This window comes from Ciconia boyciana, chromosome 1, assembly GCF_034638445.1.
Source record: "Ciconia boyciana chromosome 1, ASM3463844v1, whole genome shotgun sequence".
In the NCBI taxonomy this organism is placed as follows: Eukaryota; Metazoa; Chordata; class Aves; order Ciconiiformes; family Ciconiidae; genus Ciconia; species Ciconia boyciana.
This window is the reverse complement of record NC_132934.1, coordinates 52,110,959-52,374,127: the sequence shown is the minus strand read 5'-3', so window position 1 is coordinate 52,374,127 and position 263,169 is coordinate 52,110,959. Positions and strand designations below refer to the sequence as shown.

General features: G+C 39.9%; 5 protein-coding genes and 1 non-coding gene across 12 annotated transcripts; 3 read left to right on the top strand and 3 right to left on the bottom strand.

Moving 5' to 3' along the window:
* Positions 1-24,585: 24,585 nt before the first annotated feature.
* On the top strand, positions 24,586-124,395 carry CDK17 (cyclin dependent kinase 17). 6 transcript variants are annotated; one of them, XM_072865736.1, is made up of 19 exons: positions 24,589-25,075; positions 50,727-50,873; positions 64,706-64,854; positions 69,444-69,482; positions 79,303-79,467; positions 85,927-86,060; positions 103,363-103,488; positions 107,509-107,565; positions 109,218-109,332; positions 109,858-109,952; positions 110,798-110,860; positions 114,042-114,165; positions 115,179-115,299; positions 115,846-115,943; positions 116,258-116,363; positions 117,135-117,177; positions 118,395-118,485; positions 118,713-118,790; positions 119,221-120,965. In XM_072865736.1, exons 3-19 carry the CDS (start codon positions 64,737-64,739, stop codon positions 119,256-119,258), a joined length of 1,611 nt encoding a protein of 536 aa, XP_072721837.1. In that variant the 5' UTR covers positions 24,589-25,075; positions 50,727-50,873; positions 64,706-64,736; the 3' UTR covers positions 119,259-120,965. The 6 variants fall into 6 exon arrangements, with proteins under 6 accessions (XP_072721855.1, XP_072721837.1, XP_072721828.1 ...); XM_072865754.1 differs by lacking the exons at positions 50,727-50,873; positions 119,221-120,965 and adding an exon at positions 124,151-124,395 and having other exon boundaries at positions 24,586-25,075; XM_072865727.1 differs by lacking the exon at positions 50,727-50,873 and having other exon boundaries at positions 24,591-25,075.
* A 2,318-nt stretch (positions 124,396-126,713) lies between these two features.
* On the bottom strand, positions 126,714-167,920 carry ELK3 (ETS transcription factor ELK3). 2 transcript variants are annotated; one of them, XM_072865705.1, is made up of 5 exons: positions 167,468-167,920; positions 150,166-150,374; positions 139,127-139,921; positions 133,525-133,647; positions 126,714-128,329 (listed from the first exon to the last, which is right to left on the bottom strand). In XM_072865705.1, exons 2-5 carry the CDS (start codon positions 150,370-150,372, stop codon positions 128,231-128,233), a joined length of 1,224 nt encoding a protein of 407 aa, XP_072721806.1. In that variant the 5' UTR covers positions 150,373-150,374; positions 167,468-167,920; the 3' UTR covers positions 126,714-128,230. The 2 variants fall into 2 exon arrangements, with proteins under 2 accessions (XP_072721806.1, XP_072721814.1); XM_072865713.1 differs by lacking the exon at positions 167,468-167,920 and adding an exon at positions 159,511-159,646.
* Positions 167,921-212,398: 44,478 nt separating this feature from the next.
* TRNAD-GUC (transfer RNA aspartic acid (anticodon GUC)) lies at positions 212,399-212,470 on the bottom strand. The gene has a single exon. It is a non-coding gene; the product is annotated as a tRNA-Asp (tRNA).
* Positions 212,471-212,708: 238 nt separating this feature from the next.
* LTA4H (leukotriene A4 hydrolase) lies at positions 212,709-229,531 on the top strand. The gene is made up of 19 exons (XM_072865691.1): positions 212,709-212,910; positions 214,050-214,180; positions 216,865-216,985; positions 217,504-217,572; positions 218,255-218,359; positions 220,686-220,738; positions 221,371-221,443; positions 221,754-221,894; positions 222,119-222,142; positions 223,164-223,234; positions 223,348-223,459; positions 224,416-224,560; positions 224,642-224,745; positions 225,103-225,173; positions 225,735-225,789; positions 226,644-226,739; positions 227,267-227,349; positions 228,547-228,651; positions 228,983-229,531. Exons 1-19 carry the CDS (start codon positions 212,758-212,760, stop codon positions 229,101-229,103), a joined length of 1,833 nt encoding a protein of 610 aa, XP_072721792.1. The 5' UTR covers positions 212,709-212,757; the 3' UTR covers positions 229,104-229,531.
* A 2,680-nt stretch (positions 229,532-232,211) lies between these two features.
* HAL (histidine ammonia-lyase) lies at positions 232,212-246,110 on the top strand. Its single transcript, XM_072884565.1, has 20 exons — positions 232,212-232,458; positions 232,914-232,974; positions 233,149-233,176; positions 233,480-233,554; positions 233,645-233,717; positions 233,802-233,868; positions 234,053-234,090; positions 234,169-234,294; positions 235,604-235,743; positions 237,147-237,194; positions 238,255-238,402; positions 238,487-238,582; positions 238,701-238,759; positions 239,581-239,661; positions 240,565-240,630; positions 240,728-240,893; positions 243,337-243,471; positions 244,553-244,661; positions 244,749-244,818; positions 245,888-246,110. Exons 1-20 carry the CDS (start codon positions 232,212-232,214, stop codon positions 246,035-246,037), a joined length of 1,983 nt encoding a protein of 660 aa, XP_072740666.1. The 3' UTR covers positions 246,038-246,110.
* A 3,850-nt stretch (positions 246,111-249,960) lies between these two features.
* On the bottom strand, positions 249,961-262,301 carry AMDHD1 (amidohydrolase domain containing 1). Its single transcript, XM_072884439.1, has 9 exons — positions 262,165-262,301; positions 260,805-260,911; positions 259,728-259,792; positions 258,869-259,146; positions 254,616-254,841; positions 253,506-253,630; positions 251,110-251,203; positions 250,544-250,704; positions 249,961-250,090 (listed from the first exon to the last, which is right to left on the bottom strand). Exons 1-9 carry the CDS (start codon positions 262,299-262,301, stop codon positions 249,976-249,978), a joined length of 1,308 nt encoding a protein of 435 aa, XP_072740540.1. The 3' UTR covers positions 249,961-249,975.
* Between the last annotated feature and the right edge of the window lie 868 nt (positions 262,302-263,169).

Here is a 263,169-nt window from a genome sequence, read left to right as displayed (position 1 = left end):
CGTTGCAGTACCGAGGTGGTTTGCCGTGCGAGGGCTGCTGGAGGAAGCTCGGACGAGGCCAGGAGGTACCTTATGGGACGGTTTTTCAAATACGTGTTTCACCAGGGATGTCGTGTTGAAATTACTGATTGCATCACTCAGCCTGCCTACTGCACGACTACAGATAAAAGAAGAAAGTGTGCGAACCCTCTAAACGGTTATATCTATTTAAAAAAAGGTGGCAAACTAGGAAACAACCAGGCCGTATTTATCAATGTTATAGGAGGCGGCCATAGCAACCTATGTGTTTTCAGGTTCTTTATAGGAATTATGGTAAAAGGGTTTGGGAGGGATCTGAAGGAAACCGGCTATGTTGCCATGTTCATCGTCACGATGAGCATAAGGGACAGCTTAATTGAAAACATGAAAGTGAAAGCTTAGAAATGTACTGAGTGAGCAATGAATCCCGGCAGCCAGGGCCAGTTGGAGGCAGTTTCTTGACATTGAATGGAAAAGGATCAATAGGGAGGGGTAAAGCGAAGAAGTACCTGAAAAGTGCATCCAAGTAATTCATAGATGATAGTAAAGGAACTATCCTTTGAACGACCGGAGAGATGCAGTACCGGCATGCTGAGTGATGGGAACCAGAAAATACTGCATTAGCCAAGCCGGAGAAATGATGTGGGAATCATTTAGGTACTATGGGGAGCATGCAAAAATTTTAATTCATTTATGACTAACGTGTCTGACTCATTTTACACACTGATTTTGTATTGTTACCTGCTGGAAGTTGTGTGGATGCATTGCCCAACTGGTATTGTGTGACTACGGGAAGGTGTTAGCAGGAATCATTCCAGGCGATTCATATGCATGGAGTTAATTCCAGCGACAATGGCTATGCATTTAGGGGGAGCAAATGGCTGAGTGCAAGAGGGAGCGGGTTCCTCCCATTTCTGTGGAGGCAGTAGGAAACGAAGCCTGCAATGAAAAGACACGGCACAAAGGTGCTGATGCTGGGATTTAGAAATCACCGGGTACAGAGACAAATTTTACAAGACAACTGAAATATGAGAATTTGACTTGGAGGGCAATTACTGCTACGTTTAAAGATTTTGTCTGTGCTTTGCCACAGTAACCAAAGAGCTTTCTGTGATGGATTCCAGATGACTAATAACCACTGGCCTCTTGTGAAAGGCGGCTTGTGCCACTATGAGTCTGCTGGTGACATCCGTTTCAAGTCCCTATGAAGATCTGAGCTAGTTCTCCTCACTAGATGGTGCTGTATCCTAAAGGGCTGATCCCTCCATTCATGGGGACACAGACGTGCACTTAACAAAGCAGCAGTGCCTAGAAGCTTCAGAGGAAGCTTGAGAGACTGGAAACGAGACTGCTGCGTAAAACTTTGCATATCTCTAGTATTTGGCTAGCACATGGCGGACTGAATGTAACATTAGCGGTTTGAATTAGTGTTTCAGCCACAGAAACAAACGGAGTCAAAGAAAACAATAAGAGAATAGGAGTATAGCCATTTCCCAAAGGGGAAGATTACAGAACTATGTAAAGATAAAGCTTTAACCACTGGGAGGTTAACCAGGGCGTAGCTGATCAGCCAGCTCATGAAGAGTGTTCAGTCTAAAATTCCTGGGTCAAAGCTCAACAGGGTCCAAGTATACACTCCCTGCTAGGTGGAGGTTTAGTGTAAGGAGGGCAGTTCTGACCCTCTCAGCACCCAGCCTGGAAAGCCATGGAGAACCATAGCAAGGAACTACACCACAGCGAGCATGATAGCATGTATGTAATTTCAATTTTGGATGCTTACAATATTGATTCCTATTTTACTGTTCTGGAGCAGTCTCAAATTTACACTTCAGATAGTCTCCATCTAACATTTAATGGGTCGAACATTTAATGGGTCCAAAAGTCAAAAAGGCTTATAGTTAAATGAATAGAACTTTTTAACTTCAGAAAGATTATAGATTGTTCAGAAGCTTACAGTGTGCATAATCTGATGTTTACAGAGAAAAGCGTGGTGTATACAAAACAGCAAGAGAGTGATGGCTATTGAAGTTGCAACCACGATAGGAGAATTTCCTCCAAAAATGGAGTATACATATCAGTACCTGTATGACTTGGAAAGTTTATAGCGATTCTTTTAATTACATATGTCCCCACAGCCCAAAAAAAATGTGATTTGTTGATTGGAAGGCTAATGATTGATTCATCATTGGTAGGTGAACATTTAGATAGTAACCTGAATTACGGTAAAATTAGGGAGAAAGTAGGTGAGATTATGGAGAGTTGGCACAGACAGGATCCCAAGAAATGGAATTTAGGTAAATCCATTGACCCAAGCAGAGAGGTCACAGCAACCTGTGATTTAATACCACCAGGTCAGATATGAGGAAGCTGCCTCAGAAACAGAAGGACCCACAAAGAGTTAACTTAGTAAAAACCCATATAGGAAGTGTCTGCTCTCATGGCTATAGGGCCAAGAGTATGCTTGAGTCGGAAAGGAGAAAAACTTTGCTGCTAACTCATCAAGCTGCCTGCTTACTTCTCATGTGTCAGTTCCACTTGTGTGAAGAGCAAACAAAGTGGGGAAACACTGTATGATCACAGCAGAGTTGGGCAGGAAGAGTGTCCAGTGGTATCAGGGTACAGGGGCTGAGGTAGCGTCTGCCAAGCCGTATTTAGTCCTTCAATCAAAGTTTGTTTCCTATGAGTAATTCTGAGATGCATGTTCAGATCCCTTCCTAGGATGCTTGTAGCAAATGTACACCTGAATTACGGTGCCTATAGATTTTGCTGTTTGATATTCAGAGACAGAGTCAGTCATGGATGCTGTATTACCAGATTTCTGCAGGGTAACTTGACAGTCCCCAGCGATGAAAGAGATACATTTACGTCATCTCTTCCTTGATGCTTTTAGGAAAAATGTCTGAGTTGAGGTGATTCTGGGCCACCACTTAGCATCTTCAGGCTGATAGGCTAATGAAGACATGGGACTTTAAAATAATGTTTAACATATTTACTGACTAGCGTATTCAGAACTGGGATCTGTATTTACGCTACTTGCAGTATGCCTGCCTGGTCATAAGCGCCAGTATGAATCCACAGTTCTCTCCCTTTGAGTGGGAGTGCGTTGTTGGATTTAAAAAACAGAAGTAACTCTAGAGAAAGAAGTGGTGGCAGGTACGTGCTGATTGCTATGGAGAAGTTCAGTTTGTGAATTAGGCAAGGAAAACATGGTCAAGGACCAAGAGAAACAAAATGTCTTACGTGACAGTACAGCATTTGCTATTCACATGGTATAAGGGAATCAGATATGATGCAAAAGAAGAGCTCTAAACGGCCTGATAAAGGTCCTTAAAAAGCCATCAGGTAGCTGGAAGAGGTGAACTAAGTTGCCGAATGCCAGGAGTATATTTTATAAATGCAATGAAAGTTGTCCAATCGGAGGAGAAAAAGGAAGAACTTTTACTGAGCTCACAAGAAGCAAACCACTTGCAGGAATCAATGTACCTTTCAATTAACTCACTGTACAGGAAGCAGAGAGGTGCAGCAGACGTGCAAGTTTATTGCTATCAAAATCTGTGGCACTTTACCCACAACTGATGAGACAGATGTGGGAATACAGGGCTTTTATGGGCAGCTGTGGGGGATTATACTGTCATCGTTTCCTTCCCATCCTTCTGCCCTTGGTGCTTTAGGGCCATTTGGTAGAGCTGCTTGTGGCTTACTGAGTGTCTTTAGACTCAGATGCCTTACTTAAATCTGCCTTTATATTTCAAACAGAATTTGTGGATTCCTAACCTTATCTAAGGGTACCTGCTGCCTTTCCATGGAAAAGTTAGCAAGGCGATGAGAGATACACTGTCATGTTTTGATAGCATTTGTATTTTTTGCTGTACCATGAAGAAACATGTCCTGAATTAGGAAGGTACATGCCTGACTGCAAAGGTAGGGAAATGTAAAAAGATGGTGGAAATGGCTTATTTAGGACACAATACAGATAGCAACATTATAAAAAAACAGCGCCTACAGAGCTGGAGGCACCTAAAGAGGAAGGATTGCACTGCTTTTCAAACAAAGCAGCAGATCGAGTCCTTTACTGAGATGGTGACACATACTTGTATTCCATCACTGTTCCTGTCACTGAGCAGTATACAAAATTTGTCAAACAATGGAATCGTCTCTGAACTCTGGAACATACCTTAACAAGGTAGCTGAACTTCGTGAATCTTTTGACGAGCAACTGGTGGTCTTTTAAGATATGCCTGAAGCAGATCTGGGACAGTTTTAATGCAAGTGAATGCTAAGAGAAGGAAAATGCTACATTTTTAGTTGAAAATGGCTCTTGGCTTCCTTTCTGATCTAGTGCGTCAGTGTAGTAAGAGGAAGGGAAAAGAGTGATCAACATGAGAAAGAACTGCAATGACTGAGAACTGTGCAACTGCCAGGTTCTTATGGAGCTGCGTTCAAGTTTGGGGTGACAGTTGTCACTGTGTTTTGGTTGTATCATATGAAAGGTTTCAGTGCCAAATTCTAAAGAGGAAGCGTAAGCTTTCAAGGTTATAATATAGAAGTAATTTTTTTTTAATGTGAGTGTGAATGCTCACAAAAAGGTTTTCTCAGTTTCTTTTTGTCATTAGGGAAATATTCTTAGGCATATAGATGAATTTCAGTTGATTTGCAGAAAATGTGTTACATGGGAGAAGTGATCTTGTTCAGTTGGGTTGTCGTCCCCCCCCCGAAAGTGTAGGAATGTGTAATATTTGCGTGAACAATCTGTGAGATTTGACTCTCCCACTCAGGCTGTATTGTTATGCATTGAGTGGGTTAAACAGTCTTTGGGGAGGGAGATGCAGCATTTTTTTTATATAGCTGAGTTTGTAAGAGGTTTAAGTTGAAACACAACAGATTCTGAGATCTGCTTTATGGACTTAAGTACCTAAGGTAGCAGTTGGACACATCGAAGTCCATTAGTGACTTTCCAAAAGATGGAACTATTGCTTCAATGAGATAGTTTGCCTAAAATTCCTGTTATTTTCTTTATTTGAGTAAGATATGCTTTATTCCAGTTTACAAGTACATTCTACTCAAGTAGACATTGATTGATATAGCTTATTTTGGAAAGACTTCCAGGGACCTGCAAATATTTCTTCTGAGGATGTACTAATTTTGATTCACTAGACAGACCGTGGAGGTAAACTTCTTGTCTCACTCAGAGATCTTATCTCAAATCTCAGGAAGCTGTAGGGGTTCTTCTAATGAAGAAGCTATGCCTAAGGCTAGTTTAGAGCTATAATAAAGAAGTCTTGCACAAAATCCCTGTAAATCCTTTCCAGTCATGAAAAGGTGAAGGTCTAAACAAGATTTTCAGTGATGTGCATGAAAGCTGCATCTTAGAAACACATTAAAAATGCCAAACACTTAGCTGTATGTATAAAAACCTAGAGAGAGGCCTGAGCTAAAGACAACATCCAATTTATTGAGCAGAGAGGCAAGCAAGATTATTATATTTTCTATGGAATGTGAGAAAAGAAGTAGCAGAGATGGAGCATGGAAATGAATTCTATTATAGCTGCATTCAACTTAAGGTGATTGCTAGGCATCTAGTAGTTAAGATTTGATTTTGGAAAAAAAGTAGTGACATGTTTTGTTTAAAACCATCATGCATTTTCTTCATTTCATAAAGATTCTCAAGACAAACTTTAAATGAGAGGAAGTATAGCCTATTCCAGGAAATAAATTACTTCTGAAGACCTTCCCAAATCTCTCTTGAAGCCAAGTATGACAGTGCATTTTTATTCATAGTCTCCTGATCCACATTTGCTGTTATAATTCTGAGCTGCTACAAATGCTGTGGATAGAAATCATCTTGGGAAAATAACACTATTGTTTGTATATATAACTCCCGAGTAGCCAAATGCATCCTTATCATGACACTTTCTCTGTTGTGCATTTGGTCCGGGAGTACTCACAGGATCAAAATAGACTCTTCTAGGAATTAACCATTGGCAACAAACAAAGGAGACCTAAAATAACCTGGTGATGACCTCCAATATTTTTAGATCAATGCATTTCTGTTCAGGCCATTTCTTATTGCATTACAGAATGAATTTTGAAACTTTTTGGCATCATTGTTTCCATTTTCCATTCTTATTAGTTTCTCACTCACCTGCCAGAATATTTCACTCCAAGGTCAAAGCATCTGCTGATTGAGATTTGTTCAAGCAGCTGACAGAAATTGTTTTGGGCAATAGCCTGACCTTGGACTAGGAGATTTAGCAGCTTGGAAGTCAGCAGTAGAAAATTATGCAATGTGGAAGAGTAGTTATTTGTTGGTTATTAAGCCTTGCTTATTCAAGGAAGGAGAAGAAAAATCTTTGTCTTCACATAGTTATTTGGATATCTCATATTTTTAAACAATACTTTTTTTTATTTTTCTATGTAATTATATTTTCTAGGTTATTCTTTCTAATAATATATACCATTATGACCTTTTGGTATATATTATTATATTATCTCAGTATATATTATTTCTAATAATATTATTTCTAATAATGATATATGTAATAATCCAGGTCATTATGAGCTTTTATCTCAGTACTTTAGAATTTTAGAAAATTAATGTTTAAGAACAAGTAATTTTTTTGCATTCTACACACACGTGAGAAGGTTATTTGTCTAGTTCCTGGAATAGCGGAACATGGGCATGTTGGCTTTATTTCAGTTTAAGTAAAAATTAGAATAATTTATTTTTAGAGCAATTGGTGCTGTTGCCTGATCCTATTTTATGAAATAAAAACTGTCCAGAAACAGGATTATATGTTTATCAGTATATCTATAGAAATGCAGATACTGGATCATTAAATCCCTAGTAGGGCTGTAGGAAAATCTACAATATCAAAAAGTGTAATGGCACTAAAGAAAAGTAAATAGTTGCTAGAAGGAAGATTAAAATCCCAGACTTGCAACCAGCTGCTAACAAGAATGGGTAGAAATGCAGGTGTTTCCCGCAGGGATTCTGACTTCTTTTGGTGGTAAACCACTGATTGCCACTGATATGTAAGCCCACAGAAATTAAGCTGGAGAGCAGAAGTAGATCTGTTAGAGCTAATATGGTTGAAGTAAGCCTTCCTTTAGCCTTTTTTTCCTTAACACTTTAAAGGGCAGACCATTATTTTCAGTATTAGTTTCAACAAGAATAGCAGTATGCAAATGCTTAATGGGAGTGGAGTGCCTTTATTAAATAAAAAATATTACTCTTCCTGGTGTTTGGTCCTGCATGTCATCATCAGCATGCCAAGCAATTTCTAATTTTGACTGCAGTAAGTTTAAAATAGCTGATACTTTTATATCTCTTTCTTCTTTTTCTGAGCCACCCTTGTTTGCTATGCATGTTTATTATTATTTCTATTTAATGCTTAGGATTTTTTTCTGTTTTGATTTTATTCAGATTGTCTTTTTGCTAGAAGTTTTGGCTAGGGCTTATATTTAACAACATTTAGTCTACTTCAAAAATACTTTAGAATTTTATAATATTTTATTAAAATGATATTAAATGTCAATAGAGTAACTTGGAAACACTTTTATCAATCAGAATGAGATCATTTAATCCTTCTTCCTCAGACTGAAGGACTCCCCACAAAATTGTAAACATACCTCTCTTAATAGGCAGACTAAGTGAAGTTTATTAGCTGTACATTTGAACTTCTCTCTGATGCAGAGAGAACTCGGATGGAGTAGTATTCCAGGACTGAGCTGGACTCATGTGAATCTTTAGGCTGAGAGCTCTCTCTTTTGAGATGAACAAAAAAGAATGCAGAGAAAGGGAAGCAGTAAAAGATACATACCTATATAAAATACAAAAACAATAACAGAATAAAGGTCTTGGTTATTTGTAATTCAATAAAGTTTAGCTTGTGTGCCTTAACATACATTTTCATCTAGCATCAAAGTGTAACAAAGAAAAAAATGAATAAAACAGTATCGGCAAATAATCTGTAATATATATAGTCTGTTGGGAATCCCTATTTAAGAAACAGTGATGTAATTTTTGGAAAGTTATGTGAGTGAAGAATCCTTCAATCATCTTATTAATTTGAGATCTTACACATGACATTTTTCAGGTCTGTTTTCAATATCCCTATTATAGGTTTTTAGAGAAAAAAGGCAATGGGTCCTAATTCTTGCAGTTTCATCATTCTGTTAAAGTCTTAAACTGCCAAGCTGGTAACTCTGACAGTATCTATTTTCTAATGAACAGGAGACTTTTACTTCCCATTCTCCAAAAATTACTCTGAACCCATGCAATTAGCCACTTACAAATATATCAATAGTACCACCCATTCCTTTAGCATAGCAATTTGTATTGCCATTTTATAGAATACAAAAGACAATTATATACATTATATATACAACTACATACATTTCTGGTCAGCATACTATCAGTCTGTTCTTTACATTTTTACTTTCATCCAAGAGATGCTCTAAATAAAATTGTAATCTACCCTTTTCTCCCTCAGAATTTCAAATTAGAAAGATCAAACTATTGTATTTTCTCTACATGATGGCACTTTAGAAAAAATAGAAATTGCTATCAGCACTTTACCATGTTTAATTGATGCAATAATAAAAAGCATGTAGACCTTGGCCACACAAATGTAGAGGAAACTTTGGTAGCAAGTTTTGAAAATTTTACTAAAATGCTTTCAAGTTGACATATGGCTCTTTATCTATTAGTATGCATATATTAAAATGGCTATCTTTTACTCATTGGATCTACTTTGTATACTCTGGCATATCTATTACACTTAGAGACAAAAGCATGGTATTTACCTTCATAGAACCAAAGTAAGTGAGCTAGATTTTATTCCTCCTTCTGTATTGTTAGCAATAGAGTTGCTTAATAAATTATCCTTAAAGGAGCAAATTTTGTTATGTTGTACCTGTATAATCCCATTATAAGTCTGACAGAATGATTCCTTAGAGAAGATAGACACAACTTCACTGAAATAAAGCATTATACATCCATCTGAGTTAGCACACAGGTAACTTAAATACAATTTAGTAATCAGTAACATAATCACTAGGTATCAGACATGAATAAAAAAAACCCAAGCTAATTTGTAGATCTGAGATTATGAATGCATCTACATTAGCAATTTGGTTTGGATCAAGAGTGCACTTTCGAAGCATCCCCAGCTCCTGCACTTGTTTAATGTTACAGAGTGATCTTGAGTGCATGGGTTGAACTCCTTCTGAATGGAACTAAGATGAAATGTGCGCTCCACAAGCACACCTGACATCCTCCAGCTGGTACTGGAGATCCAGTCTGTAGGAACAGACTAGAACGAGTTTGAAGTAAAACCTCTGAAAAGTGCATTATGTGAACATTTGGTCCTTGGGATTAATTGTTTCACAGCACAGATCTGCTCCGATTGCACTGCTTTCCTTGTTAATATAGCCATAGCCTACTTTGCTAATTGGGAAACAAAAATTTTTGAAGCAATATGAAAAACAATTATGCTGTGTCTGGAGAGTTGCTTTTTAAAATATCTATACTTGAAGACAAAAGCCTTCTAAGATATCAGTGCTACCTATACTTTTCTTTGCAGAGAGATAGAAATTGCTTACAAACTTTATGCCACAAGTTAAACATGATGACAAAACTGCAGTGATTATAAATACCTAACAAAACATGCCAGCACATTGCATAAGGTATGGTATCTGTTTCAAGGTTAAAGTTTACAAATAGGGCCTATACTCCTGGTTTGCAGTTTGTCCCATGATTTAGTTAAGAAAAAAGGACCACATCATTAAGCTCTGCTACAAAAAGTGTTCTCCAGCTCTGGAATTACAACGTCCTTTTCTTTAGATCTTTGGTTCATTTCCTTAAAATGACAAACTTAATGCATCATGTACTTTCCTAGGAGCCTCCATTTTTTCCAGGCTACTCTCCATAGGCCATCTACATGTAAATACTGTCCCTAACCCAGAGATCCCTTGTCTGTGCAGCTCAGTTGGTAGGCAGAAGACCAGTCACATACCTGAAGATTCAGTATGATGGCTCTGTTCACACTGTTTTACTACAATCATTTGCAGGGCCTGAAAGAATAGAGAGGCTGCCCTTATCTGTGCTGCAGATGTACATGGTTCCTCCAGAGAACCCATAATAATTTCCTTAAAACACATACTAAGAGGTGTGTCTGAGAATAGTGTCTGTCTTACTATAATGCTGCTCCTGCTGTTCTTTCAGATGTCCAGCAATACCCACCTAGCCCTCACTCAGCAACATGCACACTCCAAAGAATGCTTCTCCTCTGGGACTTTTCAGCACCTATATGATCTATAGTTTGCAAGAGCCTGATAGTTCAGGGAGAGTGAAAACTGGTGTGTTTTCACAGAAGTGTAAGAAGAAAAGGAAATGAGTTGACCAGTGCCATAAGGCCAAATCCCAATTTCAGTCACGGGTCCGATGACTCTGTTGCCAGTCCTGATCTGGAGTCAGATGCAGCATCTGAGCCAGCTCTAAACAGGCTTAGCCACTTGGCATAGTGCTGTGCTGTGTGGAAATACCAAAACAATGTAATTACAGCAGAAGGACGTACCAGAACAGTCTGTCTCTGAAGTTAGTGTGTCTGGGATCATGTTGTGTATTTCTGATTGGGTGCTACTTTGCATAGTGTGGGTGCACATTTAATGGCCGGTATTCGTAGTACCACAGGGGCACAAAGTGAAGGATCTGGGAACATAAAAATATAGAAATGACAAGATGGGAGAGACTGTTGCTAGCAGGATGCAGTAAGAGACTGCGATTTGCCTTGGAAAGCTCAAGGGCTGTAAGATGCGGCACCTGGCATATAGGGAGAAGGAACTGTAGTAGATGATAGTACAACTTCTGTTGTGGTTGTACAGGATGGAAAAGAGCATGTGAGTTGTATTCTGTTTTGGGGGAAGAAGAGGAGGGAGCCCAGAGAGAATATGGGAATCCACAGTAAGCACTGGGCAAGGAGGCAAAGACAGAACAAAGGGGTGAAGGGGAGAAGTCACAAGGAACAGCAGAGAAAAAGAAAGGAAAATGGGCTGCAACATCCCAAGTGTCTATGATGCTAAAGAGTAGGATCTCAGGAGGGGAGTCTTCTCTTAAGAGAAAAGAAATCATGCCTTGAACACTGATGGAAGTAGGTCTCTCAAGTACAGCCCCAGAGGCTGCTCAGGAGTATAGTGAGAGATGATCTGGACAGAAGAGGGAAATAAATTAAAAAGAAAAAATAATACCTTATTCAGAATTCTTCCTAAAAGAGATACTTTCACTTTCTCATATATGTTTGTTGTCGTTTGGGTTTTTGGGCAAGGAACAAGATTAAGTTACCTGTGGCAGACCCTAGGCCTCAGTTTCTCAGATCTAAAATAAGGCAAACTTCCCTTTGATAACAGCAACCCTGACTAGTATCTAGCTCCAGCTCCCTGCATTATAGTGATGCTGGCTGCTTTCACACATTAAAAGGGGGGTTCCAGGCTCATTTTCTAGGGAAAAGGGCCTTAATTTGTTATCACGAAGAATACGGTATCTAGTAGCATCCTGAAGTGTTTCTTTTTTGTCTTTGGAAAAGCTTTTGCACCATTTAAAAATAAAAATGAAGAATTTCAGCCGAGGCAAAGGTGGGGCTGCTCCTACAATTTCCATTATCTAAGATGTTTTTCAGAGAAGCAGTTGGAGTAGAAGGCAGAGAGTAGGAGCGCTGAATGGGAAGGTGAGGGGGTCGGGCAGATCTCCACAGAGCAGGTGGAGCTCCCTCAAGCCTCTGACTTACATTTTCTGAGTCAGAGAATTCAGGGTTGATGGTGGCAATTATGTATGCTGGGTACAGCAGTGATCTGAGATAATGAGATAATGGTCTTCCTTAGGAGAAGAGAAAGGCGGTAGCTGAGAGCAACAGAAGAAGAAAGTAAGACGAAAGGAAAAACATGAAGTGGGAGTAGGTCAAGGCATCTGTTTTAGCAATGGTGCTGGAATTTCCAGTCTTTAAACCTCTTCAACAGGTGATACGTCCTCTCTGGGGCTCTGTAGCTATTAATATTAATATGGAAGAGAGACATTAAAATGCAAAGAGACTGTCTGGCGCTTAGTCCCTGAAAAGTTTGCAGACAGGGACCTGTGGGAAACTTCCTCAAGGAAAGCGTTTTGCCCTGAGGTTATAAATGGTGGAGCATTTCTTCAGGGTTGTTCCTAAGCAAAGGGAGCTAGGGAGGTTCAGGCCAAGAAGATCTTCTCTTCATTAGTGAGCTGTAAGAGGTCCCAGTGTGTTTTGGAAGGCTTGAAGCGATTGCTGTTCATAAGTGTCATGGGATGACTTTTCAAGTTCACCCTGTTGTAGCCTGAATGATTTGATAATGTCTACACTACACTTCTCTTACAGTCTAGGGATGTCTCTGTACTAGATTAATTTTCTTGGTAACACATTTGTTACCCAGCTTTGGTCTGGTGACTTAATTTTGTGTCCTTTTTAAATTTCATTTCATTTCATTTTAATTTTTTTTCTTTTTTAATTTTGCCATTTAGTGTAAGATGATTACTGCATTCTAATAACTGAAATTACTGCAGCGTTTTGGAACTATACAGTTGATCACTAGCCAGGCTGAATCCAGTTCCCTTTAAAAAGCCGGTTACTCAATGACAGGTCACATGTGCAGTTAAAGAATATCAACAGTAGCCTGAAACTATTCTACGCTGTACTAGTCAGTGAACAGATAAAATTGTTAGATTTCAATACGAATAGTTTCTTGGGCATCATTGTTATATATGAATTTATTAATCTTTTTTTCTGTTCTATGCATTTCTGTAGCACCTCTATTATTATCATAATTTAGTACATCTCTGTAATTTCCTTTGACTATTATTTTCAATGGAGAATACCTGAAAAGTGGACACAATTAGATTACTGAATAATGCAAACCACAAGAGAGATTTACAGAGAGGAAAAAGAAAATACAAGCTAATGGCTAGTTCAACCCTCATTAAATACAAAATGTAACGTTTATGATAAGGTTTCCGAATTCCTTAAGCATCCTGTATAGCCTACGGCCTTTGTTTCAACTCTAGAGCTGTGCAGCCCCTCCATTTAAACTGCACAATAACTGTTCAGAGGAAGGGAGATTTTTGCATTTGCAGATGCATATGCATTCAGTAAGTTTCCAGCAATTGCTGAGTAAAATTCCAGTTCTCCAGATAATTTCTACCTCAGTGGGACCTGCGGAGCTCAGAAACACACTGATTTCTGAATCCCCTTCTAAAACTCACTCTGATGTCAGAGATGTTTTTTCTTTATTTCAACTCTTATTTATCCTGGTCAGCACCTCAGCCATCTTCTCTTCACTAGTTATTTGACATCCATCATCAGTGTACACTACCAGGATGTTCCAGTGCAAAGCACTAAAAATCATAATGGTAAATGCTCGTATCACTCCAGAACACATTATGATTTTAAAGACTGGACCTATTACAAAATAAGAATGCTGCTTCACTGTATGCAGAAAGAGAGTTATATTAGTACGTGGAGAATCAAGCTCTGCAATCAAGCTATTTCCTGATATGCATCTCTTCATAGCGCATGTCACATGAGTATGTTTTAACAAGATAAACTGAAGCAAAATAAATACCTTAATTTTACTTCTCTGGTTTTTTAAAGAAACGGGAAATACAAAAGGAAATTAATACATCCAGAACTCTTGGGTAATAACTATCATAGGAGTTTGAAAAACAGTCACACAGAGAACAATATATGCAGAGTCAGAGACCACAGTGACCTCCCACACTGCAAAGTTCTTTAGAATTACTGAAATTATAAACAAAGTAAAAGCTCTTCTTTCCCAAGCAGCCGCCTCGATGTCACTTGTTTCCACATTCCGGCTTCTGTCGCTGCATCCCACACTCTCTCTGTTGCTAAGTGCTTTAGGCTTCTGCAATATGTTCCAGCAGCTCCCTGTTTCTCTCAGATCTCCAAACGTGCTATCATCTGAGAGCAGAATGTCTAGGTTTATCTGACATGGTAAGAAAAAAGATTAAACTGTACAAATTACAGCTTCCTAAAGAACATGAGAATTTTCCATACCAAAAAATGTCTTTCTAATCTTGCATGCCCTTTCATAACATTTTGTTAGAACATGTTTTCAATTCACAGTAGGATATATGAGGGATGGGGGCATGATATGGCTTCTAGGAGCAGCTATAACTAAACCTTGACTGTAAGTGACAATAGCAGCACAGAGCAGAGAGTACTTGCAGAAGCTTAGATCAGTGCTGTCACTGAGCTATGCAAATAAAGAAGCTCATAAATAAATGGAAATCATAGGAAAAGTGAAAAAAGAAGACAATACAACAGTTAAGAATTTATACCATTTTGTAATTATATTAGTAAGTATTGACTGCTCCATCATTCATCATTCTGGCTTAAACATTGTTTGGTTTGTTCTACTCTTGTAGCAGGCACGTAGTAGCTTCCGTTTAAGAGAGAATTATATTGTCACAGTTATTCACCCAGCTACGCCTTTTTTTTTTTCTTGGTGGGTAGGCATCTTACTGGTGCAGTTTTCAGCCCATGTGTCTTTACCCTTCCTGGGGTACAATTCCACAGCTCTCCCTGTATCCTCGGCTACGGTTCCAGCATACTGGCTACTGTGATCGCTGGCAGGTTTTGCTGTATCTCTTCCATTCAAGTTAAGATGAGCAACATTAATAGTGATTAAAGAGCTGTCTTAAAAGCTAACATATATAATTAAACTGGGTGCACATCCCCCCATCAGATACAAGAAACATTCTAGGTACATATTTATGTTAGATTTGCCATATTCCAAAGCCAGCTCAACGTACAGGCAAAGTAGGCAGTATTTTCATGAGGAAGTAATTCAGCATGTTAGGAGTGGATCAGTAGAACGAAACATTTGATACTGAGGCACCTCATTTTTCCATGATATGTGTTTTGGGGGTTTATTCTGGATTATATTTAGCCTGGTCCCCGGAGCCAAACACCTCCGCTACACATGTGTTTCAAAGCTTTCTGAGGAGAAGAAGTGTTAGGTATGTGCTAGAGGACCTTGTGACAATGCAGCTCACACGCTATTTTGGAACCTTCTGTCCCCATTAGCACTAGGGTGCATGTGGAGCAGATTTGAAGCAGAGCTGCTGTTTTCATTTCCTCCTTCAGGAATTTAGTTTGTATGCACCAAAACCACTCTGAGAACTGAAACACCACATGGTAAATGGAGACAATGACAGGATTTTCCTCCAAACTGCACTATTGCTTTGAAACAAATTGCTAATGTAGACCCAGCCTTTGACAGCTGCTGAGGGCAGCAATCTGCCAGTTCCGCTAAGGCCTAGGAGAGGAGATCAGCTGCTTTAGGCTGAATCTCTTCCCTCCAGATAGACACCTTTCAGTATCACTGCAGGCCTTCCTGCTCTCTTATCGGTGCTCTGTCTTCTTCCTTTTTCCGCATCCATTCTCACCACCAGGAAAAGGTCCCTGATCTGCCCCATTACGATCTGCGTGGAAGGTAAAGGAAGCGAACTGTGGCTGCTGAAAGATGATGCAGGCTGTAGAGTGAGGACTGACAACTGCATGAGACCTGAGCGTGGAGATGCCATAGCCACAGAGAACTGAGGGAAGAGTGTCTCTAGGGTGGGGTGGGCATACATAGGTTGTGAGAGAAGGGTGTAAAAGCCCCCATGGCTTCTAAAACTCTGCTGCTTTTTTTCACACCGCAGCCTCCTCTTTCATCCTCACTCAGCCTCCTAAAACATCGCTGGCCGTTCATAGTACCCTAACATTCCCCTGGAACAAAAAAAAGACTCCTCCCAGTGTCCCCGTTTCTTATTCTGAAATAGCTTGCCTGCCAGTGCTGCAAATTTTGATTAACTACACAAATACAGAATTTTTAAAACCGTGTTTCAGCAGATGCTTTCTCTCTGCCTCATTCTCCACACACAGAGGGAAAGAGAGTTTCTTTTTAAATCTGCCCAGTTTCTCCTGGTTCCTAGGCCTCTTCTTTGCCTCCAGACATGCTCTTTTAATAACTGCATGCTGAGACAAGAGATATCTTGACTCGGTCTTCATTCCCTCAGTTAGTCTGGGCCTGAAACCAAAGCTGATAACCACCCTTTCCCTTAATCAAAACCCAGGATAGGATGTTCTGTTGCCTGACATCTTAAAAGCCTCTGTGGAGGGCCAGGGTTAGGACACCCTCTACTCTACAGTAGTGTTAAATGGCCTGGGTTATTTTGAATCAGAGAAGAAAACCAGCCAAGGCAGGCATTGCACTCAGCTGGGATGCAGCAATTAATAACTAAAAAGCCCTCTAAGAATCAGCTGAAAAGCATGCCTCGTCCCTTTTTAACTGGACAAAATAATAGCACGGCCCCAACCCAATCTGGGGCAGAGGCCCAGGCCAAACATGTAAGGTACACATAGCCCCTGCACCACTTCTTACTTCTTGATGCTTTTTCCCTGAAGCACTAGTTAAACTAAGTCAGTTTTACAGTGTAGTCATATGCTGGACTTGCTAATAATCAGCTCAGTGTAAATATCGACACAGTGCTGCAGAGAAGCTCAAATGTCATCGTAATCATTCCCCTGGATCACTTCAGAGAGAGCACTGCGCGTGGAAGGAACAGAGAGAACAAAGTGAGGTGCCAGAGGACAAACAGGTGCCCTACAGCAACCACGGGAGAGCAAAAAGGAAAGGGAAAAACAGTAAGAGACCTGGTAAACCTAGGGTCATCTGGAGTCGTCCAGCTGGCCTCTGACATGGTGGAAAAGGAGTGCCCAACAGAGCAACTACAAATTCGCATGAGGTAACACCACCGATAAGATTTTCAAGATTTTTCTATGTAGAAAGACTAGGAAGAAAATCGGGCAGTAGCCAAAACAGTTTTGAATTCAGTTGACAATGGCCAAAAGCAAAAAGTGTTTGTGCAGTTCATTGGCTAGTATCCAATTAAAACCAAAAAATAAAACCCCAGCTGTAATGGACAGCAGTTTGACATCTTTGCTGATATGCTCCTACAAAGGCCAAGGAATAATGCAGGTAGAAGTGACCTGTATCTCACACGTTAAGGAGATCAATCTAGGAAGCACCGAGATGTTGTGTTGCAGTCCTGTGCCCGCTACAATTGCAGAAGGACAATTCTCATATTCCCTTTAACAACTACAAATGTCTCTTTAAGGGTAGTATACACAGATGCAGTGTATTCCCTGAACTCTATTCTTGGTGTGTTACTAAGATACGACTGTTTCTATGGAGAGCTTATTGGTGGGCAAAATAAACTGTTTTGATGAATTATAAAAAAGGTAAATTAATTTTCAAAACAAAATATTGCATGTGAATGTTAATGAGCTGAAATCACGCTAATATGGAATTTCAAGTACATACTCCCTTCCTCTTTTTTATTATTTTTCTTTTTGATTTCTAGTAGACATTTATCCTAAATTTTGTATGGTCTACAAACTGATATAAATTAATATCTGTCCTGCAAAATACTTAACTAACCGTAACAGCCACCTATGTAGTGGCTACAAAAGCTCCAACTGAACATTTGTTTGTTTTTAAAAGCTAAGGATAATTGTACAGCAATTTATTGTAGATTATAAGTATCTACATAACCATGAATATGCCATGTTGTGAAGTGAACAAAAGAGCTTTGAAATAAGAACGGTAAAGGCAAAGAAGGAGAGAACAAATAAGTACGTTAAATAAAGCTCAGCATTTAATTTTAACATGCTTCTGTGGTAACAGCTAGACTCTACAGATGACAAGTAATAGATATGTGGGGGTTTGTGGCATTCCTGCTTCTTTCTTGTTTATAGCTCTAATTATTTTATACTGTGCTGAAACAGAGCTTGAAAAATGCTGTGCTTGACTTAAAGAACAGTTTAGTTGATCAGTCAACAATTTGGCAAAGTAAATAACAAGAAGCTACACAAAAAGAAATCAGTGAGGAATTCCATAATTAAGCCAATTGGAATTTATGAGTGACCTCTTCTTTTTTTATCTTTACATCTGCAGAAATTATTAATCTCATTTATAGATGCAGTTTGATATTATCAGTGTCAGAAATATGCCATATGTTACATATTAGTTTAATTAATTGTCTTTTTTTTTTTGGTTCTTCATAAGAAAGCCAGCCCAGGATCAAAATTCAACCTTAAATGCACATGCAGAAGTGTAAAGTTTCTCACTGGCACCTAAGAGGAAGCTTTTCTTTCCATGAGCAGGTAGAAGCTGCCATCTATACCCTTCCATTTTTATGCCACCCTTTTTTCTCTCTCACTTGGTTGCAGTCTTCCAAATAGAGCACCAACATATGAATATACACACAGCTGCCTAAAGCAGGAGGATTCATAGGACAGCAAAAATTAGTTAAGCCTGACTGATCTGGCTGTGCTGATTTAAAAAAAATTACAGACCACACTACTTTGTCCTGCCTGTCTGCCAGAGGGTACCATCCGTGTAGGAGGTGTGGCAGAAGAAACTATAGGCATCTGACTCACCTGCCTCAATGTCCTCACTGGTGGTTAAAAGCTAATTGCCACAGTATACAGGGAAACAGGTATGGTTCCCGTCTCCTCTCCCTCAGGGTGTAACAACTTTCAGCAGAAGGGTAGGGCAACTAGCTGGGGCAGTAATGCATTAAAAAGCAACATCTTAATTCTGCCTATCTACCCTGCATAGTTAGTGTTGCTAAGATTATAGGACAGTAAAAGCCTGTGGCCTAGACTGCCAGGTAAAGCCCTACATCTACTTACCTCCTAATTTCCTGCATTCTTTTTCTGTATCTTCTCTCTTGCATTCTCTTTCATCCATCCCAGCTCTCCTCCTGTCCCCCTTCTCTTACCTTAGTGCTTGTTTTGCATAGACTATCTCCCACTGACATCTCAACAGCTACCATTATGAATTTGAAAGCAGTCCTGACAGCCAGCTGCCAGTCCACAAAAAACTCCAAAATGTAGTTGATCTGAGCGTGCACAGGGATCTCTAGAATAGGTAAGGAATTCTCTGCGCATCAACAATACATCGTATACCCTTGACTTGCGGCGCACAGAACAATGTGTGCAATACTCAGTCCTCCCTACAGTAGCCTATGTTTCCCTCAACCCACTTCATTCTGTCCCCAGATTTCCTGTACTTCATTTTATCTCCAACTTCCACTACACTACGTATCCTGGTTCCATTTTCATGTGCCCTTTCTCATAGTCTGCATATTCTCTACATCAGATTTTAGCTCCGGTCCCACTTGTTTTATTCCCATGTCTCTCCACACCTTCCTGTTCAGCCTTAAAAACATAAATTTGAGAATGATCTGTTTTCATCTTCCCCTGAATAGATACCATCTTTGCTGGAACAAACTTCATTTTTATGTAACAGGATTACGGGAAGGTAACCAGCTGTCGTGACAGAAAGCAATTTCACTTAAGTCCTAAAACTCTCTGGAGAGAGCAACCATTACAATAAGGAAAAAATCATAAGTTTGACACCTATAATCTTGTAACTGCAGGAGTCTCTGTGTATTTTGTGCTTTATTTTCAAATCCACTAAGTACTTTGAATTGGCAATGGTACAAATGTTCTGAGACTCACTGATGGCATTTCTAATCAACTCAGTGAGTAATGACTGCAAATTTCTATGAAGCAATTTACTTGCAATGAAGAAGAGAAAGACATGCTTGCTATTCTGTCCGGGACACTGAACCTGCATGAAAGAAACAGAGGAGAAGAACAGGAGCCTCTTCCCCTGCCATTTCAGATTTCTGTTTCATAAAGGGAGAAGCGTAACCCTGAAGGGTACTTGAAAAGGAAAAGCAGCAGAGATGTGCATACACAAGTGACCAGCTTTCATTACCTGCAGATGTTCATTGTTTCACTCAAATTCTTTTCACCGGTTTTAGTCTCCAACACAAAATGTAAACAAAATATCAAAAAAATCTTTCTTTCACTAGGCTAGAGTTTCATAGTGACCTATCTTCTACTGCAGAAACCTCATTTTTAGACAATCTACAGAAAATACTTTACCATTTCCTATCTGAGTATGATAATTGTACCGGGTTGGGGTAGGCCTAATATCTTTGCTTTAGAAAAGCCGGATGTCCTGCCTTTCAGAGCAGTAGCAGAAAAATAAAGGAGTGTCTAGCCATTTGTTTGCAAACCAGGGCAAAAACGTACAGAAAGAGTCTCTCTCCATACTATTAACTTCCTTCTAAAAGGATTAACCTGACTCTTGCAGAAGTCCATGGAAAGACTTAATTTACATTAGTTGGAAGAATCTCCAACTAGAGAAAAAAATAAAGACAAATTAAACAATGAAACTAGATTTTCCACTAAAACAATGCCCCATATCCCAAAAATATGCACAACCGGTAAACACTTTCTATGTCCAAGTCCCAGAAATGCCGGATATCAATAAAAGCATCAACTCAGATATTATAAAGACATAAATTACTATCTACGTGAATGATAAATAATCTTCAAAATTTAGTGATACAATGTATAAGGAAATGAGAAATAATATTTAAGTAGCATTTCGATAGGATGTTGTGAAGTTACATATGGGAACTGAAATGTTAAGCAACATAAAGGAATAGGGAGAAGAGTGGATAATGGTATGTCATATGTATATGTCATGTCATATATAATAAATATTTATATGCTATAAAATGACAAAATAAAGAGATAAGGGATAAGCACAGGATGACACAGACCTTCCAGTAATGGTAGTTTCTCCAGCAGTTGATCAGTCTCCAAACACCAGTATAGTTACACAAATGCAAATCTAAAGTGTAGATAACGAACACCCCACTATTTGCACTTTGGGAACTCTTTCCTTCTTGGCAAACAAGAAAGGTTTACAAGAACAAATAGTAGCTTTCCCTGTTTCTATCTGAAATATGCAGTGCAACTAAGTCAATGGCCAGTTATCCGCTACTCACATCATGGTAGAAATGGCTGCAGTTCTTGTTAGCAGAAGTATATCGCTTTTTGGTTCTTGCAAGGGTGACCTTCTTCTTGTTGCTACTTCCTGCTTCCATTCATTCAAAGAGGAAAGGGTTTGGTCTTCCAGTGATGTTAGAGATTTTTTTTTTCAGCCTAGAGGCCCACAAGTATTACATTGTACTAAATCCAAGTAACCTGGAAAATACTTTATATGAATACCAGCTTGGTATAAGAAAGCAAGAAACTATCTTAATTTGATTATTTTAAATAGATTGGAGTTTTGCGTAGGTGGAAGATGATCATTACAGAAAGGAGTGCTACACAGACTAAATATATAAATAGCTCATGCTGTGAGCAGAACAATAGCTCTGTTTCTTCTCTCAGAGCACAGATACAATTAGTTAGAGGATATTGCATTCTTCGGAAATTTTTGGCATCCAATAGAAAACAACAATTGAATTTCAAAACAAAATCTTGTATTTGAAAATCATTTCCCCTTTTAATTACCTGCCAAGACTTTCAGTCTTTCCCCTGCAATGAACGCATCCCTTGTAGTTGAGCACAATGCTTTCCCACACTGCTGGCTGGCTGCGAGGTTGCTGACTCCTGCTGCTGTGACACAGGATCGTCAACTTGGCTCTTGGGAGGAAAGTAACTGCTTTCCACATACATTGTGTTAAAAATACATATGTTTCTGTAAGGTTTCCATCTACTGTTAGGTGAACTTCACTGATTTAACTCCTATACTTTTACTGTCACAAAATAACTACATCCTTCTGTTCAATAAATGCAGAGGCAAAGCAACTGTATTCATATTCAAAGCAGGAAATCTTGGTCCCCTGACAGCACTGTATTCCTACTGCTGGATTTATATTCTAATGGCTGATGTCGATTTAATCAGATTGTCCAGAGGCAATAATTCATTCCATGTAACCTGGGCGTACACCGTTCTCTCTGGCTTAGAGAGCAGACCTATTGCGCTCACCAGCCAATCCATCTTAAAACTAGTTTAAAATATTAATAATCATGGTTTGCTAGATGGAAATATGATTGATTGCTACATATTCCACTAAATAATAAAACAAATCAATAGCTATAGCTATAAAACCAGACTCATGGGATTAATTAATCAAAATCAGTGCCTACGTTTCAAACTTATGTCTGTCATTCTGTCTTGCTTCTGTACTGTCTTTCGCCCAGATGTGAAAATCTTTGTCTGAGGGCACCCAGTAGTGGTAGATACAAAGGCCAAATGGACATCAAGTGTTAGACTGTTATAGACTCCTCCCTCTTAACAACTCATTACTCTCCCCATTACAAGTAGAAAACTTTAAAAAATTCTCATTGCACTGCAATCACTGTTAACCCCTTATTTCTTGGGTGACTCATTCTAACTACTCATTTTTTAGTTTCTTCTTTTGTTTGTCATAATTACTTTTCCCGTCATAACAGAAGTATCAATGCAGACGTGAATATGTATAAAGTAAAACAAGCACATTTTACTGATATTTTTAATACTTGAAAACAAAACCACGGCTTCATAAACTTCCAATCCACCTTCTCCCCGTGCCTCATTTATGGAACATAACTTACTTGGACGTGCTGCAATAAATGCACTCACTGCTGCGCTGTCTCAAGAACTTGTTTTACAAATCATGTATGTAATAACAAACTTGCACAGAATCATTTATAATGATATTACTTACCCAAAATAGCCTTCAAATTGAATAAGATAAAACAAAACACACATCATCTTGTTAGCATTCAAAGATCAGGAAAACTGGTAGGTCTAGCAAAAACTGGTAGGTCCTGAGCTTTAAAGGAGATCTGTAAGGGATATCTTTGCATTACCAGGAAGTTCAAAGCTTGAATGTCTGCTTTCTCTGTGTTATTAAAAAGCCCACAAGTTTTGCAAAGGTAAGGTAGCTATCCTATGTCTTGAAAGACCATAATCATGTAGTCATGTTTTGTCTCTATAAACAGCAAGTTTGTTTCTGAGTCATATTTACTGCTTTTTATCCTAAACTGATTTCACCAAAAGTCTACGTCAGTGCGAGCAAAGTGAATTTGTGTGCATGTCAGATGTGGTTTCCTGCTTGCACTCCTTTTTTAGGCAAGAGCAAGTGACTTCTGTTTACTGGGAAACATATTCATCTGTGTTCTGGTTCGCTTGTGCTGCTGGAAGGGTGCAATGGAGCTGGAAGCAGGGAAATTTTCAGCTGGCACTGCTCCTGCGAAGGCAGCTCCCACTTGGCCCTACTGTGGAGAAGGACTGGCTAGAACAAGCTGCACATGGAGTTCCTCAAGATCAGGAGCTTGCAAATCAAAACACATTCTGGTCTCCACCTAGACACAGCATAGCACAGACCCGCCTGCAGAGCGATGGAGCTTTGGCCTTCCTCAGCATATACAGGAGTGTGGCATAGCAAAGACTCGAAAGACCTGTGAGTTAGTTCCTCTTGAGGAGCCCGTGACGTGGCCTGGTATAGTCTGTCAGTAACCCCGGTCTGCATGATGACAGGAGACCCATTTTGAGAAAAGGCCCTGTGGTCGTGACGCAGAACTTTAACTGACAAAGTAAGAGAGAGTGAGCAGGCAGGCAGCGAGGATCAGCGGATGTCCAAAAGGAAAAAAAGAACAATTTTGCCCTAAGTGTGCCTATGACCTGGTACTTGAAGTTCAAACCCATGTCACTAAAATCACTTAAGATTTGGCCTTCTTGTTATATTTTGTTATTTGTGTGGTGGAAATATGAAAACAACAGATAGTGCAGAATAACCGGCCCACAAGACTATTTTTTAGCTTTTAGGTCTTGTTCAGTAGGACACAAAGCCTAAGAAATTTAGGGATGGAAAGGGCTGAGAAGTGAGGGAATGCAAACTGAATCACTTTGAGGGGAAAAAAGATTCTAAGCACAGGAAGGAAGTGCAGTTGGTGCTGCAGAGCAATCGCAAGGAAGGGAAGAGGGATGGTATGGGGACTGTGAATGCAGGAGACAAAGGAAAGAAAACACCACAAGAATAAATATGGAAAGGATGTTTTTGTAGCTACTGAGTTAGAAATCGATCTAAAATGCCACATGGCTTCCCTTAACTTCAGTTACTGAATTGCCAGCCGGAGGGGGATGCCTGCTACCTCAGAGATGAGCTCAATCACCCCGCAAACCCACTGCCAGGGGCCGGAAAACATGAAGCGAGCAAACGCCCATTCCCACACTGCCCTCCCCGAAAGCGCTCGGGGAGACCCCCTGGACGGCCAGCGGCGGGCAGGGCCTCGGGGCGGCCTCCCGGGCCTCGAGAGCCTCTGCCGGGGAGATCCGCTTCCTCCCGCGGGAGGAGGAGGCTGCGCAGGGCCGCCGAGAAGGGAGCAGCAGCGCTCCCCTCGGCTTGGCTCCCCTCGGCCTGGCTCCCCGCGGCTCGGCCGGGCGCTCCCCCGCGGGGAGGGCGGCCGGGGGACGGGCTGCGGCGGGAGCCCCCCCTCCGCCGCTCGGGGCATTCCCCGCGGCGCGGGCCCCGCGCTCCGCCCTCAGCCCCCCCGCCCGGCCGCCCTGCTCCCCGCGCAGCCACCGGCTCAGTCGGCGTCGGGGCCGCCGCGGCCGCTAGGTGTCGCCGGCGCCCGGGCCTCCCCCGCGGCCCCTCCTGCGCTGTGGCTGCCGGCGGGGCCGTCTCAGTGCCAGCCTCCGCGCTGCGAGCGGGCGGAGGCGTCAGCCCGCAGCGGGGACGCGCAGCGCGGCTCGGCTCGCCCCTTCCCCGCGCACACCCGCAGCCCGGCCCGACTGACGCGAGGCCACCCGGGCCGCTCTCGGCACCGCCAGCGGCCGGCCGGGCGGCTCCCGAGCACGGCCTGCGGCCGCTCTCCGGCGGCGGGGAGCCGCGGCAAGCTGAAGGCTGCGGCGGGGGAAGCAGCCATGTTGGAGCGGGGAATAAAGTGACTTTCCTCGGGGAGGGAGCGCGGCCGGCGGCCCGGCGGAGGCGGCGGCTCTCGGGGCAGCGAGGGGAGGGGGGGCTCGGCTCCCGGCGGCCGGATACCGCTCCTGGGCGGAGGAGGAGGGGAAGGAGAAGGGGGAGAGGAACCGCCCCCGGACCCACGGAGCCCCGGCGCTGCTGGTGAGTTGTGGCTGTTCATTGTCTCCTGGCCCCGGGGTGCGGGTCCGGCTCGCGGGGTTGGGGCCCAGCCCGCGGGGGCCTCAGGGGCCTTCGGCTTGCGTGTGCGTGGGACGTCGCGGGGGGCTGAGGTGAAAACGCGGCCCTGGAGGAAGGGGAAGGTGATGGGAGCTGGGGCGGGGGGGGGCGCCCCGCCAGAGGGCCGAGGCTCGGGGAGCCCGCGGGGGCCGGGGCTGGCAGGGCCGCTCTGCGCCCCCGGGCTGGGCCGGGCCGGGCCGGGCCGGGCCGGGGGGGGGGGCTGTGGGGGATTTCCGCTGCCCGTTGGCGGCTGGGAGCGGCTCCGCGGGGGCTGGGGCAGCTCCGGGGGGGCTGAGCCCTGTCTGCCGGGGGAGCCGAGGGAAGCTGGGCCTGAGGAGTGAGCCGGGGCTTGCAGCCGGCGAGCACCGCGGGATTTTTTGGTGATCCTGTGTTCGTAACTGTCCTTTCCCCACCGCCTCCTCTCCTTCAAACGAGGCTGCTTTCTCCTGACAGCTCTTCTCCTCGCAGCCTCCGCACGTATGACACATTCGCTCCTATTGCAGGTCTCCCCCTCACACGCACACCCAAAACATGTAGGTTTTTGTGCGTGGCATAAGAGTTTTTGTGCCCTGAGCCTTGAGTTCGTAGATGACAGGATACGTGAACATTTGCTGACCCTGAACTTCTGTGAACTCCTCTTCTCCCTCCCCTTCCTCTCTTAGATATGTAATGGCTTGAGTCCAGTGAGAGCAAAATGGTTCTTCTCTCGCAAGGACAGGGGAAATTAGGTGGCATTAGGTATATTCTATATTTCATGGAAATTTACTGCACCCACCGGTTCCAGTACCGTGTTCATAGGAGTGGATTAGCTGCTGCGTTAGAAGAATGCTGACCTTGATCCCCTTTGTCTCTTCTGCAACAATTTCGGTAGCTGGCTGGAGTTGTTTTAAACTCATTGCTGTCTTTCGCACTTTGCTAATGGTGGTTAACAGTATTATGGGTGTTGTGAGGGAAACAGGGCTGAGGTATATCGTAATCCAAACTAAATAATTTAAAAAGCATCTGTTTCCCTTTTTTTTTTTTTTAAATTTTGGTGAATAAGTTATATGTGTGTTTTTCTTTTTGTAATTTAACAGAAGATCAGTAGCAACTTTCTTGTAGCTACCATGGCATAGATAGGAAGAGAGGAAGACTGGTTTGACATTCTTCCACTCCCCCCCCCCCCCTTTTTTGATTGAACTGGAAAGTAGATGACCAAAGGTTAACTTAGAAGAAAACATTTAGGAAACTAGACAGTACCAAATTCAGGTTTGTTTCCCTATTAGAATGGGTAAAAGTGAAGTAAGTGATCTGGTATTTTATGTGCTTAAGATGTTAAATAAATTGACATATTGCTTTGTTGTAGGAATTCTGTATCCTCATACACAGCTCTTGTTATTTATATCTGCACTTCAATAAGTGATGTGAGAGAGACTTGTTTTGAATAATTAACACAAAAGTAACAGTTACGGAAACATGAAATCATGTGTTTGAAATGCATAGTGAAGAATTTCCTTAAAAATTATCTGTACTTGAAGGAACAAACTGAATTTACTTCTCCAACATGGAGAAACCATTATAATGTTAACTTGCCATTTAAAAAGCCACTTAAATTTGAAAGATGAAAGCATCTTTATTGATGGCATTATTTAAATGCTGCTTTGACAATAATGAGTCTGGCTTACAAAAATCTTTAGTAAGGATAACGCAGTGAAGTTCATTCCTGGCATTTGCATATTGTGTGGTGTAGCCCTGTGTTTACCCGGGATGCAGCTCTACAGAAATCAGTAGGTGGGGTCTGCCTACATCCATACCAGAGAGTTTGCAAATTGGGGCCTGTGTTGTCTGAAGCAAATTATAGTTTGAAAGTGGCGAGTCATTTATTTTAAGCTTGGCTAAGGATGTAGTGCATTAATTGATCTTTTTAATATGTAAAATGCCACTAATGTGTAGTAAAATATTTGATTTATAATTCCAATTATAATTAGATTGAGAATAACTGAAAACCAGAACAGGGCTGTGTTTTTCCCCTGAATGGCTCTGGCTTCAGTTTCTGCCTAACACTGCAGTGTGAAAATACGATATAGCTTATGACATGGCTGTTAAGATGTTCTGTATGCCTGTGTTATTGTTACAATGTGGGGCTCTTACAATAAAACTGTGCAGAATTTTTTGGATGGCTTACTAACATACAAAGTCATCTAATTTCTTAAATGACTACCTGCTGCTAGAAGAAAAAAAAAGAATGTTTCATCAGTCTTAATAAGTTTTGGTTCAGTACAGTATATTTGAGTAATTGCACCTAAAAAGTGCAATCAGGAAAGGCTCGTTGGAGACTGATTCAATGAACAGTCTGCATTAAAACCTTTCTGGGAATTTGCTCTTTACCCTCTTTTCACATTTAATGGAATCTGTTGATATTTCACATACTGATCAGCTTTTATTTGTTGGCCAAGAAAGCTAGTCATCTGGTTTTTAAAAAGGCGTATGTACTAGTTGTGTCCTTACTGAATGCGTAATCTGATGCGATGTGAAAATGGACCAGATCATGTCTGAAAGTCAAGATCAATAATAATAAAGGTTTTGTGGTGTAAACTTACCTTTTGCAACTCACTAAATGTTGCTTAAAATTCTTAAGTTACAGGTATCTTAAGTTCTTAGCTGCATGCTTTTTAATGCTTGCCTTTTTATTTTTACAGCAAGCTCTGAATATGTATCTACTGAGGCAGCTGGACACCACTGTAATCAGTGGCACTTCAGGATTTGATATAAAACACTACTCCACAACTTTAGCTTGTAAAAATGCTTTTAAAATGCCAAATGTTTACTCAAAAGTTATGCTTCACATCTAAAGAATAAACTAAACCAGTGTGTTGCTTGTGATCATTGTCTTTTTTGCACTGCACATAATTGTAGCAATGACTTTTTCCTTTTGAGTGTAAGAAATGGACTTTTTTTTTGTGCCTGTTCACATGCTGATGTAGACTATCTTGCTTTGATGTTAGAGGTAAAAGCATTTTATATTTAAGTATTTTGATCACTAGACAGTAGTTCTAATTTACTTATTAACAATAGTTCTAATTTACTTACTTACCTTTAAGAAATCTAAGACTAGGGTTTTTTTAAAAAAACTTTACAAATGTTTTCTATCTTGCTGTATATACCTTTTGGGGCCTAGTAACGTTTTTTCCCATTAAGCAGGGAATAGCAGATACTGCTTCCTCCAGAAATACTCAATTCCCAGAAATTCCCATTAGCAATGTAGAATGCTTTCTTTTTCCTGTGTATTTTGTGAAGAGTTGTGATGTACTTTTGACAACTGTTTATCTGAAGAGTGAGAGTTAATGCTCATTTAGTCAAATGAGTAGTTATAATTCTGTATCCAATACAAATCCATACATGCACGCTCTTAACTAACCTGATGGATTGGCAATTCTTCCAGAGTTGTTGGTCTCCTGGACTCTTTCTAGCAGAGATGTCAACTCCAGAGTTCCATAGAACTGGCTAATTGGAACATCTACAAACAGTGGTTTAAACCTCGAGCGTTTAACCACTGATGTTGATAGTCACAAGGAATAAACAAAACTGGAACTTGTGCTCCAAGTTGGCAAACTAGCTCAAGAACATTAAAAAAAAAAAAATAGTTCTTCAGTTCTGTGATCTGGTTATATGGAAAACAATAACCTTTATGGATGCATAGATCAGGTAATTTACATCAGGCCAGCTTTTGATACATCAGTCCTCAGGTGATAGGGCTTTTGCCACTTCCTTGGAGATCATTATACCCTATGTCTGACTGTATTATAAAATACCATAGACACATTGATACTGCAGATAATAATAACTGTGCTTTACTGGCATATTTGGGCTTTTGTGGTCTAGTGCCTGTTTTTAAAGGATTAGAAATTTCTTTCAATGGGGAACATCAGGTTATCATGGAGTGCTATGTATAAGCATGAATGTTATAAAGAGAGAAAAAAGAAATGTGTGAGTAGCATCGTCAAAAAATCATCAGCAGAAACAACTGTCAAATAACATTTTAATTTTTCGTGTGGGACAGAATTAAACATAATGATTTTAAGAAAAGGGAAGATACCAACTTTATAATATTTTTAAATAAACACTTGAAGGCTTCTGTGAATTTCAAGACAATTTTCTGCTTGCTTACTTCTGTAATACCTTGAAAATACAGTAAGCTGAAGAACAGTTTTATCCTAGGTTTTGATGATAACCTTTTTTTCCTTATTTTTTTTAACTCTTCTCTGGCATAACTAGTTGTGCATATATTATGATGAACAGGCTCTGTTATTATACCAGAACAAAGAAACAACATGTCTTTGTTTACACTCCTAGCTATAGTTCTTGCCTGTCTGTGTTTTAGGTTGAACTTGCTAGGTATCTTGCATAAGTGAATGTTACTCTGTGCCCTCTAATCATATTTCATTTAATTATAATCCATACCTCGTAATTGTACTCCTTTCTCTAACTGCTGCTGTTTTCAAGACTTGGTAGAGTTGCACGATGGTCTCTGATTTTTAACATCTGCACTTTGTCAGCTTCACTAAGGATACTTGCATGCTTTCAGTTTGTGTTAAAGTTGGCAGGATCATGACTTTCTCTTCTGTGCTCAGTGGATTAGGGCATTTTGCAGGCATGTAGCTGTACTGATACGCTTATATCATAATGAACTGCCATAACCTGTACAGTCTTCTTTCAGGAATGTCTCTCCAAGTATTTCTGACTTCCTACTCTTATCTTACTGATATGGAATTATCTTGATTTGTTTGGATTTTGTTCAGGTATGTGCAAGACTTTTTTATACAGCAATCATTAAAGGTAACATTTAATGAGGTTTACAGTAATGGTTGCTAATTGGTGTTCACTGAAATAAAGATCTTTTGGGAAATACAGATTACCGATAATTATCAAAGAGTATTACTTATCAGCAAACCCATTGTCCTGTAATTGAGACAAAAAATGGGTCAAAAAGTTACAGTGGCCTATAGGAGTAAAGAAGCCAGCTTACAAAAAGGTAAAGAAGTTGAATTAAGTGAATATGCTTGATAAGTGAAGACAAAGACTGTGATGAGGAAAACCCATGCTGTCATGGACTATGACAGTAAGGCAGGGCATGTTTTAGGAGGAAAATTAATTCTAACAAAGCCATTAGCCTGTTAGAAGTGCTAAAGAAAATGTTAGCATTTGGTGATGTTCAGAAGAGGTTGTTGTTCCTTAAATACTGCTATATTCAGAAGTAAAAACAGATGATAGTCGTATGTGATGCTCTGAAGCACTTCCTCAGAGAACTTGAGGGTGTTAAACAGCAGCCACTGAAGTTGTATGGTAAGAATTGTAAAAGTCGATAGGGTGCTTTCTTCTGATGATGTTTTTCAGTATGTCTGAGAACATGGAGGAATTCTGTAATTTTAGCACAACTTAAGGTTTCTTTCAGTGGTTCTAAAAGTTAGTAATATGCATAGTAATGGATATTGACTGAACAGGAGTTTAAGTAGAGGAAATAATTGTTCAGCGTATATTTATAGAAGACTGATCCTGTGAAATTAACTTCTGGTTCTCTTGATAAGATTAAGAACTTTGTGTGGTATAATACTGTTGATGTTGCAGACAGGCTTCTCAAAAACCTTTTGCTTGGCTGTTACGTGACATTTTGATTAAGGAACTAAAATGATAGATCAAGTGTCTACATATGAAATGGTTTAAAACCTGGCGGATAACGTGAATCAAGTGGTTAACTATAAATAGTTGCCGTTACGTAACTGCGTGTGATGAGAGCTCCTCGTCATCAAAGTACGTTCATGAAGGAGCACTGGGAAACCTGCTCAGTGCCTGCTGTTGGGCATTGCCACTAATGAAGTGAAAGCCAGTGAAAATTGCTGATTGTTTTTGTAGCTCACAGAAAACTGGGAAAACAATAGATACTGCAGAACGGGTCATTAGCGCAGGGTGGATGCTTGGAAAAATGGCAGTTTCCCGATTGTTTACTTGATGTGGCATTTTATATCAGGCTCTAAAATAATGAATACAGTATGTTAACTTTTTAAATAAATTAATGATATTTTGTAATTTAAATAAAATAAATATAAGCAGCTGTTAATATTAGCTTTTAGTTAGGGAATTTATTTTGTAAAGCCTTGGAATAGTTTTTCATGTATAATACAGAACAGATATTAAGTGTTGATCTGCATTCAGTATGTGGGTTTTAGGGTAAGTGTTTATTTTTTAAGAAAGATATTAATTAATATAATTAATAATTCATTAATAATATACAAGAGGAGGATAATCAATTGTGAAACAATAGATTACATTTTATTATATTTCCACTAGTTTTCTGTATTTCTTGAAGCAAAGTTGAATTTCTAAATGTAGAATTCATAAACATTCTGTGTGGTCCAAAAAAATTGTGGTCATATATATGTTTAACTGGGGAAGATTAAAAGCCATTTTTTTTAGTCTGTGCTTAGCTTATTGCAAGAGCAGCTTCCTCTGTTCTTTTTCTCTTCGTCAAGATCTCGTCATAAACAGCCATATGCAGGAGGCTTGCTTCCTTCTTAAAGCTCTGTCATAAATATCTTACTAAATTAAGTGTGTGCTTGTAAAATGTGAAACTATTTCATAATTCACCTTATTTATGTTTGCTCTGAAAACTAAATATAAAACTTAAGTCTTCCTGTATGACTGCGGGAGACTAAGCTTGGGCTGGTGCTGCTTGTGAATAACTTTGTTGCTCCACAAACGGTTTAAACTGGCACAACTTTGGCACTATTGCTTAAAGCTGTAGTTGTTTTCCCCTTTGCTGGCTCCTGCTCTCATCCCCACGCTGCTGCCTTTGTGCTAGCAGGTGTCTTGTGACCATTTGGTGACTATGTCAGGGAACCCGTGGAGATTAAAATAGGCATTTGGGTTCAACTTTACTTTTGTTTTTACATGTAAATAATGGTCACTTTCTGCAGAATCAATGGAAAAACAACAGTTTCTAATTATTTATTTTTTCAAATATCCTGAGCAGATGGGAGGGGAAACTTCCTGTTGTACAGAGAGGAAAGGAGGTCCTCAACTGCTAAATATATCAAACATATATGCTGTACTAAAATCTTTTAAAAATGATGTGTAAAACAGCAGATCAGAAGCTTACTTTGGTACTGAATAAGGAGGGCCAGTGGGGAAATACTTACTGATAAATCTTATATATTTTTAATTTTAAATATGGGTACATGTTTGAGGTGGGAGTTATGAAAGGAAATAGGATTTTTGGTGTAGAAATTGTTAGTGTTGGAGGAAAGAAATCTAAGGAAGCTGAAAATAGTATTTTTTTCTTGAAAATAATATTTAAAAACTGAACTACATAAGCTGAAATTAAGCTGTGGTAGGAGTTAAAATTTTTTGAATAGGCAGCAATAAAAAAAATCAGTTAATAACTATAGTGGTCATATTTTAAAGGCACCCAACAGAGGAGTTGTGCAGGGTCCTTGTTTTTTCTGAAGAAGTGATGACCTCAGGACAGACAAAATGAGATCTTTGGCTTCGTTGAAGCTATGGTTTGGTTTTAAATCACTGAAATTTACACTGAGTGTTCTTGAGAATAATGTCCTGTACAATACTCAGATGAAGCGATTTCAGAGGCAATTCCGAAAGTTTAAGATTCTCCATAGTATTTCATTACCTTTGTCAATATGATTCAGTAGGTTATGGCAAAGAAGGAAAATATTTTAAAGCTTATGCTGTTTACCTTCAGGATTAAACAAGATAAACAGCTTACAGTGTTCCCATTTGCACAAGTCACAGTATTTTTAAACCTGCTGCTTGTAACTCTGGGTTGTTTGTCAGGGAATGCAGTTAACCTAAATGTTTTATTGTGGCTTGTTTCTGATACATCTCAATATAATTCTCAGAAGCAAAATGTTTGATCCATAAGCCAAAAAAATAGCTTTAAAATGTATTTAGGCAGAAGAAGGCCTTTTGTTATTAAGCATACTCTTTTTTTTTTTTTTTTTTTCTGGACAGGACAGGAGAAACAACATAATGGTGTATAGTAATTAGTTTGCTCCATAAGTATATGCTTTTCTTCCTGAATTATGCAATTTTAGTATTTTAGGAGCTATACCAAGTAGATTATGATTTGTGAGTGTATAGATTTGATATGCTTTGGTAGTAAGCTTAGTTACTGCATTTTGAAATGCATTTGGTTTTAGTTTGTGTGTAAAATGTAAAGTGTTAAGTGTTGTTAACAAAGTGTTCTGAACCTGCTTCCTTTAAAATGGGCGCTTTTTTTTTTTGGTGGTCTTACATAATAGAAGTTTTGGTTTCCTGGTATTTGTGAATATTTCTGGTAGTGGAAGAGGTAGACATCAGTTGAAGGATTTAAGTCATAAGTTGTTTGTCATTGTTAAAAGTTATTTTGGGGATGAATGGATAGCCAGTGATTTGCACCTATAGCTGTGTCTTAACAAAATACCCGTATTCTTTTTAATCATCTGTTTCTAGGAGTGGGTAGATAAAACCTGATTTTTTTTTCAGCAAATAACTTATTCACATCTATAATAGGAATTGTGCCAGATTGACTGATTTGGGTTTTGCCTTTTTTTTTTTTTCCAGGTTCAAAGGGTAATCCAAAGATCTTAATATAGAGCTGCCTCTCTTTCCACATTTACCTTGGAGGGAGACCATTGCAGTCACTGTTTTTGTATTACAACATTACAGTTTGAGCTGAATTAAGCGCTTGCTTCAGAATAATTTTTGCTGCATCAGTAAACTGAATAGGTTTCCACTACTATCTGGAAAGTACTGGAGGGAAGAGAGAGGGCAGGAATTACATGGTTGATGGTGAAGAAGGCAGATAAGGTGGTTGAGAGATGGAGCCAAGCATTTTCTTACTGGTGGTGGGAAACTTAATTGACCCCAGAACTGGTATGAAACTTTCTCCTAAGTGCCTCAGGTGCCTAAAGATGAATAGTGTGAATCCCCCCCCTGCAATTTATGCAATTGGGTCCTTAATATGTAAGCAAGAAAACGTGCAGATTTTTCTTTATTCTTCGCTTCTGCTTGCAGGTGCTTAGCATGAATTACAATTCCAGTCATGTGAGTAGTAGTTATAGTATATTTTAATATTGAAATAGATTGCTGAATGATCTGGTTTTATTTTATGTCTCATGGCAATTTCAAAATTAGGGTTGCAAGGACAAATAAAAAAGATCAAATTTTTTGTATTATGAGAACCTGCTTCTTAGAATGTATATGCTTCATGATAAAATAAGCCTAGTGAAGATTTGAGCGTATACTACACCTGCAGTTGATGTTCATTATTGACTTTTTCATGACATTACACTGCATAAAGTTAGTTGTAAATTTACATCTTTACATGACTGGATTGTCATATCTGCTCTTGGTAACTGAAATTGTGTCTTAATCCCGAGTTTGTTTTGGTTTTTTTTTTGCTTGGAAGACAGGAAATCTCTGTGAAATCTCTGTTTTACTTGTATATTGAGAATGATTTCCTGGGGTTCGTTGACATCATTTGCCAAGTTTTATGCTAGTTTAGATAACCTGTTGAAGCTGTTATTTTAGGATATAACTGCAACAGGTTTTGTGTAGTGACATTGGCCAGTTTTCATGAAAAGTAGTGCATCACTAGCTAAAGAAGTATGTAGGGACGGATTATGTCAATTTTTGATTGCTTAACTTGAGGCTTCTTTAAGATACTAATCTTCAGGGTGCAAGTGCTGAGGACATTTTGAAAATCAGCCTCAACAATGTCAGCTGCAGAGATGTGTTAACAGAAATAATACCCCAACAGTGTCTGAAAACCTAGTGGCATAGATGCTGGTAAACATTTCTAAGAAAGAACTGGGGGAGAAGCGAAGATAGTGTATCTATAAAATACTGGTAAGCCAGCTTTATACTAACACAATAAGATAGCTTTCCCTTTTCTATGTCTAAGTGGTATCTTGCTCTCTGTCTTTTTATACCAATGTAAATCAATCTATCCTGGACTATTTAACCTACATTAATGCTTTATGTCTCAGTCTAGGTAATTGCACTGGTGCCTTTCCAGTTGTACGTCAGACAGAACTAACACTTACGTAACTAACCTCACTGCTTCCAGACAGGCCTGAAACACAGACTTGGAAAGCAGTCCTGTTGACTGTCTTCTACAGGGAATATTCTCTCTTAACTACATTGGGTGTGCAGAGCTTCCAGTATCAGTCCAGTAGACTATTAAAAAAAAAAAAAAATCTTTGTCACTTAAGGAAGAAAAAAACCTCAAACCTCTGATAAAGCACAGGAAGCAAAATTGTTGACAGAGAAAATTCCTTTTCTGTATAGTCACTTTTATGAGAAGAGCCACACCCCAAAGGTAATATATTTAACTGTTAGTGGATCCTAGTGACATAATAGAATTTTTTTTCCCTTGTACACAGAGGTTTAAAAGGGAGAAAGAAAATTATGTGGGTTATTATCCTTTCAAAGCTATTTGTGGTAGTTGCAACATAATTTGTGTTAATTTCTAATTTAAAAATATTTGTGTCTCTGTGATCATAAGAGGCTTCGGAAAAATAACATGTTCTGTTTTGTGCAAAAGTAGGAGACATTTATGATGGTCTTTTCATCTTGTTTAACTCCTGACAAAGCTTCTTCCACAGTGTGCACAAGCCTTGCTTTTTCTGCTAGGTAGTAGTATTATTCCAGTTGGATTGAGTCATCATGGCTCTTTATGATAAAGTTTAGGAAGCTTTTTGATTAAGCAGTCTGAAATACAGAGAAACTGCACTCTGTTTTACAGCATAGAGGTGAACTTTTATTTTAATAATGTCCCTTTTCCCTCCTCGGATGAGTAGCTTTGCTGTATTTTTGGACCAAACCTTAGGGTTAGCAGTGGTTTTGTTGGGCAGCAAAGGGGATGAATTCAGGTGTCAGAAGTGAGAGGAGGAGTGCATAGCTAGGACAAAAGGAGAGCTTTACAGGCAGGGCATGGCATTCTGGCATGCTGCATCCAGAATTAGATATTACTGCAGTGCGTTCTTGTGAAATATTGGATATCTGGTGGGTTTTTTGTTTTGTTTTTAAGCCAGAGGAAGGCCTAGGGGTTGTCTTAGGGCTTTGCTCTCTGTGCTGTCAACACTATTTTGATCTAGAAAGTCAGACATCTGTGTTTATGTAGGGAAACATAGCATATGTAGATCTGCTCTTGAATCCCTGTACTGCAGGTTTTCTTTGAGAGATGCTGCGTACAGTATTATTCATGATATGTGCTGATTATGTGTTCTAAGGATAATTAAATGTTTTGAACTTTTGTAAGCCATAGAGTTGTATCCAGGTTTTTTTTAAATTCCAGTCATGAAATGCTGTAGATTGAATAATATAATGTTCTAGAATAGCTAGAGGTGATTACTGGGTGGTGCTGTTCATTGCTCTCAAACACACGTTCTGCAGCATCAAAAGTTTTATGACAGAGGAGATTGAATTGAAGCTAAGAAATGTTTTGGATGTCCTAACGCATTGTCTTGTAGTGATATTAGTTTAATCTTATTCGCAGTTCTGACAATTTTTCATTGACCAGCCCCTCAGTAGAACACTGTTCACTTCTGCACCTCTGTACCCATGAATGGAATGCTGATCTTGGAATTATGCTATGAAATGTCTTGTACTACTTCTATTTAAGTGTATGAAAGTTAAATATTGGGAATTCCATTAATAAGGCTTAAACTTCCTAAAGGCAAAAAACAGCTTTTCTCCTTAATATCCAATATAGTTTTGTTATCTTTTTTGTCCATCAATATTTTGGGAAGTGCTGTGTTTCCTAAAAAATGTTAGTAGGGAACATCACAAGAGGTATGCTATGTTGTTGTTGTTGGACATTTTTATATGCTTAAATCTTTGCAGCTTATCTGGTTTTTGTCTTTGTCTTTTTTTAGTAATTTGGATGCTACTAGAAATTATTAATATTTGGATTTGAATTTTAGAATTTTTTTAATTGAAAAATTTTTTTTTTTTTTAAGAACCCTTAGAATAATTTTCATCTGCCTTGCTCATCAGATGGCAAAGCCAAAGTTTTGGGTGTTACTTCAAGCATCCAAGATCACTGAGTGGCAGAGTGGCAAAGTTAGTCATCTTATTCTCAGCCCAGGTTTTCCTTGCTCTTTTCTACATGTCTTTCCTACATATGTAGTGCAGAAATTTATCTACTCAAATAATTCCATGAGATTAGCTGTAAGAATTTGTATTGCTGCAATAAAGATTGAAACTTGTAGCTTCTGATCTGTAACTTTGGCTTAAATTTTTGTTTGATTTATTTTAAATGATTCATTTTAAAAGGATACTGATGTTTCAGTATGCAATAATACAATATTTAGGGCTATTCATTTTTCTACAGTATAACACAATGTATAATACAGGCTTTAATTTTTTTCATAGATCCTGTTTGGAACTCTGCTGGTGTGTATGCTTTTAATAGTATTGATGAAGGCTGGAGTCTTAATCTGAAAATTATGTATTTTAAACCAACTTTAAAATTGATTATGTGTATTTCTTCCACCTTACCTAAATTCCTAGAATGGGGAAGCTCTGTTTGAAAACAAGAGAATATTGCCCTGTAGAATGATTTAATTCTGTGTCATTTTGAGACACTACTTAGAGACAGCCTATCTATTATATTGAAGTTTTTTAAATGTTGAATTTTGTTTTAAAAATGATGTGTGATCTTCCTCTAAATTCAAACAAATAAAAAGAGAAAACAGAAAACGTGATCTATACTAAATGTTAATTAAATGAATAGAAAATAGAAAGGCAGCTGATGGATAGAAGGACATTATGACCTTGTAGAAAACAAAAGGTATTTAGGATTATAATAAGCATTAGTAGGCTTTCTGTACCATAGGGCTTTGTATATTTTGTTTTAAAGGTCTGGAAGTAACTTTAATAAATGTGACCTATTTTTAGATTTAGTTTGTTTTTTGCACTATTGAAAATCCTGCTCATGATATACTTGGAACCATTTTTACTTGAAAGATGCAACGAAAGTTTCAGGTATTTCTTTAGTGAAACATTCAAGTATATTGAGAGGAGGAGATTAAAATTGCAATTTTATGTCAGGGTGAAATTTGCGTATAGCAAATGAGATGTAAAGAAATGCAACCACATTTTCTTCACACGTGCAAGAGCATGTTCTGTAAGCAATTTCTGCAGTTACCTTTGTTGCACACTTCATGATTAGTTAATGTATGTTGGGCATATTATAAATGCATGTCTGGCATATCAGAATATGATTTATACTGTGTAAATCATAAATACTTTATTCAGTATTTTCGCTGCTCATTACACAGAATTGTCTAGCAGCACTTGAGAGAGTAAATGAATTCTCTTAAGACCTAAATGCTGTCATCAGCAATATCTATGTGTTTATATTCTCGACTGCATGGGCCGTACATGGATCTTTTTTTTTTTTTAAATAATCCACTGTGTGAATAAAGAATATTCAACACTCTGTCATGCTAAAGTAGAAGTTTAATACAAGCACTAAATCAATTAAAAAATACTGTTCTCTTTTGATAGTGGAACTATCTCTCAAATTTAGACATCCTGTCTCAAAACAGCAGTATTAATCATTTAGTAGGGTTAAAAGAGAAAGTTGCTTTTTAACAGCTCTTTGTAATTCAAGTTAATTGTTTATTCTAAAGGGGAAAGTGAACTTTCTTTGTATGAAATGGTGTACAATGCTAAAATTAACTTGATCTGTGGCATGTGCTGTACTGTTTATCAAAATGATGCACTATAATTTAGGATTGTTTAATGAAAATAACAATAGCTTCAAGGTGGTTTTGTTTATACAACCAGATAAACATAAATAATTTGAATTAAAAACAAAGTTGAGGCTTTTTTATGAAAGGTTGTGCCTTTCTAGGAGCACAGGTAGCTGGGAGTGGCATTCCTGTCCCAGGGGGTGTAAGGCTGACAGGGGTCAGGCATGGTGGGGACCAGGCTGTTCGTAGCCTGGTTGTGCCAAGGAGAGTGACGTGGCCACCATCACTCCCCTTGCAGTGGCTCTAGCAGGTGCATTCTTTAATGATAAAACTAGCTTGCTACCTCAAAGCTCAGAAAAGCATCTTAAATTGCTGCATTAATCTTCTTCTTTCTAAGAGCAGTATTTGGTAAATTCCTGTGTTCCCGTCTGTATTCCTACTAACTTGGTCACTTGGTCTTCCTAGTCAGCAGACTTGCACTCTGTAAAAACTTGATGTTGGTACCAAGATAAAGTTTTCTGTCTCTAGGGAAGAGATTAGGTTGAGTATAGTGTGAGCTACGGGGGAATGCAGGGTGAATATTTCACCTGTTTGTGCCATATCTGTTTTAAGGATAAAAAGAAGTTGCGGTTTAAGAGTAAAAAAGTTTTGAAGTGAGTATGTATTTAGTGTCACCTCCAAAAGTCATTACTGACTAGATTATACACCAATATGGACGGGATCCTTTTGTGGTAAGAGATTTCCTTAGTTAACTCTAGCTGTCCATATAAAAGCTAGTAAATCTGTGTGTTCTTCTGACATTTATTTTTAGTTCATAAATTTGTAATGTGAGGCACAAACAAAAAGTTTGCTTTGATACTCTGAAAAGGGTTCTTGAACTGAGGATTTGTGCCTGACATTATCCCCTACTATTCTACAGATCCAGCAGAAAAACTGATTGTAAGCCACCTCTGGTGGCACTGGTAAATGTCTTTATATACAAAGTCAGGATAGATTTGTGCGTGTTCAGTACCAGGATGTCCTGAAGCTGAACCAACTTGAGTAAGTTATTTTTTTCCCCTATTGCACTGTACACGAGGTTGAAAAGAAAGGTAGATTTTTGAAAAAGTAAACTGGAAATGGCCATGCATAACACTAACTCCACTTGCTTTAGCCTTGTCCCCCCACTGTGTTTTCCATGTGATGAGGCTGGAGTAGAAGGATGGCCCTTTCCATCACCTGGTGCTCCAGGGCAGCTTTCCTCCTCTGCAGACTTCACCGAAGGAGGATTCCCACCATAGGACTGAAAACAGGGTGGTAAATATGCAGTGCTTTTCTCTCTGGGTGGTAGCTTAATTTAATGCCATATAGAGGAGTTCATTATTAGTCATCTCTTTCTCTTACGTCAGTTATTTTGCTGTGAAGCTATCTGCTGTGTATGCTTGTTGACCTAAACATTAATATGTTGAACTGCTGTTCATCAAACATGTACATTGCAAAAAATTGCACATTTTCAATTTGTCCGCCAAGATGCTCTGCAAAGTACGTGGAGTGTTTGCATAATGAAGGGAGATGGTTAGGTCTTTGAGTTGACTTGGTGACTAAATTAGGTAATTCTCACAGAGGGTACTTGTGACACTGGTCATAAATTAAGTGATCACATGAAACCTGTTCATTACAAGCCTAATTAGTAAGAAACATTTGTTCTACACTTACCCCTCATATCCTCATCGTGTTTTACTAAATGCCAGTTAGGATAATACATAATTAAAACATTTTGAACAATTTCTCAAGTATCGTAACGAATTATGAAACAAATTATATCAGTCCTGTAAGTCATAACAAAACAAGCTGCTTTTTGAGCTTATTGGGCTGTCTTAAGGAAGTACATTCAATAAGAATTTTTGCTGGTGGTTTGCAAAATGTGAACTGCAGTAGAAATGAAGTTCCACATGAAGTTTGTTGAGCAGTAGATAGAATAAGACTGTTTTTATAGTAGTAGAAAGACTTCGATCCTTATTCTTGCTTTTATTTTATTGTGAAGACTGAGTGTTTGGGTATGAGGGGTTCAGCATGGTGCTTAAAACTAGATGTGTTTTTGCTACACCTGAGAATGGAAAGTTTAGCAAGGCTTCTTGCCAGTATGAAAGGCAGTATCTGTGTTTCGATTCTTTGCCTTCCCTTATTTTTTTGATGTTCAGTTTGCTCTGTATTACTGTGAAGAAAATATAATAATGTGTATTTTAAAGAGATAATACAAGATGTAGAGTATATTTCAAGTGTTCAGAAATCATCAGATTTGGCTTAAAAAGCATACTTGGCCTCTGCTTATACCAGCTGCATTGGGGTGCCACATGTATGTAGCTTAATTTAATAGTCTTTAGATTCCAGTTTGGTTTTTCTCCCAAAAGCTGTGTTCCTTCTACCAAATAAAAGAGTTTAGTCTGACCTGTTACATTTTGATATTTTACATCATCTTGCTGGGATACACATGAGCCTTTAAAAGGTTAATTTATATTGAAATTTCTGATCAACTAAAAGTCTCTTCTACTTGGCTTTCTTACTTGTCTCTTATGCTGTCATGTTTGAATGGTAAGCAAGAGCAAACCTAGTCTGGAAAGAAGCAGGATACATCGTTTATGTAACTCTGTTGTAATAGATTTGTACAACATGCAGAAAGTGTGTATAGCAATAATAGGCTTAAAAAGCATTGGTCCCAACCTTTCTTTGCTTTGTGAATTAGATTTGCATGTTTAACATACAAAACTAATCATAAATATATAGCTGAAAAATCTATGTTAATTTTATTAACCCTGTAGATTGGAGATTCTTTAATGGGATGACAGAGATTTTTATTGTGGAATCTTGTTAGAGTGATCAAGAGGTGTGGAAGATGGACATGGGAAAAAGGACAGCTCATGTAGATTTATCAGTCTCATCTCTAGGGCATCCTGACTGTCTCTGACACTTAGCATGTGAACTCTGCATTTTTTCCCCTCTGATGGTCTAATATGGGACAAGTAGTAAATTTCATGCTAATTTAAAAATCTTTCAAATTCAAAATTTAGAGCTTTTTCTAGTAGGTTGTCAGGTAGTTGTATATTTAGTTACTTCAGCTCAGAAGTTAAATGTGCAAATATGTTAGTTTGTTCCCTGCTGAAGGGAGAAGGTACTCTTCAGGTATCGCTTTATCAGGTGCAGTATAAATGTATCGGCATGAGTCCTGTTCTCTACATGAGTCTAAGATCTTGTATGTGTGTAGGCATGCAAGCTGTGTATAGTTATGTTTGCATGTTCAGGTTTTGATCCCCCACCCCACCCCCCCCAGTCTCTAACGCTTCGTAAAGTTCTTAAAGCTTATTCCAGGTATAGACTGATTCTTGGGAAGCTAGTTGATTTGTACGTACAGAATTTATGTTGCATGTGCGAAGCGTGTGATCTTTGTTAAGGAGCTGGTTAGAATTCATGGAAGCATGTCATGGGGAATTAGGTGTTGGGAAAAGAGGTACCTCCATGCTTGGTTTGTTTCAGATTTGCATCAGTAATGTTTGAATGCCTTTGCTTTTTTGCTGTCAAAATGTCATTATTTGGATCTTTCCCAATGTTTTTATTTAAGTGACAGGAAACAGAAGGGAAGGAACTAATTGGTATGAGTCTGGAAATCATGCTCTGAATACATGTACAAGCATTTGTGCTTTCTTATCCAGATTTCCAGCATGTGAGATATGTGACAGCAGAAGCATCATTCTGGGAATGTAGTTAGAGCTCTTGGGGAGCCCATAATGTGTTTTCATCCTTATTGCTACCAAAGGAAAGTGTGGGTATTTCTCTCCTTATTCAGATTCTCTTAAATTCTTGCTTTATAATGAAGAGCTTACTTTGCTAGTTCATTAGTAATTGCTACCTCCTACCATCTCTTTTGTCAGCAGGGGGTAGGATTTCCTCCTACACCCAGGAAAAAAAAAGAGAAAATTAGATAGTGATAGAGGCTAAAATTAAAAGAAATTTGAGAAGAAATAGGCCAGGTTAATCTCTAATTCTGTAAAACAGCAATTCTTTCTTTAGATTTTAGGTGAAAAAAAATCATCCTTTTCTTGATAGTGGTATCTTTAGGGGGCCAGGCAACACCAATGTTGCTGGGCAGAGAATATTTCCCCATAGATCATCTGCTTGTACTTGGCTAGCTAGCATGTATTGACGTTACACATTTGATTAAGACATTCCTAAGTGGAAAGCTATCTGCAATTCAGAAGCCGTTTCACCTGATACCTTGGTTGCCTCACAGCAAGAGGCCAAGGCACCTTTAAAACTTAGTAAAAACCTAAACTGTGAAAGCTTATAATTCTCTTTGTGCTTCGGCATATTGCAAGGACAGTATAGGTAGAAAAACATGAGAGGAAATAGTTTTTCACGACTGTAATGTGGTGGCTTGCATATCTTTTTCATTATCTCGGCTTCTGTCTGCACCACAGTCACAGCAGCGGCATTAACCTGAGCTGGCTATAAAATAATTGGTTTGCATACTGCTACTGACAGCAGCAGTTTGTTGGAATTAGTTGTGAAAAATGTTATAAAACTTTCTATGAAGTCTTCCAGTCAGCTCCCTCCATGACTTGAAGTTTTTTATTCCCTGCAGGTTAAAAACCTTTCCATTTCACTTTTCCACGTTCCATTTAACTTTAACGTTGAGCAACTGGAGTAAATGTTTTTCTAATAATTAATCTATTTCTCGGTCTGTGATTGCAAGTGATCAGTGAATGTTTATTTCTCCCTCGCCCCAAGAATTTGCTATACAGTTTGAAAATACAATCTAAATATGCAGAATAAAAATAGTCCATGTCGTGCTGAAATTGAGGTGTTTGCTGAGGCTGTGTGAGGCAGGAGCTTGTTTGGAAACTGTGTTTTATTGGATGATCATCACCTGTTGTTATGTTATGAGTTTTCAAAACTAGAAGTATTCCACTGTCAGTACTGAAATATGCAATAATAAAATGTTTTATGGGAAATAATATTTGACTATCTTTGTAATATTCCTTTCCCTCCGCTGTTGTCATGCTAGTAGGTTTTATTTCTTGTGGGGGTAGACAGCTTATAACTTCCTTATGTGTTCAGAGAAGTGTATGAGCTTAAGTGGTCACGATCTCTGTTTGAATCATCAGTAAGAGTTATAAAACAGGTTGTGTGGCATTACTGACACTTTATTCTACTGAACTAGAAAATTGCTTGCAACTTCTTGCCTATAGACCAAGCCTTCTTTTTTTTCCACATCTGGAAAGTCAGGTAATTGGTTTTCAGGAAGTCACTTTTGCCTTTTTTCTTCTTTATTTCTTTAATAGCTTGATTATTTTGCCTATTCATTAGGCAGCAGGTGTCCACAAGCATGATGACCATTAGCATTAATTGACTTTCATATTGTCAATCTAATAGCAAGATTGAGATATAAGTTCATATGGAGAAGACAAATAATACTTATGAAAAATAGAGAGGGAAGAAAAGGTAATGCATTTTTAAGTGTGAAGAGTCTGAAGTTTATTTGTTTAGATTCAGACAACTCCTATGATTTTTAAGGTTAAGGTGTAACATTAATACATTTGTGTTGATTCTCCAGTCTATATGATAGGTAAGTATTCATTCTTGGGGATCAGTACTTGGGGTGAATATTTTATTTTTCAAAGGACTTGGTTGTGTATATCTTTGCTATGATCCCTGTTAATTTCTTCAGCTTTTCTTCACAATAACTAACTTGACTCAAGTTTCGGAACTTCAGAAAAATGATATGATTTCTTACGTATTTCTTACGTATCCTGAAAAGGATAGGATTTCCCACGTAATTCACTCAGCATCTCTCAACATTAAAAATAGATCTGTGAAATTCTTTCAATTTTTTGGCAATTTCTCATTGTAAACATCCAATGTTGGATATTTTCATTTCTAATAAAAATTGTAGCCAATGTTTAAACGAACTTTAGCCTAGCTTGAAAGTGGAAATTTTAAAAATCAATGCTAGAAGAGGAAAAAATCAGTACTAAAAGTATTTGTCAAGATTTCAGCCTTATAGTAGGTAATTTCTGATGCTTTCAATAGAAGCCTCCATCACAAATTACTATTTTGTTCTTTAGATTTCAGATCTTTGTTACAGCTTTGCTTATTTGGCTGTGTGTATCTATTTCTTTACATGCAGAAAGGTTACCTTTGGCAGAGCAGGAGAACTTACGGCTCCCGTATCTAGTGCAGTCAAGAATAAGCTGTGACGCACAAGGAAGAGTAAACTAAAGAGCAGAAATGCATATTAAAGTACACTTACATAAGGAGAATATTTCTAAATTATGCTGGCTTAGTGGTGTGGATTTTGTAAAGGCACTCTCATATGGTCTTGTAAACTCATGCAGTTAAAAACCAAGATGATCTTATCTTGAGCATGAGACTTTTTATTCTGTAGAGATCATGGAGGGTTGAGAGACTAAATCCATTGTCAATGCTCCTTCTTATTTTGCTTGAAAGGTTTGAGGGTTATTTACTGGGGTTTTTTGTTGTTCTTACTTCAGAGCCAGATTCAACTTGCATGCAGTTTGCAAGAGCTTTCACATTTTCCTTTTTTAATGCTTTTATTAAAAAAAAAAAAAAGAAAAAAAAAAGGAGAAAGATAAACACACACAAAAAGTATGAGTATACACAAAAAAATGAGTATACCTCTAAGGCATACTCAAGATTCTGAAAATGCATTTCTGAGCGGTGTCCATCATAATGGAATCTGGATCAGAACAGAAGCAACTGTAAAATGCATTTGCTTCCTTCCATTGTTAGAACAGCAAGATGTGAACTTTGAAATATGGCTGTAATATTTGATTATACTATTATATAAGATAATCATAGAGTAGATAATGGGGAAAAAGATGGAAAAATGGATTCTAAAACCATGTTCATATGTTATGCTTTGATGTCAGGCTTTTAGTTGAATCTGTAGCAAGGTGAACTGTCCTGAAAATTGTCAGGAAAAATGAGTATGTTTCTGTAGTATCGACTTTGTTTGGTTTTGATGCTTAACTATTCTGAATGTGTTTCATGTTTCAACTGCTTGAAAACTTTTCATCCCAGCATTGAATCCCAATTTGTCTACTGCATGACTTAAATGAGCCCTACAGAGAACTGAAGATTTCTACGTACATTTGTCCAGGGCAAATCCGTCTTTGAAGATTAGTATATAGGTATATTGTTTACATTATTTTCTTTACAGAAGTACTGTTTTTTATTACATACTTTTCAACAGTAGCCATGCAAATAACAATGAAGGAAGTTACAATTTTTTTATGTTAATATTTTTCTTGTTAAATTTATCGATTTGGGGCAAAATGGTGAGACTATCCACCTTCAGGGATGAAAGCATCAAGTAACTGGTTAATGTGTCTGTATCGCTATATATTTTTTCCATTCTATTAGGTATCTGTTGTTTAGCCATACCTGCTCTTATATATAGTCAAATACTGCAAATGTTTTAAATAACTGTACCTTCAGTAATAATACATTTATTCCCAAGCAGTCTTGTTTTGTCTCTTGCTGTTCACTGAAGTTAAAAAAGTTTAAAAAAAAAAAAGTTAAGCATTGAGAAAATGAAGAGAAAAATCAACACTGATCACCATATAGCCTTTAACTGTAGCATATTGCTTTTCATAGTAAAGAAGAATCTCTTTTGCTCCCAAGAAATCAATTCTGTCATTAATATTTAGGCTTAAGGACTGTGTTATTGTACAGCTGTTAGTGTATTTATCTTATTTTAAGGATTTTTAAAAAAATTGTTGCAGGTTAGTTGTTTATTGTATTGGAAATTTTAGTTGTAATTGCTTCAAAACCAGATATGAATATGCATTGTGACAACTCTGAATTATGTAAAATATCAAACCTTCCTGTCAAATTGGCTGAGTCACATATTTCTCTCAACTTTTCTGTTTTTTTAAAAGCTATTTCAAATTTAAGAAACTGCTATGCAGGGTACAAGGTAATTAGAAATAATAGCACACTTCAGTATTTTTACTTGAATAGTTTCAGCTGCATGAAATTTAAATTGGCGATCTAGGCTAAAGGGGCTGAACACAGATGGCAGAGTAATGGCTGGCTAGTGATCTACTTCATAGTTGAAAGGACTACTCTAATTTTACAGGCAAGGAAATACAGTTTTAAAAACACAGACTAGAACAATTCCAAATTTTTCAGAGCAAGCTGTTTAAGAGCGGTAGAATACATGATATTAAAACTGAATAACTTTTAAGTGGTTTGCCTTTGCTTTAAGATATATCTGATTTAATAAAAATACTAAATTGTTTTGCAGCACACATTGAAAATGTTAGCTAGACTGTGTAAGTAAGAAGTCTGAATACTGCTCTGTTTCTTATTCTGTGTAAGAGTTGTCATACGTTTTTACGTTAGCATCCTCACATAAATCACGGCACGTGTCTTTTGCTGTTTCTGGAAAGGAAAGAAATTGTTGGTTCACCTGCAGGGGATGAGTTACAATTAATTCTGTTAAAGAGCCATTTTGAATATTACCTTATTTCTGAATAAAACAAAATAACCTTTTTGGGTTCTGAGGACTTTTGATAAATCTGTTCTTAGACTTTTTATTCTTTGCTTCAGGGTTTCATGGCCTGACTTCAGGTTTCATCACGCTTTTGGTCTTTCCACCTTCTTTGAGGATGGAATAAGTGAAGAGAGTACCAAAATATAGCTTGTATAGTGTGTCTCCAAGGAGTTAGACTAATTTCTGTGGTATCAGTAGGCATCATTCCTCTGACTAAATGTTCAAATGATTTTTGGATGGTAATGCTACATTGACTTAAGGCTTCCTGTGTACAGTAAAGGAAACCGGAGATCTTTGAAGCTCTGGAGATCTTCTGTCTCATTCCCTTTTAAAGATTAAAACCTGCCATAGGCACTTAAGGGTTCACTAACTGGATGTGGCAAATCATTAGCATATTTAGTGAGAGCAAAAGTGATGATAAATCACCTTTCTTGCATTGTGTTTATAAGAAGACTTCACAATTACAAACTAGCTCAAACTTTGTCCTTTACTCTTGTGTGCCCTTCTTAGGAGTCATTTCTGAAGGAACAACCCCTTGACTAGATGCTTTATAGGTATCTGACTAATTTTGCAAAGTTAAGTAAAAAGCAATAATCATGGCATTGAGTAAAGAGGAGAATGGTATCTTGACTGAATGCTTCAATTCTTGCTCCTATGCAAGACGAAGCCTTAGTTTCAAGGTGGTCCTGTGAAATAATAGGTGTGGTTCTTAAACTTTTCTTTCTTGAAAACATTTGAGAAGTGGGCAAGTGAGGGTATGGAAAATAGAAAATTTCATATATTACTATAAACCTTGAGCTGGTATAAATTTTGGAAAACTTCCATTCACAAATTAAATTTAAAGTAAACCTTTTAGTCTCTGAGGTGTCTTACGTTGGCCTAGTGGTTCTCCTGGAAGTTGTTGGGAGTTTTAACATCTTCAGTGGGAGAGTAATTAGGTCAATGACAGAAATTAAAAAAAAAATAAAAAAAAAATTACTAAATCAAGTAATGATAGAAAAGATTTCTTTAAACAAAATACAAAGTAAGAATGTTAACCTGTAATTGGACTTCTTGAAAACACTTGTTTCTTTGATGCCTGGAATAAGATTGTTTAGGGGGCTGTAGGGTTTTTTGGTTGCTGTTTTACTCTGGAAAGCTGTCTGTACAACTAGTTTTATGTGGGCTCCTGTACCTCAGATCACAGATTCACCTCTAGCAATAGCAGATTTGTTCATTACTCGTACTGCGGGATCACCCATCAGTACAAACTTTACCCAGATCAAGCGTAAGCAAATAATAACACTTCTGTTGACTTGATCAGAACATGCAACAATGCTGCTTTTCAGCTTTGTGGTGGCTGTGGTAGGACAGCTGATCCTCTGTTCAGCGTAGGTTTGGAACAGAATTACACTTACAAAGTGTTTTGAACAGATGCGTACAGAGAAGCTGGAGAGCTCTGGTGCTTTGCATCATGTGAACATGTGGGGTTTTGATCTAGTAATTGGGCAGCCTAATACCCGTTTTAGTGTCTTGAGATGTAGATCAAGTCTCTGTCATCGTTTTCCCTTTTTATTGGTGAGAGAACTTGTTGCATACAGTGTACTCCAGTCCTTTCTTTTTCTCCTTTTCTTTTCACTACCTTGTGAGTCTCCTCTCTACTTGCATTTCTCCTGTCATTTCATAGCTTGTGTCTGTCTGTCATTCATTGCCCATTGCAGTTCCTTCTCAAGCTTCATTCTCCAGTGGCACCAGTTGCTTTATCATGGAAACATCAATGTATTTTTAGCCTTAAAAATTATTTTGTTGTAACTTTTAAAATTGTAGATTCTGGAGTAATTTCCCTAACAAGAGCAAGCTTGTATGTTCTGCTTCTGACATGTAATTTGCTAACAGTCTTTTTTAGTAGACATTTACATAATGGTAGGATACTAGCAATTAAAATAGCTGATAGTTTGGTGGGTTTTTTTTTTCCCTAGGACTGCATGGTGATGGAAGTAGCTCATATGCTTTAATGTAATTGAAGACTGATAAGCTGAACAGACAATTGAAGTAGCTTTCATATAAATTATAATGTGGACAGCAAAGTACAGGTTGAGCTGTTAAATGGTAACTATCACAATGAGGTTAGGATTGTGTTTTGATCTTTATAACCTGTGCAGTTCTTGTGTGTTTACGTGGTTGCTTGCCACCTTCAAAGATTTCTGTATGAGATTTTGCAATCAGTTTCTTTTATGTCTGTTTGGTTTCAGTAACAATGTACCAAGATAATGTATATTTTTACTTGTTACTTCTCTGGAAATTGAAATGGATTTTTTTACCCTCTTTAATTTAGCAAATTCAGTCTTGATTCTTGGAAGCCACTTTTGCTTTCATTAGCTTGAGTATGTTTTATATTTTTTTTGTAAAGCAAAAGTGAATGTGCTTCTACTGCAATTTTAGTCAGACAGAAGGCACTTCATGCCTACCACATGCTGCCATCATCAAGTTTCTCCTACAGCTCTTTTCTCAATAAGGTTAATGAATTCAGAAGGGAAATATTTTATAATCACATAACAATTTGTATCTGTTTTTTCTTTCTTCGTGGTCAGTAACTACATTTTGGACCCTGCTTCCAACAGTAGAGATAGCTAGGTTGTGAAGAACCAAAGCTCTCTTGACTTCTGAAACAATTTTGTAAGCATTCATCATCTTACTGTATTATGACATTGTTTTAGTTCTGTGATGGATTCTGCTCTCTACTTTTAGGTTTTCATAATTCAGTTGATGTCCTGAGCTCTTCATCTGCATTTTGTTGGAGCCTCTCCTCTCCAATAAGAATACATCCATAGAGGTGGAAAGTATAGTTGTCGGGATAGTCTTAAGAATTAACAGAACTGACTATAGTATTTGTAGTACCTCCTTAGAGCTGTTGAAATTGGCTCACTTGTGTTGTGTGTGCAGCAGAGAAAATACGGTAAGGTGATCCTGAGGAAGTTCCAAGCTAAAGAGTTACTGGCTGCAGTGGAGGCAGGAAAGAAATTTTAAAAAAAACAACTATGGTGGTTCTTTATTATGCAAAAGGCAAGTTTATGCATGCCTGACCAGGTAAACGGAAGAAGAGAGTGTCAACCTATAGTCCTTCTTTGGCAAGGAATCTTACAGTCTGTGGTCACCATAGCATTATAGTGAAAGAAGAACCTGAACTACTGAACTGCTGAGGCAATGAATATCATCTAGAAGAGCTAGGATACCCCCAGATTATGTCAGAAGTGCTTATTTAAATACCCTGGTAAAAATCCCTTCAAAAAGTGTTCCTTATGACCTCTACTAGGGACATACCTGGATCAGAGATGGACAGTGGAGGAATGGTGTCATAAGTTTCACCGACTGTGGGGAATAGAAGATAACGAATATCCCAAAAGGCTGTTGGAGCAGAGACGGTCCCAATTGTTTGAAATGACAAGTAAAAAAATAAAAAGTGAGTCCATGAGATTAATCCAGTCAACTGATAATCTGACTGTAGTATTTTTTAAGTGAAATGTCTTCATTTATTAATTTTTAAAGTAACAGCATCTAGAAATAGAACCTCAAATTTGCCTTCAATTCCAATAAATTTAGTCAAAGGGTATGGCTTGTTCCAGTGACTTATTCTGATGCAAGAAATGGTAATGCCTACAGGATTACTGTTAGAGTTAGCACCTATATTACATGTACCATGTTGGGAAGAAAAAGATGCAGGTTTATTATGCTATATAAAGATACAGCATACCTTTAGGTGGGATATCAACTGGACTGCAATCCGACCATTTCTTTCATATGATTAAAATCAGAAATGGCAGAAATGAGAATGCTTCTGAACAGTTCAGTTGAAGGAAGTATGCACAGTTCAGTAGACAGAAATAAATCACTTTTCCATTTCCCTGTTGTATGGTTGCTATAACCAGGCCTTCATTAAAACGACAGTTTCTTTCTTACTAGCAAAGTTTGCTTATTGTTATTGAACACAAACATAAAGTTACCTAATTGTGTATGTGTATCTTGTCTCTGTGTGAAGTAAACCCATAGTTTACTACAGTAAATAGTAATAGTGAAAGCCTCTGCCATTCTGTTTTACCATTCAGCTAATGAGAAGTTTCATTCTCAAGCCTTGTTATAAAGGTGTACTAAAAACATAGAGTCCAAGGAGATATAAAATTAAGGCTTACTTCATGGCAACAGTCTGGCAGATTTTTATTCTGAAGTTTTCACCAGAATGTGAGAGTGAAATAATTGTGTAAAGAGAATCTTAAAGGGGATTTTTTTAAAGTTAATTAATTTAAAAAAAACCTCTTTAAAAGCAAATGTAGTTTGGTTTTCATAATAAAAACAATTTAACAGCTCATTTTATTGAGTTTACAGATAGATCTGGTTAGCAGGTGTTGTGCTGAAACTGCATTCAAGATGCACAACTTAAATTTAAGTATGATAGTACTTGATTATTTTGTGCTTTTACAAATTACTAATGAGACACTGATGACTGGTCCTTTTGAAGACGTTCTCTTGGGTTCCCTTTTATTAAACCGAAATGTAGACTAATTTTAAAGAAAGCAAAGCTATAGATCTGAATTACAAGTACTACAAGTGAAAACTAGAAGCTTCTTGGACTGTTTAATATCAGGCTTATGGATCCTAGTTATCAAAAGGAAATAAACTGCAGTGGGAGGATTCTTCTGGTTACTCTTCAGCATACTTGGGTATGTTGAAAAGTAACATACTTAGGTGGTAAAACAGACAGAAACTTCCCTTAGCATGCAGATAAATTTATTTTAAAGAATATTTTGGCAAAAGGATACTGTTTTCCAAGGCTGCTGAACTGGGTAGTTCAAGAACAGCTCAAGTAGTTGACACAGAAACAGTGGTTCGGTGAAAGAATAGCATATCCTAAAATTTTAAAGAAATAGGCCTTATGTTATATCAATAAAAACATAATCTTTTACTCTTTGAGGTGACAGACGACATCAATTGGACTTCGTATCTCAAAGGTTGAAAGACAGCATACTAGAGCAGGGTTTTCCAAAGGAGGTTAAAAAACAAAAATCCAAACAGCTAGTGAGGAAAAATAAATAAATAAATAAAATATCTACATTAATTACTAAGATAACATCTGTTGCCCTTAAACTTTGCATACTGATTTTGAATTTTAATGATGCTTTAACCTGAATTTTCCAATTTGTGTATCTTCATCCCAGCACATAGATTCCAGAAAGAAAAAAACGTTATGGAAACCAAGTTACTGAAAGAATGTAATGGGGGAGGGAAGAAGGAATTAGAGGAGCTTGGATAGCTCTTTCGCTGTAGAGAAATAGGGGTACCACATGTCCTTGAGCAACTCAGTTCGGCCTGTTGCAATAGGAAAAGAGGTAATGGTTTTAAACTAAAATAAGGTATATTCAGACTAGATACAAAGAAGAAATTTCTTACGATGAGGGTGGTGAAACACTGGAACAGGTTTCCTGGAGAGGTTGTAGATGCCCCATCCCTGGAAACATTCAAGATCAGGTTGGACAGGGCTTAGAGCAACCTAGGCTAGTTGATGTCCCAGCTCATTGCAGGGAGGTTGGACTGGATGACCATTAAAGGTCCCTTCCAACCCAAACCATTCTGTATTCTGACACTACTGGACTATTTTGAGGGTTATCTCATCTGGTGACATTATAATAACACTTAGTGCTCTTTTTTTCTCCCCTGGAGTTTTACTGCAAAACTGCTTCAGTACTTCTCTAAGTGAAAAAGTTATTTACAATACAGATCTATATTAGACTATGATATTAAATGTTGCTGAAGTAAGATTCTTCAGGGAATGTTGAGTCTCTGTAGAGGCAGTGATTTAAATTTACCTTTTCATAAAACATTTTCGGTTTGTGAGACAAATCTTACAGTTTGGCAGCTTTATCCAGGTCACTGACAGCAGTAGCAATATCAGCCTCTGCAATGTGATTAAGATCCAGAATGGGAATTAGTTTCCTGTGGAAGGGATTAGCCCACTGTTAGTCCTTGGCAGGATGAGACTGTGTAAGCATTAGGCTCTAACAGCAGAAGAATGAGAGTGTTTGTAATTCAGAAGAAATTGTTTTGAAGGCAAACATAAAATTTCACTACTTTATTCTGCCAGAGAAACAAAAGAGAGCAAATGGGTCTGCCCAGCACAACTATGTATTTGGGAACAGTGCTATGCATACTGTGTGATCCTTTTGCAGCTTCTTTACAGAGATTTCATAATAAAATATCCAGCTATCCTACACTGCCTTTAAGCTGTAGCTTGCAGGATCCTAGAGAAATTCTGCTTTGCCGTGTGTCTGTGCATGCTTCTGTTGACAGTATCAGTGTTGCTTGCCTGGCATTAGTCACAGTTATTTTACCTTTTTTAATTCTGTTAAATTCCGGAGACTATTTGTCTTTCAGGTTTTGTTTACTAATTATTCATGTCTGGTTTAATGTTATTGACTGACATTAATAATTGTTACTTTCCCAGGTTTCCTATATACTAATGCTGTCTTACTGATCTGTCATTTACTTACATACTTTTCCACTTCTATTGATTGCCATTTGTCTCCTCTTCACTGAGTCTAGCTGACATCTTGTCACTGTCTCAATGGCCTACAACTGGCCTACTGTCTACAGTGGGCCGAGGCCAATTGTATGAGGTTCAACAAGGCCAAGTACCGGGTCCTGCACTTTGGTCACAACAACCCCATGCAATGCTACAGGCTTGGGGAAGAGTGGCTGGGAAGCTGCCCCGCAGAAAAGGACCTGGGCGTGTTGGTCGACAGCCAGCTGAATATGAGCCAGCAGTGTGCCCAGGTGGACAAGAAGGCCGATAGCATCCTGGCTTGTATCAGGAATAGTGTGACCAGCAGGACTAGGGAAGTGATTGTCCCCCTGTACTCAGCACTGGTGAGGCATCTCGACTACTGTGTTCAGTTTCGGGCCCCTCGCTACAAGAAAGACATTGAGGTGCTGGAGTGCATCCAAAGAAGGGCAACGAAGCTGGTGAAGGGTCTAGAGCACAAGTCTTATGAGGAGTGGCTGAGGGAACTGGGGTTGTTTAGTCTGGAGAAAAGGAGGCTGAGGGGAGACCTTATCGCTCTCTGCAACTACCTGAAAGGAGGTTGTAGAGAGGTGGGGGTCAGTCTCTTCTCCCAAGTAACAAGTGACAGGACGAGAGGAAATGGCCTCAAGTTGTGCCAGGGCAGGTTTAGATTGGATATTAGGAAAAATTTCTTCACTGAAAGGGTTATCAGGCACTGGAACAGGCTGCCCAGGGAAGTGGTTGAGTCACCATCCCTGGAGGTGTTTAGAAGACATGTAGATGTGGTGCTTAGGGACATGGTATAGTGGTGGACTTGGCAGTGCTAGGTTAATCGTTGGACTTGATGATCTTAAAGGTCTTTTCCAGCCTAAATGATTCTGTGATTCAATTCTGTATAACCTTTTTGTTGTTGTTGTTGTTCCTTAATCTTCCACTGACCTCTGTTCAAGGTCCAGAAAACTTGTTTGGATACCTTCAGGTAGAGAACTGGTTGTACTAAGAGAAGGTAATGTAAAGTTTGAGTAGTGTCCTTTGATGTGCTAGACTGTTTGATCAGTCTGGGAGGGGAGCGGCCTCTCAAGCTGATTAACCAGAGTCGCCCAAATTACATATTTGTAATTTAGTTGTTCTGCTTAGTTTCAGAATTTGGGAACCCTTGTCTGGACAGTCTCGATTACCTGGAGGAAGAGCAATATGTAAGATTGTGTGTAAAAGAGACACAGGGAAGAACTATCTGCACAGGCAAAGAAAAGAAACACCCAGAGATACAGAAAGATCTTCAGTCTCCAAATCTGATAGTCTCCATCTAGGGTTCTTGTTTTGGAGCCAACAGTGACAGTTGTGACAGCTTGATGCATGGCAGTTGCCTTATTTTGTATGTTTAAATGAAGGTGTACCGTTTTTTTTTTCTTCCCTCCCTGCTCCTTGAAAGTACCCTGAAAAATACCTTTTGTGAGGCTTGGCAGGATGACTTAATTTGGGACTGGGATGTTGCTGCAGGAGAAGTATAGAGACAGAAAAAGAAGAATCTGCATGTGGTTATTGTGCAGTGGGAATTGTAATGGCATGAACCTGTTGCAGAGGATGAAGGCACTTGTGCTGAATCCTTTTACTTTATTTCATATCCATTTGTTCCTCTTTTCCTTTGTCATCTTTCGTTAACAGCATTTGCTGTTGCCCTTTATTTTGTTCACAGATTGCATTTATTTCAGATCTCAGTTTTTGTTTAGCTAGGCTAAATAAGCTTAAGGCAAAACTCTGCAGTTTTTCAGGCTACTTTTCTGGTACACAGCAGTTACATCGCACTGCTCCCGGTGAGGACAGTCTTAACCTTGCATTTGATGTGCACTAGTGATCAGTGCTCTGCTTCCATGGAGGTATTCAGTTGGCTTAAGCAGGCTCATGCTTTCTTTTCTGCCTTATAGGGCATGTTGCCACCACCTTTTTGCTGCCAGCATAACTATTTGCGAAGCTGCTTGGCAAACATATGCCAAAACTCTTTTTTCTTTCCCAGGTTGTCAGTTAGATAATAATTTGCATTAGGAGTAGTGTCTTTCTTATGTATTTAGTGTCCTTGGCAATGGATACTGAAATAATCCATGTGTGCATATCCAGTTGACCATTAAATGGCAGCATGAACACTCCAGACAGATGTAGCAACATTTGTCTGAATGTTGTAACAGAACAAATTGGTCCCATGCTGGGACATCTTGACTGCTATGTAAAAATTAATACAGCAGAAAAAATTGTAATTGACTTATTGTTTGGACATAATCTGTTAGTGAGGAATCTCTGAAGTTGTACCAGTTACAGGATTGGAGAAGGGAAGAAAAGACAATAATTTGTGATTTTTTTAAAAAAATACCAAATCAGAGCAATTTATAAGTTTAGGTAAAAGATGTTCATTAATTCAAACAAAATTTTAAACCATAGTTTAAAGATTGTTTATTGCAAGAATGAGTTTGTTTATTGCCCCATTGGAATTGTCTTGAAAATATCTCAGTGGAGGTATTACAAGTACTCAGCCTGACTATGAGAAACTTGGTTGGGCTGTTGTTTCTGTCAGTAGTTACTTTCTTAGTTGTAGCCAAGGTACTCCGTCTCTGTTATTTCAGAAATAGTAATAGTACCACAGCTTATTATTGTCAGAAATCTCTAGGAAAAATACAGAATACAGAAGAGACTGATAAATTTTATGCATTAAAAAAGTCTCCAAAGAGTCTGTTTTATAATATGACTCTTTTCTTCATGTCTTGTTTTGTGTCTCAATATAATGCTTTCAGCGCATCAGATTTTAAATGTGGTTTGGTATTCATAGGAAAAATATGCATGTATGTTGTCAGTACTGTAGAACGTCATCTATACCATGCTGCTTATGGTGGCTCTTATTTGCTAATTGAAAATTCTCCCTCTGTTGCTATGTTGTGCTTTCGTCCAAAAAAACCCAACAAAACAAACCCCTCAATTACTGTGAAACAGCTTTGTTTCTCTTGCCTTTTTTTTTGTCTTCTGCACGCACATAGAAGTGTAAGAGGAATGCATCCAAAGCTGTCTGTTTTTAAACCATTCCTGACTCTTTGCTATTACTCATATGCACAGACATGTATGCATACAATAATTATGGAAGGGTTTGGTTTTACTTTTGCCTTGTAGGTTTTAATGTAAGGCCTTTCTCTCTGGGTTGTTTGGTGGGGTTTTTTTGTGTTCACACTGTACAGAATGTGTATTGGGGTTCAACAAGTAGTGAACCCAAAAATTTGAAATCTGGAGGAAAAATTGTGAGCTGTAAATTTACAGCAATTGTACCAGTTAACCATAGAATTTTTTTTTTATGGTCTTTGTTTTGTCTTTAGTTTTAATAATTGCAAAGCTTTTTTCCTGGGATGAGCTCTGTTATAGCTCTCACTTGGTGGTTAATTTCCAGGCAGGCCATGATAAAGTTTCCTCAACAGCTTCCCCAGTGTTATTAATTTCTGTTTTAAGAGAAAAAGGCCAAAACCTTTTTTTATTTTGTTTAGAAACTTGTACCACTGTTCTTTATTTATCCAAATCAGGAGTGTCTTTTGTTTTTATCCTGTTTTATATTGCTGTGGTGTATTTGTTGCATCTCTTGGTGCTTGATTCAAGAATATAGAAATAAGTTGAAAGCTTTTCATTGCCTTAGGTCTTGGGTTGTAAATGTAACTTTTTTGTGAGCACAACAAGAAGCAAATGTTGAAGACTCTGGTCGTGGAAGTTCAGATGCTTACAGGACAGGTGGTGCTGGGCTGAGAGCTACTAGAGGTTGAGAGAAGGTTCTTCAGTATGAGATTCTTTGATTCGGTGCCTGAATCGTGATGGGGAAAAAAAAAAAGCAAGCCTTTAGTTTTTGAAAGTCCACACCTTTTATTGACAAAAATTGCTCAGGCTCTCAAAAGATTGTAGATGCTTTTCAGTCTTAGAACTAACATTGTCTTCTTGAGCCTGGAAAAGGTTTTCTGCTCGATTTTCTTCCAAAGACTGGCTCATTTCCAAGAATTAGGAAGATGGTCCCAGAAGTGATGACTGCAACATTGTAAATCTGTCACTAAAATAATATCAGTATTAGGGATCAGCAAGCTTTTTTTTTTTAAGATTTTTTTTTTTCCCTTCTGAAAGCTATATTAAGGCTTTATGCTTATTAATCAAAGCTGGTAAAAGTACAGACACTGCTTTTGGTTTCTAGTGCTCATTGTATCTTTTGAGATGGAAAGTTCCATGGCTCATTGGTAGTATACATGCTACATTCATGTAACCTTCTGGTTTTGCCTTCCCCTTCAAGAAAAAAAAGACTTTCAGTTTATGGGTCTGACAGCATTGCAAGAAGCTTTGCTAGTCAGCTCATTTTGTTGGCTTAAATGTCAGCCAATTTAACCAGACTCATACTGTGTTTTTTCACTTGGCTGTTGAGAGAACAGAACCTTTGATAATTATTGTGGAGCTATTCATCAGCACAATCTATCTCATTTAGGGACATCTATCAAATAGATCTATGATTCTGTTATTCTCTCTATCAAATGGAATGTCTCTATTGATTTTGCTATTTGATATTGTTTGTATCTATATGGGGGAGAATACATGTGTACATTTTAAAGAATGTAAACTTGCTGTGATTACCTAAGTAAAACTTGGGTCCTAGAGAAAGAAGATACGCATAGGATATGAAAAAAGGACTGCAAGTTTTGACCGTTTTGGCAGATTTGGCGTTTTTCTTTCTTTTAAATTCTCTACTACTGGTATAGTTAAATATGCCTGTAGTAATGATCAATACATTTTTTAACTTAAAGGATTATTTTTGAAAAAAACTTATTTTGATTTCTGTCCTTCATTACTCTTTAAAGGCAAAAGGATTGGGGGGGGTGAAGATAAGGAAAAGTATTCACAATCTAAATTAAATTAGAACAGGCTAATTTCCATATATTTCCTCTGTTCGCAGAGGTTCTTCCAGTTGATAACTGAGATCAGGAGCTGAATATAGATGCTCTTATTCAGTTTGGGAAGAGCCTGTTTGCCTATATTAACTAGGAAAACTAGCCTCAGATAAGAAGTTAACCTTTGTGAATACCTTTCTACCTCCAGTTTTCAGTAACTGTTTGGCTGCGATTCTCTAAAGATGTAAAAAGGGGCTTCACCTCAAAAGTTTAATTTCATATTAAATGTTGTTTTATTCATAAGGAAAAGGCTATGAGTATCCTTTTGCCCTTTTTTTTACTGGAAGGTCAGTTTTTTACTGGGCTGTGATACTTCATAATTATTTTTCTTTCATTAGTAACAAAGGCCTTGTTTGTCAGATGTCGCTTATATCTGTGCAGTGTCAGTTCTTTGACCTAATACAGCATAAAAGATAATACCTTTTTAAGTAGTTCTGTTCCTGACAAGAGAGTCTAGTTGGGCAGAGTCATGTTGTTTCTAAAGAAAAGTGGAAAAATGCGGTAGAAATTTTTTTCACCGAGGTGAACAAATGTGAGTGGAAACAAATACAAAGGACAGACGTAATGAGTAAGATGCCATATTTATAATCCATTCTTGTAGAGTAGAATTGTGACTGTAAGGAAGTACGTCTGTATTAGATGTTAATTTTATGAGTGCTCAGACTGGTGGTTTATGATCTTAGGTAAATTATCCATATATTTCTCATTAGTGTAATTAATAGTTTGCTCTGTATTTGCTGTGCAACATGCTTATGTGATCAATAGCTTTTTTCTTTTTTTAAATTCAGGTAGATTGAGAACAGTTTAATAAATATAAACACTATGGAAAGCTGGTTTTCTTTTTAGTTCAAAGGGACAATATCCTTGACAGGTGTTTCCTGTTTCTGTTTTTAATTAATATTGTTTGCAGTACTCTAAGCTTTTCAGACCTCTCTTTCTGACACAAGCCTGGATTATCACCTTCAGAAATACTTATTCTTAAGTTAGATGCATCTAAAATTATTAATGCAGCTAAACAAATGAATGATGCATGGTTTATTATGTGCTTGAAAATATTTAACAGACCTATAACTAGTGTAATTAAAATACTAGTCAAAGATTAAATGATTATCTATTCAGATTTGAATAATACAGTGAATGACACCATGGATTTTGAGTATCATTAACAACCGTAATGCTGAGGGTCATATTGAGAGAGAATCTAATGATTCTTGTTATTCTTGTTTCTAGCTGTGTGGACTGTTTTTATTCTTCAGTCAATAATACTTTACTTGGTTTTCCATCTTAGATCCTAAACAGATGTAAGTCTTTTGACAGAATCTTCAGCTCTCTTCAAAACTCTGCCACAGTATACCTTTTTGCAATTTGTTTAACCATCTTTACACAGTCTGACCCACTGCTGTGTAAATGTACATATTTGGTTGTAGTGATTTTGTGAAATCAGGTGAAGTGTCCCACATGTGTCTGTGCCTCCTCCTGTCCTAGGAGTTCACGTGGAGTGCTGGTACCTGCTTTCTTCGATGCCTTGTGCCTGTGGCTTTAGTTTAACCCATCCTTAAGGGCCACGCTATGTCCACGCTGTTGTTCACGCGCTGCTGTTACATAGGATTTCTGTTCCTGTCCTTTCCTGCTGCTTTAGCTGTCGTCTTCAGATGATTTTTTCAGAACAAGAACTGCCTTTAGATGTTTGGAAAACACCTACAGCTTTGTAAAGCAGCTTGTAAAAACAGTCAAATAGCAACTTCAGTGTGTATCTAAGTGGAAAAGTAATTTTAAAATGCTTAATCTCTACATAGATGCATCTTAATGCAATATAACTTCTGGAAACAGAAGAGTCAGCACTTAGTCTGATCCAAAGCTTATTGAAGTTGAAGGACAGGTTCCCTTTGACTTCAAAGGTCTTTGTATCAGCAAAATCTTAGTGAGCTTTTGGTATTTGTGACCCTCCTGAAATAAACTGGCTAAAATTAAAACTATTAAATAACTTCATTGCTTTTGAAAATTTTAGCTGAATATGTTGAAACTTACAAGTATTAAGCACAGAGCATATGTTAATTGTGTATAAAGACCTTATGCATTCCCTTTTTCACTTTCAAGGTACCAAGGGGCTGGGAGCTTGAAGGGATTGGTGAGTTTTTTTGAGAATTGTAGCCATCAGCATTATAAGGCCTCTAATTTTTGGTGAATAGATGAGTGCAGAATTTAGTTGAGTTATTACTTTGGAACCAAAATGCTTTAATGTCTGTCTGCTCTGTAGCCAGGGTGTTGTGGACATCTGTGTTTGCTAAATGAGAAGTTCTCTACTACAGGCATTGTGGGAAGGATTGGTCTGATATAGAGAAAGGGAGCCAGAACCCACTTGTTTAAATCTGATTTTACCTGCATGATTTCAAAACTGTGGAGTTTATTTTCAGAACTGTATTACAGAGATTGCTTTTAAATGACATTGAGAGCAAAGCAGGAGTTTAAGACTACTGAGGCAAACTAAGTTAATGACGATGAATGTTGGAAAATACTTTTTCTGCAGGCTTTAAGGAGAAAAATGTGTATGAAAGGTAAATTTTAGCATAGTTTTCAAGGATTAACTTGTGTTGCTTTTAAAGACAAAAATACCAACTTTTCAGGGGTAGACTGGAGATTGTTTGTAAGAAGCAGCAGTTCCTTTAATACATTGTTGCTTCCTTCATTTCATATCAGTATAAGGATTGAACAAGTATGTCTCTGCCAGCTTTTCTGGGTTGTATCAGATTGCCTGTCCTCATTCTGTCTGCAGAAGATCAGAATTTGCATTAGTTGCATTCAAGTGTATGCATCTATCTGCTGCGACATCTAAAATATTTAATTTGACTTATTCAGAATATGACTTATTCAGAGTAAATGAATTTACAGAATAGAATAGTCAAGCCCTGGGCTCTGTTCTAAAACTCAAAAATAAAAATAACAGCCTATTCTTCTCACAATTGTTAAGAACTTGGGGGAACATCAGGAGTCTTACTGTATCTAATCATAGCCACTAGATGTATATTACTAATCCAGTAACTCCATTTTGGATTTAAATTAGATTTGCTGTTAAATGGAGAAAAGAAGTATGCATCTGTTATGAATTGGTGAAAATGAATATCAGAGACATTCCCTTCAGTTTTGTTAAAATGAATTAAAATTGACTGTTCTGTGAAATTGCTGTCATTTAGAGAACCAATGCTAGTTTAGGATTGTATAGATCATATTTTCAAAGCTCTGTTCACTGAGATCTTGTCTCAAACTACCAAGATTTAGCAGGTTCTGCAACTTTGGCCAGAAGTGAGAATAAAGAAGTAAAAAAGATAGGACATTTCCAAGTACTAGATACTGGTCACTCCTCCTTTTTTTCCCTTTCTTTTCTTTTTTTTTTTTTTTTAATATATGCATCCTTTACATATCTGAATTAGCAAGAATACTGATGCTTTAAGGGAGGATAATTTGGTTTCATATCAGTGAGCATCTTGTCCTTTAAAAAAACTGAATTACATTTCAATAGAAGGAAGCGTTCACTCACACATGGATTCCCACTCCTGATTCCTTTTTATTGTTAAATTCTTTCAAAATCAAACCCTGAATTTCATTCAGAATCTTAGTAAAAATGGTGCTTCAGCACTCCATGAAACCCTCCTTTAACAGGAGAAATTTTTTAAGTCTAGTTAACAAAATATTTGCTTTTATATTAGCTTGAGATCTAGAATGTGTCTCAGATTTTCTAATCCATGTGTCTGTTAATTTATATGTAATATTCTTCAGCAGTAGACCTCCTTTTTGATTAAAAAGTGATGTGGGCTTAAATATTTGCAAGATCAAAAGCCAGGAACAGCCTGTTTCCATATAAAGGCATCTGTTTTTTCAGTTACTGCCCAAGTGGAAAATTGGAAAGAAATTGTTGTGCTGTCAGGTAGCTTTAGGGCATTACATAGCTAAAAATTGCACGTATCCTTTTTGAGAATAATACACGTAGGAGGATGCAGGTTTCAGAGAACACTATAGGAGAATTGAGTAAAACCATATAGAAAGGATGTGTCCTTCCAGTTTTTTTTTTTAAAACTAGGGTTTTGAGAGATACGTAGGCCATTGTTTTGGAAAAGTTAAAATAAATGCAGAAATAAAGTGGTTTCAAGTAAGGTCTTTAAAGCAGGTCCTGAGCACGAAAAGTAAACATTCCCCTTGGAACATTCTTTGAATGCATTTTCTTAACAATAAGAATATCCTGCTTTTGAGTGAGAGAGCGCAAAATTATTCATACTAAGGTGTGGCTTTACTGCACATACAACAACGCATTAAAAGGGCAGTTTAGAAATTGCTGGCTTAACTGCATCTCCAGCAGTTATTTTTATTTCCTACATATCTGGTGCCTGACTATTTCTGCTTATAGTAGCTGTCGTTGTCTAAGACGTTACCCTGTTTTGTAATCCACCTCTTTTCTCTTGGATGCAGCTGCTGCTTTGCCAGTGATTGTACTGTTCATCTCAGACTTTGGGGCTCAAATCCCAAAGGTCTGCTTTTATCCATCCTTATGTGTTACTGTGTAATCTAGTCTTGTGATGGTCTAGTCTATGTATGTGTTCTCCTACCACCAACAGACACTGCCAGCTTGTTCCACTGATTTGTTCTCCTTTTTATTATGTGGCATCTAAACAAAGAGTAAGCTACGCAGTTGAAATGTGTATACTTAAAGGGATGATTTCAATATAAAAGTAATCATATTCACAATTTGTTATTAAATGCAGATCTTTAGCATGCTACTTCTTGCATTTCTCTATTTAAAGGAGGACATGGAGGAAAATGTGATTTTTTTTTTTTTTTTTGGTATGCGAATTATGCGTTTTGGAGTGCAGAGAGGCTGATGCAGGAAAAAAATACATGAGCAGCTCAGACTTAAAAGTATGCTGTGGTTGTGTTTAACACTGCCTCTGTGACTCTTGGGGGCTATGAGCAGATGAACAAGTTATTGTGAAATAACATCTAGGGTGAATTGTCCTTATGGAGTAACGAAGGACAGAATTGTGCTTCTTGTCATGGAAGGGCAAACGTATGGCACACCGCAAAGTTCACTTACCAGCTTAGACTTGAGGCAACATGTTTATCGTCCTGGACCTTTGTTGTTATTGCTTGTTTGCTTACTGCTTTCCATGGAGAAAGTGCCTCCTGCTTTGTTCCCAGTTTAGTCTTATTGCCTGACTGTAGAGAAACGTCCATTCTAGCCATCGTTATCAGGCCCTGGCTATCTATTTCCCTAGGTGGGATTGGGTTTGAGAATTGCTTTTGTGTTTAAGGCTTTTAGTGTTGTTCCCTTCCTCCTTTTGTGAAAAGGGCAAAATATAGAGAAATTCAGTCACTTCTCATCCGTAAACAAACAGGCTGAAAGAGAGAGAAGGTTCCAGCCTCCTCCTCCTCAGCAGGTTTGGTGAAAGAGGCTGCAGAGGAGGTGGCGGAGTGTGCACTCAATAAGTTTTCAGATGACTGTTTGTTTTATTATTGGATTTTAAAAGTAGTGATCAAATTAGCTGTTTTGGTTTTTTTAAAACAGAAATTCTCATTTTCCCTAACAGAAATAAAAACTGCAAAAATATGTGGGCACCTACCTCTCAAGATATTCTTCTTCAATCCAGTAGAGTAATCTTGCTTTAACGATATTGGTTTAAGGATAACTTTCATATCGACTAAATTTTCTGTGAGCCTTCCTGCATTTTTATGTGGGGTAATTAAATTTTGTTTGCTGATTAACTAATTTTTTCTCACTTTTTGCTTTTTAATCTTTTTTTCCAGGCTTCCTTAAGCCAGACTTAATATTGATAGAATGAAAAAGTTTAAGAGGAGACTTTCCTTAACCTTGCGTGGAAGCCAGACCATTGATGAATCGCTGTCTGAGCTAGCAGAACAAATGACAATTGAAGAAAACAGCAGCAAAGATAATGGTAAGCATATCTTTCACTTTCCAGAAAATGTAAGAATTTTATCAGGCCCCACTCAAGTGAGTGTTGTAGGGTTTTATTTCAGTTTTCACAATTGCATCAATTTCCTCACTAACCTGTTCTTTTGATTTATCTTACATTTGACTACCCTAGTTCTTTTAACAGGTTGATATGTTGTCACATATTGGTTTGGTTTGCTTTGATGTTGAGCTGTTACACAGCTGTTTATCAAAAGCTACCTAAATTGATATTTTATTGTGGTGTGCAGCAAGGATCATAGATGCTCTTTCAGTAAACGAACCCATTATTGTATGAATTTAGTCGGTCTCACATCAACTTCATATGGCTTCAAATTCAATTTTTTCTCAAAATCATTATTCATTAATATGATTAATAGTAGTTGCTTAAGTATTATAATTAAAACTGTTTACCTTATCATTGGTGATGCAGTGCACTAGTCTGAGAATTCTGTCACCGCTTCATGTCTCTGAATACTACTTCTCTTCAGGAATATGAAGGTGACTAGAAACATTCAGGATAACCAGCTTGTCTGTGGATTCTTATGCAAGTCTTTGGCTGATCCCATAAATGTGCTGGCTGCTATAAAGTCCACATTAATGATACCACTTTTAAATGCAATCTGCAGTAATAATGACTGGAAGAGATTTTGTTGCTTTGTTCTGTTTCCTGGCCTGCAGCATTTAAGTCATATTTCATCTTCTATGCTGATTAGTGTTATTTCTTGCTCTGCTGACATCTAAGATTTCTGAAGTATCAACTGATCTGAATTCCACCCCCCCCACCCCCCCCCACCCCCATTTCACACCAATAAATGATACTGAAAATACTGAATTTTCCCATTGAAAACTGACAGGGCTGGGAAATTTGAGCAGAAATAGAGGCAATGGAATTTGCCCTGTAGACTGTTAAAACCCCGTCCAAGATCTGTTGCATACCAAGCTTTTGAAAGCTGAGTTTACCTTTGGCAAAACAAAGCTATTTGTATTTTTCATTTTTACCCTTAATCCCTGGTATATTCATTGCTATAGTCCTGTCTTCATCATGGGCCATGCCCGATAGTTTGGAAAATGAAGTTTATTACAACTTTTAATGTGTTGATACAACAGGTCTACTGTGAAACAATAATTGTAGTATTTTTGCACTGGTATCTACTAACTGAGACACTGAGCAGCTGTCCCACGTGGTTTCCCACTTGTCCCACTTGTATTAGCCTTTGTTACTGATGCATATTTTGTTCAGACCTGTATATAACTTTGACAGATTGATTTCATTATGCAAATAAGTGCTAAGAATATTACTTTCATGCTGGGAAATGAGCATGAAAAATTGTCACCAGCATCAGTGAATGTAGTGAACTGGGTTGCTGAATTGATTCCGTTGAAAACTGGATCCAGGAAGAATAAAAAGATTTTACTTTAAACTGGACCATGTTCTGGGTGCCAGCTCAAGAGACAGAGGATGCAGTAACTTGTTTACAGAAGCATGAGCTTACTCCATCTTCAACCACGTATGAATCTATTTGCAGTTTGTAATATTTAGCTGAGAATTATCTCAAACAGCAATACTTAGATGTCTTCTGCATGCTTGTCGCCAAACTTTGACGAACTTAACTTCTCAGTAGATATTTAAAGTGCTAAAAATACAATTCAAGAAAATGTTTCTAATTACAAATTCATTATTTAGCTCTTAGCGCTCCTTTTATTTTGCTTTCCACATTATTTCATTGGCCAAAAGGAACCTTATATGCTGATATTGTGTGATACAATACATGTTATGCTTACAACTGCAAAATGTTGTTAATGCCTTAGTAGAGTATCTTTGGATACACTGAAGTGTTGTTGATCCTCTTGAAAGAGGAAGAATAATAAATATGAACTGTACTGTTGCTATGAGTAATCTTTAACTCATCATTTTATGTCACTGAAAAAAGTTTTACTGACATTTGCTTCCTTTTTCTGATACTTCTAGAATGCAGATATTAGTATCTGTCCTATCTTTGATCTTGCAGAGATGAACAGGATACTACTTTGTGGATTTTTGTTTTCCTTTGTTTTTCCTTTCCAACCCTACTTTTCTTCGAAAGTAGGGATGAAAAAATGCTTGCTACACCAGCTAGTCTTGCTTTTCTAAAGGAAGCTCTAACTTTCCCACAGATCAAGGTATTTTGGAAGGAGTAGTTTTCAGATAGACCGTAGGAATCAGGGTTTGGGCAACAACAATTGCTGGAAAAAATAGTAAGGGAATGAGTTCTCTCTTTTGGTGAAAGACAAGTTCGGTAGAGAACATAGCCTGGAAAAAATCCTTCAGTGGACATTAAATTTAAAAACTACTTACAGAGGAGTGCTTAAATGAGAAAGGTATGCCTTGGCATCTTATAAAATCAGAGTGTTAAGAAGCCTGTACTAACTGTAAATATCCAGCTGGGACACATGAGAGGATGTTGTCTCTTGAAGAATAGTTTATCAAGTCATAGCTGCATTAAGATCTTGAAAGTGCATCTTTTACCGCAATGGTGCTAATTTCAGAAGGCAGGAGTAACCATCTCCCTAGTTTTGCTTTTAAGAAGAATAAGCAGCTCCTTTACCCTGTGGACCAGAGAAACACAAATGTGCCCAGATTGCAGGCTTTGGATCTGTTCTTAAAGGAACTTAAAAAGCACAGTCTAGTAAATCAAAGGCAAGCCAATATCTTGATCTACAGAGAATCAAAGTCAGGGGTACAAACAATCTTCAGAAAGTGATTCTTCATATGTGGTTTATTTTCAACCGTTATTACATCATGAACTTGAGAAATGAGAGTTGAAGGGCATTGCAACTCTTGTTCGCATGCCAGAAGGCAAGGATACACCCTGAACGCCTTTACAGCAGAATTTTCTTCCATTGTTGTCCAATTTTATTTTTTTTCTTCCTAGCGAATCACTCGTCTTGTCTCCTGTCATTCCATTCTGATGGCCATGTTCACTCAAGGATATAATTTTATACATGCTAGCTTTTGTCCTTCCTGGAAAGCGGCTATGTTACTGGACCTTAGAGGCTGTAGAGGCTATGTCCATAGAAAACCACAGGACCTAGGATCCACACTCATCTCTATCTGATTTTCACAAACATGTCCTGTAAAATCTTTATAATAAAGTTCCAGTTCAGCAGTACAGTTCCAGATGTAGATCACATGCACGTAGTACCAGGGACCTTTCCTCGCGGTCACCGTTTTGCAATAACCTGTCTTGTTCAGTCCCCTGGCAAATATTTCCTCTCCCAGAACAATTGCCTCTGATTTCAAATAACTGTTGCCCCAGTCGAGACCCACTTCATTGTTAGCTCCAGCTTTGAGTGGGTTGTTTGAAGATTTACTTTTAAAGAACAGTACTCCTAATGCAGAATAAATTGTCCTATTTGCAGTTCACAGACATAAAAATAGATACGTAACTTTTAATTTCTTTGCAGTGCATTGATACCACTGAATCAGCTAACCTTTTGTATGCAATCTCATTTCATACACAGCCCCCTTCATCGCGTGGTGTCAGTACAATCTCAGTATGCAGCACTCATCCATCAGCAGCAAAACGAGATTAGCAGTGATCAACCCATATTGTTCGATGCAGTAGCACACAGCTATTGCACTGAATGTAGACTAACCACCAGTTTTGCTTTTGGTTTTGGGTTTTTTTGGAACATCATCAAATTATTTAGTGACCTGAAACCTATATATAAGTAAATCTGCCTTACAAATTATGTTCATCATAATTGGCATGTGGGTGAGGAAGCATCGCAAAATCAGATGCATAAACCATAAAAATAGAGGGACCAGTGAAATGCCTAATATACATCTGAAGCCTTATGAACTGTGGACTGTATGAAGGTGTACTTTGGGCTGTTCTTTTATCTAAGTACAGAAGCTTTTCATGGTCTCTGTTTCAACATATAAAACCAGTTAGTTGGATTTGTTGTTTCTTTTTCATTCTGTCTTGATTCAAGCACACTAACAATGTGCCAGCTTGCTTTTTTAATTCTAGGTTCTACCTTAATATATGTATTCAGATTAATATTAAAAATACTAAATGGTAATTTGTAGCAGTTGACAACTAAATTTGCTCCTGAAAATTTTCCTTGCCAGTGACATACTAATGAATTTTGGCTAGAAGTAACATCCAAATCATGCATATTTAAAGCCCAATTAACTATAAAATTTATGCAAATACTTTAAATACATATGAATATGCTCTCTAATGAAAGCGAAAAATGTGACTGTATTGTCTAATATTATAAAATGCATTATCACAAGCTCCAAGCATGCTTTTAAGAATAATTGCAAGATATGTTCAAAAATAAGTCTACAGCTCTTGCATTAATATATACATAACTTGGAAAGCCATTCTATATTGCCAGTTTTTATTTTTATATATAGATATATACACACATAAATACTAAACCAAAACAAGTGAGGTTCTGATAGAAATGGCTTTGTGAATTTCTAGAATAATATTTATCTCCATTTGGTCTGTTTTAGCTCAGTGATGTGATCATAGGATCCAGTCTCACAAACACTTGCATAATTTTTTTGTAATTTTACAGGTGTGAGTAATAATGGAAGGATCAGCTACAGTAAAGTGCGTAAGTGTTTTTTAGGTTTAAGGCCTTAATGACTAGTTACTACTCTGATAAGAGGAATGAATGTTTATAAAAATTGACACATTGCAATACTGTCTCAGAACATCCAAATGTCTTTGTAGTTGTAGTCATTTCATGTCATCTTCAGTACAGCTGAGAAATTCCCATCTGCTATGTGTGATTCCTTAAGTATGGAAGGAAAACAGTGTGTTGCAACATATTTTCAAGACGGTGTTCTTGAATTGAAAATATGAGCACAGAAATACTTACTGGTAATAAATCAGTACAATTTGTTGATACTGGAGGAAAGTATCAATATAAAAATATCAGGGGGTGGGGGGAAGAAATCCCCAGAAGTGATAGAGCTCATTCTAGAGCTACAGATTACTGCAAATAACTGCCAGTTGTCACAGCTAAATACTGAACCTTGTACTGTCCCTTACACCATACTGATGATGTTTTTATTATAGTCTGTATGTACCCTTCTGTGCTGTGGCATACATCAGTTTTTGTTATTGCTGTTCAGTATGGCTTCTCCATCCCACGTATGCTGCACAACATAGTGTTCTTTCTTCCCTTCTGTTTTAATTTGCTTCTTCCCACAAAACCTGGAGGCTCTATTCCTGTGTGGAACTGCTTATAAAGTGAAATGAGCATGAAAATTCGGTGCCTGAAAGCATGCTGCAGAGACCTGTAGTCTTGAGGGGGGATTGTCCACTTGTAAGTGTTTTCCTTCACAAGCAGAACGCAGATTTGGCAGGAGAACATCGTGCTTAGATGTGAAAGTGGATTCTGTAAATACACCAAATTTCTGCTGGCGTAGGCTTATTGATGGATATGTAGAGATTTGTTCTCAAATGGCATTCAGATGGACTTGTTAAGTACAGAAAAGTAAAATAGATGTAACTAGCCAACACAGTTATTTCTGAAAGTAGGACAAAAAGGAGCCAGATCCTCTGTTTCCTGATTTGGTTGGCAGTGTGGCCTCACAGATGTTTGTGTTGGGAACTACAGGGTAGTTGTGTCTGGGGAGGCAAGGATGGAGGCCAGGGATACTTATATCTTGGCTACGGTGCTGACTCACATTGATTTAGATTGTACCTGAAACAGTGTTCTGAAGGATTTGGTGTAGTGCGATGATTTGTGGAGTTACGCTTTTTAAAAGAAAGATTAGTAACTGGTGGTGTGTCATGCATATATGATAGGAGGTACACGACCTACCATCCTTATGTTCCAATACATGTTCCGATGACCAAAAGTACTGTCTTGAGAATTATCTTTTAAACTGTATGAAATATATAAATCTCAAGGGCAGATTTTTGGCTTTGAATATTTTTTCATTTGATTGTGATCTTCTTCATCTCAATACCTAGACTGAAGACAAAAACTTACTTTATGTTAGGTCAACTTTGAAAGGTTTCTTTGTAGTGTTTTTAGATGTCTTGATTTCATTTTTTGCCTTGTATATTGTCTCTTGTTTTTGTAGTTTAAACAGACTCCTTGGAAAAATTTCTGTCCTTTCTGTCCCAGATTTAAAAAAAAAAAGTTTACAGGACATTACATTGCCATTTTAATCATTGAGGTACTTAATTTCTGGGAGAAATGGAGTTTCTTGAGGTTTCTGTCAGCACATTTCTTCAAATGTACTACCAGTATTTTTTGCCTTGTGTCTTCCAAGTCAAGAACATTCGCTCCGGACATGACTGCTGCACTCAAGTGGATTAATTTTGAGCAATGAGGGGAATCCCTTGAGGTTCTGCTAAATTTTTAATATTGTAATAATCAATAGTTCGGAGGTTTCATCTTACTATTTAATGAATAAATATAGTTTTAAGTGGGTTTGAGTGGTTCCTCTATTTTTAGAGTGACTTAATGTTTTCCTGGGTATCACGTAATGGAGTCCAAGGAAATAACCCCATAAAATAATGTATAAATATACGGTATTTTAAAAGTGTTCCTCATGTAGCTCCCTGAGAGTACAGATATAGCAAACGTATAGCTGCTTCGGGTTATTTAAATATTTCTTCTGTGGGAGCCATCACCTGCAATCAACTAGTTTTACTGAGTGGGTCTGACAGCCTTACAGCAATGTAATTAAATATTGTACAGTGCAGCATACCAGCTCTAAGATGTCAGAAATTCACCTGCTTACATTCTAGGATTTCTGAAGAAATAAAGGGCTGCTTGACAACAGCTTCTTCAGGAAAGCAGTTTGTTAAAAATATTTTGTATTGCAAGTCCAAAAAAAAAAAAAATCAGTCTTTATTGCCAATAGACATGTAAAAATTGAGTAATCATTAATAGAGCATACACTCAGATTAGTTAAATGAATGTGTAGTAGATGATGCCAAAATAAGATTAAGCTATATGACAGTAGCATTTGAGACAGTCGATACAAATAATTTTAAAAGGTTATCATGATGTATCGCAAGCCTCATGAATGCAGGGCTGTTTAGAGAATGAATATTTAGTTTCACATATGTAGACTTTTGATACTTCCCCATTCTCTATCAAAATGGAAAAGAAAGAAAAAAAAAAAAACAACCTTGGAAGTTTTCTGGAGCAAGGGTGAGGTCAAGGTGGGTGGAAAAGAAACTGCGTAGAGTCCTGTCCTATAAAAACCAGTAGCTAATCCTCAGGGTGTTTAGTTATAGTTGAGCCAATCCAAAGTCAAGCTGCAGCTAAAAGTGGTGAGTGAGGTTCTGCCTCCATCCTTCTGTCAGCACCCACACTCTGCATGCTCTGTAATGATCTAGTTCAAAAACCTAAATCAAAATTACATTTCTTTTTTGCTGGGGGAGGACCTTGAGCCACCTTTTTAGCAGCAGTAGCAGCAGTGAATTGTGGCAGGCTTGCTGTCGTAAAAAAGTTCAGCCTTACTGAGAATATGGAGCATGCCTGGGTTCAATCCCCATTATATACCCAAATCAGAGATCATAAATGCTAGGTATCCGATATCTGTCTTATTTTGATTAGAAAAAACTCCTCTTGTGTACTTTATTTGTATGAAATTGAAAATATATATTTATGTATTTATGTGGTTTCCATGTCCAGAATGGATAGTGGTTACTGAATAATACATTTTCTTGCAGAACTTATTCAGCTCTATCAGATATGCTTGATTTAAGGGAAAATGTCACCATGTATGACAGGTGATTTTGATTCTTTATTAAACCTAGCTGAAGCAAATATCATTCCAAAATTTAGGCAGTGAAATCTGAAAGCCAGCTTAGTCTTTCTGTCACATAATAGAGATACTCATGGGACATAAAAAAAGAAAAAGAGGTAGTTGAATATGTAGTATTAGATATTCATAAAATGTATTTTAAAATGCATTTACATTCCTAATGAAAACACTTTATTTCTTTCTTTAATCCACCAGCAGACTGATATGTGACAGCATGTCAGTTGCTGAGGCCTTGCATAGAAATGCCAGGCAATTCTGCAGGCTCTCTGGAACTCAGATTAAGTAAATCCAGTTAAGTAAATCCAGCACAGGAAAGAAAGTGGTAGTGTGGCTCTTTAAGATAGATGGATAAGGAAAAGAAACATTGGGGTTTTATTGCAAAATTGCTTAACTTGGGAGTAATTTCAGGTCAGGGTTTGTGGTTAATTTAAATTGCAGTTAAAGGAAAAAGAGGAGACATCTTTATAACCTCATAAAATAGTTGGTTTTAACTAATTTCTTGGACAAGCTTCTTGGTTATATACACTATTGTTCTACTCGACTCTGGCAGTTCTCATAATCATGAAATAAAAAGATCAGTTCCACTTATGTTCAAGCATAAATTTCTGTCACTTCACAATTGAAAGATTTCAGCGGCTCATTTGAGTTATTTTCTGTTCTTGTATGTTTGTTAGCATTGGTGTTGGCATTATTTCAAACTTAGCAAAGCAGTGGTACCTTACTGGGTACTGTATTTTCTTAAAATATATGTGTATGTTCTAAAACAGATCAGCAACATGGTCTAGCAGCTCTTACAACATTAGTAAGCCAGGCTGGTTGTATTTTAAACAGTATTTTCTTTGAATGGTGCTGTTGTAGTTATTTTGCATTATGCCAGTAATAATGGAAGTTTGAGTGATAGGATGCAAGAAATACAAGAAAATGATCCAAATGAAATAAACGAGCAGCTCAGCATTTGCCAAACTTGAAAATCAAGTAATACAACAGTGCAGTCACCATGCATTGCCCAATTTTAAACCTTGCTGGAGATGCACACTTAAAAGGTAACATAAATGTGGCATTAAAAAAAAAAGTGTGCATATATATGTGTGTGTGTTTGTGTGTGTGTGTATATATATATGTAAAAATAAAAAAAGCAGGACACATTCATATTTCAAGAAGTGTCATGGGGAGTTGAAAAGAAAACCATGTGTTCATCCTGTATGCAAGTATAATATTTCTAAATATTGTAATTCAGAATGTTTCTGTTAACTTTTTTGACATTTAAAGACTAGATTTGCATGATAGCTTAGTAGGTTTCACAAGAAATTTAAGAATTGAGTTGACATTCCTTGAAAGATGAGTGAAAGATGAAGTGTTTTGTAGCCGAAATAAGAAGATACTGTAACAACAACTGACCAAATACAATTATGAAAGAACCACTGAGAAGTCTCTCTTTCAGCTCACTTTCCATATTTACAAATGTTACCTGTTTGGAATTACAGATTATAGAGCAGAGTGAGGGAAGAGAGCTGGAGATAAATAATTAACAAGGCCCTCACTGGAATGGTTGTGCCAGCAGGAGCCAACACGAGCAGAAGTCTTGTGCCGTAAGGATGGCTGGAGATCTGCCTGGCTGTTCTCCAGTCTCTGAGGATGACAATTAAGGGCAAGTCTAAGATTAGAGCCCAAAATATAACAGCATTTCCCCAGAGTACTCTGCCAGTTTCTAGTTCAGAGACTTCCTGAACTAGGCAAGTCTCTGTGCAGTTAGTAACCCTGAGCAGATTTCTTGTTCAGTCTCCCCTTGAGTCTTGTAAGCTTCTCACAGTCGTAACATCCTGTGGTGAGGAGTTTCCACAGACTGCACAGTGTGAAGAACCGCTTCCGTGCGCCATATGCAACCTGCCACGGCTGGCTTTTTCAGTGACCCTCACTCTTGTGCTGGAGGAGCTGATGGATGCAGCTAGTTCCTAGGTGCCCTCTTCAGCCCTCCTACAAGTCTGTGGGTTGTATCATACCTTCTGCAGTTTTAATCTGTTTGAGAGAGGAAGACGAGAACTGTGCATGGTTGTCAAAATGCAGTAGATCCATACACTGGCATAGTGGCATAGTGATTTTCTGGTGTTTTTCTACTCCTGTCTTAATTTCTATCATTCATTTTGGCTGAAGCTGAATATTAAGCCAATACACCATGAAAATACCTACTGTGCTACCGGAAACACCTCCATCATGTCAGCTAAGCCTTTGAGTGGTTACTGAGTTATATTTACCAAGTACAGTGACACTAACATAAGGAATGTTAGTGAGTTTTATATAGGGAAACATTTTTTTAAAGACAAACCAAACCTATAATCACAGAGATAAAATTATAAGCAGCAGTTTATAGATGTATGTAGTAAAGGCATTTAACTTTTACAGTTTTGACTCCTCTTATACAAGACCAGGCAGTTGCACTAAATTCACACCTTAAAAATTGCAGCGTTACCTTTTAAATGTAGTGATTTAACATATTAATAATCCTGCCAAAAAATGAATTATTTATGTGAATGAAATGAAATTGTAACTTTGGAAGCAGTACTTAGGAATCTTCAGTCGGAAGGGTGTAAATACTTTTTTTCAAAAGCACTTTCTTTAAATCTTGTATTTTGTAAATGCACAAAAATAAAAACAAAGTCTTTTAAATTAATTTCCAGCAAGAGTTTGCTTGATCATTTTCAATATTTGTTCCAGCTCTTAGCTGTTATTGTCACAGTCGCAGGGAGGAGGCAGCACACTGCAGAATTCATGTGAGCATTTCTTTAAAAGTTTCTTGCATACAACAATGCAAACTTACCTGTATATACAAAAATACTTTTCCAGACCATAAGTCTGTATGTTATACCATAGTAAAAAGAGAATGCCATATGATCCCTCCTTTTTGTAAATTGATGTGTACTTTGATTTTAAAAAACACTTGTAATCAAGTATTATTAATACTTCTCTTAGCCACAAGTATACTAGTAATCTGAGAGGTTTTGTAGCCTTTGTTTCATTGTCTGTCAGTAGTTATGTTTGTCCTACTACATGACCTAAATTTATTGTTAATAAATTTTATAATGGGCTCTGTAATTTAGAACAGTACTTATGACAGTGCAGGAAGGTAATAGTTGCCTATGATGGCAAAAGTTATTTCTGGATAATTAGATCTTAATATATTAACAATTTGTCTTTCATTTTTATATACATTTGCTGTTTGCTTATTAATTTTATCTGTGTTTATCCTTATAATTGAGCTGAACTTTTTATATGTTAAGATATTTTAGGAATTTTGTTTTAAACTGTAAAATATGTGCAAATCTACCAGTGCCATGAGGAAAACAAATTTTTTAAATTATCATCTCTGCTCATCACACTGTCATGTTGGTAATGAACATAAAACTCAATCTCCACTTAGTCATTCGGTGTATTCATGAACTCTGGCCTTTTTTATGCAGTACACATTCATGGGGATAGATTAATTTTAGCATTAGTAGACAAAAGCCATAACATACAAGGGAAATTACCAACTCTGTGCTCTGTGAATGCAGCTATAGCGCACATGTGTGCATACACTCCAGTGTGGTTAATGGTACTGGAATCCTCAGCGACTGTGAATGTATAGAGGTGGGTATGGGTGGCCAGGATGGCTGAGGCGAGAGTTTTGCTTCCAGCTGTATGGCCCTGCCCCTTTCCTGCGCTGCCTTTGGTGGTTCTCCGACCTTTGTTGAGATGTATCCTGGCATCTTCAGTTTCTCATGAGGATGAGAAAAGTAATGTTTACTTTGATGCAGAATTTGCATTTTTGTGGTCAAGACGACAATCTTGCCATGGGAGATAACATTTTCAGGTACCAAGCATCAGTCTGTCTCAGCACTTTGCTCAGGGTTTAAGTTACCCTCCCAAGCCTAAGGCTATTGACACTAGTGGCAGAGCTAAGAAATATTTGAGTGATTTTTAGCAGCACATTTCCATACTAACAAAAAAAAATCTGAGAACTTTCTTCCTAGGTTTATTATTAGGGTTTTAAAACAAAGCAAAAAAACTGAGGGACTTTTGCTTTGCTTGGTGTAGCAGGGTGTGGTCAAAGGGAGGAGAGTTTTATTTCCCAGTTTCCCAGAAAAAATATCTCTTTGGTTTGACCCTCTTTTTTCATAAAAATTTAGTTTTAGAAACAATTAAAATGAAGTAGAATTACATGCTTAATATGTATTATTTGTTGCTTGTATAAGGAATACAAATGAAGTAATAACTTTAAAACTATGCAAACTAGCCACTAAATCCCACCAAGCATCATAGTTATAACCAGCGATGGCTGTCTCAACAGAACAAGCTATGCACTCATCAGGTATTTGGATTTTCAGCATTACCATTCATTTGTTCAGCACTGTGTGTAAACTTTAGTGTGAGGTTTTTAGTCTAGAAACTAGATCAAATTCAAACCGAAGATGAGTAAGAAAGTTGGAAAGCAGAAAGTAAATTTTAATATATAAAAAGTACAAGTAGTAGTTGTGCTGTATGTGAACCTATGTTTCCTGTCGTGTGGAAGTAGTAATAGATTCTATTCAAGAATTGATGAGGAATTTGCTGCCTGCTGCCCTAGGATAAATCTGCTGTTGAAGGCACGCAACAAGGACGCTGATATCACTCTTAAATTAAAAGGGATGATGCAATGTATTAGAAACAGAAATAAGGATTTGGGACAGAGATGTGCAGAGCTTTGAAGGTGAAAACACTGATTGTACTTCATGAACATACACATGGACATATGGTGTATTTTTCCTCATGTTCACTCACTATGAAGCTGTGTTTATGAAGGATGCTAATTGAAGGAAGATGCAGGCAGGTTCATAACAGTGCTGGCATGTCCTTTCACATTCTGTTTTCTGCCTGGAGCGCCTTTTTTTTTTTTCCCCCTTTTAGTTTTTTTCCTATAGCAGCTGAGGTAAAGTGATTTTGTTGTGTGTGTGTCTTATGTATTATTTATGTTTATATGCAAAAGTTCCTTGCATAATTATTTTTTTAGTCACTGGCTGGTCCTTGGGTAGTTCTGTCTGTGTAGTTCTGTCTCTTTGCTTCAGACCAATCATAATAATATATCCAAAAGGTTTTTGTACATGTGGGGAGGGAGGGGGTTCCCTTCAGGATCCCGTTTTCCTTAGGTTATTAGGTATTTGTTGCTGTTATTTTCCTTCACCATTGAAATTCTGCTTTCCATAAAATAAGTTTTTCTAGCTATATTATTCTTCTTACTTTGGAAGGGAAAGCAAGATTTTGGGGTCCCTGCATGTGAGAATATAAGTCAGGGTGATGAAATAGCATCGCAGACTGTTCCCAGTCCCAGTAGGCATGAGTGAAGCTCTGAGCAGATCCCGGCTGCGTTTATGCCCTGGGAGCAGCGGCTCTGGGAGATTCCACTCTCCATCCAGCAGCACTCATGCTGTGGTTGCTCAATGGGTGACTGTTGCCTTTTCTGTCTTCCGAATAATATCAAACAACACGTATATGTAATGGTAGTAAGAATCAAATGATGGAAAAAATAAAATTACTTGAATCTAAAGTGTTCTTTGGGCACATGTTCTGGTCTTTTTCCTAGTATGGGGACAGTGCTTGTATGTAGCTGCCGGGTGACTCTCACATCTGAGTATGTTTTCTGTAGTGACAGTATTCTTCTTTAATTTGTTGTATGGATGACTTCATCAGTGTTTCTGATAAGTCCAGTTTTGTGACAAGCAATGCAAGCTGACTTCTCCTTCTTGTTGGGGTAAAAAAGCCTCTGTGTGTTTAGGGTTAGACTGCTCCCAGTACCACGGCAGTCCTTGAGTGCTAGTCCATGTGTGCAGAGTCAGGTTGCTGACAGAACACGAACGCTTAATTTCGATGCACATTTGTATATCAGATTTTAAAGTTTCTAATGTTTCATCTTTTTTAGAAAGTGCTTATCAATAATAATAAGTAAAAAAATTACAGTCCTGGTTTCGAGTCTAAGTGCAATGAACTGTTTGAGATGCAGTCCAAAAGAAAGCCAAAATAACTCATTGGATACTTAATTATTCTGATATCCTCTAAGTTAATAACCTTAATTATGGCATGACAGCTCTGGTGGATATAGAGAGGTATGTTTCTTTCTAAAGACTTCCAGTAGTGAGGCCTTGCTACTAGTGACCCTTAAGAATTTTGAGAGGGAGAATATTTCCAAAGGCTTGCTGTTGAATTTGCTCATCATGTGAGTTGATCTAACAGCTGGTCTGTTTAAATTACAGTGGAGATGCAACACTGTGCAATAAGACAGATCATTAATTCAGAAGAAAAAAAAATACTAATATTAAAAGCTACTTTCTGGTTTTAATCACATTTTTAGACTGTATATTCTGGTCATTTACTGATCAAGCAGCAGAGTGACAGAATTTCATGAAATGAAATTTGGGTAATATTTAATGCCGTGTTTTGTATTAATTTGTTAATAGAGAAATGGCAGTAGTATGATGGTCTACTGTTAGTATGAAAGAGAATCTTACCAGAGTGGTGATTTCCTGTCTAGTAACTGTTTTTTTCTTTTTTCTTTTTTTTTCTTCTGGCATGTTCCTGACACTCCTACTTGCTTGTGGGAATGAATATTTTGATCCTTGTGAATTGTAGAGCCTATTGTGAAGAATGGCAGGCCTCCAACGTCTCACAGCATGCACTCATTTCTCCACCAATACACAGGATCTTTCAAGAAGCCCCCTTTACGGAGACCACATAGCGTCATAGGGGGCAGCCTCGGCTCTTTCATGGCAATGCCCAGAAATGGGAGCAGATTAGGTAATTTACTACATTGTTTGTTTAAGTTCATTTTTTCTGTGAAGAATAATGTCTGTATTGATTCTTAGCAAGAGATACGGTTATTCTAATGCTTTAATAAATCTCTGGGAATGTAGTAGTCTTTTTCTAGGGTTGTTAGAGAAACTTGTTTTTAAGGTATTGAACGTCTCTTAAGAATTTCAGGAAGAAAGCAATTACAAGAACACACAGAAGTCACCCATGAATTTTTGACAGGTTGCAAAGTTACAAAAGTTACAAAATATTCTTTCTTAATAGTTTGCAAGAAACCTGTGTGCCCATCTCAGTTAAGCATTGGTGAGAACTACAATAAATTGAATATGATAAAAATAGAGGATAATCATCCTATATGTGGAATTTAAAAAGAACTGGTGTATTGCTTAGACTTTTCATTATTATAAGGGGAAAAAAAATGCCTTTTTCAGTGATAAATTAAGGCTACTTGACTATAATTATCTTTTTCTTGTAGTCACGAGCTGTGGTTGTGGTTCTGTGGGGCAAATAAGTTATGAAATTTTTTTTCTTCTCCTTCAAGTAATATGTCACGTTGCTGCCTCCAGTCACCATTAATGTTTTACCCTGCTTTTATGTTATTTTAAATTATGCTTAATTAATTGATACTACAAAATGAGAGCAAGTTACAGTTTAATTAGGATTTTATGAATTTTTCAATCTTCTGCCCTCCTTTAGAAGTGTATGATAAACTGATCTCCTTCAAGATTAACCTATGAATGTTCAAGATAGTAGTCAGACCACTTGTCCTCCTCTGCTGCAGTATCACTCATCATGTTCAAAACCTTGCCTTTTTACTGTTTGTGCTACCATTAAAATTGAAAAAAGAATTCTGTCCTCTTCAATGGACTTTAGCAGCTGTTATCACAGAAGAAAACAGGTTTTAGTATGCACATTTTGACTACTATATCAATTCCTGATTTCACTCAAGTCCTATACACTTTTTTTTTTTTTTGCCTAGCCAAGCTTTGCTTAAGTTGCCAAGAGTCTAACAGGAAGACAAAGTTTAAAAAAAAAAATTGTGTACTTAAAGAAATCTTGGATTAGGAGTATTTACTCTTTTATGGATTATTTGTCAAATCAGATGTATATAAAATGTGTACAGGAACAGCAGAGATGTGTACTCTTGTTCTTGTGCGTTGCCTTTAAAAACATTCTATAGCATCTTTAAATGTAAATTTACCAATAACTTATTCCTCTTCAAAATTTCACTATGAACTTCAAATCAGCTTTGCAAAAGGAAAATTCATAAACAGTTTTTGATTTTTTTCAAAATGATTTTCCAGTTTTCTCAAAGCTTTATTTTTTCACCTGAGAAAAGCACTAATATGTAAGTATTGCAGAAGAATGCCATTAGTTCTGTTTTTCTCAGATGATCAAATTTTATAGGTGATCAAGTATTTAAATAGCACTCACAATTTTAATATGCTAGTCTGTAGGAAGTATTATAATAACATGTTTTAAATAGCTACAGATTCTTGTAGAATTTGTAATTTCATTGAAGTAGTATGGAATAGATTTACTGAGTGTATGCACATATATGTTAAACACCTCTTTTTGCTTTGAATGCAATGATGCCATTAATGATGCCTTTTTTTTTTTACTCCTCATTTGATGAAAATTTAAGCTACTTGTACATGTTATCTAGTGCTAGATAACACAAGTACAAGCATATACAAGCATAATTACTAATGCTCTTTCTGCTCCTTCTTCACATCTTCCCTCCTTTTGTTCCTGCCATATGAGAATGGTTATTACTCAGCAGGATACTGAGGTTTTCTCCATTGGGATAATGACATCAGAAATTAAATGGTCAAATATTCTATGCTATGTGAAACTTTTTTTTTCTTTTCTTTCTTCATTTATCCTCATTTCTTTCCATGTTTTCCTCTATTCTAGTGGTGGAAAAATGCTGTCAGAGAGATATCCTTGAAATACCACAAAATAATGGCAATTAAAAGATGGTTATTTGGTTAAAAAAACAGATTAAAACAAGACCTGCCACAGGTGCATCTTCACGCTGCTTGTTTTTGAATGAGATTATCAATATAAAAATTGGCTGAGAAGCCCAAGAGGGTTTTGGAGTTTTGTTTGGTTTTTTGAGCACTGAACATGGGTTCCTGCTGTTGTGGTAACGTGTAAAATCCCAAACTATTTTTAAAAGAATTTCTACTTGGAAACATCTCTATTAGTTTTAGGTTTTGTAAAATGTTTTGTGAAGTCAAAAATTCTGAACTGATCTCTAAAAAGTATGCCTTTGTTTAAAATTTTTTAGTCATTTTTAATTTAGTATTCAATTATCATGATGATTTGAAATAATGTAGATGACTCTCAGGCAAATTGTGAATCAGCCGTGCCACTGATGCGGATGAAGGTCTAGCTGAGGTTTTTTTAGTTCACGTGTAGCTATACAGCTTCTAAAGTCTTGCACCTCCAGAAACATTTAGCCACTGCAGTCCGTGATGGAGCCAGAGCTAATAAACCCTTTTTCAACCTGGCTGAATGCAGAGCCAACTTAGTTGTCCTTGTTCCATATTTATATTACTGGAAACACTGGAGCGGTGCTTGGAATATGCAAAGCCAGCACGGAGCTGAAGCTAATCCTCCTGGTGAACCTCAGTAGCAGCCAGGGGAGAGTTGGTCCCTGCTTTTGCCAGTTGTGTTGATATAGTTATGGAGAGGCTTTGTTTCTTTGTCATAAATACCGGAATGGAAAGGAATGATGTTTCCATACAGCTTTCATAGATCGGTAATGTTAACAGCAACGGCAGGTCTCACTATTGCCTTCCTCAATTTGAATCATTATTAGTGAAACTAATCATAAAATTTAGCCACTTCATAGAAAAGTAAGCTTTGGAAAAGTGCACCTTGGAAGGAATCCAATATGAAAGTCACATGATCATTTTTGTAATAATTTGAAATAAGATGGACAGATCATGCAGTCTGACTCACTACTGACTAATTAGTGGATATTAGCTCACTTGGAGGAGTTCTCATTTGCTGCACTGTAGGTTCCCTGTATGAATTTCTTCTGTGGTGCATTCCCCACAGCTGAAATGAGGACAGCCTTTTCTTTTAAATGTACTTCCATAGTTTTCCTGTTACATTGTGGTCATCTACAGCTTTTCATTATATGGCCATACTGGATATTTAATTAGATATGCAGAGCACATTAAAATAAACATCTGTGTAAGAGAACGGCTTGGGTATTCAGTGAAAGCAATTCAATGAATTATTGAACCATTAAAACCTCTGAAGACCATGCAAGCTGGCTTCGGTGCAGGTGAACTTGCCTATAGAAAAGCTTAGTGAAATTAAGGAAGTGTTTGCATGATTTTCATCATTGCTTAATCAAGTATTATCATCATGCACCTATGTAAAATGATTAAAATGACTAGGTTAATGCCTTATTCCTGGGTTTATGCTATTAAAATAAGGAACATAAGGCTCTACTAATGCCTTTTTAATTGAATAAAATAAAAGGACACATTTATATTAGATGATAACACAGTCAAGATATTTTTTAAAAGCTTAAAAATATCCCTGTTTAGAATATAATTAAAACATGTGCAAACCCTTCTAGATAGGAGCTATTGGGTGTATAGCCCATCAGAAATTCAGGCATGTGCTTAATGATAGATTTTGGGATGCTACAGCCAGTATCTTGCTTAAAACCTTTTGGTTATGGGTATGTAGCTTATCCAGACTTACCTGAATTAATCACATCACAGCAGTATTTGAAATTGACTGACCATAATCTTATTTAAGTCTGAAATACTACATTTTTAGACTTGAGTGGTACAGACCCACTTTGTTTTCTCATTCCTGATTTATAAAGAGCAGAATCTCTTGGCAGCTACATTATCTGCCCCAAATGTATGTGTTTGTGTTACTAGTTCTTGAAATATTCCTTAGTTGTGTATTATTGCATAGGTGTTCTTTTTAGTAGAAGAATTATCTTTGTCAACTGGGGTGCTCTTTGTAGTTCTGAGTGTTGCATTTCGAAGTGTCATTTTTTTACAGTCACTTCATGATACATACTCTTTTGTGAATTGAACATTGTATATTTTAAGATAAAAAATATGACAGTATTAATCACATGATTACTTTAATAAGTGTCAGTCTTTTTTAAAAAGAAGTGATGTAATTGCCCCATGGCTTAGAATACAATACATCTTTAATTTCGTCAGTCTTATTTTGTGAGGTTGCCCAGATAACTGTCTCTTGTCTAGCTTCTCTGAAGAAAATAGGCTTTGGGGCCCAATCAATGGGCTTGTACTAACATGAGGATAAATAGATTGGGGAACAAGTGTCAGTAGCTGTTACACTTAATTTTACAAACAGAATCTTGAGAGCTGTAATTGCTAAAATGGATTACATAACCTCTCAGAAAAGTGTTTTAAAAGGGAGTGTTTATTAAAGAACTGATATGGTGAATGTGCTGTTTACCAGATACAACAATGCTGGCCTAACAGCTTTGCTGCAAATAGTGTTTTCAATAATGCTTTTATATTACTAAAAATAATTTCCTACAGTTTGTTAGTCTATTTTTAAAAAGACAGCTATCAAGTCACTACAGAGAATAACAGAGATTTCTTAGAGGCTTGGCAAAAAGGAGTCACATTTTGTCTGCTTAGCTTAAGGTTAAGGCTGATCTCTAGGGACCATTTTCTGAAAATCTTTTCCTCTGGTTCAAACTACCATGCCTTTAGAAGCACTGATGAGTATTTACCTTGTTTGAAACCAGAAGATTGCTGCTTATTATGCAAGGAGTGCAGCTTATTTTTTTTCTCATTCAGTCCAAATCTGAGCATGACTTGCAGGGAAAATTCTGATGCAATGTGGATTTTTAATCGAAGTCCAATTTAGATCCACATTGCTGATGGAAAATTTGCTTTGTGCACGAGATGCGTGCTTAGTTTGTGTATTTAATTACAGTACTTTAAGTTAAAATACGTGCTGTCAGTGCCTTACGAGTTAATCTTTTTCTATCCATTCTGTTTTCTGTAAAAGGAAATTCTTTGTACTGAAGAAGAATTTGATCCTTTGAAGTCTGCACGATTCTGTGTGAGCCAAACTAGACAAATATTTTAGAAGACGTGTTGATACCCAAACATTGGCCTAAAGGCTTTTTTTGTAGAAAATCCAGCTTTCTTCCTTGTTGATAGTGATAAAACTTGCATATTCTCTTTTGGTTTTTTTATTGCTGTAATGCTATGCAAATGCTAAATATTTTCAGGTCTGGTGGTGGTAAGGCTGGATTGAGTTCTGTGAGTTTTGCTAATATTAGCATTTTTTAGGGGTAGAGTTCTGAGATTTTTAGTTGTTTGTCAGGTTCTCTTACCCTGTACGAGATCATATTTAATACTGAGGATGAGGAGAGGGCAGGGAAATTGGTGTCTTTTGAAACACCTCCTTTATATGCATAAGTATTTAATCTCTACAGTAATTTGGAGTTCAAATATTTCAGAGGTGATGATGGAGCATTACTCATAGTGAATTGCTTGTATGACCAATTTCCCATTGTGTGTCCTTTTGCAAGTCATTTGGCTCTTTATGCTATTAATGACACCACCTTGATTTTCTCTTCACTCATTATGGTGTTTGTCTTCCAAAGTCTGGAAGATCCTGTGGTGCTTAGAAGTAATGTATATACGTAATATACATAAATGCTTTTGTGTGGATGAATCTACAGGATTGTGTTAAAAGTACCAATTTCAGTTGACAGGAAGATCATGCAACTTCATATAAGTCAGGCAGTCTGTTACCTAAATTTCTCCATAAGGTCACAAATTTCACTTAATTGCTCCTAAATATCAGGTCCTCTGCTGAGTCCACTTGTGTGTTGTAGGCCTCTGTTTAGACAGTCAGACTACGTCCCCTTCCTCCGTATATGCACACCAGTGGTTTTTATATCTGAAGTTTCCATATTTGGCATTTCTGAAAACAATGCCCTGTATCTTTCAGGGTTTTTTTAAAGCTTTCTGAAGATACATTTAGGTGGCTAACATCAGGTAGTCTTATTTGAAAATCTTAAATATTCTCAGTAATGTTTTCTATCCAAGAGCAGCAAAAAGAGAAGAGGTAGTGAGGGAGTTTGGGAACTGAAGCCATGAGGGGAAGGTGGCTTATAGGAATTAAAATTGGGATTGGACTGTCTGTCTTTTGTTTTGGAAAATTGAATTCTGCTGCAAACCAAATAAGAAGAATAATGATAAAGTTTGTGTAGAAGTCCTGTAAAGTAATCCTGTTCATTTTGTGATTCCTGAGCCATAAAAAGTATATCAAGACTACCATGACTGTGATGAGTCTTTGACTCTGCCATAAAACCCAGTGCACAGTAACGATACAGTTGTTTTCCATCTGTACGAGAGAGATGTTTGATGGAATACTGACTAACTGTTCCCAATTTTTTGGATTATTTTTAAGATATTGTTCATGAAAATCTGAAAATGGGGTCAGATGGTGAAAGTGACCAAGCTTCTGGAACATCATCTGATGAAGTTCAGTCTCCCACAGGTGTTTGTCTCAGAAACCGGATACACAGACGAATCTCAATGGAGGTAATTTACTTTTCATATAACGATTATTTAAATTGGCAAGAGAGTTGGGGGTTGCTTGAATTGTTCATTATAACTGGTTGTCTTCTCAATTAACTGTAGCTGTTCTGACGTACATTTGGTGCAGAGAGCATTATTTTAATACTACTTAAGTTTCTGTCTCCGTTTGTCACACAGAAATCAGATGGTTATCTCACATTGTTTATGAGCTGTTAATTTTGAAAATTAAACACGTTTTGAAACTTGGATTTTTGGGAAGGATTTGTTAAATGTAGCATTAGAATATCTTTCTGTCACATTCTGTGCAATTCACTAAGTATATTCAAGAAGATAGAGTGTTTAGACATTTTTTTACTTAAGGCTGTTTTCTAATCTTTGTAAAACTAATGCTAGAGTCGTGATGGTCCTGACTGCTTCAGCCTTTCCCTCTCTTCCTGTTTTTTAATGAACGGAACTTTACAGGATGGTAAACAAAAGGAGGAAAAGTACCTTATGAATAACTATGCACATAATTTCCTTTATTTATGAGTCTTATTATTAATACTAGCCACCCTTGTGCTTGCTTTGTTGTCATTTCCCTTGGCGAAGAAAAACAGAACACTTCCCTGTTTCTTGAGTGCATAAAAGTTACAATTATAATGATGCCTTTGTTACAGAAGCATGTAAAATTTTGTAGTTGCTGCTTTATAGCATACATACCAATATGCATAGTTCGTAAGATTTTAAATCTTCATTCAGAGCCTGATATTGAATACACAGTTGGGGAAACAGATCTGGATAAGTTACAGTAGGGTGTACGTGCCAAAAAATTTTTATTTGTGAGCCATTCCATTGTGCTTGGAATTCCAAGACTCCAAGCATGTAATGCTGGTATGATTCCAAGAACATGTGAATTAGCTGTATTAATTATTTATATCCTTTCTAGCACCAAGGGGGTTTTGTCTTCAAATTCTTAAATTTGTATGTTAATCTCAGGTTTGATCTAAAGACTGTTAAAGTTGGACCATTTACTTGGAAGAACTAAAGTGGGCCTATTGATTTATGCAGGATCCTTAATTTAAGAAAAAAAAAAAGTCATTGTGAGAACTTGCACATCAGAATGTATGCTGGAGAAACTAAAAATCAAGGAAATTATTTGAAAGGATTATTTACTTTTTGCTCATTGTCTGTTTCCTCTGCATTTTGAAATGTGCATTTAGAACAGGAAAGAAATAAGGAAATTAATGATACATAACAAAATTAAACTGAAATGGAAATGTCTCAAGTCTTCCAGAGAGGGCTAAGAAACATTAAAGGATTCTCTTTTAGATAAGGATTCAAGAAACTCTAAAAGGAATTACAAAAGAACTCAGGAATAGTCATTAAAGTTCAGGAAATTCCTGTGTAATTTTTCAGAAGGCATCAAATGAAAGCATCTCTTCATTGGCCTCTTTAATTGTGAAACAATTCTACTATTACTGTTTAAGAGGCTTTGGGAAGCTTTTATTTCAGTTCTGTTTACCCAATGCTAACTTCCTCATTTTTCTCCAAATTCCAAGTGCTTGTTTCTGATTGTTGAAATTAACATTATTTCTTCATTGACTGAACCAGTCAACGAGAGCACTAATTTTTTGGCAGCTATTCCTGTATATTCTGTGAGAATTGTAACATTTCCCCCAAATCACTTCGGTATTGACATGGTGACTTTTCCAATAAGGTTTCAAGCTAATGTCTAGAACACTCTCAGTTCTGAGTTTTAAGAATGCTGTAATTGATAGGTATTTTTGGTTTACTTAAGTTTACTACTTAGAAGTGCTTTGTAGCATAGTAGGTGGGGTTTTTACCTGTTTGTGCATTCCACAGAAAAAAAAAAAAAAAGTAACAATCTTTGTAGCTTTGGTTAAAATACCTTTCTAATTGTAATCTTTTCAGTCGCCTTTCTCGTTTCCTAAGTGAAAAGGCCTTAAGTGATTACATCGTCTGCCTGTCTTTCCATCCTCCTGTTTTTCCCGTGGGTCATTTTCTGTCAGTTTTGACAGATGTATAGAAATCTCAGATGCTAATTTTCTATTAATTTCTCTGAAAAAGCTCTGCATCGGGAGAGATTGCTAATGCATCCACTGCTAGGAAAGATGCAGCCTTTATTAAGCACCACAGTATCCACATATGAGTTGAGTCTCAAGACGTACATCCACAGAAAACCAGGTTTTACTGGTTTTGCTGTTCATGGAATGGGATTTCTTGCTTCCTCAGCCTTTGAGGGAACTAAATAAAGGTTTCCTCTTGTACCAAATCTTGCCTGCATGCCTTGAGTGATTTGTGCCATGGAGCTGGCTGGTTCAATAGTAGTAATTTGATTATATAAAGAGAAAGAAACCATCTTTGTTGTGAAGTAAGTTTATATTATTTCAGTTTTATTTTGCTCTTTTGTGGATATCTGTCATCTCTAGTCATCATTGGGTAGCCTGAGGCCATATTCCCTTTATAGTCATTTAGGATGAGTTACAGCTGTATGCTATACATGCAGGTTGGAGTAAATTAGTGTGTGTGTGATAGTACGATTTTGCTGTAGTCTGCTGAAGTCATTAGTCACACTTGAAATCCATTGTAGAATGTATTTGGTTAAATATACAAAGTTGGATAAACTCAATAAACCAATATTTCTCGTTCCTCTGCATTAAGATGAATGCGCCTGTCACACTATGACTATATCCTTTTTTGTGTTTAGTTTTTGGGCAATATTCACAGTATTTGTAATATTTTTGTACATAATTTCTTGTTTATGTATGTTTGTTTCTCTCTGCCAAATTGTCAGAAGTCCTGATTTGTTCTGAAGGTAACTAATCAGGTAAAGCTGAAACCCTAGAACAGTCCTTTTTACTTCTAAGAACTTTGTGTGCATAACCAAATTGTTCATGCTCAGCTTGAACTTCCTCTAGAATTCTGAAAATCAGCAACCCATCAAAAAAACCTAACCAGTTTTTTTAAAATGCTTGCTAAAAACATGCATACTGTAATCAAAGTGCTAATTACCAATACTGAATGTTAGTATTCCTGGGAGGTTCTGTACATTAGAATACACGCTTTGATCCTTAATGTCTATCTCCACTGCTGTGAATCATGTAATAAAGCTGCTTTATTCATTAAATCGTTAAATAAATCAGAGCTACAAATTAAATTGTAACGTTGTCGAAGAGCAAATAGATTCTCCTGTCCAGAGTATATGAAAAATTATGTTGGAAAAGAAATCTTGATCTTTCTAAAATTTTCAGATAGAAATATCCTGGAAGATAGAAAAGTGCAAAATAGACAATGGAGATGCAACTAGAAAATGTGTTTGTTGCAGCAGAATCTCCATAGCAATAGAAAGCTGAAATTTCATAACCTTAAGTTGACCTGGTTTAGATAGGAAATTATCATACTGCAATGTAAACTAAATATGAAGCATTTCAGATATGAAGTGGTGATACTGCAATGAGAAAGAATCCTGCTCCACAGTGAAAAATCTGCTGGGGTGAAATCTTTCCATCCACAGTCGCAGCTATGGAGATACCAGCTTTCAATCTGTCATCTCCCCCAGCTGACATAAAATTTAGGCCAGCATGACTGTTACAGACAGGGAGATGATAAGCATTTGCTTCTGAATTTGACAACACTGCAGTTATGGGACTTCTTTTTCTTTTTTTTTTTTTTAATGATTGTTCATTGTTATCATGTGCTTAGAAAACAAAGAGAACATACCAGAATCTCATTGTGTTGCCTAGATAAAGTTTATTTTGCCTGTAATCCACAGGCTACTAATGGTTTATAAAGCAGTCACTTTTTTTTTCTTTTCTTTTCCTTCCCCACATTCAGGAACCATGCTGACAGTAGGTGTGAGCATCTATTGTGTGAGGGATTTGGCTTCCAACAGCTGTTAGGTTTTAATTAAAATGTCTACTAATCTAATGCTAATATTAATGATTACTTAGTAAATAATCAGCAAAACTGCTTATCAAAACAGATGTATGAAATCGTTTTTTTTTTTTTTCAAGTGCCAGAAGCAATATAGCCTAAGAATGAATTCATGTGTGTCTGTATTTTAAGTGTAGGTGCTTTCATCATGTAATGAGAAACACTTCCCCAGATCATGGAGTTACAGCTTAAAGTATTTTCACTTTGATTTGCTGGAAAAGACAGACATGGGCAGTAATGCATTAATATAAATTCATGTTTCAAGCCCTAAGTGTTCACTGGGGGCCCTGTGCCTGTGCACTGGATAGTGAATGCTTCATTAAGAACTGTGGTGGATAAAAAATAGCGAGATATCGTCTGTGCAAATTGAGACATCTGTTTCCCTTTCCCAGAAGTCCAAGGTCTGAAAGCCGTCTTCACATGTGAACTGGCAGAGGGCCATAAGCCACTGTTCACCAGCCTGTTTCCCAGATATTTTATCCTGAGAAACAGTTCTTACCCGTCCGACTGTCACATTAGTGACAGGAGTGTGTTCCAGATCAGGCTGCTCCTACCGCACTGCTATAGGGTATAATTCTCCCCCGGGAGGATTAACTGCAGGGTTAGTGCTTTTAGCTGAACAGAAAGAAATATAAAGGCTATGGAGTGATCCTGTAGTCATGTGTGCGTTGGACTGGTCACCTTCTGAAAGAAAGAACGTAGATGAGAAATAAGTTTTTGGTGAGCTCCACCCTTTACCAAGGGTGTGACTGCTTCAGGCGTCTTGACACAGCTCGAGTAACTCGATCTGCTGCTGGTCCAGCTGGACAAATGTACCTTCTCCAGAGAAAAACCCACAAAATTAATTGATGTTTCAGCTGATGTAGTGCTAAGATTTTCTGTTTGTAGGCTTCAAATTAGAATGTAGTCTGTAGGTCCCCATTCACATGTGCAAAAGGGCACTCTTGGCTCCATTAAATTGTTTAAATTCTTGAACAGCAGACTGGATGGCAGTACTGATCCAGGCTTTCAGTAAGAGGCAGTACAGTATTTTCTCCTGTCATTAGTTTTGGAGGCAGGAGGCACTGTATCAAAGACAGCCTGAACTTTCAGCCCTACATCTCTTGCCACTCAAGAGGCTCCCTTGGATCCCCAGCAGGCATTACTACATGCCTTGTCTGAGCAAAGGTTCTTCCTTTGCCCTTCCTTCTGTGCTTGGCAGCTGTATGTATAACTCTTTCTGCCTTATTGACTGGATGTTGTCTAATTTCCTTCTCTGCACCTCCTGAGAATGCATAGCTCTTTTTCTGATCATCTGTTCTGTGAATCTAAGCATGTGGTCACCTACCAGAAGATTTCAGTACTAGACAGAAAAAAATGGAAGCTGAATACAATCAAGACTTTTTGATTTTCAGTGATCACTGTATTATCTCCATTCAGTCATGCTTGGCAGCTGTCTCGACCTTTTGCAAGGTTACACTAGAAAATATGCTATTGTAGGCTCCTGCTTTCAAGTTCACATGCAGCTTGATGTTTTCGTAATCCCTCTTCTAAAAACACGAGTGCATGTTCTAAATTGCTAGTATGGTTTTGACAAAACTGAAGGACCTCCTTTTGATCTATTTGATTAGCAGACTTTCATTTCTTCTCCAGAAGAAAACTGACTGCAACAAGAAAAATAATTTCAGCTTGCATAACAGACAGACTTCTTTAACCTGCCTTTTACTAGATTTTCTAGGGGTAACTGTTATCAGCAGTTGATGCTTTTTTGCCCTTCTGTTAGGAACCTTTGTAATCCTGATGCTAAAGTTCTTGCATTCCACTTGCTAATGCTACTTCCCTTAGAAAAGTTACTGCACTAGGCAGTATCCTTTCTATAAGGATGGAATATCTGCTTTTTTTGGTTTTGGTTTTTCATAACTTGGTTTTCCTTTTAACTTCCATTTAAGAGTAGTCTGCTATCGTATTGGATGTGTTCAGCCATCTACAAAACACATCTCTAGTAATTACTGGAGTGCAGCAGATGAGAAGTCAGTACTTGGATGCAGTTTCACACCCACCACTCCAGCCTCACTGTCCTGTCCAGGAAGGTCAGATTTCCAGTTTCCGTATTCAAGAAGTTGGTTTATTTTGAATTAGCCAGTTTCTTTATGGGACTTTCCCTCTGGTAGTTGCAGCTTTGTGCTGATGTGAATGTGTTGTGTTAGTAATTAACATTACAGAGAGCTGTTCTAAGGGTCCAAGCTTGCATTTTTGCAGTGATAGGTTCTGTTTTGTTTCTCATGGTATTTTTTCCAGTTCCCTTCCCTTCCACCTCAATTCTTCTTGTGAACTGATCAACTTATGTTACCTTTTCCTTTTGGGTGGTTTCTCCTACTACTCTGTTACAGAAACTGATGAAAACATAGAGAAATCTATGTTTAAAAATCAGGAAGGTGTAGTAGTAAATGAGGCAGAGCTTGCTTTATTAGCATCTGTTACTGCCCAGCACCTACCACTGAGTCAAACCCCATCATACCCCAGATTTCAGCAGGGTTTATGTTAAGAGGCTAATACCACAGAGTGATATCTTATTAGGTGATAATTTAGCCAGACAAACAAAATAAAACATTATCTTTTTATGATTGTTATTATTTTTCTTATTCTTCCTTATACTCTCTAAGATCACTTCCTTATGAGCTCTCTGAGATGCAATAAAATAATAACAAAACAAAAAAAACCCCACCCAAGAATAATTTTGAAGTATTTCTGGCATAATTTGTCACAAATTTCCTGTGTATTTACACACTTGATGAAAAGAAAGTAATATCTCACATTTGAGTTTAATTTCTCCTTTCTCAGATTTTTCAAAACTGGCTTTATGTGTCACATGTGTTTGGTTTGGTTTGGTTGCATGGGTTGTGAATAGAAGCTCCTGGAATGCAGTTTCTGAATACTGTATTTGTGCTGAACAGTTTCAGCCTTTCACCTTAAAACTGCTGGGAAATATGAAGTAAATAAAAAAAATGACTGATTTTTTTTGAAAAAAAGAATGAAAGAGCAGTTTTTATTCAGCTAGTTGGTAGTCTAAACAGCATATCCATGATATTAAAATTCTTGTTAAAAGTATTTTGAAGAAGAAATTGTTCAGAATTCATATTTTTTACAGCTTACATAAAATATCCTGTCTATTGACCTATAGTTCTAATTTTGTGGGTTCAAAAATACTAATTGGTACAAATATTACTGAAAAGGTACTTAGAAGATTTCTTTTCATAAGTTTTTCATTGTGCTAAAGTAAACAAAAGCAAAGGTATCTGCTTGCAATTCTGGTTCCTGTGCTTTTAAGAAAATTATTATATATTTTTATTTGAGTGGCCATAGCTACTGTAGATATTGGTGATAACTTTCTTGAACTCCTGGCAGTAAAGTCCTTGCTTTTGTTGATCGATGATAGTAGATGTGCTGTGAAAAAGTGAGTCCTAGTCCCAAAACAGAGACTAAACCTTAGAATTCTTAATAATATTTCACTGATTGCACTTGGCTCCTCATCTTTTCCTAGCATCTCAACATCAAACCTGACAAACTATGTTTATGTTGAGGAGGAGGCAGAGAACATGGAATGTCTGTGGTCATTGGTATGTCTCCTGGATATGAAACCGCCTGTGGGCTCAATCTTATTATAAAATCCCTGAAAATATTTTATGTACTTAATTTGATTAGCATATTGATTTAATTGATGATGAATTTCTGTACCAAATATAAAAAGCCGCCTGATTCAAAGCTCAAAATTGATGTTTTCTGGAATTGTGTTGCATTTCAATAGCCTGGCTGAAAACCAGCATGGATTTATGGAGTGAGAGGTAGCAGTGATCCTTTGTAGATGGATCTTAAGATTGTGTTTCCATTACTGCTTCTAACAGAAGAAGAGGTTCTTTGAAGACCTTCTCTTCAAATTTAACAGAATGGTAATTGATTATTTGTAATTTAATGTTTTCAGTAAAATAACAACAACAAAAACAACATTCAAGTGTAAAGGAAAAATATAGTATTTGGGTATAAGCCATTCTGCAGAACGCAGAAAAAAAATGTACGTTCTGCATCGCAATGAAATTATAGTTACATGTTAGTTGAGTAGAGGAATGATGATGGTTTTATATACCTACTAGGAAAACTGGTATAGATAACTCATCCCAGCTGTTAAAATAGTGGTTTTGCTTACAGTAATAGATGCTTATTTATAAAGGTGGTAAAGTAGCATGCTGCAAGGATGCTTTAGGTTTCTTTTGATGGACGTATATGCTGGTGTTTTGCTTCAAGACCTCAGAGGTCTACAGGACTGTAACCAAACAACAAAATTCTCTATAAATATATTCTCTGATTTGGGGTTGGGTTTTTTTCTATTTGCTTTTGTCTCTAGCAGTCTTGTTGTAAGTCATAATTCTGTAGAGGATCCAGTTGGCTTCAACTGTGCAAACTCTTGTCATTTGACAAAAATGAGCTGAAATTTGATAAGGCAACTTTCAGAAAAAAACTCCACATGGTATTTGATACTAAAATGGTACAGTAAGTACATGCATATAAGGTTGTATGTTAGAGTGTTTAAGTTCTCATTGGCATAAGCAAATGTTTTTCAATTAATTTTTTTGCTTTATGTGTCATGAGGTAGCACATAATACACATTTTTATTTAAAATATGCAAGGAAAGAACACTATGAAAAGTGGTGTTTTTAAAAGTAAGCATGCCATGAAGTTGAACTGTGTTGCATAGAGGGTTATATGATGTAGCATTTTAGATCTCGTTAAGCATTCTTCAGTGAACAAAAGCACTATGACTTATTAGTGAACAGCTTGTGGTTGCAGCTGACATATCTTGCCTGGTATTTGCTAAAACTGGTGAGAAGACTAATTCAGACTGATGCTTACAGAAGAGAGCAAAGCATTTTCATTTGATCTATAGTGGATTGTTTGGGCTGTCAGACTGATGTCTGTAGTCTTAGAAGAACAATTCTTTTTCTTTGTGAGGCTGTAACAAAATTTTATTGATGGAATTTAACAATATTAACTCTTAAAAGATAAGCTAAAATTTCAGGGAGAAGTGGAGAGCTGCTTGTCTTCTGCCATATACTAACTACGTACCTTAAGTAATGGTTGGTCTGGAAATGTAACTTATCAATAAACTGAAGAACCAAAGCAGTAAGGATTGCTATATAATGATGCAGCTTGGCAGTATAGTTTGTGTTGTCCACTGACTACCTGCTCCTGACAGAGCCAGCTTCTTTCTCCTCTTGGCTCCTAAACTTACATCAGCAGATCATTACTCACTTTGATTTGAAGGGATAGCTTTCTGCCAGTTGACTTTCTTACACCACATCACTGCGTCGTTAGCTTAGAGCCCGTTCTCCTCCAAGAAACCATGGGAACATCTGGCCACAGGCAATGAAATACCGGGTTTGGAGGCAGTCGGCTGTTAGATTAGCTAAATGAAACATTCAAGGAATAGCAAGTGAACTGAGGCTGATGCTATCATCAGACTGAGGCTGATGCTATAATGGTTTTCCTTTCCAGTTTTTCTGACGAGTTGCTTGGTACTACAGAGTTTCTTTTATTTTTTTCCTTCTTTTTTCTTTTTTTTTTTGCCTGCTACTGCTTCACTGGCAGAAGCCCGAATCTTTCTTCTCTTGCTGCAATTGTGAGTGCAGTAGCAGCCTGAAACAGCCTAGCAGTTGAAAGATCGATGGCATTTGTAGCCCAATAGATTTGGGAAAAATTTATTGTTGCTACTCCAGCAAGAAAGAAACAGGCTGCAAATCGGCACATTTGTTAAAAGATAAAAATAAAAGTAGTCTTAGTTTTTCTTTTTCTTGCTTTTTGTAGCATAGTGAGGATTGGGCTTCGGAACACCTCAACGAATCCTTCCTTAGGGCAATTTTCTGGTTTTTAATTTTTTTATTTTTTATTATTGTTATTCTGTTTGGTGCAAAATGGTAGTGTTTATTATCTAAATGTGCTACATAAGTCAAAGACATAATGACTTGAATCATCAGAAGACAGCCGAAAAAGTGTGAATATTTCAAGCTGATTCTTTTTAGATCTTTTTCAACATGTAGAGTTCATCCATTCTATATCCTGAGTTGGAATCATCTTTATTTCACTTCAGTGAAATTTACTGAAATGTGTAGTGCATCTTGGCAAAAAACAAATGGTGAGTTAAGGAAAAACAGAAGTTGTTGATTTTAATGTCTGATTTAACATGTGAAAAGTTAAGTGTTGCTTTCACAAATAAGAATAGGTTCATTCTTTGGAAAAATGTACTTTTTTGACAGAGTTTAAGAGAAGTGAAAATAGATCTGTTGACCAGGAATGAGACCTTCTGAAAAGTGTCACACTGTGGCACTAAAGAATATTGTATGGGCCAAGACAAGCAATTAGAAAGAGGAATAGCTGGCAAGCTTGTATTATAGCGAATAGGAGATGAGAATAGGATAGGTAGAAAAGGAATAGAGTTGTTTGAGAGTCAGATGTGAAAAGCAGAATGTGGTAACAAAATGCTCGTACTAGACTCGTGTGAATGGTTTATTATGGATGGCAAGTGAAGAAGCTGATATTTGCAACAATATTTTGGGACATCCAAAAGGGGACCGGAAGTAAAGATATCAAAAAGGTTGTGATTTTTGTTTTTTACTTCCAAGTATGTGTGAAAAACGGGAGGTGTTTTGATTTTTTTATTTGGAAGATGTGTTTGTTTCCTTACAGTGTTAAATTACTTAGCTCACAGAACCTGCAGGATTTAAGTTGAAATGCCTGCCTCCTCTTCTTGTGCCCAAGCGTAAGTAGTCGGTGGTAGACAGAACATACACATCAAGTTACAGCAACACGGTTGGGTACTAGCCAGACAAAAGAAAAGGCTCGACAAAGTGTAGCTCTTCTCAGAGCATTTGCTGTAGCTAGCATTAGAAATAGATAGTAAAGATAAGCACTAGTTGGGGTAGTTTATCTCCACAGAAAACAAAGTGATATTAGTGTCACAAGTGCTTACATATTTATCTGCCATCAAGCAGAGTAGGACAAATGTGATTCTCATTTCAGGCAAATTATAAAAATAGTATGCATTTCTCAGCCAGTAATAAAGCAAGACTGAGAATAAGAATTGCACATGAAGATAGAAAATGTGCTTTTAAGATGTAGAGGAGCAGGAGACTGCCACGAGCATTCTGGCTACCCTAGCAAAGCAACTGGTGCCTGAATATGTTCTCCAGAATATATTCTGGAACTGGATCAAAAAATAGCTCATTAAGCAACATATAGTTAACTGTAGGCATTTGAGCATTTAACAGTACTGCGTTTACTGAACACTGATATATTCTGTTGCAAGTTGACCCTAAAGATAACCGTAAAAGAATCAAACTAGAAAATATCTTGAATTGACCTCGTTTGGAAAAATAAATCATAAGTGACATACAAGAAAATACTATCATTTTAATTTTCTAAAAGATAGTTTATTTTACATGAAGTACTGTGTTGTTCCTGAAAGCTAAGGTTTTGCATTCCAGTAAACCGTTGCTTGTTAGAGTTACAAAGGAATGCACCCAGATTCCCTCTGCATAGTTGAGGCTCTATGTGCACCACTTATACACCTGTTATGTTTAAAAAAGGATATGTAATATAACATAGGGAGTTACTGTAATTTACTACCTTTAAAAAAGAAATAAACATTTAAAAGATTGATAAAGGGATGCAAAGTTAATTAATGTTAAAAATGGACATTTAACTCTGTAGTGTTGACAAGCTCAAAATCTTAAATATCAAAAATTAAAGAGCGTAGGGAAAATAATCAGTCCTGCCATTAATTTTACATGCTTCCTTATTACTTCTTTAAACAGCATTGTAGCAGGATCTTGTAACAGCCTGCATTTTTAACAGCCTGCTAATAACTTCCATTATAAAAAGTTTCTTGGTTTTAGTTGTTTTCCTTGGTTTAAGGTTGGGGTTTTTTTTCCTTCTCTTTTTTTCTCAGAAATGCTAACACGTCATGAGATTCAATTGGTCATTGAAATTAGTGTGGACAAAGTCATCTGTCCAGAAAGTGTCTTTTTCATTGTTTCATGGAATTCCACAGAGGTTTAAGAGAATTAGAAATTCTGAAAAATCACTGTTTCCTACTGTTGCTTGCACTCCGGCCTGGCGTCATGCCAAAATAGCAGCAAGCCACGGGGTTCAGGAGAGCAGGTTTTGCTGCTACAAAAGTAGCAATAGCAAGATTGCAGTGGGTTGGCTACACTAGCAGCAGGAGGGAGTGGAGGTGGCAATTGCGTCTAACATGCAACTCGGGGCTTTGTATGCTAAGGCCGGTGCTTGGCCTGGGCGTCCTCTCTGTAAAGGCTGTTCAGCACCAGCGGGAAAATGGGTTGCTTCACCCAGGCTTGACAGCCGACCCGAACTGGCCAAAGGGCTACTCCGTACCATCTGACGTGGTGCTCAGCAATAAAAGCTGGGGGGAAGGAGGAGGAAGGGGGGGACGTTTGTGTCTGTGGTGTTTGTCTTCCACTTCCCGAGCCACTGCCGGGTGTGCTGAGGCCCAGCTTTCCAGGAAGCGGCTGGACACCTGCCTGCCGATAGGAAGCAGTGAATCTGTTCCTTTTTCCACTCTGCTTGGCTCCACTCCCCACCCACAAGTCTCCTCACCATCCTTCCGTCTTCTCTGCATCCCATGGGAGCAGGGAGCGAGTGCTCAGCTGGATGCAGGCTTGGCTGTTTGCCGGGGTCAGCCCACAGTGGGGGAATAAGTCTCTTGCTGCCATCAGCTGAACAGGTTGCCTAAGCGTCAGCAGACTGCCTGGTCTTGAACACTCAAGGCTCAGAATTGGTTGGTGTATGGTAGGGATCTTGCTTTTCTTTTTCACATAATCTCAGTTAAATTAACTGGGTTTTTCAACTGTGTCAAACTGATGTAATTTTAGTTTAGAGTTTTTCTATTTAGCCACTAGGAAATGTTGTGCTTATTTCTCTCATGCACATCTAATGAATCCCCTTTCATGTTGCTGTATCGCATTTAATTATGATTGCTTTCTTTTCCCAAGAGGTGGTTGCTTCAATTATTGCAAAACCTGGGAGGAATTAAGGTAGTGCAGGCAAACAAAACATAATAATTTCTCTTTCAGATATTTGCGTTTGCAGTCTAAATGGCTCTCTTTAACGTTGCCTATTTTAGGCAGTTAGGTAAAGGATAATTATAATACAAAGAAGACTTTATATACGTGACTTGATATATGTAACTTATATATGGCCTTTCAAATATTGGTATCATAAAAGGCCTCTGGCTGTTAGGTAACAATTTTAATACATGGTTTTAAAAAAGAAGTCTTGGCTTGGTTGACATTTCAACACAGCCAAATATGCATGAGTATTGCAAGTAGAGTAGTAATGTAGGTTGTTAGGAGGAAAAAAATCTATAAAGTACCTGCTGCAGTTTCCATTAAATCATTATGGTTTCCTTGCAGAAAAGAAACTTTCTTCAGCTCTGAGAAGTTAAGGAGAAGGGATAGTGTTTTGATTTTATTTACAGCATGACAAAAATTCAGGCTTCCAACAGTAAATACTCATTTTTTGAGGGGAAAAAAAGAGTGATTACTGTCATGAGCTGTCCATTATATTACAAATGTAAGTAGAGAAATTATATTAAAAACAAATATTGCGATTCTGAAAAAAATTTCTCCCTACTTTTCCCCTCAGGTTGTGGTGTGTGGGGGTTTTTTTGGGGGGAGTGGGGGGTGTTTGTTTGGTTTTGTTGGGGTTTTTTTGTTTTTTGGGTTTGTTTTTTTTTTTAAGACAGACATTGCGGGGAGTTTGGCGTGAAGGTTGTTGTTGTATACTTAAAGTAGTCTATTGTTTGAGGGTTTTTTCCCCAAACTGGAATAGATTTTGGCCTTTGCATCAGTAAGTATTTACATTCAGTGCATAATACAGTACTTACAGTATCTGTATTACACACTGTGGAGCACCGTGTAGCACAAAATGTAAGCTTACAGCTTAAACTCAGTTTAGAACTGAGGGTGTCACGTGGATCTTCGAAGTAAGTCATGGGGAGTTTTGCAAACGCCTGTTGCAAAAACTGCATAGGCAGAGCTTTTGAGAATGAAGGAAGGGGAATTCTGTAATAGAATTACAGCTAGCTCCCATTATAATCTTTTCTGATACCTAAAATACTGTTATTTCCAGTTTTTATGGTAGCTGGACTCCAGAGTAATGAATTCTTAGTAGCTGTAAAGCATCTTAGACTTGTTTTGTTTCCCTTCCTCTCCATTTGAAAAGGTATGTGTTCATTGATGGCAGGCACTGTCCACAGTTAATGGCATCGTTTTCAAATTACCATCACAGCTTAAAGGCTGCCTTTTCTTCCTTCTTCCTACATACCCGTCAACTTTGTATGCTTGGAAATGCTTCTTCGAGGCTTTGGAGCTAGGTGTGAAGTGCCACTTTGGCTGCCCCAAGGATGAGTGCTGTGGGAGGAGAGAACACACAGATGGAGAGCTTTGGGGTACAGTCGACTCAATATTTCATGAGACTGTTGAGTTGTGGTCCATGATTTCAGTATCCCTATAAACAGACTCTGTTAAAATACTTATTGTCAAGTAAGTACTATGAAATGGTAAGAAGAGAGCGCTACAGGAGGTTTCTATGCCATAGAGTTAATAGATAGGAGTAGGAGAAAGTTATTTTTCCACAGGGTATATAGGATAATGATATCTACTGTGTTCAGGAAGTTATATTGAAAAACTCCACTCAATGCTCTTTTCTTCTGCTGTCTTGGAATTTGTCAAATTCCTGCTTTATTTTATGTTCTTGAGCAACGGGAGAAAGAAAATCAAGATACTGCCCCACTGTTGAGCTGGGATTACAGTAGGAAGGTGGAGTAGAGTCTGATGCTAGTCCTTTTCCTGCCATCCCTGTCTTGTTCCAGCAGTTCCATGGTTTCCCGCTGCAGTGCAATGACAAAGCTGCTTTCTTTAAGGCAACGTGGAGCTCTTTCCTTTGTGCTCATCTGTTTTGATGAGCTACCTGAATTTTCTGAAGAATGCAATAAATTATAGGGTGAATTTATTATTTATTTATTTATTTTTAACAATCTGAAGCCCTCTTCAGTAGGGGAGAGGCATTTCTCTTTTCAGATGGCTCTAGTTTCACTGAATTTTAGTTGCCTCTTACAAAAATGGCATTAGCAGAGCCTGTCAAAAAGAAGGAAAATTCTTTAGTGGAAAATACTGTTTTACTGTAGGGATTACTGCTAGCTCCCATTATAAGTAATTAGTTCCTCCACTCTCCCGAAAACCACACAGGCCGTTTTAAAATTTCCAATGTTTTGAAAAATTCGAAATACCAAAGTTGAAAATTAGTAAAGAAATTGGAAGCTGCCAAAACTGAGGCATCCTTTTGTTTTCTTTTAATTTAACTTCAAAATGTTGGTCAAAGCTGCCATTCTGTGAACAGTACTTCTTTTGTTTAAAGACAATTTAAAAATTCTGTACAAAATAAGAAATACAGACACTGATTTTTTCCAGTTATGCAAAGAAGCTGATGTTGGGCAGCAAAGTAGAAGCTAACAGACTTTGTGCTCTGTACCTAAGGAGGTGTGGGGAGCAAGAAGAAAACAGGAGGGTCAGCTGCCAGAAGTTAAAGCTTTGTTGGCATCTCTCCAGAAATTTCTGCCTGTATCCAGTGACCATAGTGAATAGCATATACATATCAGTCATCTGGGGGATGTATATTAGCATTTCAGTCCTACCTGAAATTCAACCAATTGCCAAATTCCATTCATTTTTTCAAAATATATGTATTTTTAACTGATATTTTTTTGCTTAGCTGTTGCTCCAGGTACATGTACAGATCATGCATATACATGGTTCAAATACATTATCAACACTGAAAGCTTAGCAAGTTGTCCACCAAGATCTCAAGTCTTGAAAAGTCTGATGATCCAGTTCTTTGGCAGCCTAAGCTGATTTAGCTGCTGGCTTCCCAGGCTTGCCCTGCTGCTTCTCTTGCCCTGTGTTCAGGCTGTGAGCTTGTCTGACCTCACACTGAACCTGTTTGGAGCACAAGGCTGGCTGAGATAGTTTCTCGATGATTTAGCATGCTGAAATAGTTCAAAGCTGCTGCAAAGACATGAGTAGAAACATGTGGCCACGCCTGAGGGGAACCGAATGGGGCCATAGCTGCCAGTGTTTAGGTTAGCTCGGGATGCCCAGAATTCAAAGCTGGAGGTGATAGGTAAGATAGAATAGGATAACATCAAGAAGAGCTAGCTGTCATCAGGTCAGTATTGATTAAATCTGAGGTCCACCAGCAGAAATCTGGAGATTCCCTCTTCTGCTGGAGAAAAGTGTGAAAACAGTGATGGTTCCAGAGATGTCCTCTTAACTTCAGGGTAGAATCCGTGGGGGTGGATTGTATAGTTTGATGCTGAGTGTGATTTTCCTTTACTTGGATAAAGTACCTTTTAGTGAAATACCATTCCTGCTGTTTTGGAAATTGCTTCCCATTTTTTGTGCGTCTGGATATGTTGCCCTTGTATCTCTGTGGTGGTGACTGGCTGCTTTAAAGAATATTTGGTATTTTATTTTCTGGCATGTTTGAGATTAAAGCCCAACTGAAAATAAAAAATTGATGAGAATGTGCAGCCGCCCCCCAAAAAAAAACATTTTTTCACATTTATTGAAAGGTGAAGTAATTTTGTTTCCCTCTTGTCTTAGAAATTATACCTGTTGTTGGAAAAATTTACTGGTGAAAACCAGAATCTGATGTAGGGAAAACTGCATTTATATAATGGCAGTTTGGTTTTCTAAAGATTGTATATTAAAGAGCTTGAAATAGAAGAATGTATTAAAGTTTGAAATAGTTGGGCTCAATAACGAAGTGATTCTGTTTTGTAAGACTGGAAAAATGGAAGTTGAAGCAAGTTTATAACTTTTAGTAGTCCGAGAAAGGGAGTGTGATATATTTGGAATCGTGGGGATCTCTTGTTATTCTAATGTAATTACTATATGAAAAGAAATTTATTTACCAGCTACTGAATTATCGGTTTCTGGAATTCCAGGTATGCATAAGTATTCAAGTAAACTCAGAACATTTATCCACAATGTAATTAACTACATTTTAATGTTTCATTCCTCTTGTTAAAGTAATGAGTTCGTAAAGCACTGAATTTTTGAATCTGTTATCTAAGCAATTTGAAGTCTTATTAGAAGATAATGTTTTTAAAAACAATTTCTGTGAAATTACTTATTTTTCATTCGTATAAATATTTCAGTTTTAAATAGCAACACTGTAGTAACAGTAGCACTACAGGTGTTAAAAGATTTTTCAGGAAATTCTGAATTATACTTGACCTTTCTCTTTTTAATATTATTTACTGCAGGATTTGAACAAGCGTTTGTCCCTGCCTGCTGACATCAGGATACCTGATGGCTATCTTGAAAAGTTGCAGATTAACAGCCCACCGTTTGATCAGCCAATGAGTCGACGTTCTCGTAGAGCATCACTGGTAAGTGTAATGCGTCTGCCATGCTAAACCAACCTCTTGGTTCTTCAGACTCCGTTTAATGCGGATGTCTGTATACCATAGGTATGATTCAACTTCATTTACACCTTGGCTTTTATGTCCTGAACTTGAATGTGCGCCTGTCAAAATCCACTGAAGAATTTCACCCTTTCTTTCATTTTTTCTTCTGCAAACTTGCCACTGTCATTTCTCAGTGAAGGGCTTGACCCATTGAAATCGGTGGCTAAACTCAACTCCCAAAGTGCATAGTTAAATCCTTTTGCTTTTTAGAGCAGGGATGATCTGTTTGAGCAAATAGGCCACGTAGTCTTAGGTCAAGGCTGGGGCTCTCATGTGATATAGTAGGAAGGCCCTAAAGCAGCATAATATGAAGGCAGGCCCTTCTCGCTGTTCTTTTTGTGTTTGATAATAACTTTCCTTTCTCAAAATTGCTGTTGAGATGATAGATTTTTATTATTTTATTTTTTTAAAAAAGCATGTGTGGATTCCTAAGAATATGAATTAATAAATTCACATATACCTTTTTAGATTATTAGTTATTTTCGAAAGTAAAGTCTTTCCTTGGAGATGGCAGAATGAGGATTCCTATACTGTAATTAGAGTATAAATGCTAGAAATCCTGGACACTCATATAAAATATGAGTGTCCAAACTATTTCACATCTGTGAAATAGTCCAAAAAAATTTTTGTCTTATTTTTACAAAAATAGTTACATTTCAATTGTAATTTGATCTATCAGTTTTCTTAATGTTAACCGAGTTCTTAAAGAATTGCTAGACCATTACCGACTTCCTGAGCAAATTCACTGGTGAGAAATTCTCTGCAGAGAAAAACTGGATAGGTTTATGAAATCCACATTGTTCTTTGTTTTCTTAATTTAATGGCTTATTTGCTGAAAAATAAATATGAAAGTACATGTAGTGAATTAGTTTTATTAACTGTGAAATATCTTATTTTATTCTTTGTGAATTAATAACGTCTATAACAAAGCAATGGTTGAGTTTTATCATGTATTTTTCCCCTGAAAAATACAATTTAGTGTGCTAGACTAAAGCTCTGATCTGCATGTCGCCTTTTACAAGAACAATATTAAAAGAAAAGATTGCATCAAAGCACTGGAAGTAATAATAATGTAGCAAGCTTAAATATTTGTGCCAGAATTTTGTAGCTCATTAACCACTTAGTTACTGATGTAGCATTGAACTGAGGAATAGACTTCCCCAAACCTTCTCTTTTCAGAGGCTGGTGAAGTACCTTTTCAATAGAACATTCTCAGTGTTGAAATATAGTATTTGGGGGCTGGGGGGATTTCCCTGTATATCTAAATCCCCTTGCTCATTTAATTGTGAGCCCTGAGAACAGCTGAAGATCTCTCCTCTTTACCTTCTAGAAGACAGATAGAAAAACAGTGCCCTCTAATGAATATGGTGTGTGTATGGAATCAGCTTCCTGTCACAAGGTTGTTTTGTTTTGCCTTTTAAAACACTTCCAGGGCTTAAAAGTGCAAAATGAAACCTGCCAGCAGTGCTGTGGTATGCAGGCATGCATTTGCTGCATTGTCCTTTCATGATTTCAAACTAACCTTTAAAAAAAAAAAAAAATTCAAGGACTCATTATTCTGAGATTGTCATTGAAAGCTTGCTAGCAGAATGTTAATTACAATATATGAATATCATGCTCTGCTTCAAAGGCATGTCTCTTTTCAAGGCTTAGTAGGAATCAAAGGAAAAAAAGCTATAAAAAGTAACAAGTGAGGACTTGTTATACTTTAGGTTTGGTGTATTCCTTTGAAATACAACAAAAAAAATTAGCTTTTATGGTAATTGTATTTTGTGTACACATGTACATGCATGCGCGGTAGCATAGGTGTAACTCTTATGCACCAGCCATTAGAGAGAGCCATAAGAGACCATAAATATGATGCATCAGTGTTTCTGTGTAAGTCAAGATAGACAGATGTGTATTGCAGAAAAAAATTAAATAGTTCAGAAACTATTTTGAAGGAAAAAGGAAATTGATCTTAGTTTGAGGAATCTAAAAATTAGTTTTTCTTATGAGTGGTAGGCAACCAAAATGTGATTAAAAAATTAAACACATTGAAGGGCAGGTCTTGAAGAATATCTGTCCTCTGTATGTTGGAAACATTGTATGATTTTATTGTCTAAAGAAGATTTTAAGTTTGGTAGTCTTGATGAACAACATCAAGGTTTCTTAGAAATCAGACTTTTAAATTGTATTCCAGACTGTCTGGCAATAACAAGGCCAATGGCTCCGAGTTCTCCTTTAGTTTCTCCTGTAAACTAAGCAGCCTATCTTTTTAATTCTAATACCATCTAATACTCACTTCAAGATATGTTTGTTTAAGTAGGTCACAATGCACTTTGGAAACATAATATTTATTTTGCTAACATTGTACCCATATCAGTGGTATGTTTAAAATCTCACTGGAGTTATAAGGGTTGTCAAATATCAACTTTGCTTGTATTTTGGGATAATCACCTTGGCTTCAACAAGCTCCTGAATATGCTTGATGCTGAAGTATCCTTAGGCAGTTTTAAAACATTTCAATTCTAACACTAATTTAATAAAGTAAGATTACTCTTAATACAATGTTAACATAATTATGTGCCCATTTTTTCTCTTAGATATGTTAAATATGTTTACAGACAAGATCTTAGACTTACTTCAGATGTATTTTCATGCATGTGTTCTAAAAATTAAGTATTAATCCAACTTTTCTTAGTATACCTTCATATTATGTTGTTGTCAAATCTTAATACAGTCATCAGTATTTATGTTACACTGTGTTACCATGAAATAATATACAACTTCAGTATCCATTGGATTTTAGGAGCAAATCAACGTATTCAGACTTGTGGACATAGGTGCGGAAGCCAGTCCGGGGTCAAAGTAGTGTTCCTTAGAAAGAAATAGCAAGTGGAGAGCTATGTTTGGAATTAGGAGGAGGAGGTGATGCTGGGGAGAAAACCTGTCTTTTTTGTCTTAGCATATGTTCAATTGTCAGTAAAGCAAAACCCCAGGAAGCCTATGGATTTTGGATTTTGACAGGGTACAGGCTGTATGCACTTTGTAAATTGGTTTAAAAATTGACATGTTTTCCATGTCTACTTTCAGCATTCTTTACACTGTAAGAACAATATAAAGCTTTGGTGTAATTGACAAGTTATTTTCATGGTCTTACTTGAAAATAACTGTCGGAGATAACTGTATTAAATATGAGAGTAGCAATGGATTTGAACAGGAAAAGAGTAATGATCTTAAAAGTCTTCAGAAAAAGGTGTTATGTAGGCAGGCAAACCCTCCTGGCTTGCATTGCAGAGCTAAGTTGGTGACAAAAAAAAGAGAATAGGTCCAAGTAATATACACAAAGACTTGAAGTTATGAGCCATGAAACGTAAATTGTTGAGACAAAGCTGAAGCTTGTGGAAGAATGATGTTTATGGATTTTACTGGCAGAGTTTTAGACTGAAAGGCATTGAGAGGTTAGAATGAGAGAGGAAAACTGGAGCTGAGATCTTGAATGCGTTATATATATTAGTAGAGAGCAAATAAGTAATGCAAGTTTATTTTGAAAGAAGCAGCAGCATATGGTTATGCTAAGCAAGAGAAAGGATGGAATGGTTTGAGATGACTTCTGTGCTTTAAGCTATAACCACCTCATTAGTAGTAATCAGATCAGAAGAGTAGAGAAGACTTAAGTAGGAGGTAGGGTAAAGTGGGGCTTCAGTCTACATATGACTCAGTACATAGTCCTTCCAGGATACACAGTAGACTGGCCAACAGGCTGAGCATTGGGCTGGGATGCTGGGACACATTTATGTCATAATATGCTAAATCGTTTTTAAAATAGCGGAATTGTGTGGTGTTTGGTCAAGTACTATCAGGTATTTCTCTGAAACAAAGTTTAGCTGGCTGATTAAATGATGTATAAATAAAGTGTTCAGTTTTAGTGATCGATTTTTCCACTTCTTCTCATTGCAGTCAGAAATTGGATTTGGAAAAATGGAAACCTATATCAAGTTAGAAAAGCTTGGAGAGGTACGTATAGCTCTCTTTTGAAATGATTACTGCTTTGACGACAATGTCGTATGTAAAATTTTATGTAAACCTTAACTGAAAATCTCCATATCCCTCAAAATACCCATTGAATTTATCTTTTCAGTAAACCAAACATATTCATCATGTGTAACAATGTCACGACCACACAAATGTTCTATGCATATATAATAAGCAAAAAAAAAAAAGCAGAAAGAACATCACTGAGCTGGGGAAGAGCAAGGCTCCATTAGCAAATGATCTGTGACCTTCGTACGTAGGCTGGCTTTGTGTGCAGATAGACAAAATTATTCTGTCAATAATAAAACTAGTTAAGTCTGGCATCCTCCTGCCGTGAGTTAGGCGTTAGGGAGCACTCATGCTGGACAAGAAGCCAGCGCTTGCAGGGACCAGGCAGTAGCTATGCATGTTCTGGTAGAGAAGCCTGCACGCCTGAGCTGGGCAGCCAGCCGGGCGCTGCCAAGTGAGGTACGTAACACTGAGTTTGCCTTTCCTTGTGGGAGGGCAGCAGTACGGCTTTCTAGCTCCACTCAGCCTCTGACTTCCAGAGAAACGGTAGAATTCAGGAGGGGCCAGGTGTCACTCCTGTCCAATTTGATTGAGGTTGGCCAACAGGATCAAAAATGGACAAGGAGCACTGGAATGGGACACACTGCACATTACAGAAGGAAGCAGGGCTGGTCAGCGTCTCTGCTGTGGATATTGCAGCTAGTCCTCCGTTTGCAACATTTTCATTTCCAAAGACGTTTATTTTTTATTTTGCCTCTAGTACATGTTAGATGGGTCACTAGACGTCATGTAACATTGCGTATCTTTGGAGGAATGTTAATCTAGTAGCTATCAAGTCATAGTTGCGGGTGTACATTATCTCACTTGCTTACAAAGCGTAATGGACAACACCAGGTATGTACTGTAACCTAGGGTTACCTAGGGTTCTGTAACTTTGTTGCTTCCTCTTTGCAATCACTGGGATTTGTTGTACCTACTTGCTGTTTTGTCAGAATTTCTTGTCCTCATGTAACATGCCGTGAGAGTTTTGAATGTCTTATTGTCTAAGAAAAAAAAAAAAAAAAAAAAAGAGAAAGATAAGCTTCGTAATACTCACTATTCATTATGTCAACCAAAATGAAACTTTGACAACTTCCCCCCCCCCCCCCAATCTCATGTAAAATATGTGACGAAGACAAGAAGCTATCAAAAGTAGTTATATATTTTCATAAAAGTAATGGCAGAGTATGTCTGCAGCTTTCGGAAACGTAACTGCAGGGCAGCGTAGAGATACCTGAGCTAGTTTTAATCAAATAGAGACTTCCAAGAGGGTAAATGATCCCAGCAGTGAACTCGGGGAACTTAACGCTACCTGATCTGACTTATTTGGTAGCTATATGGTGGATAGTTTTCCGTGTAATTTTCAGAGTTGTTAAGCGTACGCATCCCTTGTGTCCTCTGTGTGTTCAGACCTGTGCTTACGAAATATTTTTGTAGTTTTACATATATCAAAAAAAGAGTAAAAACTATTCATATCCAAAATGAAACCTATTAGAACCTCAGATAGAAGTTTGTATTTTCTTTTTTAACTTAGCTTTCAATGAAGGAACAATTTGTAAGAGTTTCCTTCTTTTCCCATTTTGTAGGGTACTTACGCAACAGTTTATAAGGGGAGAAGTAAATTGACAGAGAACCTGGTAGCTCTGAAAGAAATCCGCCTGGAACATGAAGAGGGAGCACCATGCACAGCCATAAGAGAAGGTGATAACTTTTTTTTTTTACTACTTAGAATTTCAGATACTTCTGGAGTTCTTTTTGACCAAAGTACTGTTGGTACTTGGAAATACATAGCCTACATGGAAGATTAATGAAATTGGTATTAGTTTTGATGAGGAAAATTTTAGTCTAGGCGTATTAAGGGTTAGTGTTCCAAATTTATTTACTTTATGGAGGTGGTTGTGTTCTCAAATGTGTTGTTATAAATGGATGATTTTATACTGAATTAGACTATTATTAGTGAGTAACTTTCAGGGATTCAGAATACATTTTACCAAATTACTACTTCTGTTTGAAATGTATAATTTAGGAAATATTTACAGTTTGTTACTCAAATGTCTGGTGTTTTGATTAAATACCTTTCTTATTAACTTAATCTATATGAGTATTATGTTCTTAAAAATAGCTTTTTAATTAAAAAAATAAATAGCTTATATGTATGAACTTGCTAGAAATGCATTTACTGCTTGTGTGTTTTGCATTTATTTTATACTTACAATTCTCTTGCAGTGTCATTATTAAAAGATCTGAAGCATGCAAATATTGTTACATTACACGATATTGTGCACACAGACAAGTCTTTGACTCTTGTTTTCGAATATCTGGTAAGTGCTTAAACAACTAGCAAGCTTTACATTCAATGTATTGTTTCTAAGTAACAGACATAACAAAATTCTGTATTCTCTTTAAAAATACTGGGACTGTTACAGTTTTCTCCTGCATCTAGAATCATTCAGCTGAAAATGAGAAAAAGATATTCAGTTCTTAAATTGCTGTAAATTAGAAAATACTGTTCTGATCATTTCAGAGTTTCATTAATAGAAGTTAGTGGTGATCTACCTGAGCAAACTGTCTACTTGTACCAAAATTGTTAACTGTAAAAGAGGATAACCACACTATTATTCAAACGATATTTTTCTGTTGCGATGCAACTCCCACAAGTTAGCTAAGGAAAAAAGTATACTTCAAAGTAAACAACACATTCCATGTTTTTGTAACAATCTTTTCAAGCAAGTGTCCACAATTACGTATCTCACTTGCTCACATTGTAGACTTTTCACTTTCTCACTGAAGCTTTACCTAATGATATTTTTTGTATAATATGCCGGAATATATAAGCGTAATAAGAGGGATGAAGAAAAACTCTTTACTTCCAATGTAATTGGAGAATGTAGGAATTTCATAAAATACTGTGGCGCACACAAGATGGAGGAGAAGGCAATAACAAATAATGTTGTCTGAGATGATGCAGCTTGCTGGAAAATGGGTATTTATATCCTTGGGAAAGCCAGAGTTTTCTGCATGTTCAGGCTTTTAGGTTTTTTATCATTGAGCATCTTTGGCAGAAAACTCAGTTTTCTGATTAATTATTTCAGTTCTAACAATAAATAATATTCACATAATCCGTTGTCCACAATTTTACTGAACAGTGGTGGTGGTGTTTTGACAGGACAAGGATCTGAAGCAGTACATGGATGACTGTGGTAACATCATGAGTATGCACAATGTAAAGGTAAGTGTTTTCAGTGACACTGTCTTCCAGCTTTCTCTGTTCTAAGAATTTCAGAGAACTTAATAGTCAGGAGCTATATGGTTTAGGGCTTTTTAAAAAAATAAAATTAAGAAACTTAACTTCCTTTTTGACATTTGTGCCTGGCTTAACTACATTTGACATCAGATGGAGTCTTTGTTTTTGGTTTTGATGGCTTTTAAGTATTTAAAGCACTGAAAACAGGAGATTATATAACTTCATATGTTTTCCTTCTCTTTGAAATTATATATTTAAAATGAAAATTTCCTAAAAAGTAATACATTCATAACTCTTTTCACCTCTTCTTGTCCTTCCATTATTTTATACTCATTTATTAAGTTAAGTCTGTAGTTTGGTATATCCTCAAATAAAATTTGTGTATGCGCACTGAGGAAAATGTAGCCTCAATCATGAATGTGGGTTTGGATGCCACTGCCTACCACACAAGTAAGAAATTAATAATACATATTTAAGAATGAGTGATGTTCATCTTTCCATTAGTAATAAAATGGAAATTATTTTCTTTAAGGTTTAATTGTCTGTTGCTTTTAACTATGGCTGTGGCCAGGTCAAGTGACTCAGTTTCCAGTGTGGCCTGCTGAAACTAACTCAGGTTCAAGTGTTACCTCTTTCATAACAAGCAGGTTTGATTTGGAAAACTGAAATAACTGTTTATGTTCTTTAATACTTACGGTTTTATAAACAAGATTCCAAACAGAGGACAATGCTATCTTGAAATGAGTGAAGTTGTCCGAGGAGGCTGGGTTACCAGTATCACCCTGCTGTGTTGCAGCCTGTCCTGGACTGTACCTTCAAAACCTCTTCATTAAGCCATATATAATTCATATAAGGGATATTATTTGTACGGTAGATATGTTTGAGAAGCTCCTCTTGAAAAAAAATAACTTTAAGCTGTGACCCTAAAGAACAAAACCATGAGCGTGCATGCATGGTAGGAAAATTTCTTTTATTCTTATACAGGAGCACATGGCGCAAATGTGGTTGACAACACAATGTACTAAACACTGTGAAGTGATGGGTTTTGTGTGCATTCCAGTAGAGTTGTCATCCTTGGTTTTGGCTTAGTTGCATGTTGAGAAATCTGTTCTTAGTTGAATTGTGTATGGGATGCAGTCTAGATGTCGGTTACTGTTTGGATAGCTTTTTCTTTTATTCTGTTGTCACATTGCAATAAGTATCTCTAGGGTAAGACATCTGCCCTTAACCTACTCTTTTGCTTCCTTTGAGAGTCTGCAAAGGGAAATTCTTTAATTTGTATCTGCTTCAGAGAGACAACAAAAAACATAATTACGCTTGTGTTTTTAATTAACTACAAGTTAATAAGTAGTGCTTTAAGCTTAAAAAAAAAAAAAAGAAAAGCTGTAAGTGGGAAGCTGACTCCTGTAATAAGTGCAGTTAGAGAACAAGAAGAATCTGCTTGTGGTAATCCGAGCTAAGCAGAAGAACTGCTTTTCCTTGTTTGCCTATGGTTTAAACTATTCCCTAAGAGCAGATTTATATGGTCAGTACCTTTGGCACTGGGAAACCAGAACTGCTGCCTAACTGTAGTAGCTGTAGGTGCTTACCTTACAATAACTGGGGGGGTTTGGGTCATTAACATTTGAGAGACCTCCCTGTCATCATTCCCCTCACATTCCTCAGCTAATTTTAGGTTTTTGAGTTTTAACAAAATGAAGATATATAATATAAAGATGTGTGTGATCTCTGCAGGTATTACTGTTTTGAACAAAATTTTGAGCTAATACATGTCGTCCTGTGCATTTCCAAAAGGATCCATGCCAGCTGTGGTGAAGATCCACAATTTCTGTAGAATAATCTGCTTTGCCTTCTTGACTAATCCTTGCAGTCCCAGTGCATGCTAGAGATGGCTATTGATTTCCACAGCAGTCATGTTAATATTACTTGGGACTGACTACCCCTGCAACAGTATGGACCTGAGTAGATGAAACAAAGCTTGTTGCTTCTCATTCTGCTCTTTGACAAGGAAAAGAAAGAAAGAAAAAATTGATCCCAGTTCCTTTTTTTTCTAAAACAGATAAACCCCACATGAGCAGACTGAGAACAGATGGATGTAAACTACACCTGCTGTGTATTTGTCCAGTTTAGAAAAAGAATTTGGTGGTGTCACCTGGTACAAAAATAAACGGATGTGTTAGAAAATGGTCATATAAAAACATTCTAGTGTTTCTCCTCAAAAGTCCTATTACATGCTGAATTTGTCACGTTGGTAAACATTGCTTTCTGTAATGCTCTATATTTTTTCATCGTACATTTGATCATCTATACTGGCTGAGGAATGTTGTGTGGTAAATGGCAGCAATGGCTACCCAGAAGTCCCACATTTAAGATCAGACCCTTTATACATACAGAAACTGCAAAATAGTAGTTCTTAGGGCAGTGATGTAGTAAACTTGCTTGGCTGCCCTTCATCCCTTTCTTCATCCCTTACTAAACCTTTCTTCATCCCTTACTACTTCTGTGTCTATATATGTGCAACATTAATATGCATGACTGAAGTTGCTTGCTTGGCTTGCTGTTCCAAAAGACTAAAATAAATCTGTGTGTGTCAAGGTGAGGGGATGAATATAAATGCCAGAGGCAGTTGGGCTGTTTTAGTAATCCTCATTTCCCCGTTTCTCCATGTTTCGTGAGCTTGTGAATCCAAGTGTATTTTTCCAATAGCATGCCAAAACGTTCTTTACATAGTTTAGCACAATTGGATAGAAAGGATGCTGAGCTGCCTTTTCAGAAGGAATTCTGTGGCAGAAGGGAACTGGAGTATAGTCAGAGACAGTTACCTTTAAAGACATTACTGTGGAGAAGAGCACTGGTAAATGCTTACTTAAAAATTAACAGCGCTGTGGTTCTCTTCAGTTAAGCAGAACAAATTGCTCTTAAAATCTTTGTTGTAAAGTATAGTGTCAAAGCAGTGCATTAGCATAAAGGGATTTTAAATCTGTAAACAATAATGCTGATGTTCAGAATGTGTTCATATGGAAAAGTAACTTACGTTTTGAGAAGTATTTTTGTCCTGCTTACAATACAGAGACTTAACTCTGCAGTGCCCAGATGGGCTGTTTTAGTCGTGTAATCAGTAGATTAACATTTTTAGTCTAATTTATATAAATGTTCTCTTTCGTAGCTATTTTTATACCAGATTCTTCGTGGTTTGGCATACTGTCATAGGAGAAAGGTGTTACATCGAGATCTGAAGCCACAAAATCTACTAATTAATGAGAAAGGAGAACTGAAGCTTGCAGACTTTGGTACGGCCTGAAATTATTCTGTAACAAATATTTTCTTCACTCAGCAAAAGAGAGGCATCTTTCCTTATAAAGGAAAGGCATTTTTCCTTATAAAAGTCTGTAGTGAATTAGTGCATTCTCAGATGGAAAACGAAAGTCAACCTTTTACAGGATATTAGTAATCAAAGTAATACATGTATACGTAATACTGTCACTTGACTTGTGGTTTGAAAGTAGTCTTACAGCTTCCTTTGAAATGGACGCTTAGTGAAATCCTTAAGGTGGAGATCAAGTTGCTTTTCTGAACACTCCACAGTCACTCCAAAGCAAAGTAACCATGCTGGGAGAGAGAAAGGGTCTGTCTGTGTGCTAAATTGTCAGGTGTTACTCCATCACTGATACACCAAGTTCCTTTGGGATTTCCAGTAGAGTGGGACATTCACAGTTTCCTGTTATCTTCTGTGTCAGGAAGGTCCTTTGAAAGTTGTGCTACCACTGGTTTTTCCCCTTTTGTGTGAGTGAAAGTTGCTCAGAAGATTGCATCTAACATGATAGACCTACATTTTATTGAAGGTATTACTGACAAACTGACAATGTTAGGATGGAAAACCCCTGCTGATACAACACTGATGTGGTTGGTTTCCACCATTTCGTTATTTATTTGGTTCCTTCTGCCTTTTGCAACGCAATTCTCAAGTGGAAATAGCGTGGAAGGGTTTTCACAGGGGGGAGGTGTCATATTGATCTAATGCTTTGTTGTTTTAATGAAATTTATAGGATTACTCCAGGTTTAGATCTGTTTACCTGTCTTCTGTGCTTAAAAATGCTGATTATGAGATTGCTGTAAATACTAAGAGGCAAATCACAAGTTGTAGAAATGTATTTATTAGGGCTTTTTAATTAACATTAAGGGAAGGTATTTAGCAAGTATAATAAGGTTGATTTAGCTCTTAAAAATTCTTTGTCAATTTCATGCAAAAAAAAAAAAAAGACTTCAGCAAGTTACACATGACTCTCTTTCCCTTTTTATCAAGGATTGGCTAGAGCGAAGTCTGTTCCTACAAAGACCTATTCCAATGAAGTTGTCACATTATGGTACAGACCACCTGATGTTCTCCTCGGATCTTCAGAGTATTCAACTCAAATTGACATGTGGTTTGTATAGCTTTGTCTAATTTAAATTTTTGTTCTCAGTCAAGTTGAAAAAATGTCAACTCTTTGTTACGGTATAGTAGCATTCAGATACTCATCCTTTGAATTTTTGAAGGCTACAACTGAGTTAGATTTTTAGAGAAAGGATTGGCAGACAGGGAAGATGCTATTATTTCTCTGAAAATGCAGAGTACCTTTTTATTGCTTAGAGTAAGCAAGCATTAGGACCACAGTGTTAGGGGAAAAAACCAAACACGTTCTCCTAATGACATGATAACGTGGCATTTTACTGTGAACTTCAATACAACTGATAAACTTGACATCTGAAGGAAGAGGATATAATATAGCTATGACATAGGTTTTGTTTAGTCTTTGACAGTTCTTTTGTTGCTACATATCTTTCAAAACAATATTTTTAATAGTAGTGTGTGGCTAACAACTAATTTAACAATTTGTTTTAATCGAAGAGAAATCACAGAAGTCCTTAAGAGCTGAAAGCTTAAATTGTTGGATTGTTTCTGATTTATCTTTTTCTCTGTTTTTATAAAGGGGCGTTGGATGCATATTTTTTGAAATGGCATCAGGAAGGCCTCTTTTTCCTGGCTCGACCGTTGAAGATGAACTGCACTTAATTTTCAGACTTCTGGGTAAATGGATACTTTTAGCAGTAATGTTAATGCTAATATGTTTGTTCTTATAAACACTTTTTCCATGAGAACTGTGGATCTTTATCGATAACAATGATATTTTATATTGCATTGTAAGTAAGGTGAATGAATGTACTCTTGATGAAAAGTTACTGATCTGAGTGCACAGCTGAGTTTGTACAACATAGACTCATTGACTGATTTTTTTTGTTTCTTTCTTTCCTGTTTAAATTACAGGATTAAATGCTTATTTATGTCAAAGTTGTTTCTTTACATTTTTTTAAGTTGAATTTTTGTGCTTTTTTTAAATGCAGGAACCCCATGTCAAGAAACATGGCCAGGCATTTCTTCCAGTGATGAATTTAGGAACTACAACTTTCCTAAGTATAAACCACAACCCCTCATCAACCATGCACCAAGGTACTTTGTGTTTTTATTAATAGAAAATATGCAACCCTGCAGCTTTTCATATTTGTAAATGTGAACACGATTCCAAGTACAGTCTGATGAACGCTGGAAGACTACACATCAGTTATGTTATTGTGGGCAGATAGTAATGCAAAGCATAATCCTGGTACTATGTGATTACTTTGTCTAATATCATTCAAGGTACCACAGCTACTTAGTGACCTATAGAACTATAAACTCCGATTAATAATGCCTGCATAGTAGGAGTATTCACACAGCACTTCCTAAAGAACCCAAATTCTCTTCTGTTATATAGTAGGCCCATTGTTAAAATGGCAAGGTTTCCTTCAGCAGTCTCTTGAAATCATTCTAAAACCATTATGAGGAATTTGAAGGGCCTGCACAGTTATAATAAACTTTATAACAAAGTCTACAACATTTTTTATCACCTGTGAAGAAAAGGATCTAACATTGTGTCCTTCTAGTAAATTAGTAGTGTTAGGCTTTAAAAAAACAAAAGGCTTTTTTTCTGAAATAAATTATCCAGGTCAACCTAGTAAATCACAATCCAAAGCTCAGGATTTGTCTGTCCCCACATGTTTTTCAAATAGTCTTGTTCTGAGATATTGGTACTTGTATGTATACACATTAACATGCAGAAAAGTTGTTAAGGTAGAAGCATTTCCATGTTTAAATTTAATTTTTAGGTTTGATATTGCAGTTTTGCTTTTGTAAATATGGTTCAATAACTGCTTTAATTTCTTTAAATATTTTTATTTTTAGGCTAGACACAGAAGGAATTGAATTGATAGCGAAGTTCCTTCAAGTAAGATGTGTTTTGTGGCTTTACTTTATAAAAGTGCAAGTTTAGAGTTTTAGTATATTATTTACAAAATGTATTGGGAGCTATAGTATCTGTTAGATCTATCTCAAAGTGGAATATGCAGCTGAGTCTGTAGTGGATGACATATTTGGGAAGAATTACAGTTTTGGGAAGCCTATGTACTGTAAGAATGTAAAACCTGATGCTCTTTTGGTTTGGTTTGGTTTTTTTGCCAGAAGTGATTTCTTCTCTTACTACTTTTGTAAAAATAGAATTGATTCTGTGTTAGCAATTCCTTGAAAAAACTAAATCTCTTGTGAAATACCGTATTAAAACAGAACTTTTTAAATAGAAATACTAAATTTCTGTAATGATGAATTTAGCTTACTGCTAGAGAAGCAGTTACTAAGGTGTGATGCTACTCTTTGATCTTGCAAAGTGTATTCAAGAGGTGAAGTGGTATGTGGGTTTAATCTTTTAATCTGGATTAAAAATGAGCCAGAAGCAAGAATAGGGGAAGCAAGATGGAAGGCTAACTGAGTAGATGCAGAAGCACTGTAACTTCACAGTGTTAAAAATTCTTAGTACATAAGGTGGAGTGCAGTTACTCTGCTTTGCAGCCTATGATTTAAATTCTACATCAGGTCTTCATCAATTTACACATTGTGTCAGAACAGTACTTGCAGTCCTTGTTTGGACTTTGTTCTTATTTGTATACAGCTTTTTAAATGTCTGCATCTTTGTCCAAATGTCCACATACGCCAAGCAGGAGATATTTGAGCACAGATTGAAGACCGTGTTCTCTTAAGTTCCCTTTTATGCAAAATGCTGCAGCATAGTCTATCGAATTAGAAAACTTCTGTGATCTCATGTAATAGCATTTCATGACGATTTAATATTAGAACATAATGTAGACAGAAGTCTGTCATCTAATCATTATTACATCTATAAATAAAGATTAAGTATATTTTTGACTTGCATCCATTTACAGCAGTTATTTTGACTATTTTAGCAATCTTGTTATATGTTGATAATACTGATTTAGATAACATATGTTAGATTTTCATGTGTGAAATAAAAGTAATGAAAACAAATTTGTCCTAGTGAGTTGGCGGGAAATACTGAGCAAGTAGAATTCTATTTCTCCCTTTGATGAAATTACGTGATGCAAAGAGTTTTTTAATGAAAACCAACACACTTGTATCCTCTTATGTTAATAGTATGAATCGAAGAAGAGAATTTCAGCAGAAGAGGCCATGAAACATGCATACTTCAGAAGTCTTGGAACAAGAATACACACTTTGCCTGAAAGTAAGAGGAGTAGTAAAGTAGCAGAGTATTGCTAAGATAGTACATTAAAGCTAAGTACATTGCTTAAAGAAAAACTCTCAAGCCTAATCTATTAAAGAAGTCTGGCATATATTGACTTAGATATTTGGGAATAGGAAACTTTTAAAATCTAAACTATAATTTAGAACTTTGTTCAATAAAGCATAGTTATGTTTGGATATGAATTGATTTCTTTGTTAACATTCCAGGTGTTTCAATATTCAGTCTAAAAGAGATTCAGCTGCAAAAAGACCCTGGCTTTCGAAATTCCACTTACCCAGAGACAGGTATGGAAAGCTTAATAGTTTCTCATATCTGCAAATGGAATGCTGTGCCAGAGACATTCGGAACTGAAAAATACTTTGTTAAATTGGTCTGTGTGAATGTACTCAAACACCAGCAATTATTTGCTGAGATTCCTGTAGAGACGTATAAGCTAAATGCACAGGAGGTGGTGAGTGTTACTAGGGATGGGCAGAGGGACTGTTAATATGAGAATGTCTTGGAGTTTCAAACCATTACTGTGTGGGTGAATGGTGGCAAAGTAAAAAAAAAAAAAAAAAAGTGCAACAAGTGCAGTTAAAAGAAAGATCCTGATACTGGTTTAAGCACAAAGGATATTCTCTTCAAACAGAAAGACAGAAGATGTAGATAATAACTGAATACTCTGTTGTGCGAATGCTTTATTTTTTTACCATGGTCCACGTTCTGTTGTAGGACATGGGAAGAACAGAAGGCAGAGCATGCTTTTTTAAAGTGGGCGATGCAGAGTCAAGCCCAAGCCTATCCTATCAATCAAGGACTCGGATCTGAAGGCAGTGCTCTCTGTTGGTGGACTTGGAATCGCAGTTTGTCTACGCTGTCCTCTTCACAGTGGAGTCTTTTTATTTCCAACCTGCAGATTATGTTTTTATATTTGTTGTCACAGTGTGACAATTTTTTGTACAGTTGGTTTTAAGGTCTCCTCTGCCACTAGAGCCAGTAGGTTACAGCTGTTAATGTAACTGTAGCTGCAATTTTTGTGCAGGACTGAGAAACACAGTGCATTATTTATTGCGGAATCATTGCTGCTAAATAACTACTGTCTGTATAGTTAACACAACAGTTCCATGCCTGAAGAAGTTGCAATGGCTTTATAATATGTGAATGCATCTGTTTCTCTTCATAAAAATGTTCTACTGCTGCGGGGTTTTTTTGTATTTCTTAAACTGCAGTGTTTCCTGGAATGTAAACATAGCTTTGCTTGGCTATAGGTGAACCATCTTTAATGCTCTAAGTTCATGGCACTTAATTCCTTATTTAACATTGGAAGTATGTGTTGAAATAGTTGAAAAATTATAATGCATATTATGTTTTTGAAAAGCACATGGTGTGGAAGTTGATTCAAACAAGTGAACAGTAACTATTATTTGCTCTCAGATCCTACGTTAGTTATTGATAAATTAGAGCACGGAGACTGGATGATAAATTTTGTCAGGCTTACTCCAGCATAAGATATTTGCACATTGTTGTGCATACGGGGCCTGCAGAAGCAGTGACTTGCAGAAACAATTACTTTTTTTACCTTGTTTTTAACTTAGAAATACAAATAGTAAAAAGATGATTCATATATGTTGGACCCTGGCTTACTTTTGAAATGTAGAATTTCATTACAGAGGAACAGGACAACTAATTACAAGAACATGGGAATAATGTCACACTTTTCCCACCTTGTTGCTCTCTCATTTGTGCATTATTCACTTGAAATCAACTGGAAGGATGCAAGTTTGTACTTGATAAGAACTCACTATACTACAGAGCTTTTACAATGGGAACTTAGAGAGTTTTTCAGATCTTAGATGTTATCTGTTTACCAGAGATAGTAAACATGTTACTACTATGCTTATGCATCTCAGTGAGTATCATAAGTACACCCTTGGTGATGGTTACAGTATTTTTAAGCATTTGTGTTCACCTTTATGAACCTATTTGTTTAGTGCATCTTAAAAGAGACTGTAAATCTTTATTGGTATATTTTGAAATGGTCATGTAAATCTTTGGCTGGTATATCATGAAAATAGTCATAGGTAACTTAATTTTTCCTGACATTCACTGTAAAACATTCAGGGGTCCTACCATTTCTGTTCAGGAAATCTTGTAGTTTATTGTTATTTAACAGTATTAAGTGAATTTTTGTATATTTCATTTTAACTTTATTTGTGAATAGTGATTGTGGCATGTTTGGGGGTGTTTTATTAATATTTCATTGATACTGGTAAATTTGAATTGGGATTTTTTTTTATTATTATTTTCTGGAAGAGAGAAATTCATGTGTAACGGTGACTATTGGACCACTACTGCTTTTCAGCATTTGTAAACCGGTTTTACGTTAAATCTTGTAGACCTAACAAACTGCTGTTATTTCTAACTGACCGACCTGTATTAATATTGTACTTTTGAAAGTATAAATATTATGTGGAATTCTTTGGTTTTGTTTTGAAATTTATAATAACAAAGGCCCTGTGTTGTTAAAAATACAGACTAAGTGAACTTGCGGTTCTTGGGGCATTGTTGGAAATGTTTAGCTAGATCTGTGTGTTGTGGGAGTCATCAGTTTTGGCCGCTTACGAATTCACGCAACACAGGAGTAGTGGCAGTGAAAAGTAATGTGACTCATCTGCGACTGAGGCCGTTCAGGATCTTATCGTAAACATGGTCCATAGTCTAATTATTAGCAAGCAAGTCCTGCATGTCACGTGGTATCAGAAGTCTTGCCTAGGTCTAGGAGCATAATACATGTCTCGGATACATGCGTGGGTCTCCCACTGATCCCAGCGGGACCGTTACGTGCGTGTCGGAGACAGATTTGGCACTGATGAAAAACCTTTGTCCTGAAATAGTTGTTATATATTTTTTTATAGTAGCTATGGATCTGATCTAGATTTTATACTGATTAACTTTGTAGGAAATCTGTTGTAGACGTGATGGTGTTGAAGAAAGAAGTAGCAGAAAAACATCTTTTTTTACAAAAGTAGTGAAGATATAGAGTAAATGTTCACTGTGGATAAATGTGGGATTTGGCATTTCTAGAACAGTAGTATTTTGTAGGCCATAAAAGAACAAGTAATAATGTGACACTAATGAGTAAAGGACTTAAAGGTTTAACTGGTAAAATGAAGTGCATTAATAAATTTAGAAAGGGATCAGCTGCAGCTAACAAAAGGAGGTTTCCATTTTAAGTAGGAATTCAGCTTTTTTGTTACAGATGAAAAGATCTTCCGTAAAATTAAAGCACTGTTTATAAAGAGATTTTTTTCTAAGGACCTACAAGTGAATCGGTGTTCTTCATTAGGAGGTAGCTTTAAAGAATGTATTTCTTAAGAAACTTGGCATCTGTGGTCAAGCGAGTTTCTTTTTTTTTTAATTGTCTATAATTCAAATTCCTGCAGAGACAGTTCTGTGGCAGCTGTCTGTTTGGGGCAGTAGTCAGCGAGTCTGAAGTCGCTGAGCATTTCTCTGACATCCTTTTCGTGCAGTTCAGTGTTCTGCCTCCTGTCTGACAGCATCAGGCACTACGGACTTGGTTTCACTGTCCCCAAGAACTGTAGGGGCTGTTGGCCTTTTTGGGAGAAGACCTCACCTGTGACAAAAACCAAGCAGATAGTCGCTAAAAATGCCTGATTTTCAAGATTTGGTATGACAGCCTTTGCTTGAAGATGAGTGATCAGTTAATGAGAAATGGCCTGCAAGTTGTTGCTGATCAAGTAATTATTTTTAGAAGATCCCCGGTGTATCCCATCTACGCTGGGGTAGGAATGCCAAGGTGCGTGTATAGGTGTGTGTAGGAATAAGGTGGGCTTGAAGAGAGGAAAGAGGCAGGTGGAGACGAGGTTGCGTGCACACGCAGGTGAAGGTTGAAGGGGAGAGAGGGTGGGTGGAGGACGGGAACTGACAGGACAGGACAGAGTGGGAGATGGAAGGGGCAAACCAGCTGCTCAGCAATGCTCTAGTGGAACGTGCATCTCAACACAGCTGTGTTATTTTTGTGCTGCTTTACCACAGCATTAAGTAGCCAGAGTGTATCCCTGAATTGGGCAATAAAAGTTAAAATAAACAATTATTAAAGAATCAACATACTTTGTATTTGCAAGTCATTTGAAAAACTGCAAGGTAGCATTCTTTGGGCTGCTTGCTTGTTGTTTGCACATGAATTTTTCAATGGAATACAGGTACATTGTTTCTGTTTTGCAATGTTAAGAGGGAATTAAGGTTAAGAATACATTCGGTTATTGAGGACAAAATATATGAAACGTATGTTGTAAATATCCCCAAGCTAAGTATTATAAACCCACGAAATACCCAGAAGTAAGGTCAGATTTGAAAGAAGTTCAAACAAATTAGGGTATGGAAATGCACAGCTGTAGCCTATAGTGACCCTGAAGAAAAATTCAAATGTACTTTGTCTGTGACGACACGTGGTCCCAGACATTTAGGCATTTTATCTGCTCACTAAGGGCCAGAGCTGAAAGAATTTGTGCACCTTGTTAGCACGTTGCAATACCGTTTTTCCCTTAGTAAAGCTTGGCTTTGAAACAAATGCAACATTTCTATGAAATTTCTTAAATTTTGGAAGGAACTTGAATGCTTACTTTTTACAGACATTTTTTTCTTCCATTTCAGAGACTGGGCTGTTAGAGATTTAATGCTACTCTTTGGCCTATATGTGGGTCAGCAACATCCATGTATCTCACCAACGTCCATGTCAGGCCGCTTTAAGAGATTGACAAGATAACAAGTATAGATCATAAAACATAAAAGAAGCACTGTACAAGTGTTTAGCTAATTGGTACATTGTAAAGTAAGCTCTGGCTGCGCAGGTAGGATGATTTTGGAAAGTATAAAAGCCAAGTAGATACGTGGGCTTTGTAATTCATACCATACAGCCTTTTCATCCGCGGGGTTTAGTTGCAGAGAAGTGAAACCCTTGTTCTAGGCCACAGTGGAAATTCGTGTTGTCAGAACTGGGATTAGAGGTTAGCTATTCTAGATTTATTTTTTTTTTAATCTTTTGTATGTGATTTTCACTGGGCTGCACTGCACCTGTCTCGTTAACTGAAAGCAAAAGATTGATGTCAGTGGAAAAACGTGTACATTACAATTTTCCATTATTTTCACGTTTCCTAAAATCCCTTAACTCATTTAAGTTCTGTAATTTTTGAGCCAACTTAAGCTGTGAATGCATACGTATGCATATACTTACTGATGTTAAATAACTGCTTAATTTATTGTCCTGGCTGCATCCTCCAAAATCACTTAAGAAACAGGCCCTGCCTGAGCAGATTGCTTTTATGGTCTTCCTAATGAAATACGAGTCTTGTTCAGCTCAGATGCCATACCTTGAAAGACATTTTTCCCCAGAGAGCTGTGAAGTTCCTTCATTTGCTGCAGTGGGATCTTCTTGCTGATGGAAATGCCATCGCTGCAGACTGCAAACCGGGGAGAATGCTCTTCCCTATCTCCTCTCCAACATGCTCTTGCAGAGCACCTCTCTCCCGGCCCCGCATGGCAGCGTCAGCACTGCCTGCGCCTCATCTTTCACACCCTGAGCTTGTTTTTTTTCCAAAGACTCTTTTTTTCCCTCTTCCATGTCCTTTTCCTTAATTTGCAGGAGGAGGCAGCTGGCCTGGAGCCATGTGAGGAGAAACTAAGGTTACGTTTATCCATTCGCGCTTCTTGTGGAGTGAACACGAACTGATGGGAATCTTTCAAGAAAAAAAACGTATTGCAGAGTCCTCTCCTCTAGGATGCTTTTCTACAAATACCCCCCCAAGGCGGGCCATGATACTGATTGCTCCAGAGTCCTTGCCTGAGGTTCATTCTCCTTTTTTCATTTAAATAAATTTATACTCCTCCTCACTAATGCTGTCAATCTCTTCGCCCTGAAGAAACAGGTTTGTACTCCATCTGTGTAGGCAGAGCACTCGTGTATTAATTGGTAGGAACAGTTACAGTTTGGGGCTAAAAGGGCTTTCAAAAGTTGTAGTTTTCTGACAGCTTCGTAGAGGTATGCTTAAATCTGAGTGACCCGTGTTTATCCTACAGGATATAGAGATAGGATATATATAGTTTCAAGATCAGAAGGGAACAGCGATGCCCTTATGTAAAAGACTACCTGTAGTTACTGTGCCTGTTCTAAATTCATCTGGTGGTCATGATGGCTTCTAAAGATGCTTCCTGTAGGCACAAGATCACACACAGCCTCTTAATGGAGACACTTGTTCTGTTAAAATAAAATGCTACTGTCTGTTTTAAAGAACCGTCTCCCCTTTAAACAGTCACCTTGTTGACAGTTCATTACGACTTTGGTAGGTATTTCCAGATCAGCAAGTGCCTGTCTGATGAGACTAGTTTTCTTCAGACAAAACAAATTGTTCTTTGTTGACGTAATGGATGTGTGTCAGATCTTTCTTTTTCTGTAGTTGGTTATCGCCCGTCCCTGTTTGCCCCACCTTGAAAGTTTTCTTTAGAACTGAAGCCACTTACCTGTGCCAGGGCAGAAGAGGTGTGCAATCTCTTGGCAAAGCTGCCCAGTAGCTGTGGCCCTACTGGTGGATACTTGCTTTTCTGAAAAAACAATGTAAAGGTAAGCCAAACATAGCCTAATTGTGCGCCCAGCCTATATAATACTGACAACTTTCTGTGTATTGCTGAAGCATGAATAGAGTGCAAATCTATCCAAAAAATCCCTCGAGTATGATCAAATTGCAGTTACTACCAAGAGTACTGAAGAGAGAATAACTCCCGTTGTGTTCCCCAGGATTGTTGGCTTGGAGCTCTCCATGCCACGGAAATATTGACGCTTTCACAGTATTCATTTTAAAAGCATTTGTTTTGAGTTTTTCTCTACAGTTAAAAAGATATCTGTTAATAAAATTCAATAGAAAATTACCAATAGAATATTTCCTTTGAAGCATAAGGCATCATAATCTAGTGTTTTAGGTAAGTGTTAGACTTGAGAGGCTGGACTTCATAAATTCTTCCCAGCAGGAAGAATTTTTGTTCCACATAATTGACCAATTTGGAAGGCAGGTTTCATTTTGACAACCTTTTTTTTTTTTTTTTAACTGAAAAGTCAACTAGCAAAAGAAGATATGTTCTGTTGCTATCTTTTATTCTCTCAAAGATGAGAAGACAGCACTACTTTCCTCTTTCTGGGTGTCTTCCCTTAAGTTTTATTGGATTCTCTCGGATTCTTTACAGTAATTTGTTGAAATAGATTTTTGTCCTAGAATTGCTATTTTCTGCTACCTTTAAAAGAAAAAGTCACTTAAGGGGCAGAAGGGTGGGAGGGGAGGTGTGGGGGTGTGTGTTGAGGTGTGTTGAGCCTTTTGAAAAGAAAAAATCTGCCTTATTAGTAGTAAAACCTTGGAAGAAACAAAGTCATGAGAATCTGGATGCTTTTTCTTTTAAGAATCTCTTCTCTGTCACACACTCCCTCCTCCCACATTGATCTGGTTTTTTTGCAGTGTGGTATTCAATACTTCTTACTAAATCAAATACCAAATTTTCATGAGTTTCTGTCTACTTTTTAAACGCATAGTGAGAAACGCTTCATCTCTCTGCCTTGTTCTCCCGTTAGCTATACTGGCATGTACAAGGCGAGACTTTACTGAAGTAGGCGTTCCTACTTCCTTAAAAATGAGACGAGAGTTGGGTCTAGAGCGTGAAGAATTGCCTCTCTGTAACTTAGTTACTGAAAAATATTCCGTGTACCTGGGAGGAATGCCTTGAAAGAGAAATGTTCGACCTGCGAGCCCTTGTGATTTAATCTCCTCCAGACTAGTCAATCCCATCAGTTGCAAGCTGCCTTTTCGTCCAGCCTATTCTCATTTTACTTCGTATAAAATTTCCCGTCACTCATAAATTTTGCATAGGTTCATCTTCTGGTTTTGACTCCACGGGGTGGTACCTCTTGGAGCTCTTGAAACGCTGATTCAAGTGAATGACTTCCCATGTGTTTGTTTCTTTTTCCTTATGCCTTGCACTGAATTGCTCTGTTTATCAGCACTGGTACTTCATACAGATATGGCAGGTTTTTATCCCGTTAATTACTACAAGTGAAACTGAGGAATCATTTTTGGTTGTGCAACCCAGGAGCCTGAGGAAAATTCCTGCTGTCTCTCGTCAGACTACCTCTGCCCCAAAAATGGCTTTTCAACATCAGAACTGCATTAATAAAATGTTTATTTAGCACCTTTCAGGTTGAAGGATCCAAAAGCACTTTACAATTAACTACACACATCATCGCTGAAATGCATCCAAACAGAAAATCAGCAGACAACTCACTGCATAAATTTCAAAAAGAACAGACTTTTGACCAGCCGCTTGGCCAGAAAGCAAAGTAGAAGCTCTAATGACCTGTAGCAAACAGGATTCTGATTTTGGTTTGGTTTTTGAAGGTCTCATCTGAAAAACCTACATGGTAAGGCTGCATTCAACTCAATTTAGCCACCTCAGAAAACTGAAGATTTGCATCAGCCCTGCCAAGATTAGAATCTACGGTGCCAGGGAGTCTAGCCTAATCCTAACCTGACATTTAGATGACTAAACCATCACCTCAAGGTAGAGGACATACCCAGTAAGTTCAGTTTGCAAGTATATAGTAACACAGTGCTGTTTTTTAATCCAGAATTCAGATGTTTATACACAAACATCCCACAGGTACAGTATGCCTCTTTACAAGCACCAGGCCTTAATTTACAGTCCTGTAACTTTTCCAGCTTTGGGGGAAGGGGAAATGCGACCTTCTGAGCTTTAGTAGCTAGAATAATCTTTCCAGGGAAATAGTAGAAGGCACTTGGCACAACTGAACAAAGCACCTGGAAATCTCTATCGGGAATGATCCTCATTCCCCGGGAGGACAGAAATAGCTGCAGCATTTCCAGCTGTAGTGTTGACAGTTCGTAAGAAGTATAGGCCAAATAAATTCTGAGCGAGGTCTCCTTTTCACAGGAGTATTCTCAAATGCTGGAAATATCTCATGAATATACGCAGCCCAGTTCCTCCCTCTTGCAACTCCACAGGAGAACTTGGGCGTAAATGTGGCTTTGTTACTCCTAAATGCATCTCCTGACTGTAACGTTGATTATGTTTTTCACTTCAGCAAAGAAAAATTATAAGGCTATTTTTATACAATTTGAAAGCACTTAATACAAAGTTACATGAATACACTGCATCATATGGCCCATCCATGGAGAAAATACTGAAATACTACCATAGGGCTGTTCAATACTAGTTTTGTATTTCAACTTTTTATCTTAATACTAGAAAATATATAAATCATTTACATGACATTATGCAAAAAAAGGCACAGCCGGTTATAGTTTACACAAGCACAATGCATAATATGCAGAAAAAGGGATTAAAAAGAAGCTTCACATCCTTATTAGATACATTGTTGTAATCCATTAAGAAAAGTACTTCATCAACAACAGAAGTGTTCAACACTTGAGAGCTATGATATAAAAAAACTATAATTCATTTAATGCAAAACAGATTTATATATACTTTTATATATAAACACTGTTTAAAAATGCTAACATAATAAAAGTAGATTATCCATGTAATGAAAAGTGCAAACCAAAGTAACAGAGGGTTTCACAATGTCCTTCTCATGACACAGGAAAAACTAGCCCATAGGAATGAAGTGTTAAATCCATCAATAAGTCCTTGGCGTGATGAGGCGTCATCAGGATTTCTGAGCGTTTGGAGAAAGTAGTACTGGAGAAGAGGCTCCGTCCAGACTGGGGAGTGGCACTGGTATGTGACCATTTAGCAGAGTTGGAAACTGTAAGAGGCCAAAAGGTAAAAATTACTCTTTATCTCCAAGCATTCAGCCCAGAAGCACATGCGTTTAGCATTAGCAACCGACTCCAGATGGTTTCAAGACCTGTCATTTCTATACAGGAAGATATATACCAAATGCCTGCCTCAGCCATTAGGAATGTAAAATAGAGGATGAAACTTGAATAATTTGTAAACCTACAGGGATGTGTAAGTCTATTATTGGCTGTATTTTAGACAAAAGTTCACATAACAATACAGCTGTCATCACCCTGGGAAAGTGAATACTACAGAGCACTCTTTGCCATCCATTCTCCTTCCAAAAATGTTTTTCAATCTAAAAAATATTAATTAAAGTTTATGCTTTTCTTCTGCCCTTTGTAAAAGCTAAGGAGGAAAGAGCTTTCCAAAAGTGAAAGTTGAGATGTAGTTTTAGGGCAGAAGAAGTACAATTGTGAATACAAAACGGGGGCAAATTGCTCTCAAGTAATTACAGTTTCTCTCTGTATTCACTAAGAAACCATAAACTAGGTACGCCAGATCATTCAGTATGTGAAGCAGAATACATTGTAATTTAGTATTAACCTTCTACTTCTGAAATACTGTGCAAAACATACGAATTCAGTACATAAGCCATATATTCCTAGTTCATGAGAGCATCCTGACTGTAACTTGCCCGCAGTGACGTGTATTGACTAGTTCTTAACATCTGACATGAGAAAAAGCAAAGCAAGTAGGTGGAATAAACTTGCTGCAGCATGAGGCAGGAGTTATCCCAGTGCTAGATACCGATCTGGCCTCGAGGCCCAGTTCCGTGAGCACGCCGCGCTGGGTTTCTGTCGGCTTGAGACAGAGCTGAATAACAGAGCTCCTGACTTCAAGCGTATGGTGTATTTTTACCCCTTATCAGATCAGTCCTTCAACAGCCAGCTGTGGTGTAATCAACCTCTGCACGTGCATATAATCTGCTTGTAACAGGATTACTCTTCCACTAGGATGTTAGTTAATGGTATCTGTCTTCCAACGTTCAGTTGAAAATCACGCCGAGCAGCGCAGGCTCAGCAGCGTGCTGTGGGGAGCTGGCACCACACTCCTGGTGTGGCCAGGACTGGCTGATACCTCTATTTTAACCAAACCTCAGGAAATGTTTCCATCGCTTCTGCCAAGATTAATTAAAAGACAGAACTTGATTACAAGCTCTTGCTTTTCTAGTCTAGGTTTCTAAAGTGAGACATGTAAATTACAATGTGGTCCATCTGATTTCTAAAGCTAACAAAAAGAGGGTTGTGTGATCGTTGGTGTCTGTCGAGGCGGGTGGTATGCTGGCACTACAGCCTGAGATGCAAATGATGCTAACGTCATGATTTCATCCTTCCCCTGGTCTCCACCCCAACCCAGCTCTCTTGTTCTTCTTCCTGTTGTCTCTGTAGCCCCTGGGGCCAGGACGATGCTCTTTATTCATACGCCTCCATACAGTGAGGTTCTGGGACTTGACTACGCCTTCTCAGTGCTACCGTCTATATAGCAGTAACAAAGAAAAAACACTTAATTTAGTTAGCACTTCATTCAAGCTAACTCCGTAGTCCTTAAGTTTGGCTGCATTTTCTTGAATTAACCAATTCCATGCAAGTCTCTTGCTGTTCCAGTTATGTGGTAATTCCAAACTAATGACGAAACATCAAAATAAGTTTAATTACACAGCAGCGTGGCTTCAAAGGGAAGACTTTCCAGGTAGGTCAATATATCAAGGTAAATTGTGTGGAAGGAGACTGCAGGTTTCAGTGATGCTCTACATAGGCCATAAGGATGTATAGGTGTATGGGAGTTGCTGTCACCTTACAAGCATCAAAGGAGAGAGGGTTTTTTTACCAGTTAATAAGCATCTATGCGCTCTGTGAGGGATTATGCACGTAGTTGGGTCCAGCAGTGCCAGACCAGCACTCACCTCTGTGCCTGGGAAGAGCATGGAACGGATCCTCCTAGAAGCTATGCTAAGGCACATGGAGGACAGGGAGGTGATTCAAGACAGCCAACATGGCTTCAGCAAGGGCAAGTCCTGCCTGACCAACCTAGTGGCCTTCTATGATGGAGTTACCACATCAGTGGACAAGGGAAGAGCTACGGATGTCATCTGTCTGGACTTCTGTAAGGCCTTTGACACAGTCCCCCACAACATCCTCTCTCTAAATTGGAGAGATATGGATTTGATGGGTGGACTGTTCCGTGGATGAGGAATTGGGTGGATGGTCGCATCCAGAGGGTAGCGGTCAATGACTCAATGTCCAGATGGAGATCAGTGACAAGTGGTGTCCCTCAGGGGTCTGTATTGGGACCAGCGCTGTTTAATATCTTCACCAATGACATTGACAGCGAGATCGAGTGCACCCTCAGCAAGTTTGCAGATGATACCAACCTGAGTGGTGCAGTTGACACGCCTGAGGGATGGGATGCCATCCAGAGGGACCTGGACAAGCTGGAGAAGTGGGCCGGTGTGAACCTCATGAGGTTCAGCAAGGCCAAGTGCAGGGTCCTGCACCTGGGTCGGGGCAACCCCTGGTATCAATACAGGCTGGGGGATGATGTGATCAAGAGCAGCCCTGTGAAAAAGGACTTGGGGGTACTGATGGATGAAAAGCTGGACATGAGCCAACAATGTGCGCTCACAGCCCAGAAGGGCAACCGTATCCTGGGCTGCATCAAAAGAAGCGTGGCCAGCAGGTCGAGGGAGGTGATTCTGCCCCTCTACTCTGCTCTGGTGAGACCCCACCTGGAGTACTGCCTCCAGCTCTGGAGCCCTCAGCACAAGAAGGACATGGACCTGTTGGAGTGGGTCCAGAGGAGGGCCATGAAAATGATCCAAGGGCTGGAGCACCTCTCCTATGATAAAGAAAGGCTGAGAGAGTTGGGGTTGTTCAGCCTGGAGAAGACAAGGGTCTGGGGAGACCTTATTGCAGCCTTCCAGTACTTAAAGGGGGCTTATAAGAAAGATGGGGACAAACTTTTTAGTAGGGCCTGTTGCAATAGGACAAGGGGTAATAGTTTTAAACTAAAAGAGGGTAGATTTAGACTAGATAAAAGGAAGAAATTTTTTACGATGAGGGTGGTGAGGCACTGGAACAGGTTGCCCAGAGAGGTAGTGGCTGCCCCATCCCTGGAAACATTCAAGGCCAGGCTGGACGGGGCTCTGAGCTACCTGATGTAGTTAGAGATGTCCCTGCTCTTGCAGGGGGGTTGGACTAGATGACCTGTAAAGATCCCTTCCAACCCAAACCATTCTATGATTCTATGAACAGGTTCCTGCTTCGTTAAGGGAGGGACCATACTTTCCCATAGGCTTGTCTGGGGCTTAGGTGGACTGTGGACGTGGATGGATCCCATCCTGGTCCTTGTACTTATACAAATATTAGTACTAAAGAACTACAGGCAGTGCCAAGCACAGTGCTATTGTGAAAAGCAGCACACACCTGAAAGAAAAATAAATATAGGACCCTGATCTCTCCTCCATGCAAGCCAGCAGGCAAGGGTGCAGAGGCAGGCAGGCAGCTGCAAAGCTGCCCTGGGCTCTAGCTGCTGGCAGGATTTAGACTGTTTTAACAACGACCAAATGTTCTTCCGACTCCCTGTGTGAATGACCAGGTGAAAGCAAAAGCAACTTGTGAAGCAGCTCCAGCTCTTTCCTCCATTCCCTGACTAGTTGCATGGAACGTGGGCTGGGTTATGCAGGCAGCCTGGGGAGAGCTCTGCCCCGATGCCTACACAGGACAACCCAGCACCTCTCAGTGGGGTTGGCTGGGCTTCAGCTGTGGTTGTCGTTTCCTATTTGGCTGTTAAAATAAAGCTTTATGCTCTACAGACTTGTCGTTGTGGCCTTTGCCTGAATCAGACATAATTTATAGAAGGCTGCCTGGGTCTTTCAGAGGGGACAGAGCCAAGGCCAATCTTCATTTTCAGTTCCCACAGCGGGTGGCCAGCATATGTCCATACAAGCCCATTCCAGGCCATGGCTCAGACACTTCCCTCTCAAATGAAATGTCTGGCTGTTTTTAACCACGTGTACAAAACTAAGGTCCAATAGGGATAAATGAGTTTATCATCTGAAACATAAATAAAGAGCCCTAGGGCTCCATGCTCAGTTGTCCCACTGGAGATAGAAGGACTTACTACTCCAGTGAGGACCGTACCTGAGCAGAGCACTTGAGCTAAAGCCCAGCTCTGGAGTTGGGCAGTCAGCCTCCCTGAAGGTTCAGAGACTAACACAGGGTCCCTGTCTAGCAGCAGCCCCCTCCTCTGTTAGTGTTGGCCCTCCACAGCAGTCAGGGAGTTCATTCCAGAGGTGTCCCTGCATTCTTCAGCTGCTCGGATGGCCATCAGCTTCTTGTATATCTTCCCACTCAGCTGATCAGCATAATTTCTTCTATGACTTACTGAATCAGCTGTTTTGCAGCAGCTACAGCTGGAGCTGCTAATACCATCCCCCCCATCCTCTTCCTAAGCCTTGAGGGAATGCTGCAGCTGAGTGCTGTGGCCATCACGGTTTACTAAATAACTTTTGTATTTACCACATCTATACAAAACTTTGAGATTTTTACTCTCCCAGTACCCATAAGAGAGAGGAGCCTTCCTCCTGTTACATACGGAGAAGTCATGCTCAGAGGTATGAAGTAACTTGGTTGAGGATGCATAGATAATTTGCAGGAGAACTGGAAATGGAGCTTTCAGGTTCAGAGTGCTCTTACTGTAAATACAACTATGCCCTGTCTTTCTGAGTGAGAAGCAGCTCATTAAGACAGAAGGATAAACCTACACCCACCTTACTGTGGGAGACCCAAACTGGTCTTGGTTTTCGCAGAGTCCATGTTCCACCACTCTCCTGGCTGGTCCGTGACTGGTCTGCACTCTCTTCCTGAAGCTCTGAGAGCTCAGTCACCTACTCCTACTGGGGTCCAGCATTTATTTCTGTTTCCCCCATACAATATGTGTGTGCTTGCTGCAGTAGACACTGCTCTGTAGATTCTGACTGTGCTGCCAAGGGTTTAAAGAGGGTACAAGTAAGTAGGCCTCTCTTTAAAAGTGCCTGTTAACTTGCATATTTTCTTAAACTATTTGAAAAGCTCTAGACCGATGTGAGGAGATGCTCCCCAGCTGTCTCTTCCCCATGTGCGCTTTCAGAAATGAAACCTGTTAATTGGAAGGACCTACCTGGAACAGAGTGTTTGGTCCCTGCAGCCTGGCAGGACTCAGAGGAGCAACAGGACTGAGGCTGCTCCAGAAATGAATGCTAGACAGCAGCGGGCTTGGGGTCAGCAATAATCCATTTGGGGTCTGCAAGACAAAAAAACACCCCATGATGCATGCCTCGGGAGTTACAGTTCCATACAGTAGTCACAAGTCTAAAGTCTTACACTTTACCTACTGGTTCTTTTTCCCAGTGAATTCAGACATACAGCAAGCCGAGTATACTGGCCGGCAGCAACTGCCCATCCAGCCCTGCATCCTGTCTCCGCAGTGGTCAATACTGGATACCTGCACATTTAATATTCCTTTATGTGCAAATTGATTTCATTTCTATTGCGATTTGCTTAAGGAAAAGCACAGTTATCATTTATTTGAACCACACTCATGCAACTGTATAAAATACCATGCATGCCCCAATGTCTGTAAACACAGCCTAGTCTCCTTCAGAATAATTTTTTACCTTTTGAAGGGCAGCAATTGCTTGAACTGACTGCAGCTTTTGAAGCATTAATGCAATTGCGTGTGGAGCCAAAAGAGCCACTGCCGGCCTTTGAAGTTTACTCCTCTGATGGCGCCTGTTCAAAATGGAAGAAGTTTCAAGAAACTGGCAGTGCACAGGCTGACGCAGCGAGAGGCAGGTGTATGGGTTGGGTGCCCAAAGGGATGGCAGAGAGCACAGCTAATAGTTTGAAAAGAACCAAAATGGCAAGAACTAAGAATCCAAGGCTTTTGCCAACTCGGAGGTGGCTCCTTCCAGTGCCATGGTGTACCAGGATTGCTGGGAATGCTCTCAGCACTTCTAAAGCACAATTGGAGGGGAGGTAGAGTTAAAGCACATGCAAATCTCCATTCAAAGGAAGAATCACATGAATTATTCTGTATCCAGAGTAACTTTTATCTTCCCAAAAAAGAACATGAAATGATGTGACAGTTTTGAACAAAGTATTTGGCATAGTGAGTTAATCTCACCAGTAATCTTGATGCCAATTATTAAAATCAGTCCTATTTAGCAAAGCACTTAATGGAATTTGAGTGCACACTTAGCACCTAAGTACATGTTTCACTGTGTAGGACAAGTGCCTCAGTGCTCTGCTGAACTGGGGCATCAGTTTGTCCAGAGTTTAAAATATGTAAAGAGAAGACAGAAGATAGAAGATAAGGAGTATCTCCCCCTAGTAACCAGCACGTCATGCATTCTGGTACCTGCTAGCTTCCCACCAGGCCAGAAATATAAACTCCCACATATGGCAATTGCAACCAGGGGTCTCACTTAACAGCTGCTTACACCATGGGCTGTCACATCCCGTTGCCAGGACTCTGCGGTGAGCAGGCTCAGAAAGGCAGGTATCACAGGTCAGGTGGATTTTCGAATATGACGGACATATCATTTGCAAAGCAGTGCCTGAGGGATCAGCTGTGGTGTTTGAGGCTCTGTGCAAATGCACAGGACTACAGACCTGCTCTGACATGCTTGCACTGGAGTTCACAACAGGGTCAAACAATTAGTTTAACACCAGCAAAAGAGATGGGAGAGACAAGGAGCAGCAAACATTAAGGTCCTCCCAGTGATTCTGTCCCAGGGTGTCTGAAAGGCTGTTCAATACAAAGAGCTCGGCTGCTCTTTAAAGGGGATGATTTCTCTTAAGAAATCTCAAAAGAAGCGGGGTTCATGAAGAAATGCGAAGGGAAAGGACACTGCCATCTCCCTTGTGCTGAAGAAGATGGATCAGAAACACCAAACCCCGTGGAAGAAACCACACTTATGTCCCAAGAAGTAATAAACATGTGGTATTGCTTGGAAAGCAAAAGGTGTTAATGCAGTAAAACAGCAGGTATGGTGGTCACGGGAGTACCAGTAAGGTCAGGGTTTGGATATATTTGGATGACAGCAAAAAGGGCAAAGAGTGGGTGGAGGCCTGGCAAGGAGAAAACTCCTGTCTTGATCTCATCAAGTGACAGCTCTTGTCAAGATATCTGAGAAAAAGTACTTGACAAGCAGGCACTTGTGAATGGCTCCTTCACAAACACCCTCTTCCCAGGACCACAGTGCTTTCACGGAGCAGGAAAACAGCAGTACCAGTGAGAGCACCTTTCCTGTACAAGCTGATGCTCCACAGGCAAGCGGCTATTGATGGGGATTTATGAGCCTGACAAAGAACACAGCGAATTAGGTCAGGATAAATACTCAGAGATCTACTTACAGAAGAGCCTACTAACCTTAAAACCAAAGCAAGCAAGACCCACAACATTCGACTAAGTACTGTGCCAACTGTACTAAGAGCTCCAGTGAGCTATGCCTCGTTTCTTCTTTTTTTCTCTAAGAAGCTGCAGATATCCAGAACTGAAAATGCAGCTCTTGAGAGGGTCTTTTGAAAATAATGAAGAAAGCTTGGAGGTGTTTATTCCTACCTAGATACAGCCAGAGCAAGTCTTCAGAGAAAGAGGAGATTTGAAACTGAGCTGTCCTCCATTCATCTCTGGAAGCATGTTAACATGCCTAACAGCAGTGCTAAGCAAAAGCTCATGTCCTCTGATGAACAGAGCACTAATGTCTGCAAGTTCTGCCAGAGCCAAGAGCCAGCCAAAGCAAGCCTCCAAATCTGTTAATATTTAATGCAAAAAGAGCACAGGGCCTCCCAGGCTTGTTCTCAGTATCGCCATCAGCTAAGCATCAAAACCACCAGAGGAAACGTAAGTGTAAACACCACCACAGCACAGGCTATCCTTAAATTACATGCGGAAATTGATGTGTCACTTCATTTTCTGCCCTCATGCAGCTGTACATCTGGTATTAGATGTGGAACCCAGTGGGAAGTTCCTACTTAAAAAAGTCATTATAATCTAAGCATAGCAACAGTTTAAATAGAAATAATTAATTGCACAGAGAGGATTATGTTAAGCAACCATGCTCATGGCTCCTGACTTCTCTGACAAAGAATGCATGTAAGTACAATCTTTCTTGTCACTTCCAGCTGTCAGATAACGGACAAGTGCTGTCACACGTACGTTACTTCCCAGGTCATTAGGCACGCGCTGGAGCCTGGATGGTGTATGTGGATACAATACAGACAGCACACGTGCTGGCTGCAGGCACACTACTTTGTAAAGAAAGAGCATGTTGTAAACGTTACAAATGCTAAAGTAGAGGCCTGAAGAAAAAGAGTGAGACAAAATTATATATCCACATTGGCCAAGGGAGAGCCAACAAAAATAACAAGCATAAGTAATCTGTAAAAGAAGCAAGTACTGAACAAAATCTAAATCCCTCTCTTTGAAGCTAACCAAATGGAAAGCTGACATTTCTCTACCAAGGTATGGTACTGTATGCACTGACATCTTCAAACCCATTTTTCTGTTCTGAAATTGGTTGTGCATATCACGTGCCCTTTCACAGGGCTCCACCCGAGGGTAATTCCTCATGACCAGCAGGTACAATGGAAAGCCATCCGAAATACCCTCTCAGGCAGCAGGACCTTCTCTGAACCGACATCACTCCTGGAGCAGGAACTGGTGTCTGACCTCCTGTTCTGCACCTGCCCCACAGCAGCAGGTGTCTACCACTGGGATCTGATAAATCAGAGATCATTGAGACATGATGCATGCTCTTCCTGGGATAATGGGATGAACTGCAGATTTCCAGCCTAAATTATGGCTTTAGTTATTTTGCATTGTAGTATTACAGTTATCTGAACACAGTTGTTATATAGTTTTTATTTTATATTCACTAGGTCAAGTATTGAGGATGCAGGGTGCTTCTTATCCACACTAGAAATAGAAGTCTAAAAGAGAGGAAAAAAGCTATGTTGCTGTATAGCCAAAAGTTTAAATAAATGGACCCAGGAAGTACCCTACATGGGTACCATCTGCCTCTTCTGTGATAGGATAACCTGTAAAAAAAGATTTGTAATGGCATTAAGTTGGATAACAGTCATCACGGCCTTAGCTAGGCGTCCTGCCAAAAGAGGGCCACAATCACCTACCTAATTCCCTTCTACATCTTTCAGAGGCAGTAAGTACACCAGTTTATAGATGAATGAGAAAATTAAATGTTCAAAGAAATAATTACAAAATGAGGAAATAAATCTCTGTTCATACTGAGTTTTGGGGCAGCAGTAGATTAAAGCGGGCTTGTAATCACTCATGCTGTCATCGTGTCTGGTTGGCATCTGATATGATTTATTTGTCAGATTTGCTCCCTACAAGTGAAATACTTACTGTGGTTATACCACAGTTAGAGGTTATAAGAGTCTGTGAATGCACCTCAATTTTGGTTTGCCACACTTCTGTTCTTCCTGCCAAACATAACTTCACTTAAAGGCTTTACAATGTCAAAAATCACAGATAACGGCCCACAAAATCCTCTTTCTTTGCAACAAAACTTCATATCTCAGTGGCTTACAGGTGTGTCTGAACTGCAATGGCTTTGCACAAACTTGCTCTGCCGCCAGCTGAAAAGCTCAGTAAGAGCAAGTGCTGTGCTGGCCGAGAGCACTTGCTGACACTCTCACCTCTGCCAAGTCTTTGTGCTGTGCAGGCACACGATGCTGCCCGTGGCCAGCTCGAAGACCTCTAACACCTGGCTGCACTGCAGGCATCATCTGTGCAGAACCTCTTCCAACAGGGAAGAGGTAAGGTGATTTTGGATACAATGTGACCTCTAGACAGCCCGAAGTAAATGAGAGCTTATAACACACACCTTTGTATTTATTTATTTACTGTTCAGTTTGTTTCATTCAATGCTACTATTTGTATCAACTTTTATTCTGGGAGGTGGGGGATGTCAGGGGGTGTTCCCCATTGGGATAATTTTACTCTTGGATTTTTTTGTCTAATTTTGCAGTGGTAGCATAAGACAAAACTCAACGATGAACACAACAGGTCATTATCTACGTGATTTTCCTCTTCTCTGAACTGATAGATTTTTTCATAGACTTGCTTGAAAATGAGAACTCACCATTGACATTAGCACAAGTATGTGATTAAAAAGAATAAAAAGACCTACTGGATATTCAGTAGGTCTGTGCTGAAAGGAAGCTCTGGCAAGTACTGTGGATCTGTAAAACTTTGGAAATCGAAACTGGCTTCAGAGCCTTGTCTTAGAAACCACTTAATTTGCTCCGTATTCAAAAACTAATGAAAAGGTCACACTGTTTGAATGGATACAACATCTAGTAGAGAAATCTAACCAAGCATTTCACAATGCACATGCTCAAGCCGTGACCTACAAAAACCCCGTGTTTTTCTTGTTGGCTTTTTCCTGCTTGTCTTGTAGACCTGGAGGCTGGTTTGAACTGATAAGCGATTTGCTCATGTTAACTAATGAGCAAATCCCATCTCGTTATCCTTCCAGACAGTTTGTGAACTGTGATGGCTTTTCCCACACACATAGGAACCCCAGGAGGAACTTACTTTCCACCCTTTGTTCAGACCTCTGCTATGTTTTCCTCTTCCCCATATGGGTTTTGTTTTTCCATCAGATGACAAGAGACCCATAGAGCTAACGCTCTTGGCCACACGGAGGGAATACCTGGCTAAAGCAAGAGTACAGGAGACAGGCAGGTCTTACCTGTGCAGTGAAGAAAGCTGGAGTCAGGGATCCCGAAGGAAGCGCAGGGCTGTTGAGGGCGATGGAACCGATGTCGGTGCTGGAGAGAACCATAGGTGGGGCAGAGATTTCCAAGCCTTTGGGTTTTTTAGCCTTTGGGGGAAGAGATGGAGATTTTGCCTTGGAGCCTGAGGAGAGGTTCAGAGGCTCAAGGGAATCTGAGTCGTGGCAACTGGACTCAAGGAAGAGGCTCCTGTGTTCTGCAGGGAGGGGTGAGGTGGGAGACAGAGATGGTGACCTGGAGGAAGATGATGACGGAGATGAAATGCTGGCACTGTTGGGTAGCATTAAGGAAGATATTTTAGCTGATACTGATGAGCTGAGAAAAGCAGAGGCAGCTGCAGTTTCGGAAGTGGAAGGCAACGACACCATGGGCCTCATAACTTGTTTGTCTGTTTTGTTTGTCACAAATCTTATAACAGTCCGAACTTCTTCGACTGGTGTGTTTCCTTCTGACTTCTCCTCCAGTTTTTCTGTTTTGATTGGCTTGTAAGGGTCTGGCTGGTTCTGCAGAGAGTTGATAGTGAAAGAGGAGTACAGGCCAGAGTGGATATATTCATTACGGCTTGTGCTTTTCAGTGCTGACAAGCTGTGCTTGTGCTGATCCCTGCTCTCGGAAGGCATCTTACAGTCGCTGTCCTGCAGCAAAAGGCTCTCTCTGCTGATTTCCACAGCATGTGGATCCATTTTTAAAATCTCAGGAAAGGAGACAAACTTGTACACAAATTTTTGTCCAATCACTTTCTTGATGATGTTCTGCAAATACAAAAGCAGATGCTAGAAAGATCAGCATTTCAGAGGCACTGAGTGCAGCAAACATAAGGGGGTTCACAAGGGTAGGGGGGCCCTGCTCCATCCTCAAGCTGAGCAGGTCACTTCAGTGAGGCTGCTAATGCTGCTCATCCTTGGCTCATTCCCATACCTCTGCTCAGCCAGGGAGACCACCCCCTGCTCCTCATGGTACCTAACAAAATCACCATTACTAGGTGATAAAGACCTACTGGTGGGCTGTTTTCTTCCCACTTCCTCTGAGGCAGCTTGGGATATTTTCTTACCAGTATACACAATTCTGCCACCTTGCAGACTCCAGCCATGCCACCACTTGCGTTTCACAATGAAGGCAAACTCCTTCATTTATGCCTCCCAAAACTGACACCAACTACCCTGAGTATGACATACTCTCAGAATGTCTGCAAGGGACAAAACCACCTCAGCCTCCCTGCTCCAGTCATTTACCCTCTCTTCCTGACGGTGTGCAGAAGGATTGACCTAGGCTGACGGTGACCGTCCTTCTTTCAACAGTCATGAACTATATCTGCAACAAATGCAATCGCTTGCATGGGTTGGAAAAGTGCTTGTGTCCTGCTGTATCCCCTGTGCTGTCCCCAGGTTTGCATTAGGCTCAGGATGCTCACTGGTGCAGGCAGGTTTTCATCAGTCTAAACTGGCTATTGAAATAATTAATTACTGAAAAAAATCCCAAACCTCTCAAAGGTTTGTAGAACTACTTATTTTTTTCTTCATATTTGCCATAATAAAAGTGCCCCCTTTATGGAAAGAACTGATTCCCTTTGAAATGGAAATCTTTCACGAGGGTCCCATTTCTAGTCCTAGCTCTCTTACTGCAAACCTGGGTATGCTGCCTGCTCTAACACAATGCGCGGTATCCCCAAGGATACGATGTGAGCTCCTCCACAGAGGCACTTTATGGCACCAGGTGCTGGCCTGGCCTTGGAAAAGGACTGGAACATTTACCACCCTAAGCCAAGAGCTATGGAAGACAAGAAGCAATATTTCCTGAGATTTCCATAGTGATTTCTCTCTTCTTGAAGCCCCTGGTAGAGAGTTTGTCTTTAAGACACCTCTGAAAAACCCTTTCCAAGAAGCTTCCCTTTAGTGCAGCACGTATGCTGCACCTCCAGCTGGTACTCTGCAACCAGACATTTGCTTTGCTGTACATATGGGAATGTAAATATTTACATTAGTCCTAAAAATCTAATTTGCTTTTCATTCTACCACAGATTCTGAGACCAGTAGAGGAAACAATCGTTAAATTGATTGAAAATGAAAAAAAAAAAAAAGAAATAAAAAGGAATACAAGCATCATCCCTATTTACATATGGACAGTACCTAGTGCTGGGTGCTTGCAGTGCCCGCACTACATCTTTTTTTGTTACAAAAACAAGGCTCATTTTGGGAAAGAAGAGCCTGCACTTGGGTATTGGAATCTCTTCTGCCTTTCAGCTCAGCTACTGCACTCTGTAATTCATCTATCTGAATGTCCTGGCATTTCATTCAGGCACCTTCTTGAATACAAAATTAATCCTACAAAAAGCCCTGGGATGTAGCTTTGCTTCACAGGTCAGGAGCTGCGGCACAAATGGAGAAAGTTGTTTCCCAAGTTGATAACAGGGATCTGTAGCGAGGAGGAGAATTAAATTCAGCAAGCTCAGACTAAAGGCACAAAACTGCCCTCTTCCATGCTGAACTGTATGCATGTCTACCCTCGTGGCGCATCCTGCAATGCCTATTTTTGCCCTCCAAAAGTTCAGGACATATAGTTAGCCCACAGGATCTCAGTCTGCGTAAGCTTTAATTCCCATGGCTTTGAGCTTGGCCTAGATTTTTTTTTTGTGCTAATTAGGTGAAACGTTGGATGGACACACTTTTTCTGCGCTCTCAATATTACATTCTTCTTGAAAAAGGCAAAACCTCCAAATTATTCACATACGAAAAGAAACACCCCAACTAGATTTTGTTTTCTTTTTTTAATATATATTTTTTAATTTAAAATAATACCTCCCCTCTGCTCCCGGCAGCTTTGAGTTATTGTTACATCAAGCACTGGCAACCGAGATCCTACTCAGAAAATGTGACTCCCAGCAGAACACAATTAAATGTATTTAAGGGTGGCACTTTTACACCAGTGCAGGTTGAAACAGGGGAATGTTGCTATAAAAAGCAACCGAACGGGCTGGTGAGTTTATACTTCCTCTGTTATTATTAAATATAGTTATATTTTAAGAAGGTCTCTCAGTGTGGCTCCTCTGACTCCATAAGCCTGCAGCAAAGGCCCACTTAACGATGGCTGGAGATGAAAAGGATTCAAGTGCAGATCCCTCAAGCACTTCGCAGGCTTCTCTTAAATGTGTGTAAGAGAAAATAAAGATGCAAACTAATTAAGTGCTTCTGAAATGCCACTGACTTTTCCAAATTTTTTTGACAAATAATTGAAGTGAAGGTAAAAAGCAGCTTATTTTTACCATCACCTCAGTGATCTGTCAGAATCACTCTGAGCTGTGGACGATGGTTCAAACCACAGAAGACAGTGACAGGCATCATGACAAGCAGGGGTTTTCCACCCTCAGTTTGAAAGCGCAAAGAAAGCTTCATTATATTAAGGACTGCATTTGCAGGGAGACTAGACCACTTGCTTGGTAGCAGGACAGTAAGTTTATGTGCACGTTTAGGCCTTTTGTTGTTGTTGTTTGAATTTTCTAGGTAAATTCCCTCGTGAGTAGGCTTGCAATAAGTGCTAGTGGCTGCCAGCCAGGGCTGCAGGGAGCTCCGGGGCTGTGCTGCTGGGGAAGGCGACTGCTGGGCCAGTGCAGCTGCTGGGGAGGAGAACTGGACAACCAGGCCAGGAGCAGGGGCTCCAGTCCAACAGCTTAAAAAAAAAAATCTTATCAGGAGACAGCACTCTGACATTTAGAAAGAGGGCAGGGAGCTGGGAATGTCCCTCTTCTGCTGGCTTCTTGACTGTTTCTCACTTGAACACTTTACACTTCCCCTCCTCTGTCCGCAGTTTATAAAACAATGACTACAGTAAACATGACCACCTCCCACTGCAAAGTGCTTTGAAAGCTGCTGATACGAACTGGGTACAGCACTGCCTGATGTCTGCTCTAGCGCATCAGACGTGTTACGGAGCTCAGACTTATTCACACCACATCACTTCAGACACTCACTTTATGAGCACCTCCAAAACCAGCCTTACCCAAGTGCTCTGAATCACTAGCTGGAGGGATGGGTCTCTCCCCCATCCTTCTCCACAGACCAGTTGGCTGAGCTAAATGCCAAAGGCTCGGTGGCCTGGTTCCCTCTGCAGCTTAAACCAGGCTATAGTGTGGTTGGGGGTTTTTTGGTGTCAGCTATGCATATGCACTACTACTTTTGGAAGCCCTCCCGAAATACACAGGAGCTGTTTGCCCATCTCAACAGCATATGACCTCTGGGCTTCTTTCCATTTTTTTTCTTTCCTCCCAGAAGTTTTCCTGTGCACTGGTGCACCTCAGACTTTGTTTCTTCCATCATGTGTTTGTGGTTTAGTTTCATCAGCTCTGACTCTTACTCCCTGTTTGAGCCATTTAGAGCTAAGGTGTAACTATACTACCAGTGTGACACAAGGATTTTAGTGGCTTGGCTCAAACATGTTAGCTAGCAAGTTTGCTGGCTGCAGGAGCCACTTGAGAGACTGAGCTGGGAAATGGGACCCAGTTCCTAGCTGAACTTCAGACTAATGAGGGGCCTCAGGAGCAGGAAGACCAGATTGGGACTTTTTTCCTCCTCCCGGGAAGTGACCTATAATCAGGGTGCCTGAGATCTCAAAATTGATGGCAGAACAGGATGAACTTGTCTGTAAGTACTAAACGTCGCTGCTTGGACAGAGAAGGAGAAGGACCAGAGCTGTAGCTGCTGCACTTAACTCCCATTTGGATGTGTTGCAAGTTCCCTGACTCCAAGAGTACCGAGGGATGCAACACGTGTAGGGACACTTAGGCTATGAATTCCTCACAGGACTCTATGAGGAGGGAGCCGGGCTGCCTCCAGCTATTGGGAACCCTACCCAGAGAGAGAGCTGACACTCCAATGTCTGAAGTACGTAAGCTGGCAGGAGGTACCTGTGGCTGCATGGTTTGCTCCAAAAAATGGGGCATGTGTCCACATCAGCGTGTGCAGGCAGGCAGATTCTGTTAACATCATACTTTATGCACTTATGCTTATTATACTGGGTGCGTAGAAGCTAGACTTTGTGAAATTTTTGATGGAGGGACAGGTGCACCTGTATCGACCTTTGGAAGCACAAGGCTCTCATTTAACTGGATTTCAGTCTTTCCTCATCCACCTCCATCTGGAAGGCAAAGGCCATTCCTCTAGCTGGCACCTTCGGCCAGGTTCTCTGCTCTCTCTGCTGCAGTTCACTGGGCGTCCCTTTCCTCTCACATCAAACATGAACTATTTGTCACTCCTTTCAAGGGGGTTCTTGGGTTTTCTCCTCCACCCATCATCTCTTACTAAGTATCAAAATTCTTTACTCCCATCTTTCCGTAAGGACAGCACTCAGTAGCCACTTTTATGCCATTTCAAACAAGCACTTTCTTGACTTCCACACATCACTCTTGAAAGAAGCTCCTTCCAATTCTCTATAAAGCTATTTTCTAATGCTTCTTAAGTATTTCCTTATAACACCTCTTAACTGTACCACTACAAAACGTATAGCTGGTACTCTAGCACCATCATACCGATATTGTTTCATTGTAATATTCTATTTCCCCTGAGGTAACTCAAGAGAAGACCTTCCCAAAAGCAAAATAATATTTTCCATTATCACTTTATATCCTTAAGTTCTGTAAGCAGACCAAGCAAGGGACCATCTTCCCAAAACAATTATTCCATGCTGCTACCCACACTTGGGCATTAAAAATAGGAACTAGTAACCAGGCTACTGGGTCTGACCCGTTATGGGAGGGGAGGGAATGCCATGGACACCTCTGAATCCTAAAAGCACCTGAGAAGCTCTGTCCCCTGCACTGCAACAAGCACAGAGAAGCCCACATTATTTATATACTATACATCATACTGCCAACCCATCTAAAGAAGTGGGCAGCCATTAACTGAAACTAAAATGATTTATTCTGTCTTTAGAATACTGATTGAATAGCACTCACTGAGTAAAGCCTGGGGCCACATACTGTTCAGAGAGGATGCAAAAATATTAAATAGCTGCTCATCACAACAGTATGTGACTGTGTAATTAAAGATGCAGTATAACTCATACAAACATTAAGGTTACCCAGGGAACTGTGATTCTTGCATTTCCTAACTTCTGAGGGCTTGACTTCCACAACTGTTACATCCTATTAATGTCAGTATCTGCATGTAATTTCCTGGATTCACCCTGCTTCCCTCAGAAAAAACCCTCATGGGGAAAACTCACTAGCTTCCCTCTTGTGGTGTCATCTTGAAATATTCACAGGGACCTTTAGTAGTCCTGAAACCTCTAGAGGCTTCCAAAAGGTATCTGTCATTACAGCTATCAGAAAAACAAAGTAACTGGGCAACTTCAACAAAAAGAAACCTACTAATCCTACTTATAAAGGCATTCTAGTTCTACACATCAAACTAAAGTGCTCTGCGTGGGAACAGATGTGAAGGGTTTCCTTGCCTGAAAGCATTACAAGAGATTTCTGACCGGCAGAAGTGTGTGACATGATGAACATGCTGCTCAAGCTGTAGGTAGAGAGAGCACATGATGCCTTTCCTCAGCACTATCTGTCATCTGTTCTGCTGCTCTGTTGAGGCAACAGGGGAAATGCATTAAATATAAAGGGGGAGGGGAATTTGGGTAACATATGAAACAGGAAATGGAAAGTCTTCAGATTATCTACAAACCTTTAGCAACCAGAATCATGGCAGCAAATTACAATCAAGACATGTCACATACTACGTTTCCTGGGGTGCTTTATATGTGAATTTAGCATAAATCTAGCCATCAGCCTCAATAGCACGTCATGCTTGCTTTCAAAGCCAGGCTAAGGAACTTGTCCTAATTGTGTTATTTTTCTCCAGTACTGGAATTAATTTACTTTTAAGTTCAGATGAATCAGATGATGAATTTTAACAAGCCAGTGTTCCCCCCAAGCAAAATGGCAGAGCTCATAAACCTCCATTTATCCAGTGATCAGTTTTTATTTCTCCATGGTGAATAATTTCAAAGACAAACCATGAAGCAGTAGCTCAGTTAGTGTCAGCTGTATGCAGCAGCAGCAGAGGGCAGCCCAAGAAAGGAAGGCCCATCCCATGTGCCACCATAATTTCTAAAAATTCACTCCCCTTTGCCTCACACTCACATGCTGCCAGATCATTTGGGTTATAGGTAGAGAAGTCCCTGTCAATAATTCTACAACCCAAACGAAGTCTTGTCCAGAATTCTGCCTCTTGCCTTTCCTGCTGCCACTCCCCAGCCTGCAGCACAATGTTTATCCCATTTGCTCAGTGTGCATACCATTTGCCCCAGCACATCCAGCTGCCAACACATCCATCACTGCCAACAGCAAGGGAGAGGGGACAAGGATCTCAGAAGGCTCCTTAAGGCTACCTCAGGGTCTAGACTTCTCTTGGTTTATCGCATGAATTGGTGAATGGTCCAGGGGAGAGGAGCGCAGAAGTCTGAGAGGGTCTTTCACCTCACCAGCCCTTCCCCCTTTGTTTTGCGGAAAGGAAAGAAGAATGCCAAGGAGCCTTTCCTTCCCTCCTCAACTTCTTCCCTTTCTGTGCTATGCAGCATAGACTGAACTGAAGGCAGAGGAAGCGTTTAGGACTGAACCCACTGCTGAGCACTTCCTATCAGCCTACTAGGACTCCTTATCTGCTATCTTATGCCAGCATCTCTCACACTTCAAAACCTGCAGCAAGTTCCCTTGTCCCTCTGCACTCTCCTAATAATCTGCCCTTCTCCACTGCCTGGGAACCAACAGGACACAACACACCATACCCACACAGAGAGCGAGAAGCTCCCACTGTTTACTGCTAAAGGAGTTACTCCTTCCATTTAAATAGCAATAGCCATGGTTTTGGTTTGGGGTTCAAACCCTCATGACAATACATGGAGAAGAAGGAGCTTATCCTTCTTTCCATCTAGGAGCTACAACCTCCATTGGGCTGCAGAACTCCTGGAAAAACAGCCAAAATCCTTGTGCCACACCTAGATAAAATTTGCAGACAGAAGAGAGCACACAGTCCAAGAAAGCAGCTGTAAGAACAGCAAGCAATCATCTCAGCCAGAGCCCTTGGTGAAGAAACTGTACAGCCACTCCTCTGGCAGATGCTGCGTGAGCAGAGACAAAATAGATGACAAGGGTGTGTGCTGTGGGGGGCGACTGAAAACAGTACAAGGGTAAAAAAAAAAGGCTAAGGGATAAAAGAAGAAAGGGAGCCTCAAGTAAAGAGCCATTATATTCCATTGATTTGAAGAGATCAGAGAGATCTCAAAGGACAAGTGCTACAAATATCTCGTCCCTTGTTTTTAAGCAATGTCTGTTCAGTCACTAACTGTGTATTTGGGCTCTGCCTGGATATGCTGCTGTTCATTCACCAGCAGGCACTCTGGCTCCATTGATCCCAGTCAAGTTTATAATCAGAGGGGTTAGAGTCATATAATGAAGCGAGCTTCCCCATGCTGAGCAGAAGCCTTTTTAGCACTTAGTGAAAGGGAATTCATCACACCAACTGCTTGGAACAGCCGCTGCACTGTCCTCTCTGAATCCTTTTGTGCCTTCTCAGTCAGGCCACCTTTGAAATGTGTTAAGTGGAAAAATCTGACTTCTAGTGGACAAAATACTGAAAACATTTCATTGCAGAACTTGCAGCTCTAAATCCGAAACTAAAAAATTCTTACAGGAGGAGTCCTTCCAAATTCCAATGCGAGTAATGAAAAGTCTGATCATCAAATTGTGCACAGTTAATTTGCAGTCAAGATGGTTTTTTATTTCTGTGTTAGACTGGCTGCATAGCGCCCAGCCCCACTGTGCCCTTCAAGAATTACCGCACTACAAATAATACATGACAACAGTACTCTGAGCTCAGTTCAGCAACAATATCTAGTTTCCTCTGCCTTGTGCAGGCAGCAAGCATGCCATAACTGTGCTGAACACTGGTGTATACTCGCTGTATAATCTCATCTCACTGCCTTTTCTGAAAATCAAGATGAGAATGGACCATTAAGCATGGCTATGAAGTTTTACTTTTTAATATACAAAATCTATAACAGTCCTTCTTTTTAGTATTTAATCTTCAAGAATATAGGAAATAGTAAAACCTATTAATTTAGACATATTGTAAAAAAATCCATTTAAGGGGAACTAATCCTGAAAAGATTCAATATTAATTAGTAAAAACAATGCAATGTTCATCCAAAAAAGGCTGGAGAAACAATCTGGAAACTCCTTGAATTTGCTGGAGTCTAAAATTGAGAAGGGTGAATATGCAAGACATTTTAGCACCTCCGTATTTGTGTTCTACAATTTTTTCCTTCTAGTATCTTGACACATCTGAGAGATTCCTTTCAAATATCTTTCTGTTATAGCAATCTAATACATATCCTGGTTACGCCCTGTTCTCATTTCTGCATTCTCTGTTGTACTGTTGCACCTTGCTTCATGCTGAAGAATAAGACCAAAGACTAAATGTCAAAGTGAAGGATGGTTTCACAAGAGTGACAGTGATCTTATGAACTCCCACTACACCACAGAAATTTTATTTTCAGAGGTGCTAGCTACCAGTAACCTCTACTGACCTCTTCTAGATTGTGGGCATGCTCATGATGTCTGAAAATCAGAAGCAAATTGAGTGATTTAAATAATTCCAGATTACTATGTTCAATATGTTATTATTTCAGTTTTAAATACAGAGGTTGAAAGTGGAGCTCTCAACAGCCAACAGCTCTGCACTAAGTTTATGCCTACACTATCTGCCTGTAACCAGCTTCTGAGAGCGCGCAAATAACCACAGCTTGCCAGTTATAAGGTTGCTGCCTAAACTGTGCTGACTCCTTGCGTCTTATTAGTTCTATCAAACCTCAACAGATGTATCCGTGAAGGAGGGGCAAAATTCAGTAGGTCTTGCAAGGGCAGAAAAATTGGATGAAGAAACCCCTACCAAAGCACACGTTCCACTACTTTGACTTGAGACACCCAGAAGGTAAGTTCCCAAGTGGGAGTAAATGTAACTTTCTACAGCAAATACAGTCTTCACCTGAGATGAGCTCAGCACGAGATTACTACCTTGAAAAATAGACCCAAACACATCCCTGCTCTGACACCCGCCATCCGACCAGCTGCTTTTCCCTGTTTGCCAATCTTATTCTACACTTTCATCCAGTAAGACATCACATTAGTACCCTCTCATATATATTGCTGCTAATTAAATGATAGCAACATATAATCTAGACTACTGTTGAAACTAACACAGATTTTGTCCTAAAATGACATGGTGGAAAATTTCCAAACTCTTAGAAACACTGAGCATTAACAAAGGAATAGTTACAGTAAGATCCTGCTGAGGTAATACTGCACTGTCATAACCATATAACTGTTTCAGCATTGTATTTCCAGCTAATAAATTAGAACCCAATACAATTGTAGAAAAGATTTACCAGAAAGCTCAGGCAAGACTAGCTAAAACACTGGCCAACAGGATCTATGCTCCAAAAGATGCGTCCCATGAAAACTGTGAAAACTGAACCCCACCCTCTATGCTGTTGGGTTGGTTGTTTGTCTTTTCCTTGTTCTGACATAGGTGATGACCTGCTGGTAAAGCTGCCACTCTGCCTGCTGCATTGCAGTATCACTGCTTTCTACCACCTCCCTGCATTCCAGAAGATCCTGTGCAGGCTGTAATAATCAAACAGTTCTCAGTTATCAACAGTTATTTTATTGTTGTCAAAAGCTACAGAAAATATTGGGTAGCCAAACGCATAAACACATGAAAGCATCAGTAAGTGTAAACCTAGGTCAAAACCTCCCCTCCTCAGGAAATGGGATGTGCAGTGTTTTCCTGTGCATCTTTCAGCTGCCCTCTTACCTCCACCGTGCTTGCCTTCAATACTGTTGTCTGTTGTAAAAATTAGTTAGAGGAACTTTTGAATAGCTTCCACATAGAGGTGAAATATTAAATGGTAGTGTTTCTATTTTCTTAGTCTGCATGAGAATAACAAAATTTACCTTGTCATAATAGTATCTGAGCGCTCGGCTCAGCTTGTCATAATTCATATTAGTTTTGTTTTTTCTGAGTCCCCACAGCTTAGCCACTTCTTCTGCCTTGAGTAGCTTGAATTCGCCATCATTAGACGTCCAGCAAATCAGGTGCTCATGTTTCTGGTCTAGCAGCAACTGCAAAAGGAACTGCCACAGTGTGATTGCACTCTCCATACCTACAAGGGACAAAGGAGAGCAACAGTGTGAAAAACATTTGGGAGCAGGTGTTCCACCCAACGCTCATTTCAGTAAAAAGCCCTGTGTAGGCGTCATCCTACGTAATTGAGCAAAGGAAGCTACTATATCATTTACAACCAAACATTCACAAGACCTACAGGTCTTGCACTCCCGTTTCAGTATTTTTTCCACTGCTATTTTCTGAAGGGACGCATAAGATAGAGTAAGTATTTGGAAAAGCATTGCCCGCATGGTTCACATGGTACAGGGTCATCTCCAGTTGGTGTCTTCAATGCAATGTGTGCAACAACCCTTAAAAGGAACATTGGCGGGGGGGGGGGGGAGGACTTGATGTAACTATCCACTGAGCCGAAAAACTGCTGTTTACTGTCATGAGAAGTATACTGAACTTGTTCGGATATGTCACTGTGAAGAAGGGGAGGAAAAGGGCAGACCAGAGCAGTTGCCTTTGGTTAGAGGACCAGAAACCACACTCTTTCCCCCTCCCACCACACGCACCTGCCTTCCCAGCGTCATATGCCCTTTGTCTATTTTGTTTCTTCCAGGGCCTGAAATGGCTCTTGCTGCTTTTGTTTGCCATTTCAAATAGCTCAAAAGATATTATCTATCTTGCAGAAATGCTGAAAGTTCAGTACACTTAAGCACAGTAAAGTAAGTGATGTTTACCCTGAACCTTTCTCCAACAGGGATCTTTCCTTTCATTATCATATGTACGACTGAGGACTAGGAATATTTTTAATAGTGCCTGAGTCTCACTTCTAAGGTTGTTGGAATATTTTTTCTCTGCTAGAGGTTGTTTGAATATTTTTTTCTCTGCTAACTGCCTCTGCTACTGAGCCCTCCCTAGAATAAACCTTTTTTTCAGGCACTGCAATAGGATAAAGTTAAGAATTACTATATTCCAACTCAGCACAGGCATATACACAACTTAAAACTTGGGAGCATTACCACTGAAGACAATTTATTATTGTAATGAAGATGTAGCTAAAATTGACCTTTTAAACTACAGAACTTCAAAATGAGATTTTCCCCCGCTTTCAACAACATTGCCAGCCTTAGCATGTTAATGCTGTATCAAATAATTTTTTCTTGGCCTCTTCTGATACTTAATTTGGACATGTTATGTCTAACTAACGCAGATTTAAAAGATGCCGGCATTACTGGGTTAACTTACTATAGGGCTAATTATTACCGGACTTATCTTCGTACATGTAACAATAGGTCAATAGATATTTTTGTCTTTATCTAAACAAGCTCATGATTTTTAACTTCTTTGCTCATTTTCTTTCCTAATATATTACTGTTTGTGTCCTAATAGGTTACACAGCCAGAATATGCCAGGCTTACTGCCTGACGTTTCCCTTGGTGTGCTGACCACGAGAGGGCACAAGACTTCTAACTATCTACCACATGGAACAGTGCAGCAGGCGGCGGAGGGAAGATTTGCCTCCTCAAGTCTGCCCCAGCACTAAGGAAATCATGTTGCATAAGCTTCACTAGTATAAAGGAAAATAAATTGCATTAAGCTTCACTAGTGTGAAAGCGAGTTAAAGATACTAGAGAATGTTGTCAATAGTTTTACAGAAAAAAACAGAATTTGGAGCTCTATTTTGGTCCAAATAATTTCTAAGTACACTGGCCAAACAAGTGTTTGCAGAATTAATGATAGTTTTATTATCCCTGCAAAAGCCTCATTTCTCTAATTAACCGAGAATCAGGCCTGAATGACAAGGACAAAAATATCTATACCTGACACTCAGCTGTGTAACACAGTAACTACATAGCACCTTCAAGGGATGGCAGAGACTCCCAGGACTGTCAGGTATCCTTGAAACAGAACTGCCTATATGGACGATTTGGCACTTTCCAAGGGTTGCATTTGCTTCATTGCATTTTTTATCACTTTATACAAATCCTTTTCCACATAGTGTAATGCAAGAAAAAAATGCTCAGCTAGAATTAAATATACCTGAAATTTATATACTCATTTTACAGTCTTTAAAAGTTCCTTTAAACTACGCCATCTGTGCAAGTATTAACATCTTTAACGGATTATTTATCTATAACATCATAGCTAATATAGTATCCCTATTAATCTGGCACCATATATACATACTTTTTAATTAATATTTGTAAATTTTGCAACTTCATGAAACATGTAGGTATATACAGCTGTATTACTTTAAAATAATCTTAGCTTCTGTACATCACATGTTATACAGCGATACTCTGCATAATTTCAGCTTGTATCGTACAACTCTTCCAAACAAGAAATCACAAACAGAACTTTTTTTGCTCTGGAAAATTATAAGTAACTTAAAAATATCTTTCTTCAAAATGGTATTAGAATGTGTACAGGTGTCCCACGCTACAAAGTCCTGTCAGTAGAACTTCAGCTGAGGAAATTAAAGATGAAAGAGAGTTACAGAAGCACCAATATAAACTCCACCACCATGCCATTAGCCAAAACAGTACAATACCTCAGACGTACAATTCTCTCATCCAGACCTTAAATTACATCTTCCTTCAGATCATCAGCAATCATGCCCCTTCAGAGAGTTTAGGGGGAACTGAACTCACAGTGAAGCGCATTTTGCCGCAGTCTCCTCCATCCCCATTCACCTCTGCCCAAGAACACTCACAGGGTAACCTACAGCTAATGTTGCACTACACTTTCCGTTATGAACCTGTTTTCTGATGCTTATCGTTTGTAAAATGTGAACAGTTTTGCATTCCATTTTATCTACTGAGTGTGGGCCTCATGGTGACTCAGCCATAAGGTTATTGGTGTAATGTAAAACACATGAACAGTGCGAGCCTGGGCGGGAACATCCTACAAGAGTACCCACTCCACGCTATCTGTCCCGGTGACTAAGGAGAGGTGACTTCCATCAGGTTATTATATAAAAGGTTACTGCCACCTTTTTCAAAGTGGTTCAGTTGTTGGTGATCAGTTCTTCAACCAGCTGAGATACACACATAATCTCTGGGGGGCACTTCAGGTGCTGGATCCAGGGCAGATGGCGGTGGTGGGATTCAATTTAGGTAGCTCCTCACCACCCTGCTTGCCTTACCATCAACTCTCCAAGCGCGTAGCTCTGAACAAGCTTTATAAAGGACCTGCACACCTCAGAATTCAGCATCAATGTGCTTAATTGGTACGTGCATAAATCTTCTACTGGATATGACCCAAGACTGCCCATATAGAAATGAGATTAAAACAGCTCAATGCTGCATTGTACTCCACTCCATCTGCCGCTGCATTCCCATATAAAGCTTCCCGTATTGCTTGTATAACAACTGTATGTATATGATTCCTATACAAAGGCAAATCATGCAAATTACATTTTCACCTGATCATTAATTGGTATGGTCCTTTTCTTCTAAGCACCCAACTTAAGGCATTCAAGTCTGAGTTGCACTGAATATTCACAGCTGTAATTACCTTTAACAGAAGCTTTGTGCTCAGCATATATGGTGATGTAAAATCTTAAATACCTTGAATTTGGTAAACTGGTGTTAACCTTTGCATCTCATTTCCATTCTCTAAAATGTGAGTCAGAGGGGAACAGTAAAAATCTAAGATACTGCAGTGACAGGATTTTTAAACTGGTGCAAAATATTTCATTTCCAATCAGGTCAATGGAAGTATTAACCTGCCTTTCTCTATGGGCACCATTTTGGGGTTCCACAAAGTATTAACTATCCTCTTGGAAGGACAACGTGGCCACACACTGTACTAAGCCTTAACTTGTGCCTCATTTGAGTGGTGGAGCAAAAGAATCACATGGCAGATGTATTACAAGACATGTAATTTAACAAAAAAATGAGCTACCTGTATTAAAAGTTATTATAAATTATGATTGGGAGGAGTTGGAAATCTTGAGAAAACATTGTATTTCATTTATGTATTTTCTAATTCTTTGGAATTTTTACTGACTCAACAGGAATTCAGTGTCTTGCCTTAATTTGACAGAAAAGGGTGTTAGAATGTGGTCACTTCCTACAGGGAATATATTTCTCATTTCATTCAACTCTTTATTAATATTAAATAGTAATAATAAATATTCCTGTTACTTCTGTGCTCAGTACAGGATTTGAATGCTGGGCAATAAATAATACATGGAACCACGTACTGAATTACATGGATTAGAAGAAAAATAGGTTTAAAAAATCACTTATTTAGATAGTGACATCCATCTATGGTACAGAATGAGACAGGCAACCTATGTATGAAACATATATTCTGTGTTATGAAAAGCCTAATCAAAACTCATATAGACAAGAGTCAATTAATTTTTTCATCCATTAACACATGTGTTTTTGCCATCTTACCATTTTTTAAATATTTATACAATGCATTTGACAGTCAAAGATATTTTCTAAGCCATGAAATGAAATTTGCTAGGTTGATCTGACCTAAATAGCCTAGTAATTTTACTTTGTGATCAGCACCACTACCGCTGATGCAAATAATCACTGCCATAGCTAAAACGAATTATACTTGGAAATGCTGTGTTAGACAGCAAAAGGATATTTCAGGACCGACTTTTCTGAAAGTCCATTTCTCAGGCAGCTGTGACAGGTAACCACACTACCACCCTCTGCATTATCAATTTACATTCTCTCAAATGTGTGTCCCCCCATACAAAGCCCACCAACTGCATGACCAGTGTGATACAATGTGACCTCTGCACATCAAATTCTAAGTTCAGGACTGACGTGCGAAGGAGGCAACTCAGAGTATCTCTGCGGATAATACTGCCCCTATTCATTTCAACCAAACTAAGGGACTAACGGAAATGCCTAAACTTGGAGCGGCAGCAAAGTCAACACCATAAGCTCTCCCTGAAGAGAATAATAGAAAAGGACAGACACGTCCACAGGGCAAAGCATCCCAACTAAGAGATGATTTTCCTGTAAAGGGGGTGTCCAAATTCCTCAATTAGGTGAGGGGCCCAACTGCCAAACACTGTCTCTCCCCTTAGTGTATGGAGACTGACTTCTACCAGCATGAGCAAGCATTATGAAAACATTAAGCAAGTTACACTAGAAATGGTTAAGACGTATGAATACACGTGCTGATGAGCTGCATTACCTTTTTTTTTTTTGACCAAGACAATACATATAAAACTCCATATGACAAAATGTTAGTAAAGTGGCATCAAGTTCCAAAAAAAAAAAAAAAAAGTCATTAACCTGCTGGGCAAAATAAAACAAATAAGCAAGCCATCTTAAATCCAGGCAGTAGAAAACCAGGAGGCTCAGAGACAAAGCTAGCTAAATAAAAAGCTCAGTATCATAAAGATTTATGACATGAACTGTGAGATAAGTAGGATACTCTTCGGGGCATTAAGTTTTGTAGGACTCTTGCACAGAAAAAGCTAGAAGAAAAAGGGAGAAAGCTGGAAAGCAGCTCTGTAGCATTCAGGACCTCTGCAGAGGTCTTTAGCTTCCATACAACTATATTACAGCTGTGTTCTTCCGTTCTCCCACATACTCCAGGTTTCCTACCCAGGTTCTTTCTCCACATTCTATGTTAGCTCCCCCACAGCCTTTCTAAAATAAAGAGATATACTGCTGATCCTGGACAATCAACATGAACAAGTTCTGAAGGCTAAAACTAGGAATCTCTCCGGGCATTAGGATCAAAGCCAGCCCCTTGTTGCTTTAGAGAGTCCATAGAAGAGTATCTGGGACTCTGAGCTATAAACCAGGTCGTGGGACTTGGGGCAGAGGAGGGACAGCTGAGTGGGATAGACTGGCTGGGGAGCCCAGAGGCTGAAAAAATCAGCTGGAGAGCAATTAAATCAGGAAGACATAAAAGGTGTTAGCCAGCATTATGCACTACAGGTAGTCACAGAGAGATGGTGATCAGACATGTACATGAAAAGGATTAAGAGGCAGAGTAAGGCAGGGAAATTAATTTCCCTTAGTGTATGAAGAAACTGCTGATTCTTTCTGTAGCCAAAGCAGCTGCAAAAGATTCAGCTCCTTTTCTTATGCCCCACCACAGCAGGCACACACCTCCGCTTACATTTCCCTTGCAGGCAAGTGTGTGCTTTTGCAAGCACACAGCACTTCACTGTAACAGATGCCTTTTTTTTCCTTTTCGACTCCTCTGGAAAAAGTGTGTATATTTTTTGTACGTCCATTTACTGCTTTTGTATACTAATTCTGGCCAACAGCACGTTTCTCTGAGCAGCGTGACGTGGGGCATTGTTAGCTTCTCATTCACGTTAGCATTCAGCTTCCTTTATTTCTGCAGGTTGCAGCCAGGAAACTGGAAAATGGGCCACAGGAAACCTGGCCTCCTACATCTGTCCCAGTTTGTAATAGCAGCTCTGGTTTTATTTTTCTAAGTGTCTCAGGTTCATTTTAACCCTTGAGATGACTGCTGCAATAACATGTGAAAGAACATGCCTGTTTTGTCATTACTTATTTTAACCACTGTTTCTCAATACTAGAAATCGAGATTTTGCTAAACCATACTCATTTTTAAAGTATATTAAAACTTTATTTTATAAGTTATGTGAGTTTTAAAAAACTTTTGTTGGAAATCACCAAAACAATTCCATTCCATAATGACAAATATCAAAGAGTATATTTAGAGAAAATATGGAATAAGGCAGTCTCTAGCTGTTTCAGCTGTATACATTTTTAACATAGTTCTAAAGTAAATGTCTGTATGGAAAGCTGAACAGCTTACAAATCCTCTGGGCCAATTTTTCTCTTTTACATTTTAGTCTCTATAAAAAATTGAAGCACACTTGTTTTGCATCTGATTACAGAAGCAAAAGGGTGCTGATCAAGAAAAGAAACTTTTCTAGAATAACCAAAAAATCAGTCAGCCGTAACATTTTTCACTGAAAATTCATCGGTATAACAATGAGTATATCATGAGAGGTTAGAGACAACTGCCAAATCTGCCCAAATGTTTGCTCAGAAACATTTGAAAGAACAAGGCAAAAGTCTGAGTCAGTCCTCATGCTTTATTTCTCAACAGAGATGCTTCAAGGGTGATAAATAGGATGTGGTTGGTGAAAAGTTAGTGATTCTGCCAGAAAGGAGGAAAAACAAACATCAATTTGTTTACTCAGAAAGTTTTCAAATACTCATCAAAGGAGATCTTACTGCTAATTTAATTGGCCTTGAAAAAATAAGCTCGCAACTAAGTGTGTAAACATACCTGTTTTAACTTGATGCAGAACTTTCTCTGTTAAAGGTAATAAATCAAACTAACGGTGCAATCCATACCCAGGGCACTTTAGGGAACTGACTGTGTGTATGATACAGAACGCTGGTAATTTTTCCACATCCAGCAACCAGGACATTTCCTGCCAGAGCATCCTCCGAGTTCTTCCATTGTGTTGAAACTGCAAAAACTTTCTAAATCAGGACTTCCTCCTATTATATTTTAGAGGCGTCTTTCTGGGAAATGCAGATTCAAGTGAAAAAAAAAAAAATAGGAATTCCTGCAGCACCACCCAGTGGAAACATTAGAAAAAGTTACAGAGTGCCCCAGCACACAAGTTCCGATTTGCTGCAAAACTACAGTAATATTGCCACACAAACCCAGACTGGATGCACCAAAAAAGCACAGAGGGTTTTGCTGGCCGATGTACTTAACAGAGTCACATGAGGTATACCTACTCTGCCGCTCCTGCATAATAGTCTTCTCTTAACTTTATATTCTAATTTAAAAGATTATTTACAGTAACAATTTACAAGGTCTCCTTCTCAAGCAAGAATACCCACTGCTCTGGCCCAGCACATTTGAAAAAATAAACAGACTCCTGTGGTTAAGAGCAACACAAAAGAGACAGCAGCAAGATCTAGCAAAATATTATAGGATAACATCAAGTTCCACTGCAGAAAAGAAAGCACTCACACACATGTCCAGTAATGCTTCCAGTAAGTACATTTGGTAATACAATGTTTGCAGTTTTTAATTTTTTTAACTAAGTCAAAGAAAGGCTGAGGCAGATGTCCAAAGGAAGAAAGTTCTGCAACCTCCAAATTAATACAACAAAGGACTGGTTGCCTGCCAAGCAGAGGTGTGATGACACCGCCTCTAAAACACGAGTATTTTCAGATTCTCCATAAGGATGCAGTTCAAGAAACAGTTTTAATCCGACTGGAGTAAAAGCCCTTAGCAGGAGGGAACATGGCTAGTTGTCTCCCTGTGAAAGGCTTAAAAAAAATAACCTGCTCAACTATTTCTAAAGCTAGCTGTAAACAAAACTACATAAATCCATAATGGCTCCAACCATTCACCTTGGGACAGACGTAAAATTAATGCAGACTCCTCACACTGCTTTTTGTCTGCTCATGTGGTGCACATCTGTGGCATGCTGGCAATACGCTACACTGTGATCCGAGGGACTTCTGCTTTCAAAGCCAGACCTATATGTTTATTTTTCCCATATGACTTTCTCTTACATTTTTGTTGGCATCAGTAGGACACATATCATGATTATTTGACTGTCCTATTTAAAATTTCTGATAGCCCCTTTGATAAATTCAGAGAAAATATGCATGAAAACAAAAAGAATAGCTAAAGAGGGCAGAGGATACAGCCTCCAGTGACTACTCTGAAAGTTTACTTGACGTATCAAGTGATGATTACTCCCAAATGCAAATGCTTTTTCCCTACCTGTACTCTCTTCTTAAACTGAAGTATTAAAATTTCCGATTTTGTGACAGCAAACCAAATGCTTTGTAACTTATGCTAGTGGCTCTAATATTTTAAATGGTGTATTAATACTACCAACTGTCTCAAATGTGGCTTTAAATATATTTCATATTCAGATTTTTAAACTAATCTTCCCCTCTCGACTAATTTTTCCTAGACTAGAAACTTAGATAAACAAGCAGGTCTTTTTAATACTGTCAGCAGAGAGGAACCTGGCCAAAAGGACAGGAAATGCAGTCCTGGGAGTTCTGTTCAGGCAAACAGAGGTGGCTGGCAATTTCTGCGAGACCTGAAGCACGGCAAGATCATTGCAGCTTACACTGGCAGTCAGAGCTCACCTTCCTATGCACACTGAATTTTCAGAATTTGCTGGATTAGCAAAATGAGCCATTAAACTATTAAATAACACACAGGCTTACCTGTATATTCTCACGTTGCAAGGGGAGTCAGTCATAGCATTATACTGAAAATGGTGTAACACAATTCAGCAGATGGTAACTTACATACATATAGAGACATTTTGTCTGGACAATTTCTTCGCAAAACGTTACCGCTGTTGCAATAGTTCTTGGAGCACGAGCCAGGGCGTAAGCTCCTTAGTCATAAAAAATGAGCAACTAGTCACAGCACTAGTTAACATCCATATTTTTCACTTTAAATGCTATTATTTCTGTGTGCAACGGTCTCACAGTAAAAACCTAAATTAAGAATCACTCTTACATGTCAAAATCTCAAAAATCTGCTATTCTCCTCCTTTCTCAGTGCTAATCAAAGTTCTGATACGCATGTTTATCATGCACTAAGCTAAACTGAAACCCAATTAAAAGATTCTTATCTTCTGACATTATTCACTTGTCTACTACACCAACAAGAACTTGAAGGTCACACCTACACATTTCCCCTAACTTCGTTCATTAAACACTGGAATACCCAACAGAATGTATCATGAAATACATGAGATTTCAGCCAACAGAGGATCTGGTTGTTACTCTTCTGTACTGCCCGTGTCCTGTGTACTTAAACTAATTCCCATGGCTGCTGCAAACGATGAAGGAGACACAAATGGGACACTATTTCAATGATTACAGCAGCCTTTGCTGTATACAAAGTGCCTAGATTGCCTATGTTTAGAAGTGACATCAATACACCAACTGGTTTGTTAGTGTCTCTGCTGCTCAGGATACATAACAGCCACTATTTTGATTTGTACACTGAATCCTGCATAAGATTCCATGTTTAAATAAAACATAAAGACTCTATCCCCTCTCCTCAACTTCGATGAGATTGCACAGCCAGTTTTATTGTACCCTACCCAGGTAATCAATCCAGCCTTGATACTGTTCTGTTTTGGAAGCATTTGCATCAGACAGCTTCAGTACTGAAGCAGCAGTACTGAAGGAGTGCTGCAGTCATGCTTTCTATACCAGCCCTATTCCACGCTTGCAGTTCGCTAAACTAACCACACACGCCAGTTGCTCTGAGTCTGCTCTGAGTCACCAGACTTCACAGAGGTCTATATCTAGAATCTAAACTCACATTCCCATCTCAGCTATATTAGTCTAGCATGCAAGAAATTCTCTGAAGGTAGTCAACTTTCTCCAGATTTCACTAACAGAGCTGCAATAGGAATTTGTTCTTACTTTCTAAATGCTTTTTAAAGATTGTTTCTTCTCATGAATTACTGTTAATTGCTGGGAAGAGATAATAGTGGTACTTGAGCCTACAAACTTTTTGTTTGTGCTGTATTGTGACTTGATACAACAGAGGTCACTCAACATTACCACAATATAAACATTTAAAAGCAATAACACTTATTAGCATCCTTCCCAAAAAGCTTAAACTGAAATACATCTGATCAATTTTCTTCATAGCAAAACAAAAACAAAAAAAAAGAGATTAAGAAATATACAGAGATACAGGAAAGAGGTGCTGTCACCACATTAGAGGCAAACAGATGCATAACAGAAATCTGTTTTCCAGATGAACTGTCAGCTGTTTTGCAAAATGAGGATGGGAAACTTACAGGAGGACATTTGATTAAATACATTTAGATTCTTTAGATGAAGTATATAATCCGAGTCTACTCTTTTTTGTACAACTGCGGCAGCATATTTTACACAAACTTCTTTGCTTGTTCGCTAATATTTTCAGAGAAAGACCCATCTTGTAAAATTGTATTAACAGCACTTAATACTTAGATTAGTGCTTAGAAAGCTTTTACCAATTTTGAATGATTGGTAAGAATAATAAAAATTACAACCAAATGATTCATTACATAATTTAATGACAGCTAAAACTAAAAGACAATGTGTAAGATGCAAGTTTTCCTCTCCTAGTACCTCAAATGATCTTCAAGTTAGGATCTACAAGATAAAAAAATTGTATACTTTAAAGCTGAAGAAACTAAGACAGGGTTGTTTGCATGAGAGCCAAAATACATTAACATGTAGTAATCGGTATTTGCAAAGATTATCCAAGCTATATTCTGAATCTTCAAATACTGAGTCGTAAATTGGCAAGCAGAGACACAGACGTGATTGAAACGACTCTCTGAAATGGGTCTGGGAGAAGCCATAGAATGGGCAGTATCCTTCACACCCTCAGTACATCCTGACACTGCAAAATTTAGAGCAAAGCTACAGAAGACTAGGAGGACACTTGCACAGAGCAAGCAAGAGCTACTCCAATGCCCTAGTTACACTCAAGGCCTCAGCTAGCATTTAAATGTTTGCAACATGCAGTTAGTCTCAGTGCATTAACAGAAGTGCTGACACACTCAAAAATAAATACATGCCTAAGTGCTTTAAAAGATCAAAACAAAGTAAGTTTGTGGCTTCCTACAGAAATTCTTCTCCTGAAGACCCTGAGCTGTATCTAACCGCTCAGATGTAGACAGAGCACATGGTATAGTCTTCAGAAACCTTCCTTTACATAGTTAATTGATCCTTATCTTAAAAGTTCATGGGTGTCATCATACAGGTGAGCACTTTTCACCATGTGGCACATGAATGCAGGGGTCAATGGATTCCTCCTGAAGGAGAGGCAAAAGTACCACAGTACTACTACAGTAGGCTCAACTGCAACATAGGCATCTGCACAACTGCTCAAAAATAATTATGGTTCCACAGATACAAAAAGGACAAACCCCACTGCTCTAGATAGTCACAGCAATGCTACTTGAGCAAGCAGGACAAAATCAGACATGATGTTGGTAACTGTAACTCCATACGAGTAAAAAAAGTATAATTTTCAGCTGAGTTTTATCTGCTTAGGGCATGGCAAAATTTGGCTTCCAATGTTCTTAACTGTAATATAACTTTAAAATAACTACCTAAATATTTAGTTATTCACTACACTCTGAGATACTGACCTGAGATACTGAATTACACTGATTAAACAGGGTACTTCCTGGTACTGCAAAAACTACCACAGTATTCATACAAAATTAAAAATGCAGAATGACTACACAGTTATTAATTGGCATTGAATTACCTGGCAGGTAGTACCTTAGTGATATTTTCATATCGATGCTTATGGCAGGTATTTTCTTCAGATTTTGCTTTTAGAAAAGCAGCAAGTCTCCTTCAAAGAGCTTTTGAATTAAAATCCACTCTTAACAGCAAACCCTTAAGAATCTGAAGTCTGATATAATTACTGGCATATAAAACCACAATGAGTTAAAGAAAGTTTTAAGGACAAAGATGCCTTTTCTTTTTGTGAAGTGCACAGACAAGAGGTACTGTGTGCTTCATCTGCTTTGTTTCCATACATGCAGCTTTGTATTTTGCAGTGCAGTGAGGTGGACTTCCTGTACCTACACCTTGACATTCTCCTCAAAATCATGACTAATTCTTTAATGATTCATTATTCAACAGAATACTTCAACATGAGAACAGGCGTATTCAGTCTTTCAAGAGCTCTCAACAGCCTTTAGAATATTAGTTGATTCATTTAACAAGCCACAGACGAAGTAAACATCTGTCTAATGATTCAAGACTATGAGATTCCCTATTGTGGGAAACACCGAGGAGAAAGCTATGGTGAATCAACCCGATGATACACGGTGCAACATAATTTTCAAAGGCCCATAAGTTACAGCCTGTTGCATGAACCATTGGGCGTGGTTACCAAAGATACACAGCAGCTCAAAACCAACAGTACTCTTTGAAACTGGCCCAGGCTAACCACGTCCTATAATCAGTGTCACGGCTCTAAGATGAATTCAAGCAGCAGCGTCCAGGCATGCTGTACATTGGAGCCACCGCCACCAGAAGAAAACCATGGACTGATAAACAGTCTGAATGGCACAAATGAGTCCAACCTGCCATATCTTTGTGGCAACTACTAGCTAATTTATCAGTTCTTCGCTATCTTAGGTTATGTAGTACTATGACAGAGAACCATTCACAGAGATAAGTGTAACTACATAAGCATACAAATTTTATATGATGTCATCAAGATAAACTAGCTAAAATAACTTTTTATAAATACACGCTTCACAAATAACTGTATGTTGGTTCTCCCAGCCTTATCGCACTTTCCCTTATCTTTAGTAGCCAAATGACTTTTTATTTTGGCATCTATTTCTTTTCTTTGATTTTCTGAAGCAACTTATTGTCATGTGATTGCTTTCCCAAAGCAAAGATTTGCATTTTCTGTAACACCTGATGGACCTCAGGGTCCGTATGTATTATATATACACCTATCTTCCTACATGTAAACATATGGTCGTCAAAGCAAGCAACAAGCTCCACGCACCTTGGTGAACCTGCAATATGACTTTCATTCTGTGCTAAGTCCTCCAGAACAGACTTTTAAACTAAGGTAGATTTTAGCTTCAGTTATATTAAGTCACTTGAGCTGTAATACCTTCCCACAAGAATACTTCTATCATAACACACCCTGAAGCTGGCCTCCATCCCAAGAAGGGCATTCCAACAAGGTAAAGTTTACATAACCAGACCTCATGCACAGCAAAGGAGAATACTTTAGTCTTTGGAGTAAGATACCTGATTTGTTTTAATGATTCAAGTTTAATGAAATAACATTAAGTAACAGGAGCAAAGAACCACTGTGAATCAGTAAGCAGTGAGAACTGCTAATGAATAAAACAAAATAGATTTTTGTTTCTACATATGAAAGCCTCCATGTGTGTAGTGGTTCATCAACACAGTTACAAGGAAGGCTGTAGCTGAGTTTCTCCCCCTGAGATTGTGTTGCTTATTTCAGCTGCTGCATCTAGGTGGAGTCGGTGATATCAGAAAGGATATAAGCCTGTAGGTTTTATCTTTTTAGGAACAACTCATGGAGGTGATTTGGAAAATCAAGATATAAGCAATTATGATAATATCTCATCCCTTAGCAGATAGTACATATTCTTCTTCTCACACACTTTTATATTTCATAAAGGTAAAGAATAAAATCATAGTTACAGTGAAAACACCTTTAAGACATTTTTATTATTTGAGTGGAAACCATCATGCACTATTTGATATTTGGATTTTTTTTCTCTGTTCCAAACAGAACTGTTGTATTTTTAACACATCTGTGGATTACTTCTCATTCAGTCTTTCAAATATACAGAACACACAACCAGTACAATATTACTACTACATCTGTTTTTCTATGAGGACATCAAGATGTTTTTACTTATGCTAAGTAAATACAATATATGAAATTTATATAGTGTAGATAGACTATATATATATCTGTATGTATGAATGTGTGTGCTTCATCTACACTGATTCAGCAGATGGCACACCAAAATTCCAGCAATATTTAATGCAGTAAGTGGACAATTTAATGTCCATATTTCAAAGACAGATAATAAGAGCTAGGGAAGACTCTTCAGTAAGAGTTTTGGTGTTGTACACCACACTAACTGTTCCATAACATATTCAACAAAATTTTCAACATTATGCCCCAGTAATGCACCTCTCTCTAAAATTTAGAATTTTACAAAAGAAATAAAACTCCAAAATGAGAAAATAGTGCTCTCTACCTGATGACTGCATTTGATTGAAACAGAGATGAGGCATTTTCTGTTTTACATACTATTCTAAAAATTCTTCTCTGCCCCATTAGGAAATCAAGAGGCGTCTGTGTCTGGAGACCGTGTCACTAATCTACTAATAAAAGTCCTCTGTAAAGTGATGTTAACGAAGAAGTTTTCTGTGCAGCTTGGACATAGGAAGTACAGGAAACACCGAAGATCCTCAAAGGTAAACACGTGGTATACTGCAATTAGTTCTCCATCCAAGTACTACTTTTTTGCACAATATTTGCTAGTTTAATGCTATCACATGATAATCCAAGTAAGTAGCTAAGCGTTATTTCCTGTTACATGCAATTTTATTCATATTTTTTGACATTTCTTTAAATTAAAACCCACTTGCAAGCAAGACTCCATTTTCTTTGTTTGCTCCAGACTTTTTTTGCAAAAAGTTGTTAACTTCTAATTTAAAGATCAGTGGGGCATGGCAAAAATCTAATTCTGAACACAGACTTTTTTCAGGACCGCTATGAAAATAAGTCATCACGAAATAATTACACAAACCACTAAGTCAAGTGATATGTACAAAATAAATATTACTTGGAAATTAAATATGTAAAGCACCAAGACAGCAAGGTTATGTGAGTGAATATACTTTTCAAACATGCCCATCACCTCGGTATCTTGGCACAAGAGTCTTTTAATCATGCAATTACATACAATTGTCACAGATGCATAGAACATACTTATCATAACACAGCCTTCTGTGTACCCCATTTCTGAACTTCACCCTACGAAACTATTTATGCATAAATTACATTTAATCTTAAATAATCAAGAAGTTTGTATAAGCAAAATATGAGATGAACCATGACTTTCTGCTTGAAATTAAATGAAACCATTGACTTTCGGAGTCCTCATGACCGAAAAGATGCTGCATTGTATAAACTTGTCTTAGCGCTACACCTCTATGTAAATAAAGATGTAAGTTGTCTCCCTTTCAACTGCAATGTTAAAAAGGCTGACAGGGCTTCACAAAACCCTCCTGTGTTAGGGAACGGAAACTCCTAATGAGATTAGTTGGTGTGTGTGCAGACATTACTTAGCCATGACTAAATGGGCTCTCTTCCTGCAGCCAGTGGAAAATTCAGGGAACTTTTTCCCCCTGCAGCATCAGAGTCCCTCTAACCTTCAGCAAAGCCAGATCCAAAAACAACTCTCCACTTTCTCTCCCTTTCTCTCTCTCTCTCTCCTTTTTTTCCCCCTTCCCTTACAAACATTTTTAGTGTTTTTTCGGTTGGTCGTGGAAACTATCCACGTCGGCCAAGGGGTCTTGGGGCAGGGGGTGGCTAAGAAAAGCAGGGAGGGCCGGGGAGAATGCAGAAGACTACAAAGGAAACTGTGAAAAGGAGCAAATATATAAACCTGAGAGGGAGAAAACCACAGAGTTTCTTTGTGAGCTGCAGTGACTCATTTTCAAGATGTTGTCTGCTGCCAGTTTCAAACCGGAAGCGCATGGCAATTAGTCTTGCTGTTTCCAGACAAGCCAGAAACTCTCCCGACACTTTTTTTTTTCTTCTTTAAAGCCCCTTCTGCAGTTTCTGCAGGAGCCTTCCCTTCCTCCCCCCACCCCACCCCGGCCCCGCTCGGCCTCGCAGCGGCGCCGGGGACCCCGCGGCGCCCCCCGCCGCCGTGACAGGCACCCGGGCGGCCCCCGCCACCCCAAACTCCGTTATCATGATGCTGCTCGTACGGGGCAGGCCCGCGCGGCCCCGGCAGCCGGACACGGCCGGGGAGGGGGGGGCAGGATACGACCCGGCACCGCCGAGGGGGCTGCGGGGCGGCGAGGGGTCCCAGGGCTCCCCCCGACCCGCTGCGCCCTGTCAGGCAGCGCCCCCCTCCCGGCCCTGTCTCTCCTCGCACCCCGGCCCCTCCCCTCCGCCCGCCCGCCCCCCGCACACGCTCCGTCCCCTCACCTACAGCCGCAGCTACCGGCGGGCGGCGGGGCCCCTGGGGCAGCCCTCGACCCCGGCGGGGGCCCCTGAGGCGGCGCGAGCACCCCACCCCCAGCGCCCCGCGCCCTCCAACCGCCGCTCCCCAACCGCCGCCCCCTGCCCTCGTTACCGCCGCGCTGGCCGGGCCCGGCCCCGGGGCAGGACCCCGGGCCCCCGGCCCCGGCCCCGAGTGTGGCTCCGAGCCCTCCTCCCCCGCTGCGTCCCGGCGCTCCTCACCTCCAGCCCGCGGGTTGCCCCGCGGTGTCCCCCCGCTGCCCCACCAGCGAGGGGGCGCCGGCCCCGCAGCAGCCGCCGGCCTCCCCTTCCCCTCCCCCAAGCCCCCCGAAACTTTGCAGGAGTCGGGGCAGGCGCAGCAGCACTTGTACCTACCCAGAGCCTGAGGGACTTTTCCGCTCTCTCTTGGTAGTTTAGAGGGAGCTGGGTAAAATTCCCTGGTTCTCCATGCTGACAGTCTTCTGCAAACGCTCTGTTGCTCTTGTAATGAGATCCTGATTTTTTTCCCCCCTTTTTTTTTTCTTTCTTTTTTTTTTTTTTTCGGCCGGGGGTGTGTGTGTGTGTGTGTGTGTGCCTGTGTGAGAGAGCGAGCAGGAAGTCAGAGCAGTCAGACAGAGAGCCGGCTCACTTCCTTTCCTGCATTATTCCCCAGGCGGTTTGCAGTCTGTGTAAACAGGCTTTTCCTCCCCTCTCCCCTCGCTCTGGCCACTGATGTGCAGCATGGCTGTAATATAAGACACACACATAGTAAAGTGGGTAACGGTAACTCCACAGGCTCGCAGGGAGCTCCGGCGGCTCCCCCGACCTCCACCTCTTCCTGTGCTACACCCCTGGGGAGGAGCTTCCCGCCAGCCCAGCGCTTGGCCCACCGGCGGCACCCGGCTACCAGCCGGCTGGAGTGGCTTGGCGAGCAGAGACCCGCTTTTCCCCGGGTACCAGTTGAGAGATGCTTACGAAGCGCTGACGAGCGGCGCCTCGTCCTCCCGGAGCATCGCGAGGGGCCTCGGCGAGGCGCTGGCCCGGGGAGAGGCGGCCGTCCCTGTCCCACCGAACCGGGGGCTCAGGTCGTGATGGAGCGAAGCGGTGGGCGCCTCCGCTTCGGGTCAGGGGAGGCTGAGGGGTTGGTGGTGCGCGGTAGCTCGCTAGATGCGCTGGCCGCCTTCCCGAGCTGGACCTCACATAGGTAGCAAAATACAGAAACGGCACAACGTGGCACAACAACATAATTGAGGGAAATGACATCTTAAAAGTCAAGGGGCGCTCACATCGTCAAATCCAACCTGGATCTTCCAGCTCCACATCGTATCTCAGAGACAGACCAGTGGTAGTTTGCTGATTGGGATTTAGGTTTTGACCCTCAAGCTGTAGACCTCAGATCTAAACTGTCGGTTTGGATTTATTAAAAGGGATGCATTTCCAGTATTTGGAGTTTACATCCTTTATGTCTTTTCTTGTGTCTTGCATATCTGCATCGTACTGTCTATTTCTAACTTTATTTGGAAATTCTCAGAGTGACATTACCTTCTGTCTGCCCAGTGCGTCGGTGATGTTCAGTGCATAATACTTTAAAATCAATATTGCGCTGCTATTTAACAGTCACAAGATTTATCATTCCAGCACAATAACTGCAGTTCAGAATGTTCTTGACGTGCAATGACACAGAAGCTATGATTGGCTTTTATCACTCTGTTGGGTTATTGCTTACGATGTCATTGGGAACAAAAGTATGCTTTGATGGAATTAAAAAGATCATCCCAGTTGGCCACTAAGCGTTAGTCAATAGCATCCGAACAGCTGGTGGTGAGCAAATTGCGAGTCTCTTGTGGAGGTCCGTCAGGTTTCTTCCTTCTCATCCTCTAACATGCCATGGGGGAGCAAGAATAACATGGTACTGGCACACCAAATTATGTAACTTTGTTATTTTCCTTAAATAATTCCCTTTTAGAAGTCATTCTGAATTTTAGAATACAAATGTGAGGTCTGCTAAATCTTCATTTTGTGTTTCCCAAACAAAGAAGCATTAAAATGTTTACCTTGAGATAGTATATTTCCTAGATCAAAATGCGCAGTGGATGAAGTCCTTGCTGTAAGCGTTAGTCTAAGTCATTAGGATGCAGGAATCAATCTTTCTTTGGGAACTACAACTGAAGACCCGGGTTTGCAAAACCAGGGTAGCCAGAGAAGCTTTTATGGTACCAATATGCAGTGTTGGACTGACAGCTGGGGGTACCAGCATTCATCTTCTACATTTATCTTTCATTGATTTTGTGCACGAGAGAAGAAGCAGAGACACCCCAGAGTTGCCTCGACTGATTATTGGTGTGGAGATCTGAGAGAACAAACTCTCAAAACCAGTATGACTTCTTTTCTTTTACAAAAAGTAAATAACCCTGTGTCTTTAAAAAAAAAAGTTTAAAAATTAAAATGGTTCTTTTATTTATTATGCTGTAACTTGATTGACAGCGCTAGATTTTTTTTTTTACAGCACCAGTCCTTTTTTCTCTAGATAGTGAGGTAGAAACCTAAATAAAGCTGCCATGCAGGAGGTTGGATGGCCACTGGATGAGGGCTCTTCATATTACCCTACAGATGCTGAACAAGAAAGTGCGGAACTTGTTTAATGGAATAAAGCCACCAGGCTATGCTGGAAACATGAGGAATTCAGAAAGCTCTGCTGCAAGGGGAAGAAAATGGGAGCTTTTGGCCAGGGCTGCTGATTCTAGAACTATGGATGTAATCTGGAAAATATTATTTGAAACTACAGCTATGTGCTTGATAAAAACACTGTGCTTTACAGAATGGTTGACGAAGCTCTCTCATCCGCGATATCTGCCTGCCTAAATTAATTTAGACTTACAGTTATCCTTAAGGATTATCTGATGCAAAAATACAAGATGATGAATGAGGAAAATTGCAGCTTGTATTGTGTAGGAGCCTTTTTCTTCTGCAAAAGCAATTCCCCTCAGAAAATGTTTGTTTATGTAGTCATAAAAATTCTAGTCATGTTTTTAGTAGAGTCACTAGTCAATTCCTGTGTCTCAATTCACATCCATTCATCAGCACATATTATCATTACAACTGTTAATTATAAAGTCTGAGTCCTGTCCTCAAGCTGTGAAGATTTGGGGTTTTAGCTTTGGAAATTGTTGTTCCTTGCTTAGAGTTGGTCCAGACAACAGCTGTCGCACTCGTAAAGGACTAAGAGTAACTAGAGACAGCTCCCCTTCGACCAGTAAGGCAGGCTACTGCTGCTGAAAGTCCTAATCTGATGGGTTCAGGCGATCCTTGAACAAACATATGCACCCAGGATGTCTCTGGGTCCTGTTTATCTAGGGATAGTGCAGTTTGTAAAAGAGCCTGTATTTATAAACCTGTCCTTCTGTTGAAAAAATTGCCCCAAAGCATTCCTAAGTATAGTGACTATAATTCTGCCTCATTTTTATTAGATTACATCAATTAAGAAACCAGGCTTTGTCTGTCCTTTCAGATTGTTTCTACTGTATTTTTAAACTGTTCATAAATCTCATGTGCTGCTGTAATTAACCAATCTGAAACAAGGAAACAAAAAAATAAAGGTAGATTTGCTGTGCTCCAGATCTCTGTTTAAGCTCTTCAGGCTGAGGTTCATATCTGTGTTGGTCTAGGTTTTAGTGTAATTTCACTCCGAGCCTCTGTCTCCCTGTAATTAAATTATTAAATTAAATTAAATAATTGTAATGTCACTTTGCAGTACATTGTTTTCCTTAAATGTACGTAGATGCTTATAATCATGTAATTATCAAGAATAAAGTTGAAAGCAGTTGGAAATAATTGTCGTTTCTTTTACTATTTTAATTGTGAATATATTTAATGAATGTATACATTGTTTCACCTTCTCTAAACATTTTGTCTTTCTTTCTAGATTACAGGCTCTGTAGTGGAGAGGCTTCAAATTCGTGTCTGTCTTTATGACAACTAACACAATAGGTTCTGTGGGAGAATCACTCGTAACCATTCTTCTCTCTTATTTTCTGGTAACACTAGCTTGAATAACCACCTGCCAGGTTACAGGGGGATTTCCAGGGGATTTTGGAAGGTGAGTATATAGAAACTAATTACCTGAGTTGGAATGACAGCCTAATTCACATAGGAGTCTTGGTTGCCCTGCACAACATGCTATTTAAACGCCTTGCAAATGTTGCATCAATATCAATGAATGTTCCTCCAGCAGGTTTGGCTTTTCTCTTTCACACTTCCCTATAGCTGGACAAACACGGGCTTCAGGGCCAACAACTTCGTTATTGCAAAAAGTCCCGGGGGATGCATACTGCTCACAAAGTGGTCAGGTCCTCAGTTTTATCTCATCTCGCAGGCAGCTTCACTGGCAAGAAAAGTCTTGTCTGCAATACTGTCCAGTGCTACCTCCAGGGTGTAACACTGCCTCTAAACCCATGGAAACTCAAGAGATTGGACTGCACATTGTTCCCCAGAAAACACTGTTTCTTCCTGGGCTTTTTGCTGAGCTATCTAGAGTAAAATTGTGAGCTTTAGAAAAGGTTTTAGATGGCAGACATCAACAGAACTGTGTTCGCTGCTGAGAAACCTCTTGTTCAAAGTTGGATCAGATTAGTGGGAAAAACAATTGCACGTCATCATCAAAAGGTTCAAAACCTCATGCCACATTTTCTGGAACAAAGAAATTCTGCAAGTTTTAACCTAAAATGTTTCCTCTCAGAGGCAGGAGAAGGGCTGAGTGCTTCTTCACACCATGAAATAAGTATACTGTGCAGATGGTAGGACCTGGGCGAGGAAGCGGGAGCCTCTTCCCTCCCCTCCAGGGACTTCTTTTTCCCTCAGGGAGCATGTTCCAGTCCCTTGTGACAAGAGGCTGTGAATGAGAATTACTACCAGGTTGCAATTAGAAATCTGCCTTCAGTCTTAAGGGAATGATGTTTTGGAGACCCCAAGGTTTTCCTCTTCTCCCCTCCCCACCCCCGGAAGGCTGTGGTGCTTGATCAGGAAGGAGTGTTTGGGGGAAATTACTGCTTTTACACTCCTCTTCCTCTGGCACATTTTTGCTTTCCTGAATGTTTTGCTTTCCCTGTATGTTGTTGTGGAAGAAAGCACATGACCCAACATGGTTCGGTTAAAAGCATCACTTGCGTGTATGATTTCATTAGGTTTGCCTTCTGAGTGAAAGATTTATAAGGAATTACCTCCTGTGTGCAGTGTAATTGCCTATGATTTTTTGTCATTTCAGGAATGTCATGTCTCTGTGTGTTGAAAGAGCCTGTAGCACCTAAATGAGCAACCCAGGAAAAGAGGGGAAGAGGATTCCACGAATCTTTGAATAACCGTGAGGTCTAATCTAACTGCAAAGATTAACTATTTCAGAGGTCACCGTGCTTCTTAAATCTTTCAATCTGTTCTACTGCAATTTCTTTTCCAGGCTAATTAATTAAAGGTCTGAGCTAGAACTTTAGTTGCATTTTATTGGTCTCTTCTCTCCCCCCCCCCCCATCTCCCATCTGTCTATTTTATTCTAACTTAATCTCTAAATATAACTTAACCAAGGTATTTCTACTGCCAAATATCACCATAGCATCTGAATATAATTAAACTGCTTTTACTGTTCTCAAATGCTTTTGGTCAAATAGAGCGCAACTCACTGCCACTTCTGTTCAGCCCACACTAATTCTAAGATGATGAACGAAATCGCGCAGATTTTATCTTCAACATGTGACCTTATAGCTTTTATGTTTCCCAGTATGACACACACACTTTGAGAGACATTTCTACTTAACAATTTTCAGTTAGGTGCAAATGATGATTTTTTTTCTCTTCTAATTACTGTGTATTTGATTATGATGTTCCAATGATTGTATTATCGTGTTTGCAGTTACAAAGTTAATTACGCATGTTCTTGATGATGTGCATTTTTTAATAAAATAATCAACATTTTCTTAAAGCCCTCCCTGTTCTCATACTCCATAGCCATAATTATAAACCCCATATAAAAGGCACTTTGGAAAAAAATAAAATCTTCAAAATATCTTTGGGTTTTTAAAGTCAAAACTAACTCCTTAACCAGACCATACAGTACATGCACTATGTGTTTCTTATGGAAATGATTGCTATCAGCATAATTGTATCTGCCTTTTGCTTGCTAGAAAATCCTTTTTCTAAGCCACATTACACAAAAAAGTTAAAAAATGAATGTGTCTTAATACCTTTACCTTACATGTGCATGTGCACTCATTTTTCTTGATGTACAGTAACAGAGAGAGGCTTCAGAAAACAATTCAAAGCATGTAAGTTAGGACCCTGATATGAATGATCCGGAGGTGCCTGCTTCTCTCCACTGACTATGCAGGAATCCTGGGAAGCCTCCCCAGCTAACTCAGCTGCCCAAATTAGGTGCTTAGAGTTAGAAGACATAGATAGCCCTTAGATTCATATTCTGCCTTCAGTACAGCTAAACTGTGGAATCACTTTTCAGCTGTCTACGAGGAGATTTTATTCAGACTTTTTTTGCTACACATTTGAACTACAAGTACAAAAAGCTTTCAGTGTAGACATACTCACATCCAAGTCATTTAAAAGTGACAGCGTTTTGATCCTTCTAAAAACTCAAGTAATGTAGGCTTGCAATGCAAACTTGATCTTGTTCCTCCAAAAATTCCCAGTTTGTACATCTTTCATATACCGGTTTGCTCTATTTCAGATCAGGACTGCTATCCTGCCTGTACCTTAAATATACACACGTTGAAAATCTGATACCCGTTTGCCTGTCTGGTAACTTTTTATCACATACTAGCGATAGTCACAGTTCTAAGAAGATTGCTGATGTGCACCGAAAACTACGGTTATACGAATATTGCCTTGGCTGCTGTTGTGCGCTCTTGACTGCGTGTTATCAAGAGATGCCACATTTACATGGCAAGCTTTTTTGACATAAACTGTAGGCTCCTTCATAACCAGACTTAGCAAAAGACCATAAACACAAGCCTAAGTCCATGCTTACTAAAGAAGTCCTTAAAAGTTAACCATGTGCTCTCATGTTGTGTTTAACACAAAATAAATTAAGGCAACCACACACCTATGGGAACGGCTAACATGGCTGTAGCCCACCATTGGTGTCATCCAGTGAAGCACGGCTGCTCCAGGTGAGAGGACAGGGCATCGGCTGTAACCCTCTCATCTACATTTCAGCTGCATGCAACACCAGATTTAAGCACATTCTTAAGCTTTGCTGAAGCAAGGCCTTACATCCTTGTGCAAAAGGTGTTGAGCTTATGGTGAGTTTCTTTTGACTTCAATTTCAAATCAGAGTTTCAATCAGGGATTTACTGTGGATTTAACCGAAGTCCTTCAGGAGGACTTCGGTTAAATACCAAGTTCCTTCAAAATCCTACAGAGATTGTAGTATAAATTTGTTAGTCTGACACTTGCTCATTCTACTAAAAGCAGGATGCTATACCAAACAGATTATTGCTTACATTACTCCATGTAATATAGCTTGCATAATTCATGTTAAAAATTGCTTTGAGATATTGTTGTGAGAGAAATTGCAAAAATACATACACATAGAAATGTATAGTAAACTATGCTGTAATGTAAATGTCTTTAAATATTTAAAGAGAAAAAGGAAATGTTATAAACTGTTGGTAAATTTTTTGGATGCTGTTTGTGTTTGAAATTTTCTCCGTTTTCCTGTAGAAACTTCCGTATCCTCTTCCTGTGTCCCTACAAAGTTTTGTACAATGCAGAACAAGAAATGCTACAGGGATTGTGCTCCACCTTTCTCCTTCCTGCTGGGATATCCTTTCTGTAGAGAAATGTAAAGTATGTAATATTCAAGTAAAAATGTTATATTATTCTTTATCTCAGTCATTTTCTGTTATCTACAACATATCAAGCTGAGTGTACATTGGTTGCAGAAATACTCCACTATTTGTACGTTTTTATGACATATGAGTTTCTCAGCCAAAGGTAGCTAAAATCTATTACAAAGTTTCTTGTTTTCCAGAGTCTTATCAAGGGTTCATGTCTAAGCCAAACAAGACAAGGGTGGGTTGGGTTTTTCTCTTCATTGTTTCGACTGAATTAACAGGAAGGGGGGAGTGCTTTACCTGTCTGACACTAGAGCAATATTCATTAGCTCCCACTTTTCACTTGTCTGTCTGTCCAGACTCTGTCTGCATCCTTGTGGGAACTGTACGGGAATCTCTTAACTCCCAGTAATAAATAAGGAAATTAGTAAGGGCCTTTGATCTGAGTTCCAGTCTTAATTCATTCTAAAAGTCAATACTTACAATAAAATAAAGGACCAGGACTTTAAAAGCTTAGTTAATGTTAATGGACCATGTTCCTGTGCAGCCAGTGTAGGCTTTTACTGTTGTACTTTCCTCTGAATGTTGGAAGCCGTTTTATAACCCTACAGACATATAAATGCAGATGTATGTATGTATGTATGTTTCTCATTTAGATCATTTAGCAGTTCTTCCCCAGCAATAGCAATAAGGCATGATTGTGGTCAAGACGGAAGAGAATTATTCTGTAGTCTGGTAGACAGGGAAGATCAGAAAACAAACTGATTATTCATTTCAAATGAAGTTCATGTATGTAAAATAATAAATCATCCACAGGGCTGCCAAATTAAAATAATGTAAAAAGGCAGAGACTTTTAAAAATATGCAGAGGTTTCAGACAATTTGTTGAAATACATAGCAAACAGAAAGTAGATGTTTTAAAATTTACCTTTAAAATAATACAGAACAAAACTCCTCCCTCTGCATGGATGAGATCTGCTGAGTTAGAAGTTTCTCATAGTTATCAGTCTTTTATTTTCCCCTCCACCTTTTCTGATACTGTATATATTTTATTGGCTTGTTTATCTTTCTTTTTGTGCTAAATAGAACAGGCAAACAGAATATGGGGAAATGTTCTGACTTGTAGGAAATTAATAGCATGAAGAACAAATTAAGGATGTAGCCAGCAAAATTCATTATTTAAAATCTGTGCCTTTGCTGATTACCAAACTGATTAAGAAGTATATATCAATTTAACCTTTATTTTATTTACATTTTATTTATCATACCTATTTATATTATAATGTTCTTGCCTTACTTTTATTTCTATAAAAATTGTTTCTTCAGTAATAAGTAATTTAGCACAAGGCTAACATGTGGCAAGGAATGGTCCCTAAAAAACCCCCTGTGTTTAAAACTGATACAATGACACCATGAATTGTTGAGAGTGTTTTTTTCTAAGCAAATCACAAAATCGCAGTTAGCAGTGGGAACTATAATTTTGCATGTGGCAAACATTTATGATTGTGTTAAAGTATTCTGCTTTTGCGGTTAATAGATTTGACTCCAATTCCTGTTCTGCTCAGGCTCCCTCCTGTCTAAATTAACAGAACTGTACTGAAATCGTTGGTGTTACTCTGAATTTTCATTGGGCTAATTATGAACAATTTCAGACCCTTGTTGGTGTTTCAGAAATAAATATTGGCTGCCCAATCCCAAAGAGACGGAAATAACTTTAGCCCATTTTTTTAAAGAAATTAGTCTTTTGTGATCACACACCATGTGAGTGCAGGTGACAGAACCTATGTCTGTACAACTGTTGATTTGCACACTTTGATGTGTTTGCATGGTGTCTGCCAGTTCTCCCTGATAACAGGTAACCCAGCTTTCCCGTTTCAGCCAAACTGACAGAAATGGTCTCAAAGGTCCAACCAACATTACTTTAAGTTCCATGAAAATTATGTGAAAATTAGCAAGACTCTGTTAATGCTACATCAGGAAGAAGTGTAACTGAACTCAACAAGTCCTGGGCACCAGTGAGTCCACACGATGATATGCTATAAATGCCTTAATCGTGTGATTAGAGTCAATTGGAGTTTGCGCTTACTAGGCACCAAAAAACCCAATCAAAATATGCAAAGCCATACGAAGCCGGACTTCATTAGCTCTTCTTTTCTGGAACAACTTGGGTTTTTGCACAGCTTCACAGACATATAAACTCTTCTTTTCTTGTCCAACATGCACAAAAGGCTACTAGGAAAGACTGGACTGTCTTGGGGGCCAGTGTTATGCCAGTTAAACATAGATTACTTAACAGTCTTCGACCTGCTCCTCCTTCTTTATATCTTTCTTTTTTGGTCTTTCTGGTTCTCTAGATAATCTTGGTTTGCCTATCGGAGCCTCATGAAACAACATTTCAGAAGGTATAGATAACTGTTCTGCTCTCTGGATTAACCTCAAAAGCAGTGCAAACTGTTCCATACCTTCCCCCAGAGGTTGCAGGAGTCTTCCTTCCTTGAGGGCATCAGTGTAAAATTACACGTGTGCTAGTGATCTTAATGAGAACAACATTTACTAAAAACAAGGTGAAAACTCAACAAAAACAAAATAAATGTGTATTTTACCCTAATTTATCAGCTACAGTTCTGATCAGCTATATTAGATAAGACAGTCTCAGCTGAGTTTTGTAGAGGAAAACAAATATAAACAAGTAGCTTGGTGAACAGCTTGCTTCAGTCTCCAGAGGGTTCTCTTGTTGCACAGACAGACACACAGTTTTGAACCAGTGGCTTTCTGAACTAGTTTCCCCAATTACTTATAAGGCTGTAAACTCACTGCTTCCTCTAGGACAAGCGGAAACCTTTATGTACCCAAGCCAGCGTTAGTAAAAGTGGAGTTATGAGACATGTAGGTGGTTGGTTTCATGTGATGCTTATGTTAGCACATTTTTATCACTAAGCTATTGCTTGGTGGTGTCACAAGGGGAACCTGGGCTCCGTGGACACGGACAGGGGGTGCTCTAGTGAAAGACTTTTTACTGAAGGTAAAGAACAGCCTCTTGAAAGTTTAGCAACTATTTCAGAGCCTGCATTTTCAGGTTTGTTTGTTTGTTTAAACCTCATTACAAGCAGCTCCAAACAATTACTTCTTCACCCCAGAAAAAGAGTTTCACAATTTGATTAAATTAAAAAAAAATAACTATGTGTGTGTTTCTATGAAGGTTTTATTGAGGTAAAGACACATCAAAAAGATGAGCACTCTGTGTAATTCTGAAAACAGTGAAGCCAGAATCATGACTTGCGTCTCCTGTGGGAGGTAACCAAGTTGGGCATTTACCATGATGCTGAAAGGGTTTCCTTCCTCTTCCCCATACTTCCCCAATTAGCACAGTCTGCAAGACCTCCATGCACTCAAGGGCCACATCACTAAATCACGGCTATAAGTCATATTTAGAGCAGGGCTGCATCTGCCCCTGCAGGTTCCACAGTCTCCACTTCCATTTCTCTCCCACATGCAAAAACCTTCCGTTGGGGCCTGATACTTTCCTCAGTTGAGAAGAACAGCTGTCAAGGGAATTTATGTTTGTGAAGAAACAAAAATGAGTCACAGGCTAAAGATTAATTTAATAATCTAGAAACAGATGCCCTTGAGGATGTGTGGTATAGTCTGCCAGTTTAGAGACCTCTAGGCACAAAGAAAATCTGGAATTGCAGCATTTCAGTCCTTTTTAATGACTTGTTCTGCTCACAAAACTGCTTAATTTCCATGGAGCTCTACCAAAATACAGTCTGTGCCTTTTTTCCAAGATGCATGTTGTTTCATCACCTCTCTTCAAAGTTCTGCATAAATGTTGAGTGGGGTGAAAGAGGGAACTGAGATGTTCTGGGTGTCATGGCAAGGGTGCTGGGAAGTGATGAGCAGTTATTGATAATGGTCCTTTGCTTCAGGAATGAAGAACTTACTTCGCTGTTTCAAGGTCTTTGCTGAACCATGAGAATATTTTATATCTTTAAGGGAATATTATGTTGCAGTGATTTGCAAATTAGTGTATTGTCACCCTTCTCAGGTCTGGAGAAAAAGGGAGGTCATCTGCCTGGAAAATATGTATTTGTACTTACATGAGGAGGAGGTGGAGACCCAGGTGTCAAAGTTAGGGCTTCTGGCATTATCTGCTAACCTTTTCAATTAAATTGCTTAGAAAGGGGAGGGCAATCTCTGCTGGTAAGATATCAATCACCCTGTCACTCTGTAACAGGTATATGCTATTTGAGTGACTTCATGCAAGACTTACACTGAGTCTTCTGTCTGCAGATGACAAGGAGTCATCTGTTTGTGAGATGAGGATGGCATTTTTCCAGGGTATAGAAGAGAAAACATCAAAGGTGGAAAGGACACAAAAACCATTTAATCTAATATCTCTGGCTTCCTTGTATGCAGCATGAAAAAGGCCTGCTCTGAAGAGCTGTAAAGCAAACAGCACATGCTATAAAAGAAGAGAGGAGAGGAGAGGAGAGGAGAGGAGAGGAGAGGAGAGGAGAGGAGAGGAGAGGAGAGGAGAGGAGAGAAGAGAAGAGAAGAGAAGAGAAGAGAAGAGAAGAGAAGAGAAGAGAAGAGAAGAGAAGAGAAGAGAAGAGAAGAGAAGAGAAGAGAAGAGAAGAGAAAGGATTTAAACTGTGTTCAGCTATATCTGACAGCTTACACCATATATACTACTATCCTAAATCAGGAGTTATACCCTCAAATGTAGCTTTTTGTGGGCCTATACACTCAAAAGACATTCTATGTGTTCACTAACAATAATGCTTATGTACAGGGTTACTATGTACTGATTGTGCTACTAGATGATATTACAGTACACTACTGGGTCCAACACCAGGGGTTGCAGAAAACTATTGGTCTGTAAGATATGAACTGAAGAAAGTTTAGAAGTGGCTGCTTTGGGTTGTCATCATTGCTTAAGAAGTTTCAGAAAGACCTTGCACTGATGTCCTAATTAGAGAACTCCCTTTTTTTTGCCAATTACACCAATGAAATCTCTGAAAAAAAAATCAAAACTGTTGTCACATTTTCTTTCCAATATTTTGGCAGTTGACATCTTGCATATTGTAGGCCAAATGCATTAAAGAATTAGAATCTGTACCTATGTCTGTAACATCTTACATGTCTTAAAATTGTGAAGAAGAAAATCAGGTAACAACCAAAACCCTGGTTTTAGTCAGATACATACTTGGGATTTTTTGAGTGAGCCTGTATTTTGAACATCAAAGTTCACTGAGAATGAAGATTAATTTGCTAGTGGGAATAAGGATTGTAGCTGTGTGTGCTAAGTGTTCACAGATAACTGTGAAGCCTCTAACCCCACATTTTTTCTGTGTGGGTTTTCAGGTGTGGCTTTTATTATGTTCTTCCTCAAAATAGTGAGAAAAATCAGTTTATGTTATGTATGTTAAATTGATTAACTTATAGATCTAATTGGGATGAATTTTATGCTTCGCAGATCGGTTGTACATTTTTCTAAACCTTTCAGCCTGGAAACAACCCACTCACCACGGTGGAGTGTATGTGATGCTAATATCTGGAAACTTCAAAGTAGCCTTAGTCTCCAATTTATAAAAAATAAACAAACATCCTTTTAAGTATGATGATCATCTGCAGAAATGTTATACTACAGCCTCATTAGGGTCAGAATTTAGCAAGGAAATTCTTGATGAAAATATCATCATTCGAAATGTCATCTCTCCAATTTTTTTTTCAGCTATGATGCAGAGACTATCTTTTGCTAGCTAGGATTATTTTATTTGCTCTCTTCAAGTCATGTCAGCATTTATTTGGCTTCTGCAAATCCCCACTCACTCTGTTCTTTTCATTGATTTTTTCAGGCCTATGATCCTGTTTTTTCAGCTTATTTTTCAGTTTTTCAAATATGTTGGTTCCATATTTTGAGGATATATCAATAAATCTGGCTTTCTTTGCTAAAAAAATAGGTTTTACAGGTCTGGATTTTATTTTATATTCACATTTAGATTTTTTTCACATCTGTTTCTTTTTTGCAAGTATTCTGAGGGAATCACTTTGCTTGCATTCTTTTTTTTCCTTTATAAAAGCACCCAAATTCTGTTCCTATTTATTTCAAATGTTTTCATGTTCAGCTATCTGCAAAATAAAATTAATCTTCAGCTCATTCTTGTTTCAAAATAAAAAAGACTATGGTTTTAGGAGGCAGACAGGAAGTTATGCCCTTTTGACCCAAAGAACTAAGAGGAAGGTTGGGAGGAAGATGATAAAGAAAAAGCAAAGGAGGATACGATTTGTATGCACTGGTCATAGATCTTCAAAGTTTTAAATTATCCCAGTAGGAGGTATTTGGGGAGCAATCCCAGGCAGAATGTGGAAGCATGTTGTAGTCCACCATGCTGTATTGACTTTTTCTCCCTGTCCCCTGGAATAGTAACTTGGATATAGGTATTCCAGCACATTTTATAAAAGACTGGGTTTCTGTGATCCTTTCAACAGGTTCTGTGTGACATTAGTGTTTCTGAACACAAAATGCTCCTGAACAGGTATGTAAATCTAGGAAGTGCACACTACCATGGAAGTGGAAGCCTCAGCTGCACAGATACTTGGGATCATGATTTCTTTTCTGCACCTTCCTCTTCTTCACTTTCTCTTTTAATCATTTTCTTCCTGGTACTTATATACTTGTCTATCTTGCAGCTTTTTCTCTTTTTCCTTAATATTTATATTTATCCTTTTTACACCTCCCAGCCCTCTTGGTAATCTTCCAGTGACTGTTGGAAAGGAAAATGGGGCAAAGCTTATCTTTTTCTGTTCTGCAGAAGAAAATCCAGAGGATGCATGCAGAGAGATGCAGAGAGATAGAAGGAAGGAGTGCTGTTGCTATGGGAGTCTTCTCTGCTTCCTCTCTTCTGCAAGAACTTATCCTTGGAGAACCCTGCAGGATCCTGGGGACTTGGGACAGGAAAGGGCTCTGAAACTCTTGCCCAAAATAGAAAACAGGTAACTTAATCCTCTTTTTATCCCACAGGAGGCTGAGGATGAATTGGTGTGCCCAGCAAGTGTGACAGCAAGCCAAGAAACTAGAAAGAGTCCCGTGGAGGAGGATGCTAAAAGAGAAGAATGGGCAGAGATGTCAGGACTGTGCTTTATACATCACCTTGGCATGCAGAAGGACAGGGAAAGGCAAGGAATGGCGCTGAGCCCCTCTTGCGTTGGCCAGAAGGTATGGCTGGACAGTGAGACAAGTCACTCCTGCCACCATCATTTGCCCAAGTGGATAAGGACCTGGGGAAGAAGTCTCACTGCCAGCGTGTCCCAGTGCTCCTCCTGGCCTGGGACAGCTGAGTGCAGAGTCCTCCTGAGACCTTGGAGCAGGCAGAAGGTCCCAGCTAGTAAAGCAAAGTGACAAATGTGTATGGGCATTTCTTGTAAACTTAACAAGGTTTTCAAAGTCTATGTAGTGACATTTTATGCCTTGCCATAGACTTTTCTTGGTGAGTCAAACACTTTGTACAAGCAAATCATTAGCTGCTGCAGTGAGCTAAACTTGTCTTTAATTAAAACTTCTTCCAAACATCCCAGACATTTGAATGTGCAACCCTTATATTTATTAAACCAAACTTTCGTACATCTGTTGGATTGAAGTGTTATTGGAGCTTACGTTTTCAGGCATTTACACCAGACAAATGTGAGCTTAATAAATGTCTGAAGACTGTGATGAAATTGTGGTAGAGAAGAATTTGGTCCAGTCTCTTCAGAATCAGGAAATATATAGCCAGGTATAATAACCCTACTTCATACTTGCATGGGTAGATGCACATGGGTTTCTCATAAATTCAGTGACTTCATTCTTGTTGATCATATTTGACAGCTTTTACATATACTTGTCCACTTAATATCTTCCCAATACATTTGACAATGAATAAAATGTAAAGTTGTTGATAAGCTGAATTGCATGTTTCCACTTAAATCTGCATTCCTTGTTGGGTTCTTGTGTTGGTTTTCTTTAGAAATGTCCCAGTATTTTGCCTACTGTGTTTGCAGTATACCTGTACTTAATGCTCTTTCATTTCCTTTATCTAGCACAAGATGCTGTTATTCCACAAAGTCCCAGGGAGAGTAAAAAGAAAAAGAAAAAAATGTTAATTTAGGAAGTAAATCTGCTCAGTGTTTTATCCCAGCATCCTGTCCTCCTGCTGCTTTTTATATGACCTTTTGCACTGCACAGAATTCATTACTATTGTAAAAACCATGGATTTGTTTCTTACAAAATTTCAAGAAACCCGTGGCCTGTCTTAAAGTAGACAGAATTCACAAATGGCAAAAACATGTCTTCTTCCAAATCCTTTTCATTCAGTAGCAACTCTGCAAGTTTGCTAATTTGACCCACTAAACAAAAACACCCCAGCAATAACACTGTGCAGAAGGAAAGGAGAAAACATCATTATTGCTATTTTATTTACCATTTCACTGCAGGACGGCACAGGAACCCTAACCAGGTCAAGACTGCATTGTGTCAGGTGCTGTACACAATAAATAGCAGTTCCTGCTTCAGGAAACGTGAAATTTGTGCATATATTTATAGCTAGGTTTGTGGCCCCATGGTAACTCATGTCGTGATTACCTCTACAAATGCTAGTGTAGGCACCCAGAAATGTTTGTTGCAGGACACAAACAGCTGTGGTTTTCTCCAGGCTGAAGCCCAGTATAGTTTCACCTCCACAAAAGGTAATAGTGCCTTAGTGTAAATGGAGTGGAATAAGACCCAAAACACTTCGTGTTCTTTAAATGAAAGACACTTTATACACATATATGTTTACTGAAAGGCCTTTCAAAGAGGCATAATTACACAGGCATCTCTGTGTAATTTGCCTGGGTCAATGCTAATATTAGTAAGTACTTATTCTGTGGGTCAGACGTATTGCTGCAGTGTGCAGTCCCTGGCCTGCATGTCTATCATAAATCACTCTACAGAAGAACTAGACTAACATGTATCTGTCTCAGCTTTTTTAATTGCAGACCACAAACACTGATAGAACCTAAAATGTTTGCTCAGTCTAGACTGAGTGGAGAAATGGAGGCGCATGTTGAATTTGCTCTTTGGGGAGTACCTTCTGCTCCTTTTAAGTAGGCAAAGTCTACACATGATACCAGAAATGTCAGACTGTGTACAAAAGCAACAAATGCTAATAGTCCCAGGTGGTTCCTTAAAAATCATTTAGATTAATACAAAATCATCAGGTTTGCATGTGGACTGTTAGAGTTTGGGAGTGTATTTAGTGTCTCTGGAAAGTGCTAGGTCGATTGTCCACCCACGAATAGGAGCAGCAGGTGGGACACTGCCACCTTCCCCATCCCGACCTAGAGGGGACCTTCGCGGGCTGAAATGAGCCGGGGAGCTGCAAGGGCTGGCATCAGAGACATGCCAAGCCATGCCTGGCAGCATCCCAGCCCTGGCATCCCTTCACAGAATCACAGAATCAGAGAATCACAGAATCATATAGGTTGGAAAAGACCTTTAAGATCATCGAGTCCAACCGTAAACCTAACACTACCAAGACCACCACTATACCATGTCCCTAAGCACCTCATCCAAACACCTTTTAAATACCTCCAGGGATGGCGACTCACCCACTTCCCTGGGCAGCCTGTTCCAATGCTTGATAACCCTTTCAGTGAAGTAAAATTTCCTAATATCCAGTCTAAACCTCCCCTGGCGCAACTCGAGGCCATTTCCTCTCGTCCTATCACTTGTTACCTGGGAGAAGAGACCGACCCCCACCTTTCTACAACCTCATTTCAGGCAACTTCCTGCGCCCCCAGCCCCTGCAAGGACAAGCATGCAGGAGGAGCCACCCCAGCTGGCCGACAGGCGTGAACCTGTGACCTGAACTGGCAGCCGATGGTCATGTCACCGCAAGGTCTCTTCCTGCAGACAGGCAACTGTGGGGAGGGACATGAGCCCGCTCCTCCAGAGGATGGGGGTGAGGAGGCGAGGCCCTGGGGGCTGTAGTGTGAGCAGGGCTGCTGCAGCTGCTGCCTCCCCTCTGCCGGGAAGCTGGGCACCTCGTTTTACTGGTGCTACGTTAAAAATGGCAGCCAAGGCCAAGTGCTGGGGTATTCGCCAACTGAAAGACCCATGGTGCCCGAGAGCACTTGGCTTTGGGTGGCAGGAAGGGGCACGCTGGGCCATAAGTCAGCCTCACTCTCCTCAGCAAGCCCACAGCCGCCATTTGGGTGAGACAGTCTCCATCTCAAACCACAGTGCGGGCCTCTGGGCTATGGCCGGTGTGCGGCTCGTGCTCGTGGTTTTACTGTCTGCCTGCGGCGGGTGAATTTGTAACAGTGCCTCAGCTCTTCTTGGTGGAAATCGTGCCTTCCATTGAAAATAAAAAGTCACTTTCTAGCTCTGATGGGGGCAGAGAAAAGCCCAGTGTGACTAAAAGGCTCAGGAGCCAGCAGGCAAATAAAAACAACTCCAAATGCCATTATTATTTTTATTTTTTTCCTAAGAAATCTCCAGCCCAAAGAAGCCTAATTCATGATTTTTCCAAAGGTGGGGTAGGCCATGGAGACACTCCTCTGGCTGACTGTCCTTTTTCCTGTGATTTCCACCCAGGGGTCCCTGAAGGCTTTTCTAAGAGTCTCCAAAGCAGTTATTTAAGGCCAGTGCCAGTAACTGTGGGAAAGCACCCCAATGGGAGAGATCTACCCAGAATAAGACCTCTGAAACAGCATCCTTGCAGCCCCAGTGCTCCCATTCGTGCCGGCCACCAGCACTGGCCACAGTGCCACCGGCCGCCGTGGGGGCCCCTCACACTGCAGCAGAGCTGGAAGCCAAAGGCAGGAATTCCTGACTTGGCTGACCTGAATCCAAATATCTGAGATTAAGCATGAAAAAAGAAATAAATAAAAAAGCACTTAACTCTTTTCAACTGAGTTAATAATTGATGCGTTTTCCAGGCTTGCCTCTTGTCTGTCTGGGAGCAGGAAGCAATGCCCCTGAACACCCTTTGAGACACTGTTTTCACATGTTGCCTTGGCCCATTGAGGGTCACAGAAACATCCTACCACCTAGGATGCTCAGGGCTGCTCAGCCTGTAAAAACACAAGCACCCAACGCCCCCATATACCTCCTTGGAGCCTCAGATTGATAGGCATCAATCTGGAAAAGGCTTTAAAGGGTTACCAGGCTGCGAGAGGGAAGGGTGGGGAGCGGAAGGCGAGGGGGAACCGCGGTTCTCTTACAATCGTCAGATCAAGTCACAGGGTGGAGGAGGATTTTCCAGATCCTCTGACCTTAAGGTTGGGGAGTGAAAGGAAGAGGAAGCACATTTGCACAGATCCTCTGTCAGAGCTTCCTTAGGGAGTGGCTCGGTCCTTCTGGCCCTTTGCTGCATGCAGGGCCATGCACACACATATGCACAGCTAAATAAACACGGGGATGAAGTTCAAAGTAGATCCACAGGAGAAAACCTAATCTATGGGAACCTGTTATTAACACTTGTGTTCACCAGCCCCTCGTATCTTAAACATTAAGTGTTTAACCAGCCATAAAAGAAAACATTTGCTGGGTACCAGGAATACCTTGCAGTCCTATAGCACTTTCTAAGATTTTTCCATCACCTTATGAGCCATTAAGCCTGATTATACCTTTGGGTAGGCACTTTAGAAGACTCAGAAAAGTAGGGAAACTGAGGCATAAAATGTAAATTATTTGGTGTGGTCATTTGAGAACCCTGTGGTAGAGCTGGGCAGGGAGCAGAAACCCCACAGTTCCTCATCACTTACTTTGTGCCTGATCCAAAGCCCATTGAAAAAAACAGGAATTTTTTATTGACTTTAATGGGCTTTGGCTTAACCTCTTCCCCCACAAAGACATCATCATTTGTATTTTATAGCACATCTGTCCTGCAGAACAGATGTCTGAATCCTCAGCATAAGTTTCTAAGACAGTAAGACATATTAGAAATAGGCATGAGAGAATCTCTCTCATTTCCCTATTTTACTTTTTTCTCAAAAAGTGACCATCAAAAGTAGCAATTCAAACATTCATTAACAATACAACCACATTTCTCCCATGTTTTTCTCCTTCTCCCTTGTTTCTCGTCTTGTCCTTTCTTTATTTTTTTTTTCCTCCTCATTTTGTTTTCAAGCTACAGGAAATGTTAGCATGGGCCATTTTAGATTAGGCACAGCATTTGGTGGGCGAGACCCTCCCTACAGTAGATTTCAAAGAACAATTAGGACGTTATAGATGTGAAGAGGCACTCAGACCTGCAAAATTTTTCAGTAGTTTATGTTTCCTAATCCTGAATAATTCACCTCCTGCAGAACATTAAAAATAATAACATAGCATGCAAGAAATTCATCTCCTTACAGTAGCAGAACAACTGCCTCAGCCGACGTGTCAAATTCAGTAAGTGCTCTTTTCAACATGCATTTTTTTCTGTTCCACACATTATAATTGTGTGTGTGAGTGCCTGCGGCAATGTAGCCTCCTGGCAGGTGAGCCAGCTGAAGGTAACTGGAACTTTTTTCTTGAGTCACTAAGCTAATTTGGTGAGGGTAGAAGCCATGTTAGCATCTCCATCAGCCCTGCAGCTGGATCCTGATCTCAAGTGGGAAGGCAGTTCAGTCTCAACTGTTGGCCTGATCATTTCTTAGCATTTGCTCGCTGTTCGCTTTTCAGTCAGTTTTTAACAAATCCAAGTCATTCTGCTGCATTTTCTTGGCTATCCACCTGTACTCCTACATCTCTTCCTTTTATTGCTCCTGCGATGCTGATACACAGAAATTATATAGCTCTTCAAATGACTGCATATTTAATCTTTTGACATGAAGTGGTGTTTACACAGAGTTCTGTTCATCGCAGCACAGAAGAAACAGACCCTTTAAACAGTGATTTACAGACCCTTCAATCTGACATTTTCGTATCAGAGAACCACAGGTTCTGACAAATGAGCCAATGCAGCCGAACATTGGTATGCTTTGTCTTTTTAATGTTTCTTTGCTCCCAGTCATCAGCTTTGGTTTAGTCTATGTATTTCTTCCTCTTACATCTGAGTACTTTACTCCTGTGAAAGAGATAATGATATTTATTGTCTATTACCTTCTGGAGGTCTACATTTCATTGCAACAGGATAACAAATACAGCAATAGGCCATTTCTGATTAGATTTTATCTCTACCCATTGGGAAAAAAAAGCACAATTTGCACAGATAAGACCTAGACAGAATGAGAGCATTAAATGCCCTCTCCTTCAGAGAGAACTAAAATCTGTTGCCTTTCTGGTTTACAACTGCCTGTGAAAGGGCTTTGTCGTCAAGAGGTCTGCCAGTAGCAAAACGAAGCCTCCAGCACATCCTGCTCACTGCTGGATTTCTACCAGCAGAATCATGGTGCAGAGGCAGCACTTGTAACGCTGGTGAGCGACCTCTTCCAGGTCATCTCCATCCAGCTCCATCCTGCAGAAAGTCTCCAGGGTGTTCGGTATAGGTCTTCTTCAAGATGCTCCAGGGTAAGGAGAAATGGCAGGAATTGGCCATCCTCTTAGACTGAACTTGATACGTGAGCACTGGCAATCACTCAGTCTCTCTGGAATACACAGCACAAAAATTCAGCACAAAAATTCAGCCTTATCTCCCAGTTGTTGATAATGTCTGCCTGCACCAATGCCATTTTGATAAATACTGTGCATATAACCTAAGTATTTACTGAGTTTTGACCTGTTTATTGAGTTTTGACCTATTTAGACTCCTGAAAGCTTCTGAATAACCCTAATATTCAGACTGCTAAAACTTCATCTTCACTTTGTAGCTACTGAGAAAATCACAACCCTGTAATAGCCTGCAGGCTGGACTTCTGGACACAGTGTCAAAGCATCTTTAGCATCAGGGATTCATCCAGTAGCTGCAATTTGTTGTAGGTGTACCTGTACTTGTACACTGGGAAAAAGCTCCCTTCAATACAAATTTCACTTGCTTAGTTCTCTGCTTGCTGAGCGAGGCAGCACAGCCACATGACACTGATGCTCGTCTTAGCACTGGTCACCAAAAAATGCAAAGTCCAGCTCTAGGTCTCCAGATAGGAAAGTCCTTCCTGAGACAGGACACTCCTTTCTCTCCATAACAGCACCTTCCTTTAACATTTGCATCCTCTTGGACCAGCGATGTTATTAACATTAGGAGGAAATCCACAGGAATGGATTAAACCATACCCCTTACTCACATAAGAGACAGGAATGACTGCAGGCTTTATGAGTGGAAACCAAAGGCAAATCTCATTTCTTCAACTCAGCATTTCTTAAGCAGCTCTTCGCACATATACAGGCAGCCTTAAGCAGCAATATCTCATTGCCTATTCCAAAGTTTAGTGATGTGGGTGAGGAGAGGAGAAAGACAGACAGACTTTCTTCTGAGGCTGCTGTTCCTCCTGCCTAATTCTGGGGAGGCTTTCTTGGACCTGGTGGCAAGGGCTCTTCCATCCGCAGCCTCTGCAATGATGCTGGTGACTGCTTCCTCTCCCCTCTCCAGAGCTACCTGGAATGGGTCACGACTGCATGGGGTTCCTGCAGGAGGACTTTGTGATGTGAACGACCTACTGTGAAAACTGAAAACCAGCATGAAGCTAAAAGGAGCTTGGTGTTTCCTCCCTGAGGTCAGGAAGAACAGCTTCCAACTTTTCAGTTGCATGTTTTTGCTCTGCTTTGTGAGGACAGAGTAGTCATATTTGTCTTGTTTCAAGGCTCCCAAGAGAGGCCAAAACTAAGCTACAACAGATTTTTACATTTCAGCAAGGATATATTGTGGTTTTTCAAGGAAAAGAAAAAACATCGTTGCTGTTCACAGCTCGAGCTGCCACTGGAGCAACATGGCAATGTCTTTTTCGTAAACCAGCCTGTGTTTACTTGCTAACTGGACTTTCATGTGAGTGCTCTCACATGAAATCAGACAGCTTGTGCATTGTGCTCTGTGAAGCTTGCACAACTCTCCCATCTCGCCACCTGCAACAAGCACTCCACCAGCTTTTGTTATGATTCCTCTGTGTGGGGTCCTCTACTTTCTGACCTTTTATGAGACTTCTAATGCTATGCAGGCAGAAATTTGAGGCAAAATCCCAGATCAGGTTTCAGAAACTCCAGGATCTGGTGCCTACTGCTAGCTGAGCATTTTGAGTTACAAAAAGTAGTGGACATTGTTTACAGGGCTTATGTTCTTTAACAATTCGCAAAAATTATTATAGCTTTGAATTAATTTTTGCAATGTTTTTTCTTTTCCACCTGATTCCCGTGTGGCCATCCTTACAAGGGTTAAGAGGTAATGTTTGGGACACTGATCTCATGCAGCAGTGTGCAGTACAGAACTGTGCAGTGAATTATTCTGTTCTCTGAATCCCCTAATATGACTTTTCCCAGGTGGTGACATTGATAGGACGGAGCCCAAGAGAACCACACACTGCAAAGCAGCAAGTCTCATTCCCATCAGCAGATGGTGGGACTGCACCTTGCCACAGTATGGTCAAATCTTCTAATAGTGGGAGCCAAGTCCTAGCTCTGAGACAGCGTTGTACAATCAGTTATAGCCATCAAACATCTGGAAATCTGAGATAAGCATGAAAAAGCCTCAAAATTTGTTTGGGCATAATTTCTGAGCAGAACAGGGAAGTGTTTGGGGAAATCCAGCTGCATGAATCCTCATTCCTCCTAAATTTTTTGCTTTTCTAATAAAAAAATACTGTGAACCAGACTTGCTAAAATTTTCATTTTCAAATTTCCAGTCCTAGACTAGAGCACCCAGTTAGCTGCTGACTTCTCAGGAGTGGGTTGAAGGAGTTTAAAGCTGCTCCCTGGCACCCATGAGCATGGGCAGAAGCACCTCGAAGTGTGCCAGCAGGAGCACAGATGTGGGACGCAGGCCAGCACCGTGGCTCAGACACACCACCAAGTGGGCTTGCACCTAGGCAGGAGAAGGCAGCGACAGCCCCACACTGGGAGCATGCTGGCAGGCTGCCTTCCTCCCCAGCTGTTGGAAAGGTAGATGTGATTAAGCCAAATGTCCTGACCATTAAAACCACTGGTACAGTAATTGCGGTGCAAAGGTGAGCCTGAGGTGTGAGTGCGGGGATGCTCAGATGTGATGGGTTTGTTTAGCTTGTCACAGAAATGGAGACTAATGTTAAAATATGAAGTGTACTGGTCTCTGCAAGTGTTACGGTTTTTAGCTTGTGATTTCCTTTAAAAAGCCTCTCTCTTTCACCCTCTTATTATTCTTTTTTTCAAACAGATAAGGACACTTGGATACTGACACTGGACAGGAGAGCAAATTATTCTGCATCACGAGCCAATAATGAATGAATCGATCAATTTTTCTTTCAGAGAGGAGGGAACAGAGGGTAGGGAGACAGGGGATGAAGTGCTAAATGTTCAGTTAACCAAATGAACTAACAGGCTAAACTTTGGGGAATGCTTTATGTGATATATTACCATGCAATTAAATGGCAGGATGGTAATACGGTGTTACATTAAATTCCATTTAATTTCCTGTAAGCTCCCATGATGGAAATGCAGGCAAAAGCTGATTCTATTGATCTCTCTTGCTCTAACCTACTGAACAGCTCTTCAGCGGAGAAGTGACTCTTTTGCTCAGGTTAGTTACATGAGCTTAATCTGGACTTACACACTGTGAGGTAATGATTTGCTCCTGTAAATGGCTTCACTGAGGCAACTTCACGTTTGCCTGCCTCCCTCCTGGGGCATATTTGGGATGTCATCTTAGCAAATGTAGAGTGTGGATAGCTTGCTATGTAATGCTAAATTTTTGTTGTTCTTTTCTTTCAGTATTGCCAAAATCCATGATGATGACTAATATTTTTCCCAGTGCAGAAGTGAATAACTTTTTAAAGTGGTTAAAAAACAAAGATTGGTGTGATTTGTGTGTGTGTGAAATTAGTATTGGAGGTTTAAACAGCGTCATTTTGCCACCTTGTATCAGTTTTTAATCGCTAACGCTCTCTTCATCTAAGGACCAAATCTTACAATCACATTCAAGAGTAACAATTCACTTAAAGCATGAACAAAGGCAACCAATAGTTTTGTGCAAATGAGAGAGGTTAAACTGACAGAAGAATGCATTGCAAAGTAGGGATGTAGCTACGTATATTTTTAAATGCTCAGGGCTTTAAGGAAAGTCTTGGTTGTTGGTCATTTACTACAGCACTGAAGTATCATTATTTCATATTCCTTGTTATAGGGAACTTGACTGGGTTTCATGCTAGCCTCACATTACATAGTTTGTCATCCTCCTTCGGTTCTCTTAGCATCTTAGTTTCTATGGTGCACCAGTGTCAGTCTTGAAAGGAGTGTAACCTGGAGAAAGGAAGGAACGTGGCAGGTCAGGACTGAGCTGAACAAAAGACCTATGGCAAAGATTACCCGAGATACATTGAGACCATGTCAGTTCCTACTTACTGATGTTAATTTGTAATTTTCATGAGCGCCATGATCAAATAAACTTACAAAAACATAATCCAGATTGCTGAGGCAGAGAAACACTGCACACAGGGCTGCTCTAACATCCTGTGTATTATTGGCCCAGAGCCACTGCCAGCTGCAACATTTTTCTGTTAGAGAGATGAAATTGCTGCTCCTGAATGCACACAAATATTTAAACAACCGATACGCTATAAAGCAACGGGTATAAGGATGTAAGAAATAAAACAGCCTTTTGGCGATAAATCTTGTTGAGAGAGCAACAGCCTAGTAAATCCTATCTAACATTTAGCAGAGCCTTAGACCTGACACTGACCTCTGCCAATACGTTTGTGTGTAGATTTGATAGGAATCCCAACAGTTTGGGGTTTTGGTTTTCCTTTCACCCATCTGTTACTAACACAGCACATATTTGACATGACTGTTCCACTTCATCTGAGACCTGCCAAATAAAAATTCTCTTTTATTTACATGAGTAATAACTACTAATAATTTGCATTTACAGCACACTGCACCTTCTCTTGAAAACTCAAAGCACTTCATAAATATGAGGAACGGAGCTTTTTAATACTTCTGAGAGGTGGTGTATTATTTTCCCTATTCAAAACTACAGAAGCTATCGCAGAGAAAGTGTCACATTCGGTGTTATGGCTGAAAGAGAAAGGCAAAGCCTTGAAGAGACTGCGAGCTCCTTGAGTGCTTTTGCCACAAATCCACCCAGTAGTAAATGAGAAAACTGCATGCACCATAAAAAGAGTAGTCATACTGAATGAAGTCAGTAGCGGTACCCATGAAATACTAAGCCACTTTAGAGTCAAAGAATTTTTATGAAACCTGTTCATTTGAAGTGTTTCCCATGGGGCATTCTGAGTCAGATTCAACCTGCTAAATAGAGGGAAAAAGTGCTAACTTGCATTAAGGGAAAGGTCAAAGCTACACTGATTAGCAAATGTGGGAAATAACCAGGCTGTCTGTGGTTCAACCAGAGGGATGCTGATAACTGGAGATCTCAGTCCTCCCACCCCACGTGCCTCAGCAGACTCCTGCTGACTTGATGCTCCTCGCGGTGGCAAAGATCTTCTCGCACAAAGGCACTTTATGGCACTGAAGTGTGCAGTAGGCTCCCTCTTCTGCACCGCGAGGGTGGAGGGAGCTCGGCTGATATGAAGTCGGGTCTGTACCATCTCAGCGCCTTGTGACAGGAACTACAGCAATACGTTGCCTAGTAATGATCTTTCTAGGGACTCAAAAGGCTTTAGAAATTTTTAATGCTCCAAATTCATTTTCTGATAGCCTTAACACAGGTTTACAATTTCAGTCTGTGAAACAATAGCTGGTGCATGCTCTCAGTTATTAAGGTCCTACTACATTTTTTGGTTTAATTTTCAATAGTATCCCAGTTTTATTCAAGACCACTTTTTTAACAACAGCCACGGCAACAGTTTTACAATCTCAGCTCACTATTCTGGGTTGAGCACAAGACAGAGTGATTCAGGTCCTTGCAAATCAGTTTTAGAGTTGATTTAACTCCCTGAGCTCCCTGTGGAGCTGCTCCTCCTTTACACCACAGTAAGTGCAGGATAAGGATCAAGCTATTGGCATTCATAACTTCTCTTCCCAAGGATTCGTGCAGCAGAGTCTGCCTCTGCGATATGAGTAGTGAATATATCCATTCTGCTCCACTTCCAGGCATTCATTTCCTGTAACATAATTTTTAAGGAGTCTCTGGCAGTTCAGTGGAAAGAGATTTTTTTTTCTTTTTAATGTCTCTTAAAGCCCTATTACCACTTTTAATTACTGCTGTTTAATTTTTAAGGACAAAAAATCTGGCAGACTTCTTGAGCTGCTTAAGTCTCTTGTTAATCGCTCCTAGTTAACATGGCTGCTGTGTCAGCCGCAAGCCAAATGAAGGAGAGGGCAGCAGAGGCAGGGACCATGCATCTACCCACTCATGTCCCTTCGTGGCATGTTTGTACCTGTGCTTCCCTGCTTTTTTGTCTTTTTAGCCCTTCTCTAATTACGTCATGGATACATTGGCACCATAAGGTCTGCAGGACCAAGACAGTCTTTGCCTCTGCTAGTGGCATGCCAGGACGTCAGGGCCCCACCATGGCCAGCTGTGGTGCCCCTTGCTACCTGTGATCCTCACACTGCCACAGTCACCAGCACAGCTCAGAGCCACCCTTGCTGCCCCTCCTGGGTGGTGAAGGACCCAGTGTGTCTCCTCTCCCATCTTTGAGCAGGGCTGGTGCTGCTGGGGATGCCCAGCCTGGGTACCGGGGCTGACCCAGTCCAGGCTACAGATGTCCCAGCCATCTCATGTCCCTGATGGACGGGGGATCAAGTGAGCGAAGTTAGACACGGTGCCAGAGCACAGAGAACACAGCAAGAGGAGACAGAGGGGAAAAAAGGTCTTGTTTTCACAGCACCCGGCTGCAGCAAGCTGTGAAGCAGGTAAGAACATTGGGAGAGCATGTGCTCGGTGCTGCATGTCTGCAACACAGGAGGTTTGCTCCTGCCTCCTACACGAATCATGTGTGATGACAGCTCGCCTGCTGTCACCAACAGATGGCCTCTGATCATCATGGATATAACCTCCATTTGTTCCCCAAGGAAGGGCAGGATGAATACCCTGACACAGACAGCGAAGTGCTCGTGGAGATGTTTGGTGCAGGGTGTATTCTGCTATCCAAAGGGCACGGATAGGGGTCCTCTGTCTGCAGCTTTCCTCTTCCTTTACGCTTCTTCCTTTCTCCTCTCAAGAAAACTTTGTGGAGGGAAATTTCTGTGTTTCAGGCAATAGCTCACTTCTATCAGTGCTTCTTGAAGAGCTCATAAATCCTGGTTATTTATCTGATGTGTGTAAATGAGAATGTATCACTTGGGTTGTGTTTGAATGGAGAGAACAAAATAAGTAATGGTACGATGTGTTAGGCAGCTTTTCTCTTGAAGACGTAATGGGCTGTTTACTGCTGGATCATTGATTTCTGCAAACTCTGTTGTAAAATCTCCTACTGCCACCATCAGGACATCAAAATATAAAATACTTTTATGTACAGAACACAGCATCAAAGCCAAATAAGTCAGTACATCCAATAAAAACATGACTAGGATATAAATCTTTTGGATGTACACAACAATATGTACTGAATTGGAAATTGTAATAGTATGTCTCTCCAGAGAGATGTCCATAAGGAAAAGTAGGGGGGGGGGGTGTTCTGTAATTTGTGCAATAGTCATGTAGTAAATAAAAAATCTAAACAAAATAATTTGCATTGCTCATATTCATGAACGTTAATTAAAGGGGCATCTAATAATAACACTGTAAAGACATTAAGAATATTTTTGCCTGTACTTCAGTACAAGATGTATGGCTCTTTGAAGACTGTCTTCTTTCCATGTAGATGCTGACTCCATTTATGAATTCTCAGCCAGCTTTTGTGTATAACCTGGAAACCTAAATTCTTCAAAAGTTCTTTCTGACACGTTGCAAATGCAGTCACAATTTTCTATGAAATATTCAACTATCTAACACCAAATATAGCCAGAAAGTCCCACATCTGCATGGTATCACTTGGCTATCATCAGGTTGAGGCTGGTTGAGGCTGGACTGGGCAGGGTGTCAGTACATGGAAATTATCTCCTTCTAACATGATTTATATTGGCAGAGAATTTAGTCTTCTCTGTATAGTTTTGTGTAGTAGCTTTGTGTAGTCCAAATAAAGAATCACTAATACAACAATAAATAAGAAAGGCATTTCTGAGTACGTTGCGATGCAATACACCAGATTGCTTTTACAACCAAGCATGCCAGGAAAGCATGTGACCTACTGCCTCAGCTGCATTAAGTTACTGTTTACTTTTATTCACTAATAAATAATGTCCAATTTTAGGTGAATATGTTTTGTATGTTTTAGATTAAAATTGTAACAGCCTTAAATCGGATTGTTTTCCTTGAAGAAGGTAAGCTACCCTCCTTTAGTATTAGTAGCTCTCTACCTACTGTGGAGTTGCTCCAACCCACTGCTCTGCTGTCGCTGCCATGGCTAAGCACCCCAGGACCCCCAGTGGGTGTGTGGGCAAAGCAAGTAAGCACATACTTTTAAGGCACACTAACAGTAAGTAGATATTTACTGTCAGCAATTATGTGCATATCTGGGTCCTCATTGTCCGATGACATCATATATTATCTAAGGAAAGCACTTGTGACTTTACTGTTTTAACCCAAATATCTGTGTAACCAAGCACTGAAAAATTTCTAGGAAGAACCTTTGCTGCCCTGAATCACGTTGTTTTGGGACATGTATGTCCTTGGCTGGTTGTATGAAAATGAACTTTCTATAATTTCCAGTAATTAATTTAAAAGGAGAGGCTCTTTACAGTGGAAAGGAATGGGAGTGGGAGTGCCAGGGGAAATTCGTTTATGGGAACGGTTTTCAGAACGGGTGGGGGTTTCTCCACAGCTCAGTAAAGGGAAGCATTTGGCCCCAATGGAGTTACAGAAAAGATCACAGGGAAGTTTGTGGAGGAAGAGGCCATGGGAAACAAAAAGAGGTGTGGAGTGAAGGCAAGCAGCCTGCAGTTCTGCGCCACACAGACAGCAGTCTGTTGTAGGAAGGATGGGGATTTCTTCTGGACTACATTTCTTGAAGTGCTGGGGAAATACCCTGGGTTAGCAAGGAGGCTGGAAGAGCAGGACAGTACAGGGTACAAGAGGGCTGACAGGTCTAGGGTCTAGGTCTGAGGCTGGCAGAGGTCCTCCAGCCCTGGGAATGGGGCAGGAAGGTTCCCAGGAGGGGAACTCCCTGTAATTGAATTTTAACTTTGGAAGAGCTTTAGACCAAAGGACCAAAAAGTGCATAGCAGCTTCCCAGTCTGCCTAGGGCAGCTGATTCAGATGGGGAATCCAGGCATGATACCAGCTGGGTAAGCATTACCACAGACCAGCAAGGTCCGGCAGGCTGCTGGGACGAGGGTGCTGCACAGCTGAGGTCCTTCTGCTGCAAATGACTCATGTCCTGGGCACACATTTATAGACTTTCAGGAAAAATGTTGCCAATTATCTAAGTTTACATGGAGGTCCATGGAGGGAGACGTGGTCCTTCAGGACCAGCCTCTAAACCATTCACCATCCAGTTTTACATAGCGCTAACAGCTCAGATTACATCCAGATGGGAAAACAGTGTGGCTGTGTCATTCCTTCAGCCAGCTCTCCCCACCATGGAAACAGCCTGATCATGCTCTGCTAGCTGGAACAGACGACTGGCTTAATTGCATTGCCGTACTGCCACTTGCACTTGCAATAGCCACAGTCTGTTAAGTAGCTACAAGCAGGAGCAGTAGTTTTGTGTGAGGTGGAACTAGGAAGGCCTGGTAGTGTCTCATGTTTGAACTACCTGGCATCTAAGGAGGTGTGAAATCTACCAGATGGTTTTCCTCTTGTTGAGAAGAAATGCTTCATTATGGCTCTCCTCCATGATGCCTAAAGAGGGCAAAATGTCACAGCCTTCCCCTCAACACAGGCACTAGTAGGATTTTTCTTGCCTTCCCAGTTACTTATTTTAATTTAATTTTACTGAGCATCATTTCTTCAGCTCACAGCAGCTGGGCTAAGCATAGCTTGTTGTTACCCACCCCCCATTTGTGACTAGTCTCAGACACACTTGAGAGTGATTTTGTTTTGTAGATGCTCACCTCCAAGCCAAACAAACCTGTCTGCCCGCACCAGCATACTGACCACCTGCTAGCCTTCCAGCAAAGAGCTAGAAGAAGCCAAAGTTAGAAGAAGGCTGTATTCCTGACATAGCAGAGTAACAGAGCTCTAAGTGGGTGTGACCCTCTAGGGATGCTGTTTCCAGGAAAGGTACCCCAGTAATCAAAGTGGCAGGAGTCCCGCTCTCAGCTCTGGAAGACACGTTGGGGTTGTACTGACCAGGAATAGGACTGAGTAGGACTGCAGAAGACTGCTATTCTCTGCACTGAGAGCAATACAGGGCAATCTGAAACAAAATTTAAGTGGGAACAACCACTCTTGCTTTGTGCTTTCCAGAACCAGAGGCAAAAATGCCTCCTTCCTGTATTAATGCACTGGATATGTGAATGGCTCCCTCTGCTCTCTTTCCACATTTCAGCTATGTTTGCATACTGTATTACAATTATCTACAAACAGGTTTTATAGGGACAGATTCCAATCCTGAATATTTAAATAGTCAGACTGGATTGCTGTGTCTCATTCTACAGAGACGAGGTTCTCTTTCTTTCCATACAAAGGCATGGAAGGGCGGTGGGGAGAGGCAAAGGGGAATGTGGGAAAGGTGTGGAAAGATGAGGAAAAAGCCACCTGGAAAGGGCAAAGGGAAATGGTGAGCACTCCACACACAAGCCTACTTTGGCTCATGAATTTAACATGTGTGTAATGTTTCTTACGAGAAGTCATGTGAGCAATTTAAACTAGCCCCTAGGCAAGTCTAATCTGAACAAGCTGCTCTGAGACAAGCTACAAATTGCAGGATTTAATAAAAAGGGTAGGCCAGAGTCAGCAGAGCAGAGAATAACACAGGAGGGGGAAAGGGCTAGTATAATATCAGAACTTGAAATGAAGTCTCCATGAGCAGATCTTAATGGTACATTACACTGAGATAGCGAAGACTGAAAAGGAGACATTGCATTAAAATTCTGCATAGCTGGGGGTGTAAGTCATAGAAGATATCCCGACATTTACTTCGTATCCATGGAGAGTGACACAGTTTTTTTAGCTCATTTGCACCCCTGCTGTATCCTTGTCTTGCATTGTGTCCCTACCATTAGGTGTCACCACTCCACAGCAGTAGATTTCTGAGGAGATAAGTCTAGAAAGTCTGGTCGAATGTTGCAAATGCAGTCTTTCTTTCTTAAGGGTTCCCAGTCTACTCTTACAAAAGGATTTTCCTGGGTAACAAGCTAAGCTACTGCGGCAGATAGCAAGAGTGGCACTGGATGAGATTGAGCAGATCCCAAAAGCCCTTGGCATTGTTGGAACAGTTTGGTTTCAGGCTTTTAATATTGAGGTTCAACTTCTGGATACATTCAGCCTCAACACTGCAAAGCAAGGCTCCAGCCTGGCCTTCAGAGTGCCTCGCTTGCCTTGCTCCTTGGCTCATCCTCCAGTCGTGAGCTTTTGCCGCTGCCCACGACAGGCGATCGGCCTGCACGTGGTGCAACTTGGCTTCACATGATCTGTCCTTATCCAACATATCACTAGTCTATCTGCGGATTCATGGGGCCCAAAGTGGTGGTGAGGTTAACATGGCTAGTTTTGTTTTGTGAGCAAAACACAGCTCGAAATGTGTTCTCTCTTCTCTGTCTCATGTACCATAATGCTCTACAGCTTCCCCATGAGAAGAGAACTGTACTACAGGGAGTTAAGCACTGTTAGTACAAAACTACTCTTGGGACAAACAAGTGTCATCTGCTGGCAAAACAGAGTTTGGAAATTACAGCAATATTTGTTAACTGGTCACCATTACAGGGATGGCCAGCAATCTTCACCGCAATTTTCATGGAGTTAAATAACTCTTTACACAAAAGTTTTCATCATAAACTGCAAACAATGGCCGAAAAGTCTAGATCAACCAAATCAGGCCTGCACAAGCTTGGCTTCCTAACAAAACCTCAAGCAAACCCAGTAAGTTCTTGGCTCCTAGTGCCACTGCCTGACCCTACTCCTTGAAGATTGGGAGAGCTCCAGCCCCCTGAGCACAGTGGCCAGGGCAGGGGCATGAACTGCCAGACTGCAACTGGCAACATCTTTTCAATTAATTTACTACCTTCAAAAAACAAGAATTATTTGGAAATTCAAAGTAAAAATTTCCTCTTGTAACTGATATTTACTTAGCAACGTAAACAAGCGACTGAAGGACAGAACATGAGTCACAATGTGGAATTAAAAATATTTGTAATCTTTGCTAATGGGCTAGCGCTCTGTCACGCTAACTGCTGCCAAGGAGATCATCTTGGCCTGAAACTGTGCACGCTCGTTTCTCTGATGTGGCAACCTCTTCCATACCGTTGGGAAAGCAATACTGACATAACAAAGTGTGAGGGCCCCGTGGTAATAGTCTTCTCTTCCTACCTTCCACCCTCCTCCCATCAGGGGAGGAAGCTAGAGTGATTTCTTTCCTTTCCATGTTCTCTTGCATCTTAAATTAGTTGTATCCAAACAGGCTGCAGAGGCCTCACGATGCTAGGTTTTGTGTATAGTCCATACGCCTTCCCCACAAAGCTTTGTAGTCAAAATCACAAGATAGGCAAGGGGAAACTACTCTCATTTAGCAAAAATTTTGAAATGAGCCACACGAGGTGTCTGTGGCAGAGCCTGGACATGTACCATGTTCTCCTAAATCCCAGTCGGTGTCTGTGACAAGACGCACGTTGAGCAGCCCTGTGTCCTTGTCATGGAGGTACGCTGAAACTAACTCAAATGAGGGACAAGCTCAAACAACTTTATTTCACAAAACAGCTGAAACCACATTCAGAAAACAATGAGAAACAGGGGTAAACCTCAATCAATCAACAATCTGATAACATTTAACACATAACAGGTTCAAGGTCGGGGTATTGTAACTACACGGCAATACACACAAGAATGATGATCCAAAGTGCGCACACACACTCACTCACAAAGGGGGAGACTCTCTCTCCCTCATGGGTACCCAGAAGATATAATCGCTCACCCGGGGTGCGTGGGGGTGTGAGGGCTCACTCAAGGATATATATCCGGAAGAAATCACTCACCAAAGGAGGTGAGAGCACTCAACCCTGGGAAGTTTCCTCAGGCGGCGTCCCAATCCGAGGGGAGAGGTCCTGAACACAGGCACACTGCTCCAAGAAGACCACGCTCAAAGGGGGTCTCTGGCAGCGCCCCTTTTATACCCTGGGTCGGATCTGAGCTGTGGTCATACCTGGTCATGATCTAGAAGCTTCTCCGAGCCAAGGCGCCTCACTGGCTGCAGACCCCGTCTGGTGACTGAGGGGTCCCGCCTCTCCTGCTCCCCCTGCCGCGGCAGAGCACAAAAGGCGCGAAAATGTGGTACGACAGGCCGGTGATTGCCATGCGAAAAGCCCCGGTATTTATCGAGGGGAGGGGGGGTGCGTACCTGTCACAGTCCTTCCAGCCAGACACTACACTTCTGAGTCCGAACAAGCACCTCGTAGGATGTACAGCCTGCCAGGGACAAAACCAATATATCTAATTAAGAACATAATTGAATAAGAGCCCTCCAGAAGCAGGCCAAACCAAGGGCCCACCTCACTCGGTGCCTTCTCCCTGTTTAAGGAGAACAGCGTAAGAAAGATGAAGTATGGAGTGATTTTTCCCCTGGTATAATCTCCCAGGTTATAGAAATCTGCACTTTATAGATTTCAGGAGTTGGAAGCTGCATCCACTCAGAAACATTTTAAAGGCACTGTTAGATCTAGGCTTCACGACTGTTTAACTCTTTTGAACCTGTTTATACTCCCAGTGTCCATGACATCCTGTGACAATGAGTTTCATAGTTTACATGGCTGCATTTAACTCATTTAACTGCATGAAAAAGTGCTTTCTTTTGATTGCCTGCTTGCCAAAAATTTCATTGGGTGTCTCCTAGTTCTCCTTTTATGAGGAACAATAAATAACCATTCCCAGTTCATCTTCGCCAGACCACTTGTGATTTTATAGACATCTATTTTAAAAAATGTTTAAAAATACATTCCCTGAGCTTTTATCAATGTCTTCACATAAACATGCAACCTGTTTCATATTACTTGGGTTGAAGCCTGCCATGGCTATTGTCCAGCTACATATTTTAGCAACAAAAGTAAGTATGTCCAGCCAAGCCTCTTGTATTGTTTTGTGTATTTGTCTGGCAATATTGCTTCCTCCTTTTTAGGGTTTGGTAGGAAATATTTATTTAAAAGAAAGACTGGATGAATACGTCCCTCACTGGACTGTCTCAGACATTCAAGGTGCCCCAGAGCTTAACTGGAGGAAAATCTGGGGAGGCGAGACCCTGCTGGATATTGGCAGCGTAAGATGGGCAAGCACTGCGTGCCCTGTGAGCTGGACTGATGGCTGGAAAATCTCACCTGCCAGTGGGCGCGAGTCCCGGAAGGGTAATTTAACTTCCAGCACCTCTGTGTGTGCACGGGGATTCGCCCCGTGGTTTGCGGTTTGCTGCCAGCTGGGAACAGGCATGGGGTGCAATCATACATGAAATGCAAGCTGAAGTCAAAACTGGGTGTAGCTGCTTACTTCTAATAAATTTTGGGAGTGAGGCTGTGCAGTGCAAAAGGTCATATGCAGGATTTCCTTTTGATAAGACATATGTTGTTGTCCCAGAGGAAATGGTCTGCCCAGCATGTCTGTACCTGCTTGTTTGTTCATTTCTTTGAGGTGTTTGGTAGACTTTTAGACTCCCTCTGTTAGTCCATACATTGGTGTAAAATTTACCCTGCCAGGAGGTGCTGGTAAGCTAATGAGGCAAATCAGCCAGAAAAAAAAAGAGAAAAAAAAAAGAAAGAAAAAAAACCCCACCACCGAAAAGAGAAATCTATTGACTCTCAGTAGAAATATTCATTTTTATATTCTGGGAGTGGAATGACATTGAGAAGGCTTTGTGCTGTGCTTCGTAAAAAGCAGGTGGGGAGAGATGCTGGGGAAGCTTTAAGGGGTTATACCCGATTTTGGCACAAGACCGCCCATGGTCTATCTGCCCTGCTCCTGAGACCCACCTTGGTGGCCAGTGCTCAGTGGGGCTGTGGGCTCCTTGGAGGGTGGCTGGGGTATCCCCTGCCAGCCCCGCACGGTGCTCCCCACAGCCCAGCCCTGGATAACGGAGGGCAGGAGGGTGAAAAGTGCCGGTCTGGGGGCCTGGGGCACATGCCATATTCCTCACAAAAGCCCAAATCCTTCATTGCTGACTGTTTGCTCTTCTGGCTCACAGAGGGCATGGGTGAAGGAAGGTCTCACCACTGGTCCTGACACATCCCAAGTCCCATGGCCCTCCCAAAACTACTGAGGGGACGCAGCCCCCTCAGCCACCCTGGGGTGCCTGAAACTAGATCCTAGACAATCGGACGGGCTGCCCAGGACTTCAGCCAGAGACCTGCAGAAGTCAGGCACTTACAAAATAACTGTATTTGAGCATGTCTTCTGAAGAAGTCTCTCAAACTTATTATTTCCCCTTAGTGAGACCATTTGACCCAAAATGACACCAGCTCCTGCTAAATAGAGCCATCTATGCTATTTCTTCAGTCCAGGCTGTGCGATGTCTGCCCAGGCATCTCGGTGAGCACCCAAGATGAGAGGATCCCACTCTTCAGAGGAGTCCTACCAGTTACAAGCAGTATTTCTTAACACGCCTGAGGGCCTGCCTGTACCTAGATGCTCTTCTTGTTCAGCCAGAGTTTTCAGCTCTGATCTCTTGGGCGTTCTTGAACCTTTTTCTCTCCTGAAGATAGTCCCAGACAACTCAGCAAGGACCTTCCTTCATGTTGTGTGCTGAGTACAATGAAAAATTATCTCAGTCAGACCTCGGCCATCTGAACTCAACCAGTCTCAGGCAATGAGGATGCAGCCCCAAGGCTTTCCCTTGGGCTGGGGATGTGTCCCACCTATTTCAGCAGGGAAGCTGAGGGGGAGAGGGGGAAAGGTCTGCAGTTCATGGCCCAGAATGGCTCTGCACAAACCTGCACAGGAGCCTTTTCCTCTGGGTGCATGGCTTTTCCCAAGAAGGTCCTAATTCACAGTTTTGGACCTATCCCTGCACAGAAAGGGCAGGGCTACAGGCATCCTGGTGTAGCAACATCTCTTGGCTGAGGTTACGCATGGTGGGCCAAGAGGAGAAGATCAATCCCTCTGCTGAGAGCACCACAGGCATAGAAACCTGGATGGATGGAGTGCTCCATAGGTTTTTAGTGGAGAGTGCCACCTGAATAGCAGACTCAATCAGTTTGCATGTTATGTTGAATGTTATGCAAGAAGTTGGGGGAGAGGCAGGAATGCACTTCTGCCTTATGAAATAGCCATGACAAAAAACAACTATGAGAGAAATATGAAAGTTACTGTCTGTGTTGTGAAAAGCTGACTATGCCTGTGGTAATTGCCTCCAGCTGCTCTCAGGCTTGGGGCATCCCCATTACAGACAAAGGGGGAAGTTTGCTAGTACATCTATTTAGGGAGTCTTCCCTTTACGGCAGGAACACTGTGTGGGCTTTGTGGGTATTCCTGCAAAGGAGCTGAGATCTCTGGGGCAAAGGAATAGCAAACAGAGACAACTAATGAAGAGCACTGCGGGGAGCAGCTCATCACTGCAAAGTAAATGGTGGGACTTGTTAACCAGTAGCCTAAATGATGGTAAGTGAAGGTACACCTGGGTTTGAGAAATAAAGAGGACAACAAACTGTGAACAAGTGGTTGCTGTTCATACCCTCACAGCCCTTCACTAAGAAGTGATGAAGACTTACATTATCATCCAGTGATTTTGGAGAAAGCATTTATCTTTGGTTCTTTTGATAATTCTTTTGCTTCCTTTCTCATTTTTTTCTCCTCTATAATAAAGTATTGTTTGCTTAAACCTCTTTCATTACTTATTGTGAAAAAGAGTTTGTTAAGTACTGGCATGGAATAACTCCATTTTCCCAGCTTGACCTCTACAAGTTGAAGCCAATGCTGCTGCCAGGCAAAGTCTAGCAGAAGGGTCACAGAGGCAAATTCCAATTTAAAAACACAAGATTCTTCTGTGCCAGGCACAAAGCCTTTGAAATTTGGAGGGACTGGCAACACCACATAAGCATGTGCAGTAATATAAACATTGCTCTAATGCCAAGTCTTCAGATCACACTCCAAGTCTACACATAAGAGGGGGCGAAGTATAAAATCAAATGGTTTGTGAAAATTTCCATTGGTTGGTGCTGCCTTAACAGCAGAACGCTGCAGATGATCTGAATGTAGTAAACCGGGCAGAAGAAATAAGCAAGTCCTCTGCAACCTCAAGAATTATACCAAGAGATGCTATTATATTGACTGAAAAGAGGAAAGCATATGACTAAGTTTTTCTTCCAAAAGTGTAATAGAAGCTTTTGCTGTTTAGTAAGTATTTATTTGCTCCCATTCTTGAGTAAAGACATCTGTAGATGAGATGTATGAGACTTCTGCTTTTTGCTGAAGCCTTTGGGTAATATGGTATTTTCCTGCACAATTATTTAGTTTCTACTTTTGTTCTTACTCTGGTTTGCATTCCTGCTCTGCATTTGGACATGAGGGACAAATATCCAGATAATTACATGCAAAAGCTCTGCACCAACTCCCTGAAGAATCAAAAAAAGGCTCAAAGAAGCAAATCTAACTAAAAAAAATCAAGTCTAGCTAAGGGAAATCCAACCTACTGATCTACAGATGTAGACTATTGGCCCGACAAAGAGCTCAAAAGCAGCCTAATTACTGCATGTTACACTGACCAGAAGCCATTGCCTCATGTGGAAGTGGGAGCAGATGGATGTATTTCTGTGCATCTGTTGGTGAAAGACAGCACCAGATATAGGTGCGATTCAATAGTACTCCTACCCCTACAACAGTACCCTGAGTTTATCCAGAGGTCAGTTTGTATTGATCTCTGGGGAAAAGGTCACTTAAAGCTGAACCCTATGAAAACAAACATGAAACCTCATCTTGGAAAGCTTTAGATATTAAACAACAGAGACAAAAATCCCTTTTGTGATCATGGAGTTTATTCTGCAAGAAGATGAGCATCTGCATCCTATTTAAGCAAAGTGCTTATGAACATGCTTTGTGTGAAACATATACACCATCCCTTTTGTTTCAATGCCGATTCTTGGATGCTTAAAATTTAGTATGAGCTTGTTTGTTTGGTACCTCATGGGACAGAAAGGACCCAATCACCCAAAAGCAGATGTTTTTAAAATTGATAATTGAGAAGATTATGAAGCTAATAATACCTATAGATACATAGAAAACATAGATGATTTCTTCATATACTGCAATTCTGTCTGTATAATAAAGTTTTGTGTGCACTAGGCTTCTTAGATGGAAAAGGGTGCTGCAACCCACTGTTGGTAAATGGAAATAACATGACAGAAAGAGGAAGTGTTGCCATCCAGGAGATTTCAAACGCTTTAGCAAAGGAAATATCTGAGAAAAAACAAAATATTGAGGAGGCTAAGTGGTGTAATAGACGTTTAGCATCAAATTAACAGACAAGTTAACTGTGTATCATCTGGATTTTTGGTTTTGAGGCAGGAATTGTCCTTACGTGAGCCTGTGATGATGACACCCTGAGCTTGCCAGATCTCTGCGTACAGTTAAGGAACATCTTCTGGAGAAGAAAATACACTGCACACCCTGAAGTGGTAAAAATGAATTGTGTCATAACTGTGTAGAAATGCAAATACAGGCAGTTCAAGTGGCAATTTTAAAGTTAGTTACTTAATAGTGTATCCCAAAGTTGTAGGTTAACATTTTAAAATGTGTATTGTGATTTTGGGGTGCTTTAGTTTTGAAATAATATGAGTGACTCTGAACATCAGGTCTCTATGGTACCTTAAACATAGCTCCTAAAAGCTGAGGCTAATCATTCTGATGGTGTAAGCTGTGTGGATGTCTAGCAACATGGAAGTTAAAAAAAAAAGAAGCCTGCTTGTGCAAAAGTATTTTAAAACTCAGAAGAAAGGAGGAACTGAAAAAATTACAAAAGAGATTCCCTCCAAATGAAACGAAGGATGATGGAAATTATATTTAACAGATCATCTGACATGTAGAAGTACAGCTGTATGAAATGGCTGTTGGCTTCTGCAGGGAAGACAGGACTGAGAAACTGTCTTTCTCAGAAAAACAGAAATAGAATAGATGCTCTGAAGCTGCTCAAAAATAAATGCAAGATAAACTATTAATAAGATATTGCTTTAAAATATTTTCCACCCTATCTGTCCCAGGAAACTGGATCCATTACTGGTCATTCATCTACAAAACTGAACAGTTCCTTGTAAATCATTATGCTCGAGTATTAAGTGCTCAATATGTTAAGAGCTACTGGAGAAAAAGTGGACATTTAATTTACCTGGAAAGATGCCAGGTGTCATGGTTTAACCCCAGAGGGCAACTAAGCACCACACAGCCATTTGCTCACTCCCCCTGGTGGGATGGGGGGGAGAATCAGAAGAGTAAAAGTAAGAAAAATCGTGGGTTGAGATAAAAACAGTTTAATAAGTAAAGCAAAAGCCACGCACGCAAGCAAAGCAAAACAAGTAATTAATTCACTGCTTCCCATGGGCAGGCAGGTGTTCAGCCATCTCCAGGAAAGCAGGGCTCCATCACGGGTAACGGTTCCTTGGGAAGACAAAACGCCATCACAGCGAACGTCCCCCCCTTTCTTCTTCTTCCCCCAGCTTTATATGCTGAGCATGACGTCATAAGGTATGGAATAGCCCTTTGGTCATTTGGGGTCAGCTGTCCCAGCTGTGTCCCCTCCCAGCTTCTTGTGCACCCCCAGCCTACTTGCTAGTGGGGTGGGGTGAGAAGCAGACAAGGCCTTGACTCTGTGTGAGCACTGCTCAGCAGTAACTAAAACATCAGTGTGTTATCAACAGTTTTCAGCACAAATCCAAAACATAGTCCCATACTAGCTACTATGGAAAAAATTAACTCTATCCCAGCCAAAACCAGCACACCAGGCTAGTCTGGAGGAGTCATAAAACCACAACATGCATTGAGATCGAATGCCTGATGGTGGCCTGGGTATTTTTTAATTGGCGGGTAGGTCGGTGTCCCATCTGGCTTAGATTGGCATTGCTCCGCTGACGCAAGCAGGGCTGCGGCAACATGCAGCACCTGAAGACCGAGACCTGTGTAAAGACATTGGAAATTTTCAATGAAAAGACTCAATTGCCAGCTTCTTGGTGGCATGCTGTGCTCACAGATCTGCATCCTGCTCTGCGACGACTGGTGTGCCAGGGAGCCGCAGGAGTGGGCTGCTCCTTGGGGGCTGGCGAGGCCATGCTGCCACCAACAAGGGCACAGCCCTGCTGCACCCGCACAAGGCGGGCAGGACAGGGACAGTGGCAGCAACCGGGGACAGCCATGGCCCAGCTGTCATCCTCATGCAGCTCTTTTCCCAGGAGCTGATCCAGGGCTGGTACCATCACAGGGCTGGTCGGGGGCACTGGCAGCCAGACTCCTCAGTGCAGGGAGAAGGCTGCAGAGCTTGCTGGGGTCCTCAGGGCCAACAGTTAGTGGATACTAACAATGACAGGCTAAAACTTCTTGAATTAAAATTAAATTCTTCCAGGATACTTTTTTTTTTATTTATATGATCAGTGGTTCACCATGTGTACGGATCAGAAGCCTATAGCAGCTACTGGTACAAATTGTTTCAGCACCTTCTGAGGGGCAACCACGTTCACCTCTCCTCTTACCAGCCAAAAGGTTTAGCACCAGGAGTCTCTGTAGAAGAGTCAAGGTGGAGTAGAGGGATTGTATCCTCCTCAACTGTCAGTTCATCACACGTTGGATATCCTGACCTGCAAGAAAGCTTGTGAACAATTTGCCATTGTCTACTCCTGCTATTAGCCCTTGCTGACCACTTATAGCAACATTTTTTACTCTGCTCTACCTGATCTCCCTATTTATTGATTAGTTTCCTTCTAAGTGAGAACAAAATTAGCATATTTGCAGTAGCTGGTTCTGTTTAAGTTTCCCCATTGGGACTGCCTAGAGCAATTGCTGAGAACTTATGTTTAACTAGGCTTAAAACATGAATTTATTGCTATAGTTATTAAGTTTAAGAAGGGGGTCCTCTCTTCTTTTCCTTGCCCTTAGAGTAACCAACAACATAAAACTTCCAGGATTGTCAGTGCTCATCAGTTTGTGTTTTGTCATTATGAATGACATAAAGCAGTTTCCAACGTTTGCAAGCTATCTTTTGCCTTCCAAAAATCTTCTTGACAAAGGTTAAGTAAAACGTGTGGCAGAGTTAAGCATACATAAAACACACTTACTTAAAAACACATATGGATACAACACAGAGGACAGAATAGAGACTTACACAGTACCCAGGGCTTGAACATGCTTAAACAAGATCCTTTAACAAGATTCTGTTAACATGCTCAGGCTGAAGCTTCAGTCCAGACCTCCCCTGGGCGCTGCTTTGCTACCACGCTGTGTGATCAGCAAGGCTGCAAGCGGCAGTTTACTTTCCAGCCTGTTCTTGTCTTGCTGGTTTGGCCACAGCCTTCTCTCCCAGCCACAAGGCTGATAACAGCTCTCCCTGAGCGTTTGATAAGGTGAGGATAATAAAACACACACGTGATGGCAAGCCAAGTGGGATGACTAGAAACATCAAAAGAGATGTGGATGAAAGCTGCACGTGGATAATTCAATGGGCATTTGAAGAAGAAATTAGGGCAAGATTTCTATTAGCAATACAGCAGTGTTTGCTCCTCCAGATTTCATTAGTGCTGGCCCTTATTCAAACTTTCCTTCTTCAAACACTGCAGGAGGCTTCCTGCTGAGGCTCCCTTGCCTTACGCCTCCTGTGGACTTTGCCCACGGGGAAGCCAGCCTGGACCACACCGGAATTCTCACAGCAATCCGAGGCAGTGCAGGCAGCTGTGGCTGGGCTTGCCGGCATTGCCGCTGGCATTCCAGCAGTGCTGGTTCTACGCTGCCAGGTGGGGTGCGACAGCGTGGGAAGGATTTGGTACCGCAGGAGGGAGGGGAAAGAGGTTGAGCTGACCTGGGGAAGACTTAGGTGAGAACAAAGTACCCCACAGGGGGAGAAAGGCTGACCTTGTAAAACCCTGCTCAACTCCCTGAGCTCCTTGTTCCTTTTCCTTTTACCTTTGCCCATGCACAAATGAGAATGACTTCCAGGCAATCTAGAAGCTGCACATCTATAGCAAAACTTTGCCTCTTGGGTAGTTTGCTTGTGTACTGTGAAAGCTTAATCTGAAAACAGGAACCCCAGCTAAGCAGGTATGGAGTTGCTTGCAAGACTCTTTTATGCTTGCAAAGCACTGTCAGCATATTTCTGTTTTGAATTAATTGCTTTTCTAATCCCTTATTGTTTTATGACAGCTGAAATTTCCTGACTGGATGCCAACACATATGAACTACTAAACAGTTCTTACATCTTATTTTATGGTCCATTCTCTGTTTTGAAATAAACTGCCTACTAAACAAAACCAGTTTCCTTGTGTTTCTGATGACATAGCTATGTGGATTTTGAGAAAGGGAAGTAGGCATGGGAGGTAATTCAGAAATTGCAAAAGGAAAAATGTTGGGGTTATTTTTTCTTCTTTCTATAATATGTGCAGCAATACACCTACTGAAACTCCCTTCCTCTCCTGTCTGGGTTTACCTGGGCTTGCCTGCATGTGGCTCTAGCCCAGCTGGTTTATACAAAGCTCCAGGGTGTCACTGTGGACGAAGCTCCATGTCACTTCCCCTCTTCTTCATGTGCTTCTCACATTCCCATCTCAGGGTCACATCCAGATGGGACAGCTGGGGCAGGAGGATGCTCTCAGGAGGCCCATGGGCTTTGCCACCAGCTGGTGAGCCCACAGAAAGCACCTCTTGGTCTTGCACTGTACCTCAAGCCTTGCATCCCTCCTGTGCCTGCAGCTCCCTGCAGCTCCTGGTGCACTGCTCCCGTGGCTGTGTGCACATGAGCTGAAGACATGCTGTTTCGAGAACTGACTTGTAAGGGTGACAAAGGTTAGGTTCTGCATTCAGCATTACATGTCCATGGCTTCTGGCAATGTTTTGTCAAGAGTAATCGCCCTTTGTTGCCAAACTTTGCTGTCAAATTGGATCTTAGCTCTTACTACACAGAGATAATTTTTCTTGTGTATGTCCTCACTTGAGTGCTTGCTGCTGTGTTTGTATGGTTGATGCGAGGTCACTCATGGTACAGAATAATTTGCTTTCAATGCTCGGGTCACGGCATCAAATTCATCTTATTGAAACTGTCTGAGCGCACAAAGCCAAGGCCAGAGCAGGGCCGTCCAGGCCTCCCGCGCCGAACACCAGGCACGCACAGCCTGCACCCCTCACGGCTGGGTTGCCTTGGCCTCTTGTCCTAAATTCTTACCCCTTTGACATGTGATTGGCCGTGGTGCTCTTTCCTGACTTGGAGAAAGAGAAATTTGGGTGATCGCATTTACTGCTCGGCATCTGATGACCTCCCATGGAAGGGAGGAGATCTCTTTTAGTACCTTGTGCTGAAATGTTAAAACAAAAGTAAATAGATAATGCCTTTTGGCAGAAGGATTGGAAAAAAAAAAGGGGGAGGGGGTGTGCCTAAAAAAGCGTTTCTGACAATACTAAGTAAATGCAAGCAGGGATGCTGGAGTCTCACAGTTATTTTGCAATGTACTCTTAGCTAGTGCAGCAGACGGCGCTGGCCTGCTGGCTGGAAGCACAGGCTTGAGTTGGGATCAGGAGCAGCCTCGGGCTTCCCGGTCTCCGAAGTCCTCGCTTTGAGGATTAAAAGGAGGGGCTGCGTTACCACAGGCCAGGAGACGGCCTTTGGCCTTCCATCTTCCCTCTTCCACCACGTCCGTTTGACCTGTCCCTCTTCCCATTGTTTCTACCTCACAGGTTTTGGTGAGGCTGGGGGTTTTTTCCCATCTTGGTTTAAGAAAAAAGGTGAATGCTTTTGGAAGGCTTAATTAACCCCCCTGTTCAGCTGTTTGAGCCATTGAAGTATGAAAATACTTTCCCCACACGTTCTTTCAGTTAAGCACCTGAGCTTGTAAAACCCTGCTGCCGCCCCGCCGGCCCCCCGGCTGCCTCAGGCCTGAAGCAGGGAGGCAGACAGGCCCCGGCTGTGTTCTTCTTCTGTGCTTCTTGTTTTAAAGTCGCGGTACTCTTCCAACAGCCGCCTGGCAGCCGCTTCGATTTCGCAAAGAATTGCTTTTTGCCTCCAGGGTAGAGGCCGCATCAACAAGGAGGGAAAAAAACCCCAAAAAGTCTTGTACCTCCCCGTCGGGGAATCGAACCCCGGTCTCCCGCGTGACAGGCGGGGATACTTACCACTATACTAACGAGGAAGTGTACGAGTGTTACTCCACCGGCAGCCGTCAGATGGTTTCTCCACGCTCACGAGTCACTGGTCCCTCCTCTCGCGCCTACCCACGCTGCCTGCCACGCCCCGCGCCGCCTCCTCCCGCAATGCACCACGGGGGTTGTAGTTCCCCGCGCGCTGCCTCCGCCTTTCCCGCCGCGGGCGGAACTACGCCTCCCAGGGGCCGGCGCGCGGGCCCCCCTCCCCGCGGCGGGCGGGGCGGCTGCAGCGTTGCCCGCGGCCGCGCGCCACCGGGCAGTCAGCGCGCGAGCGATGGCGGCGGCGGACCCCACCTCCTTCGCTTCGCCCTCCTGTTGCCTCACGCGGCACCTCTACCTGCGCTGCCGTGTGGACTTCGGCGCGCAGGCGCTGCGGGGCACGGTGGCCCTCACCGCGCGCGCCGAGCGCGAGGCGCTGCGTTGCCTGGTAACGGCGGGGTGGGGGCGGGGGGGGTGTGGAGACGCGACCCCCGGGCTGCCCGCGGCGGGAAGGCGGCGGCGGTCGGGCCCGCGCTGCCCGCGGCTTGTGAGGGGCGGCCCCGGAGCCCCCGACTGCGGGGAGCGGCGGGGTGCCGGGGGCTGCGCTCGGGGACGACCCGTTTGCTTCCTCGGCGTCGCCTCCCCTCAGCTGTCTCCCCCGTCCTTCCCCTCGGCCGTCGACCCGGTCCTTCCTTCCCTCCCGCCGCCGTCGGCGGCCACCTCGCCGTCGGGCTCCTCCGCCTCTGCCGCCTGCTCGGCTGGAGCCTCCGCGCTGGTCGGGCTCGCCTGCGGCCCCAGCGTGCTCGTCGCCCGCGGGCTAACAGCGGCTTGCTGCCCCTGGGCAGCCCAGGTTTCCCGCTTGTCGCGCCCAGAGCCGCCGCGTTGTGCAAGGGAAGGGTAGAAATAGGTATTTTCCTGTTAAAATGGCGAAGAGCCTGTTGCCGAAAAGATGGAAATAAACCGTTGGAAAACTACGCTTATGACTTTTTCACGTGTGTGTTTTATTATGCCAGCTACTTGCTCGGTTAGCTATGCAAGTAAACGTATAAACCTCTTTAGCTTTGCTTTGCTTTATATGCAAAGTGAAGTCTGGGGTTTGTGAGCTTTTTTTCATGCTGGCACCATAAAATCCTTTTGTGATTGGCGCTTATTTTTTAGAAAAAAAATCCATCCTGTCACTACTAAAGAGTAAAACTTCACTCATGCTGCATTATTAAATTCATCTGTTGCATGAAAGTCTTGATTCATCGTGGCTAGTTCCAGGATGGATGCTTTGGCAGGGGCTTTTCTATCATTCTGCTCATTCCGTAGCTGAACTGTCAAGTCTTCTACCTTTGTAGTTTACTTAGTAAACTCTTAAACTTTCATGGTCAGAAGTTGGTTTTCATTCTCTTCCCCCTCCAGTTTTGTAAGTTCAGTGCTGCTCTCTTAAAATGCTGGTTCCTAATACTCAACATAGTTACTCAGTTTTTCTGGTTTTACTTAGTACAGACTTTTTCTTTCAGAGAGACTTGTGCTTAAGATTTGATGAGTGCTACATTAATTATTACACTGTTTAACAAGTACATAATATTTACTTCATTACAGGTCTTGGATACAAAAGACCTACAGGTATTTAAAGTGACCGTAAATGGACAGGATGCAAAGTTTGTTTTTGGAGAAAAGCACCGTTTCAAGGGGACTCCCCTGGAAATCACGCTTCCTTTCGAACTAAGAAGGTAAACACTTTTGCCTATTCCTTTAGGTGGTTTCCAAAATGCCCTGTATAAGCTGCTTGTCTGCCTGTAGGGTCGTTGTGTAAAGCTTGCAAAGGGACTTAGAAATTAGGGTGTTGCATTTATTTGGTATGATCTTGTAGATGAATTTAATATTTGGCTTTCATTAGACAGCCAAAACTTTGGGAGTCTTTGTACCCATCTTGTATCATGTACAAAATGACTTGCTAAAGTAAGCAGCAAAATGATGTGTAATGTATTATGGTTTTTCTGGTGCTTCTCATCAGTAATATTCTTTCTGCTTCAACTACCTGAATTTTGTCATGTTCAGAATTGCTACAGTATGGTGCATATGGAGTTACAGACCCTGTTTGCCTTTCTTTTATACAAGGATTGATTCTGCATTTCTGTAGAACTGCAGGTTACCACTACAGTTAGAAAGAAACATGTTTTCAAATAATAAAAGTCTTATTGTATTGACTACGCGAAGCCCAAGTCCCTAAAAACTGGAACTTGAGTTTTGGCAGCGTGATGGAGAATGAACTAACTATAATCTACCTCTTAAGTTGCATGGATTAAAAAGTTTTTGCCAAATTACAATACATTTTTTGGCAGCTTGCTTTATATGTTGTAACTCCGTGGTATCTCACATGCCAAAGCTGAGAGCTGTGATCGTATAAGCAGGTTCCCTTGTTTGAATAAAATTGTATACTAAGTTGCTTATTACTGTTTTGTTTTTAAAACTGGTTACAACCTTTACAAACTCATGTCTGGTTTCTAATTTTGTTGTTGTTGTTCTCTGAATAAATGCAGTTTAGAAACACACATAATATGGAAGAGAAAGGAATGTCTACAATAGCTGCCCCTCCTGGGGAAACACTTATGATCTGATACGAAACCGAACAAATGAAGTACTTGAACAAACAGGCCACAGCAGAAACATAGACCTGTTTCTTTTGTTTGACTTCAGCTTTTTTTTTTTATTGCTAAATTTCCTTGTAAGAAGAAAAGCTACAAAGAGGGAGTTATGAGTCATTACTGTAATAATTTATAATCTTGTGAGAGATATAGTCCCCCATGTAAATATCAGTGAAACAGTGATAGGAGAGGGTAAGAGTTACAACTGAAAGGCTGACTGTTCAGTAAGCAATGTGCCTTATGGTAATACAAAGTATTTTCCCTTTTCTTGTCAAATACGTACTTTGGAATACTGGTTATAAACCAGATATGTATACCCTAGTCAGCTTATCTAGTGTCCAGCTCTGATTAGCTGAAGTTTGTTCTGATTTACGTTTGGATTGTTAATTCCAGAGAGTTGCATGTATAACCTGGAACTTTCCAATAACAGAAGCAAGTACTTCTGTGTGCTTTTGGTGTTAGTGGTGGTTATGATATGCTTTTAAAAAACAGGAGTATGAATGTGTCAGGTTTGTGTGTGTTCTCTTGTTAGCAAGCTGGTACCTGTCTTGCACAGAGCTGTTAGTTTTTACTTTACAAGAGTTCTGAAACCCTGAATAAAACTTGAACATTTTTTATTTTTCTTGTTAACCCTACTGTTATTAGGGTTTTCCAGTAGTTACTATTTTCAGTATTTCTTTTTTTTCTGCTTAAGGATCTGTCGTGGTTTAACCCCAGACGGCAACTAAGTACCACAGAGCCGCTCACTCTCCCCCCCCGGTGGGATGGGGGAGAGAATCGGAAGGGTAAAAGTGAGAAAACTCATGGGTTGAGATAAAGACAGTTTAATAAGTAAAGCAAAAGCCGCACACACAAGCAAAGCAAACCAAGGAATTAATTCACTGCTTCCCATGGGCAGGCAGGTGTTCAGCCATCTCCAGGAAAGCAGGGCTCCATCACACGTAACAGTTAGTTGGGAAGACAAAATGCCATCACAGCGAACGTCCCCCCCTTCCTTCCTTCTTCCCCCAGCTTTATATGCTGAGCATGACGTCGTATGGTATGGAATAGCCCTTTGGCCAGTTGGGGTCAGCTGTCCCAGCTGTGTCCCCTCGCAGCTTCTTGTGCACCTGGCAGAGCATGGGAAGCTGAAAAGTCCTTGACTAGTGTAAGCACTACTTAGCAACAACTAAACCATCAATGTGTTATCAACATTATTCTCATAGTAAATCCAAAACGCAGCACTATACCAGCTACTGGGAAGAAAATTAACTCTATCCCAGCCGAAACCAGCACAGGGTCGTATTTACAGAACATAACATCAGCTGCAAATTCTAATTTTTTTTTATTTACAGCATACACAAATCCTATGTTATTAAGATGTGTATGTTCTTATGTAGGCTTTATAGACTTTTTTGTTTGCTTATTGCAGTGGGGTTTTTATACCTACGTGTACAATGTTAGATAGTTGTGACAAAACTATATGTATTTAGCTGGTCCAAATGGTTTAAAGAAAAAGTCCATGTTCTCCTTGAAGAGAGGAGAGGAAAAGTTTCTGGTTAATAAAAACAATAATAGAAGTGTCTTGGGACATTAAAATTGAAATAAACCAGCTAATTTTTACTATCATAATTGAAAGAGAAAAGTTGTTTTTAATATGCTAGTTGTTCTTAATTTTAATGCTTTTGAGACAGTGCTGCAGACCTATTTTCCAGAAATCTTTGTAGAGGAATTTCAGTAGTGATCAAAAGTTGTGTCAAAACAGTCTGACTATTTCCTTTATTACACAGGGGACAAGAAGCAATTGTTGAAATAGCTTTTGAAAGCTCTCCAAAGTCTTCAGCTCTCCAATGGCTTACTCCAGAGCAAACTTCTGGAAAGAAACATCCATTTCTCTTCAGCCAGTGTCAGGTTGAGTGGATTCATTTTTTTTCTTTTTTTAAACTTGTTGTTTCCATACCCCTGTAATTCCCCCTGGTTTCCGAAGAGTTGGAGAGGAAGGCTAGTAGGGGAAAGTACGGTAGCCCATTACTTCTAATTGTGTGTCAGAGGTTCTAAATGAAAACACTTAGTAAATCAGGACATTGCTGAGATTTCATTATATGTTTGCAATTTAATAACTCCAGAACTGCTTTACCCTCTCCAGTATTCTTGTTGAAGAACATGCAGTCCTTTGCTATGAATCTATGTGGCTATTGATCTGCCTTGCCTACCATTATTTCTTTTAGAAAACCCTTAACTATGAAAACTACTATAAGCTATAAGTGATAGGAAGTATTGGTTTGTGGATGATGAATTTTCTGGAGGAGCTGTATAGATTTCTAATATAATATATTAGTTTGATTTATTTCTAGTCCTCTGTATTAGAAAGATTGTTATGTTTTAGCTTTTTTTTTTTCTTCCCCCTCCCCCCCCCCCCCCCCCTCCAGGCTACCCACTGCAGAGCCATCTTTCCATGCCAAGACACACCTGCTGTGAAACTAACCTACTATGCAGAGGTAGATGAACCTAAGTCATGTGTGTCTAAATAAAGACAACTACTACAATGGGTGAAATTGTTTTTTTTGTAGCTGTCAGCATGTGTCCTAAAATAAAAACACAGGATATTGACTTTTAGCCTAATGTAAGAGCCAAAACCTGCTTGTCTTCCCTGTGGCACTTCTCTAGCTTTACCATTTTCTTTTATCTATATCATCTCTTTTTTTCATTCACATATATCTTTATTTCCAAAAGAAAAAAAAAGTGCTGTAGTAGGAAAGAATTATGTTCTTAAATCACGAAAAGCCGACAGTAAGACAACAAAGAGTGTTGTAAAGTAAAAATACTTGAAATGACTCTCATGTATGCCTTAAATAATATATTCTGGTACATAGTTAGGGGATCTTTGCAGTCCTGGCATAAATAGTCTGATTGTTTTAAGGAAGCAAAAACCAAGATGTGCAATGTGACATTACAATTCAGTAGCCTGAAGAAAGTTAAATGTTTAACTTCTGTCAGAGGTAATCCTTCTGGTTAATTAAATATTGCCAGTCTTTAAGACAAAATTTACTATATGCCTTACATTCTACTTGACGGAAAGAACAGAACAAATCTGGGCCACTCTTTTTGTTATCGCTGCTTCTAGTATATTGTATAATGCTGTGTGCTGACTGAGTTCCTCATAGTCGGGTAACTTTTCAGATATCCGTTCCTAAAGAGTTGGTGGCTCTTATGAGTGCTAATCGCAATGGAGAGATGCCTGACCCAGAGGACAGCTGTTGGAAGATATACCATTTCAGTCAGAACGTAAGTGCTCCAGGGTAGTAAACAGATACCTAACTCATGCAGTTCACAATCACTTCAGATATGGTTTTAGTGTCATCAGTAAATCATGTGACTTATGATGGGTCTTTGCCACTATAGAAATAGGAGGTATTATCAATCTTCAGCTCTGAAAATTCAACCAGTAGGTGCTGGTGATGTTTACTGGTCATTTTGGCATTCCCAGAAAAGTCAAATTCGAGTTTTCAAAATGTTTTGTATACTCAAAGCTAGTACTGTCAAAACCCTTTCTGTCTGCACTGATTCTTGGGAAATAATGTGTGGACTTGAATAACATGGGAGTGAGTTTTGGAAAACAGATCCTGCAAATTTTAAGCTTACTGAGATCTTAGCAGTGAAGCTGAGCATTGGAACCAATTTTTAACTTGAAGTTAGACAAATTCTGACAACAGAGATTTTTTTTTTTTTTAAAGGTGAAAAATTTGACTTTTATGGAAAGTATCTCCAGCTAATTAGAGATTACAGTTCTCAGGATAAAGCTTTATTGAGTGGTGCAGCTAGTTTAATGATTCCACTGCTCATAAAGTGGCAGTCTCAATTTACTCTTCTGGCATTTTTCTTCTCACAGCTTTTTGGGTTACAGTTCTGATGTTTATGGGATCTCTTGGAGAGCCTAGTTCATTTTGCTGAACAAGCAGATAAAATTAATTTAAGTTTAAAAAAAGAAATTGTTTTAGTATCTGGGCTGCTGAGGGACTGAATGACTGCAAGGAAGGGTGGAGTTGTGTGACTGTTGGAGAGGAGGGGAACCTACTCTGAACTGCAGCAGCTGTTGTGTTGATTTGGCTGCTAAGTGAAACCTGAGAGAGGCAAGAGGGGAGAGAGAGAGAGTAACAATTTGTTACCTTATCTGTGAGCTCTTCAAAGTGCAGTGTTCTGTGGAGCCAAAAACATTTGCCACTCGTGGTCTTGTGCATAAGGCTTCTATGTTGTATGTTATCCAGAGCTATGTTATCTAGAAATACACAGTTGATAAGTTTGGTGGACCTGTGCAAGGAATAACATTTAGTCTAATTGAAGTTATACTACACTTTCTAATATAGAAAACCATTAGATTAATTTGTTAGAAAAGGCATGTGTTTCATTAAACAAAAAAAAGTCAAATGCATTAAACATAAGATAAATAAAGAGACAAATGTGTTAAAAAACACTTACGCATCATCTAACATACAAAACCATGAGACTGATTTGTTAGAAAAGGCATGTGTTTCCTTAGATGAAAAAGGCAAATGCGTCAAACTCTTGGATATATATGTGTACTGAGCTTACCTAAAACTACTTTTTTTTGCTCCTGCATGGCCAGGCTGGTAAGAAGTGTAGTGGAGAGCAGCCTCTGTAAAAATGAATTTATAACCCAACAGCCATAGAGATTTGAAGTGATTTCAGAATTTCAGATTAGCAAATTGGGCATCAAAATGTAGAGATATATTGACAGTTTTTTAATAACTTGTGTATAACACAAGTCAATGGACTTAAATCTTTTCAAGAATACATTCTGTGGGTTAATATGTAAAATTAAAACGCACATGATGGTATGTCTATTTTAATAAATGATATAGAAATGGTTTGGGGATAATGGTGGAATAAAATTTTCTGAAATGTTGTCTCCAAGTAATTATGATTTAAAGTCTTATTTAACATTGTTTAGTCAAATAAAATGGAACTTTTACAGAGACGGCTGTATTATCCCCTTTTGTTTCCAGAGCACTGTGAGAAAGCATTTCTCTATAAGGATACTGTAGCTTTGGAATTTTTTTCATTAAAATAACAAATACTTAGAATTTATTTTAATACCAAACATGGAAATCAAATATATATATTTTGATTTTGCTGACTCTTTTATATCTATAAATGTTTACTTGAATTCATCAAAGCTCTTTCTGCATCTTTCCGTGTGATACAACTGCCCTTTATCTGATCAGTATCTCTTAACTACTTCTTCCATAAAATTTAATGGAACTGGAATGACTATGGAAAACTGACTTTCTTTTGAACAGTAACCAAACCAGTGGCATTTTTGTGTGCTCTTACATATGCAGATTTTTTTCAAACAGAGATGATACTTACAGTTTTGTGGCCATTGCATGAAACATCTGTGAAACAAGTACTTGTAGATAAAGGAGTATCATTTGGGGAGAAAAAACAATGCCTTTATTAGAACATCAGGCAGGAAACTATGGAGGAAATGTGCACACTTCTTTATTTACGTACCTTTGTTCTTCTTGGAATCAGTGGTGTTGATAGCTCACATTACAAATAAGATTTCTTTTTTTCTTATGTTCTCCACTAGGTTCCCATACCTTGCTACTTGATTGCTTTAGTGGTTGGAGCTTTAGAAAGCAGGTGAGTGAATCTACACACAATATAAATATTAATAATCATAATAAATCTTCAGAGTTATCTTTTTTGTTTCTTGGTCTTGTCTCGTTTTAAAAAGTCTTAGAGGTTCAATGAACCTGTTTATTTATATCAAACTGCATGTATCTTGATTCCTTCTTGCATCATTTTTTCTATAGAATATACTTTTGCTGTAAGTTAAAGAAATACCATGGAATTGATTGGAACACTAAGGGCTTTTTCTAGCTCAGGGAATAGTATCTTTTTCCTCAGGTAACTGATAAGCCTCGTCATGTACAAAAGGCAGAAAATTACAGCTTCAGCCTCGTTGCTCATCTGCACAAGGGTGTGTTAATCTCGCCAATAATAATGCCTTTATATTAGGGCTTTACAGCTTTTTCAAATCTATAAATGTGTTTCCTCTTTATTTGTCCTGAACTGTGGATGTGTGTGGTTTGTTTTGTTTTCTAAAGCTTTACTTTAGCAGTGGAGAGGAAAAAGAGACAAAGACTCTCTAATGAGCTTCTTCAGCAACAGGAGTTACTCATGAGCACAGTTAAACATATGCTCTCTGTATTAGTTTCCCATAGAATTATTTCCAGTTCATAGTGTCTTAGTGGCATTTTTACTTTCAACAGAAAGATTGGCCCAAGAACACTGGTGTGGGCTGAAAAGGAGCTAGTGGATAAATCAGCCTATGAATTTGCTGAGGTGAGTAATTAACAAAAAAATGTTTTGTAAACTAACAGTTTCACATACTATTGGAAAAGAAACAGACTGTAGTTCAGTGTTTTGTTCATCTGTAGCTCTCCTTTCTCTACCTCCCACCCCAAAAAATGCTGCTGTTCTATCGCAACACAAAACTACTGCTGAAAATAAATATTGATACAGTCTTGTACTCATTTTGCATGTGGGACATGCCAAGGTGAAAGAGAATGAAGTATGGGATCCATAGCTTATTTCTTATTCAGTGTTTGTAGTCAGAAGTAATGTTAGGAACTAATGTGAATTCTTGTTTCAGGCTGAAGCTATGCTGAAAACAGCAGAAGATTTAGCAGGACCCTATGTATGGGGACGGTATGATTTGTTAGTCTTACCACCTTCTTTTCCTTACGGTGGTATGGAGAATCCTTGTCTTACTTTTGTAACTCCAACATTATTGGTAAGTGTAACAGTGATAAAAGTCAGCTTTTCCTTAGGGCTTGCTTATCCATCAGGTGATGGATATTAATCTACAAATTGGATTAATCTTCTCCCTAGAAAGAACTGTAAATGTTCCTGCCTCCTTTGGAGTTAGGGATCATACGTGAAACTGCATTAAGTGGTATATTTTGAGGTTTACTTGAACTGACAACTGCCTTGTCTCTCTTTTTTTTTTTTTTTTAGGCAGGTGATCGATCTCTATCAAATGTAAGTGCAAAATAGGTTCATGTCTTCAAGTAGAATAAAACTTGAAGTTGTATTTTAACTTCCTCTGTAACAGATACCTGAAAACTTGGTCTTTTTTTCATTGGGGGAATTAAAAGTTAAGGCAGTAACTCAAGAAGTCTTACAAAGTGAGTTTTAGTTCTAAATAAATGCTAGAAAACTGGAGACACATGTATTTTGTGTAATGAACAGATGAAAATAACATGGGTGCCTGTATGCATAGGGGGCTGACTGAAGTTACCTGCTCAATAGCTGTTTTCCTGTCCTGTGTGTAGATATGTTTAAAAAAAGATCAACTGAATTGATCTCATCAAAATTGTTTGTAGGGAACTTCTTCCTCTATATGTCTGTCTATGCACTAGAACTCACATTGTGTACAGTTTTCTTTTAAAGTGGAAATCATGAGTATGATTTGAGTAAATTCTGTTTTTTCTGGGAAGTTGAGTACTCTGGATGCTGTTTTATCTCATATGTCTTTCTACTAGACTGATATACTGCTAAAAAAATATGATTGTCTTATCCCAAGAATACTGAAATATTTGACATAGATACTTTTTAATGTATCATGCATCATTATCCTTCTAGGGGTGACTGTTTTCTTCCTGTTTGATATTTTAGAACATCCCAGCACTGCAGAAGATGCTTAGGTGGGAAAGTAGTGCTAGTCTGTCACTTGGCATGGATCCGGTATTCTGAAATGTGATTTCATACACAAGTACCTGCACCATGCTACCAGAGGAATTATTTTTGTTGATCAGTGTGGCTCTATGACTTGCAGGCTGGACATTCAAAATTATTTCTGGAGAAGGTTCGGTAGGATAGTGTTAGTTCTCCAAAAAAAATTTATATGGCTGAGTTTACAGAGCTGTGAATGCTAACTGGCTTTGGGAATGTAGTGCAGTAAATGAGATCCCATTAGCATTTTTTTCTTTTTGTTGGGATTTGATGTTCATTTTCCAGAGGAGTCTAAACAGTAGATCTGTCATTGTTTTCTGTGTTTCAGGTTATTGCTCATGAAATCTCTCACAGCTGGACAGGAAACTTGGTAACAAACAAAACATGGGAGCATTTTTGGTAGGTGTGATGTTCAGTGCAATGCAACTCATATTTTAAAATTAATCTGTAAAGAGACCAACTAAATTAATTTTGCCATCCTACCAGTGCTGACTTTATCAATGTATTTCCAGGCTGAATGAGGGACATACTGTGTACCTGGAACGCAGGATTGGCGGTCGGTTGTTTGGTGAGCAGTTCAGGCACTTTCAAGCCCTAGGAGGTTGGAGGGAACTGCAGAATACGGTGAATATTTTTAAAGTTATGATAACTTTATGTTTAAGCATATACCTAAATAAAATATAGCTGATTTCGTATGTTTACCACAAATAAGACTTGTCTAGTCAGCCTTCATAACACTTTCTTATTAGAGGATAAACAACTTTGATTCCAAGGTATAGGATCTCTTCCCAAGGTAATAGCTTAATATACTCAGACTAGGTAAAGCTTTTTGAACTGTTTTAAGCTGTTCTGTCAGGATGAACATCTTTACAGACTCTCTTGGTTGTTCTGGGTATGGCTAAATTGCAGTATTACCAGTTAGCATACTGGTAGGCAGCTGAAAGCTTGTAAAAATTATCTGCAAGTATGACTGTCAGACTTTCCAATGCCTCGTGCAAGTAACTGATATCTTTTTTTCCGGTGTACTGCGTTATAATTGAGCATATTCCTAACCTGTTACTGTCTAGGTGGGTTGTTTTAGTTTTGTGTTTAGGTAGCATAGGTAAACTTTAGTTTTCAGATTTCCAGCCTGTGATATTTCCAACCCTCTCATGCAGTTTGGTGATGCAGTTTACCTGGTTTACTGTGAATATTTCCTTGTTGTATTTCATTCTTTATACCACCCTTCAAATCAAGTAGTTACATAGTTTGTTAATAAAGGGATAAATATAGATAGCTTATTAGGTACTCGTGGTTATGACAGCAATTAACTGCTTTGAGACAGTTGGAGCACAGGCTGATTGATCCTAACATCTTTGTTTGATACGCAATCAGATACTGGGAAAACAAAATGAAAAAAAAAGTTTAGTAAACTACGTTTTGTGCAGATTCAGAACTTCAGGAAAAAGAATGAGAAAAATGCTTTAAAATGAGGCCATCTTAGTTTTGGATGGATTATACCTTTGTAAATAGGATTAGTAGTGATTTGCGAGAGTGCTAGTTTTCCTAGATGAATATATTTTCTTGTGTCTTTGTCACAGATAAATACTCTTGGAGATAAAAATCCTGTAACTAACCTCATCCCTAGTCTGAATGAAGTAGATCCTGATGCTGCCTATTCATCTGTTCCATATGAGAAAGGCTTTGCTTTGCTTTTTCACCTTGAACAACTTCTTGGAGGACCAGGTAAGTGTTAGTCAGACTTTATATATTATTGTTTCCCATTTTAATTTCGAACACTGAAACAGTTCCTTTTTTAACTGTTAGATGTCTTCATTGGCTTCTTGAAGGCTTACATTCAGCAGTTTGCTTATAAGAGCATAGTAACGGAGGACTGGAAGCAGTTCTTGTACTCCTACTTCAAGGATAAGGTTGGGTAATATTTAAAACTAATTGCTTGAAACCTTTTAATTATGTGAAACTATGGTATAGCTCAGGAATTAGCTTCTTTAAGGACCAGTTCTTTATCTTCCTCTTCTTTATCTCAAGATCTTAATACAATGTAGTCTGGCATCTTACAAAGATGGGTTTGCATTATGATGCCTTTTTTTTTTTTTCCCTTTCCTTAGAAGGGAATATTTTGTTTTGAAGTAATCTGTATAGGATTCTCCAGGGTAATTGGAGGGATGTTAAAAAACAAAACAAAAGATTGAAACTAGTTTTTGTAGGGTATGCTTTTCTCTAACAATAACATTTAAAATTGAATAAGAATTTGTGTTTCTGTGTAGGTAGACGTTCTTGATAAAGTTGATTGGAACTCCTGGTTTCATGCTCCAGGAATGCCGCCAGTGAAGCCTACGTAAGCTGCATTCTTTTATAGTTCATCTTCTCCAGATTGCACATGATTTTCCAAACAGTCATAAAGCAGTTTGTAAACAGGGTCTTCCCACTAATGTTTTATTAGAAAATGTCCTAGTATTATGTAGAAATTGATATATTTGTATATAGGAGGAAAAAATGTTGCTGTTAATATTTTCAAGTTTTTATTCTGGTGGAAATTCATTTTGCTTTGAAAGTCACCAGGAAAGATTCTTTTTTCTGACAGTTTGTCACAACAACATTCTTTTTTCAGCTATAAGCTCTAATATATGTACGACCATATATGCTCGGAATTATTGACCATTTTAGGAGTGTATGGGATCAAGGGATAGTGTCACCTATGCACAAAGTGCTTCTAACTAAAACTGAAGTATATTTCATTATAATAGATCTTTTGTAAATTGCGTTGCAATGTTGAGTTGGAGCCTATAACAAACAAATGTGGAGCCATTTGAAAATAATTTCTAAGCATTCTTGTAAAAATATTGCAGGAGCTTTTTGTGTTTCCAAAAGGTGATCCTTTGTTTTTAATATTTAACAGGTATGATATGACACTAGCAAATGCTTGTGTTGCCTTGAGCCAAAGATGGATCAAAGTGAGTGGTTAAAGAACACTGAGGTGTCTGTATCTTGAAAAGCTAGTTCTCTTTATACAAAGTGAGCCATTCTCTTCTAAAATCTACCATTTGCTGAGAGAGAATGTATTTATGGTGACAGTATGGCTGCCAGGGATTTTGCATTTCGTAGACTAGCCTTTCATCATAGAGTCTGTGGATTTGCTATGACTTCTGTACGTGAAGCACTGTACATATTTTAACAAGGCACACAGCCAGTTTTTTGTTCTATCTAGTAACCAAACTGAGAATATTCTTTTTGAAACCCTGATATTATGGCTTGACTTAAAAACAAGTGCCAAAGTATCTCTACATGACTGATTATATTGTATTAGCAATAATCCTCCTACATTATACTGGAATTAGTATGCATTTCTCATCAAAAACTGAAATACATAAATCATAATAAGTAGCTAATACCATACAATTTTCTCAATTCTAACCATAAAACTCATACAACTAATAGAGAATTCAGCATACCTTCCTTTTGTTAGCTCTGTGGCTTTTCACTGTACTTGTATCTTTAACTTTCTTCTTCTCAATGTTACTTTTTATAGAAAAAGTATTTGATTTTTCACTTAATTTTAACAGAAAGACAGCAGAGATAAAAAGATCAGTGGAGAGAAAACAAGTGAAAATTGAAGTGAAGAATACCAAATATCAGACAGTAGCTTAAGTCCCTCCCTTCCACTTCTTGTAACATCCTGCACAAACACAAATCAGTATCTTTTTTATGTGGAATGGCTCAATAGTAAATGCAGATGTCCAAACAAAAAATTACACCTGATTGTACTTTGAAATACCTGTTAAAAACTTAAGTAACCATTCTCTTTTAGGCAGAAGAGTGTGATTTGGACTCATTCAGCTCAGCAGACCTGAAGGATATGTCATCTCATCAGTTGATTGAGTTCCTGGCACTGTTGCTTCTGGAGGTAAATGCATGCCTGGGGTAACTTGATTCTAGTATCACAAAAGCAGAGGCAGAAGCCCAAGTGTGCTTTGGAATTAAGTTGTCCATTTTCTTTAAGTTTTGCTAAAATAACCTGCTCTCACCATACATAGTTAGTAAAACCTTCAGCCATGCCTCCCTGATTATGTCTGGCTCTTCAGCTAATGAGCAACATATAGAGTATTTTGGATTGAAAGGTAAAAATAAAACTATAAGGTGCTTGAGTTTGTCTGTATTTGATGTTACAGCAAATAAGCTATAAATAAAATGGAATGAAAATACTTCAAGTTTTTAATGTTTCGGTAGTACTGGATGTGGGAATTTGCTAACATTTACTCCTTGCCCCCTCCCTAATATGAGAAGGTGAAAGAAACAAATACAAATATTTGTCACGGTAAGCTTTTAATTCCTTTGTAGCATCAATCTTCTTGAATGAACCTGTTTATTTTTGAAGTATGTGGCTTGAAGTGTGCCTCTGGCTTATACTGACTATGCAATTTCCTTTTTCAGGCTCCTCTTCCAGTGTCACATGTTAAACGAATGCAGCAAGTATATGACTTCAATGCTATAAACAATTCTGAAATAAGATTCAGGTTTGTGCTAGTATGGTAATTTTTCTAATCTTAAATGCTTTCATAAAACAAACTGTCCTGCTTTATAAGTGATTTGAGACATACTGTTGTATACAACTGGTGCAGGGTTTGGGGTTTTTTTTGTTGTTGTTGTGGGGTTTTTTGTAAGTCCATGAGCAAGCATGCTTACCAGAGTGGTATTCTGTTGCTTATGAATTGGGTAAATAGTCTAGTAGAAGAACTGGAAGTGAGCAGTGGATTACCTGTGCTTTATTTTCATCTGTCATGCTAGCAAAGGAACGTGATGACCTGCTAACTTTTATTTTGGGGGTGGTACTGGGTAATACAATAGTGAGCCTCTCTGTGACTCAAACATGCCTGAAAAATATTTCAAAAAATTTAGTCAGGAACAGGTCTTCTGGACTTACCTAATCGGTTCTTCTGCTGTTGTGCCAGTGTTTTTTTCAACACAACTTGGAAATGCTTTTGTCACATTTTAATGCTCACTATCACAAAGCTTTTGTCTCATCAAAAGAAAAGTAAATATCAAAGGAAGTTTCTAAACAAGTAGGAAATGCTTCTAGCTAAACAGCTTGATTCTTGTGCCAGCCTAATTTCTTCTATTTTGTATTTACACATTGTGTTTACAGTCACTTGTTAAAAAAGGTATTGTTGAGGACGTAAGTAATCTTTACAAATATCTTGAAGTATTGCATATTTTGCTACTGTTATGTACTTGGATACATTTGCAGTAGTGATGGTTATTCTGCCTTAACTAACATACAGGACAGTTTCTACTTCTTGTAACAAGATCAGTTTCTTTTTATTTTTAAAACAAAACAAGTACATGCCAGTTGCTGGTGATGTTTTGTTTGGGTTTTGTTGTTGTTTTTTTTTTAATCACTTGGTCAGATGTGACAACTGCTACATAATTCAGCTCTAATTCTGCGTGATGCAACTGGACAGTACTGTAATATAAAGGAAATACATAGCTGCAGAAAATAATTAGGCCATTTTGGAGAAACTTTGAAAAAAATTTTTCCTATTTTATGGAAAGTCCACTTTTGTAACATGCTAGTCAGACACTAAATATTTTATGTTGAACTTAGCTAGAATTTCATTCCCATGATGACATAGCACTGCTCAGAGTGTTTATGGGAACAGAATCGTAAGCTAACTAACCACTGCAAATGAAAATAAAAGTGTACATTTTTCCAGATGGCTGCGCCTCTGCATCAAGTCCAAGTGGGAAGAAGCTATTCCTCTGGCTCTAAAAATGGCAACAGATCAGGGCAGGATGAAGTTTACGCGACCCTTGTTCAGGTAAACGTAATCTCCAAATTGTAGGAGCTCATGCTGTTGGCATTTTTAGTATAACGGAATGTATACTACTTGACATTGTACATGTATTTATGTTATGCTTCGAAGTGATACAATACAGAATTTTTTGTATACTGTGAACAAGCTTATCTTCAGAGTTGCTTTCCACTGGCTGACTTTTTTTAATAGAAAAAAGCTTAGTCTCCCAGTATGCACCTTAATTGTGAGGCTTTCAAGGGAAAAGTAAAACCTTGAGAAAATCCCCATTGTACTACTTTCATAGATTTTTGTAGTGATGATGGTGCTTTTTTTCTTTCTTTTTTTTCTTTTACAGGGACCTTTACAGTTTTGACAAGTCTCGAGATCTGGCTGTCAAGACGTTTCTGGAGCATAGAGCCTCTATGCACCCAGTCACTTCAATGCTTGTGGGCAAAGACTTGAAACAGGATCAGTGACAAATTTACTGATTTCTTTGAAATTTTCTTGTTGGTGAAAGAAGAGAGTGATTCCACGAACTGCTGATATGCGTGTTTGACTATGCCATAAAATGCTCTGCTGCTTTGGTACTAATTTAGCTTAAAATGAACTTTCCAAATCAAGTTCAATACTTTCTATTTTGCATCTCCAAGTAAAACAGCAAAATTGTTAAATCTCTGGAATTGGGAGAATGGTTTTGTTACAAGCAATTTTTAGAACACGCAAAAAAGCTGTTCTGAGATGTAGTCATTTGTCAGTGACGGAATTTAAAACCATGGAAAATTAATTGGTGGATGGGATGGTATGGCTCTTTGTGCACAGCTTTCTTTTTCATAGCAATGTGGTTGAAACGTCAAGTATCTGAAGACTAAAAAATAAATCTTTTCATTGTCTACTTGTCTGTGTATTGATCTATGCAAAAAGTTTTGAAACAATAGTTTTGTTTTATTTACTGTTCTTTGCTGTGGGAGAAGTTTTTATTATGGACTATGAAGACCTGAATGGATCACAGCGTTCTAGTGTTAGAGCAGAATTGCCGTCTAGCCCTATTTGTCATGGCTTTGTTCCGTTAGTCGATTCTTCACGTTAATCACAAGATGATGGTTTTACTTAGTTATTCCTGTTGGATCCTATGCTGTGCACTAGTAGTTGTGAGAAATACTTCCTTGTTTTCTTTTTTTTTAGCAAACCTGGGATTTTTACCTGATTTCAGATTTAATATCTTGCTATGCTTTTAGTAACTTATTTAAATTATTTCAACCCACTATATATTTTCAAAACTTCTAATTATTGCAGGGGGGACTAAAGCCCAAGTTTTTTTTTTTCCCCTCATTTGAATTTTTTAGTAGTTCCATTTTTTAACCAGTTCTGGGCACTACCTCTTACACTAATATAACAACTTTGAAATAAGGTAAAAAGCAATCAGAGGGCTGTGTTACCTGTAATTGCTGCAGCACTTCAGTCCCAGTTGATGGTTTAGGTGAAACTGTTGTGAATGTTGCCATCTATGGGTGGTGTTTTGAAGTCAGTTTGAGAACTGCTTTTCCTGGAAGTGATCAGCTAGCATAAATTAAATCTGTTGACATAGAGGTAACCCAGTATGGAGGAGTAAGAAAGTAAAAAAAAAAAAGAAAAAAAAAAAGTGCTAGTTTAGAGGAGGAAGATACCAAATACAGGTCATAGCAAAAGGTTTGGATTTAATAATAGCACATAGAGTGGGACTGGAGAGTCAGCCAATCAATTTATTTCTAATCTGAGTTTTGATCAGTGTAAGCTTTCAAGTGGACTAAGTTACGTACTTTACCAGGAGATTCATCTTTTCATGCCAGCAGCTCTAATATAAATGAAGGCTTGAACATACCCTGGTGGATTTTATTGACTCAAGGCACCCCAAGTACTTCAGTTCAACTTTAACCTACATCTGTCTAAGTTCAAATAAAAATGATAGAAAAATTAATTTCTAGGTGACTGAGGCCCAAAAAATCAGTTTAAATTCTTTCTATGAATGTTGTGCCACTCAGCTTTTAATAAACACAATAAAATACTGGCTTTTTTGGAACCAAAATAGTGTAATTTCCTTGTGTGTAAAGAACTTAACAGGGTTTCTTGTGTTAAGGACCTAATGAGCCATTCATTCTCTTCTTGCTGCTCCTCTGAATGGGTGATAACTTCTGCTGGAAAACTCAACAGAATTTTTCTATATTTCGGATTAGAAATTCAAGCAGTTCCTTTCATTCGCTCCCAAAATCTAGTTAGGCTTCAGCTCCAGCATCACACGAATGAACAGGGACTCTCTCGGGCAGGAGGAGGGGGTATCTGGTGTTAACAGGTTCTGGTTCAAGCTATCAGATTGCAATGAAAACTCGTGTTCTTTGTTTTAGACATGTTCCACGTTACTAGTTTTGGGGTAACGGTTTGTCATAAAAACCCAGATATCATATACAGTGATTTGGCAGTTGGAGTTCATGCTGCCAGCTAATCCTGATTTCCGGCTGTCAGAGCTAAGGAAAAAAAACAGTGGCAGGCAAGGCTTTCGCTGGTGGTGTCCTGCTCTGCTGGGACAATGTCTCCCACAGACTTCCACCGATGGGTCTCAAGTTGAAATTGCCTACAACAATTCATCCCAGGTAAGTGCACTTTATGGTAGTCCCTTTGTCTGAGAACAGTATTGTGGGTAGCATGGACTAGGAGTCTTGTTATTGTTTTGTTTTTAAAAACAAAGGTATTTTCAGCTTCTGTGTTGATGCGGTCATTGCTAAACTTTATTTTGGCACCATCTTAACAGGTATTTCTCCACATCTTTTCCGCTTTGCAGCTGCCTGCAAAAGAGGCGTGGTATAGCAGCACCAGTCTTGGTAGTGGCAGGTGTGGCCTAACATTTATGCTACCTGTTCTAGCAACATCTTCCAGAGCGTAAGTGAAAGGGTAATGGAGGGAAACTCATTAATCTTCTCCTCCCCTATGATGCAAAATTATGTTCTCTAACTTCAGCTTGGACTGAGCAAAGCAGGCTTGCTTCCTACACTGCCTGCTCTCATCGTGCTCTGGGTAGAGATGTACGGGTATAATCCAGCCTCCTTTCAATCCTAGCAGCCTTGACCAACCCTTAATGTGGTGACTATCTTCCAGCCCTGTCCCTCATGGAGGTTTTCATTAGTGTGATCTACTGCCAGGTGGCAATTCCGTTAACTTTTGTTAAACCCTTAAGTTTTTAGAACAGTTGCATTCCAGCTTATTCTGATTTATTTATCTATTCTTGCTACATAAACTCCAGCTCCTAGGTTTTGATTTCCATATCCCTGATGTCATCTTTGAAAAAAAAAAAAAAAATCCTGTAGTAATGGGGGGGGTTGCCTTTCCATGAAAAGGGTGTGCTCCCTGGGTTTGATTTGATTGGATGAAGTCAGCTGGATACGTTGATCTTGCTTATTTACAAAGGTGGGGATTTTGGAAGTGGATTTTTGCCTCTACCCCATTGCAACACTGGACTCCAGCTAGACACTGCTCTTCAGGCTGTCACATGGTAAATGTAAGGCTGCTGCACGCTGCAGCCCTTCTCAGTCAAGGGACAATTTTGGAGAGAAAGCATGCCGAGATACACGGTGCATGTCCGAGGAGAATGGCTGGCAGTGCCGTGCCTAAACTGCACGAACACAGTTGGGTGGCTGGGAAAGGAAGCTGTGAGACGGTACATGAAAAACAAACCTGACAACGGGGGATTTGCCTCGGTGGAAGAAGTAAAATTTTACATTCGAAGGTGCAAGGGACTTGGCTTGCTGGATCTTGATGATACAGTGGAGGATGCTCTAGAGGACAATGAATTTGTTGAAGTTGGTAAGCAAAACCTTAAGCAATGCATTGCGGAGTGACCGCATTGGCATCTGAGTCAGCAAACCGTCGTTTAGTTTATCTAAAATTGCATCTGAGGTAGTGCCTATGGTTTTTATGGAAAAATACCAAAATGCACCCTTAGTTTTTAAGTATAGACCTATATAAGGTATAGAAGCTACAGGATTCTATATACATCATTTGTATATGATATCACATATGCTATATGATTGTATGGGATATGGAGCATGTGTCCAAGGTTTGGGCGGCTCTTTTGCCTTTAGAGTACCTTAAATAAACTATGTAGTCCCTTGTTATTTTCCTAGAAGCACACAAATATATTTGGGGCTGATAACTGCAAATTAGAATTCTTACTGGGATGTATTGCAATGAATAAAAAATTCATTTATACGTAGAATACAATTTAATCCTGTTCATGCTTATGTGCATATTTCTTCTAGTTATAGAAGGAGATATAATGTCTCCAGATTTCATACCATCTCAGCCAGAAGGAGTTCATTTGTATCCTTTTTTGAGCACTTTGTGAACTTTTTTATAATTCCAGCTTTATAATTTCCTAGATTTCCTTGTTCTTTTAGCATTCCTTCATTGTTAATACACATTGCCAGGTGTAATCGAATGGTCACTACCTGTGAAATGCTGTCTGCCCTTTATTTTCCTTTACAGAACTTTCAGATACAGCAAATACCGAGAACCAGAACAGGTAGGAATCGCTAATGATTTTACAACTCAGTAACAAATCCTGCTATTCACCAGAATGTGCTGGGAGTTCAGCCACTGCAGCATTCACGAGAGCAGGGGCTGTTAGTTTCGCTGGGTCTAGGAATCTAAATTATAATGTGCTTATTATGTTTTTGTTAGAGAGTTCCTGTCTTGGGAATGAGTGTGAGTGAGCTTCCTGTCATTGCTGAGTTTTGACTGTTTTTTTATTATTATTATTATTCTGATTATTAAGGAACTTTATAAGTATACGTATCCCAAACTAAAAGGTGGTTCTTTGGTGTAGTATATTTCTTTAGATGGCAACAGCTTAACAACGAAGGACTTGGTCAATTTAGGAAAGGGGCTCTACAAGATAAAGGTAAGGATCCTGAACAAATGCGTCTAAAAATTATGTGTTTATCTTCCTACAATTAAATAATGATAAACTTATATTTAAACTATGTTGTAGCTCACACCTGAAGCTGAAGCTAAAGTCAAACAATCACGAGAAGTGATTGAAAGGATTGTAAAGGAACAGACAGGTAAGTATTTTTACCTCTAACCATTAATCGTTTAGAAACCTTTATTGGGTTCCCTCCTTAACCAGCAGTGTACGCTTCTTGCAGTTGTTTATGGAATCACCACGGGGTTTGGGAAGTTTGCCAGGACTGTCATCCCAAACAGTAAGCTGAGGTAAGTTGTGTGCGCTGCCTTCTCCGTTGTTTCTTTTCAGGAAAGGAAGAAGAAGGAGCAGTTCAACCCTGTACATTAACACTGTGGTTAGATGAGAGGGCTGCTTCAGTATTTCCCTTTGCTTTGTGCAAAATAAAACCTGACAAGACTTATTTGGGTTTTTACATATACTTTTTTTCCATAGGGAGCTTCAAGTGAACTTGGTTCGTTCGCATTCTGCAGGTAATGAGAAATCGCTTGGTGTTTTCCCTTTTCTGGCTGTTGGTAGTGGGTTAGTAACCGAGAGGGTTACTGTTTCAGGTGTGGGGAAACCTCTGAGCCCAGAGAGATCTCGCATGCTGTTGGCGCTGAGGATCAATGTCCTAGCAAAAGGATACAGTGGAATATCCCTAGAAACGCTCCAGCAAGTTATTGAAGCATTTAATGGTAAAAAGATGTTTAAAGAAAATCCCCCTTTCCCCTTTTTTTTTTAACTATTTCGGTGAAGGGTGTAGCTCAATGGATTGAGCTATGGATGTTGGTCTTTTGACTTGGTAGTTGTGAGAGATCAGGACCAAAGCTTGGCTGTGACTGGTCCTGTAGATCATGGCTAGAGGCTGGTCCTCGGTTGAAGAACATGGGGTGTGAGCAAAAGTGACAGGAAAGGCTGAGAGAAAGGGATGCAACAGGTAGAAGTTTGGGAAATGATCCTCTGAGAGGTCAAATAATTAGTTCAAGACTAAGCTTGACTGAGAGCATGACTCTCACTCTGGGCGAGCTCTTCTACAAAGGCTCAAGTCTCTAACTTTTGTCCTGTTGCATGTGCCACCATCTTTTGGGATGTCAGGATTTTTGGGTGGGGCTGTTACCACGTAGAGAACTGCACGTGTTGGTGTTTGTCAAGCAGACCCGCTTGAGCAGCGCCTGTTTTTGTGAGTAGACCCCCTGAGACCTACACAAGCGTTCATGAGCGAGGGCTACAAGGCAGCCACGCAGAAGCACATGGCTGGTCAGCAGCTCACCTGGCCACAGCTGTCAAAGCAGTTAAAGCTGGGTGGCCTCACTGGACGCTGCAACAGGGAAACCAAAGGGGTGTCTGTGCTGTTGGTTAGCTGATGTCCATTACTGGTCCCGCTGGTGAGGCACGCCAGCGTGGCTGTGATGAGCAAAGAGCACCTTCTCTCTCTGTGCAGCGCTGCCCTCTCTTGCACCCTCCTCCTCCTCCTTCCACAGCGGGTGAAGGAGCTGCAATTTGGTGTTCAACTCTGCAAAAGAAAAGAAACAGACTGGTCCCTTCCCTGCTTTTTCTGCAGTTCCCTGGGCTCTGTTTCTTCGTTTCCACACATTCAGTGCTCAGAGGGCTGGGGTGGGGGGAAGACGGCTCAAAGATGGTTTGTAGGAGTTACCCAATGTTTAGTGGAGTGAGAAATGAAGAGGTAGCTTTCTGGTCACCCTGCAATGGAGAGCAGAGAGGAGTGATGTTCTACCTGTCTGGCTGTGTGGCTGTAGATGCAATCACCCTGGGCTGTGGTCCCCCCACTCCAAAACTAAAGGCAAAAGGGAATTCATTTCTCTATAAACTGCAGCTAGCCTGCGAGCAGGGGCAAATCCCCGTCTGCAACAAGAGTAGTCCTGTTGGTGCCATTGACTGTGATTGCAGGATGCTACTGTGACCACACTCATGTGCTGGCTTCTGTTTTCCAAGGAGTGTATTGAGGGGAAGCTCTAACAGGAGTCATTTTTGTTTTCTTTCTAGCGTCCTGCCTTCCTTATATCCCTGAGAAAGGGACAGTTGGAGCCAGTGGAGACTTGGCCCCCCTCTCTCATCTTGCTCTGGGATTAATTGGAGAGGGAAAGATGTGGTCCCCAAAGAGTGGCTGGGCTGATGCTAAATATGTAAGACTCGTGCAGCTGATTGATTGCTTTTTTTCTGCTTGCTGGCTCATTTGCCAAACTGCATGTAGCTTTGAGAGAAAGAGAGCTTTTGCTCACATTAATAACAGGTAAAAATGTTTGGATTTTTTGTACCAGTTTGAACTGGGACTAGGTTGCCTTTAGCAACCCATCCTCTACCTTGAGGAAGGTGGATCCATGAGGACGGAATACCTGACCCACATGTCACTGGAGCAGATATGAATAGGCAGTATGTTATTAAGTGCTAAAGAATTGTTCCTACATCTTCAGCTCCATAAACATCAACACTGTTCCAACAAACCCAAGATCATCTCTCAAATTCAAAAACTTCAAATACTGAGAGTAACTGGAGATTTATTGGCGGCAGGAACTTATCAGTAAAATTTCTACTGATTTTATAATGTCTTTAAGTGAATACACAGGTTTGGACATTTCATTTTTGATAGATTAATTAGGGTTACAGGGAACCTTTCTAGCATCCTCCTTTACAAGATGGAAGCCTTACAATGGAATTAATTTTTAATTAATTGTTATTCTGTCACTGATACATCAGCAGATTGATCTTCTGTTGAATATCTCCAAGTCTGGCCTCTCCAGAGTCTTTCATGGTGGTTTGTTCTGCTACACCAATCACTCCTATCCATGAATATTTGAACACCAGATTTATTAATGGATTGATAGCTGTACCATCACTGTAGGCTGGAGAAGTACTGAGAACTACACAAGGAGAGGAGTAGGGAAGAAGCAGGCCAGTGTGTCGTGGGCCTTCGAGACCAGAAGTTACAGTTGTACACCTCTGAGATGTGTTACCTCTGCAGTTGGAAAGGTTGAGAGGACTCTAATCAGAATCAAGGTTATACCTTTCCTCCATTTCCCACAAGAGCGATTGTCCTATGGAATAGACATCTACAGAATAAATTAAGTAGGACTCTTCCAGTCATTGGAGATTTTCTGTAGAAAGGGTTAGGGAATCATTTATGAAGGAATAGTTCATGCCAAGCCAAACCTGCTGTGAGGCAGGGCATAGGCAGAACTACCTTCCCAAGATGTTTCCAGCCTTCTCTCCTATTACGCTCTCCTATCAGCTAATATATAGTAGATGTTAATGGGCTGTGACAGTATCTCACTTCGGTGCTCCTACTACCTTCTTTTACTGGCACTGGGAAATGAGGTGCTAGTTTGGAAGCCCCAAAACACTGTCCTTTATTTAGCCCAGCAGAAAAAAATATTTTAAATGTTTGTGATATAAAGCTCTTTTTCTCCCTTCACTTAAGGAATTTGTTAATATTTTTATTTATGGAAACATTTAATATTTAAAAGTTTTGGTGGTTGAATTACCAAACAACATTTTTCATTAATTACCTTGTCATTAAACTCCTTCACAGGTCCTGGAAGCCCATGGTCTGAGACCAATTACCTTGAAACCAAAAGAGGTAATAAAGTATAATGATGCCAGCTGATGAAAAACAAGCATAGTCAATCACTAGTTGCTTTATACTTAACAATTTAAGCCTGAAGTGAATTAAAAGTAATTTTAAATCAAGCTCCAGAATAATATTAATGAAGTATTATCAGGAGTGGGATTCACCTCTCCTAGGGCCACCCTACTTGACTTGAAATGTCAGACCCAAGCTTGATGTTTAAATTGGCTCTGTGGTCAGTGGAAGAGATGGGCATCTTCAGAAAACACTTTACATCATCATGAAACAGCTGTCTAAGAAGCCATCTCAAGGTACCTATCTGCCCTTTGACCATAACAGGAACTCAGATGAGTGACTTGAACCAGGTATCTGACTTCTAGATCATTAAAGCTAGGTGAGATGAATCTAACTCCAAATATTAAAGTTTACATGGGAACACAACAGATTTGAGGGCTGTGGAGCTCTCCGATAAGGGGCCTCAGTAGCTGTAAAACAGCACCAGGAGCAAGAAGCCAAATCCAGTGTCTCCTAAAGGCAAATGGAAGGCTCCCATGGGCCTCATGTTTGTTTAGAACAAGCATGAAGCTAGTTTTAACTGAACTCGACAAATCTTTTAAAGCAGGTATAACTTCTAATGCTGTTTTAATTCTCCACTTCCTTATTATGATTGGTTTTCACATCCCCCATGCTCATAACTTCTTTGGTTTAACTAATAACTTAAGAAGAAACTAATAAAAATAGTATTCCACTTCCAAAGAACTGGAAAAGAATACATATTTCCTGTACTTTTCTTGCTTAAGCTTGAAATAACATGAAACAAACCTCTTGCTTGGAACTACTGGAGCTCCAAGGGTGTCTATAATGACTTCGTAGGGTCATGACCATTGATGATTTATGTAGCAAAGATGCCCAGTCAAGCTGTGCATTTTATGATTTCAGGACAATCCAGGAAGCTGAGCAAAGGTCTTTAACTCATTTATATGAGAAGGACAATTATCGCAGAGATGGGGGACTATCACAGCGTGTGGAATAGCTGCAATGAATTTGCTTAACATCTGCTCTCTCTTTGAAGGGTCTGGCTCTCATCAATGGGACACAAATGATCACCTCGCTGGGATGTGAAGCAGTTGAAAGAGCTGGTGCTATCGCTAGACAAGCTGACATAATCGCTGCCCTTACACTTGAAGTCTTGAAGGGTACAACAAGGGCCTTTGACACTGGTGGGTACTGGGCCTTTCCTGTCTGTTTGCTTAACAGCCATTGACAAGAGAAGCAAAACCTAACAGTCTAACTTGTTTTACTAGATATCCACGCAGTGCGCCCACATCGAGGGCAGGCTGAAGTGGCATTTCGATTCAGGTCCCTTCTAGATTCTGACCATCATCCATCAGAAATAGCAGGTGAACATTCTTAACCTTCACCCTTTCAGGTTACACAGGTCCGGCTGGGTCTTTCAGCAGTAGCCCATATGCTTTTGCGTGAGGAATATTTGTTTTTTTCCTCTCTTGTTCCTTCTAGAGAGCCATAGATTCTGTGACCGAGTTCAGGACGCGTACACGATGCGCTGCTGCCCTCAGGTAAAAACTGACTTTTATTTCCTTTCACAGCACTAGATAAATGATGATGAAGTTCCCCCATCAGAAATACTGTCAACTATGCGCTGTCTGACTCCAGTAGAGGAAGCGGTTTTATTTTGCTTCTCCCTCACTTCAAAGTCAGTATTAATGGAGACATGTAATTCATTCACCCCATGCACGCACCCATCAGGCAGCATCTAACAAAGCTGTGTTCAGATGTGAAAGAAGCCAAGTGTTGGAAGCAGGGGGAAGGTGCTGGTTTCTACTCTTGCAGGCTTTGTAGGGCATTTATTCTGCATTTGATGCTAAGACCATAAAGGTGTTTCCAGAAGTAGACAGAGTGATAGGTTGTTCATCTACCTGTAGTATCTCTAACATACTGGAAGAACTCGACCCCGTGAGTTTTAACATGAGCAAAGCTATTAAATCAGTGGAATTAATGAAAGTTAATTAATGAGAGCTTTTGTTTTCTGTGGGGGCTTTGTAAAGTTACTTCTCTCCTAATAACACTTCTGCTGCCACTGAATAAGTATCTTATCTTCAATTTAGGATAAACCAACCCAAGCAAGTAAAGAATGACATATTTGGATTACCCTTTTAGCAATACTGTCATAATAATAGTAAATACAGTCTTTCGGGTGTCTAGGATAGGCAGTGTCCCATGGTGATGCTCCTGATTTTAAGAGCAAATACAAGACGATCTTCATGTGTGGATGTAGAGACTGGGATGATGGGAAAGAGGGTGCCTGCAGTTCAGTCAGCATCCAGAAGATGAACTAAGCGTAGATACTAAGTTCAGGTGCTCGTGTCTTTTGTTCTAGGTCCATGGAGTTGTAAACGATACAATTGCTTTTGTGAAGGACATCATGACGACTGAAATCAATAGTGCCACGGACAACCCTGTATCTTTTTGATTACTTTATTTCTATGTAAAATTTTGCTGGGCCTTTTTTATCCTTTTCTTCTATATAATTATTTCCATAGGAGGTAAAAAAGTCATAACTGGCTTCAGTCAATAGCAGCCATTGGTTGCAACAGCAACCTCCCTTCCTTTCTCCATGTCTGCATCAGTGCATGCAAGTGTGTGTCTGGGCAAGGAAACCAAGTGTGCATGCAATTTAGCGCACGTTAAACGTTTCCTAGATGAGATTCTATACGCTTATATTGAATATGTAGACAGATGGGACTTGGGAACCAAATGGACATAGACGGATGGTGATTTGTCGTATGAGACATCTGTTGGTGCAGCATGAGTGAAATCTGCACTATAGAGTGACTATTTTTATATATATCTGTGTGTGTGTGTATATATATATATATCAGACAAAATGTATGTGGCTGGTAAGCCTCATTGTGGCTCAGCCCGGTAAACTCTGTGCACAGTTCTTGCATCGGTGCTGGGCAAGGCTGGATTCCCCTCAGCAGTATAATGATGCTACATGTAACATCACATTCACAGCTGATAAGAATTAGCGCTTGTAACCTGTCTAAAAGTGTATCTGCCATGGAGAGAATCTACCAAGGAACTGAGAAACTATGCTAGGATCCAAATTCACATGTTTCTTTGCACCCCTCCCCACCCCTGATCAAAGACCTCATTTTATGTAGTCTATTTGAAAAAATAGAAGAACTGAGATTGGGTCTTCATTTTCTGAAAAGTGAACATGCAGAGTGAATATGAAGTGCTTGCAAATAAAAGCCTATTAGCACAAACATTCCTTCAGTTAAGATATTCTGATTACTGACAGATATCTGTCACGTAAACTGTTTTTCACTCACGTTTGTGCCTTAACTTCTCCTTAAAGATGGTGTTTGCTGAAAGAGCAGAGACCATTTCTGGAGGAAATTTTCATGGTGAATATCCTGCAAAGGTAATTAAGCATTAGGAGAAAGAAAGAAAAAAAAAACATTTTCGTTTCTGTTTTTGTTTGTTTCTGTCATCTGGTTTAATGAGATCTTCTTTTGCAGGCTCTAGACTATTTGGCAATTGGTGTGCATGAACTCGCTGCAATTAGTGAAAGAAGAATTGAGAGGCTCTGCAACCCCTCGCTCAGTGAACTGCCTGCGTTTTTAGTCACTGAAGGAGGTCTGAACTCTGGCTTCATGATTGCACACTGCACAGCAGCTGCCCTGGGTGAGCGCTTGAGCAATATCATCAAGAGAGCAAGCTAGAAAGACCAATTTATATCAAGGCAGTTGTAATTTGATAGTAGATACAAAGGGATCCCGCTTCTCTTTTCCATCTCTTCTCCTTGTGCTTTGTGCTGTCTGGGTGCAAAGTTTGAGCGTTGAGTGCAGCTGCGATTATTTCAGCTCGGGATTCTTGATTCTGCACTGATCCATGGGCATGTCTAGCACTCTGAGCATGCAAACCCTTAGGTGGGCTTTGGTGGGAATGCTCACCTGCTTGCATCTTTATGGGATTGGCAGGGAGTGCTCTGATTTACAGTCGCCAACACAAGAGCTCCGGTTGAAATCAGTGACAGCTCTGTACCCAGGAGCCTGCACATCAGCTCAGATAGGGCTGTAATTAACAGCAAACACTGCAGGCAACAAACATACATCTGTCTGAGCCACTCTGCTGAACCTAGAACCTCTGCTTGAATAGTTACGGTCTGTAAGCAGGGGATACTATTCCTCACTTCTTGCCAGCACGGGGACACCACTTGTCTCAAAGCTGGGCCTGATACCCTTAGAACTCGGTGTCTCCATTTGATGGCCAGGTCTGTACATCAATATCAGACTCGAGTCCTCAGGAGATTGGAGTTCCCAGGGCTGGTTATTGGAGGAGCACACTAAAAATAAGCATTAGTACATTTTTCCTCCTGTACTGATGACTAAGGCAACCAGAAGCCTGCTGGCCGCTGGGATATTACAGTTCATAGGTTCAGGAAAGCACGAGCCAACAGAAAGATAAACATGCTATGAGTAGAGGGTAAATTATAAGAGATGCAAACAGACAAAGGAACAGAGGATGTCAGATAAATGTGTAGATAAACATCCTGCAGAAAAAAGAAGTCAACAAACTAAATCAATGTAATAAAGAAACCCTGCCCAGAGGCTGTTTTGGGAAGTGGGGCTGGAAAAGGAGCTGAAGTGCTCTTCCCCTTGTTCGAAGGCTGGAAACTTTTCCTTTTGGCTGGGCAGGGTTTAGGATGGCTCCGGGCCTCAGCTGTTGCTTGGCTTCAGGTTTCGCAGCTCACTTCTGCAACCCGGAGCGAGAGATTCTGGGGTGTTCGTGGTCTCTGCTGTGGGGAATGAAAATGACAGCCCTGCCTCCTAACTCATTGCTGCACTGACACCAGGAGTCCATGGGTTAAAACCATCTTTCCCTAGTCAAAATAGCCAGGAATTTATCTAAAAGTGAAGTTTGAGCTCTTTTCCTCTCTTTTTTTTTTTTTAAACAAGTCATGACTAATATTTTTCAAGTCACTCTGACAGTTTCTAAGGTGTTTGTGTACCAGCGAATGTTGTTCACTCCCAGGGTTAATAGATAAAGCTGCAAAAAATTTGCAGATGTTTTGCAACACCGCTGGATGTGTCTCCCCCTGCCTCTCTGGGAGCCCTGTGCCTGCCGGAGCAAACTGTGTGCAGTTGCCACATGCAGCACATGGGACCTGCTGTTTCCTGCCTGACCGTGCCAGCTGGGCTCTGGCCCTGGACTGTGTCACTCCAGCCTATTTGCAATTGGTGTCACCACCTCTCTGTTGCTCTTGTTGCTTTTCTGAAGCCCCTAATTTGGCGAGGGCATTACACAGCGTCCTGCTGGGCTTCAGAAAGAAAAGGTCTGCGTGCAGCCAGAGCACTGTGAATGCAGACTTCGTTTCTTCTCTTCTAAAGAGCAGTTCTCAACCTCAAATTGTCGTCGGATGGTGCCTACAGCCCTTCCTGCAGCCAAATTCCCCTCGCTCTTCGGTGCAGCTTGAGAGACTTACTCCAGGTCTCACACCCAGCTTTCAAAGCCAGAGTTCTCCCACCCTCAGGGGTGTGCGTGGCCGGAGGAGGGATATGGGCAGCCTCGTAGCGAGGTGAGGAGGGTGGGAGAGGATTTGTATCGCGCTCCCACATCTTCCTGGAGCAAGTTCTGCAAGTGCCTCAGCTCCGATGAGAAGAGACCAGATGCTGATCTCTAGCTTTCCTCTTGAAACCAGGGGAGGGGCAGTATCTGTGACCGAAAATAGAGGGAACCAATGCTGTTTACAAAGAGTTGCCTTGGAGTAACGGGCAAGACCAGGCTTGTATTTCAGTTAGGCTGTCTGCTCTTTTTCTTCAGTTTTCACCAGGCCTTAAAGCCAGAGCAACCCAACCCCACAGAAAGGGGAGGAGTGAGCAGACTTTCTATATTGGGTGAATATTTGCATCTAAAGACTGATATTGGTTACTGTTTTCAGAGGCAATGGTAGTTTTCAAGGTGTTTATTACAAATTACTCGGTCCAGGTAAAACATTGATGCGTTCTTGAAAGAGGAGCAATAGTTGGACCTGAGGCGGTGGACAGGCTCCTTGCCCCAGGTTGGCCGTTGCTTCTGCTGTCTCGTGCCCATTCTGTCCTATATTCAGTGCACTGGATTTTTGCAGTTTCTGAGAACAAAGCCTTGTGCCACCCCTCTTCTGTGGATTCTCTCTCAACCAGTGCTGCTACGGAGGATCATGTGTCCATGGGAGGATGGGCTGCAAGAAAAGCTTTAAGAGTTATTGAACATGTGGAACAAGGTAAAATTAAAATGCTGATTTCCAGACAGACCTTATGTATGTAACCAAATTAAGATATTAGTGCCATTCTTTTAGATATTTTTTAAGAAAAACGAGTTAATGCATCTGAAAGAACTATCTAAAAATACTGTATTAAGTACATATTTTACAAGCATTTGGATCTTTCTAAACAGAAACGAGGTACATCGAGCACTAAGTGTTTCTTGTGAAACAAAACTGCTTACTGCAAGACACTCAGCAAAACTTTCCTCTCTTGCTTACAAGGACAGATTACTCTCTTGCTTTTTACTTATTTATTTGTCAGATGTGTTTAGAGACAGATGTCAGCTGTCAGTGGAAGAGCAGAGTAATACACAGCACACAAACACTGAACTCACTTGCTCACTTAAGTTGATACATTTGAGTGCTCTGAAGATTTAGTTTTACAGAAATACACTTTTCGTGTGCAGAGAAATGAGTTTGAGAAACCGCGTGTTTCAACGACGTGTTGAGAAACAGTGTGTCCTAGATCCAGTTGGTTCTCCCAGTTCCTTGGGTGGATTGGCTTGTGAAAATGAGGAACTAATGCCAATAATGATCAGGTGTGAGGTGGGCAGATACGGTGCAAACTTCTCCAGACAGAAGACTGTCTTCCAAAGCTCTGTAATTTTAGTGGTGCTTTCACGTGGGCTCTTGCAAGCTTTGTAGGCAGAACTTTCTTTTATATAGTTCAGGTCCCTTTCTTCTTCTCAGTCCTCAAGAAGTTTTCTGATTTATGATGCCCATTACTTTGGGTATTCAAGATGCCCTGGAAGAGATTTTTATGGGTTTAAGACTGATAACTAGGAGTTCTTGGCACGCTGAGAAGTCTGCACGGTAGACTACCAAAAATCTGCTTGCTAAAATGCTGGGTACTACCCCCAGCACCATCCATAAAATAATCCTCCTGCTGGGCTGCCTTTCTGGGGTGTGTGGATCCACTGGTCACTCCACGTTACCTAAAACCACATCACGTTAGCCAGAAGAAACACCAAGGAGAGCTTGATACGGGAAACCTCACCTTGAGCTGCCGAAAATCCCTTTCACTCTTTTGATTTCCTAGTTCTGGCTATTGAGCTGCTCGCGGCCTGCCAGGGCATTGAATTCCTACGCCCTCTGAGAACGACAACCCCATTGGAGAAGGTCTATGACCTTGTGCGCTCCGTTGTGAGGTAAGATCAGATAAACGCCTCCCCCGGAGGTTACCCGTGCGGTGGTGGTTAATGTCTGGCCAATGTTCACGATGTGTCTCGTTACAGGCCTTGGATGAAGGATCGCTTCATGGCCCCCGACATTGAAGCAGCTCACAGGCTGCTCGTGGAGCAGAAGGCGAGTGTTGACTTTCGGCACGTGCCATAGGACCGTCCCGAGGAGCACGCTGCAGCTCTGCTCTGGAAATACCCTCCATGCCTTCATGGGTTGGCCTCGCTAAAAGCACTCCTCTGCCTGGGGCAAACCCACCAGATTTTCTGAGATTTGGTTTTCCTTAGTTTTAAATGGGATAGATTTAGAAATCAATTCCTAAAGTTGCCCTGCGTGATAAATAGCTTACGTTATTAATTCTGGCAGGGGTTTCACAGACATAGGTCCAGCTTTGAATCATTTGAGGGCAGGGTCCTATACCCCTGCAGATCTCCAGATAAATCAGTGGTGTCTCCAGACGGTGTTCCTCGTTCCTGGGGAGTGTGTGCTCCCCAGCCTTGAGGCCCTTGGGCATGGTGACCACTGGAAGCAATAAGGGGACGTGGATGAGGGAATAGCAATGGCAAAATGTGTTAACCTGGGCCAAGATTTGTACAGCTATGTGATCCATCTATTTTATTTGTTTGTAAAAGATAAGAAACAGAAGAATCATGAAAAGTAGGCAAATGGGAGAAGAAAATCCCAGTCCACCTTCTGTAAGGCTGTTTGCCCTGCAGTCCTTACAGGAGGACAGACAAAGGAGACTAGAACACTTTTCTTTTCTGCCTTAAATCCCAGCTGCTGTCCCTTCCCTTTTTCTTTGACCATGCCAGCTGCCACTTTGCTCCCCCGGCCCCTTCGTGACCAAGTGATTTTGTAGCAAGTGGCAGCGATCCTCTCCCAGCTGTTCCACACAGAGCATTAACCTGGTAACAAGACAAGACGCAACGTTTTCACCTTGAATCTTTTCACCTTGTCCCCCCAGAGCTGTATCTTTTCCCATCCCCTGTCAACTCCATCCGCATGCTCTTCCCTGAAGCTCACTCTGGCTGCCTCTCTGGTTCTGCTGATCGCGTACAGCTTATCTGTGTAGGTCTGTAATTCTCACCTCCATCCCAGTAACTCTTCCACGGGGTTTCCTGAACTTGTGTGTTGATGTCTGACCTGACCTTTTGTTTTGCTTCTGACTCAGCTGTTTTATTTTCTCGTTTTGCAGGTGTGGGAAGTGGCTAAACCTTACATTGAAAAGTACAGGAGGGAACACATCCCTGAATCGAGACCCATTTCACCAACGGCCTTCTCCCTGGGATTGCTGGAAATGAATACAGGTGTTGGTCATGACCATGGGCATCAGGATGAACTGTAAGAGTTGTGGTCCTCTGGTACGGAGCAGATCCTTTCCAGGACCTTGCCTAAGGGTGGCAGTTCTACTAGAAATCAATGCGGTTTCTCCGAGTGACCCAAAGGACCTGACTGTCTATCTCAGGAGCACCTACAGATAGTAGAGAAATGACTCACCAGTTTCCTCACGTGCGAAAGACAGCTTCGTCACGATAGTCTGCTTTTGGCTGAATTTCCCGAGCTTCCCAACACAAAACATTCAGAATCCTGCTGAAAACAGTGGATGTTTTATACAGGGCCTCCTGTATTTGTTTTGTCAGCTCTTCACTTGTTTTCTCTTCATCTGTGCCAATGATACTGAACAGCTTAGGTTTGATATTCTTACTTTTTTTTTTTCCTTTAGGTAACTAACTGCTGTGGTCCCCTTCATTCTGCTACAAGGAAAATTATCTTTACACTTAATTCTCCTCTCTTTTGCAGATCGTATGTGAGGCACAGATTCTTGTAATAACGAGAGCATTTTTAGAGCAGGTGCTTCACAAATCTGAAAATCTGTGTGCATAAAAATGTGCTATGGAGATCACTGCTCCAGAACAAATATATTGTATTCTGGTGATGGACTACACTTAATGCAGCTTTCTAAGAGCTATGGGCTTACACCTGCAATAAATAAACTGAGGCTTCTCATACAGCTGTAGCAATCTCTTTTCCTGTTATTGTGTGACAATGAAAATGTAAAGCAAAAGCTCAGTTTAGAAATAAGGAGGACAGGTGGAACAGGGGCCAGGGAAGGGGGAGGAGGAGGTGTAGGAGTGGTGGATGTGAACCAGTGTAAGATCTGCACTCCCAAGGCTTACCAGGCATCTGCCTGGCTGCTGAGGGCCCCGTCCCCACGGAGCGACTCGTGTTGTAGTGTGCTCCGTGTTACAACACTGACCTCTGGCACAGGCTTTATTTTGCAAGGGAAGGGTCAGGACTCAAACTTCACATCATGGTGCAGTGACAACATGTAAAGGCTGGTTAACAACCACCAGCAATTGCACTACTGGCCTGATACCCACAGCTGCAGGGGGTTCAGCATGGGCTGGAAATCTCCCCAGGCTATTGACTATGCTGCAAGGGGCAGCCAAAGTGCTGCTGTGGGGCTACCCTCGTGCATCTGAGACCTGCTGTGTTAGATGCGTGCTGAGGAGAAGGCTCATGCTTGTTGGCAAGCTGGCAGTGAGACATGTAACCTGGCCAGAAGACCTGGGAACTAGGGTACCTACTCATGGCCCGTGAGCTCCCAGGTCAGTTCCTTCCTTCTGTGCCTGATTTGCAGCATCTCCAGCCTCTGTCTCCCTCATGTGCCACCTAAGTCCCTCCCTTTCGGCTCAAGGCTCTCTGTAGCAGGCATATCTCAATCTCCCCCTGAAGCTGCTCCATTTTGTATAAAATCAGGCATTAATTAAAATAAAGTGTGAGAACGAACAGCCAGGCTTATATCTTGTAGGGTCAACTATTTTCCTTCAGACTCATGTTATGGCTAAACAATACGGTTCCTTCAGCAGAAAAGCTGGCACAAGTACCTACCTCCCGTGCTGTTACCTACATCCTGCTCCCAGCTGCTGCAGGAGCCAGGATGGTGAATGTCATCGCTGAAGTGAGCCATGTTAAAAAAAAAAAGCAAACAAAATCTTCCTATGTTTCAGTGTGGTGTGCCTTCCCTGGCAAGGACCATGTAGCTGGCCATCAGGAACCACTTAAGCCAGCTGTGCCACTGAATTATAACCACATCCTCTAACTGCAAACCTGCCACTAATTATAGCCCCGGGGCATACTCCCAAATGGCTACTGGATTCGGCTGAGCTGGTTGGGCAAGCATGTGGTTTGACATTCCCATCAGAGCTTATTCATGAGAGCAGAATCCCCTCACATCAGTAGTTTCAGCCCATGAATGCCTATTCCTGTCCAGCAGGAGAATATTTGAGGTTTTCCTTATGCATTCTTGGGCTCTCAAATGCCTTAGGCACCTCAGAGAGGAGGTGCGGGGCATTCCTTCCCACTCACCTCTGCTTTTGGCTGCCTGGGACCAAGGGACCACCAGCACACGCTGCAGCACGGTGGCCTCAGCTTCGCACCGCACCGCTAAGCCGAGAGGCACCGCGCTGGCCGCACACTGCATTCATACCCTGACAGCTTTCCCCAACGGCCTGCATAAACTTTATTTATGAGTGCTGTCTTGGGCAGAATGGACTGTGCGATCACATACTTCAGATGTTCTTCCAAGCTCTATAAAAACAAAGGTCCACACCCACATCTGGTGCAACATCTGCTTGCAGGAAAACACATCTAGTGGCAGGAATGCCATTAAATTGTTCTAGAAACTGATTTAGTTGGCTAGCCTGGCTCAAATAAAGCATGAACAAAGATACTCTATGGGGTGGCTTACCTATTTTGGATGTTAACAGATGTGCCCCAGGCTCAGGGAGATCAGGTGGTCAGAATAAAGCTCATACATGTTTGTGATGGCTTTCAAATACCTGTTAATCAGAATGAGACTGTTGTCCTTCCTCAGGGGTCTGGTTCACTAAAGCATGCTGCTCTGTACCATAGGTTGTATCACCTGCTTATATAAAAAATAATTATTTTTGATGCTAAGTTCTTCATGCTTATAAGGTGTAGTTTTATAACCTCACCTTCAGAAAGTTAAGCCCTTTTGTTTCTGCAGCCACCATCCATTTGAAAAGTGGAAGAAAAGCCTCAGCCAGCATGCATTCAGAGACCCTCCCTACCCCAGACTCTCTGCTTGAACACTGCAGCAGCTTCAACTCCAGAGCTGTATATGCATCCTTTTTTCTACATACCACGTCCTCAAATGATGGGTCAAACCCCAGAAAAAAATAGTAGCTGAGAGAGAGCTTTAAAAAACCCGGGATCTTAAGTTTTTAAATTGCTCCGAGTAGGAGTCATCATACTCAACTTGTTATCAGAAGCACAAACTTACATGAACAAACATGTCTCATGTTATTTCAGATTCAGCCTAGAAAAAATGAGATCAGGTCTTTTTGGAACATCTGTATGAGACTGCAGGTGCTCTTAAGTTTCAAGGTGACTGAAATTTTGAGAGGTTGGCCATACTCACCAGATCATAACCTCATCTCACTGGGCTAACTGCCGCTAGGGGTAAACTGTAAGGTTTCGGCATCACTAATTTCCAATAGGAGGCCTAATTCAATCCCTGGCCTACAGTGCACTCCAACTTTCAGCAGCCCAGTGAGTGGTGTACCTGATTGCATTTTCCTCGCCTCCTTTTTCTTGTGGCCCTTCAGCCCCAAAGGAGCTGCGAGATCCTCAGCAAGGGAAGATGTTACAGATCAGCTGATAAGCAGTACTTTGCTGGGCTCCCACTGAGTTTCAAGTCTGCAGACACCAGGAGACTTGGTGTTTCAGAGAGGTAAGATACTGTGCCTCCTACCACAACTGTGGTTCCTGCTATCTGCCAATTTTGAGACTGAGCAGGAGCTATGAACGGTTTCCTCGGGATGCTGTGGCCTCCCAGAACCGCCAAGCGCCATTCCAAATGTGCATGCCTGAGCCCCTGGCCCTCTGCCACAGGTTACTTAATGTCACTCTTCCGAATAAATCTTACCTGGATCCAAACATCTTCATTCATTGGTGGGTTTTTTTGTTTGCCTTTTTTTCCCCCCAAGTATAATAATTGTATAGATTAAAATTGTATAGGAAAAAATTTTTGGAAACTGTCTTATTTCAAATAGATACAACTCGAAATTATTTTTATGTGGTGGAGAGGACATGAAGATGCACCAGATACGTAATGCTTGGTAAAGTTTATTTGAGTAAGAGTGCTGGTAAGGTGAGCAGGAAAGCAATTTACCAGTAAATACAAATCTGATTTGTCTGTTGCTTTGAAATATTCCATGCTAATTTGATTATAGTAGCTTCCTAAATTACTGTCTTCTCTCAGTAACTGCTCATTGTCCCACACCTCTCATTTTGATAGATGACTTTTCCTTTAACTATAACATAGTCGATCAATGCTTCATGTCCCCCAAACTGGTAAATCAAGTGCTCCCACCTAAAAAGACAACAAGATGTTTAAGAATAACCAGACTTGCATAAAAGCAGGTCACATACCTAGTATACCTGGCAATTACAAAAGATTTGCTTAAACCATCGGAAAACACTATTCCATGTTTACATGTTGATCTCTCGTTACATGAATACAGTGAGTTAATGTACAAATCAGTAGAGAATTCCTTCCACAAAATAAACAGGCATTCTCTTTAGATAATTTGTAATTAGGCATGGATTATTTGTAATATTAGCCCCAAAATTTGAGGCTTTATTTTCCACTGGAGTGATTAAGGTGAATGAAAGTGGGTCTAAAATGCTAGCAGTGTCCCTTTTTTCAGATGAAGATAACTTCTAAAGCATGAGGAATTCAGTAACCTCTCCACTATCCACAATATGGTGAAAAACAAAGTCCCTTATGTTAAATCACATTTCAAGCGGCAATGGTAGAACAAACCTTGACGAATTTATGATAACAAGATCCCCCTGCTTGCCAGTCTCTATGGAGCCATGCGTGTCTGATTTTCCCAGAGCATAAGCTGCATTAATGGTGGCAGCTGCTAGTGCTTCATTCATGGACATCTTCATGTTTACACAGGCCAGATGCATCACCATAGGCTAGTAGGCAAGTTAAGTGGAAAATGGGAGTTACCAGAAACACAAATAAAGCTGTTCATGCCTCAAATCCCTAAGCACTCTCCTCCCTCCTTGTGCAACAGAAGGAGTTGTCCTGCATAATGTAAATCTTGCCAACTCCAAAATGAGAACTCTAAAATCAGGAACTTTGAGAGCCTTTTTTATAAGCCTTTCAGTGCATATGAAGAATAGAAGCCCTTCTGGTTTCAAGACTTTCTGGCAAAAACTACCAACCCACATAAATAAACATGAGCAATTGTCTAAGCTGGGCAGACAGTTCTCTTTGCGGATACAAAGACTGTTTTAAGTGCACAAGATCTATACACAAGTTGCATTGGTAAGAGATTTCATAATTTTGTGGTGTCATAAGTATTAGGAACAGCTTACCATTGAAAAACAGTATGCATTAGGATTAAAGTCACTGCCAAGAGCAACTATAACTCCTTCTTCTAACATTTTTCTAGCTTGAGGTTGCTTCAGTCTAGTGGGAAAAAGACACTTGTCAGTACAATTCGCTTAGTTATTACATGATTAATTACAAGAGCAAAAGTCATCACTTGGTTTGGCTACATTCATGCCTTCAGTTACACTAATCCTTTTGGAGACAAAAGGCCAAATTCTCCTCTTGGCTCCCTACCTGTCACCCTATGGACAGCGTAAATGGGAAGTGTGATTCACTGTTTTTGCAGGAACAGCATGTGGCAGCAGCCAGTATTAAGCATCAGGCTCCAGGCCACTGAAATTCTGGTATTTATCCAGACCTCAGCCACTTAAGGATTTACGAGGTGAAAATCTTCATTGCTCAAAAAAGTATTTTTCTAGTCCTTATAGCTTCAAAGACAGGCTCCCAAATATGAGCAATGGCATAAGCAATGCAATAGTCCCTTCCCAATTCTGTTGGCAATTCAAAATACTAAGTTGAGGCTATGAATTTAATTTTTATACATCAGAGGATTTTCTCACTTAGCAATGTTAATGCAAAAGATATCTTCAATAACTTCAATATCTGGAATAGCCATTTCAAAATTTTTTGGCCACTAGGTTAATCTGGGTAGGTGCTTGCAAGGGTAGGCACTAGGAAATACACTCTCTAAGAAGTTTTAGCCATAGCTGCTGGAAAGCCAATAGCGTCAAACATCGTGTCCAAACCAGTGTAACAATAAAAATGAAACATGAGAGCATCTGCTGCTCAAAAAGTAGCTTTAAAGGCACTGCAGTTAACAGAAAAGAACAATAAATGACATCTCAATAAAGTGCTTACATTTCGTATACGACAACCCTCTCCCTATAGAAGCCTCTTAGCAGATTTATGAGATAATACCACCGGCTCCTGCACAACACGATGCTCTGGGAATTAACCGTGTTTAAAAAAGATTTGTCTTAAGAGCCTTTCCCCATCCTCACACGTCCTTCCAGCCTCTGCATCCCCTGCTGTGCTCTGCTGCCAGACTCCTTAGGAGTACTGCAAGCAACAGTTAGCAAAGGCTAACTGTTAAGCAACTCTCCAGCTGCACTCTTCGGCCCACTTCTGGCTACCTGGTGAAGCCCTGGCCGCTACTGCTTTTCTTAAAACCAGGGGACAGTATAGGGGCAGGACCTCCCAAGGTCTGAGCTCTCATAAGTGGTACCGAAGGAGCTGAGGGAGGCCAGCAAAGGATGTACCACATCGCCTTATAGCAACTTCTCATACATTGCACAGCTTTCGGCCCTCTAATATTCTTTTAACCAGTTATCTGTTATATCTCCTCTTCATTTTTAGAGTGTATTAGACTGGGAGGCCTGTGTTCAGTAAATAGTGCACCAGACACTGGAACAAACGAGGCCCCATTTCCTACGGCTCGTTATTATCGCCATCTTAGACTTATTCTGAGGTTATAAACTTTCTACTGCATGGAGTCTCTGCAGTAACATGTAACAGGACCACACATCCTCCCCGATATCTGTATTCTGGCAGTGCATGTAGTTGCAATCAGCCAGTGGTTCAAAAGCAGTGGTGGAGGACACAGACAGCTAACCACAAATAGAAACACAAGCACGGACATAGACGTGAACACAGGCAGCAACGGCACAGGCCTCGATGCCTCAGAAAGCGGGCTGCTGAAAATAAACCAAAATTATCTCAAGGATCTTCTCTTCACAGGAGGGAAAGTATTATTGGATCGCGGTCCTCATCATCTAGGTGGCTTATTTTTGGCATTAGGCGTAAGCGGGTGATCCATCTACGCTTATCTGGAATATCTGCATATGGAAAATAGTGTTCTTAAGGCAATTCTCCTCAGTGTTGCCTGGGTAAAATCAGATGAGATTTTTAAAATGTTAGCCACAGTCTGTCAGTACTTTAGATAAGCAAAGGATTCATTTCCCAGCAAAATCTTCTGCAAGAGAGCAAATAGATATATTGCAGATATAATTTGCCTGAAAAGAAGCCAATTCAGTTTTCAAAGGCTAAATGGATTAAAGAAAACCGGTCTGGTTTTCTTCTTAAATGAACGCCTGATTATCACCTTAGCCTGTCATAACAGTTAAATTCCAGTGTTGACTGAACCACTCGAAATCTGCTGTGAGACTTCTCAGAAGTAGGGTATTGCTTCTTTTTTGAGAATCTCCACCAAAACCAAGACATGAGAAGCCTCATTCAGCTCTTCGTATTTGTGATTGTCTTAACTGATCCAGCCTGATCTTTAAGGCATAGATACAAACTTATGCTTTTACATTAAAAGACCCTAAAACCACAAACATGGTTTCGCTGTTACAAAAGTTTTCCTTCCATCTAGTGGCCTTACCTTAGCATGTAGGCAGTTGTTGGTAAAAGGACAGCAGCGCACTTAGCTCTTGCCATCGCCGTGATACCTTCATCACTAACTTCTTCCAGGTGGCTGATAGCCTGGGCTCCTAGTTCAGCTCCAAGCTAAGCAAATTTTCAAGAAAATTACTCACTGTTCTCAATTAATTCAGTAAAGCAGTGTTGTTATCAAATGACTGGAGGAGACAATCCATTATTAATATAAAATTAACTAAAAGAAAAAAATAACAAATGCTTGAAAGAACAAACTAAATGCAGAGATAAAATATTTGTTACTTTACTGCAGGAAAAGTTGATCACAAAAAGGTATTAACCACCCATCGAGTGCAAGCGCACCTTCAGTGGTGTTTTTAACAGACTAACATGCAAACTATGGGACAGCTATGGATAAAACCATCATCCACTCCTGTTCACAAAGTATCCAGCAGAAAAGGGTTGACAAAACTGACACTGGTTGCAGAACTAGTAGTGCAGCTTCTGCCTTCAATGGTGAAGCACCAAAAAGGCTTTTATGATCAATCAAGTTTTTGTTTTGTTTTGTTTCATTTTTTTAAATACAGCAGAGAATAACTTGAGCAGACCCCACAGGAAGGAAGCAATGTTTAAATAATGGTGAAGCATGGTCTCAGAGTGACCTTCTTTATCAAGATATTTGGGAGCCTATTCTTGGCTAAACCATCCCTCTGAGTGTGCTCACTGCACATCTGACTTGTTGCTGCTAACAGGACGTTTAAAGAAAAAAGATTTTTCAAGCTGCATAGAAAGCATGTTTTTGTCATTCTTGGGTTCATGGATATCCACTTTCCCCATCTGTATCCCATGTGGAAGATAAGCAAAGTCAATGTTTGACTAGGCAGTGCATGTTAGTCCCAGAGGTCAAGGCTTCCTCCCATGTCCTTAACTCCACAGCTGCACAAGGGCTGCACTTTCTATCGTCTGATAGAAATAGATGTCTATGAATGGTCTATTTTATAAAGTCTTAGAAAAGAAAACCTTGGTTTTGAAAACTGCAATTCTTTCAAAGATTCAGCTCTCACAAAAGCAAAGCAAAAAGCAAAAACGGCTTAACTGAATGTTAAGAAAGACGTACCTCAGCAGATTTCATCGGATGGAGTTCATCACCATGGAAGTTAATCTGTAACCCTATATCTTTTCCAGCTTGAAGAATTCTCCTAGTAGAATCCAGATCAAAGACTCCCTTCTCACAGAACACATCTATATTGTTAACATGTATTTCACCACTTAGTTTGAGTTCTTTCAGTTTAGGGAGATGGTTATTGATAATGTCATCTGTGGCTTCAGTAACTGTTTTGCCTCTATGAAAAGAAAATGTTACAGACTCATAAGAGTAACATCCTTGAAGTCTGGCAAACATTCAAATTGTACATACAATTACTAGATTATTTAGAAAATGATGCAAACACAAATCACTCAAAAAACCTTCAGATGAAAAAATTTAAAACTACTGTAATTCATGTACTCTCAAACACTAATTACTTTCCATTCAAAGAATATTAGATTGTATTACGAGATATTTTTTATAAGGTTACCTTCTTGGATGCTAACCAAGACATGGGAATTTTAAAACAAATTCTTCTGCTTTCCTATTCATATATTCTGACCTACTTATACTGTATTCTAAAACACAACTATTTAAAACAGGTAAATGATTATTTAAATATTTTAAATGGTATCCATGCAATATTTTTATGCAAGTATCAAAGCTCAAAGGGGATATGCAGCACAAATCATGATTTTAAATTTACCTCTCCTCCTTTTATATCATTCAGAGTGACAGCTAGATAACTCTTTCTAAATCAGAGGAGCCTTCTGAGATTCAGTTTGCCAACGTCAGAACCATTTATGAACCCCCTATTACACAAAGATAACCCAGGAGAGATCAGTAAATGCCTTTGAAAGAGCAAACAATCCCAAAATCTGCAGTTGAGTTAATATTTTGCTATTTTAAGATCCAAAGATAAGTGAGCTACTGCAGCTAAGTCGCTGTGACATCTCAATCCTCATTTCAGGCACTGGAAAGCATGCACAGACTGGCATTATATGAGTGCCACATGTGGGCAAGCTGGGAGTTTTACAGTGGCCGTAAATTCAAGAAGCCAAATTCTGCTTGGATTTATAAACGAGGCTGTGTGGTTATAAAGCAGAGCAGAACCTGGCTTATGGGCCTTCTTTTGTTCACCTCTCACTGAAACAGTCATTGGGGTTGCTCAAGCTTTTGCCATGCCAAGCCTCCTCCCTTTTCTTCTTTTACTCTGAAGCCTTTGGAGGAATTTGGACTGAAAGGTTAGGACCAGAGCCAAGACAAAACAGAGGGAAACCTAAGTGTTGGTTTCACTTTTTGAGGGGACATAATGCCCAAGAATTCAAAACTGCCGTTGTTCTAATGCAAGAGGCTTCTGCTCAGGAAATCCCTTTGAAAATTTCTTCCTGAAGATGAAAAGGGCCCAGTAAAGCTTTGCCAATCAAAAAAAAAAAAAATTAGAATCAGACATCCTCAAAATCATGAATATGAGTCAAAATGATGACTGGAGGGATGACAGAGCAGTTGTTTCTTTGCCCCCCTGCTGTGAGCTTTTGAGGTTCATTTCCTAAGGAACCGGAAGTTCTGAGGCTGGAAACATTTTTAAAAGCAATGGACAGGAACAAGGATCACTATAAACAGAGCAGCCTTATTTTTCTTCAGGATGGCTCAGACTAAAGTAGCCTGCACTGTGTGGCGCATACTTTAGTAAGTACTGCCTATTACCAATACACCGTATTATAGTCCCACAGAACAACTGTGTAAGGACCTCTGGAGCTCATCTGATCCAAACCCTGGTCAATGTGAATCATGTCAATGGTGCCTTCTAGAAGCAGAAAATCACACTGAATTACTGTATACCTAGAAATCACGAACAGATACACACAGCATGTTCTCAACATCTGCCCAAAGCTAATTTGCAGGTGGGAAAAAAGAATAACCAGCGCTGGCAGTTCTGGAGGTAGGCTCCTCTTAAGACTCCACATACTGAAGCTTTACAAGACACATCACATATTGCAAGACTTGGCAACATGGAAGAGTTGACAACTTTATCAATTAAGTGAACTTTCTAGTGATGCTTCTGCTGTCAGAGGCCAGACTTGCAACAGTAAATTAAGCCAAGTGTAAGAAGCAAGCAAGCAAATGGCTTAACAAGAATTTAACAAAGCTCCTTGGCAGCAGCCCCGCGGGGGTCTAAGCAGCATTTTTCATGAGCAAGCATAACATTGCTCTCTTGTTTCACATTAAATAGAATTATTTTCAATTAATTCAATGTTAGCAAATTGGCAGTAACAATTTTGCACGACTATGATCATTCCAAAATAATCAGGAAATAATTAGACTTTTAATGGCTATCTAGTCAAGAGTTGCCATTAAGTACTTACAACAAAAAAGGGCATTACATTTTAAGACCTACACAAATCAAGAAGATTTAAATAAAAATAGTTAAATCAATCTTACTCTTTTGTTTGATGATTTATGCATAACTGAACTACAGGGCAGTTTTATGGAATATAATGATGAAAGAAAACTGGCATGAGCTTAAGTGGCTTGGAAGATGTCTGTTTAACAGCTTCTAGAATCCACAAGATCATCATCTAATTTACATAAATAATATCAAAGAGCAATTCCCAGCCCCAAGCCTGCAGGCAGCATGTTCCCCTTGTGATCCTCCACTGTTACTGAAGCTGCAGGAAATTCAGAGTTTAAAACGGGAGCTCAGCAAAGCGGGATGCTTCCCTTAGCATGTTACTGGCCTAGACGTTCAGAAGCCAGCCAAAGGCTGAGGACCACGGCTCTGAACATCAGGCCTTGGATCAGGGAAGAACTGCAGAATTCCTCCTGGTCAAAATAAAAACCAAGGCAGAGACTAAGTTTGAAGGGCAGCAGAAAATTCAAGCAAAATATTCTAGACATGAACATTTGAATGAAAAGAGAAGAGGATTTAAGAAGACTCAAACGGGAAAATACAGATAATTCAGTATTTCCTTCAGGAAATTTCCTCAAATCCCCAACTACCTTTTCTCCTTACTTCACATACAATATCCTCACTACCTATATTTTGTTATGCTTGACACGCATCAGTGGGGACAGAACTGTGCAGAGAGTGAGACGGTACACCTGTCTTTCTAACACGTAAGGTTTGATATATTTGTAAAAACACTGGAATTTATTTCCTTAGTTTACAGAAATGCTTGAAATATTTTGGTGGGAAAGACTATTTATCAGGATTTTGACTGAAATCCTCGCAAGGCCTTTTAGGGGAGGAGGAAAGGAAGGGCTAAGAAATATATATCGTTCGGGGTAAAACCTCAATTTTATTTTACCATTAAGCCCTCCAAATTTTAGTAGAACTTCTTGAAATATATTTGGCATTTTCAGCAGATTTTAGTTACTTTATTCTTAACCATCTTCCAGTTACTGAATATTATACAGGATTCCTTTTGAATAGTTACATTAACAAAAGATAATTTGCCGTCCTGCCCCAAATACACAATAATTAAATTGCAAATACATTTTTTTAGGTCATGTTTTCTTGAATGTTGGAAGAGGTAGATTTTTTTTTGAGTATGCTTTTTTTGTTTTAATGAACATCTCTTAAATACTGCCACAGTATCCCTGTGATGCTAGGCCTGCCTCCATCTTACATGCCATGTTCTGCAGCAGCCTACCACTTAGTCTGTCAAAATATGTTTCACATAATGAGCTAAAACTCCTTAATTTTTTCATACAACAAAATCTGGTAACTTGAAGATGTTATTTTCATCATAGGGAAAACAATGTCAAAGTGAGAAAGGCTTGTTATGGTATGTCTACCTGAGCCATCAAAATAGTTGTGATTAAACATGTTTACTTCAATCTTCTACTCATCTCATACCTATAAGATGCATGCAATTCTTCATTGCATGGAAGCATAATTAAGCTTTGTTTACTGAGGTATATAAGGATTAAATACAGTATTTTTTTCTGTTTGCTGGTCAAAATAAAAGCTCATGGCAGAGACTAAGCTTGAAGGGTAGCAGCAAACCCAAGCAGAAGAACTTTCTGTATCCACATTATGTTCAATGTGAGCATCAGCTGGAGGCAGGGATTCTGTACTAAGCTTATGCTGGCATTTAGTAGGTTACCCCGTCTTCCTTCAAATTAAAATTTAGGAGAGCCTTCTGTAAATACTGGGTATTGTTTCAAATATGTTATATTTTAGGAGGGCTAGGCAGAAGAAACCTTTCTGAAAGTAACAGCCACTTTTCAGTGCAAAGCAGTAATACTTAACAAGAGCAAGAAAAATCAAGTCATATTACTTCGGCACAGAATGAGCTCCACAGTACGTTGAAGAAATGCCAATATCCATGGATTGCTTAGCACGTTCGATCACCCTGAGCATTTTAAGCTCTGTTTCTAAGTTTAAGCCATATCCACTCTTGCACTCAATCAATGTAGATCCTGCTCTGCGCATGCGTTCGAGTCGGTGTTTGAAAGTATGGAACAGCTCTTCTTCTGTGGCCTTCCGAGTGTGTTCCACAGTAAAATGTATTCCTCCCCCAGCCTGGTGGATCTCCATATAGGACGCGCCTGCCAGCTTGGGGAAAACAAACAAACAAACAACCCCCGCCCCCATACAATTAGGTATTAAATGTGCATTTTCTATCCAAGGGATTCTGGAAAGTGCCTTAAGGTCTCTTTGCAGTGAGAGAGAAAAAGAGGAGGGGAAAAAATCCTCATTAATTCTTCCTCCCTCCCCCTCCTCTCTCCCCTCCGCTTAAGTGAAGAAATGATGTAAGAAGCCACATACAGAGAATTACTCTGAAGATTTGCTTCCCCCTGAGCCCAAGGCGAAAACCTATCTCTAGCTCAAAAATTCATTTATGTGGGAAAAAAAAAAGAAAAAAAAACCCACAAGATTTAGATGGTAATAGAAGGCAGCACTCCTGTATTCCTTCAATTAATGCAAAATATATCAAGGCTGGCTGCGAAGGCTGCAGTTACACTCCTCTCTCAGCCTACCAGTATTCAGAAATCATCCCTCCTCCCTCAGTTAGACTATCTGACAGAAATTATATATTTTTCTACAAATGACAGATGGGAGTCACTAGAAAGTAGAAATAGTTATGCATAAAAAAAGAGGAAAAAAAATCCAGCTGTGTAATTTTATGCCATTACCTTCATTGCAAACTCATGAACCCTATCACCAGCCCACACTGGGTGTGTATGTGCATCTACCAGGCCTAAAGAAAACAAAGTAAATGTACACTCAGGTTATTTCACTGTGTAAGAGAAAAGCTTATGAACATGGAAGCAAATAAAATGGACAGCAGAAGCTCCCCTATAAAGCTGCTATTGGTTAAAGAAAAAGAAAATCCAACCAGCTAAAAACCTAGGATTTTCTTCAAAGGCTATTAATTTTCTTTCAAATTTTTTAGGTGTACTGGCTGACACCTTATGCAAAACATCTCTAGGTAAATGCATCAGTTGCTCAGTTCCTCATGTTGCTTTGATGACATTTTCAAACTGTGAAAGAAGGGATAAATTACAAACTTTGAAATAGTTCATTAGACTTTTAAGTCTGCGTCCTTTAAAAAAAGCAAAGTGCTTAGGCTGGGCTTAGTACGCTACCACTTACTCTAGCAATAGTCCACTTGGTCCAGTGGGAGCTTTTTCTATGAGCTGTGAAACCAACACTACTGAATGCCCAAGCCCACTGCAAATGAAACAGAGGTCTAACAGCTTGTGTGTTAACACCACTTGCAAAGTTTAACATGCAGTAGACTTGCCTAGGTTTATTTTTTAATTAGATAAAGTTGCAGAGTATGTGACTTAAAATCCTGCATTGCTCTTTTGCCTCCAACTGGCTGCGGGCAGGACGGAGAGACTGAGCTCCACAGCTGAACGGCTGATGGGCGGAAAGGGTAGAGAAAACAGAGGTGAATCTGAAAAGTCACTCAGCGGGCCAGCTATGTTACCGTTGTGATCTATGATACAGAGGAACAGATGTAAGACAAACCAAAAGGAGACAGAGCTCTACCATCAAGCCCAAAAAACCATCCCGAGAGCTGCAATTTTTTCCTTGCAGCACTCCCGATGAGGAAGCTACAATACTCTGCCCCTCAACATAAGATATTATCAAACCAGTACTGAATACAGAGGAAAAAGGATGGAGGGATGTTTAATACACATTTACTTTGTCTCTAAGCACTTGCCGCAATTTGGCATTGTGTCATTATAAAAAAATACACCTACCTGGTAACACACACTTCCCGGAGCAGTCAATTATTCTTTCAAATGTTGCTCCTGAAAACTGATTGCGAATAACATCTGCCTGGCCCACAGCTTTGATACAACCATCTCTGCAAACAACAGACAACGAACAAAGGAAGCGTGAGCCCGTTGAAAAGTCAAGTGCTCACTGACAGAGCTCCTGGAGCAACAACTCTCTGAAAGCAGGAGTAGGGACCTTCAGCAGGACTGAAGAGGCACACAGGAGGTGGTTTGCTAATCTTACAGATGCACAGAAAACAACGGGGTAATGCCATGCATTTCAAATTGTTTGCCGTAACACTTATCATGTCCTCTACTTACATCCCTCAGGATGATACCTTGGTACTCTGTTGTTCTAATTTCTGCTAGACAACGTTATTTTTCTCTTGTGGATCACCAAATATACAGCATTCCTCCAGCAAGTATCTGCAGAACACTCTTCCCCTCATGGAAATCAAACTGTCATTGCCAGCCTCCACTGCCTGGACCCGAATCATACCCTTGCGCCCTTGGAAGCCATAGGGATAAAGCTCTTTGGTGCTGATCTTTGGTTCAACAGCAATTTTCTCCCAGTGGAGCTCGAGGATGATACTGGGAACGCTACACTGCACCTGAGGGATCCCCTCCAGCCATGCATGGAGCTCCACCTCACCTACACGAGAGGAGCTTCCCGGGGCGCACGCAGCACCTCTGTCCTTTAAGCCTTGTCTTTCTCCAGCTCTTTGCAGGCCACTGGAATAGTAACCGGGAGTCACCACGGGTACCTTACTGAAGGGACCTCTATGCTACACGGCTGAATTTTTAAGAGGCAAATAGCAGCTAGAGCATTTAGAAATGGGAGAGAAGAGATGTAATTATAGACGTTAATTATTAACTATAATTTCATTAATTACACAAATTATTTACAGGATTGCTATTAGTTCAGGTCAGTTCACCTAGAGACACAGCAGAGGCAGAAAAGGATAGCAGTTACGATCAACACCAGGCTAGAAGTTATCTTTTACGAGGCGGGAAGTGCGAACACAGCATTATAAAGGCAGTTATCAGGACAGGGATTGAAATAATCAAAATTACAAAGGCATGTTTCAATGCAGGCAGCTCGCTGCCGTTCCACCGCCTCCAGGCTGAGGCAGCCGCCGGGCAGAGGCAGCCGCCGGGCTGAGGCACCCGCCAGACTGAGGCACCCGCCAGACTGAGGCAACCGCCGGGCTGAGGCAGCCGCCGGGCTGAGGCAGGCTGGCAGCCGGCAGGCAGGCTGTCGAGGCGGGGGCAGCTCGCAGCGACCCGCTCCCGCAGCAAGCCTCGCCGCCCCCGCCCCAGCCCCGCGGCCGCCCGCACTCACAGCCCCACCACCAGGCTGGCGTTCCGCAGCACGGCCAGGCCGGCGGCGGCCTCCCGCAGCAGGTACTCCTCGCCCCGGCCGCAGACCAGCACCAGCTGCTGGGCGTTCTCCAGCAGGAGCCGGTGCCGTTCCGCCATGGCAGCGGGCAGCACGACAAATGGCGGGCGGTGCGGGGAGCGGCTGCCGCTCGGCCCAAAGTCTCCCGGGGCGGCGCGGGAGAGGGCACCTCCCGCCCCGCCGGCCTGCCCCTGCCTCGGGCCGGGCCTGGACCGGCGCCTGGGCCTGCCCCTGCCCCTGCCCCTGCCCCTGCCCGGCTGGCCTTTGCTAACCAGCCTCCCAACAGAGGGTGAAGACACGGAGGCGGGAAGCAAAGCGGGGGGCAGGCCGGATGATTCCTCCGGGGCACGGGTGAGGCGGGTGTTGGTGACCGTCCCTCACGCATGCCACATTCGGCACTTGACAGAAATCCGGGATGAAAAAACTACAGGGCTTTAAGAGTGAATTTGGCAGCAGCCTGCTGCGCTAGGCGAAGGATGCTGTTCTTGCCGCGGTCCGGGGCGATGTGCCAACATCCGTACATGGTGCTGGTTTACGATAAGCTCCGAAGCACCGGTTTTGCCAGTTGGGGATTCCCGGAACCCTCTGCTTGCGCTGCACCACCTGGAAATTTCTCTTTGCCAAGAAAGCGGGGGCTTCTGAATTGGGAGCATGTCTGCCACATTCCCCCTCCCCGCCATCCATCACCTCACCGGTGTCCATCACCTCGCCATCATCCATCACCTCACCATCATCCATCACCTTACCATCATCCATTACCTCACCAGCATCCATCATGTCACCAGCATCCATCACTTTGCCAGCATCCCAGCCCCTGAGGGACCATAACACCTCTCACCGCACCGGATAGTCAGGCAGACATTAATTTATCCAGGCAGATATTAATTTATCCAATTCCACCATCAAAAGGTTTGTGCGATTCTGCTGCCCCCTACAGAATTAGGGATG

Bases quoted from the DNA above. Each gene is read 5' to 3' on its own strand.
- LTA4H (XM_072865691.1), top strand. From the start codon at position 212,758: ATGGCGGCGGCGGACCCCACCTCCTTCGCTTCGCCCTCCTGTTGCCTC. The intron at 221,895-222,118 runs GTAAGTGTAACA...TTTTTTTTTTAG, and splicing joins TTGTAACTCCAACATTATTG to GCAGGTGATCGATCTCTATC. The intron at 227,350-228,546 runs GTTTGTGCTAGT...ACATTTTTCCAG, and splicing joins AATTCTGAAATAAGATTCAG to ATGGCTGCGCCTCTGCATCA.
- ELK3 (XM_072865705.1), bottom strand. From the start codon at position 150,372: ATGGAGAGTGCAATCACACTGTGGCAGTTCCTTTTGCAGTTGCTGCTA. The intron at 133,648-139,126 runs GTAAGACCTGCC...TTTGTCTTGCAG, and splicing joins CAGCTTTCTTCACTGCACAG to ACCCCAAATGGATTATTGCT. The intron at 128,330-133,524 runs GTAGGTCCTTCC...GGCCTCTTACAG, and splicing joins GACCAAACACTCTGTTCCAG to TTTCCAACTCTGCTAAATGG.
- AMDHD1 (XM_072884439.1), bottom strand. From the start codon at position 262,301: ATGGCGGAACGGCACCGGCTCCTGCTGGAGAACGCCCAGCAGCTGGTG. The intron at 254,842-258,868 runs GTAATATGACTT...TTCTTTTCATAG, and splicing joins GGAGCTCATTCTGTGCCGAA to AGGCAAAACAGTTACTGAAG. The intron at 253,631-254,615 runs GTACGTCTTTCT...AAATTTGCTTAG, and splicing joins ATCCGATGAAATCTGCTGAG to CTTGGAGCTGAACTAGGAGC.
- CDK17 (XM_072865736.1), top strand. From the start codon at position 64,737: ATGAAAAAGTTTAAGAGGAGACTTTCCTTAACCTTGCGTGGAAGCCAG. The intron at 107,566-109,217 runs GTACGTATAGCT...CCCATTTTGTAG, and splicing joins AGTTAGAAAAGCTTGGAGAG to GGTACTTACGCAACAGTTTA. The intron at 109,333-109,857 runs GTGATAACTTTT...ATTCTCTTGCAG, and splicing joins ATGCACAGCCATAAGAGAAG to TGTCATTATTAAAAGATCTG.
- HAL (XM_072884565.1), top strand. From the start codon at position 232,212: ATGCCGAGATACACGGTGCATGTCCGAGGAGAATGGCTGGCAGTGCCG. The intron at 238,583-238,700 runs GTGAACATTCTT...TGTTCCTTCTAG, and splicing joins TCATCCATCAGAAATAGCAG to AGAGCCATAGATTCTGTGAC. The intron at 240,894-243,336 runs GTGAGCGCTTGA...GGATTTTTGCAG, and splicing joins CTGCACAGCAGCTGCCCTGG to TTTCTGAGAACAAAGCCTTG.